Raw genomic sequence first — 274,466 nt, 5'->3', positions numbered from 1 at the left:
TATTCTAATTCAGCAGCAGGTTTTCCTAGTGTTTTGCAACATACATCACTCAGTTGAGATTACAATTAGCTCAGCAGTGCAGGAGAGAAGAGAAGGTGAGTTCTGGCTCATCGTAAATATGCATGAAGAGTGCCCATATCAATGGGAATGCAGACAGGGCTAGGCTCTGGGGGTTTTATTCTCATTACATTACCTGTTCATACAATGTGTATGGGAACTGCTGAGTCACGGCCTGAACCTCTGATCACCTGAGGCAAGCAATGAGTCATCCAGAGGAGCCCAGGTGAAGGCAATTCGCCTGTGCTGCCTGGCTCTACCTCTCGTAGACCTATTGAAGAGCTGGCTACCAGCATGAAATGAACCATTGAGGCTAGGCATTGTTATAAGAGTTTACAAATTTCTCTGTCATTTTACCTTTGTATTTTGAGGTCAGACGCTTCAGAAGGAATATTTTGGACTTTGATTCAGTACAACACAGGTTGGGTGCTCAGTTTTTTATGGTATCAGTGACATGTCTGCGTTAACTCAGTATTCAGTATCTCTCTAAATTGTAGCCTGCAGAAAGGGGCAGCTAACTAGCCTGACTACCTGGGGTCCAAATTATGAACGTATGGAGCCAGCTACCAGTGGGGAAGGCTCTCTTCTGGAGCCTCTCTACCTTCACTATTTTTGGATCCTGTCCAATAGCTTTTTGTCTTATATTGTGGCTCCCACAGCCATGCTTGAGGTGAGGCTGCACTAATGCTGAGCAGAGAGGAACCATCCCTCACCTGGATAGCAGTGTTTGTGGAGAAGAAATGCACTTAATGCTTCACAGTGCCTAGCTCAACTGAAATGCCTGTGGAGGCCATATCTCCAGGCATAATTAAACTTGTCCTAAGTTGCTGCATCTCACGCCAGCATCCAAATTGGCTCCTGGATGGTTCAGGAACATCAGTGCAAGGAAGGACAATTCATCTTTGTATTTCCCCTCTGGTGTCATTATAGCTTTAGAAAACCACAGAATTCAGTTCTTGGAATGTATTTCTCTCTGTTCAGGCTAACTTCACACACTAGAAGTGCCATATATCATGAAATGAATATTCCTTAACATCACACCTGTTTTCACTTCTGATGCAATTTGAGGTATTATTTTCATTTTAAAGCTTCAGGTTGACAGTATGCTGTAACAAGTAGAAAGAGCAGAAACCCTCCTCTCTACGAGAGTGGCAGGTGTTTTTCTGGTCCCAGTTCCCTACTCTGTCCCAGGGAAATCTCAGTGGAGATGCTCTCACTCGCGAGTCCAACTATATGTTCAGTGCAAGATGAGTGAAGTCAGTCTCTCCCCTTGGCACATCTTCATTGTGGAGAGAACTGGAGGCACTCAGATCTTAAACAAGAAGCTCAGTGTAGCATCACAGAGGAGGGGCGAGCACATCCACAAAAGCAACTTCTCTGTACATAGAGATGAGTTGTGGAGATCTCTGCCTTGAGATACAGAGCAAGGCAAGGAAAGGAAGAGAATAGATTTACATGGATTTTGTATTAACGTGTTTCTGCTGTAATATCATTGCACTCAATGCCAGAAAATCAGCGCTAGAGGCATGTTGAGGGTACAATCCTGCCTCATGGTTTGACTCAGCTCACAGAGCAAACATTTGGAACAGGACATGAAGGTGTCTATATGTCACCAAGATGTATACGATCTCAGTGTACTCATGAATACTCATGGCTGTTGCTCGTAAATGAGTTGTCTCAGTATCAAAGTGGCTTTGATTGTATTGACTGTATCTGGACAGAAAAATATAAATTTGCATTTGAGGTTATTTCCACCTCATCATCTTTTTTGTCCAAGAGAAAGGGATTTTTAAGGGCAGGTTGGGACTGGTTCCCTTCTTCCAGTAGGAGGTTATTAGAGCAATAAATATAAATTGTAGGTGACTACCAAATGAGATGATTGTTATATCCTGACATTCCTTGCCCTGAACACAATTGAAGAGAAGCATGAGGTCTAGTAAGTCTTTGTGAAATCAGAATAACTATAAATTTCTATTTTATCCATCATTTCTGCTTTCCGAGTTTCTCCTATTACCTACCAGGGCACCTACTTCGTTCTGTACTGGACCCACGTTATTACTAGTCTTTTGTTTTTCCATAGACTTTCTTGTGATCCTCGACCTCCTTTATCAGATCCATTTACAGACGGCTCTCAGCCTTCACAGAATTACAGAATCATAGAATTGCAGAGAGAATTCTGCACCTGCAGAGGTGCAGAATTGGAAGGCACCTAATGAGGTCATCAACTCCAAACCCCTGCAGTGACCCCACAATAGGTCACACAGGTAGGCATCCAGATGAGTCTGGATATGAGATATACAGTATCTCTGTAGAAGGATACTCCACAACCTCTCTGGTCAACCTGTTCCTGTACTCCATTATCCTAAAGAAGTACAGAAGTACTTCTGTGTGTTCGTATGGAACTTCCTATGTTCAAGTTTTAGGCCATTGCTCCTTGTCCACTCACTATACACTACTGAGAAGAGCCTGGCCTCATTCCTTTGCCTCCCGCTTCCTTTTAGATATTTATGAACATTTATCATATTTCTCTCCCCTCCCCCTCCTGCCCCCACTTCTTTGCCCTCCCGCCCCCTCACCCCCCAGCTTTCTTTTCTCCAGGCTGAACAGACCCAGGTTACTCTGCCTTTTCTCGTAAGGAGATGCTCCAGGTCCTTTATCATCTTTGTGTCCTTCAAATGGACATCTTCTAGGAGATCCCTGTCTTTTTTGAACTGGGGAGCCCAGAACTGGATGCAGTAGTCTAAATGTGTCCTCCCCACAGCAGAGTAGAGGAGGATGATAGCCTCCCTTGACCTGCTGGCTGCACACGTTTTAATGCATCCCAGGATGCTCAAGGGTACACTGCTGGCTCATGGCTAACCTGATGCCCACCAGGACCCCCAGGGATCCTTCCTACAGGGAAAGACCTGCACGGCTTCCAACAGGTCATTCCCTAACCTGTACTGATGCACACAGTTCTCTCTCCCCAAATGCAGCACTCTCCACACACTCTTGTTATATAAACCTCCATGTCCAACTCTCCAGTCAGTCCAAGTTTAGTACAGTTTAGTACAACTGTAGTATAGCCTGCCAATGTGTCAGCCCCTCCTCCCCAGATTTCCATCATCAGCAAACTTGCTGAGGGTGGACTCTGTCCCTTCATCCAGGTCATTGATGAAGATATTGAGCAAGACCAGACCTGGCGCTGACCCCTGGGGAACATTGGTAGGCCTCCAACTAGACAACTGCACACTCTTTTGTACTTCCTCCTTAGAAGTATATTCTTCTTAGGTGTCTGCTGTTTTTCCACTGCTACTTCCAATATGCTGCTCAGCTTTTTAATGGTGTCAAAGAGAGTGTTGTACATTGGATGCCTTATACAGTTTGGCTTCTTTGCACTTTTTGCCACCACTGAGATGTTTTTCCTGGCTGCGATGGCATATGACTTCTAGATGGCCATTTGTAACTCACTGCTCTACACGTGCAAGAAATGTTCCACAAATGGCTGGATTCCTGAATCTTTTACATCAGCGTGTAAAAGTCACGTTGTGAAGATTGCTGATTGAAGGGTGTGTCATAGGGAAAGACACACAAATAAATCCTCTTACTCAGGCCTTAGTGAGGCTCTTCATCGTAGGGGTCAGCTGTCTCCTCTTTGAAGTCTTTGGACACTAATGTGGGATTAACCTTTCTTGATTAAATGTTTATGTTTGGATATCTCTTGAAAACTTGCTCCATTTTTGTAACCAGTGAAGAGACACGGGCACACTCAAATTTGTGTAATCCTTCCCCAGAAAGATGTCTTAAAACAGATTAGATGCACTTGTCTCTGAAGTTGAATGTTTTCTCTGTGGACTGTACAAAGAGCTAACGTGTTGACCTGCCATGCTCAACATTTTGAATTTTTGTCTGTGCAGATGTAGGTACCTTGATCACACCTCAAGGCTTTAACTATTCCTTGTGATTGCTGTCATCATCACCTGCTGCTGTCCTAAGGACTAATACAAAACAAGAGTTACTACTGGCATACCATGGTTACATGGTTTCAAACAATGTGGGAGTGTTTTGAAAATATAGCAACTGGGCAACGTAAAAGGTGACTCAAGTTATCTAAGAGGGAAATAAAGGGAGGAAACTCCATCTTACATGCCTTGGAAGCATAAGACATGGGCAATTATACGAGTGGAAACACTCCAGATAGTGGCTTATAAAATGGAGTGTTGTTTTGCTTGCAGAGTGCGTGCTTTGAGGACCACTGTGTGATTTCTTTCTCATACACAGAGCTTCAGTCAGGAAAATGAACAAGCTCCGACTGGTTGAAATCTTGGAGACTGAATCTTTACCAGCTTGGTCCACAGAAGCTGGACTAAAGCTGTTGCAGAGGTAGCTGCAGCTCAGATGGAATCTGCTGATGAGAGCTTTGAACAGGGCTTGTGTTCCCCCCCTTGCTGTGCTTCCTATGTACAGACTAAGTCTAGCTTTCCAGCACACATTCTGGACATCTTGCCGGCACCTGACAGTGAGAGCTCCTTCTCCCCACCATAGAATGTTGGTCCTCCATTTTTTTATAAGCTTTTTTAAGAAATGGAGGGCCACAATGAAGACTCCTAGAGCCTTCTCTGAAAAGCCCCACTTCCTCTGCCTGTATTCATCTAGAGAAGAAGAGTCACAAGGCAGGATATTCTTATACAGTCACATTAATCTATCTTATTCTGAGGTGGTTTAATGCTCAGTTAGCTCCTTAGTCATCCTGTTCCTTGTATATGCAGAGAGGGAGATGACTCCAGAAGATGTTTGAGAATACCTATGTCTTCTTACTGCCTCATCTTTCCAGTTGCCACATTGACAAAGACAATCTTCAGAGCTAATGTTTCTCAGACACCAGTTCATCTGCATTGGCAGAAGGAAACTAGAAGGCTTTCCCATAGTGAACGTGTAGTCTTTAATGTCTCATTATCAGTCTATGACATGGCTATCATCTGTATACACTTTCCTTCTAGGCAGTGAAGAAAGATAGATTGTCTGAAGGGTAATATGAATAATTCACCCACAGTCATAAAAACACTGACATTCCCCCCCCCCCTTCTGTGTCTCTGAAGGGGCCGTGAGTAAAGCTTGCATGTAGCTGTGTGCTTTTCAGATTTCATGTTTATCAGTGGAAACACTATTACGTTACAGCATGTGGAATGTTGAACAGCTAATTAAAATTGCATTAATCTCTGTTTCTCTCACCTGTCTTCTGCATACTGCACAACCTCATGTATTCCGTTTGTAGAACAGAGCAAGACACCTTGCCCTGAACAGCTACATGATACTGTGAGCACAGGAATCCCAAACATTTCTTTACCAGCTTGGTCCACAGAAGCTGGACTAAAGCTTTTGCAGAGGTAGCTGCATCTCAGATGGGATCTGCTGATGAGAGCTTTGAACAGGGCTTGTGTTCCCCCCTTGCTGTGCTTCCTACTTACAGACTAAGTCTAGCTTTCCAGCACACATTCTGGACATCTTGCCAGCACCTGACAGTGAGAGCTCCTTCTCCCCACCACTGGAACCCTACAGATTTAAAGACATTTCCAGGATTGATGTTTTTCAGAAGCATTCCTTCCAGGAGGAAGTCTAAGTCTTCATCTGGTGACTGCAAGCAAAAGCAAGCAGAATCAAGAGAGATCAAAGAGAGATTGCTTCTGAAGATCATTGAAAAGGGGCTATGAAAAAAACAGAAAGATAATGACTGAAATTACAGGAGAATTGGAACCAGATTATCTTCAAGGTCCCTTCCAACCCAGACAATCCTACGGTTCTCTGATTCCATGAAATACTTTACAAATGCTTTTTTTGTTTCATATTTCATACAACTTTTTTTTTTTTTTTTTTTTTTTTTTTTCCAACTGAGATCGCTTCTTGGGCTTTGTGAATTTGTTATTACACCTGCAGAACTCTTCAGAAATGTATTTACATCTTCTTTTCTCTGCCTCAGGCTCCTGGCATTTAAAGAGGCAATCAGATCTTTCCTGAATGAGAGAAACGTAATGTGAAAGTAACACTAACCATCCATTCCAGCTTTCCACCTATCTGCTAAAAAGTCTCTCAAATGAGACTAGTGTTGGTCTGCTGTTGTGTTGTCAACAATTTTTTACTTTTTGTCTTGTGGACATCTGTAGGTTCCTTACTCAGGGGAACTTGTGCACTTTGTAAATGTGAGTAGTTTGGTGATTCTCAACTGGGTGAAGACCATCAGTAAAATATTCCATTTGTTATTTCCCAGAAGAGAACACCTATTCTCTTACGTAATCAGGCACGGAAACTGGCATTTCTGAAATTACACAATGTTTTGCTTGGCTTTCACCAGCGCCTGTAATCAACCAAGTATAACATTCTACTTCTGATGGATTCTCCACCAGCTGAATTTAATCTTAATTTAGGATGGATCAAGTTGCGTGACCAGGTATTATTACAAGGTCATGCATTCTCTTTCAGTCATCCAAACACAACACAACATCTGTATGAAAAACAAGTAACCAGAGCAATGAGCCCTCGCATTATAGGGCATCCAGCATGAGCTCTTGGTACAGATTGAACACTGAGTCCACCCAAAGGACATATCAGCCAGAAAGAACAGCACTCTGCCTGCAATGCCTATGCTCTACAAGATACGCAGCTGCACAAGTGAGGGGATGAGAGTGCAGACTGACTGAGAAGTGACCAGTACCAGGTTAATAGACTTAAACGTCTGTGTTCCTGTGTGTTCTACTGATTTTCCAGTGTCCTACAAACGTACATATTCCTAAAGCATCCTTCCCCATTCCTTTGTCTTAGTAAAGCAAACAGGATTTGCCCTAAATGGGGCTGTAGAGAACTGTGAGCAGCTGCGGGAGACAAGACCTCTGTTTGCCTATTAGAGGACTCCCACGAGGACACTGTAATTATGTCCTTTGTGTTCGATCTGAAACATAGTAGCCAAAGAAGACTCAGTTGTTTGTTCAGTTCCTAAGAGCCCAAGGAGCAAATGTTTGCAGTAGCAGGTCCTGATGTTTCCTTTAGTTGCACATCTTCTCTAAGGAAAAAACACAAAGCAGAGATGTCACTTAGACAAAAAGTCATGATGGAGCCTGGAGCACCCAGCTGAAAACTAGACATGAACTAGACTTTCTATGGGCAGACATAGGTTGTGATGGCATCCTTCAGAGGCAGATCCAGACATCTGCAGTGCTGGAGTGTTTGGAAGTTCAGGATTGGTGAAAGAAGTGTTTTGGAGCCTTAAAATCCAGGTATGTCCTTGCTAATTCTAGCACAGAGCTTCCATACAGACCCTGACAGGTCCCCTGCTCTGACAAGCACATCCCAACAACCTCCTCTAAAAAAATCCAGGTATGAATGCACAAGAAAGACTGGGGAAAACAATACCGTTCTTTGAATTTCACACCTAGAGACCTCAAAACATTATTTCTTGTTTGCTTTTCTAAATTGTGAGTTTCCATGTGAGCAAGATGGTCAGGTTACCATTAAGAGCAATTGTTGTACACAAAAATAGGAGTGGCTATTCAATCTAAACATCTCGGCTGCTTTTTTTGGTTAATGGAAGAAGACTAGGCTCCCCAGAGAGAAATTCAGCCTACTCGTAGGCTTCCAGCCTGCTCACTCCCTTCCAAATATGGGGAAAAATAAATAGGATGAGTAGTTGCCTCCATCATTGCTTAATAATGCATGGGTTGCAAGAGCACCCTAGTTGATTTGGAAGTCTGGATTATATTTAGACATGGAAATGATAGTTGTCTGATTGCCTGGGAAAGTCTGCTCTGATCTAACAACAGACCCAGACATTTAAAAATCCATGTCATTTTTTTATATTTTGTGTGAGTGGCTTCTGAATAAAATACAAGTTCAGTCATGAGAAGGAGGAGCACCCCATCATGTGCCCTCCTCTAGAAAGCAGCTTTGGATTTGCATTAGTTTAGTCATAAAAGAGACCCAAACCTGCCATTTCTCACAGTCTGTGTTAACATTTTCAATAGTTCGGTAGTCTGACTGCCTCTCCTAGTGACTGACAAAGAATGGGTGCTTCATAGGCCGAAGAGAGAACTACTGGTTTAGTTGAGATGCTTCCCTTCCAGACAAAATATACTCTGGTGAGTTTAATTATTTCCTGGTGAATAGGTAATCAAGAAATGCTTAGCTGAAAAGACAAAGGCAATTGCAGGACTCATGCAGCATTTAGCGTGTTTCTAAAGCCACCACTGATACCTGCAAGTCAAACTTAGCATCAACAAAAGATATTAATTAGGATCTGTGCTGTTGCAGATGCATATTGCTTTGTCCCCCAAAGAAGGATCATTGGGCATCTCACTATTATTATCCCCCTGAGCATGGTCTAATTGGAGAAAATATTATCTGCAGTTTTGAGGACGTTCTAAAGAATCACAGCTGCACAAAAGGGAAGCAAGATCCACTACACAATCTCAACCTCTGCACTTCTTGATGGTAGGACTATTCATGAAATACTTTTCTTCCTCTCTTAGCTTTAAGGTCACCATACACCTCATCAGCAGTTAAACTTCTACAGAGGTGAGGATGACAGTAATCAACCACACCACGGTCCCCTACTTTATTCTTTTGGGACTGACTGATTGCCCAGAACTACAGCCTATAATCTTCGTGATGATTCTGCTGATCTATATCATCACCCTGATGGGCAACCTCAGCATGATCATCTTGATCACAATGGACTTCCAGCTGCAAACACCCATGTATTTCTTCCTTATTAACTTGTCCATCGTGGATCTTTGCTATTCTTCTGTTTTTATTCCGAGGATGCTAGTAAACTTCTCAGTGGAGAATAAGACTATTTCTTACTCAGGATGTCTTGGCCAGCATTTTTCATTTGTTGTGTTTGTGACCACAGAAGGATTTCTGCTGGCTGCAATGGCTTACGACCGCTATGTCGCTATATGTAGCCCACTGCTTTATACCACTCTTATGGCCAGAAGAGTCTGTGTTTGCCTGGCAGTTGGGTCATATTTAGGGGGACTCTGTAACTCATTGGTACATACTTGTGGCTTACTGCAATTGTCCTTCTGCGGCCCTAATACCATCAACCACTTTTTCTGTGACACAAACCCGCTGCTACAACTCAGTTGCTCTGACAACCATCTCAATGAGCTGGTGCTTGTAACCCTCTCAGGGATTGTAGCTATGTCAACGCTTCTCTTTATCATGATCTCCTACCTCTACATCCTCTCATCCATTTTGAGCATGGGCTCTGCAAGCAGATACAAAGCTTTCTCCACCTGTGCCTCCCATCTGACAGCTGTAACACTCTTCTATGGGCCCGTGAGTTTGAGTCACATGCAGCCCAGTTCAAGATACTTGCTGGAACAGGAAAAAATTTCTGCAGTATTTTACACCCTGGTCATTCCTATGCTGAATCCCCTGATATACAGCCTCCGGAACAACGAGGTGAAAAATGCACTTAGAAGGTTGATGAAGAGAAAAAAATGCTGTCCATCAGCATGCCTGTCAGCATAATAACCAGTTCCCTAGGAGATTTGGAAAGAGATGGAGATACCAGTTTGGTACTAATTATGAACACCTATGAATCAAATGTAACTCAAAAGATAGGGAATGGATGATAGGACTTACAGTAGGAAAAACAAACAATCTTCTCATGTTTGTTTATTTGCTTGGGTTGATGATGATGATTGTATTCCTTCATCTTTCTGACACGTTTCTATCTTTCTAGAGAAGAAGATGAAAATTGTCTCCCTCTACTGTTTGGTTCTGTAAAGTATCTCCATGTTTTTGGTGGGATCATCAAGGAAAATATTGTAATTCTTTACTTCAAGTGCAGGGACTCATAAATTCACATGCATGCCTGCAGTGTTAGTTTCCAGTGTTGGATCCTGCTTGACATATTTTTATTGCTCCCAAGTCTTTGGTTCTTTTTCAGTGGCACAGCAATATCAGATGAGGTTCAGCTTCCCAAAAGAAGCCCAAGATGACTTTGGACTAGCGTTACCTACATAGAAAATCCTGTAAGGTCTCAGCTTAACCACACACTGTTTCTTGGCAAATTAAGAAAAAAAATTAAATGAAAAAACTTGTGATCTAAGCAAATATGTTGTCATGAATTCTTGTCTGAGAATTTGGTTTGTACTTCTCCTTTCCATAGAGCTTTGTAGATCAAGTGTATTCCATAGAGGTGGTACCCAGATTACTGTAACTGCCTGCAAATTACAAATCAGTAGCACCACCATGGTCAGAAAAATGCACGGAAATTTTATCCAGTGTTGATTGTTTTGTCTGAATTGAACTGTAGGGCACACAACCTGATATTAAGCAATATCAGGCTACATTCATACACATGTGGATTTGGTGGTTATGAAATTGTATTGTTTTTTATGAGTGCGAACTTTCACACATTACTTCAAACATGATGGTTTTTGCTACTATACTATTACCCACATGGGACATAGCAAATTAGAGCATTTTTTTGGCACACTGAATGGCCAACATAGTGACTCCAAGCAATTCACTTGCACAATTCAGAAGTTAATGGTAGTGAATTGCCATTAACATACTCCTACATTGGTCCCTCAGGACTATTCCAAGAGATGTCTCTACCCCTCACAAAAAACTCCATATTCTCAATTCATGGCCAAGCAACATGCTAGGCATCATCCTAAACTCCACCTCTGAAAGATGTAGATAAGCTGAGCATGCAGCTCACTCTTCTAAGACTGCAAGGAAGAAAAACCTGAGCTTTCAGTTCATGTAATAACATTTTTTACATTAAAAAACTGAACCAATAATATAGCACACATAGAAAAAAAAAAACAAACAGGCAATGTATATTTTACCCAGTACTTATTGATCTATATCGCCATCTTTCAAGGCACAAGTCTTCTGTAATGTTAATGAAGAAAAAACAGTAGTCAGAAAGTTTATTAATATAGGAAACACAGGATGAAAAGAAATTAGCCATGAAGCTGTGCCTTCATTGATCACTTTTACGTGTATGCAAGGATTGCACAATAAGAATAGAGGACAGACATCTCACAAGAACCATATCTACACAGTCATTTCTAGTGAAGCAAATCAAAGAGGACTACCATCATTAAAACAAACAAACAAACAAACAAAAAAACAGAACAAATAAACCAATATTTCATTAATTAAGTCACACAGTCCTAATTTCTTCCTAATTATTGATTTCAGGGCCTACAAGCTATTGACATACAACCAACAGGCTCATTTCTTTACTGGTACTGCAGATTCATGTTTTTAGTACTGAAGATGTGCTTCCATCATCATCATCAGCAGCTTTTTCGCTACTTTGGTTTTTTGTTCTAAGCAGTATACAGTGAGCTACTGAGTTCATCTGAAGGAAAACTCTGCATTTTTACTCAGTAAATTAGTCTAAGTTTGATACAAAAAGAAGAAAAAAATTAACTTTTGATCACAATGATATGTTTAAAAATGCAGTGATAACCTCTGTAACTTTGAACTATAGTCAACCATAAGAACATTATTGTCATGTTAAGAAAACTCTCAAAACCCTATAATCTCTACATTGTAGCTTCTGCATTAATATAAATTACTGCCACGAGTAAAAGTTATGTTAACAATACTGTTTCGTATGCCATATCAAACATTGCAAATTATTATGTGTGTTTGATTTCAGGAAGTAAAATTGTGCCAGCTGACATGCAGTAAAAAAACCCTACCTGTTATTCATCAATATCTGCAGATACAAGATATCTAAGAGACAAAAATAATTTTGCCAGTTCAGATGGTGACTCAAGATTGCAAAGCAAGTGTTCTTACTCTTACATATGTGAAAATAACTCTACAGATATGCAGTTTATCAATTGGCCAGAAACAACACCAAAGATGTCAAGTGGAAAACGATGAAAAGTTAACAATGAAGTGATAACTTGTTTGTTTGTTTGTTTAAACCTGCAAAGTGCCTCTCAGTTTACATGGAAAGTCTCCTACTTGGAAACTATGAAAATTTTAATGAAAAAACATGGTGATATGTTTTATTCCCTTGACAAAAGACAAAACAGATTTCAAATACAAGTAACAAGCACTGGTACCTTAAGAGTAACAGAAGAAAAATACTGTGATAGTTACAATGGCAATTCCCATTTAATGAGCTCAGTATAAAGACAATTAAGAAAACTGCTGTTTACAGAGTCACATCTATTAATGAATTCCATGTAGACTGAGATTACAGGAATAGCAGCCTTGATTCAGTGCATTGTGTAAAAACTGTCATGCAAAAGCCTACCTATTTCAGAGTATGGTTGCACAAGTAGTTAGTCATCCAGCTTTGAACTATTTTCCATCCGATTTCCACTTTCTTAATAATCTGTCAGCTTTTGTATGTTATTCTGGTTCTGCAGTCTTTGCAGCCAAAGACAAATTTATAGAAGAATCTTCTACTTATGTTAAAGTAGTTGCTTTTAATGTAAATAAGTACCTTGTGTGTCAAACTAGACATGCTGCAAAAGACTGTAAAATCATTAAAACATGGCATTGTCTTAAAACGGTATTTTGCAAATCGTTGTTCCTTGTCTAGGCTAGAGCTGCAAAGACAGTTTAAAATAATGAATTTAAATAAAATAAATTTAATAAATAAATTTAAAATAATAAAAATTGTCAAGAACCATAAGGATTAAAGTAAGATACACTGTTGGCATTCTTGATAATGGCAACTTCTAACCAGATGTCTTCCTTGTTGACTCATAAGTTGTTTTTACTAGAGCTTAAAAAAATTTTTTTAAAATGCTTTAGTCAAGAAACATCAGCATTTTACTATTAGAGAATTCAGTTTTCACTGTTTGTTCTCATGAGAATTGGTCAAACTTTTGATGAGTAAGCTTATAACACTTTTTTTTTTTTCTCCTTAGAATCAAAGAAGGAATAACCACCCAAGGAACTTAGAACTTTTAGATGCCATGTATCTTTAGTTATATGCATGTTATACAGCAAAACTATTAGCTGCTGGAGACATTAACTGATACTTGAATTAATACAATCCCAATTTCAGTTTATACTATATCCATATTTTGTTTTTGGAACAACATAATCAGCTTGATTCTAAATACTCCAAACCTTGATTTGATTTAAACTGCTCTTCCAAGAAGTTGGATAGATAGCATTACTTTCCAACTACTTGTCCATTTTTCATGTGGAAGAACTGAATTTTTAAGAACTATTCCAAAAATTTGTTACAGATGTCAAAAAGTTTATTGAAGATGTCAGTTATCTACAGTGTCCCCTACTTCAGCTGAGTCGCAGTTCTTCTTTCAGTGGTCATAAACATAAGAAAACACAATAAAGGTCAGATTACTCCCTGGGAGCTGTTCAAGTCACAATATGTGATGTGGCTCACAAGAAATTAGAATAGTCATTCTTAGAAGGCAATTCCTAAATCTATGACCATCCAGTACTTTAAGAGGCTTTAGGGACACAAGTGAGACTGCATTGGTCATTAGCAGTAAAAATGACTTTGGGTTACCTACATATGGCAGCAAAGTCTCCTATGTTTCTCATCATTCCTATACTTGACTCATAATACAAGTAAATAAAAAGAGGAAACAGTACACATAAATGCAGCTTACCAGATGCAGAATAGCAGCAGTGAAGTTGAAACCTACGATAATCAGCACAGAACTGACTCAATCTGCCTTCCTGAAAATCTGGCATAGAATCCTTTTTGCTCTCACTCTCATCTGAAGAAAGTTTATCCAGTTCTATTATCACAGTTGACTTTGTGAGTCTGTCTGGGTGTAACCCAAAATAAAAACAAAGTGCAATTGAAGAAATTGCCTTAAGCTCAGCTTTCCCGAGCTTGCAATGTGGGGAAAATAACCAACTTCATATGGTAAAGTAGCAATATGCATTTCTGCAAGCTGTAATGCTTTTAACTTAATACACATGAACTGTATTTCCATGCAGCTGTTCTGCAGTATTTATTAAGTACTGCACCTCCTCTCTAAGGTAGATAGCTTCTTTAAAAAGCTCTTCTGGTCTTGGAGTGACAAAAATAATACAGTATTTCTGTGAGGCTTATACAAAAATAGAAAGGATAAGTGATGACATCTATATCTGCTAAGTTCTGGATTAACTTTAAGAGCCTAATTCCCATTTTGTTCCCCACTGGTCCAGTTCGGAGGTAGTTCCTTTTTATAGTTCCTTTTATGTATAATCTATGTATGCTGTTATTGATGGCTGAAGTTGTGCAGTTTTGTCTTTAAAAAGAAACTTCTCCCAAATGAAAAGTCTGGCTGTTAGATGTCTTTTTTTTTTTTTTTTCCTTCTCCTTACAGAAGCCAGACTTACTAATATATCGCAACCAAATTTCATAACTTCAGTTGAACTTCTCTACTGCCAAATAGGCAGAAGTTGATATTGTACATCATCATTATTCATAAATCAAGTATATCAAGACCTCTAAAGGAAGCAAAGCTTTAATCCTCTGATGACAACACATTGTGAACATACAGAGGGAGATCTGCTTTTTGAAAGCTGCATATTTTTAAACTTCATACTGTGCTAAGTTGGATGCTTGTGATTTTTCCTGTGTATGTGAGGAATTTCACCTCCTGTAGAAATCCTTTTCCGATGGCTTTAGGTTTCTTTGAAGACGTTAATCCTAACATGAAACAACATGTTAATAACTGCTGTGCTGTTTCCCACAAAACTGCTCCATAAGTTTGAATATTTAAATCAATCTAAAGCCTATTAAGACTCAAGCATGCATACATGCTTTTTTCTCCTTCATTTTATGCATTTACATATACAATAGTGGATACTGTTCTTTGACAACTTAAAAACATCCAACCTGTATCTGTAGAAAACCTGGAATACCAGTTAAGTCTGCTGGTAAGGATAATCCTTTAAGATGATAGAAGATGACAGCAGATCACAGTCACCTATATTTTTTTTAATCCTCATATCTACTGAAAGTAATTTCCTAGTAAGGAAATACGATAAACTATATTCTCCCTTTTCTGTGGGCAGCAGATCTGAAAGGCAGCAAACGCCTGTAACACATTTCTCTGATGCCAAATGAAAACAAATGTGTAAGGCCCAATCCCGCACCTATTTTGACTCTGGAGAGGCCCTGTTTGGTTTTGTACTTCTACTTCTTCTGTATCCTTGATCCTCTCAACACCATCACCAAACATAGAAATCTCAGCTATTTAGTTTTAAGACCTTGTTCTTTGTCAAGAGATTTTCCTACGTCTTCCTCCTTGCTCTTTTGAAGCATTGCTTTTGGAAAGATATTAGAATTATCTTTGCAAGCATCATAGGAGCCGAAGTCATTTTCAGAGCCGAAAAGATCCTAAAGCATAAGCACCAAATTGAAGGATTAAATCCACCAGAACTTATCCCTTCCAACTGTCTAAACAAGTTGACTTTACGAAGTTGCTCCACAAGTCAATTTTTTTTTCTTAACATATCTGGTCATTAGACATTCAAGATTTTCTAGAAATTTTAAATAGTCTCAGGCTTCTTATGCTTCGTGTGCCACCAAAGTGTCAAAATTTACATCATGAAATTATAGATTACATTTTACCAGCAATATTTTCAAGATCTTAGAAAGATAAACATCATAAACCATTCAGTTTCTATGACATCAAACTGAAGTCATACCGAGCCAAATGGTGAAGAATCTTTCCTCAGAAAATAAAGTAGAGAGTTTGGTATCAAAATGTGTTTTCTCATTTGAAAGAAAAAGATTCTCCAATCCTCAAGCCCATTTGAGCTACAGATAAACAAGTTGTTCTAAATGAGAAACAAGATCAGTACCTTCCTTGAACAAGGCTAAACTAACAGTTCATTACATTCTCCTCTGCTGTCATTCATTTAATGTGCCAATATTACAGAGCGGAAATGCTCCCACAATTAATAATATGGGAAAGTCTACAGACTGTGTTGCATCTGCTTCATTACACCCTATCTTTATTCAAATACAGATTCATCAAATAGAAGGAAGCAAATGCAAGTGGTGAGAATCTTATCTCCTAATTCTTCAGCAAGCCTACCCTACTTCAACAGCAACTTGCAAGGCCTTTGTAGTGTGGTCAGAAACTTGATTAAGGTCAATGGACACAAGGGTGAAGGCTTTGGTAGGCTGCAAGGAAAGTACTGAATCTGGCTCCGTGCTTTTCAGGAAAGAAGAAACAAAGTGCAAGAGAAACAGTAAGACATTCATTTACCGATAAATTTAACACAATTTGTCTCATTCATAGATGTATTTGTTGACACAGCATGGAAGTGTGAAAAAGGAAGAAAAAAAAAAAGAGTGAAGTATTTCTAAATTCTGACAAAAAAGTAAACAAAAAAAAGTACACACAAAGCAAGACCCTGTTTCTATTGTGGATACCTATCATCTTCAGTGAGGGTGTTAGATAATGACCCATCACACCAAGGGCCAAACTGAATTTTGGTATCCTTACCTTTGCACATTACAGTAAAAGCAGCTGACTCAACATCTCTGCTCTGTGACTCTCCTCTCTAGGCCACATTGGAACACCTATGATTTCAAAAATATTCACATTATTCCATGAGCAAGAATAAAAACCTGTGCCTAAGACAGCTTCAGCAAACAGAAAAGGTTACACGTGGAAGGAAAGGTGATTTTAACTAATAGAGACCAAAAAGAGACCATGCTGTAATGAATTGGAATAGTTTTTCAACATCTAAAAAAAAAAAAAAAAAAAAAAAAAAAAAAAAAAAAAAAAGTTTCTACTATCACTGCACATTTTTAATAATACATTTTACATTAATTGAAGTTATCCATTTAGATTTCCACAGATGTGGTTGACCACATTACATGAAGAGGAAGGGAAGAAAAAGTCATCTATCTTCCGTAAACAACCCAGGAATGCCTCAGATTGCCTAAGCCAATTCAAGCACACTCATCTGATTATTTCACTATATAAGCTTTGCCATATTTGAGAAGTGAGGTACTTCTGGCTACATTCTGTAGATGAATTACCACATTTGAATACTCTGTAGAAAGCTTTCATAGCAATATTGAATAACTCATAAAAGCATTGGGATTTAACCTTCATTTTCTTAGATAGGGTTGTTGGGAAGAAGTATTTAATTTTTAATTGACTATCCCCGTAGCAACTCAGAATTCCCTTTAGAATTTACTACTTTTTTTTTTTAAACACTGCTTGCATTGCTATCCTAAAACAGGACACAGCAACAAATGTTCTTACCAGGGAAAAGAAAACAAAGCAATTAAGTAACCAGACAGTTCATACTGTCACTGCCTAACTTCCCTAATTATAATAGGAAAATAAGTTTGGAAATTCCATTAACATCAGGCACACATTTAATGAGCTGCAGTCCAAAAATCTCAGGGCTTTTTAATCTTAACACTTTCTAGTTGCAGGAATACATTATCTAAAGATAATTAGAACCACTCTAACTTCTTCATATATCTTGCCAACACACACACGCACACGCATGCACATGCATGCACACGCACGCACACAATGTATGCAGAACATGCTTTGTCACTGATGTACAACCTGCCCCCAGGTTACGTTAAGACATTTCAGGTTGTGAGTTGCGATTCATTGTGATTCATTCATAAAGGCTGGATGCTGTGTTGAGGGACATAGTTTAGTGGGAGCTATTGGGAATAGGTGAACGGTTGGACTGGATGATCTTGAAGGTCTTTTCCAACCTTGGTGATTCTATGATTCTATGATTTTTGTTCACAGTATGTTGAAGGTAGTCAGAGATGGAATGGTTTATATGCTTGTTGGCGACAATGGATCAGGTATCTGACACTGCAGTATTACCAGTGTGTTTCTTCCAAATGTTTTTCACATTTGAGTATTCCTAACAGGGCAAGAGAAGACCACTGATAGAGACCAATGACATCAAGAAAGCCAATTTTATGTACAGGATGACCTGTTCCACAAGTGTATGATTTGTCCAGCAACTGTTTTCCAGGATCACCTAGGAAATATTTTTCAGAAACAGGAACATAACCTCCAACTCTTCCCTTACATACAGATAAACTTTCCACAGTATCAGATTTTGACTGTGATAAGAGTGTTTCTGTAATGCACTGCAAAGCTTTTGCTTTGCCAGTAGTTAAGTACTTCTGCAGTCCAACAAAAATTGTGTCACTGCTCACACACTACACTGTTTCTACCAACATGTTGGTTGCAGCCTAAATTTAAGGCTTGAAGGCCAATTAAAAGAAAAGGCAAAGAGTCATGCCCAGTTAAGGAAGACAGTTTAACTTCCAGACATCTCCTAATCATCTAACAATGATTTTTTAACCTTCTGGAACATTACAACACCTTTCTCCAGGGATACATAAAGCAATCTGAGCAACCTGATCTGTGGATGTCCCTGTTGGGTTTTTTACATTTTTACAGCTCTGAAAACATACACATCAAACGAAAAAGAAGAGAGTGACTTTTTAAATTAAACCCGTCTCTTTCATTAAGAGGCATATAATCGAACCCCATATAAAACTTTCACCTGAGTTTTATTGAAGATTGCAGCCTTCTCAGTATTCAGAAATCATTTCCTTACACTCAAAGTAGGATATCAAGAATATTGTTTCTCTAATGTAATCTCTAGTAGAAATGCACTTGGTCACTATAATTCTTGTTTTTGTATTTCAGTTGTTAATTTTGAAGGTCCGTACAGACAAGCATATGTTGAACTGGTCTCAAAAATTAGCACCGTACAGCAGCCATGAGCAAGTGACCTGCAGATTTACTCCATGAACAAGACACTAGGTGTCTGACTTTCTCCATGATAGGATAACTCATACAGCTGAATGGAAAGAAAACGGTAATTATCCAAAAGCAATTCACCCTGCAAGAAAACATTTGTGGTTGTTTTTCTCTCCATGTATATATAAAATGTATAGATATACATTTATACATATAGAACACATACACACCATCTGGCCTGATATTCAGTATCAGCAAGGCCTGAAGTATGTACATATGAATTTTTAGGGAAGCATTAAAGCCATGAGGTTTTAAAGATCAACTCCTTGCTGTTATTTCTCCTCTAAGGAGTACATACCAATGTCTCAACTGTCAAAGTCCTTCTCTAAATGAAAGTGTACAAAAGAAATAACAACAGCTTCCCCAGCAGCCAGCAGTTCTTGTTTAGTGAGAGGTTTGAACAACTGCTTACTTAACAGAATGTAGTTCTGTAATTCCACTAACATACCACACCTTGTCTGAAAAAAGGGCAAGCATCTACTCCTATATTTCCACAAAATTAGTGGTTTGTTACTAGCAAAAAGTAGCAATTCTTACAGCTTCTTTTAGCTAGAGTTCTCTGAGTTGAGACTTAGTCACAATGAGCTGCAAAATGCTTTTGTTAAGGAAAAGATTTCTGATGAGGCAAAATATGCACTCCCTAAAAGTTACAGTAGACAGTCTTACATCATTTTCAAGTATTTTGGAAACTTACTCTACTGTAACACTTACAGATCTGCTATTCCATGTGAATTACCTGCCTGCAGTGCTCTCTTGTGAGCAATGTTTCCTTGGAGAAGATCCCAGCAGGACAGGACCATGCACACACATAGGAAACAAGCTTAGCTTGGAAACAGTAAAGCTGCAGGTTCGAGCTCTGAATTTTATCCTGAAAAAGAAAAGCTGTCCAGAAGCTAAAGACTGAATGAATGAGGGTAATGTATTCTCAGTACCACCCTAATACCATACATTGATTCCCTAAATTTTGGGAGAAAGCCATGTCTCCTCATCCTTATGTTACGGCTTCTAGTTTTGATGAGCTTGCCTTTGACTGCAGCCACAGATCCCATGCTGCAAAGAAGATAAAAATCAGATTCCTTCACTCTCATGTATTGAATAGAATACTTGTGTACAAAAATTCTGTAGAAGGAGATATTAAAAATGAATTACTGGAGAAAATGGAGCCAGTGATTGAAGACAAGTTCTATTCAAGAAGTAACCCTCAGTTGCTCCCTGTAGTATAGTGCTTTTTTTCCTCTCCAAGGAGAAAATGAGTTTATTTTCCATAGCCATTGGTGTCTTATAAGAAAAAAGGTAAACACTTCAGCAAATGGAAAAACACCTACAAATAGATTATGTGAACCATCTTCAATGTTAGAGGAGGGAACAGAACATTTTTCTGGACTGATACGAATAAGGAATGGAGAAGAGAAGGCTATAAAGCTATGAGGAGGTGGAAGGTGATATGTATCATCTACATAAATTAGCATGAGAAAGGAAAAAGCTTTTAGGGATATGGGACTGAAGAGCTTTTGGGGAAAAGAATTAAAACATGTTTAACTCCTAAAATCTTCTCATATTTATTGAAAACTGCCCAGGGCATTCTGTATAAGCTTAGCTGACCTAGCTGACTATCATTAAGTGAATATAACCTCCAAAGCAATCGCAGACTTGAAACAGAAAGACTTCAGAACCCTATCTGATGTCTAAGGAATGCCAGTTTGAGTTTCAGAAGTAACTTGGATGTTTAAGTGTCTCTGAAGAGGATCATTAACTACTGTTGAAATGTCTATTTCAGAACTACATCTTCACCTCTGCAGTCAAGGGAATGGAAACTGAAGTCTGACAGGTTAGTATTTGCCAACAAGGCAACAAACAGTACAAAACATCCATGTTATCAAGCCCAGTCTGCCCATGATCAGTGGTAGCCATTCAATTCCCAGTTCTTAGAAACAAACAAACAAAAAAACATAAAATCATAATTACATAGTCATAGAATGGCTGTGGTTGGGAGGGGCCTTAAAGATGTTGCGAAGTAATAACTGAGAATCTGCGTTATATATCATGTGTCAAAAGTCAAGCCCTTCTCAAATACTGAAAAGCATAAGAATCAGAATTATAGAATGCAGATCCTTTCACTAATTTTTTGAAAACATTGCCTTTTCTTCAGAAGTTCACCTGTTCTGTTCTTTGCATTGTTACCTCATTCCTCCTCTACATTTCTTATCCTCTGACTCCATTTCAACTACTTCAAGATACAGGTGAGGCTATATGGTATGATGACCAATTTTAGATTTCCTCTGGCGGCCCTTGTCTTTCTTCACAAAAGGAAAGGGAAGAGCTAGTTATATTCTATTTGGCTTGCAAAATAATATCATTTATTAACTCAAGACAAGTTTGTCAGTTTCTTGGATTTTATGTTTGTTCTATTCCCTTACTTCAGTGGCCTGTTTGCATGCATTCATCTTCGAAAAATTTTATCCAGGCTGTAACACAGTATTTAAATCACATGCTGAATAGCCTTAAACTACAGCACTAACTCTCCCGTCTGCAAAAGAAAAGCCTTGCCTAATATTCTCTAAAATCATCTTACTGCTTTTCACAGTTCATCACATTAGCAGCTGAAAATTATCCTTTGATTAGCTTCATTCCAATTCCCATTAGTCTGGTCATAAACTCACAGAATGTGAGATGATTAGTTCCTCCTTAGCACTATAAATATTTCCAACATGTTTTGTCCAGGGATTTGAGGTCACTAGTCAACATTCTGAGCCCCAAAACTGAGTATCTGAGCACATCACTCCTGATTTCTCTCCAGGTTTTAATGTCACCTGTTGTAGCTTCCTGTTAAACCGCATTTTTATTCCTTTTGCATTTTTTTTTTTTTTTAACCATAAAAAACTGTCTACATTGAAAAAACTTGTTTTCAGAAAGTGGCATTCATTTCACAAAGAACTATATATTGGTCTTGGCTCAGTTTATTGCTCTTTTCCTCTTATAATTTCCCATGGAAATATTTCAGGAAGAAAACCCTATGGTTTTCAGAGCATTCATTATCTGGTGGTATGTTTTTCTCTCTCAGGACATTCATAACAGCATGTCTAAATTCCTAGTAGGTATGTGCATATCAAAGGGAGATACTGAATACAGTAATATTTATGCTCATCAGTAACACTATTAGAAATGTAGATGTTCTATTTCCATATTATATGCAATGTACGTATGTAGTGCACTTATACAGTACTCAGTCTTGCCAGTAAGAGGTGGAGGGAATAGGGAAGAGGAAGACCAAGAAAAAGGTCAGAGTTTACAGCTGTAGGAAGTATTCCATGTAAGTACTTTAAATGGGCTGTTAATAGCTTTATAAAATATTTGCTGGTTCATTAAATATGCTTCTGCAGTAGGAGTCTTCCATATGAAGGATAGAAAGTTTGAAAGACTTCAGACACTAATTTCCACAAAATTATGTAAGACTAGATCTAATACAAGATAGATGCCTAAATTAAGAATTGAAAAACCTAGCTTTCAGATGCCTTTGCCTCCTCTGCTCCTTCAAAGCAGGTTGAATTTTTCCCCTGTGCCTTAATTTTTGTAAAAGAATTAAGGCTGCAGAAAGACTACATCAGGATTCCTGATTTCACATAGTTGTCTACATATGCAAGATCCTTATTATGTTCCCATACAGGCACAGCAGACAGATTGGAATTCTTAGACAGAAAGAAACCACAAAAGAAGGGAATGAAAAAAATCAAGTCATTGGAACAGATGAAATCACTTCTACCATGACAGCGGCACTTAACTGCTTTTCCAAGTTTTGTATGCAACCACTGCTAGTGTGATCATCAGGTTTAAGTCTAACCTCTTCATTTAGGTGCCACTAAAGGAGCAGTCTCCTGAATTTCTGGTGTGTTGCATTGCCTCCTACAGTACTGACCTAAAACCAGGCCAGAACCAAATGACTGCATGTATACACAAATATGATGAACAGCAAAATGGCATTTATTACACATGAACTCTAGCTTATATAACCTATGTGCTTCATCTACGCCCCTAAGGGCATGTGCCACACATCAGTCATAGAGCAGGGAGAGGGCCTATCGTGTCACATCCCGTGAGGGGGGGGGGGGGGGGGGGGGGGGTTGTCGCAGTCGCCTACAACACTGGTGCAACTATTGGATATTGAATCCGATAGAGTATCTGTGCAATTAACACAGCTCTAGATGGCAGCATACAGACTTCAGCTGAACAAAGTTATTTGCTGGCATCACTGCAAGAGTCTTACAAACAGTAACTACAAGATCAAGACGACATGCAAAGGGGTAAAGAAAAGGGAGGAAGGATATGTTGTGGAAGTTGCAGAAGAATGCAGAAAGCTCCAACAGGGAATAGTCATCTTTGTTTGAATGAAAATGCTGAGGCTGTGGGTGTCCAACCTTTTGGCTTGCCTGGGCTGCACTGAATGAAGAGGAATTATCTTGGGACGCCTATACATGAGATACAAGAGTAATTCCTCCTATTTGTTTCCATGGAAACGACAACAAAGAGCACAATAACACTAATTAATAGAGCAAACCCTCAGCTACAAAGCACTATTTTTCAACATAGTTACTATCATTAGCCATTTTTGCCAGTGTTGAATAGGAGCCTGCATGCCATGCCCATATTAATCTGCACCAGTAGAGGTTACTCGCTGTCAGCGCTGTTGAAATACACCACCCAAAGCCTCCCTATGATTACATCCACTGTTTGGTCTCCATAAATGTTCAGCAAGCATCAATTAGTGTCAATAGCTGCCATTTTTTTTTCCCCACATAGAGGAACTGAAAGATACATCTTTGCTTCATACACGCTTCCATGTTGCACACCATTGTGTCAGACTGCCCCTCTGCTGCCATCTGTCATATGGCAACAAAACATAATGGAACATTGGTGGCAAGGTTCAACCACTACTGCCATACCACCAACATCCACCTCTGACATTATGGGCCAACATCATAAAACAGAAGGCATTATTTTTCTACCAGCATAAGGTGCACACATAAAGAGAGAAGTAAATAATGGAAGTAGTGTTCAGAGTTCCTCTCAAATACAAACTGAGGATTTAGTGAGAGCATAACTTCCTCTCTTCACTTTCATGATACTCTGCAGGATAGTTTGTGCTGAAAACTACTTTACAAAATGCTTTCGCAGAATTATCTTCTTTGGATATTGGCACTGAGGGAAGACACAATTCTGCCTGTAATCCCTCTTTGTCACTTGAACTTATATCTGAAATAGACTCAAAATTTCACTCCTCTGTGCCAAACAAGTGCAGTGACCAACTGGCTACACTTCAGGAAAGATAAATGATTCAAGATATGGATGCTATTATCCATTCCTAGTTTCTTCAGTGCTTCAAGTCAAGGCACAAGGGAAGCGATCATAGTTGCAATGAGTGTTCAAAATAAGGAGCATACAAATGAATGCTTGATCAACAATAAAACCTCTTAAAAACACCTTCCAATTTCTTATGTAAGAGTTGATGGTTTATAACAGAAGTCATCCCAAATATTTTGGAAGTAGTACAATGAATCTTATTAGTGCTAATGTATTGTTTTTGTTTGTTTGTTATTTTCCCCAATTGATAACAAAGAAATATAAAAGATGTTTTCTTAAAATGCTGGTATAGTCAAGTACTGAACCTTAAAGGAGAAGGGTCAGAAGGCTGAATTTGGTGGCTGCAATGTTAAATGACTGTATAAAAACAGTTCTTTTCCTCAGTATCTCTGTGATGGATAATACCTAGAGAATCCTGACTCCAAGCAAGCTATTAAAAAAGAAGTTGCTATTTGATATTTGGTTATTATCATTGCTAATACTTAGCTTTCAAGGAGGATTAAACTCATAAAGATACTGAGATACTAGAAATAATGAGATAATATCTTAATTTGGCTGCAAATGAGTGCTTATACTGAAAATGCATGATGGGAGAAGTTATTAGTGCTGACAATAGTGGTTTTACCTTTAGCCAGGCACATCCAGCCTATGGCTCTATTCTCAAGCTACACATGGTCAGCATTCACTCATAACTTAACAACATCACTGTACATCCTTGGATAGGTTTCAGGTTATCTCCTTCCCGTATCTGTTCTGTAGGTCTTTGGGTTCAAAGTAAATAAGTAGTGATTTCAGACAGCTCACTTCCACCTCCCCTAAGTGATGTCCTATGCACTGTGCCACTCCCTCCCACCCCCTTAACTAGTTTAGCTCACACTGAAAAACAAACACATTTTTAAGAGAAAAAACAAAGACAAAACTAAAGTCACTACCGGTGATTTGCACTGAGGCAGAAAAGAATTTTCCTATTTATTGCAAAAAAGTTTTGGAGTAAGGGCTGACAGAAGCCTATTCCCGTAGATGCTTAAATCTGAGAAGGGTGTCAGTTCCTAGTTTCAATGTACCTGCTTATTTTGTCAGTTTTGAGTTGTAATAAACACTTAACAACTCTTAACAACTCTTCCCAAGTCATGAATGCAGAATAGATACTCTGTGGGCATCCCAAATATGTCTGAGAAAACTGGACACCACAGTTCAATTTCAATTTAAGCTACTAGCCTTTAGAGAAATTTTAGAGTAACTGTAACCTAAGCCCACAGCGTATGTAGTCTTACAGACCTATCACAGTAAGAGTTTTTTTTATCCATCATTTTTACGATGACAATACCATAGATATAACACAGGAAATTATAGAAAGCAAAAAGCTAGAAATCAAAAAATGCATCCACTGATTTGTGAATGTTTAGAGTAAATTTGAGGTTAAGTCAAATATCCTTGAGAACTTACTATCATCTAACAAAGTCAAAAAATATTGCATTTTGCTGAAATTACTCTAGAGCTATCAAATACAGTGAAAGCTTGTAATGCAATGGAAAGCGCAGCAATGATAGCAGAGCAGCAAAGTCCTAGGCTGCAGCAAACAACGACTTGCTCAAACACAACCACCACAGGCAAAGAAATAAAGAATCTGATTACCTTTGGAAGGCCCCAAATACACAGGGATCTCTAGCAAGATACCCTCACCTCTACTGCCAATCCTTAAATGAGGGCTGGAAAGGGGTGGATCCTGGCTCAACTCCTTCTGGTCACTGAGGTGCACCTGAGCTCCCCTGGGTTGGCCCTGCAGGAAGGCATGGCCAACCACCACGTGCTCAATCATTGCTTCAGGCCATGACTGAGTATTTCAGCTACAAAGCTCAAGGTGCTCAAGGATCTAAAATCTTTAGTGTCATTGTAAGAATTCAACTTCTAACGTGTAGACTTGTCTTCAATGCAAATAAGCTATAGTTCCAATATGGTTTTGTTGTTTTCTCCCCTTCAAAGTTCACTGCATTGAGGTACAAAAGGAAAAAATCCTGAGAGTTCTTACAGAAGAAGCAGACCAGAATCTGATAGAAATAGATCCAGAGGGAATGCACAACTATTTCAGCACTTCATGCATCACATTCCCAGGGGACTGCACATTACTAGGTGGTGAGACACTGATGAAGCAGGCAACTCCTGGGGACCTACTGGAGGACCACTGTGTCTTGATATAATTTTTCTCAGCTCACTCAAAGCCCTGGCCTCATCTATGAAGAAAAATGAGTGAAGATGACTATTTGTTGGGGAAAAAGAGCAGATGAGAATACTCCTATGCAACTGTAACCGCCTTTCTGAAGTAATTCATCTCAGATATCTATCTGAAGTCATAAGTGAAAGGAACATCCAATTACTGAATAACCAAGGATTTCCAGATTTAACTTTTAAATGATTCATCTCACTTCAAAAATGCTGAGCAATTGCATCACTGTTCACAAACAGCATTTATATAAAACCTTCTGGTTAAAACAAATCATCTTTTGACAGCTGAAAAAAAAATCATGCTAAGAATGTCAAAGTTCCCAAAGATTTTTAGTACTCTGGCATTTAAATATTTGTTTTCCTGCTGTAGAGTATAGCCAGAAGAATTATGTCCCAGAGTGTTCATTTTCATAAGAGTTATATTGATGTTATTATCAATATAGATTGATTTTCACACAAACTTGTGTATTAAAGCAAAGGCCTAATTAAGTGAATAGTTACTAATTACAGATTATACACCACAAGAGCTTTGAGTGATCAAAATCTGACATGGAAACAAATGAACAAAGCTGGGTAGAACCCAGCTTAGTAGCAAGTACGAAATGAACAGTAAGAAATAATTCACAGGCACCAGAAATAAGAAGGCAGTAAGAATGTGATGAAAGCACTTCTTAACCCATTTTTTTCAACAGCCAACATTGTCAGCTGTTATAATCTCAATCCTTTTATCCTGCTGTACTTTTTCTGCTTTTGTTTTTAATGAGAGATCAATCAGGAGGCCCACATTTTATAACAGGCAATACCATTAGTTGCCTACCCGATATTAAGTATCATTTATCTAACAGTTGACTGATGACAATATATTTTATCAGTTTGCAACTCAAATACAGCGCTGACCTGATGAAAATAATGAAAAGTGGATAGATTGCCTTCATCTGTAGGAAGAGTAAAATATGGTAGCAATTCTTCATTAGTAGAAAGAGGAACAGATAGAGCAAGTTTGTTTTTTTTTTTGACAAAGTTTGATACTTTTAGTATTGGGTATATCTACTCCCCTTATAAACTGGGTTTCCTAGGTTGAAGATTTGGTAGGGAGAGCAGACCAGGATGCAAAGATTAATAAGGGGGAAGTAAGAACACAGTTGGAAAGCAAGAGGAAAAAAGAGCACACACAAGACGTGCAGCATATAAGGTGTCTTTATATAACCATCAATAAAGAATGTTCTTCTTAGGCTGTCTCTCCATATTAAGGAATAGAAGAAGGTAGAGAATGCAATAGATTTTTAGAAAGCTCACAGAACTGCTGTAAGACTTGCAATACAGAAAGTAAACATAGCCAAGATCTTGGCACTGAAGTTGAGTCTTTTCTGAACATAAAGTTGATTACAAGATCAACTATAGTAAGGAAGAGATGAGTTTTAATCTTCAATTGGCTCTATCTTTCACAGTATATTTTATCATTTATCTCCATCACCAGAACATCAATACTTATGCAAGTACTTCATCATTCCTTAATCTTAACTGCTTCCCCAGGTTTCCCTGTAGCACTCTTATCAGTGTTAGTGCAATATATACAATATATGGAAATGCTTGATATATAAATAAAATTTTTAAATCCATATCTGATCAGCACACATTCTATTGGATATAGATTAACTTCCTTTACAAAGTGAGGCTTGAAAAATACTGTTCTAATTATTCTCTTCTTTAAAGATGTTTTGGAGAAAGCCAATGAATCATGCTTAGAAGCTGAAGTCTGCAAGTAGACCATTCTCCCCTCAATCACGAGAGGTTGTAGGAAAGATGGTTGTGTTTACAGCTGTCAAGATCATCTATTACTTGTCCATTTCCACTGCTTTTAAATCAACACAAGTGTGATGTATCCTGAAACATCCCATTGTGAATAATAACCATGAGAAGCCTGTACATCAGTACAGAAGGAGAACACTTCTGAAACAAGAAGGAAATGATAACATAACAAGAACAAAGCACTTTATGTTTGCAGTAGACAAACCTAGCTGCAGACTACTTGTTTAGCCTAGCATTCCTAATCTTGAACCTGCAATTAAATGTAAGAATCTTTAATTCAAGCCCTGGAGTGCTATCTTCTCAAGTGTGATTTCATCTGCTAGGATCAGTAGCTAGAGTGCCTGTTGGGGCAGCAGGTCCCTCCTCCACACCAGGCAAAAGCCAAATGGTAAGTACTAAAATGAAGCTGCACTGAGTTAGAGAAAAACAACTGTGTGCATGATGCCAATGAGCTCATTTAGAGAGAGTTAAAGCCTAGATCTCATTTGAACCCAGGGAAAAAAGATGTACATACTTCTGCAATCCCCAAACCTCCTTAAGATGAGTGAAACTCATCACAGCCTGAGGCTAAACTGTCACACAGGCTGCTTCCTGCCTCTCTGAAATCTATTGGAAAGTGCACCTATAAAATGACTTTTCAGGAATAACTGAACATTTGGGTAACCAGTGTGGGAATCAAGTGTTGTTTCTGCATTAGAATTGTATAATATTATTTTTATTTTATGGTCTCCGCTATCACAGTTCTTTTTGGGAGTCCTTCTACTTAACTTGGGCAAGATCTCTGATAAGTTTACATCACTTGTCGTATAGACAAACCTTCCCAGGAACGCACACTCTGTATATATGTATATACGTATATTTTGTCATACACACTGCAAGAATATCCTGCATGAGAGCAAACCAGAGAACAAGCCATGGCATGCCCGAGGAAGCGCCTGACATTGGGAAGGCCTGACATCATCCCCCAGTGCTCTTTGTTTAACCATGATGACTTCAAAGAAAATCACCATAGCAGTAGGACAAGGAGAGCACTGAGACATCTTGGAAACAACAGGATGACTGCTGACTGGCACCAGATAACAAATAAATTAACAAGTAAATAGCAAATGTAAGCCTTCTGATAAGACTGTGAACCTGGAGTACCCAGCCAGTGGGGAAACAGGGGAGGGGGGAGGCAAGGGGGAGCAAACAGGCTGCAAAGGCTGTCATGTTGTGTCCATAGGCGCACTCCTACTTGTGGGACGCCCGCCATTGCAATCGCGAATAAATTCTGCTTTTATCAGAGATACCGTCCTGACAAAATTACTTGGTTTATTTCCAACAATTTGGGGGCTCGTCCGGGATTATTATCGCCCCTTTGAGAGTTACCGTTCTGCCCTGCACCGCATAGGTGCACCCCACTGATTTCAGCGGTCCTGTCTGGGTGGTGAGGTGACTCCTTGGTACGGCCGATAAAAAACCGAGACTGTTTCATAAAGGACGGGCTCTGTGAAAGCCAAGGGGCAGGTAGGCACGGGTGTTGGCCATGGCGACCCAGTAACTTCGTGCACGGACCAAGGTAAGGGGATCTAACTCTTTCCTTGGGGGTTGATTGACACTCTTGAGTGTGTGTGACTGAGACGCACTGTCAGCGCGAAGCGAGTGCTGAGTCCTGACCTGCGGTTCCGCTGTCCCGTGAGGGGCACGGCCAGGGACGGACGAAGTGGCTGTGTTGGTGAAAGGAAGAGTCTCAGGAGGGAACTGTTGGTGTGTGGTACCCTGTGCACTTGATGAAGTGCCAGCAGTGCACCCCTATTAATCCGAGATAGGAGTGCAGTACTGCTGAGGGATTGGGCCCAAAATCCGAGAATCAGAGTGTGGTAACCTGTGAGCTGGGGAGTTCACAGTAGCACGCTGGAGGGATGGGTAATAGGAGTTCCCGAGAGCAGGGGAAAAAGGTCTCTGGAATGGTGACTAGAGAGAGGCAGCCCCTTGGGAGAAGTGTTTCAAAATTGGAAAATAATCCCAAAACTAGGAAAAAAACAGGGAAAAGATATTTAAATACTGTATACAGTAGGGAGCCACTACAGGGAAAATCATTATTTTGACCAAAATAGGAGTCTGAAGAAAATTGGGCCTATCAGACTTTGTATTTATATATAAACAGTAAGACTCCTTTTCTGAAACAGAATTGGCTTAGGTCGCTTAATGAGTGCAAGAAGTAAAGAAATGTGCCTCGTGAGGAGTCCAAGTTCAAAGGAAATAGGAAAGAGAAGCAGAAAGATCATAAATGGGATCCCTTAGACAACTTCCCCCCCTTTTAATTTCTAAAGCAGTGCAATTTCTAAAGCGGTGGTGACCTCTCCAGAGGAGGAGAGTGGCCGTCTGCTGATCTGTGCAGGGTCCTGGAGAGAGGATGCGCTCTCGATTACTGAGGGAGTTGGAGTAATGCGAATGGGACCTGGATAGTTTTCCTTTCTCTAATACTAACCTTTCTAATACTTCACTTTGTCCTCTTAGGGCAGTCTTAGGTCAAAGGGAAATAGGGTATGGCAATGCCTGCTGTTTTTACTAGAAGAGAAGTTAGGAGTTGCAAGAAGAATTCCTTAACTGAGGATCCTATAAGTGTAGCAGAACAATTAGATCAATTTCTAGGGCCTAATTTGTACTCATGGATGGAAATGATGTTTATCATTGATATGTTGCTTATTGGAGAAGGAGGTTGGCAGCTATGCAAGTGTGGGAAATGAATACAAAGGGAAGGTTGGGCTCTGGAGGGAAGCAGAGAGAGGAAGGATCCTGAGGATAAATTGTACTGATTATTGTCACTCTCTGTGTGATTGTTAAATGTTTATGTCCTGAAAGTGTTGTGTTATGCTATGTCGTGTACGAGGCTGTTATGGAACAAGGGGTGTCTAAAGTGATATGGGAAGACCCCCTGGGTTGTATTTTGGCTCACTGGAGAAACGTTGGTGAGCCAGGGGGAATATTGAATAAGAAACCAGGAACGTAAATGGAGTAATGGGACCAGTTGTATAATTGAGTATCCTAATCATGAGACCAAGTGCTGGGTGTCTGTGGAAGTTGAGGAATTGTGTTGTTTGATTTGTGGATTTTGAAGGCACTGGGAGAAACTGTCTTAATGGTATGTGGAAATGCAGTTTTAATGGTATATGGAAATGCGGAAATGCAATTTTAATGGTATGTGGAAATTATGTGGAAATGCAGTTTTTAATGGTATGTGGAAATTATGTGGAAATGCAACTTTTAATGATATGTGGAAATTGTGTGAAAATGCAAATTTTAATGGTATGTGGAAATTATGTGGAAATGCAGCTTTTAATGGTATGTGGAAATGCAGTTTTAATGGTATATGGAAATACAGAAATGCAATTTTAATGGTATGTGGAAATTATGTGGAAATGCAGTTTTTAATGGTATGTGGAATTGCAGTTGAGGGTACAAATAGTGGAATTGTGGAAAAACAAACAAACAAAAATAATGGCAAAAAGGTTAAGGAAGACAGTGAGTTTGGGATATTAGAGTTAGGCCGGCACGAGAACGCATCCCCGCACACCCCCCCCACTGCGGCTTGTAAGAACAACTTGGAGTGGGAGAAAGAGCTGGGGGCTGGATCCTCCCGCTGTGATGTGAAGGGTGTATTAGTTGTGAATGGGGATGGGACAGGACATTGGAAGTCAGAATAGCCGTCATCTGCAGAGCTGGGGAAACCCGATATCCAGTGTGAGCACTGGAAGCCTGGGGAGAGAAGGGGGTGAAACTGAAATATAATGTTAGTAATGGCTGTGATGATGAGAGTTAGGGAAGTGAAAAGGGTTTGGGAAAAAACAAACTGAGGAAGGCAAAGTTGAGCAAGGTTAACAGGGATGTCCTTACCTAGAAGAAGAGGTAAGGGGAGCCTGGAAGGGCTCAGGGAGAGTTCCACCCTGCCAGGACTGAAAGCAGCAGGGGAAGCAGGGTGAAGAGGTTTATTTTCTGGTACCTCTGGGTGCGTCTTACTATTACCCGTAGATGATTTTTGTAATGGTTGTAGCAGCTACTGGCAAGAGAAGTTTACTTTTTTTTTTGGACCAATTAAATACAGGCTAGGAGAACAAGTAGGAATATATAAATTCTTGTACATGCCAGGTTCTCCAAAACCATTCTTTGGGCATGACATGTTAGAATGTAGAGATTAAATTCAGTAGAGAAAATTGGAGCTACTTGTCAAGCAAGACCAATGGACTGAAAATTTAAGTCTGGCTTTAACACAAACTGGGAAAAGCAATGTTGTACTCCCAGAAGTTATGTAAATCCTACATTGGGTATACACAGGATTGCAGGCAACAGGGATGCCTGGCAGAGCCAAAAATGCAGCCCAATGAAAGTTAAGTTAAAGATGGGAGCCAGCCCAACAGGGTAAAGCAATGCTCTTTGAGGATACAAGATTGTAGGAGGATAAAAGAAATAAAAATAACTTTTTGGATTTTGGATTACTAATTGGATAGAAATCCAAATACAACACCCAATCTTGCAAATGAAAAATTGGATGGCAAGAGCTATAGTTTGGTACAAGGTTTGAGGGCAATTAATAGAAAAGTTGAATATATACAACACATGGTGTATATCTTTATTAACCAAGTTAAGGAATAAGCAAGTGGGGTTTACTGTTCTGGACTTGAAGTACACCTTTTTCTGCCTGGTTTTGCAAAAGAAAGTCTAAAATTATTTGCCTTTGAATAGGAAAACTCAAATATGGAGAGAAGAAAAAAATAATAATTAAAAGTAATAATAATAATAATTCAGTTAACCTGCACAGTGATACCCAGGGTTGTGAGAACAGCCCAATGATTTTTTGGGAACTGGTCAACTCGTGAGCCTGAGATTTGGGTTTGCCATCTCACAGTGGAACTTTACTGAAGTACATGGATGCTACAGTAACAAAGGACTGTGTGCAATGGACTGTGAGCTTGCTGAATTTCTTGATTTAAATGGCTATCAAGTTTCTCAACAGAAAGAACAACTGACCAAAGAGAAGGAAGCAATTTGCTGAACACCCAGAACACCAACGCAGAGCTGCCTCCAAGCCAGCAGTGTGTGACTGCATGGAGACTATCTGTGCAAGTTGGTCAGAGCTACAGGAGGAACCATTGGACGATGCTGAGGAGTCCTGGATTCATCGACGGAAGCAGTTTTGTGAAGACAAGGAAACCGTAAGGCAGGACATGCAGTAACTGCTACTGACAAGATAATTGAAGCAAAACCATTACCTGTGGGGACTTCCACTCAGAAGGCTGAAATAATTGCCTTGACAAGAACCTTAAATATATGGACGGATGCTAAATATGCTTTTGGGGTGGTACCCACTCGTGGTACCATCTGGAAAGAGCAAGGATTGTTTACACACAAGGAAAACAAATTCAGCATGATGTAAATCTACCAAAGAACATCATGGCTGTTATACATTGTAAAGGACATCAGAAGAGTGACACTGTACAGGAAACTGGAAATATGATGATGGATCAGGTGGCAAAACAGGCAGCTGAAGGAAAGGGAAATTGGTGAACGGGCTTTAATTCCAGACGGTAAACTTGAAATACCTGAACCTTAGTCAGAACCTATAAGGTACTCCAGAAAGGATAGGAATCTAATGAATGAAAGGAAGAGAGCAAGCTGACAGATGGGTGCAGACCCAGATGGACACACTGTTGTGCCCATTAGTATTTTATAGGATTTGGTTCTAAGGGGACATAATAAAACATGGGGGGTACAGACACCAGAAAGTAACTGTACAATCCTAGTACCAGGAACAGGGTACAAGTGGGGCTTGTTGGAAAGGGAACCTTCCAGGACAACAATTGCAAATTGGACTTTTTTTTGAACTGCCAGGAAAAATGAGGGTTTTGATATATGCTAGTTCTAACCAACACCCTTTCAGGGTGAAGAAGCATTCCCTTGCAGGACCAATAGAGCCAAGGAAGTAACCAAGGTACTTTTGCAGGAGATTATTCCAAGGTTTGGGTGTTCTGCAACAATACCCTTCAACCAGGGAATTCATTTTATTGCAGAGATTGTCCAACAGGTCAGCAAGCATTGGGAATAAATTGGCAATTGCACTTAGCACACAGACCACAGGCGAGTGGTCAGGGGGAAAAGATGAACTATCTAATTAAATCGCAGGTTGTAAAACTGGGCCAGGAAGCTGGACTATCCTGATCACAGTTGTTGCCTTTGGCTCTCCTTAGTACCAGAACAAAACCTAGAGCCAAAGAGGGGTTAAGTCCTTTCAAAATACTGTACAGAAGGCCTTATGTTGTACAAAAGGGGATTTCTACCCCAGTTGGGAGCAAAATACTAACTGAGCATGTGATAAGTCTACAGGAATAGCTTTGAGAAAAAGAGAAACTGGTTCTAGGAACTAGAGCCCAAGGCCTTGATATGGCTCGATAATATGTATGTAACAAATCTCTTTAAGATTCGCCCCTGGAACCAAGCTGGGTAGGTCTGTTCCAGGTGCTGCTAACATCCCACACAACAGTGAAAGCATTGTGGATACATCATACTAGAGTTAAGAAGGTCCATCGAACGCAGTGAGAACTGAAATCAGCTGGACCCTTAAAATTGTGAATCCAAGGACAGAAATGTGGGCTCTTGTAACTGTTAGAAATGTTGATTTGATGAGTGCAGCATTTGATGTAAATACTCATGTATCTCTTGTGACAAACATTATTACATATCAGTATTGTTTGGTATGTGGGCAAGCTAAGGATTTAAACTTTTCTCTTCTTGTTGTTCCCAATGATTTTAAGGCAAGAAATCAAACTGTTTCAGGGTTTGAGTCACTGTCCTGGTGGGTGATAATCAACAAGAATGTAGATTGGATTAACTGCATCTGTTATAATCAATGGAGATTTACAAATTACACAAAGAGTGCAATAAAGAGAATTGCAGGACAGTTATATGCCACAAGTAGGGTGGCCTGATAAAACAGGATCTCCTAAGATATCAATAAAGAGTGTATACGTAATGCTGGGTACCCGTTGTTGCACCTTCATCCCAGTAACACAGCTCTGGATGACGTAATAACGAAGGCATTGCAAGGGCTTGATGCCACCCTTGTCAATGAAGTGGCAGAAAAATCAGGAATAGATAATTCTGTCACTGAATGGTTGGAGTTCTGGTTTGGTAAATGGAAAGGGGTGACTGTATCCACATTTACTTCTTTGACAGTAGCAGCAGGAGCCTTGATGGCCACTGGTTGCTGTGTTATCCCCTGTGAGAGGGGACTAGTAGAGTGATTGATAGAGAGAGCACTATTGAAGCAAGCACTAATGGAGCTATTACATTTGGATAAAATTATGGTATTAGAGGAGACAGGAGATAAAGAAAGTGAAGACAAGGGCGATGTCTATAAAAGTGAACCTTAAAGAATTGCAGAAATCAACAATGTATAAAAAAGAAAAAGGGGGGAATTGTGGGAATCAAGTGTTGTTTCTGCATTAGAATTGTATAATATTATTTTTATTTTATGGTCTCCGCTATCACAGTTCTTTTTGGGAGTCCTTCTACTTAACTTGGGCAAGATCTCTGATAAGTTTACATCACTTGTCGTATAGACAAACCTTCCCAGGAACGCACACTCTGTATATATGTATATACATATATTTTGTCATACACACTGCAAGAATATCCTGCATGAGAGCAAACCAGAGAACAAGCCATGGCATGCCCGAGGAAGCGCCTGACATTGGGAAGGCCTGACATCATCCCCCAGTGCTCTTTGTTTAACCATGATGACTTCAAAGAAAATCACCATAGCAGTAGGACAAGGAGAGCACTGAGACATCTTGGAAACAACAGGATGACTGCTGACTGGCACCAGATAACAAATAAATTAACAAGTAAATAGCAAATGTAAGCCTTCTGATAAGACTGTGAACCTGGAGTACCCAGCCAGTGGGGAAACAGGGGAGGGGGGAGGCAAGGGGGAGCAAACAGGCTGCAAAGGCTGTCATGTTGTGTCCATAGACGCACTCCTACTTGTGGGACGCCTGCCATTGCAATCGCAAATAAATTTTGCTTTTATCAGAGATACCGTCCTGACAAAAATTACTTGGATATTTCCTACACCAGCTGTCAGTAAGAACTAGACCATGGTTGTCCAACTGTTTGGCTTGCCCAGGTTGCTCTGAGTACAGGGATTATCTTGGAACTGAGGAATTTTCTTGGGCTGCATATAAATTGCTGTGAAAGTAATGCCTCCAATTTATTTCCATGGAGACTACAACAAAGAGCACAATAAAACAATATAATACAGCAAATCCTCAGCTACAAAACACTATTTTTCAACATAGTCACCACCATTAGCCATGCATTTTTACCAGTGTTGAACAGGAGCCTGCATGCTATACTCATATCATAAACATTGTCTATACTTTCCTGTGTGCATTTACACTGGGTATCACAGTTAGCTGTTACCATGTGACATAGGTATACAATCCCACTACATGATCTTCAGAAAATGAAGCACATGTAAATTTCATTTTAAATTATTAGACAACACTATGATATGCAAGGCAGCATTTCACTAGACAAAACCCCGTGACAGTGTTTTGTATATAGAAATAAAGAACACAAAAAAGACGACATTAACTTATACCATGGAGCAAACAGCCACCAGATGGATCGTAAAGAAAGCATACATATATATCACATCAAAATACTAATTTTGAATTGACTGATTTCACTTTTAAAGATTAGAAATGAGAAAACAAACAGTTTCAAGGGCAGTTGAATAAGACTACCTTCAAGAGTGGACTAATACAGACTCTTGTATATATTATATTACATGCTTGCACATGCAGCTGAATGTTCTTCAAAAGAATTGACTCCATGACATTAGTCATCTCAACACATCACATTTGCTCAGATTAGAAGAGTAAACATAGAATATACATTGTAGAAAATAACCCCCCCTTCTTATTTGTATCAATGGATACTGTAGTTCCTAGCAACCAGTTAAACTCCTCTCCCTTATGGCATTCAAAAAAATTTCACTTCCTTTGTACCACCACATCTATAAAAATAGGAAGTGTTCCCACTTTCTTGTTTTCTCCAGTAGGATTTACCTTGCTCACTCACAGTACTATCCTCTGCAATCACCCTTGCCTAATGGTGAATTAACATTCAGCCTTCCAGCAATTGCTCATAATGGGAGAGAAAACTGCAGTTCATTAAGTTCATTTTATCCTCAGTGCACATTTGTCTAAACTACTTGCATCTTGATGAAGCTTATGTTTACAATGCACATATGTACACAAGCCAACACATGTATACAGAAAGTATTTCATTCTGTTTTTCCATAATGGATGTTCTACAATATGGTATGTACTGCTTAGTACATTTATCCCTGAACTTATTCAAGTATTTACCCCTAAACATTAAAGGATGCAGCTCTAGAACTTCACGTCTAACGAAGAGAAAAATATAAATTGGTAAACTGTTTACAGTGGGAAGATAACAGAGGAAAACTATGCTGGATGACTGCTTCTGAAGGAATGAGAAACATGAGATACCTGCGATCTTGTAGTTGACTATTAAGTGTAAATCAACAGGGAAGAGAAAGGTCTATAAAACCAAAAGCAAATAATTTCATGTTCAGCATAGGATGTTGCTTTATTGTGGGTCAGTATTTCTTGAAACCTTGCTAAAGGGAGTCTTCATGAATCAAAGCACTTAAAGATCAGAGTAGCTGCAAAACCAAGTCACTCAACATTTTTGCTACAAAAAAAGGTATCCAATAACCTTTTGGTTGTTCCAGAATTAATTCCATTTTACCTTATCTTTGTAATTTAAATACCACAAAATACAACTGAACCAGTCCCTACTTACAGACTGGTTATGTATTCATTTAAATTATGGTGCCTTAAATTGTATTAAGAAAATCATTAGCCAGCTTTATACAAAAGTCAATCCACAAACTAGAAAGGAAGACACTTTTCTTTCTTAGCTGACACTTAAAAGACAGTATAACTGCTTTCTTTGTACTTACCACACATAAAAAAATAGGTATTTTAAACTCACCTCATAATATTTGTCTAGAACATCTGACTCGTAATATATCAAGTCAAAGAATCAGTAAAAACTAAAGTGTTTGTGAAAGTGTTCATGCATTCCATTCAGTCTCCTGCAACAGTGGGAGGATTTTATTAGCATCTTCAGTTCGTTCAAAGTTATTTTCTAAATAACTTTAAACTACATATATGCTCATATATATATAAAGAAGCCAACTCTTGTAGAGAGCAAACAACTTATCAAGTGACAGCAAGTTTTGTCATAAAGAATTTTGACTGTTCCATGAGAAGGCTAGTTATGTAGACTCCTATTCCTCATTATCAGCTCCAACAATCTCCTCTGCAATATATTAATCATCTGCAAACATATGCCAGAAATTCAGGAGTTATGACCCATGTTCCTTTCATGCAAGCTTGAATACAGCCACTGAGAAATAAACTTTGGGCATCGGAAGGAAGAAAACAAAAATGACTGTACACAAAGCTAAATACTGCTGCTTGGATAAGAAGAAATTGCTCTGGATTGTATTTGAAGTTTCCAGGGACTGGGAGATACTCCCAGTAGTCTTGCACCCTGGACAACAGCCTATTCAGTTAGCTGACGTGGAGTATGCACTTCCCTAACCTCTGCTCAGTGAGCTAAAGGCTACTGGCCTGAGGTAAGTATGCATTAGTATTGATCACTATTCCGTGTTGTGACTTGTCACTGAAAATGCTATGGGATATTATCTTGCAGTTTATAACACAAATGACTAATAATTAAATAAGTAAATACCAGATAACATTAAAAATCCATGTGTATAGCAGCTGCAAAAAAGAAACTAAGAGTTTTGAGTGGTATTTAGCTTGTGCATCTCTCAGAAAGGCTGCTGACAATTCAAGGCTGTTCTTGTTAGTAGAGTTCTTCACCATCAGTGATATATACAATTTATTCAGTTACTTTCTTTAAGGCTGCACCTCCCATTTTTCAGAATAGTGATTTTGTGCATCTTCTTATTTTGTGCTGTCTGAAAGTTTAGCAAATGAACTTCTGGTCTCTCACCCATCTCATTCATTAACAGTAACATTTAACAGAAGTAGACCTAGGACAGATTCCTGTAGAAAGAGATGAGAGCACCATTCCCACCTGAAGGTGGCCCACTTCACAAATACACGCAAGATCAATTGTTCAGATATGTTGCACTAATACCATGCACTCCCCTCTTGCTGAAGCTTAAGTTAGAAGAATCACCACAAGAATATAGTTTCTCCAAAGTAATACTTAAAATCTACTGTGTAGCGGGAATATCTGATCTTTTTGTAAAGCTAGATCTCACTTTCCTGGTCAAGAAATTCATCTGCTCTGGCATTTATGGTGGAAATGGTGATCATGGGTTAGTGGTTGGACTAGATGATTTTTTTTTTTTTTTTCCCCCCAACTTTCATGATTCTACTAAGATAAGAAAGATGTTCAAAAAACATTCAACATCCACAAACACCTCTAATTATTTGTTCAAAACAAGGTCATTTTGCTTTTGCAAGCAATCATGCAACACTTCTTCAACAACTTGAGAACATTTATTTCAGGTAGTCAGAGCCTATACGTTTATCTTTTTACATGCACTGTTGTCACCCCTTTCATGCTAATTTCAAATAGGGTAACATCATGAAAGCACTTCTGTCAGATTACAATTTACTAAATGCTTGACAAATCACTGCTGAAACAGTCAAAGTCAGTCACATTTGTTAGATGTTAGAAAAAAGGAAAGCTTGTGTGAGGATCTGTCATATAAAATTGCTACTGCGCTGAAGCATCTTACACAGCTTTTTGAAGATCTCCCAGATTTAGAGAAAGCAAACCATTAGGCAGGATCGTCTAGTTTCTACAGTACTTCACCTCCTTCTGAGAAGATGCAAAACAGCATTGTGACAAATATTCCTTCAGCAGATACCTGCAGAAAACTTGAATGATACTGCTAACACACAGACACTTTGACATAATCCCTGTGAGTTTAGAGGAACAGAGATTATTGAGATTTTAAGTTGGAACTCAAGGAAGTAAAATAATTCACAATCTCAAATTTCTCAAGAGTCTTTTTTAAAAAAATTATTTCTAAGGGAACCATATCATTGGATTGAGGAGGCTATGTGTATAATCAATAGATATCAAGATGTTATAATCACAATATAATTGTATAATCAATAGATATCAAGATGTTATAATCACAATATAATCAAGAGGGTTAGGCAAAGTAGACAACAATCACAAAAAGAGAATAAGTAGAAGAGCTTACCCTTCGGCTGAGCTCACCAGAAAACACCAAGAGAGGTGATCTCCAGAAGAGATCCTTCCCCACTGGTAGCCAGTTCTTAAATAGGTCTAGGAGGGGTGGAGCCTGGCTTCACCTGTGCTCCTCTGGCTGACTCATGGCTCGCCTCAGGTGATTAATCAGAGGTTCAGGCCGTGACTCAGCAGTTCCCATACACCATGTTTCAGGTAGAGTATTCAGGCTCAATACTCACAGTTCCCACTTCTCAAACAAATTCCCAAAGAAGACTAAAAGCATATTGTATCTTAAGTCCTGAGCATGCAATCTTTACGATGCACTTAGGATAATGAAATGGATTTGATTGACATTGTAAATGCAGAATGACATTGAAAAGCAAGGTCTGTTTTTGAGGCAGGCAGACACTTTCACAAATCTGCTTGGTCAATGGAACATCAATAGTGTGCCTCTTTCATTTTATCTTTCCAGATAAAATGAAGACAGCAAAGTGGTTCAGTGTGCTTTTAACCTCTAAGAGGGGACAGCCAAGTCCATTCTTTCTCCTCCAAGAAGCTTCTTTACTCTGAGATTCATCTTGTCTTGTGGCTCCGGGCAGCTTGGTCCAGGGGTTGGCAACCCTGACCATAGCGGAGGGGTTGAAACAAAATGATCCTGAACATCTTTTTCAACCCAGGCCATTCTATGATTCTATGATTCTGCATCACAATTGGTAAGGAGTGTGTGGGAATCAAACTGTTATTGGGAATCCCTTTGCCCAGACATTTCTAAAAAGCCTAAAACTTGTATCTATAGCCAGAGAATGAATCCTGAAAGTATTGGTTCATTATGAACATCTACGAGGAGCAGAACAACAGTAGAATTCTCTTTTTCTTAAACAGCTTCCGTAAAAAATGAATCTGCCAGCATCCATTTCTGCCACCTCTCCAACTTTATTCTTGGACTATTTCTGACCTGAAGGATTTCCCAAAGCCATAATGAGAAATACAACAGCTGCAAAGCTATTCAGTACAATAGGAAGTTTTATAAACACTTAGAATAAAAAGAGTGTTGTTATACTATTTTCAGAGATCTTTCATTGGAGAAATGACTATTTTATTAGAGAGGTTACATGCATAGTGCACATTTTGGTAAGCTACTTAGTAACTTAATCACAGTAACCTGCCAGTTTAGAGTCTGGACAGTCATAGTAGGACTGATGGGAACAAACAATTTCCTAGGAATCAAAATAAAGTTTTATTACCACATAAGCAAATTAGATACGTTGAGACAAAGTTCATTTAAATAATAGGTCTTCAGTTCAGTTGATAATTCCAGTAACTATTCATTGTACCTTGCCATGTACCAAAGCATAACAGGTTGAGATTAGAAATAGCTGTTTGTTAAGAACAAGTAATGAAACATTTATCAGTGGTTTCTTCTATAAAGGTAGAAACAACCAAAAGAGCAAATTGTGTAATTAATGACACTCTTTGTTTTTTCCAACTTTTTTGTCTTTAAATAATCCCCCAGAAGTTTAATTCTCAGCATATCCACATTACAATACTAACTTTCTGCTTCAATGCACTGCCCTTGTCAACACTAATTTTCCACTACAAATCAAAATCCAGTTTCCAAAAATGACTGCTCATCAGTGGCATGTATCAGTTAGAGCTCTGCAGTTCATTTTGGCAAATACAAACATGATTTCCCCAGAGCCGTTTACAGCATATATATTTACTTACACCATAATTGCAAGGCAGATGTATTTGAGCCACTCATTTGATGAGAAAGGAAGATACATTCTACATCTCAGTCCCATGTCAGAAATATAAAGGAGTATCAAATTGCTCCCACTTGCAGAGCTAGATGCAAAAAGCAATTGGCATTTCAGAATTGCAGGCTACTGGTTCTAACTACACAGTTCCAGTCACAAAGCAGAGCATCAGGTTTGAAATGCAATTCAATTTTTTTTCCCCTGAAGAGTACTGCATTGAGAAAAAAAGGCAACTGTAAAAAAACGTTTTCCCTCCTAAAAATTCTGCTGTTGGAATTTTAAAATTTGTCATGAAAGATGCAATGCATGCAGTAAGGTAAGTAATAATCACATTTCTGTAGGCAAAGAACAGTTTTCAATCAACTCCCCACTTCAAGAAGGAACCAAATCTGATTTCATAGGTGTTGGAGATGCAAATAAAATCAACCTTAGGGATGAAGCAATACATGATTCTGTGTTTGCAACACCATTGAGGAATGCCTTCCCTCAGCCAGACAGCTCTGACCAAGGAGGATGGTCAACCCGTTAGCTTCTGCAGCTTCTTCAGGGTCCACTGTCATCATCATACATATCCTCCACAGTAGCAAAACTACTCACACCCTTGCCTAGCTAACCATGAAAAGAACATCTAAGAGAACTATAACATCAGAAAACTTATTCTAGCTGTAGAACACAGCTTGACCTACAGACTGTACGCAAATTTTATTTTATATACATACATGGCACAGCAGAATCTGAAATGGAGGAGGCACTGCAAAAAGTCTTTCAGAAGGATCAGATTCAGCATAAATTGTTAAAGAAGATAAGTAAATGCTTTTGAGATTAAGCTACATCCAAAGCTGCTTGCAATGTGGTTATTACAGATGAGCTTTATGGCTCATACCAAAGCCAGCACTGCCTTGCTATGCAATAAATAAAAAGAAAAAACAATATATCCTCATGTAGATGTACTTTGGGGTTTAAAGGCAAAATTAATGAGAAATATATCAATTTATTTTGTTAAGAATAACTTAATTGGCCTATCAAATCACTTTAAAAGACATTTATGTGTCAGAAGCAATAATGCTTCCCATCTTCTGTTGACCACTACCTTAATTGAGACTGAAGATAGGGAAGAATTATTTTACTTAAGATCTCCTTACAGTTACAGTTTAGCATTGCATTTGAAGTGTAAGGCCGGGGCTGATGTGCCTTGATTAAGCACTAATGAATTACAAGCACATTGAATACTGATGTTACCTCTTCATTTAAAGAACCGCTGATGCAAATGTTTAGGAGGGAGGAAACCATGTGCTTATGTTCTGTAGAACATCAGGAACAGCACATGTATGTATATATATATATGAACTATATGCATGCAACTGGGACTTGGACAATACATTGCCTTAGATATTATTTTAGTCACTTTAGTCACCTCCCAGGGATTTTTAAAAAATAAAATGAAAATTTAAACTGATGGTGAGAGCATTGTGACATTTCTTTATCATTTTTACAGACTTTCTCTCTGATGGATTTACACATTTTCCCCTGTGATTAAAGTAATTGTTATTGGGTGTACACTGCAGAATAAACAACAAGGTCTTATAAAAGTAACCTGACTACTGAAAGCAACATACATATTGATAGACTGCTTCATTTTCAGTGCTACATTCATCCAATCCCAGCACTGCAGCAGCAGCATCAGTCAAGCTTTTCAAATTGATGACAGAGGAGGAAGAGAAAGAAAAATTGTATGCTCATATTGAACACAGTGAACATTAGGCTTAGGTTTGATATCTATAGCAGTTCTCTTCAATGTAAAACCACTGAGAAGTATCAGAAAGCCCTTTCTGCAAGTTGGTGGCCCTGCTTGTGGCAGGGGGATTGGAACTTGATGATCCTAGGTCCCTCCTCAAGAAAGGAGTTTACATGGCATCCGAACAAAACTCTCGTTTCCTGGTTGCTTCGCAGTTGGGTCAGTGGATCCTTTCACTAGACACTAAGATGATTAAGTCATCTTCAGGAATAGTAATAGACAGAAGTGATGTACCAATGCTGAGCATCATTCAGAGAGAAAAATAACAGATAGGGAAAAGATTAAGAAGCAGCTTAGGTTTAACGTTCAGTGAATACCTACTCACATTCCACAAAAGATTGTAAGCTGTATTATTCCCTGGAACTCAGAAGTAATATCAGTCAGTGATCTTTGTGCAAATCAGGGGTTTAAAGCACTATATAAACCAGCTGAGACCTCTTTCTAAATGTCATGCTGAAATCAGGGTGTGAACAGCACGACAGAAGCAAAACTAAGAGTACAGTAGGTGAAATTAGATGCTGTGCCATGTGAACAGCTGTTTGCATAACATTCTGATGATTTAAAGGCATCTGTTCTTCTGCAGCCCATCCTCTATTGCTAACATCCACTGTATCAGAAATCAAGCCTCCATCGTACAGAGTCCCTCATTTCTGTGACTTATTTCAGTGTTACTCTCTGAACGGCTGGAGAAAACACCCTGAAATTCTGCTTACATAGGATGAAGAAACATGAAGCAACTCCCATTTTTGCACTTCCTAATCACTGGAGTCTAATGTGCCTTTGCATCTAAATAAACTATTTGCATGATAAGCAGACATCTCTATGACATTGTTAGCCCTCAATTAGCTAATATCCTTTTGTGGTATTTCAAATGCTGAATCTCCTATCACATATTAGAAAGACCTAACTGGTGCAATAGATTTATTAGAATGGATTTTTAAGAATGTTCACTCTATTTGGATAAATAAAGGGAAAAAAAAGAAAAAAAAAAAAAAAAAAGAGAAGGAAAGCTCTTCATTTGTTTTCAAAAGGTTATGCAAATGTTTTCAGATCACAGTGTGTATTTTTGTCCTCTTTTCATTGCTGTATGTCTTGGAGTTGTTAAACTTGTTAAAGTTGTTTTTATGCTTTCGTTTGATTGTGTTGTGCAGCTGGCAGCTGCTGCTTCATTTATGGGACTTTAGTGTAGGAGTTGGGCCCTACAGATCCTATTCTGATAGGTAAAACCACTTGGACAAAGACAGGAAAGTGAATAGAGCTGCAGAGACTGACTTGAATGGACTCCTTAGAGTAAATGTGGCTCTCTTCAGCACGTCTGCGTTTCAAACCTTTGCCTTCAACACTTTAACTAACTTTGATAGGAGTTTAATGGCTGGATTTGACCACTCAGGGATCTGCATAAATATGAAAAATACAGTGAGTTCTTTCCACAAATACCAACTCCTTAATAGACTATAGTAATTCAATAGTAAGATTTTAAATGTGGGAGTAAGAACTTTTTCTTTTCCCCATTGATGAGTACAAGTTTGCTTAAGACAAAAAAAATAGCGAATAAAAATCTGTAATAGTATAGTAGTTGACAAGTAAATGTATGTGTTATGGTTTTAAAATGCAGCTTCAAAAAGGAAAAACATATACTGCTTGGACACACTTAATTGTCACTTGAACTGTACTGTTAATATTTAACAAGTAATTGGACTTGACAGTATAGCAACGGTGCCATTCTCTGAAATCTTTCCCTAGAGCTGATGGGTATGAATTTTGGTCAGCAGAACATACCACAACAAACTGCTTAATACCTGTGTTTACAGTACCAAAGAGAAGACTGTGGAAATGATGAGAGGATGGCTCAGGGTCAAATGGTAAGAATGGTGTCATCACAGATCCAGCCTGGCCTTGAGTGCTTTTAGGGAGGGGGCATCCACAACCTCGCTAAGCAACCTGTTCCAGTGTCTCACCACTCTCACAGTAAATAATTTCTTCCTGATATCTAGTATCAATCTACCCTCTTCCAGTTTAAAGCCATTTCCCCTCATCCTGTTTCTACCTGCCCTCATAAAAAATCCCTCCCCAGCTTTTCTGCAGACCCCCTTCAGGTATTGGAAGCTGGTTCACGTTTATGTCTAAGGTGCAAACTCCAGTTTAATCTCTTTCACATTTGGAGTGTTTAGAGGGATTCTACAGAGATTCTGTAGGAAAGAAGCACATTACAGCCTCCTGGTCAGCTTTGGACTTCCTTTCCTGCATCAACTAATTTTTTGTGTAATTTATCAAAGCTTTGAATATCTGAATCCTTGAGTCCTCTGACAAAATATCTGAAGGAGGCCCATGACAGACATTCTTCAACAGATATAAAGAGAGACCAAAACATGTTTCACAAGAACCAGCTTAATACCTGGCAGCTACATACTTCCTGCTTCTCTTACACAGAAATTGCATTTATAAATTAAGAAATAGAAATACTCCCAAGTATTTAATTGAGAATATTGGGAAAGACTCATTAATCTTTTTCACTTTACAAACAAAATCTTATTCCTAAGAAATTAACAAACAGCAAAGATAGCTCAGAAAACAGCTTCATGCTACCTATCTGATAAACCAGGAATACAAATGCATAATGAAATGGAAATGTAGAAAATTATAAAATTTAAACAAGTAAATAAAAGTAAAATAAAATGTTAAGTGAGATTCAACCAAGCTGTACTTTGGCATATTTGCATTTACAAATTAAGTGTTGCAAAATGTCTGCTATGTGCATTTGGTAACTGTGTAGACTATCTCCACTACTGTGCATGTTCTGTAGTCCTTTTGCTAATAATGGCGCTATAGAAACACAGCTGCTTTGATGCACAGAGCTCAGAGGAAGACAGTGATAAATAGCAAATGTAACTCTTGTTTCTCAATATATAATCAAGATAACTGTGCCTGGCAATTTCCCATTCTTTCCCCATTCCTTTGCTTAATTACAATGCAAAATATATTTCTTTTCATTGTTTGAGAATATTCTTTTTTCATATAGATGAGACTGTAATTAGTGAGACTTCAAGAAAGGAGAAAGACAAGGAATAGGAATCCTAAATTAATGAGAAAGACATTATGGATTAAAGTTGTTCAATCTTGCCAACTAGAACAATAGCAGACAGACAACGTCTGTATTCTTCTGCCTTCATTAAGAACATTTTTAATTAAAAGACACCAACTGAGTGGAGAGAAAAGCTTCTCTTTTATTCTCCCCCTAGTAACCAGTCATTTCTGTTTTTCCTCTCCTTGCTCAGGATGACACTAAGAATGTTTGCTTAGCAATACAATTAGAGCTGATGGGAGAAAGCATGCTCAATTCTCTGCTTCGACATTTCAGTACATCTCAGTGTGACATCACCCCACAGCTCTGCTGTCCCAACACCTCGACATGCAGCTGATCTCACTAGCAAGCTCCCCTCATCTTGTGAACACAGCATTCTACCAGCTGAGCCTTCCTTTCATTTGGACAGAGACATGCTGGGACAGCAACCAATTTAAAATGCCTCTTCCTGACTGCAGCAGATGATGAAAGATTAAGAGAGAAGCTAGGTGTAACTAAAAACACCTTGAAAAATGACACCAGAGCCACCACTAATGTACACATATACTGTGAAATAACAACTTGAATCAACCACCTTGCAGCTCTTCTATGGATTAAGAAACATGGAAAGAAAGAATAAAACGAGTTCTTCAGCTATGCAGAACGAATATGAAGAGAGACAATTCCCATACCTTTTTTTCTGATTTTTATCATAGAACCATAGAATCATTAAGGTTGAAAAAGACCACTAGTCCAACTGTTGATCCATCCCCATTCTGCTCACATGTTCCATATAGAATTCTAGAACTATTAAGGTCTGAACAGATTGCTAAGATGACCCAGCCCAACCTCAGCCCATCCCCCCTATGTCCACTAACCATGTTCCCCCAGTGTCACATCTCCATGGTTCTTGAACACCTCCAGGGATTGTGACTTCACCACTTGTTCCCTTTGCTTCGGCAACCCCTGATTAATGTCCTGTCGTAAAGTGCTCAGACAGCCCTGGCCAGTTTCACACGCTTTTCACGACACCAATGTGGTGAGCGGCAAATGGCGTTTATTACAAGCAACACACTCTTATAGTTGTCCCTTATATCACAGTGCTATCAATCACCCTCGCTATGGTTATCTGTGCCCAATAGACGTGTGGCATGTCTTGTCTTGCCATGTCTCATCATGGTTTCTCATGAGTCAAGGAGCCCCAGCAGAGCCTGATATCTTCCAAAGCCCCCTTTTACGTATTCTGTTAACCACGCAAGGGGCCCACGCAGATCCTGTTACGCCTGGTGACCTTGACAGCCCCCACTTTACATATTTCGTTGACTACATCTCTAACTTGTGTATTTTGTTAACTACAACCACCTCCCTGGATAGCATATTCCAATCCGTGAGCACTCTTTCCCAGAAGAAATTTGTCCAAGACTTTCCTTTCGGCCAGGTAACCACCAACAAGCAGTAATGGCTGTTCACTGACTGTGCAGCCTAATTTCTACTCTGCTATCTGGTTGGTTTCCCCTGAGAGCTCTAAGATTTGCCTGCTGTATAAAAGTTGAAGCTCTCATGCTTTTTCTGCTGTATTCCAATTGGATGAATTGATTTGTAAACTTGAAAGAACATATTAAGAACAGTGTTTTTTCCTGAGGATGATCATTTCTTTTTTTAAGCATATTCTTTTTCCAGTTGAAATGGTGCCTGAAAGATAGAGAAGGAAATGAGGAAAGGCAGAAGACAGCTGTATTAATCATTGGGCAGTTTTAAAGAGCAATGGCTGCATTATTTCCAACAAGTGCATCCTATCCTAATTTCAGAAACAATAAGAAGTGAGAGTTCATGTACAACGTATAAACCAGCATCATCATCCTTTCTGACAGCCCGAGTTCATCAGGAGAGGAGAAGGGCAGAAAGGTGTAAGGAAGCACCTATAGAGTGAGTACTGGAGGATGCTAATGCAGAGCAATATGAAAGTAAACAATCAGCCTCATTTCAAAAGACTTAATCACATTGGGTTGTCATCCATGCTCCAAGGACTAGCAATAAAGAATTCATTTCTGATGCAGCACCTTTTAACCCATCAAAGACACTTCTATGATATTAAGGTTATTATGCCCTGAGAACAAGACTCAACTGGCACCTCTAAATTGAATTGAATATTAGGACATGAGAGAATTACTTACAGATGGCAGCCATCTCATCTGTGCTGGGAAAGGTAAAAGCAATAGAATTTCATTACTCGCAGTGAGATTTTGCCTGTCACATCTGTGTAGCAATGACACCAGAAGATTTCTCTAAGCATTGGATTTCATTTGACTGCCAGTAATATATGTGATGTCTTCGCTCTGCTTATGAATAATGTAAGAAATCGATTGGTTTATCAGCTGCTTGAGTATATATATATATATATTTTAGTCTGCTAACTTTGCAGAAGTAATAGATGTGTTATTCTTAGCAGTCACAAATACTATCAAAGCTATAAAGACATTATTTAGCTTACCTCAGTTTACTGATTAAGCAGCATTTTAAATTAAAAGTATTTAAACACTGGCCTTGTTCCTTAGTTATATAATGGAATTAAGACATCAAAAGGTCAATTCAGGCTTTATTTTGGGAGATTAATTCTACTAATCATCATACCTCAACAAATTCTCTTTTGAAAATGATAGTTAATAGAAAACTAAAACCAAAATATGAGAATCTCATATTTGTTTGGTTTCAAATTAACGAACCTAAATTAGATACTGCCAGAGAGAATGGAAACCCCACAGCTCTAATACGGCATGAATGAGCAGCGCAGCTTGGCTACGTGCCATCGTGTGGCATACACACTGCTTCTGAAGGCATGGAGATATCTACAAGGATATATGGTATATGAAAAGTCAAGTGAGGATGTCTCGAATTATGACTCAAACCAAGAGTAAGACAATAGTACTCTTTTAAACAGTACATTTTTCCATGTCACAGGACAGACGTAAATAAATTTTCCATATGTAATAGGCACTAAAGATCGTGTCAAACACAATTTTGTTAACTTTGCCCAGGTTTACAATTCTGAAACAGCCAGTTATGCTTGATGTCATTTTAAAGGCATCCACAGAAAAGAGCAACATATGAACTATTGCCTGCCATATCTGTGGTCGGTACTCGGTGTGGGTGGTACGTGGGCTAAGGTGAGTGGTAGTTACAGGGGGTAGTTCTGGGTTGTGCTTAACGGGTCACGGGTTCACGGGGCGGTCGTGTGTCACGGTGTATAGGTAGTTGTTGCGCAGCATTAAAATCGACACTTGAGCTACCCCCTATGGCATGTATCTCTTGTGTCACTGTGCCGGGTGGTGGTGCAGACAATAAGGGCTCTGATAAGGTGTTGTGAGCTGGGCTGGGATTGCATGTAGGTTTGCAACAATATCTAATTCTGTTTAACATCATCCTTACTTACACAGTAAGTTACATCATGGTATCTGCCCTGAAGTATGCTTGCCCTGGTACCTGAGCTGGCACTGGGGTTCAACACTAATATTCTCAGATGCAGTCCCTCAGCCAGGATGCCAGGTGCTCATCCAACAAGCTCTGTGCCAAATCAGCTGTCCATGGTCAGTGACCAGAGGGATGCTACTCAATGCATGTGCAGAACATGTCTCTTGTCAATGGGACACAATGCTGGATCATATCAGCACCTACTGCAGCAGCATTTAATGAGAACATCATGCTTGAAGCTGACACCCAGCTGACAGGTTGACAGCAGAAAAGATGAAGAGACGGAAGGAAGAAAGCAAGAGGCCATTATCTGATGCATATGAAATGAAATCCGTCTGGATGTGACATCTGTAGGTCAATATTTGACAGATGATTAACCAAATATTTCTTGAAATGACAAAATATTATTTGCTTGTCACAGTGTTCATCAAAGTGTTCCATTGCAGTTACAGCTACAAAGGCAGACAGACACATGCTGAATATCCAGGTGCATTTCCATGCATTTGCTACAATTTACTACCATTATTGTTCTGTAGTTTTAGTTAAATGCTCATTGATTCAGCATTGTGCACAGCAGGGTAAGAACAAGAGTTGCACACTGCCCACATAAAAGGCTACACCAGCGGCAGTGATCCACTGCTCCTGCTGCTGAAATATACCACCTACCACCTCACAGTACTCACATCCATTGTTTGGTCTCCATAAATCCTCAGCAAACATCAAAGAATATCAATAAGTGCCATTTTTTCTGCATAAAGGAACTGAATGACATCCCTCTCCTTCATATGTACTTCCATGTCAGATAACATTTGTCAAATTGCCCCTCTGCTGCCATCTGTCACATGGCAACAAAATGGAATAAAACAGTGGTGGGAAGGTTCAGCCTCTACTGCCACATCACTAACATCTACCTCCGTCATCTTAATAAAATAGGAGGCACTACTTTCAGAGCAGACTTCATGCATTTCTGACAGTTATTACAAATGAATTATATACTTTCATTTAATTCATCCCAGACACCAGCAAATAATTCCCATCTTGTGTTAATTACAGCATGTGAATCTATAAATTGAATTGTTCAGTGGTCAAGTACAAAGGAATCAGTCACTGCATGGTTTTATAACTTTAAATATTAGTAGGATACTGACTGTCACAGTGTGCCACATTTCAATTCCTTCTTTACTTTCTTTTATGCTTAGAAGGACCAACAGCAAGTTTCTTTTCTATCTTTCATAAGTTAATTACTAGGAGTCTCTCTCTAAAAATTCAAATAGAGAATATATGATAACAACGTACTACGCTATTCACTATTCATCTTACTTCTCCTGCAATTAAATACTAAAATGAGTGACAAAATTCATGTCATGTGGTTTAGTGGGTAATATTTCCATGGGTATGTGGATGGTTGGACGAGATGATCTTAGAGGTCATTTTCGAACTTATACTCATTCTATAATCATAATTTAATGACTAAACCTTTTTTTTTTAAATCATTCATTTGTATAAACTAATTATTGAGCTAAGTCAATATGCAAAATTGACTTCTTAAAGATAAATATCTCACCAGTATATATATGTGTGTGTGTGTATGTGTATAAAATAATTTATGTGTATAAAATAATGGAAGAAAGAAGCATTCAGGTGTATATTTCTATCTGCCACTAAGTAGTTTCAAATTTTTTTCCAGATATCTGCAAAATCCATTCTGAACCTTTCCATTGAGAAATTTATTAAGGAGGGAAGCAATGAAATTGTACTAATATTTCATATCCTTATAGAACACCTTTTAATCTGAGAATCGTAACTGGACTAAAAGTGGGGAAATAAGAAATATGTCATTCTGAGCACACCATAACATATATATCTGAAGTGGACAGCCACTGTAATTTCCAGCTTTTCATAGCTCATTATAACAGAAAAAAAATTATAGATTTCAGAAGTTATTGGATAACTGAATAAAAATGCCTTCTCTATATGTATTACCCATTATGAAAGGTCAACATTGGACTTCACTGTCTTATTTCTTAAGTGGGAAAGCTCTAAAACATTTATGCTTCCTGATGACTAAAACAGTCTTGTAAAATATGTATGCTAAGTCTAACAAAATGACATACCACATTTAACTACAGAATATGACCTGAATGTGACAGAATATGCTTTTTAAACACAAATAGGCTTAAACACTTTTAAATTAGAATTTTTCCTTTTTTTCACAAGAAAATTAGTAAAATTTACTGTTTCATTTTTGTATATAGGCATTGCCATGATCTTTGCCTTTTTGGTAAATCGAGCACTTCTTAGTTACAAATTTTATAATGGTAAGTAACACCTTATAGGATGTTTTTATTTATATATGCTCTCATTCATATATACATACATGATATATATGGTTTAGTGGGGAACCAGTGGTGATAGGTTGATGATTGAAATGGATGATCTTGGAGGTCTTTTCCAACCCTGATGATTCCATGACTCTATATATCATATATATGTATAATATATATATGTATATAAATTCATGAATATGAATATCTAATACACATTTTTATGTTTACAAATGCATACAGATTGATAGAAAGAGAGATCAATTCAGAGATGAACCCTATTACGCAAAAGGAAAATTCAAACAGAAGTTTTAAATGGTGAATTCTTCAACTGGAAATTGCTTTTAACCATTATATTTTGGAATATCTAATGGCTAAGCCTAATAAATAATCTTTATTTTTAAAGAGAAGGATATGGTCCATGACTTAGTTGCCAGGCAACTGTATGGCATTGCAAAACACTTTCTTAAGACATTCTGCTCTGTGGAATGATGGATCCTTGTAGTGGGGGGAGGCCCAGACACACAGTTCTCTGTAAAGCTGATTGTAGAAAGAGTTTTGAAGTATTCTAAATACACCAAAGCACAACAATGACTAAAATTGTATAAGCTGAAGCTCCTTTATGACCATGTTCTTTGTAACATCTAATAGCCACAAATCAGAAGAAATGCCAAGATCTGTTTTACTTACATCCCAGCACTGGGATGTACATCTACCCACAATGATGGCTGGAATGGTCACTGATTCACTGAGGGGAAACATACAACTCAGAACAGCAGTGTTTTTTAAGCCATACCAACAAATTACATGAAATATATTCATGCCACATACAGGTAGAAGAAGAATTTATCCATCGTTATTTTTCATCATTCTGTATCATTATGTGGATTGTTCTAAAAGGAATTGGTACAAAGACAAGTAAGGATCCCCTCTGGCATCACCTCTAAGACATCATACTTATACTGAAAATGAGCAGCAACCAATGTCCTATACAAAGGTAGCCTTTGTAATCTTTGTAATCTTTGAAGTGAACATAACTTATTTCCAAAGCTTTAAGCAAAACATCAGGGTTAATTCTTCCCACCAACAATGTTTCATTTGACTGTCTCACTTGATCTTCACGATCACTTAGAAAAAGGGACATACAGAACTGAAAGCATACAGGCACGCAAATATAAAAAGCTAGACTGTTACTGACTTCTAAAGCACTTTATTTTTCATGTTGTTGGCACCAACCCCAAGACATCTCTTGACACAGCAGCAAGGTGCAGCTATAATAACTACAACTGCTGAATTCCTCAGAAATGGAAATGAATGCCAAGTAGGACAGCTTACCTCATTTCTCTGAGATGTGCTCTTGAAGATATATATTCTTTCCAAAGAGATGCTTGAAACAGCTTTAATGGCCTCTTCACAGTCCATACCTTGGATATTTCAATTTCACATGCATAAAAAGTTCTGTTTTTGACATATTTGGAATTAGGTGCAGACTGTTGCTGTGACAGACTTTTGCTTGCTGAATTTGATGGGTACAATTTGATGATGCTGGTCAAGATCAGCTGTGAAAACCCACATCTCCGTTCTGATTATTATTGTATCTGGGATTTCACTTCTTTTGATGCTTGACATGGATAATCTTTTTGTTGACATTAGTTTGACTTTGCTGAGAAGTACTTTGCCATCATTTAGTCAGCTTGTGAGCTTCTTTTTACAATTCTTGAGATTTCTCCTGGCTGGAAAACCTACCATTCTGCAACATCCACTTCAGAGTAGGGAAGCACGTACAAAACATCAGAGTGAAATGCGTTTCTGATTCAGAAGCAAGGAAAAGCAAACTAATATGAATATGTTATTTTCAGTCAAGGAACTGTTACAATGTAGTGCTATGTGTAGACAGGGAGCTTAGGAGTTACAGGTGCTTAAAACGCTTCATATGCAAAAGGAAAGCATTAAAGCTTTCTATTAGGCAGTGAATTGCTCCTAAGACACTAGTTCTTGAAATGTTTCCCTCTCAATCACGAGGTACATGTATTCTACTTATGATGACATGCACAGCAAGATGACATTCTTGCTTTTCCTTTCTGCTTTCAAATTCCTTGCAATAGGGTACATGACCCATGAGAAACCAGAAGAACCCTAGGAATCATAGAACACGCCTTCTCTAAAACACTCTTCTCTGCTGTAGTGTCCTGTAGTGTCATCTGCTGTAGTCAGAATGTACTTTCACAGTTTCCAATATATCTATATTGCTGAGGTGAGTGCAAGTATGAAGGATGGAAGTGATTTCCATATAGGGTACTAAGAAATTTTAGCTTAGTTTCATTTGAAAAACTTTTTGCTTGGATCCTAAAAACAACTCTTCCTACATCTGACCTTGAACTCTGCATTTCTGCCAACAGTTCAGGGCTCAAAATACAACTAGTGACAGCAGTTAGAAAAAAAAGCAACCAAAGATATTTTATTAAGTAAGCAGATGTGAAATGTATTACTCAAAGTCAAGTATACATGGAGCCCTATTGTCCCATCTTTACATTTATTCTGATGAATTGCATTGTACTCTGACTAGGTTTACATAGATTTTTAACATATATTTTTCTGCATTCACTGTCCCTTACTTCTTGATCTAAAACCTAATCTGACATAAAGGTACATTAAATAGATCAGACTGAGAAAATATTTGGGAATAGCTTTTTTAACAAACTAATTTATAGTACATAATTACTAAGTCAGGTATAATAATAGTTCAAAAACTGGACTGTATTACAAAGCATTTCTTCAAACATTCCTTTTGGATTATTGCTGAAAGGTACTAACTGGTCTATTCTAGACTAGCTAACAAACATTCATAAAATAGTGAAAAATGCATGCTTTAGAAATCTGGTTTATTCCTGCCTATGGACTAAAAAGAATGTGAAGTTGGAAGCAAGTGATGAACATTTGTAAATGTGCATTAGTGGCATTTACAGTTTCTTTTCTTTTGTGCTAACAGAATCTTCAAAGTTTTTCTCATTTTTTTCAGGTGATTTTTTGTCTTCAGGTTTAGTCCATGGAGGGTTGTGCAACATCTGCTGAGGGTGAAAGCAGCATCAGTGCAAGCATCCTTTGACAGTGGAAAAAACCATGCAACACTAAGTTTTTTTTATTTATATTTTTAAACTTGCTTCTTTTGGTCTCTCAAATGAAAAGCACAGGTGTACAATTCATGTAAGACTTTTTCATTCGTAGGATTACTGATTACAGCTTGGCATAATTGCAGATTCTCCTACTCTTCCCAATGCTGTGGATATGACCATATTAAATTGAGCCATTTGACTACAAGGCTACTCCAGGTCAAGTATGAAACAGTTTTGAAAACTGTTAATAGCCAAAAGCTATCATGAATAGATGAACTGAAATGTGGAAGAGTGAGAGTCTGTGAACTGAGTAAGCAGTTCTGCCTCAAAGGCATTAGGATAGAATGTGTAGAAATACTTCAAGTAACTTAATGCTTTGCAAGAGCTTTTAATAAAAACCCAACAATTTGTTGGAAATTGAATACCTGCAAGCTTGTCTCTGTTTCTGCTGTCTTCAAACGAGATGTTGAATTACTGTAATTCCCCAGACATGTCTTGCCAACCTGTCAATACAGATATCACAGGTAATTACTGTTGTTTTTTCCTCTAAAATACCCATTTAAAAAAAAAAAAAATCTAATCATTGGTGACACTTCCCTGGGTAGTCTGATCTTGTAAATTTTTAGGAATTTAATTGCTTTTTTTCTTGCTTGCTTGCTTTTTTTCCTTCTGTTTTTATCTCATAGAATCACTAAAGTTGGAAAAGACCTCTAAAATCACCAAGTCCAACCTCAACCCATTCCCACCATGGCAACCCAGTGCCACAAATTATACATGTTGAATTATGAGTAGTGAAATTCATTCCTGTAGTGGTTCCATGGAACAGGTGAATAATTACAATCTTCTGTTGCGTGTGAGGAAATAGTAACACTGAAAATTGACATTGGAATTGAGGATTCTGGTGTCCAGAGAAGGACAATGAAAATGGTGAGGGGTCTGGAGCACATGCCTTATGAGGAGCAGCTGAGGGAGCTGAGATTGTTCAGTCCGGAGGAGGGGAGGCTCAGGGGAGACCTTCTCTCTATAACTACCTGAAGAGAGGTTGTAGTGAGCTGGGGATTGGCCTCTTTTCTCGTGTAACTGGTGATAGGACTGGAGGGAATGGCTTCAAGCTGCACCAGGGGAGATTTAGGCTGGATGTTAGGAAATACTACTTCTCTGAAAGAGCGGCCAGGCAGTGGAATGGGCTGCCCAGGGAGGTGGTGGAGTCACCAACCCTGGAGGTGTTCAAGGAATGTTCAGACGTTGTGTTGAGGGATGTGGTTTAGTGACAACTATTGGTGATGGGTGCATGGTTGGACAGGATGATCTTGTAGGTCTTTTCCAACCTTGGTGATTCTATGATTCCATGACTCTTTTATTATTCTTCTCTTGTCTGATCTACTAGATCTCTTCTGTATACTAAGCATAGAGCTTATAGAGTAGAGAAGTCAAAGAAATCTCAAGGTATCAGAAGGCTTGTTAGTCTTGATCACTGTCATTTTACTCCAACAAGAATGTCAATTTCTTTGCAAATATACTTTTTTAAATGATGGAAAACAGAGGTGAATAGTACAAAGAAGATGCTGTAAGAATTACATAACAGACTGCAAATCAAAAACACCTCTGCATTATAAGGCTTATGTCTTTAAATGGGACTAAAATTTCTACTGTAATTAAATTAAATGTCCATTCAGGACTAGAATTAATGACTCTATAGGCAAATAAATTAAAATGTGAAACACAGTAAAGCATAGATAGTCTTTGGCCATTGCTTTAATATTTACTCACATTGGAAGTTGTATACTGGTTTTGTTATTAAAAACTAATATATGCAAATGGAGTGCGAATTAAATGAAAGTATTTAAGTTGTAAAGGCTCTTTTCAACTGAATAGTGACTTGACTTCTTTCAAATTTTCACGTCTTCCCCGAGATGTTTCCCCGCAGCATAAATTCCAGGAAAATGTTTGAGGCTAAGCCACAACAGAGTATCTTTACACACTCCACAAAATCAGAAGAGATGGTGAAAAAAAGTATAAAAATACTTAATATATAAATTTCTGCTTTGCTCATAGTAATATGAAGGCAAACACACATTCAACAAGAAACCAATAATCTAATGTTTGAGCACTTAATTTTAAAAGCTCTAAAATACAACACTGAAAATTCTGAATAGTGATAGCTACAAATGCATTATTAGTGTTGCCTTAAGCAATACATTTTGTGTATGCAACAGCAAAGAGAGAAATTTAAGAAGATATGATAACTGAGGTTGGGCATATTCTTGAAATATTGTTCCATCTTGATTAGTTTAGTATGCAATTTTATTAGCTAGACAAATTTTATGAAATTCAGGTCATAAAATGTGCAGCTTGAATCATTAAAGCATGCGAAATTTCAGAAGTTATGGTTTTCAGTTTAGCTAGTGAATTATACAGCAGAGTAGGAGAAGTTTGCAGCTTGATGTATAAATTATAATAGAGGATCAGCTAAGTGTGCATCTTCATTTAAAAAGATTTTTCAAAAAGGCAATCAAAATTCAGCATTTCCTTGGCTATTAAACTATTCAATTTCATCTGCAAACTGGCAAATGATGCAACTACAAGGGTATCCCATTCTATCTAAATGCTGAATAAGAGTTGTGTTTGTTTCTGAAGTAATCATGTCATTTATCACAGGTGGACAGGAAATCAAGAAAATATTTCCATCTCTACTAATGTGATAAATTCTGGCAAATTCCTATTTCCACATATGGAAATAGGAGAATATGAGAAACAAAATCGTGCTTTCTAATACAACACAAATTCTATCAGATGTTGCAATTTATTTGGTATTTGAATTGTTATTAATCCATGCAGAATAATACAGGCCTCTTTCTTTACTGTATATGTGGCAATCTCTTCATTTCTAAAAGGCAATGGTCTACATGTCCATATAACAGATTGCTGTTATCTCAGACTGCAATTTGCTAGGTCACAAGATTTTAGCTCTCCACCGAAAGAAGTATGCACTTACCGTAGAATATATTGAGCTGTAAGGGACCTATAAAAACCATCACGTCCAAACCTTAGCTCCACAAAGGACCACTCAAAAATCAGACCATGTATCTGTAAGTGTTGCCCAGACGCTTCTTGAGCTAATTGAATGGATATTTTGAATTCTTATATTTCATCTTTTTTCCCCATAATAATACAACTTTTCCAACTTTTGAAGTTGAACATTAATCATTGACATATTTACAGAATAGCTGAACTATTACAATGTCATTCTGCTATGGAAATAATGTTATTAGGCAAGTTAGGTCTACATTTTATTCCAGAAAACTGTTTATCAGATCTGCTAAAGAATTTTCACAGAGCAGTATTACTGAAATCACTTCAAGAATTTTATAATGATTTTCATCACTGGAATTCTGTTACGATAATGATTTCTTTATTCTCTCCCATTACTTCCTTGGGAAAGAAAAGGGAGAACACAGAGCTGACAGAGAAAAATGAAGGTAAATGCTGTGGTTGCTTAGAAACATGGATAAGTTTTGGTCCAATACTCAGTGTTCTTTGTCATGGAATGATTAATGAATGCGCAGTGTTTGTTTACTGCAGGAAATTAAGGCAGTAAATAAAAGCACTATCACTTTTACCCATCAGTTACTCTACAAGGACACAGTGAGAAATGTAAGATGAGAAAAGAACAAATAAACATTTTATAACTTGTTGGGTTCTTGGGCAACCAAGAAGATAGCTTTAAATGACACATATAGGAAATATTTGAAATGAAAAAGAGACAAAGGACAAAGTTGTCTTCATGAATCAGAAAAGGCTCCCAGGAAATTTATATTGGTCACGCATTGGCACAAGCTGCCCAGGGAGGTGGTGGAGTCACTGTCCCTGGAGATCTTCCAGACGTGACACTGAGGGACATGGTCAGTGAGCATGGTGTGGGTGAGCTGTGTTTGGACTTGGGGATCTCTAGTGGACTTTTCTGGCCTTAGTGATTCTATGACTCTATGATTCTGGGAAGAGAGAAAATAAATATATCTTTAACAGTGAAACTGAAGTTAAGATTTTATGGTGTTAGACAGACTATATGTTTTGAAAGAAACAAGATGTGCTATATACTATATTCTACCCAATTCTGGCTATCACAAGTCGTACATCAAAGTTCATGACAGCAAAGATGTCAGCAGTGTCTAAATTAAATATGAGCTAATTTCATTTGGCCTGTCCCTATCCTGTCGGTAAACAGCATTTCATTTGTACTCACTCCAGTGTATACTATATTAATTATAATGGACAAGCATAAAGCCATGAAGAAAAACTGCAGTACATTTACACATTTGAGACAACTGGAAGAATGTTTAGCAGCTGCAAAACTTCAGATAAACACACAAAAAACCAAATAAGGCTAAAAGTACAAGAAAAGTTCAAATGGATTCTCAAGACTGAAATTTTATCTAAGTGATAGTGTTCATAATCCAAGTGGAGTTAGTTCCAGCTTCAGAACACTAGATTTTATTCTTTCTTCTCCTTTATTAGTAAGATCTTGAGATGCAATGTTTCCTTAGACATAAAGAAGATGTAATGTTTCTTTAGACATAAAGTTTTGACAGCAAATTATGCACTCTTGCAGATAGTGATAGTATGCTATTAATCTTTGCCCCTCTGGAGGGTGTGGCAGAGGAGAAGTCTGTTTATAACTGAAAAATAAATAAATAAATAAATAAATAAAGAAGAAATAAAGATAATGAAGAAATAAATAAATAAATAAATAAAACAATAAACGTATACATAAATGTGTGATTTATTTAGCTTATTTGTTAGGTACTCTATCACCTGGATCTGCTCCCCAGTCTTTTCTTTGTACTGTGACATATTGCTGTGATTGCTACCAGCAAGCCACATCTCATCTCCATAGGAGATGGTTGTGTGTGGATGAAAGTGCTCAGCAGTTCACTCAAGAACTACTGTGATTGATATTTTTGATGCTATCTTCCATACTTTCACAAGCTAGAACTGTGGATCCTCTCCCACTGTGGATGGGATTGCCTATGTTCACTATTACATCATCACTTAAGTAAATCACATGGATAATCACCTAAGGTTTTGATGTTTTCATAGCATCTAGATTAAAACCTGATTGAACTCAACTTACAACCTGAGAATCGTACTCATGCACACTCTGGTTTTCTTCCTTTCTTGAGGCCACGTGCAGACTCTCTTTCTCTGCTGAGGCATTTTGCTGGATATTGAAAAAAAAAGAAAGAAAAGGAAAATTAAACCAACAGTTAATACAGACAAAACTTCATAAGAGTCAATTTAGAAAATCAGGAAATTACAAAGATCAGATATTGCAAACAGCTAACTACTAAACGCACTGCATTTTCCATAAGTTTTATAGAAAGGAATGTTTAATGTTCATGTTTTTGAATATTTAAAGGGAGGTGGGAGGCAAATGGATGAGGCCAGGCTCTTCTTGGTGCTGCGTAGTGACACAATAAGGAGCAGTGGCCTAAAACTTGAACATAGGAAGTTCCATACAAAAATATGTTAAGACTTCTTTATGGTAAGGGTGATGAAGCACCAGAACAGGATGCCCAGAGAGGCTACAGAGTCTCCTTCTGTGGATATATGCAAGATCCATCTCAACGCCTACCAGAGCAACCTGCTACTAACAAAGAGCAACCTGTTAGTAACAAAGAACAGTGCTTGGTAACAATGAACAACTTAAATAAAAATTTCTCTTCCATCAACGTTTAAATGGGGGGAAGAAAGAGAAGTGTAAAGGAGAAAAAAAAAAAATTTCCAAACTCATATTTCTGTGCTTCTTGTGAAATAATGGATTATCATTTCATAACTGGTCTTTCATCTGTACTGAGTTATTTGCCTGTTTGGGCAGCAATCGTAGCACAGTTTTGCAAACTTCAATTTCCTCTTATTGAATAAGATGGCTATACGTGCATTGAATGATTCACAGCACAGGTACAGCACACATTAACCTGATTTCTTGACTACCTACAGCAGTAAATCTACACAGGAGGCTAGGAAAACCAGTCAGCTTGAACCTTTATTAACAGGAGAAAATAAACACCTCTGCCTAGATATCAGATTTCTCAGCATGTCACACTACAAAATGAGGGAAGTCTAAGAGACTTAGGGGAGACTGCCACCAAGGAAGCATTTTTCCCATGTCTTGCTTTCAAATACTACTGCTAATAAACAAAATAAAAATATTTCCCATTCTCATCTGATAACACTACAATCTGAGTGTAATGCTTTATCCTAGAAACTTCATTTGTTGTATGATTTCTACTTGACAGGCAGCACATCATCCAAGCTACTGCACAACAATCATCTCCAAATACTTTTCATATTGTTACTCTATGCCAACATTGATCTGTATATCTTGAGATCTAGATTGAAATGCCATGACACTTCTTGCATGGGTCCAATGTTACCAGAACCATAAAGACAAAAAGGAACAGAAGATGGGAAGGAGTTTTGCCAGGTCCAGATTAGTTCCCAGAGATTTGAGTTCTGTTCTTACAGTCAGAATAGCATAGAACATTCTCACATTTTATGCAGGAATGTTTAATCAATAACATTTCAAAGCTGAGATTGACTTCTTACACCAATCAAGGGGAAAAAAAATCAATATTAAAATAAAACACCAATACTTTTGAAGGTTTATAAGTTTGCTGATTACGCAGGAAGTTTTCAATAAGACTTTGCAAACAAAAGTCTTCTTGAAAGAACAACAACTCTTTATTATTAAAAGAAGTCTCTCATAATAAGAAAAGAATATCCTATTCTCCGCCGGAATGAAGTCCATTTACTAGATTGACAGCTAACCTAATGAAAATGCCACCAAGTGCTCTGGAGCAAATTGATTTGGAAACAGTTTCTGAATTCCTTCCCAATTTGTCCAGAGCTTTTTTGAACTCTCCCCAAAACTTATCTATCCAGGATTTCACATGTGAGTATTTTTTAAAGGACCAGCAGTCCTTTAACCTTTTTTTCTTGGAAATATTTTTAGTTCCAAAATCTTCCTGATGAGACTTCACAAACCTGACTAGAAAATGAAATAAGTTGAAATAACTTGAAATAAGTTACATTTTTACAATGCATTATGCACACATGCTTGCTCATGGAACCCATTGGTGCTCGCTTGGTTTGTGGTCAAAATTTCAGAATACTTATACCTGAAAAGCAAGCCAAACTGATCAGTTCTTTCAGTTCTCTTCCAAAGTCTGTATTGGAAGAAGCTACAGAGCCTGTCCCTGCTACAAGCCTTTGGCATTCATTCGCTTATACTTTGTACATTCTTTCACTTCCAATGTCTTACAAATGTTCTTCTCAAAGCCTGTATTTTTATTGTACTAGCCTCACTTTATGGCTAAAGAAGACCAGAAAGTTTAATCAACAGAATCCCACCTTCTATAATCTTTTGACTTTGAAACACAGCTGAACTCTTTCCTATTGCAGAGATGATCACAGAATGGCTTGGGTTTGAAGATGGTTTCAACCCTCTGCATGATCATGTTATCCAATCCTGCATCTTTCCTCATGGTTTTTCAGCATGACTGTACCTCTCCTTCTCTAGTCAACATTTGGTGATAGGAGATGTCACAGTTACATTGACAGGTCTACTTGCCAGATGATTTGCCCACACAAACCAGCACATTTATGTCCTGTAACTTCAATCATCAGGTCATTCTTTTCCACAACAGGGGTTTCTACTGATATTCAATTTTCACGTTAAAGAAGTACTTCAATTAAGGATACTCATAGGATCTAATAAAATAATTGTACAGCATTTTGAATGTAAGAAAAACAAACTAAGCAATTTCCTACTGAGCAGAGAGAGGTTTATAATAACTTAATAAAATAAATAAATCAGTTGCATAAGAACCAAGATAGTTTTTCTACAGTGACATACACCATTATGACAAGCATATCCATAGTCTGGACTTTCAGTCCAGGAATCATTGGAGTTTTTCCAGAAACAGCTTTGCACTGGCCCAAACATACAAAATAACACACAGAGAAAGACTGCAAGCTAGCAGGCATGCCTGCTCTACCTGGCTATACTTCATTACATTAGACAGCTGCCTGGAGCAAGATCAGCAGCAGAGCCCTCCAGGCTGGGGGTGCTGGCATTCACCTCCTTCCAGAAAGGCTGCTAACCACGAAAAGTAGAAACATGTAAAACAACCAATGCCAGAGCTGTGATAGAATCTTAGAACCATGAAGGTTGGAAGAAATCTCTAAGATCCCCAAGTTCAACCCCATACCATCTCCGCCATGCCCACTAACCATATCCCTAAGAACCATATCCCTAAGAACCATATCTCCATGTTACATGAGCACTCCAGGAATGGTGACTCCACCATCTTCCCGGACAGCCTGTGCCGATGCAGTACCACTCCTCAATTTTTCCCTGACATCCAACCCGAACTCCGGAAACCAAGGAATGCATCTGCAAACCACTGGCATGCACAGGCCAGTTATTCAAGAAAAGATGTTGATTCTATCATCTTTCGCTTCCTCCTCTTTTTAGTTCCAACCTTTGCAATTGCAAAAGTAGAGTCACTGTTTGCATCGTGCAGTAGAATTTGTACTTGCTCTCCTAGCTCTATGAATTTCAGACATTTTAAAGGGGTAATCTTTTAAATCTCTCCACAACAGAAATCACAGATAAATACATATAATTGCCTGCAAAGAAAAATAAAGCAAGTCACTGTAACACATTTTTTAATATCCTGATTATAAATTCTTTCACAGTTTAACTCACACACAGAAATACATGAAAAGTCCAATTCTAATAACAAACCATTGCACTATGTATTACTATGATGGTAATGGGTCACTGCATATGCATACATATATTTGTGTACATCTGTATACATATTTAAAAGAGCTAACTAACTTTTCTCTACTAAATAGTCAATACTATTCACCAGTAAGAGGAGAGACATAGTTCACTTTTCTACTCATTTTCACATCACAACTACACAGTTATGTTTACATAGGGCAATTCATCTCAAAGGACTGCAAATCCAATGGCATACAAGATATTTAAATTTCTACATATTGTTTCTTAAACAAACAGAATTCCCTTTTTTTTTTTTTGTTTACACTATACTTAAACATCTTTGAGGTGGAGAATATCTGCTTTCTCATATACATTATGCCAACACCGAACATAACAAGTTTTTACAAAGAATCCAGGAAAAACTCAGTTCCAATGAAATTGAAAATTGTAAGCACAACTTTAACATGGACAATGAAATAACATTTTCCTTTCTTCACTTTTCATGAGTATTTGTGTTAGTTATAAAGGAATTTCTCAGAGATGAATGTTTATGATAAGCTCACATGGCTGAACATCCATCAGGAGAGGATTTATTCTTTCAAATAGATCTTCGAGATGATATGAGTTATATTTAGATGGGCTTATTTCCTGAAGCATCCTTTTCAGAACATTAGTATGAGTGCACTATTTTCCCTCACATATGCACCTGCCTCTCAGTATTATATTATCTCGTGTACAATATAGGCATTCTGGCATTTTGGTATGGGATTCTTTTTCTCTTGAAAAACTACTCTAAAAGAAGAAAAAAAAACTTCATAAAATCTTATTGCAAAGAGCCAGGGAAGGGATCCTGAACATTTCTAGCATCATTTGGAGCATTTCCTAGTACATCACAATTTTCCCAGTTAAAGTGAGTCTCCTCAGGAAAATAATACCTGAAACAGGCATGAAAGAGGCACAGTAGTTGAAAATAGTGACAGTTTACCTTCCTCTGGTAATTTACAAAATATACTTGCATTTTCAGAATGGAATGAAAGTCCTTTACCAATGTACAGCAAACTAGAGTTTAAGCTGATGTTGAAATACCTCCAATGGTAGAGCAAAGCCCTTCTACAGAAATTGATGGGTAGCTATTCTAGGGCATCTAAATAGGCAACAGAGGACTGTTCAAACAGTCACCAAAATACAATGCTACCTGCATATGAAAAGAAGCCATATCTGTCCACTGTGTTATTGTGCTCTGAATTCCATTGTTCTTTTTCTAGCACAGCTCATTTTGAGAGCATTGCATATTTCATAATTTAACCAAATGCTTTCCAGTAGAACTTTCAACTGACATTTTTCTGTTGCCCAACCTGTATCAATTGCATTTTCTTATGTTTCCACACTCAGTTTAGGAAAAGAAAGAAAACAAAAATCTCTCATGAAAATGTATGCATTCAAGTTTTTCAGGATCAATAAGAAGTGTTCTGTAATGATTCGCTGTATATTGATTTTCAAGACTCTCAAAATGATGCATTTACTTTAACTGCAAACCAGGGCTTATGCTAGAGGATACCTCAATTATGTGATTTGAAGAGATTAAGAAAAAAGCAAACGTTTTCCATTGAGACTTAACAAGAAGAGCTAAAAGTTACCCATCTTAAATGAAAACAAATATTAGAAATATTATTCATAAAATTAATAAAATGGTTTGGTTTGGAAGGGACCTTAGAGATTATCCAGTTTCAATCCCCCTGCTAGAGACAGGGACTCCTCCCTCTAGACCAGGTTACTGAAAGCCCTATCCAGCCTGGCCTTGAACACCTCCAGGGAGGGAGCAACCACAGTTCCTCTAGGCAATCTGTTGTCCTCATATTGACCTTGTGAAATCCACAAAAGTAATGGCCATAAGATGAAGACAGTACACCACCACTTCCTTCCCTTATGGCAATTATACATATTGTATGAAACATGTGAGAATGGAAAACACTGAAAATTACTGTAGACAGCTGTCAGTTAGTCTGCTTAGGAAAATTAAGCACTAGGAAGATAGCATACATCACAAAGTTTTGGGTTCTAATAGAGCTAAGCATTGACAGTCCAACTTGAAGTTTCAATCAATAATGACTATCATTCAAGAATCTAAATAGCGTACTTCACAAGTGTCTGTATGTTTATATATCATAGTTTATTATAATTTACATCAAGATTATGTTTCATGCTATGTAACACATTGATTCAGATATAATTGTGTGCCTGTGTATGTGTGCACACTCAAATATGAAAGAGAACATAAGATTGAGATTAAATGCAATCAGTCAAACTACTAATTATTATTTTTCCTATAAACAGGACATGATAATGACCCGTTTCTTATTCTCCCTAACTGGCAGGTTATAAAGAGAACACAGTAAAAACTGAGATAGTAGTGTGTCAGAAGTGGAGCACACTAAGGAGGACACAGCCTGGAATACTTAGCATTTTGCATATTGTTTATATATTGGCTATAAAAACATGTGCTGACATCTTGTGTTGAATTCTGCATGTACCATGTTTATAGCCACAGCCACTTAAGGAGATGCTGAAAAAATGCCTTTCTCATGGCAAAATCCATCTGATCATTTCACAGAGTGACAGTTTTGGTAGAGGCAGCAATACGTTTGTTCTTTTTTGTATGCATTTTTCCTACATTTTCTTCTAGGATTCACAGTTGTTGAACAAACTGTTACTATGCTTGCTGATATCTTCAGATCAGAAGGTCACTGCAAGTTTTCTGAAGCATGTATTTTGCTTTTTTTCATAAAACCAATCAGATAACATTTTCTTAAGGCTCTTACTACCATGGAATATAAAATATGTGTATACAAACCCAGTAATAACACAGTAACATTTAATTCTGAGTACATTCTGACAAGCTAAATTTACTCTACAAGATCATTTGGGCTTCTACACTGCTCTTGCTTACACGTTTCTGCAGTGTGCCTACTTATGAATAAAGAATTGACTAAGCAGAAAAAGCTTTTTAAAGTGCATTTTGACACTGGTGATAACGGAACTAAACTATAGTCATCTGAAATCTTTTAGTGCTTGGCTAGAGGATAGTCAGGCATATTCTGTGTACAGGACAATTCTACCACTATAAAATTTTAGGTGCTGACAATTTGTGCAGTTAGAAGGAAGATTCTAAATAAAGAAGACTTTTATAATTTTCTTTAGATAACAGAACTGAAGACTGCAGTTAAAAGCATGAGGGAATACACAATTTAAAAAAATAAGAGATTTGAGAACAGATGGTATTCCAGCATTATTTGAAATGGCACAGCATCCCAGGAACGCAAAAACCCCAACTGTTCAACTTCAAGGGTCAGTGACCCTCACATTTATGAAAATTCAATGAAAAATAACTACTTTTAGAATTGAGAGTCTAATAATTTCTCATCTGAGGTTAGCCCATTGGTTGTTTGCTCTTCAGTAGAGGATAAGATCTCCCTGAAAATAATGCTTATTATTAATTTCCATAACCACAACAGATACAAAGAGTACAGTAACACTAGTTGAACAAATTGTCAGCTACAAGACACTATTTTTCCACAGTCTCTGCTGTTAGTTTTTTTTTTTTTTTTTTGCCAGCAATGAACAAGAGCCTGAATGCCATGCTTGTAAAAATCTGCACCAGTGAAAGAAACTCAGTTTCACAGCTGCTATGATAGCATCACTGCTATGAAAATGTTGCCCATGTAGCCCATCTTTCATCAGTTTAAACATATTGAAGTCAGAAGATGCCAAATCTGGACTATATAGTAGATGTGTAGGACAATCGAGCCAAGGCTGGCAACGGGCTCCACGGTCTTCAAATAAGCATTGGATGGAATGAATGTGATTATCTGTTGGGTTTTGTGTGTAGGCAGGGAGGTGTTCTGACAGCTGCCTACAGCTTCTGTCTCATTTTAATCAATTGGCTGATTAGTGAAGAGGAGAAAAATACCTTTTGAAAAACATATCTTTCATGAGTGTGTACTAACAGCCAAAAGTGTGTGTACTAACAGCCTTAATTAAAAAAAAGTTATGCTTTATATAATCCAGTCAAAAAATTAACGCAGTTTCACTAGATCTTCTCTTCTCCCTTAGCAGGCCCAGCTTTAGTTAATCCTGTTTTTTATAGTTGAGGGAAGTGCTCTCCTGCTATGGAATTTGCTTTCTTTCAAATCAGCATGGGTAATACTACCAACATTCCCTGAAGGCTATTTCTGCCTCTAAAGATATAGTGAGCATTCTGAGGAGAGCTGACTGCTGTTGGAAGATGTTGGCAATATATTATGAATTTGCTCTTCCTAAATCCTAGGAACCACTGGAACCATCTCAGGGTAAGCTGAGCCTGCTCAGCATTCACTAAAAATAGGTACCATTAGAGATCCTTTCTTCTGTTGCTGTTGGTTTTCTTTTTTTAAATCCTATGATCCTTCCGTGTGGACATTTCCCTTAAATTAACCTCTTATCCTGGTCATAGATTTTAAAGAATACACTTCTTTAGCACTATAGAATTTCAGTCCCAAGTTTAGATCTCATGGTACTACAATTCAGTCATGTTTACAGTTCTATCATTTCACCTTTACAGAATGCCTTTCCATAAATTTCTCAAAAGTTGATCCTAAAACCTTTATTTATATCACATAGATATGTGTATCTCACTGTATACACTTAAAAGTATAAAAATACAATTGCTGAACTGCTTCCAAGGCACTATATTGGACCCAGCACACCGACATGATCAAGCTAAAAGGTAAAGCAGAACAATCTTTAAAATGGCCAAGAGAAGAATTACATTATCTGAAGGCTCTAATCATTTGACCTAAAAATATGAGTGGATTTGTCACGTAGCACATCAAGATTATCTTGAGCTAATTGTACTGTTGAGAAACTTTCTAATAGACTTCTAGCATTCATATCATTAATCATTTCTGTTTCAATCATAAAATTTTATTGTTTTGTTTCTCTAACTCCAGCAAAAGAACTGGGGACAACTTGAGAAATGATGACTGTTTATATAGCAAAGACATAACTGTTTTCTTTAACACATAGCTATCTAAAGGATTAGTTCTGTGTCACACTGTCACTTTTACAGGCCTGGCATGAAGTACTTCAATTCTTTTTTAAATAGTTTATAGTAGGATTATCTCTACTACATTTTGCTGCCTTGTATTATCTAACAAAAATTTTTCCTCTCATTTGACTTCTCTCCCAAATAACCTACAACCAAAAATCCATTACAAGTTTGCTGTTGACAATGGGATAGAGTTTTCCTTAATACACATATCAATCATGGATGTTTTCTATATAGGTACATAAGAATCCACTGTAAATAAGCACAGAAAAATGAATTGTTAACTGTCAGTGCTTAATGAAAGGCAGTTTCTCCAGGAAAGAGAAAAACTAGAAAACATTATAGATAAATGTGCATATTAGTAAATTCATCTCTGGATAAATATATGAATAAATGTAAGCAGATATGGTTGCATTAAACCAGTTTTGGATTACCCAAGAAAGGTAGAGGTCACAATCCAGTAATAAAGAATACGCCTTTCCAAGGATCTGGGTTCACCAAAGGAAGTATTCTCCAAGAACATATTCCTCAGTTTTAGGTCAGAAGGCTATTTCTTAAATTGCTCAAAACTAAACTGAATTTGAATGTCTTAGGCCTATTCTGTATTTCTTATGTTTGGTGGTTCAATGCAATTGCTGTAATTAAATTACTAGAAAATTCTATTTTTATTAATAGCCAAAATACTCAGTTCTCGAGAATCAATTGATGACACATCTTTCTGACATTTTCCAAATCATATCTTTCCTCAAATAAAAGAACACTTAACTATCTCTAATGTTCCCCATCTGGTTTCATATACACATTTAAAGTGAAGCTTTGTAACAATAGATTAATAATAGATGTTGTACAGAGGATACCAACATTAATAATTATCATCTACACCATGAACACATCCTCGGGCAGAGAAATTCCCTTGGGAGTCATTTCACAATTATATTCAAACTGGAAAGCCTCTTAAAGTGATTAATTAGACCCTCCACAGATTTCAAATCTTTTTACATGTAATATTGTGAGAAAATGTATTAATAACAATAATTCTTGAAGTAGATATCCTTAAGTGGAATTGCAAAGGAAAGTAAATTCAGTTTCTTTCTAATTGCTCTCATCTAACAAAATGAAGTCTTACAATGGCCAACCTTCTTACATATCCATATATTTTTAATGGAACCAGTCACAAACACCAGTGGAGAGTCACAAGATAAGACAATGTGTTACTATCTTTCTGCTAAATGCAACTTGGAATAAAATTACTATATTTTCTCTATGTTTTCTCCCAATCACTGTAACTCACTGTAACTAGGAGAGAACAATAATTAAAAATATGTTTAAAAAAGATCATGGCTTAATATGAGAGATGAGTAGCATAGGACAGTAACACCTGGAATGCCGTCAAGAGATCTCCTCTTTCTCCTTCTGATAGGGAAAATTAAAAACAGGTTTGTCCATAAACTTGTTAAAGCTTGTTTTTTGTTAAAAAAAAAAAAAAAAAAAAAAAAAAAAACAACTCTAAAACTAATACAGTGTCAAGATAATGTGCTAATAATGAAGACTTATTTAAAGTAAGCAGTAAAATCAAAGAGCTTCAGCTTTCAGTTTAATGATGTCCGGTATTAAATGTTTTCCAGCATATAATAAAATTTTATTAAAAATCAGTCACTGAGAAAGGCCTGAGCAAATAACAAAATCATATTCAATGTGAGGTAAATTCAAGAAATAAAAGATACGAGAAAGGGTTGCCATGCTCTTATGAACCATTATTAATGAAAAAGTAATACAAGTTGGCATCCAGTTGATCCTAAAGATAATGAAAGTCTATAAGCCAAAAGACAGCCATAGAAAGCAGAACAGGAAAGACTTTCGTGAAGGAATAGGTCATGCTAGTCATGCTCTTTTAATTACAGTTTTTCATTTTTTTCAAGACAAATTTCTTCATACGTTAGACTTGCAGATACTCAGTACTTGGGATTTCTATGGCAAGTACCTTCGGAGGACACAAGTATTACTCACTGCTTTGAAATCAAAATCTATAACAGTGGAAGGTGTCATTTTTCAACACTATTTTATTCTCATAGTGATCACGTGTGAGGAAAGAGTTATATTATGTCATTACTGCATATTATAAACATGGCTTCCTCTGCATTTAGTAATTGCTTATTTTAATTACTGTTTCCCAATCTCACTGCCAAATGCAACCAACAGCAGGCCACTGAAACTGCACGTGCCAGTAATATCTCATTAACTTCTACCTGTTATTTGGTCCCCAGAGACAGGGGTAATGCTGACTAAATTGGGAATGCTTCCAGACACAATGTCATAATGATCCTTCCAACCCATGCTGTTCTGTGATTCTATGAATGTCAGTTTGAAATTTACTGCCTGGAGAAAAATAACTGCCAAGTTATGTTTTCAGCATGTTGTAACAACCAAGGCCACCCTGAATAATAACCAGATGCATTAGAGAATCTTTTAGAGTCTTAACCTTTCTTACAATGATGAAAATAAATTCATAGCTGTATTATTGTTGTTTCATAGGTTCTTGAGCAATGAATATGCAAGTTTTTTTTTTCAAGGTCTGAACCTTCATTTAAACTGGAATATCATGATAAATGACCAGATTGGTAATAGCTTTAATTTTAGAAAACAGACTACTTTCTTGTGTAATTTGTTCTCATTTAACTTCATAGAATCATAGAATCTCAAGGTTGGAAAGGACCTAAAAGATCATCTAGTCCACCCATTACCATTGCTACCACAAGCTAGTAAACCATATCTTGTAGCTCCTCATCCAGGAGAATACAGTTTCTTTCTTGACCTACAGCAAAATATAATATTTCCATATTCAGCTGGCTAATTTTTCATGAATCTGAAGGCATTATATCAGTTTTCTAGTCTGTAATATATAGTAATTTAAAATGACTAAAAAATTTTCTGTTCTGTCTTCAAAAACATGGGCTGGACCCAACTTACACATTCCTAATCCATCTTTATTCTTTCAAAATATTTCTGCATTTGAAGAAATGTAAGCATGTAATCATAAGTTCTTTCTACATTTCTAGTCAGTTATCATTATACAGTATTATCAATGATATGATATGAGATTTTTCTATAACTGGTATTCAGTACAAATATTTAACTACTTATTATTTCATAGAGAATCATTCTATCAATTGTTTCTACCTTTGTAGAATGAAATAAGTCCTAGAGCCTAATAAATATTCTGATTTCACAAATAGATCATTTCTAGATTAAAAAAATGACATCCACAAATACAAAAACTCAACAACTACAAAAAACAAAACAATAAAAACAAACACCAATACAACCAGCAACAGAACAAAGAAACAGCTACCAAAAAATTCCCCCACAAAGGAAAATCTAAAACCCAGATAAAATTTGTAAAGAAGCACAGGCAGTAACATCATCTTCTGCTTTCAGTAACCTTGCTCAGTATTTGCAGTAGAGGCTCAGTATCTATGCTCTCAAACTAACAGTAAGCTTATGTTTAACCTGAATACTAAGACATACTAACACAATAAATCATGTTCTTGAGTTACTACATGACCATTCCAAAATTTCCAAAATGAGTGACCACATTTTCAGACCTGTACCTTCTCTGAAGAGTTTCACAAGCTCTCATTCCTTTGCACCCCACAAGAACACTTCTGCGGGCTTAATACTGATATAACATTACCTGATCTCATTTTGATTGGGCATGATTATTTCTAGATGAAAGAAAGATGGGCCACCACACTTCCTACTTTTCTGGATTTTTTACATTGATCAGTGTATACTGGTACCTATAATATTCACAGCAATAGAAGCAGAGGCAACAGCTCTTGCAGCAGTTACTACCAGGAAAATGTAACTTCTTGTAGATTTTTAAATCTTTTCAAAATATATTCACAAATGCAACATTGGAATGATAGTTCCCCTACATTTCTACAGAAGGGCAGTTCTCATTCTTCAGCCTGTTTCCTCTATCAGGACTTGGACACACATGGTGTTTGTTGGTGGTCTTCCATTCCAGCCATGTGCAGTAGGGGACTAGGGGGCTGTTATTTTCTTCTTCACAGTTTGAAATTCTTGGCTATTTCTATTCCTAGAACACTGCAGTCCACAAAACACACAAAACCACAGGGCATTTATGAAGGAATTTATGTGGGGAATATGTAAAACAATGTTAGACAAAAACACCCTAGAGAAAACTAGTTGCCATTATTCTGCTATTCTTTTAATTGTACTGCCCATTATTTGTGTATTCAACCTTGCTACTGCAAATAAAAGCTGTTTTTCTGCTTCATTTTCATTAATATTCTGAATGACTCAAGCTCATTTTTTCTTTGCATTTAGGGCACAGGTATATTTACACTGCACAGCCAAAGAGCCAAAGATATTTGAATGATAGCCATCATTATAAAAAATGTATTAATTTAAGTGTAATGCTACCCTTTTCCAGAAAGGAAAATTAGAACAAATTGAGTAAGAAAGCATTCCACCTAGTGAATCCATATACTTGAAAACACATCTAAAACATCAGAGTTGTTCCATATGCCAAGCTACAGTTAGTACAGAAGAGACCTCAATTGGATGTCAATACCAGTACTCTGATTCACAGATGATCCCAACCCATGTTCCCCACAGCAGGTAGCCTAGTTGATTTTCATCCATTAATGATAATCTACCTAGATGTACCTAAATGGCTGTAAAGCTTTGAGTCCTTAGGCGGTCATCTAGAGATCAGAAATCCTCCTTTCAAAGATTTCTAGCCCTTTTCTTTCTCCCCAGTGTGTCACAGGGATGACACAAGATAGTTGCAGCTGCAGCTGTTGCATTTGGCAACTCCAAACACACTTGGGAGCATTCTCCACTTCCAGGAGACAGAAAGTTACTAGCTGGGACATTATGGTATGAAAAGAAACTATGGAATACAAAGAATTGTCAACAATCTAGAAAGATCAAGACCTCATAGTTCAGGATTAATGACCACCTTTCTTAGTTTTTTCCTTTGTGGGGTTTCCTTTGAGATGTTAGTGTCAATGAATTCACATGCAGACAGCCTTTGGGAAGTGCTTTCACGAGTGAAATCTGTGTTACGATGGCTACAGGATAGGTAAAATGGTTTTTGTCTGAAATATTAGTGCCTTCTCTCTATATTTTTGTAAATTGTACATGGTAAGGTGTAGCAAAATGCACTACTATTAATCAGTTCAAGGGAACTAAACTTTTGATTTTAGTGATTTATGTGCATTTATGCACTAATTTTTGAATCTCTATGCGTTTCTTTATCTTACAGTCTCTTGAAAGAAAAAAAATGACACTTCAGCAAATCAAATCTTTATAATGAACCTTCACAAGAAATTTGGAAATTTATTTTCCTAATTATCCTTTCTGCATCATGTTCTTATCTTAAACATCTTCTCTAGCAAGCACTCATTTTGTGATTTCCAGCTCTCAATACAAAAATACAACCTTCTTATTGCCACTGTTTTTAGTGAGAAGTGCCCCAACCTCACAGATGACTGCATATCTAAGTAATGCAGATGTCATACACTTCCATGGATTTAAAATAAATGTGACTATTTTAGAATAAACTTCTTATGTAGGATGAGAATATCTTAGAAGGTATTTACCAGACAACTGATAATTTCTTTCCTCAAAGTTCAACTGCATCTCAGTTATGAGATGCTCATATGAATTTCTCATTTTCACGTAGGAAAAATAATCAAACACAATTACACTTACCAGAATACAAGCCTGGTATATTAAAATATTTATGCAAATGTGATAGAGAAAGAACACTGTAGTTAGAACAATGTAGTTAGATTGACTTAGTCTGCAAGATTAAAAAAAAAAAAAACAAGGAAAAGATACATGAGAATGGATATTATTCTTTAAAAAAAAAATAAGAAAAATGCCTTCCATAATAAGGCTTAAATGCAGACATTCTGGACTGGCTATGCTGACTTGACAACCTATTTTACAGTAGCAGATTTCAGTGGTTTTATAATCACAGATAATGCACAGATTTATAATAATGAGGTGTCAGTGTGAGGACTCAGAACCATCATTTTTGCAGATGTTTTCATGGCATATGCCATGTGATGAGAAATGTGAGCAATGTCTATTAAAGCGGGAGCATAAGTTATTCAAGCACTCTTGTGATACAAAGAACTCAGACTGCTACATAGAAATATTGCTATATTTCATAAACTGGAACATTAAACATAAAATCAATTTGATTATTGACTGGAAAAAGAATGGAGATAATTTTGTTTTTCAATCAAATGTCATAAATTCTGTTCCAAACTCTACGCGTATTCCTTTGCTGTGCCAGGGACTACATGCTCCTGAAATCTCAGTCTGCATATCCTTGAGTCCATCCTTCTTCAGAATGGAGAACCAGTTGTTTTAATCTAAGTGAAGTCTAATATCCTCATGGGCTGTTACTAAATAATAAGCTGGTTTCTTTCTGGAGGTAATGGTTTACGAAATGAAGACTTCTCACTTTGAAATAGTTAATGAACCTACAATCAATATGGTAAGAGAAGCAACATGAGATCCAGCTTTATAATCATATTCAACTTTCTGACATTACATTTCAATTTTAATTACATAGAGAAAGATTTCTGATTTTTGGCTTCAATCTCTGTACTAATGGTGCATATCAACAGCTGCTATAAAAAATTACAAACTGACTGTGAGTTGGCAATCTCTTTTTATATTTCACGAAAGAGTTGTAGAATTTAAGGGAAAAATGAAACAAATGCTCCACCATCCTGCTGTAAAATTTTCTTCCTTAGACTCAGTCTAAATGTACTGAATCACATGAATAGAAGAGCAAAATGCAACCCTGGAGATGGAAATTATCTGAATATCCGTCTATCACTGTATATCTCAACTGTGATAAAATGCTTTCACTTATAGAATCAGAATGCTTTAGAAACCAGTTCTTTAATCATATTTACTCCTGAACTGTTGTTCCTATTTCCTGGATGTATTCTGCAAATCAAATATTCCCTGGCCTATTATTGCAGCCCTTTCGGCAAATTCTGTTTGAACGTACCAACCTGCTTTACTCTTCTATATTGGCCTTTGTCATGGCTTTTTTTGTGAAAAACAAAAAGTGCCTCACTGTTCAGTGCTGTAGTACCACAAACACATTATCAGTGCCTGGCAGGTAAATAATCCCATGAATTTCCATTCTTGCTTGTTTTAGATGTAAATCCATCTTCCTCGTAGATTTATTATGCAGACACAGCTCATTTAGCAAGCAATAGATGGAATTTTGCTTCTCAGCAAATAAAAGTACTCATTTCCCAACACTGTGAAACTTTACTGATACCAAAATTTGGCTTAGAATTATTAGAATTGGCTTAAAATTCATCCTAATCTTGCAATGAATTTTGAATCCTTCTTAGTTCCAGTTTGATGCTCTTACAGGACAAACTCTCACAGATACTTGAAAAAAAAGAGTGAGGGAGATACAATACCTTGGTGCTTATTACTGGAAATTGAACTTTTGAGCCCTCTGTAGCTGAGGATGTCAGCTTCTCTGTCGGTTTTGAAGGGATTCGATGTATAGCAGTAGGTTGATTGCGCAGAACAGAGGACAGGCAAAGCTTCACAGTGTCCTTCAGAGCTTTCAGCTGTGAATCCTGGGGAAAACAAGAAAACATCACTTCTCTGAGATGTGTTATTATGAATGGAGCCACTTGCTTTATCTTTTTGTATTAAGGCTAACATTTACAATAACAGCTGCTATTTCTTTCCATTACTACTAGCAGAATTATGTGTTTTTTATATTAAGTTAATTTATATTAAGTAATATTATATTTTATATATAAGTTTTTTATATTAAGTTTTATATTAAGTATATTTTATATAAGTTTTATATTAAGTATATTAATATATTTTTATAAATATAAATTATATTTAATAAATAATATTAATATATTTATATTAAGTTAAATTATATATGCACTATACACCAAAATATCTAAAAAGTTCTTGCATTGTTCCCTTTCATCCCTGAATTTTATCTATATTGGTTATTGCAAATACTTACTGAATTCTATTTCATCATTAAAGGAACAAATATACCACCTACCAAATCTCATCATTTCCAAATTTTTACATATAATATTTAGTAGAGAGAAGTAGACACTTGTAAGTACTGCAAAGACATAGACTTTGCATGGAATTTTGCCTATAATGTTCAGGTTAATTAGTATTTTTTCTACATTATAAAGAGTGATTTTAATCCCACAGAAGGATAACTACACTCATGTATATACATGTGCCTATTATGCTTTTATGCTGTATAGCAGGACTTCCCACCTGTTAAGACTGTGATACATCCATTACTGTACTTTAAGCCAATCTACACCTTTTAATTGGTGAATTGTTCTCATAATTACACGACAGTGTCTGTAGCTTGAGCCATAATACTGCTGTTTTACTCATAAATAAAGAGGTACTCATGAAAGCAGCAGTCTGACACTGAACAAAGTTGAGGCAATAAGAGCAGTGAGATAACTACTCACTGAGGAGGTCCCATTTTAAAATCTTTGTTCAATCACTGCAAGTCGTTTGGAGAATCAAATATTATTTATTGCCTTCATCACACTTGTCTCAGGGGAGTTAAACAGCATTTGGCCTTAAAAAAAATCTTGCTTTTGTTCTTTGTATTAAAAATCTACCTATAAACACATAATACAACCACACATTTTGGCCTTTAAAGATTTTTTTGAAGGACTCTGAGGCATATCATGACTAAAGCTGATGGGAAATACATGCATAAGTAAAATAGTGCATGCTACATTTTTCAAATATTACGTATACAATGTTAAAAATATTTCACAAATATGAATCATGAACAATGAAATACGGTACACAAAATCTTGTTTTAGTTTACTTGCTAAATAAGTACTGTTAGAGCCTATGTTTTATGCCAGATAAACCTCCACTAAATTCAAATAGGGAATGTATCTTATAATTGAGAGGCTCTGAGAAAAATCAGCAAACATTTAGTAGGGAATACTTCCCTACTACTTTTGTAGGGAAGCTTTTATAAAAAGGGCTCTTCCAGAATCTTCCAGAGATAAGTAGACTCTTGACCCCAGGAAGAAGTTAAGGTAGAGGTGTTGGTCCTCAGAAATTTATCTCCAGATAATTTCCTCCAGATAATTACTTATCCTTTCACCCCCCTCTCCTGTCCTTCAATGCTTGCTTTGCTATGGCCAGTCATAAATACTGTCAAGATGATATGCATGTCTTTATGTTTTCCTCCTTATACTCTTGAGATGAGACAGAGTTGGACTCAGTATAGAACAAATGGGGCTGTAGCAAAACAAAAAATGTCAGGCTTCCCAGGATCCCATCATGGGAGTTAGAAAAATGCTGCAGTGCGAATACACAAATGTGAGACATTAAATCTTCTGTCTTCACAAACAATACTTAAAGCAAATATTAAAAACAGAAGTTTCATACCCTCCCAAAAGTACAATACAGTTCTATGCCAATTTATAGTCACGTTTTGAGACTCGGTTACTCAATTAATCTTTTCCAGTACAGCTCATGTTCTGAAAATCACTGTTCTCTCTACATCAACCCCATTCCTACTGCACATGCTAACTTTGTCAACGTCTTCACTGCACTAATCTCCAACTGTTTTTAGTTCCCAGAGAAAAACTCTTGACCAGGGCAGAAAAGGTATTTGAAAACTTAAATGATCTCACTATTCTGCAGTGAGAATAAGCATGGGCACTGTGTCTTAAAGAGCTTTTTCACAATTCCACACTTATGAGCTTTGCACTTTTCATTCTCTATTTCCGTGCCTCTTTCTCATCACAGAATCATAAACCTTGGAAAAGACCAGTAAGATTATTGAGTTCAACCTTCAACTCATTCCATCACCACCATGCCCCCTAAACCAAAAGAACTATTGATGCCATCCATGGATTTTCTCAATGGTAATTTACCAGAAGATGATGCCAGTCCTCTGGAAAAAAACCTGAAGAATTATAACCTAGCATAAATTAAAATTCCATAATGTTTACAAGGAAAGAAACATAGGGTCAGAGAAGTCAGTTGAGCATGCTGCAAGCCCCCATTTAATTTACAGACTGGTTTACTACTCATTAGAAATTCCTGATGTCAAATGCTTTTTGCTTTCTCCTTAACAGCTGTCCACATTATAATGAAACGGTACATTTAGAAGATTTTTTTTTCCAAGTATTCTCCCCTTGTCATTGCACTAGACAGCAACTGGCACTAGTGAGAGAGCATGCCTGCGTGTATGCATGTGCAAAGTGAACACACTTAATTACCCAATTAATATGAGGAGCAGGTCACTTGAATGTACTTGCAAGAAACAACTACTACATGGCCAGCAATGCACACAGGTTTGGATAATGCTTCTGTGATTACTGTTTAAGTTGAAGAAATTTTGGAGGTAAATCCTCAGTTACTGTGGTACTGACAACCAGAAAAATACTTTAGTGAAAAGGTAATAGTTCTTTAGAAGCCTCTGAGACCTTTTCAACCTGATTTTTCTCTTCTGTCATGGTTTTATGCTCAAGTCCTGGGTACCTGCCCAGAAGAGAAGAACTACATTCCCAAGGAGACTTTGCAGCCACGGAGAGGAGATATAACTCCTAGCAAGGTCACCTGATGTGTTCTTTTTCGTCTGCTCTTCGTCGTGGGTGCTGACCCTGTCTCCCTGCTGCTCAATTGGACTGCGTATCTCAGCTTTATGGTGAGATATCCACCTTTCGGACATTCTCTCTCTCTCTCTCATTATATTTGATTAGCTTCAATTCTAATTATATTGTATTATAGTGTGTTATCTTGCATTCCGATACTGTATTTAGTAAATTAGTTTGTTTCTCCTCAGATCGTTGCCGCTGTTTTTAATTATTTTGGGGTCCCCTGTAACTTTTTTTTTCCTGGAGGCGTGGATCCGCAGATCCCTCCACCCCACTGGTCACGGAACTGGGCCAAGCCAGCCCATAAACCGTTGACGTCTTCTTAAAAAATCTGCAGCTTTATTTAACATCACACAACATGATTATTTCCACTGACTTAAGCCGAGTGCATGCTGTTAAACACATACCTAAACTTCTGCAATATTTTCACTTGTTTTTGTCAAGCTATGTACAAACATTCACAGCTAATAAACACGTTTGCATCATGTCACACTTCTTACCTTGTCAAGGGCTGCCTTTTCCAATTCATCTTTTGCAGCTGCTAGTTTCTGTTCCAGATCTGTTAGCCGTTGTACCTGTGGGAATAAAGAAGAAAAAGCGAATGTAATCTTGGCTTTTTAATATATTAAAATTTATTAATATTTAATAAAATTTTTAAAAATTACATTGTAACTTTTCATCCCATAATTTTTCACACAGCACATGAGAGGAAAAATGTAAACTTCATGGGTAACATACATAATTTGATTCAGAAATGATTGCCAAAAGACAAAAGGATACTACTTTCCCCAAAGAAAATGTGTATTTTTATGTATGAACTTGAGTCTGCACCATTTGTATGAACGCAAGTTTACTTTTTAATTTCTGTGCCAGAAGAAAAGTAATTCCATGCATGTACTTACAACTGTGCCACAGTATTATTCTGAAAAAATAATGTTCAAAGATTTAATTAATTTGTTCATTTATCTCACTTCTTTTTCTAATTAAGCACACGATTTTGTTATTTTAAGCAAGATATTAAAATCAATGTAGGCATAGAACAGAGAAATCACCGTCAAACATTCATAGACATTGAGCCCCTTATGAGATGTGACTGCCTGCTAGTACACAAAAGGTTAGCTCCAAATTTGTTTCTCCACCTTCTTCGAGATGCAAAAGGAACATTCACAGGAATAGTGAGTTATGCAGCTATATAGTGAAAAATCATTTGGGGAGCTCTGGATTCGAAGTCATCACACCCAGTGTGGGACAACTGATGCCTTTTACACAGCACAATACTATTTGCCTGCAGGGTCCTTTGGGAGGAGAGATCTCAAGAGATGATGCCTGCCAGCATTAGGCATAGGTTGCACTGTCTGACCAAATGACAAAAGCCTGCCATTCGTATTTCCCTGACTACATGAAGAACCACTTAGTCACATCTTAGAACAGGATCAGACCTCAATCTGGGAACTAATCAGAGCCACGGTTTTGTTACTAAGAAACCTGTATGGTTACACCATATTGCCTTCAAACAAAAGTCAACCTCTTGCTCAGATGCAGGGAAGTCCCTTGTGAATGAGTTCTGTAATTTCTATTGCATCACATTTCTTTGAGCTGCCACACACGCAAAAGAGAATGGACCACTGGTTTAGCTCATCAGCACGCAACACAGCAGCCAATATAGAAGAATTTACTGATTTCACTTGATTTTGCATAGTTTGCCTTGACTTATCACATAAGAGGAAAACACTTAATTTTTCATATCATTAACGTTTTGATTCTTGGTACTTATGAATATTTTTTCCCCAGTTATACAAATTTCAATTTCACAGAAAGAGAAACAACATTTGAAAAACAGTATGTATAATTAAATAATTAAATAATTTCAATTTCCATTAAAAGGAAAATTACGCAAAATACAATTTTCATAGTAGATGAGAGACCAGCATGGCATCTCTGATGGCGTGCATCACAAATGGTTTAGAATTACATAGAGGATGATGGATTGTCACTTGGTCAGTCAACTTTTCCATTCAGCACCGTCTCTGAAACATCAGAAGATACAAATTTCAGAGTGTTTGGTTTTCTTAGACATGAATTATTAGGTAGCTGGAAATCTAGGTAGCTGATATGAAGAAGGTACCAGGAGCTACAGGGAAGAAGCTACTGCTTCTTTCTTGTCACAGCAATGTATGGTGACATTATTCTTGGTGAAAATGCAGTCATATCAAAATGAAATTTGTGGGAAAGTATTTCATTTATTTAATGGGTGCCTGCCATTAGAAAGAATGAAGTAACCTTACACGGACTGAAAACACTACTCACATTAAGCAAAATATTTTTTGTTTGTGGAGGAAGGGACAAAGGTATGTATTAATACTCTTCCCATGGGCATCATTTATCAAATCTTATTATTTTTTTGTGATATCACAGTATCTGACTGAATGGTCTTTATCTGCATTTTTCAATTTTGTTTCATTTCACAGATTACTGAATCAAAACGCCATTGATACAGTGGAAATGAAGTGACAATAAAATTCTGGCATTAAAAATGTTTCTTTTCTGGAAGGCTCACTTAAAAGTAGTGATGTCTATTTACATCTCGATCCCTGAACTGCAGAATGATCAAATTTTTTCTGATTTTTTTTTTTTTTTTTTGCTGTGAAGCCTGAATTCTTACTGCAATTATTTCCCTGCTATTTTAAGTAAAAATATTTTGAAGGAGCCTGTTCAATCATTGTGGCCTAGGCCCTTCATAAGGAACAAGTGCAAAATACAAGGCCAGTTTTCATAAAGAGGTAAAAATTTTTGCAAAGCTTGGTCTGGGAAAACTTAAAAATATCTTTTCTCTTGGGCATTCTTGTAGAATATTCAATGGCTACATCAGGTCTTACTGATAAAACTGAGATAAATTGATTCTTCATCCCCTTCATGCCCCGTCCCTGGAGGTGTTCAAGGCCAGGTTGGATGGGGCCCTGGGCAGCCTGGTTTAGCATTAAACGTGGAGGTTTGTGGCCCTGCATGTGGCAGGGGGATTGGAGATTCATGATCCTTGAGTGCTCTTCCAACCCTGGCCATACTGTGATTCTGTGATTCTGTGAAAGAATGTGATGAGCAATTACTGTCTGTGAAGCGCACTTTTCCAGATCAAAGGAATGTATTTACACACTGTGAATTACATTACACATAGTGCCCATACTTAAATACTTCCAGGCATAATAAATATTAAAAAATAAAGAAGAAAAAGGAGAGGACGAATGTGATTTCAAAGAGAGAGAAATCCAAAGTGGTATAAAATGTATTTCTAGCAAATAATTGAGACCAGAGTGAGATTCTACAAATACCAAAACAATATAAAAACAACACCTGTATGTGTTTGGTGTTATGATTTTGGATGTCCAGGAATTTATAACTATAATACCTGTACAATAAGTTTCAGATCAGGTGAGGGACAAAACAGCATGGTTACAAATAATGCACATCCATTAGAAATAGATGCAATATTTTCAACTGCATTTTATTTTACAATAAACCTTAAGTGTTTGAAAAATAAAATTCTTAGTGTACAAATTTTTAATTTATAATTATATTGTCTAAATAGGACAACTTTTTAATTGGAAATCACTTAACTGGAAGATGGAACAACTGCTTAATTGAATAAATTATCCAGTAAACAGTAGCTTCTATGTTTATTCTGTAAGCATTATTAATATCCTAGAAATGCACAGAGTTGCCTTTCAGAATTGTACCGTTTATTGCACAACCGTACTGTCCTCAGAAGATAAATGTAACCAAGAATAGCACTTTTTGGTAGCTACACCATTTAATTACTAGTAAACCTTACGTATGACATTTAGGAACACTGAGTTGTATTTTAAGCACTTTTAAACAAGAATAAAAATCAGTTACAAATAGAATTTCTATAAAATCCCACAGATTGTATGTTTTTTTGATGCTCACTGCTGCCACAATATTTTAATCTCTCATTCCAAAAAGGAAATAAGGCCTTTGTCAGTTTAATTAGTAGAAATTTCACATTACCTTCCCCAGTCCTCATGCTTTTCCTTGACATAAATCCAATTATAATAAAAGCAAAACGGAAGTTTGCTGGGGTGTCATTGAAGTACTTTAGATTTAACTAAAGAAAAGTAATTATTTCCCTGCAGAAACAAACTCTGAAAACATACACGCACAGAAGTGACATTACTAGGGATGTTTATGTATAGTCCTCTTTTTAAAAATTCTTTTTTTTTTTTTTTTTAATTTTAAACCTCTCTTTTTCCTGATATATACTTACATGAGGTGTACCAATCCTACTATTTTCTCTGACCCTTAGGCAGTTTGGACTTATTTAACGCTTTATGTGACAATATGTATAAGCTTTTAGAAAGTGTGAATGTCCTCATCCACTTCAATGTGATGCTGATAGAAAAACTCTGTTTATTTTGGTGAAAGCTGGACCAGGACTGTAAATTAATTAGCAGCTGAATGCTATTCAATGCCTGTTAAATCTAAAGCTGCAACTGCTAGATTTAGTTAAATTCAACTCTTGTACTGGCTATTGAGTAGCCTTGTCACTCAGGAACTCAGATTAGCTGCTTAAGATTGCAATAATGCCTAATGCAAATCCACATTCTTAAGGCTACATACAGAAACTTTCCTAATAAAAATTATCAATTCATTAGAAAATTCATAACAGTTTTTTAAACTTATAACCACATTGTAAAAAAATCTTGCCAACAACAAGTTAATGCACCTGACTTACTAATTACTGAGAAAATTCACATTTCATGAACCTGTGTTTTCCCAAACTGCATGAAACTATTAAAAAACAGAACAGTTGAATAAAAGACACCAGTAAATGATGGTACAAATACATCATCTGAAGGTGTTCAAGGACAGAATGGATGGGGCCCTGAGCAGCCTGATCTAGTATTAGATATGGAGATTGGCAGCCCTGCCTGCAGCAGGGTTGTTGGAGCTTGATGATCCTTCAGATCCCTTCGACTCAAGCCATTCTGTGATTCTATGATCATCTAACATCCTTACCAGGAAATATGTAAAGGGATAACACTCCATTTTCTTACACGTCATATATTGTTGTATCAAAAAACTTCCTGTGTGTGCAAATGGCATTGGAAATATTTTTTCAACATTTCCTGGACCCTTAGTCTGCTACCACATAGCCAACATTAACACATGTTTAATAATTCTAACGTTACTGAAAAAAATATATACAAATAACTAAAATACGGCACTTGAAACAGAAAATATGTAATAGCAAAATATATGTTTAACAGTGAAAACTTCATAAGGAAAAGCAACAGTCTAGATAAGACTTTCTAAATACACTTTTCTGAGCCTTGCAAGTAACACTATACTGCTACTCAGGAGAACAATAATTAAAAAAAAAAAATAATAAAATCCACCACAACCAAAACTCAACTAGTCAGTGTTTTTTGCCCTACTTCAAAAGGAAACAAATTAAAACAAACTAAAAAAAAAAAAATCTTGCGCTTCATGAAAGCAAGTATTTAATCTACAATGATAGAAGACACCAAAATATCCTTATGCTAGCTGTCCTATCTCAACAGTTATCTCAAAAATAATCAATCTTTTCATCTATCAGTTACCAAGAAAACATATCAGCCAGGTATTTATGCAACAGAGGTAATATGCTTCACAAAAATCACAGAATCACAGAATGGCTGGAAGGGACCTCAAGGATCATGAATCCCTAACCCCCCCTGCCACATGCAGGGCCACCAACCTGCAATTTAATGCTAAACAAGGCTGCCCAGGGCCCCATCCAACCCGGCCTTGAACACCTCCAAGGACGGGGCATCCACAACCTCTCTTGGCAGCCTGTTCCAGTACCTCGCCACTCTCTGGGTAAAGAATTTCCCTCTGATGTCCAACCTAAATCTCCCCTCCCTCAACTTAAAACCATTTCTCCTCGTCCTACACATATCAACCCTTTCAAAGAGTTGATTCCCCTCCCCTCTGTAGGCTCCCTTTAGGTATTGAAAGGCTGCAATGAGGTCACCCCGCAGCCTTCTTTTCTCCAGGCTGAACAAGCCCAGCTCCCTCAGCCTGTCCTCATAGGGGAGGTGCTCCAGTCCCTTGATCATCCTAGTGGCCCTCCTCTGGACCCTCTCCAACAGCTCCCTGTCTTTTTTGTATTGCGGGCTCCACGCTTGGACTCAGTATTCCAGATGGGGCCTCACAAGAGCAGAGTAGAGGGGGACAATCACCTCCCTGTCCCTGCTGGCCACCCCTCTTTTGATGGACCCCAGGATTCCATTTGCCCTCCAAGCCGCAAGAGCACAGTGTTGGCTCATATTAAGTTTTTCATCTATCAGGACCCCCAGGTCCTTCTCCACAGGGCTGCTTTCAAGGAACGCTCCTTCTAGCCTGTATGGATGCCTAGGATTCCTCCGGCCCAAGTGCAAAACTTTACACTTTGCTGTGTTGAACTTCATCAGGTTCAACCGGGCCCATCTTTCTAGCCTCTTGAGGCCCCCCTGAAAAAATCAAGTTACCAAGTGTAATTTTATTGTCTCAGAAAATTAAAATATTAAAAAATCCAATTCAATAATGATTTGCCTTACAGTCTTGTCCTACATCCAATAAGAAGACAGATCTAATTGCAAATGTTTGATAAACTGAAAAATAAAATTTTATGTTCAAGAGTGGTAACATCCACTAGAAATACTCACATCACTATAAAAAAAAAAATCCTTCAGTGAATAATCAACAGAAGCATTATAATTAAAGTATAAGCCTCATCACTTGGAAAAAAACAAAAAACTAGCAACTCCAAAGACTGAAATACAGTATGCAGCAAGAGCAACAGAGATCCTGAACCACATAGTTTCAGCACTTCAGCACTTAGTCTAGCTCTGTATTAGTCCAACTACTACAGAGCAGAAGTATCTCAAGGAAGACCCCACAGCCTCGCACCTTCCACCTCTCCCTCTACATGTTATCCTATAGAGCTCTTCACAGCCCAACACATCAGTCATCTAAGTGGCAAAACAGAACAACAACCTGGTCGCAAAATTCATGCTCAATCCTAATATATCTAGACAACAAAAGCTGAATTCTGTAATTTCCAGAAGTCAATATATAAATAGACCAACCTTCATGTGATAACAGCTTCAGACATAAAATCTACAATATACTTTCTCAGCCATCAATGCAATTGCTTTTAGGAATATACTTCCAATTTTCTTCCTGCCATTATGATTACTTTTGGCAAATAGAGATAGTCCTTGAAAAAAATCCACCTATATTCTAGCAAATCATGAAAACAGTAACTACAAATTATCACATTTCAACAAGAAAATTTAGCTCTCCTCAGTAACACCATCCCAGTTGTCATACATCACCAGACACAACAACTTCTGTGCAATAGCATTAATTACTCATTAAGCTATTAAACATTTAACTTCACTGATTGTGTAATTACCTTGTACTGCAAATGCTTTGAAAGTAGAATGTCATCAATCTTACTGTCTGGCTTTCCATAAACTGATGCACACATATGGAACCAGAGCATGAAATGCAAACCACTCCGTATTTCCAGGCTTACAGAGAACCTGATCTGCATGTACAACCACTAAATGGCTTACCTATTACTCACAAATATTAAGCAATAAAAAAACCAAAGGCAATCATTCCTGAGCTAAAGATAAAGAAGAGCATCGTGCAACACTCGTAGTCATGACTCCTTCTCTTGCTCAAAGATCTTTACTACAAGAGCACAAAACATAGTTCAAAGTAATGACTCAAAATACTATCACTCAGGTCATGTCTCAAGGTCGGGGTAGATTTCACAGGATCCCTTTCACACCCTATTACTTAAGCCTTTCTTTCCAAATTTTTTAGGTACTGTTTTAGGCAAAAGATTATTTTTTCATCTAATACTACTGTGTAATTACAGACTGATAAAAACTTTTCACTTTGTGATTTCTCCTTCGTTCAGTTTGTACATCATTGCTTTTACTGCTTTATGTAGTGGTACCAGGCTTTAGGGCCCTAATCCTTCACATGCTCAGCAAATAGATGAAAAATCTGAAGATTGAAAAAGAACAAATGTGATGGTCATGTTCAGAAAGAGAAAAAGAAGAAAGAGATCATGACTTACAGATCTGTTATCATAACATTCATTTTTGGAAAAATACTGGAAAGAGTAATCAAGCCACCTCTCTAGAGGACAGTTTTATTTGCTGCATATCATTCATGAACAGAACAATGAAGTAAACATTTACTCATCAAATGCTCTGGTGACATCAAACCTCTTTGTGTCACAGATGATGTTTTTTTTCCTATATTTATCTTGACAAACTGGAGAAAATAGGATGATATTCCCTAAAGAAGAGTGCAAGATATTAAATACAGACAGGAATAATCACTGAAACAAACACAGAATATAAAATGGCAGGGATAGATGACTCAAGATGACATCACCACAGAACGTGTCATGACTTTGTAAAGCAGAGAACACTGTGGGTACAGAGTACAAAAATGTTTTTACTCTGCTCAGTGTGGGTGAAATGACCCACACTGAGTTAGACTTCTGTGGCCACTTCAGGGCATTGCAAATGGGCACAGACCAAAGGAAACACGTTCAGATGAGAATAATGCGCAGCCTTAATGGTGTGAGAACTAATATTGAGAAGCAGAACTAGAGAAAAAAAAACATAAACAAGCCCAATCCCAACATATATTATTTTAATATGCAGGATAATAACTGCAAAATATAGTTATGAAGAGAAAGGAAAATAAAATTACTTCCTAAGTCTATGTGAAATGGTATGGTAACATGCTGATTTCCATTTCAGTAAGGCACATTCAAGAGAGATATATGAAGACATTTTTTATTTTTAAGACTAGTAGACCAAAGCAGGAGAAAACTTGCATGCCCTTCTAACTTCTGCTCCTTGCAGGGAAACGATGGAACAGAGCAGATTAGGAGAAACAGACGGGTCTCACACAGTCTGCCTCTGCTTAGCCACTGCTCCCCTCCTCTTTAAAACCTGCCTAGGTGCTGAGCAGCACCCAGTACTCAGATGTGTCCACAGAGCTAGGCTGGAGCCATTGATTCCTATCTCTCCCAGCTTTTTCTTCGGAATTAAAGCTGTGGTATTTTTAATTAAGTGCCCACGATTGGTTAGGAAGATAAACTTCTGAATGTAGGCCAGTGTTGCACAGCCAAACTTGGTGTCTGTCAGATGGCAGAAATATGGTCTGAATCCATCCTTAAAAGTCAACTGGATTGATCCTGAGAACATCCGTATCTGAGAAGCATGCCCTGTCTCTTTGCCTTCAGCATTAAAACTGAAACCAGATGATGTCTATGTCAGTAATAACCTTACCCAACACTATCTTAGTCACTTCAAAGAGGGGTCTGCAGAGCTGGGAAGTGGGGAGATGAAGCTGAGCCTGGTGCCTTGAAAACCATTGCAACAACTGAGCAGTGAGATGGCCATCTTTCTCTCAGAGGAATAATACATTGCAGAATCACCAGTGTACTGCAGCTACCCATGTGCTATTGAGTAGATGGCAATAACACAGGCATAGCAATCATGAAATTTTGGGCATAAAGGGAATAAAAAGTGATGTAGCAGCAGCCACAGACTGACAAATGTTTTACACGATAAATAGTGCTGCAGACTACAGAAGAAGAGTTAATGTTCAAAGGCCTCCCTAGCCTCCCCCCCAGGGAAGTGGTCAAATCACCAGTAAGTTGATGATGCACTGGTTCGGTTGTCCTCATAAATGAGTGGTTAACTATATATTTTGCTCCAGGACTTAAAATTACAGAAGGAAAAACAGATTAAATGGCAGATGAAATACCTATTTCTGAAACTTTTAAGCAGAATCCTTAGGAATTCATCACAAAGCAGAAAACAAATATTGAAGTGAACCACTTGCATCTTGTACATTGAGAAGAACAAAGTTTTCAGGAGTACAAGAGACTTACACAAACTGATATCAAAAGTCAATGCTGGATTTATTTTTCTTTATCTGACATTCATATCAAACATTCATACAATTGTGTTTCAGGAGCAACAACAAAAAAATCTGTAGATCCTTTCTAATTAAGTAAAAATGTGACTTCAAGGAAAATATAATCAAATGATGGGAAAACAGGGATTGGAGAAGAACTAAATTTGGAAACAAGTGGTTATGAGCGACTAAAACAAATGTAGATTTCAATTTAGCAAATCGTTTAAACTTAAAGTGTACTTTAACTGAATCGAGGATTTAGGATAACTACTGTAATTAAGAATGGACTCATTTAAAACTATCAGGTTCCCACTTGCAAAAGTAACTATAAATTCTAAAAGATGACTGAAAATTTAACATTAATTCTTCCTTATTTTGCTTGTTATAACACAAAGTAGATTTCCAGTCCTGTCAGTTTTTCAGTGTTACCACTCTACATGTTTTAAGGGACTGAATGCTGAGAAAGAGTTCAGAACTCAGATTCTAATGACAACAGATACACTGACAACAAATATAGTCTTGAGCACATCACCTAAACTGTTGTGTCTCCTTCTGATGCATGGCATTATATCATACGTATGGATACATAGGAAAAGACACAAGATACATATGTATAGACATGTCACATAATCCAATATACTACAATGCAATTTGAAAACATAGTAAGAGTAAATACATGCAAAAAAATGAGGAATTCATGTTGTATTTACTACCACTTTGTAAGATACTGTCTCACAATGTTACAACCAGACATAATCTACCAATTCATTGGAGTGTAAGAGCCGTCTTTCTCCCAGCTCTTCCTCTTCCTTTCCCACTTACTCCCCAAAGCTCTAACTAGAAGTCTTACTGACAACAGTTAACAGAACATAAGAAGGTTGTTAAAGAAGGTTCTCATTAAGGTTGATTATTAAAAACACAGTTCTCAGTGTTGATTATTAAAAAAAAAACCAAAAAAAAAAAACCCTCTTGTTCTCACAAATATCTTCAAAATAAATTCCAGAGTTCCATTCCCCCCGCCCCATAAATTAAATTTCCTTTAGTCAGGAAGAAGTCTAACAAACATATTTCTGACTACATGTAGAAAACATAACAAATGAGCAAATCAGAAAACTATCACAGAACAAAACTGAAGAGTGAAGAGATATTTTAGATATTTGCATATGAACTTCTCAGGAGATGGAACTTCTGAATCCTATTCCCAGTTTACTATATTTATCTAAACTTCTTGAAGAGTTTTTAACTCAATTAGCTCATTGTCTCCCCAAAAGGCAATGTAAACATTTTCACTGTTTTTCAAGTAAGAGCATTCAGAGCAGAATTCACCCTGACTAACCTGGGGAGCATTTTGTAGCTGGTGGTTCTAATATTCTATCCTGTGCCTTTCAGAAGAAATATGGACCTCACACTGAGTTCAGTTATCTTTTAAATAAGTCTAGCTCTAGGCACTTGGGGGATGACTACTTATCCCCACCATTTATGCAGGAAATGAAAGCACTACTCAATTAGCAGCCAAGATCCACCTGTAAAGTATCAAATACATCACAGAATCTATGGAATAGGGTAATATATTTTGGTTTCCAGTGAGGAACTGGAATGTTGCTTTATCTCAGCATGCAAACAGATATTCATAAACTATTTTACACTATTTCTATATATTTTGAAATATACTGCATACAAATTTAGGCTTTGAAGCTTCTCTTCTTTGACCCAGAAAGCAATTTAATAAGAAACACTTTTCCTATTAGAGTGGTTTGCAAATGAAAAAGAAAACCCAACAGAAAATAGCATGTCTGAATTAGCATTATGATACTATTCTCATCTATTGTGGTGTCAGCTCTTCTCGGTATCAACAGAAGTAAATGATTCCTTAAAAATATAGCAACAAATGCAGTTATCATACTCACAGATGACTTCAACATAACAGCAACTCTAATAACTTAGCAAAACTATGTTGAAAGAAGACTCACCTTGAAAATCAAATCTTTTTTGCCGTAACGAAGTTCTTTCAGCTGGGCTTGGATCTTTTTTGACTGAAAGTGAGGATAATGCAATCAGTGGATTTTGGATTCTTTTCAAATATTTATTTTTAAGACAGCAAGTTCTGAGAACATGAAAGCATAACTGGAGGCATCACCTTCAAAACAATCTTCAGAGCAGAATGAAATTGTCTGCACACACTTTGGGAGAGAAGAATGAAGCATGAGCTTCCTGGTAGGCAATTCTATCCATGAAAGATGTTTGATCTCGTTATTAAAAGAGTATTGATTTCACAAGTTATTATGCTGGAAGTATTGAACTTAAAGAGCAAGAAAGAACTGCATTTCTCTGACCTATATAACCTAAATCTGGCAAAATGACAAAAAGGAAAAAAAAAAAAAAAAAAAGTCCTGTAGTAGCATTTTTGCTTATTCTAGTGGCACTAAGCCACTTTAAATCCATAAATTTGTCAGGATGACTCATCAAGTCTAAAATTTTTTTAAGTTTTAAAATACACTCGCTATCTGCTGCCTTGAATACTGGTGAGCTGAGGGTTTGGTTTCCTAAAATCCTCAGACAGCAATGGTTCTCATGCAACAATAAATTTCATTTAATTTCAGACCTCACCTGTAGACTAAAAGACATGTTGTAAATAGTAAATCATCTGTGAAAATATCTAAAAGTTAATTACCTAATATTCTAGATGTTAATGCAAATAGGAAAAACAAACTCGAATAGGAAGGGTAAACAGCAAGCTGTGTTGAACATTGTCAATTCTTTTAGCAGTAAACAAGGGGAGAATTTATACTTGTACTCAAATACTCTGGCATGTTTGAAAGCAACAGTGATGACAGAGGAAGGTAACAGATTCTGAAAAGCTAGCAAAAAAAAATACCCACTGTTACCAACTGCTGAGGATATATCTGAAGCAGTAGTTGCAGAACTTCATCTAGGCTAATTAGCCAGTACAACTGGAAATCACTGCTTGGACCTCATAAATTTGGCTGTCTAGGTACAAAAGTAGAGTCTTTGAAGAAAACATGGCCCACCTTAACTGTGATAATTTTAGCAAAGAAGTTTTATGCTTCTGTTCAATTCCGGCAACATGAAATGGACTTCACAGAAGTTATTTCTGCAGATGAAATCCATGACTAAGTCATGTAAAAAAGTTAAGATTCATATGTAGAAATAACCACTCTCACAAAAAGGTAAATAGCTAAAAGGACTGCTCCTGTGAATACAGTTACTAGGGCACTTAGGGAAAACAGGGTGGTTGTTTTTTTTTTTTTTATATCATTGGCTATTTCTGCTAGTGTTTCTGTAGAGGAGATATTTTCTAATATGATACTTCCCTTGAAATAATGAAATGTTATAAGGATCAATAACAATAAATCTTTTGTGTTTCTACGAGGTATTTCAAAAAGTCATTTAATGACTCCTGTCTTATTCTAGGCATGAAGAATAGGGAAATAAAATCAGTTTAACATACATTATAGAGCAAAATGTATACTTAAAGAGCTTTACATATGTGAAATAACCATTCCCAAACTTTATTAGTCTAAAACTTGAGATTGCAGCTAGCTAACATATTTGAGTTGCCCATAATGTAGTCACGGAAATGAGTTTGAATTGTTTATAAACATCATAGTGGTGATGGCTTGATGGTTGAACTTGATGATTGTAGAGGTCTTTTCAAACCTTTATGATGCAATGATCATGCATGCATAATATACAATCTATGCAGAATCTCAGTGCAAAAGACTGACATGACATTCTTCTGGGTATGTTAACTTTGAAATAGAGAGAAACCTTCCTTACCTCTTCTGCACGAATACCACAAAGCTTGTTTCCTGACAGCAGCTTGTTTTTGAGGCTTTTGTTCTGAGGAAAGAAGTTTTATTAGAGACTTAGTGACACTTTAAAGGATCATTTGAATACTTTATCTATGTTATCACCAAGTTTTATATTACACATGGATAACACCTGCAAGTCACTGGAAAAGACATAATAAAATATTATGGTAGTTGCATCATGGTGCAACTATCCTCTCTTACAAAATTCTGAACGCCTACAACTTTGCATTAAAACATGCTTTTGCAGGAAGTGGAAAGCACAGAGAAAACCTCTAAACCACACCAGCAATCACAACAATTTAGACTGGATGTACTAAGCAAAAAAGGTAAGAAAAAACACCCTAATCCTCACCTGTTGTCAAGAGCATAGCTCAATATCATTTTTCAGTAAATCATTGTAACAATTGAGTATGAAGGTGAAGGATGTCAACACTTAGCCAAGGCGATGAAATGCATGGAAATTGGCCATTAAAATTCACAACTTAATGTACTGCATGTCATCAAAATTTTTTTTTATAAAGGCCAGCAAGCTGCATTTTGACCTCTTGGTGTTCTTATTCATGTAAAAGTTTCCAATATGTTTCTTCCCATTTTCAGGAGAAAAAAAAATACATAATCCTTGATAGCATAATTTTTTTTTATAGTCCAGTTGTTATTTCTGCTATCTATACTCATCCCAAAATTAACAGACAAGAGTACGATTTCCCTGGGGTGTAACCATCTTCACTGTTCAGAATTTAAATATTTGGCAGGAAGACATTTCAGTACTGGTAGCTTAATGTATTTTAAAAACTTGAAAAGCTTACAGCCCAAACTGTTCACTGCAGTGTTTGCATTTAATCATATCATTAAGCCAAGTTATGATGGTATTTAATTCTTTACTAAATTTGCACCAGCAGTTTCAGCGGATTTCTAAATCCAGGTGCAGAAACCTGCTGCCTGTTCTTTTTTTTCCCCCATACAGTTGGACGTACACATGCTCCCTAGGAAATTATTTAAAGCATGATGCCAACAGTCCCTAATTTTCATGTCTTATGATATTACTACCTTGCACCTCAGTAATATTCAGGTCTCTTTACCTGTCTTCATCAGCTTCCCGCTACAATATCAATGCATAATGGCTGAAAAGTGCGATGAGGTTTTTTTGGTAACATTTAATTTCCATCTTCCTGTTAAAAGACTTAAAAATCAAAGCACAAACTAAGCACTCAATAGAAACACTTCTGCAGTTGCAGTACTCATTCCTTCCTTTGCTGCCAACTCATATTTTTAAAGTCATCAAACAGCTTCATATTGTGTTTTTTAATACATATTCTCCTTATTCAAAATAAATAATAAGCACCTTATGATGCAATCACTGCCATTTATAGACATCATTATACCTAACAAATTATACCTGCATCTATTTTAAAGGGATTTATCATCATATGAAATCTGTACATGTTCAACTATTATCTGATATAAGCTGTAGTTGATCTACAGAAGGATAAACTTATAACACCTATGAAAAGTACACAAATTTTCAGATGTCTTTTCTTGGAAGACAAGTTATCTTGACCTCTAGCCACACAGAGGAGTGGTTTAATATTCTGATACTGATCTTTTGTAATCTATAACACCTGTATTACCTCTTAAAAAAAAGCGTCAGGATCTCTGGCATGGATAAACAAAGTATACAGTAGAGACATCATCAATTTAAGACAGTTTACTTTGACTGATTGTCTTCGAAAGTGTGGGGACAGAACAAGCTGAAGCACAGAAAAGCACCTTCAGAAAATTATCAATTTCACTTCAAACATTTCATCTGAGGTCTGACAGCAATAGTCGGATGTGTATATTTGGCTCTGTCTTCCATTGATAACATGAATGCTATGGTCTTATGATTTTTGTTATCGGTATTCCACTTCATAACATCATGTAAAGCACGAGGAATTAAAGAGTTAATACTTCAGTTCCATGGACTGACAAATTTCTGGGTACTTGGTTCTCAGAAGAGAAGAGAACTACATATACCCCAAAAGACTGTGTAAAGAGGGAAAGATAAAACTTGCAAGCCACAGGACTCTCTCTGTTTCTCCCCTGCCTGGCATTGTGTGGGTGTGCTCCCCAGCCATTTGGCTTTCAATTCAGAATAAGGCCTTCGGTTTTGGATACTCTCTCATTTCATTTATTAGCCTCAGTTCCAACTATACATTGTATTACATTGTGTTATCCTGCATTCCAATATCATTTTCGGTAAATTAACTTTCCTCCTCAGATCATTGCCACTGTTCTTAGGCCCATCTCTCATATTCCTACCCTTCCCTTTTTCCCAGGTGTGGGTCTGTGGGTCCCCTGCCCTATTAGTCACAAAACTGGGCCGAACCAGCCCATAAACCAGTTGACACTCCCTCCCCTTCTCAGGCCAGCAGGCCTGCTGCCCCCCTGTCATGGACACAGATAGATGTAGAGGTAACTCTGTGACAGTAGCACCAATCAAACCATGCCAAGCTCCTGCTCATCCTTGCGACATTTTTCTATTACGGACATCCTATAAAAACCATTTACAAAAGCAACAACAGGAAAACCACTCCAGCAGGAAAACCCTGGACTGTATTCTGCAAGAGTGCCAGGGCCAATTGCCAAGACGAAAACTGCTTTCCATTTCCTGATAAGCAAAAGCTGTTCACTGAGCCCCTTAGAGGGAAAATCAGAAGGCAGTGACCAACTAAAATCAAATACCTCGATTTAACTGATATCACAATGTACTGGTACCCATTTTTGCTTCGGATATTAGCTTTATATTTCAAGATGATGAAAAAAATGTTTTATACAGCATGAAACAATGAGAGAGCTTTAATCCCAGCAGGATTGACTCAGCTCTTCATCTTTCTAAGACAGATAAATTGAGTTTCCCGCACTCTACTGTCTGAGAATATTCAGATATGACCTTATACACCACAGTTCTACATTTACTTTCTTCCTCTAGAATTTCTGCTCAACTCAAGGATGTGAAAAGCAACCTATGAAAATAGTCTGAGTTTTTAGCAAGGGTTTTGTGTTAGGTGGTATGGGACCAAATACAACTGCTTAGAAGCACACTGTTCCAATAATTCCCTAAGCACATGGGAGAATTAGTCACCAATCATCCTTCTAGTGACAGGAGCAAAGGTTTCTCAAGTAGTCAAGAAGTGTTGTGTCCAGCCTTATAAAAAAATGTCCTCTGTACCACATAAGCAATTCCTCACATCACAACATTTCCTGCACTTGTGCCCCATATACATATGCCCCACTGCATATGTATACCACTGCAAAACTAAAATGCAAATTCACTGTCTCCTATCTGTACTTTGCCAGCTATCATTCACCAGATGACAACACCAACAATTTTAGGCAACTGCTTCTACGTGCACTACTGCTACCCCAGTTTTGACTTTGATGAACTCTGGTTCAAAGTATCACCTCTGTATCACCTCTGACTTTCTCTGTTAATGCGTTTGTTTTTCACTAATGAAGTAGTATGAAGGTTTTCTGCAGAACTCTTAGCCATGACTACAATCATAGCCACGACTACAGTTGTGACTACAACCATAGCTCTGCAGCATCACTGTGGCACCTGGGAACACTTGGGAACATGGTTAGTGGGCATGGGGGCAATGAGCTGTTGGACTTCGTGGTCTTTTCCAACAATAACGATTCTATAACAAAAGAGTTTCTGTAACAATAATGGTATGGTATTGAACAAATCAGCATAAGAAGTATAGAATGACAGAATCAATAAGGCTAGAGAAGACCTCTAAGATCCCCAAGTCCAACCACAAACCATTCCATCATGCCCACTGACTATGTCCCTCAGTGCCACATCTCCACAGTTCTGGAACACCTCTAGGAACAGTGACTCAACCACCCCCTGGGCAGCCTGTGCCAATGCATCCACTGCTCTTTCTGAGAAGAAATACTTCCAAATATCCAAACTGAACCTCCCCTGATGCAACTTGAGGCCATCATGAGTAGACACTGAAGGAGATACAGAAAAAAAAAAAATTAAAAAATTACACATTTTAAACACTGGGGAATTTTTTACTTTCATCTGTTGCATAACAATGCTGTTAAGTAATACCAAAGCTACTCATGTTTGATCTAGCCTCCCTGTGTGTGCACTCTTCTTTCAGAATTTTTTCACATATTTGAATGCTTTCATGTTTCCACATGAACTCCAAGCTCTGGCTACTAGAAAAAAGCTCATTCCTACAAGAAGTAATGGTTTAAGTGGCATTTATGTTTGTAAGGAGCATATCATTGATCAACTGAAATTAAAATAATTCCTTAATGGCCTCATAGGAAAGTTCAGTTATAATTTTCAGTAATACTAGTACTTGCATCACTGAATTGCCTGAATAACCAACTGCAGACCAAACCCTAGTCATCACACATTGATAAGAACTAGAGAACTACTAATAAGTAATATATTAAAACTACTACATTTGAAGATGAAAGGTTTGGGTTTTTTTTTTTCCACTCCTTGTAGCCTGTATTTTCAATTGCATGACTCTAAATGCTTGCTACAGCTTTCATCTAAGATTATTTCCTGTTCACCCTTAAAAATAAAATCATTTGTACAGTGATGCTAGTCTGGATTTCTATGAACAAAGACAATTCAGAGTAATATCCATTCCTGCTTTTGTCAGGTGGTCACCAATCTCTAATCACCTCCATGTACACATATACACAAAGGTAATACATCTGCAAATCGATTCCTTCCAGCAAAAGGAAGTTTATGGTTGTTATAACGCTGTTATTTCTCTACTTCTTAGAAGTTTTGCTTCACCATTCCTTAATTCTTTTTTTTTTTTTCCATCTGAAATAAATGAAATTTGATGACATTTTAGACTTACTAAATTGTGCATCTAAATCTTAATATTCTGACAGTTTGCAAATATGCACTTCCACAAACCTGTGTGACCTGCCGTAGGGAACCTTCTTTGGCAGGGGGGTTGGACTCGATGATCTCTGGAGGTCCCTTCCAACCCCTACAATTCTGTGATTCTGTGAAACCACCACCAAAAACACAATAAGAAAGCCCAACTTTTTAGAAAAAAAGATCCTGAATGAATACTATTTATAAAGCTATGGTATAGCGACAAATACTGGAGAATGAGTGCATACAGTCTTTTCTGTGTATTTCTTAAGTAGTGAAATGAAAAAAGCTCCCTCAATCTCTCATCACTCAGAGCCTATTCTCCTGTTACAATGAATCAATGTACTGGGTGAAGTAATTTTTTTTTAATTCATTGTGTTTTCTGCTTTTAAGCTCCAAGAGAGCAGGGTCATTTAATTTCCTATTTTCTGAGTAAAGAAAAGTTCATGATGAGAAAATGATACAGAGAAATATATACTGGACTGACATAATTTTCAATTACGCCTTTCCAGTCATTTCAAGAGCACTTTCCTTATGGGAAAGAAAAGGCCAATTTATGGAACAGCTTGGCTTGGATGGGACCTCAAAGATCATCCAGTTCCAACCGCCTCTGCAATGGGCAGGATTGCCAGTGTCTACATCAGGCTGCCCAAGTACCCATCAGATGTTCTAATTAAAAACACAGCAGCACACTGAACATGGAATCCCATTTTACAGAATGTCTATATGAAATGAGGGTAACTGCCTATGTCAGGCAGTATTATCTACAGCAGAACCCTGACAACTCTCTGATACCTCCTTCTGGTAAAGTTGGCTGAGTGCCCCAGAGATACTCTGCGGGATATCAGGTTGATATTTGTGAACAGAAGGGTGAAAAGCAGCTAGAACTGTTGACAGCTCTATAAAGATGACAAAAATGAAAATTCTGACCACAAAAATAATCTAAATACATTTCTGACTTTCAAAGAACCAGGCTCTCTCTCACTGCAAGAGTGAAGGGTCACAGTGGTCATATTCAGCCATACAGCCTCCCTTTTCCTGCTGTACCAGTAGCAGGAGGTGAAATGCTGCATTAAGCGCATCTTAGATCCTTGCACGTTTCCACCTCAGAACTGTCAACACCTGTCTTAAAACATAAGTGACATAGATATGAAAGGAGAAGGGTAAGAGATGAATAAGGAATGCATGTACTGTGCCCTCAGTGGAGTCATATCACTCAAGTTTGCTTTAATATTAATAGGCTCTGTCTCGTAAATTCTCAGAAGCAGTGCCTTGAGTCTTGTTGTTACAGAACTTTTAGCCAAAATATTAATTTTTTAAAGGTAGCAGTCGCAAGTAGAATCTAAAAATATTAAAGGCATGCATCTATTGTTTTAGAGATGTTACCACAGTATCTTTCAGTCTTATCTTTCAGAAACAGATAATCCTGAGGCAGTTCTACTGAATTGATTCACAAATTAAACACCATTTCCATCATTCTGTACAGGAGCCTAGATAGTATACACTAATTAAATAACTTCTTGCCTCTGTCCTGATACAGCCTATCCTCACTTAAAGGATACAAAGTGGTTTTCACAAGACCAAGTCCAACCCCAACCCAACCTCACTATGTCCACTAACCATGACCCTCAGTGTCATCTCTCTGGGGTTCTTCAACACTTCCAGGGACACTGACTATCATTCCCATGGGGAAACCTTGTCCAACTCTCCACATTCTTGTACCTTTAAAACAGAGGTGCAATCATCCACCAGATGCATCAGGTGCAACACAAGCAGAAACTAATCTTCCAGTTGGCTTCCAGTTATGAGATATCTCTAGCTTCAGGTGGCCAGATTGCATTAGTAGAGTAATGGTGCTCCCTGTAAGCAGTGTGGAGTTGATGAGTAAACAGGCTCACTTTATAATGAAAATGTAGGCATAGGACAGTTTGCATAGATTAAGGTATTTTTACGCCACTGGGAAAGAACTCTAGTCAAAGCTCCATTAATCACTAAACACTTCCTAAAATTCATTCAGTGAGATGCGAAATAGTCCATAGTAGGATCTGGTTCAGAGGATGGGAGCGATATTTTGAGAGTCATTAACGCTATTCCTGCATGAATCATCATGTGAATATAAGTCTTTACACAAGGATCACGTCTCTTTGCAAAGGAGGAGGAAAGAATTACATTCAATTTAAACTGAACAGCTTAACTTCATCAGTGTTTGGAAGCAAATAGCATATATCTATAAAATAAACATTTTCATTAAAAAAAAAGAAAAAAAACAATTTCAGTGAAATTTTTACTTCAGGATATTAAAGATTATTATGACAAGTGCAAGGAAGAACCCAAAGTTGTATGGTGAAATCACACAAAGCAACAGATTTCTGAATGACATAAGAAAGGACAACTCCCCAGACAATTCAGTTATCCATGCGCACAATATGCTGTTCTACGCTCATTCTCTCATTTAGTTTCAAACCGGCTCCGTAACAAAGATTCCTTCCACTAAATCTAATAACAGAGCTCAGAACATGCATTTCACCTCTTGACTAAGGCCAGTACCTGCAATACAAGACTAAGGAGTTATTGCTTCCTCAGACCTTGCTTTCAAAGGCTTGATCTTGAAACTTTCAATGTCTGCTTTTTCTTACTGAAATCTTTGCAAGAAAATCAGTTTCAACTGTCAATAAACTATGACAAAAATGGACTTAACCACCTTGTTTGATAAAACGATATTCTCAAAAAGTATTTGGCTATGTTTTCTGCAGCTTAAGGAAGTGCACTCTCTGTATATTAGCAAGGTATTTCTAGGACTGGAAAAATGCCTTAAGAGAAACAGACTTCCTATTTCCTAGATATATGATAATTGTTATTTTGTCGGATAGAACATAGGTGTAAAGGGCTTAACAGCAATTATTTTGATATATACTTCATTAACACATTCATGCAAAAGTAAAATAACATCTGCACTGTAAAAAGGAGATAGCTCCCGCCCCAGCATGGGACTGAACTAAGATATTCAGAGCACTGTACATTAGGAATGTTTATATTCTAATCCTACTTGAGATTATCATTATGTAAAACGTTCTGCTGGGTGTGATAACTGATATGTAGAATTGCATCAGAGTTGCATTTTCTCTAGATTCCTTGGTGATTCAGAGCTAAGAGGGAAAACACTACATACTGATGGAGTAGAAAAAATTAAGAAGAATTATACATTTGAAGCAGTATCACAAATGCATCTTTTTAGGACCAAAATCCCAAATCAAAATGAAAATAAACCTATCCTGATCTATTAACAACTAGAAAATCAGACTCTGCCAGATATTCTGTTCTTTTGGAAATGCATCAGTATATGACTATTCTTTAGGGACAGCTCTTCTCTTTGTATTCCTTTCCTGATGTAGATAGAAACACTCCCATCCCACTTTCTCATTTGTCCCTTCTGAACAGCTTGTAGTCATTGGTAGCCACACTCCAGTTGTGGGAATCATCCCACCAGATTTCAATGATGGCAACTATATCACTGTTTTCTAGTAGCAATGTAGCGTCCAGTGTCCCCTGTTTATTTCCCAAGCTGTGTGCATTGGTGTAGAGGCACTTCAGCTGGGGAGCTGGTCTTGCCATTTCCTTAAAGAATAACTCCTTAATTACAGTTAAAGATCTCCCTTGAATTTCACCAGCAGTCACTGCCTCATCATCATAGTTTTGTATGTGCTGCAGTGCTGTCAGCACCTTTCAAGGTCCTTCAAGGCCCCGATAGCATCCTGTCCCTCTAATCTACTATGCCTTCACAGAATTACAGAATCAGATAAACACTAAGATTGGAAAAGAACTTCAAGATCATCCAGTCCAACCATCACCTATAACTCTCACTAAACCATATCTCTCAACACAAACACCTCCATGGTCGATGACTCCACCACCTCCCTGGACAGCCCATTCCAGTGCCTGTCCACTTTCAGAAAAGCAACATTTCCTAACGTCCAACTAAATCTCCCCTGGCGCAGCTTGAAGTCATTCCCTCTAGTTCTATTACTAGTTACACAAGAGAAGAGGCCGACCCCCAGCTCACTACAACCTCCCTTCAGGTAGTCATAGAGAGCAATAAGGTCTCTCCTGACCTCCTCTTCTCCAGACTGAACAATTCCAGCTCCTTCAGCTGCTCCTCATAAGGCATGTGCTCCAGGCCTCTCACCAGCTTTGCTGCCTTTCTTTGAACCCACTCCAGGGCCTCAAGGTCTTTCTTGCATTGAGGAGCCCAAAACTAAACACAGTACTCAAACTGCAGCCTCACCAGAGCTGAGTACAGGGGGACAATCCAGTTCCTGCTAGCAACGCTGTTTCTGATGCAAGCCATGATGCCATTGGCCTTCTTGGCCACCCGGGCACACTGCTGGCTCACGTTCAGTTGAGCACCAATCAATACCCCCAGATCCATTTCCTTTACACAGTCTTCCAGCCACTCTGTTCCAACCTTGGAGCATGCCTGGGGTTGTTGGGGCTAAAGTGCAGGACCCAGCCTTTGGCCCTGTTGAACCTCGACACCTTATCATGGGAAGGCTCACTGTCTCCAATACCCCACTTCAGAACTAGTTTAAAACCCTCCCAATGAGCCCTGCTAGCACTTCTCCAGACCCTTAGACCCTCCTCCCCCTTTGAGAAAGGCAAACCCCATCTGATGTCCACACGCCCAGTACCACATAGGCCATTTGGTAGTCAAGAAAAGTTCTGGGAACGGTATGACATGAAGCCAAGTATTTAAAGATATGATCCTTTTTTTCCATGTCCTTACCCAGCACAATAAACAGAGAAGAAAAGATGATCTGTGCATTTATTTCCTTTAGCCATCTCCCCAAGGCCCTAAAGTCCCTTTTGATCCACACATAGCTGCTTCATCTCTCCCTAGAGGGAAAAGCAGTACGGGATTGTGGTTTAACAGCTGTAACAGGCTAGATAGTTTCCTGGTGACATCTCTCACCTGAGCCCCAAGAAGACAGCATCTCTAAGATGGTCTGTTCATACTGGGTGTTCAGTTCCCTGTAGGGAGGAATTGCCTACAACAAATACCCATCTCTTCTTCTTCAATGATGTAGTCTTAATGTTGGGGGAAGGCTTTTTGTGGTTTGGTTTCATTAATTTGTCTAGAATGAGTGCTGACTACCACATCAAGTAAACAACAGGGTGTTTGGAGAAAAAGTCATGCATAATACAAAATAAAGCTATGATCAAAAGGTGTGGGGCAATAATTGGTTTGTCTGGTGATTTAAGAACACTGCATACCAGGTTCATCATGCCATTCATGTTACTGGAAATGCCAACAATTCATGAAAACAAAGTAGATACTCACTTTTAAGCTGTCCATAATTATAAATTCTAATTATCAGCCAGACCTCAGACCAAGTTCGTTCGGCCACAAGCACTGTTTTACTTAAGTGATCTGGCTGTCACATTTTGGAGTTCTAAAACTGGCAGCAGAATCATGATGTAGATTTAAGTAAGGAAAGGGTAAAGGAAGGCACAAAGCAATCAGCAGTGTGAATGAGACCAGTGAAGAGGAACTGCCAACTGAGCCATTTCCATCCAAGCTGCAGCACACACATCCATCTCAGAGCTAACTCTAGTATTTCAGCTTTATCAGGTGAGAAAATCAGGAAAGACTTGTATATTTTAGGGAGCCTTATGCAAAGCTCAGCTGATCAAATTGAATCTAATTAACCACATACTTCACTAAGTTCTGCTGGGCTGAATCATCCCTGATGAGGCCTGAAAGCAGAAGAGCTTGTAGAGCTGCAGATTGGATTAGTGGCTTGTTAATAGTATTTGTTCGAAGCCAGTGTTTGTAGCTGGTATTTGTAACAAAATGAAGCCCCCCTTCCTGAGATTCAAAATAAATTAAGGAAAAAAAGAACAATAACAGGAGCTAAGCATTTACACTTATCCGTTCATCAGTCATGAAATCAAAGCATTTATATACTTTAAAACCTTTGTTTGATTTATACAGAATAAAAGGCTTAAGCTTTATATGAGACATGCTTCTCAATCTCAACTACCTACCAAACAGTAAGTCACTTTCCTTTAAGCAAATCATCTTGAATTCTCTCCAGAAATATGGTCCTGCACACAAAGTTGCAAAGACCAACACTACTTCCTATTACAGCATGGAGCATGCTGTCACATCTGCAAGTAAGAGTTAGTGTAAAAAACACTGTTTCAAAGCCAACTGAACAAAACAAAATGTATGTAATCAAACTTGCACAAAAATACCAACTAGTCTAAGAAATACATGCTGTAAACCACCACTAGCAATAACAGAATACAGCTCCAGAAGTCAAGGTAAAATTAAGTTTTCATTTTGTTCCTTTTAATAATGGCAGAACCATTTTTAATTCTATTTAAAAGGCCAGAATGACTAAAAGGAAATAAAGTACTTTCCAGAGAAAACAAATGTGGGACATTTAATGATTATAAATGATTAATTTCAAGTTAGAGTAATTTTTACATCACTTATTGAGCTTAAACCATAAAAATTAGGTATTATTTTATAACACATGATGCATGACAACCTTAGCACACCAAGCACTACAGAACTGATGTTTTTTCACACAACAAACATTGTGCAGAGAATATAAGGAGGAGGCAGTGCCACTCAAATACTGCAAACTGCACATACACATTTGGCTCTTTCAAATGTAAATAAGCTGGAGATTTTCCCAAATGATAAAAACAGGAGTTGGCAACAGTCATTGGGAATTTGCATCAAGAGAGAATGATGTACAATGTTTTTTTTACCTGAGCAAACATCTGCATGTTTAGGGTTTCAAACTAGATCTGCTTTTCTAATTGCAATGGCAGAAAGCTCAAGAAACTTTACTTTTCCTTTTGCAGCTACAGAAAAACAGGCACCCTCCCAGCCCAAAAAAGATGTAACTAGCTATGGTCAGAAGAGCCAATTCAATGAGCTAATTCTAATGTGTTGTCAAAATTATGCTTAAAGGAGCAGCATGAAGCCTAAAAATAAATAAATAAAAGGAGGACAGGCTGTAGAGAATACCAAGGAGGTATACTTAACAAATAGGGGGACTTTGCAGAAGCAGCTTATGAAAAGATTTGAATTGCTGCTTATACTCAGCAGTTCTGGATTTGACTGGTCTGTTCCCAAATCACTTCGATTTTTTTTTTTTTTTGGCTAAAAATGACATGCCTGTCACATCAAACTTATGTGCCAAATTTTATCATCTTGTGAAATTGAACTGACAGCGCTCTAAAAGCGCACACAACAAAAAAGGATTTTGCAAGTTACCTCCCCATCAGTACCTTAGTGAATGCCCATCCTGCTTCAATATGACAGATTGAATCACAGAATGATTAGGTTTGGAGAAGACCACTAAGAACATCAAGTCCAACCCAACCCACCTGTACTATGCGCACTAACTACAACCCTCAGTGCCACATCTCCATGGTTCTGGAACACCCCCAGGGATCGCCACTCCGCTACCTCAGTGATGTCCTATACTGACATCACTATAGTGGATGGAAGAGCGTGTTACAGCTTTTACCCCAGGATGATCAGCAGTCAGTGAACTGGTAGAGGATATGGATTTCATTCCTAGATGTTAGTATTTCCTTTATCTTCTTAAGCCCAGTTTTTGCAAATAACGGAGAACGTGAGGCTCCAAATCCACACATCTTTCCTCCTAAGACTCAATGTTCAGTACCATAAAACTCAAAATTTAAATGCAAAGAGCTTAGCATTGGCCAAAACAAACACACAAAAGCTCACAACTGTAATGCACAAATGTGAATATTTTTTAAAAGCACCAATTGGGAAATCAGAAAAAAAACCTGCTCAAATATATTCTTCTTTCTGACTCTATAATGGAGAGAAACTGAGATATCTCCAACATAGCAAGCACTGGATTTAATGCAGACAATACAGAGGAATTACCTTGGAAAGGTAATCAGGTTCATCTTCATCTGTGTCTACCAAACAACAACATTAAATGACTATACAGGTTGGCTGATGAACCATAATAATCAGACAGGGTTTTTTTTGTTTTGTTTTTGTTTTGTTGTTGTTGTTTTTTTTTAGTTTAGTTTTGTTTTTTTTTTTTTTAAGAAATCTACACAAGCCTTACATGAGCTAAAGTATTTATTTGATAGAAAACAAAACACTACTTAGACATCCTAACTCATAAAGGAATATTAAGATGAAAGACGACATGGTCTTACAGAATAATATTAGCATCACATACTTGATTTAAATACTTCCGATTTTGCTTAACGGGCATTTGAACATCTGTTACTTTTTGCACAGTATAAATAAAAACCTAGATTATTTTAAAACACTAATCCAATAATTACTGGCTGTTGCTTAAAATATTTTCAAAATATTTTATGAAAACTGGAATTGAGTTCTGCAGAACTGAAGATACATTGCATAGGAAATCCTATAGGTAAATGATAAATGGGCACAAATATTATAATGGATACAGTAAAGCCATTTTGTAGCAGTTTAATGAAAACTATTTTAAGACTATACTTAAAAATAAGCTTAAGATTAACACTTAAATGACATTTAAATAAAATCAATGAAATGCATTTATTATGCTTAAAACTACTGCCAAATCATATAGTGGCTTAGGTTGGAAGAGATCTCAACGATCATCAGGTTACAACTCCTCTGCTGCAGGCAAAGTTGCCCATCACCAGATCAAGTACTAGATCATCTTGCCCAGGGCCCCACTAAACCTGGCTTTAGACACCCCCAGGGCATCCACAACCTCTCTAGGCAGCCTGTTCCAGGACCTCATCACCCTCTCAGTGAAAAACTTCCCACTGACATCAAATTTAAATCTTTCCTCCTTTAGTTTAAAACCATTCTCCTTTATCCTGTCAACCTTAATCAAGCTGTGGTGTAATATACAGAAATTCCTTTGGTTTGGAGGGAGAATCACAAAACCAAAGAGTTGCACAGATTGGAAGGAACCTCAAGAGACCATGGAGTCCAAACCTCCTGCTGAATCAGGTACCCTACAATAGGTTGCACAGGTAAGCATTCAGACTGATCTTGAATATCTCAAAGAAGGAGACTCCACAACATCTCTGGGCAACCTGTTCCAGTGCTACGTCACCTTTACTGTAAAGAAGTTCTGCATGTTTGTATGGAACTCCCTATACTCAAGTTTTAGGCCTTTACTCCTTATCACTGCAAACCACCAAGAAGAGCCTGGCCTTGTCCATTTGCCTCCCACCTCCCTTTAGATAAACCTTTATAAATATTTATCAGATCCCCAGGTCTAGGGTTTAGTGCTTGCATTTTCTTTATAATCGTGCTGTTGAATATAGATGAGCTTATTTACTGAGTGCGAGGGAGCAGAAAGTGATTTTGAAAAACAATTTCTGCTATTCAGAGGCTTAAATTAAACTGGACTGTTCTTGTTTTGCAGCTTTTAATCTTAATCAAAATCAAGTTTGGTTGGAAAATTTCAACTTGTTACTGCAAGGTATTTTTAAACTGAGGTTTGATAGCTTGTGACATGATCAAGATTACAGACCTCTCCTGAGACTCGTTACACTCCGGTCTTAATTTGATCAAATGAAATGCAATATTTGGGCTGATAATTCCAATTATATAGAGATATTCAAGTGTACAATCAATGAATATACAGATGATATAATATATTCAAGAGCTTGGCTTATGTAATTAATATACTAGAGCAGGAAAGGACACTTACCCTATTCTGGGCTCACGTAGGAAACTCTGGTAGTCAGCTCTTAAATGGGTCTAGGAGAGGTGCAGCCAAGCACCTTCACCTGTGCTCCCGTGGCTGACTCGCTGCTCACCTCAGGTGATCAATCAGAGGTTCACTCTGTGATTCAGCAGTTCCCATACACTCCACCCCTTCACAGCGTGAACCAATGATTAGGTTGACTAAAAGATAAGCTTTTTCTAATACAGAGATCCAATATACCGCACTGCTTATACAATTTCATTGCGACGCATGTTGGTAAAATTCAAGATGAGTGACAATAGGTGAACGTTGATATTCTTTTACGGGCCAGTGCTCGATGATGCTACTGGAGGCATACAGTTGTGAGGTGCAGGTCTGTCCTATGTTCCATCAGTCCCATGCAGACCATCACTGCGTGTTGCACATGATTCAGTGTTACTGACAGTAACACTGGAACGCTTTGATGACATTTTGTTCCTTTCAGTGATCCTGAATGCTCAAAGACTCACAGGGAGAAATACAGATGTTTCAGAGGTACTAAGAGGGGAAGTTCTGCTCTCCAGGGCAAGATACAGGCTGTATTTCTATCCTGGGTCAACACTTCTGCTTGTACTGGGGCACGTCCTGGCCGTCCGTACCACACCTTCTGGCTGGATGTCTGCGGCTGCATAACAATATCCAGCACCAGAGTAGGTGTCCTGATCTGCAATAGGGACATGATGGGGGTCCCTTCAGCAGTGAAAATCCGATTGTTGACCACAATATCAGTAGGCCACGTACCTATTACTGGAGGGACTACTGAGCCTCCCACCTCCAACAATCTCCCCCAAGGTGCAAGTAGGCCACACCACTTGGATCCTACCTGCACCTTCCAAGGCCATTTTATTCTATGGGAGCCTGGATCTAAATTCTCAATGGCAGGAGCAGAATATTATTTTCATTACCAATCTGGGGTCTTACCTAATGATCAGTGTCTGTAATTTGGATCCCAAGCAGGGTGGCCCATGTTGTATGAAACATTCTGAGGGCACTGGGTCTGCCATCTCAGGGTCTTTCATTCAGGTCCCACAAGGTTTCATACAGTCTTTTTATCCACCCCTGCAGGGACTGGGAGTCTGCCTTCAGGGCAGACTTAAGAATGCCGTTATAACGTTCGATGAGGCCTGCCCCTGTTGGATTATATGGCAGGTGGAATCGCCATTCAATGTTATTTTCTTCTGCCCAGCGCTGTATCGTTGCACCAGTAGAATGAGTTCGTTGGTTGCTCTCGATAGCTTCAGGTGTCCCGTAGGCAGACATCAGTTTAGTGAGTGCCTTGATGGTATAAGCCTGGTTTGCTTTTGGTACTGGATAGGCCTGCAGTGTTGATGCAGGTCAGGGCGTATCTTGACCCCTCAAAATGAGGAAGGGGCCCACAGTGTAATCGACCTGCCATCACTGGAGAGGATTGTGTCCTCTAACAAGATGGGCTGTTGTTTCGGGCAACGATTTCAGTCTCATCTTGGATCAAGCATCACAATCCCGGCTTGCCTGGACGATGTCAGGTGGCTGTATGGGCAGCCCCCGTGCTTTAGCAGCTGCTCACATTGTCTTTTGTTCTGCGTGCCGTAGCTTCTGATGTAACCAATGGGTGATGTTCTCAGATGGTGAACTCTCACTCAATCCATCAAACTTGGCCCAGAGCATCAGCTTCATCATTTCCCAGTGACTGTAGGGGTTGATGATCAGAAATACGGTAGACATGTACAGACTCTGTGTTTGACTGTATTCCATATGTCTAACCACATATCCTTGCCCGAGATCGGCTGGGCATGGATAGTCCATTCCTGGGTGGCCCACTGTACAATCCAAAGAGTGAGCCCCAGTACACAGCCCAACTATCCGTACAGATATTCAGGATACCACCACTGGGTTTCTTAGTTATAACCATCCACACGGCTAACAGTTCTGCCCAGTGGCTGCTCTGAACATCCCCCTTGTCAAACCAGATTGTCTCACAGAATCACAGAATTGTAGGGGTTGGAAGGGACCTCCAGAGATCATCGAGTCCAACCCCCCTGCCAAAGCAGGTTCCCTACACCAGGTCACACAGGTAGGCATCCAGGCGAGTCTTGAATGTCTCCAGAGAAGGAGACTCCACAACCCCCCTGGGCAGCCTGTTCCAGTGCTCCGTCATCCTCACCGTTAAGAAGTTCTTGCACACATTTGTGCAGAACTTCCTACGCTCCAGCTTATGTCCGTTTCCCCTTGTCCTGTCTCCACATACCACTGAAAAGAGACTGGCCTCACCACTATGGCCCCCACACCTCAGATATTTATAAACTTGGATTAGAGCCCCTCTCAGTCATCTTTTCTCAAGGCTAAATAGACCCAGTTCACTTAGCCTTTCTTCATAGGGAAGATGCTCCAGGCCCTTCACCATTTTTGTGTCCCTCCACTGGACTCTTTCCAAGAGGTCCCTGTCTTTTTCATACTAGGGAGCCCAGAACTGGACACAATACTCCAGGTGAGGCATTACCAGGGCAGAGTAGAGGGGGAGGATCACCTCCCTCGACCTGCTGGCCACACTCTTTTTAATGCACCCCAGAATGCCATTGGCCTTTTTGGCTACAAGGGCACATTGCTGGCTCATGGCCAACCTGTCATCCACCAGGACACCCAGGTCCCTCTCTGCAGAGCTCCTCTTCAGCAGCTCATCCCCCAACCTGTACTGATGCATGCAATTATTCCTCCCTAGATGCAAGACTCTACACTTGCTTTTGTCGAACCTCATCCGGTTTCTTACTGCCCAGCTCTCCAGCCTGTCTAGGTCTTGTTGAATGGCAGCACAGCCTTCAGGCATGTCAGCCAATCCTCCCGACTTCGTATCATCAGCAAACTTGCTGAGAGTGGCTGCTATCCCCTCATCAAGATCACTGATGAAGATATTGAACAAGACCGAACCCAGCACAGACTTCTGGGGGACACCACTGGTTACAGGTCTCTAGCCAGACTGCACCACCAACGATGACCCTCTGTGCTCTGCCAGTCAGCCAGTTCTCAACCCACCTCACTGTCCACTCATCTATCCCACACTTCCTCAGCTTTGTTATAAGGATGTCGTGGGACACAGTACCAAATGCCTTTCTAAAATCAAGGTAGACTATATCTACCACTCTTCCCCCATCCACCCAGCATGTGACAACATCATAGAAGGCCACCAGGTTGGTTGAGCATGACCTCTCCTTGGTGAACCTGTGCTGACTACTCCTGATAACCTCCTTTTCTTTCAGTTGTCTGGAGATGACATCTAGCACAAGCTGTTTCATCACCTTTTCAGGGACAGAGGTGAGGCTGACAGGCTTATATTTACCCGGGTCTTCCTTTTTGAAGACCGGAGTGACACTGGCTATCCTCCAGTCTTCAAGGACCTCCCCCATTATCCAAGACCTCTCAAAGATGACGGAGAGCAGTTCAGCAATGACCTCCGCCAGCTCTCTTAGCACAAAACGATGCACCCCATCAGGTCCCATGGATTTGTGGACCCTAGTACTGCCTAGGCACTCACGGACCACCTCTTTCCTGACTAAAAGGAAGTCTCCCATTCCCCGGCCCCTCTCACTAACCTCCAGGCTATGGGAAACCTGAGGGAGAGCCTTTTCACTGAAGACAGAAGTAAAGAAAGCATTCAGTATCTCTGCTTTCTCAGCATTCCCCGTTACCAGAACAACCCCTTCACTTAGTAAGGGGCCCTCTATAGTTTTCCTTTTGCTGTAAACATACTTAAAAAAGCCTTTTTTATTATCCTTTATCACTTTAGCCAGATTCAATTCCAGGCGGGCTTTAGCCTTTCTCGTTGCATTCTGCAGGCCCTGACTACATTCCTATATTTTTCCCAATTGGTCAGACCCTTTTTCCACATTTCATGAACTTTCTTTCCTTTGAGCTTGTGCATAAGATCCTTGCTCATCCACACAGGTCTCTTGCCACCTTTTCCCAATTTCTTGCTCACAGGGATGCACTGATCCTGAGCTTAGAAGAAGACCTGTTTAAATGCTGACCAGCTCTCAGAGGCCCCCTTACCTTCTAACACCCAAGCCCACGGGATAGCTCTAAGTAGGTCCCAGAAGAGATCAAAGTTGGCTCTCCTAAAGTCCAAGGTAGCAATCCCACTTTTTGCTTTGCTTCTTCCACTCAGGATCTTGAACTCCACCATCTCATGATCCCAACCCAAGCTGCCCCCAACCTTTACTTCCTTGACAAGTCCTTCCTTGTTGGTGAGAATAAGGTTCAGTAACGCCCCTCCCTGCTTTGGTTCCTCCACCACCCGCATCAGAAAGTTGTCTTCAACGCACTGCAAGAATCATCTGGAATGTGCGTGCCTGGCCATGTTGGTCATCCAGTAAATATCTGGATAATTGAAGTCCCCCATAAGCACCAGTGCCTGAGAACGTGACACTACATCCAGTTGCTTATGGAAGGCCTCATCAACCTCCTCATCCTGATCAGGGGGTCTGCAGTACACACCTGTGTCTCAGTGGAAGGATGGTATGCTATTGCTCTCCTCTTGCTCAGGTTGCACTTGCTGGACCCATCTGTTTACCAGGTATACTTAGGGAGAGGATATTTTCCCTCCTGAACAGGACTTTTCTCTGGCGGAGTGACCAGTGTTCCTTTTGGTGCACCACTGTGATACATCACCAGGCCTAGCATCTTCTGAAGTTCTTCTTTCAAGGATGATGAAGACAGACTAACCCCCAGTACAAAAAAGACAGGGAGCTGTTGGAGAGGGTCCAGAGGAGGGCCACAAAGATGATCAGGGGACTGGAACACCTTCCCTGTGAAGACATGCTGAGGGAGCTGTGGTTGTTCAGCCTGGAGAAAAGAAAGCTGCAAGGAGACCTCATTACAGCCTTCCAACACCTAAAGGGAGCTTACAGATAGGAGGGGAATCAACTCCTTGAAAGGGTTGATAACTGCAGGACAAGGGGAAATGGTTTGGAGGGAGGGGAGATCTAGGTTTGACATGAGGGGAAAATTCTTTACAGAGAGAGAGGGGAGATAATGGAACAGGCTTCCCAGAGAGGTTGCGGATGCCCCATCCCTGGAGGCCGGATTAGATGGGGCCTGGGCAGTCTGGTCTGGTATTAAATGGGGAGGTTGGTGGCCCTGCATGTGGCAGGGGGATTAGAAATTCATGATCCTTGAGGTCCCTTCCAACCCTGGCCATTCTGTGATTCAGCTGAGGTAGGCAAACCATCGTGCTACTGTTTGTGCTTGAGCCACCCGTCTTAGGAAGGTGAGTCAGATCTTTCACCCACCCTTGAATCGGCAGAAAGGTCTTAACTATGACTTCAGCCATTTGAGTTATCGACTCCACTGCCTGTAATGCAGAATAGACAGCCAATAACTGTTTTCCAATCATACTGTATCTTTGTTCTGCTCCATGCCAGACCTGAGAACCAGAGACCAATGGGGGTCTGAACAGAACTCTGGTGCTGCCATAGGCCCCAACCGAAGCCATCTTGAGTAATGTGATCATCCAACTCAGCTGGGAGGGTAGGATCAAATATACCCAATGCCTGAGCTTGTTTAACTGCCAGTTTTGCCTGTTGGAAAGCATCCTGTTCTGTTTTCCCCCAATCCCCAATAGCTGCCCCTTTTTGTGAGTCTGTACAGTGGTCTTAACAGCTGTGCTCGGTGAGGTATAAAGGAACGCCAGTAACCCAATATACCTAGAAACTCTTGCAGCTGCTTCAATGTTGTAGGGACTAGGAACACTTGAACCTTATCTATAACAGCACTGGGTAGCACTTTGGTCTTTCCTGACCAAACTACCCCCAGGAATTTTACAGACAAGCCCAGACCTTGCACCTTTTGAAGATTTATAGCCCATCCCCCCTGTTGCAAATAGTCAGTTTGTCTCCATCAAATTTGGTCAGATCTCTGTAGATAATTGATGTTTCTGCTCTAGTATCAACAAGTGCCACAACTCTCAGGATGTTTTTCCAAGACCAGAATATTGTCAACTTTACATAGGGCCTCCAGTCCCTTCTGGAGGCCCTAGAGGGACTAACATCCCTCATCACGCCATGAACTGAGTCAAAGTCAAGTCTTTTGCTTCAGGTGGCTCAAGCATCGTAGCCCAAGACACCTAAAGGGGCTTCCTTTTTCTACTGGAAACAATGAAATCCTCTAAGTTCCGCATCGTCATTGGTACTCTTTCTATAACTCTTACCCTTGATTTCTTAGGGTAATTTTGCAATTTCTGATTTGTTCTTCATCTGTTTCCACAGCTGAAGGAGGATGTGATTGGGCTGGCAGTTGATTTTTGCAAATTGGACTCCAGCCCAAATGAGATCATTAAACATTTGTTTTTGCAAGACCCTTACAGGCCTTGACTGAGGATTCTGCACAGGTGGCCTCTTGGTTTTAAACTACTGGAAGCACCTCTGCTTCTTCTACTACTCAAATGTTGTGCCTATTGCACAGACGCTCTTTCTCCCCCAGATCAGCTACTAACTGGGCAGCCTGTTGAATCACAGCCTCCGAGGCCACCAGGGTGTTTAATATTGAAACTAAGGTCCTATATAGGTGAGAAGGGGCCTGTTGTAAGATTAAATCTCGCATACCTGCCGAAAACTAAACCATATCTGGGCTATCAAATGAGTCCTCCTATATCGCTTCTCTTATGCCCAGTTCACAAATACAATTTTGGAGGTCCTCAATGGAGGACCATAATCCTGTGTTTAATGGAGTATCTGATTTGTTCAGCCAAACCATTCGGCATGCTGCCATTAACCAGTCTATTATTGAATGGTTCTCAATTGTTATACTGAACAGCAGCATACAGTCTCTGCCTTAGGGCATGATGTACCATCATGATGGCCAATTCTGATACTTCCGGCCCATTAACCATGACGCCTTCTGCTTGTGAATCCCCTAATCTAAGTAACCATGTGGGTACACTCTCTTTCAGCCTCTGCCGAAATCGCTGCAATATATCCATTACTTCTCTTGCTGTATATGGCCTAGCCATTACATGTGTATATGTTTGGGCAGGGGGCCATTGGTCAGGGGGCACCCCTACTTACCTATCTTGTACTTTCTTTGTCTTTCAGGCTATAATAGGATGGAGTTCCAAGGAATCTACCAGAAGTGGAACCTCTAGATCTGACTTAGAGTTTTTGTTTTCCTGTTCAACCAGGTCCGTTACTTCAGAGGTGCGGTTATTATCTACTGAAATATTGCAGACCTAATCTATCAGGGAATGTAAAGTTGATCTTTTCCCTGTTAATACATTAAGTTCCTGTTCCAGTTATTCAATACAATCCTTTAATAGTTGATTTTCACTTTCTAAGGCATCAGCTCTTATCTCAGCTTGATTTAAGGCATTTAACAGTGGCCATGCCACTGTGGAGGCAGCTAACTGCCTTTCTTTTGTAGTTAGGATGTCTCTATCTAATCCTTGAAAGTATTCCATCATGCAGAATGGGGAAGTATTCCCCATAGTATACAGGGCATCCCATTTCTCAACTATAGTTGCTAATTGGTAATAAGGAGAACCCAGAAACCCTGGGATCTGTCCAGGGATCATTTTACCTAAGGGGGTGACGTTCTCCCTTCTGACCCATTTATAGAAATTCCACAGAAAGGACATAATATGAAAGTATATTTGGCCTTTCTGGCTTGCCAAGTGTACAATCAATGAATATACAGATGTTATAGTATAGCAGAGAGCTTGGCTATGTAGTTATTACACCAAAGCAGAAAACAGAAAAGATAGGGATGCTTACCCATATTCTGGGCTTGCTTAGGAAACTTCAGTGGAGTGGATCTCCAGAAGAGATCCTCTCCTACTGGCAGTCAGCTCTTAAATGGGTCTAGGAGAGGTGGAGCCAGGCTCCACCCCTTCCAGCAGCACAGGTGAATTGCCTTCACCTGTGCTCCCATGGCTGACTCACTGCTTACCTCAAATGATCAGAGTGCTAAATCATGGTTCAGGCCATGGTTTAGCAGTTTCCATACACAGGATGATTGTATTCCAGGTGCTATATAACTTTATCAAGCAACATTCAAAATGAATAACCCACATGGATGTTAACGCCATACATACACTTCAAAATTCTTATGCTCTTCAGCATTCTGTGGTGTTTTCACAGACAAAAAAAATTGTCTGGTATTAAATTTATCAAGTAACATTTTGTATCTTTTTTTTTTTTTTTTTTAAATGATATATAGCATTGCTGCTCCCTTTTCAGTGATCTTCCCACAAAGTGATTTTAACATCACTGCACTAAAAGCCAACTTTCCCACTCGTCTGCAAAACATGAGTAAATTAGATCAGAACATTTCTTTTCCTGCTCTGCAAAATTTGCGCTAGCTTCAGGGAAAGTTTAACATCGATAAAATTTCATCCACACTTAAAGTTCTCTGGAGTTTGGCTGCAAACTGCCTTGCTTTTGAGATTTCCAACACAGGGAAGCAGTGATCTGGATAACATCAAGATTCACAAAATTCTCTTCACAAGTTCAAGAGCCAAAGATTTTAACCAGGATTCAGTGCTGCCCACGTTGCCTGTTGAAGCTGCAATGGATATCATTGAGAGCTGTCTGTGCAAAGGACAGAATACAGCTGTTTTAAATTCTGTTAATCAAGATACTCTCTAATACTCCATGCATTGCTGCCTTCCTGAAATAAGTGAAATAATTTTGCTAATTCGTTAATGCCAAATATACCAGTCATACATGCTGAATAATGAGATGAAATGGAACATCAGACTAACCCAGCATCTCCAAGACCCGAAGGGCCTAAACAATGTGATCTTTAGAAAAGCTTATTTTAATCGCTATCATGTTATGCAGTATCAATAAGCAGGAGCTCTAATTGCTGATACTCATGTCCTACAAAAAGAAATGAAGGCACAGATGGGGAATGACTCTCTTCTCTGCAGATATATTGAGAGAAATGACAAATAAAAAAGATTAAACTTCAGGGATAAAAATTCTGTTACACAGTCTTGATGCTAAACAAGTACAACAAAAAGAATGCAAACATTTCGGAATTTCAGAGTTAATGAAGGAGGATAACAGAAATGAGAGCACTTGGAAAACTGAGTAAAGACATCAGAAGGACTCCAGAAGGTTACGAAAAGAACACTGCTATGACTTTCAGTGCTACAGCTAATTTAAAAGACAACATAAAAACAATATGGGACAAACTCCAAACAGGCAGCCAAGGCATCGTGACTAAGCATAGAGAGCCCTAATAGGTGCATATCTCATTTTCTCATCTGCATATTGATGAAAGGTATTTTACCTCAATTACACTCAAATGTTTTTAAGTTCATGGCTGTGAATCAGATTCATATAATCAAAGAATGGCTCAGGTTGGAAGGGACCTCAAGGATCATCAAGCTCAGACCCCTCTGCCACAGGCAAGGCCACCAACCTTCATATCTAATACTAGACCAAGCTGTCCAGTGTCCCATCCAACCTGGCCTTCAGTAGGAAGGATTTCTTAAATCCTGAACACAGACTTAAAGAATGAAATATGAAATACGACTGTCTCTGGGAAAGAGAGGTCCAGACTTAGCAGATCTATTATTACTCCTTAATTGAAGTTAAAATTCTGATTATTATTCACCAGCTACTGAAAAAAAAAAAAAGCATCCTACACATTTGGGTCTAAAGACCAGAAAACAGAACTTTCAGAAATCAAAGCTTGGCCTACTATATGTATTACATGCATACAATATAGTTACAGCTACTACATTATATCACTACAAATATATCTCACTCACTCTTAATGAGCTAAGAGCCACCTCCACTTTATTTATGTTTTTCCTTGACAGTGCTGATGTCTCTGTTTCTTGTAGATGTTTTTTCTGAATTGGAGAACCAGTGCAATATGGAAAGAGGAAACTAGGCTTAACTCACCTTTCATCTGCATGGGAACAGACTTTTATACTTAGAAAATTCACAAGTTAAGAGTTAAATTTATCTACAGATTATTAAGAGAGAAGAATTACAATTCCTCCTTTACAGAATGGTGTCAAGACTCAAAGCCTTAAAGTTTTATTTCTACTTTACTACAGGAGTTCATTTTTTTCCTCCACCATAATTCAATGCAATTCAATTGAATTCACCCTACAGGGCATAAAATTCCCAACAGACCAGGTGGGACTTCAAACTGCCTTGACTTCACCTTTTATTAGTGCAGCTAAGCACAGAAAGATTAAAGAAAATTCTGCTTAAAGATGATTTACTCGACACTAGAACTATAACCACAATTTATACATGAATACAACAAAAGTATTGTTTACAAGGTAGTTATTCGAAACTTCTTCTTAGGAGAAAGAACACATTACTGGAAGCCACAGCCAAATTCATTTTCAACTACTGGTTTACTTTGTATTGACTGTACTACTTTGTCCTGTATGTAATTCATGTTCTATCACAGCTTAAACAGCCAAGAAATACACTGCCTGATATAAACCACTGTACCAACTTAATAAATACATCAATTGTTGTAAATAGTATACATAACTAGTGTAATAGTATACATTAGTATACTATTAATAGTATACATAACAGATTAGTATAGTTTAATATAGGCGTACAGATGTAATTTGAACTTGTTCACAGATAATACAATAAACTGTAGTTGTATCTTCTCCAATCACATGTAGTAAAGTAGTTAAAATATATATGTGTTTAATAACATCATTTTAAAATAAAGTCTAACATGAGGCATCTATAGCATTCATGTGATATAGCCAAAGAGCATTTTGCTACCTCTCCCATATAGCTAATTATACCATTTATTAATTTTAGGGAATAATACGCTAACTCACTTATCTCAAGGAAATTACATGCACATCTGCTGGAAGTCTTACAGGTTGCTTCTGGTATTGGAGGAAGAGACCTCTAACAAAGAAGAATTTATACACAATCACTATGCACTTCATATAGCACTTTTTTTTCCCTCCACATCAGGGATTATTTTGTTGTTTTAGTTGGCAAATTTTGCTGTTAAATCTTTGAATAGCCTGAAAATTGCCTTTTCTGTACACTGTCCTCTCCTCATATGCTATACCACAGCTGCAACGTTCAGCTGGAAAGCTGTTGTCTATTCCTATCTCTGAGTTGCCAAGCTGAATGGCAGTCAGGCACATGCTGAAAGGACAGAACTAAATGGGGAATTATTTTTACAGTCACAAGAGAGTCTGAGATTGCTGCATTCAATACTTGTCAATACAAACAGAGGGTAAGTATAGTATTTGAAAAAAAAAAAAAACAAAAAAAACAAAAACGGGCAACAGTAGCTGTGGAAGGAATTCCATTTACATTGCACCTCTATCCATTTGTATGAATACAGAACTTTCAAAATTATATAGAAACACTATCTATTAAATTTACACCATATCTACTTAAAAACAGATTTACTAAAAACATTCAGTGATTGGAAGCAGGGCATAGATAAACAGTTATTTTTGTTAATTTTAATATCAAAGTATGAGGTCCTTATTGCAAACTCCAATAACTACTGAAATTCTGGGAAAGCTTAACAGACTTTTAAGGATTAGCTATTCAGTAGGTGTAACTCCTTTCCCTCACACTAGCTGATGCACAGAAGGATGATGAAGTGCTCTCAAATCAAATTTCTCCCAAGCCACATTTAGTTGCCTAAATAATGATAAGAATGCTGGAGCTTTTGATTTCCAGGCCACCCTAGGGCTGTATTTCTTTAATCACAAGTACTGCTCTGTACTTCCTCCTAAAATATATGCAAAATAAACAGGGCCTAAAATCTGTACTTACCTCTTTCTTACCTCTGGAGCATCTTGTAGGATGACAATACAAAAATGAAAACATTTCAGGTAATTTGATTAAATTAAAAAAAGCAAAAAACAGATGAATTGCATTGGAGTCAGTGATCTCTTTCTGACCTCCACAATTCTGTGATTCTGTCTTTGCTACCGAACTCCTAAAAAAGCTAATCCTTTTACTTTTTTTTTTTTCTCCGTTTTTCCATTCCATAATTTGAAACATTCGTAGAAAGTGTTGAAAGGTTTTGTAGTTCCATTTAGAGCATCTAGACATTAATTGTTTCCATAGAAAAGAAAGTTCCTTTTCTCTTCCCTCAAGTGAAACTTTTTGATTTATTGAGGTCCTTTTTAATGCTATAAACTAAAAGCAGATGAGTAATACAAATTGGACTCAGTTCTTTTTGAATAATCCTAGGAACATCTGTACACTGGTCAAATCATACACAAGAAGAATATAAAGACAGGAGAGAAAACACAGGTGAGCTAGAATGGAAAAGACATCAATTGAAGGCTTTAGAAACCCATTTGCCTGGTGTATTTTCCTTCCCATCTAAATCAAGACTTTCAGTTTAATCATTACTTTACCTCCAAGTTCAATTTTCAGTGTTATTTTTTTTCTTTTTGAGAAGCACTAACCACACAAATGCCCCAAATAACACTAATACAGAAACTGCTCAGTCAGTGACTCACAACACATTTATTAATCCTCTCTATTCTGTAATCAAAGTACTTCCCTGAAAACAGAGAATCACAATGTGGCAGGATAGAGAGGTATAGACAAAAAGTACTCCTCAAGCATTTATGATCTTATGAATACCAACTTACCTACATACCTTTCCTGAGCGTTTATCCATTCTCCAAGCATTTTACAAACTATTTAAGAAAAATCATGACCTTCTTGTAGCATAGTACCTAGAGAACCCAGTCAGGCTGAAGCTGCATTCAGTACCCAACAATGAATAGAAGAAGCTACACAACTGCTTTTTGTTTTCCCTTCTCATGGGTTTTCTTGGACTGAGTTCGGAAGTGATTCATGGCAGACTATGTACAACTGCTAGTGAAGTACAATAAAGGGTACTAGTGAGTCGAAAGAAAAGAGCCCACACAAATCCTGTATACAGAATTCAATTTCATGAAAGTCTACTAAGTTAGTAATAAGGCAAATAGTAAACAACTCTGAAAGGAATGGTCAAACAACCAATTAAAAACCCAAACATATCTGGAATCTGTTCAAATACAGTATATCAGAAATTCCCAAAGCCCTAACTGAATCTATAAAACTAAGAACATCAAAGGAAACAATTCAGAAAAACATGCTGAGAGGAAAAGATCATGAAAAGCTATTAAAAAAAAAATCAAGTTAAACAAAGAGTGATGCAAGAAGGAATTTGACAGTAAATTCAACAGTATCGGCTGCAGAGGTGTTTGTTATCAGGTAACAACCTATAAAAATTAACCAGTATATAAGCATACACTATAGGGCATAGGCAGGAATAAGTCCTTGAACTCCACAATTCCAGTGACTGCAGATGATGTGAAAAGTGAGGTAGGCTTGCGTGCTCTATGAGAATAGCATTTGTTATCACCATTGTTACAGGTAATACTGATGCACTTCAGTACTCCTCGCTTACCTCATTTTGGAGGTCCCGGATCATTCTGCTCTTCCTTTCCATTTCTGTCTTCAAAAAATTAATCTACAAGTTGAATAAAAATACTGAGTAAGTTTCTGAAACTTAGCTAAACACCACCTTAAGCTTATTTTTTTTCTTTTAACTTTATTCATAGCTTAAAAAAAATAAACCATCCCTAGTAACAACATATCCTGGAAAACTATTGTTTTAAACCAGATTAGTATAGGTCATCACTTTGTGTTTCATGATTAACCTGTAAGTGGATACCATGATATTTATTGGGAAACTTAGAATTGAGGAAAGAAAGTCACTATGCATAAAACCCCTCATTTGACTTTCGTGCTAGTAGATATAGCTTTCTTTGTAATCAAGTCCATGGAGACCTTCAGAGAACTAAGGATTTTTTTAACAGTAGGTTACTAACAGTCATTAGTCCTAAAGAGAACAGATCCAAGCTCCCCATCAGTATAATTTATTAGATTATTGTTCTTCCTTAGTCCTAATTCAAGAGAACGTCAATGCTCCCTCAAAACGTATCAGCTCTAAATCTGGATGAAGATACGGCACTGAATTTATTGACTGTGCTCTCTATACATTTATATAATCAGTGAATGTACAGACATTATAATTATGGAATATACCAGAGAATTTGGCTAAGCAGGTTACTATACAATAGAGAACAGATAGAATACTTACTCACGTCCTGGGCTCGCCGCAAAACTCCAGAAGAGAGGATCTCCAGAAGAGATCCTCCCCCACTGGTAGTCAGCTCTTAAATGGGTCTAAGAGAGGTGCAGCCAGGCTCCACCCCTTCCAGCAGCACAGGTGAATTGCCTTCACCTGTGCTCCCATGGCTGACTCATTGCTCACCTCAGATGATCAATCAGAGGTTCAGGCTATGATTCAGCATTTCCCATACAACATTGCTTGTAAATGTTGTATTATATATATATATATATATATATATATATATATATATATATATATATATATATATATCACGATCAGAAGGATCGTGAGGCCCCGCTTTCACGGTCTGTATTCGTACTGAAAATCAAGATCAAGCGAGCTTTTGCCCTTCTGCTCCACGGGAGGTTTCTGGCCTCCCTGAGCTCGCCTTAGGACACCTGCGTTACGCTTTGACAGGTGTACCGCCCCAGTCACACTCCCCACCTGACGCTGTCCCCGGAGCGGGTCATACATATCCCCTTGTAAGGGGAGCAGGGAGGACCCGGGGAACTACAGGCCAGTGAGTCTCACCTCCGTGCCTGGGAAGATCATGGAACAGATCCTTCTGGACAACATGCTCGGTCACATAAAGAATGAGCATGTGATCCGAGACAGCCAGCACGGCTTCACCAAAGGAAGGTCATGCCTAACTAATCTTGTGGCCTTCTATGATGGAGTGACGGCATTGGTGGATGAAGGGAAGGCGACCGATGTCATTTACCTGGACCTGAGCAAGGCCTTTGACATGGTCCCCCACCACATCCTCATCTCCAAATTGGAGGGAAGTGGATTTGATGGGTGGACGACCCAATGGATAAGCAATTGGTTGAAAGGCCGCAGACAGAGGGTGGTGGTCAATGGCTCTATGTCCAGGTGGAGGCCGGTAACAAGTGGTGTCCCCCAAGGGTCTGTCTTGGGACCGGTGCTCTTTAACATCTTTATTAATGACATTGATGAGGGAATTGAGTGCACCCTCAGCAAGTTTGCTGACGACACCAAGCTGAGTGGTGCGGTTGATACGGTGGAAGGAAGGGATGCCATTCAGAGGGACCTCGACAGGCTGGAGGGCTGGGCTCGGGTGAACCTAATGAGGTTCAACACGGCAAAGTGCAGGGTTTTGCATTTGGGCCGGAAGAACCCCAGGCACCTGTACAGGCTGGGAGGAGCAGTCCTTGAGAGCAGCTCGGCAGAGAAGGACCTGGGGGTCCTGATGGACGAGAGACTGAACATGAGCCAGCAGTGCACTCTGGCAGCTCGAAAGGCAAATGGGATCCTGGGCTCCATCAGGAGAGGGGTGGTCAGCAGGGACAGGGAGGTGATTGTCCCTCTCTACTCGGCTCTTGTGAGGCCCCATCTGGAGTACTGTGTCCAGGTGCGTAGCCCTCAGTACAAGAAAGACATTGAGATTTTGGAAAGGGTCCAGAGGAGGGCGACTAAGATGATCAGGGTGCTGGAGCACCTCCCTATGAGGACAGGCTGAGGGAGTTGGGCTTGTTCAGCCTGGAGAAGAGAAGGCTGCGGGGTGACCTCATTGCAGCCTATCAATACCTGAAGGGAACCTACACCCAGGAGGGGAGTAAACTCTTCAAAAGGGCTGACAACAGCAGGACTAGGGGAAATGGTTTTAAGTTGAAGGAGGGAAGATTTAGGTTGGATATCAGGGGGAAGTTCTTTACTAGGAGATTGGTTAGGCCCTGGAACGGGCTGCCCAGGGAGGTTGTGGATGCCCCGTCCTTGGACGTGTTTAAGGCCAGGTTGGACGGGGTCCTGGGCAACCTGATCTGAATGTGTATGTTTGGTGGCCCTGCTAGGCAGGGGGGTTGGAACTACATGATCCTTGGGGTCCCTTCCAACCCGGGTGATTCTGTGATTCTGTGATTCTGTGTGATTCTGTAAATATCAGCTAGGTGAAGAGACAGTTAATGTGGCCAGCAACTTGCATGATTATATTCACCAGTCCTCACATAATAATGGACGATAATATTGTTTCAGAATCTCAAGTTGAGAAGTACAATCAGAAAGCAAATAACAGTGCACAAACCCCCTTTCAAGTGTACAAATTCTGCTTTCAGCCTCCAAATCCTGATATATATGAATAGGCTTTTGGGTTTTCCTCTACCAAAGGCATGCGAGCTAAAAAATTTAACTATGAAACTCTCTACATCTTTCCCACTTTCTACTCACTTTTTGTTCTTGTTTGACATTCAACTCTTTTCTAGTGTTGGCTTTCTTTAATTACTATCTAGCTAATTATGAAAACACAATGAAAACGTATTGGTGTTCTAAGGCTGAACTCTACAATGCTAAGCAAGGACACTGCTTCTGTCTCCTGGAGACAGACATTCAAGGTACACAGAGCTTTGTGTGCTTCAGAGCTCATTACATTTATTAAAGGCAACAGCTTCCATCCAGTAGCCTTTGCTCAACAGCAGAATGTGACCTTGTAATGCTGAAATTAGATTTTCCCCCACTGAAATATAGAATGCTTTAGCAGATGGCTGTGATCTAATTCTGAGAGACAGACAATAGTTAGTTACTCATCGCAGAGGAAGGACAGACTAATACCAACACAAAGTCATTACTGCACAGTCAAATCTCATCTGTACACTTATTTGCTTACCTGCAGACACCTTTTACATTGCTTAGAATTAAGGCAGGAATTATTAAGATGGGACTGAAATACCTTTACTGGCATATCTGTAATACCACTGTTAATATCCATTAACTCTAGTACAGTCAGTATTAATTTTCATAGTCTAATTTTCAAGTTACACCATAGGAATTGACTCTGAACGCTGAGAGAATAGGAAGCTATACACACAAGAAATATTCTATCTTTTGATAAAGTGAGAAAATAATCCACAACCTGTTCAGTATTTCTGAAAGCAAAGCCAAACACAGTTTATGCCTGCTAGGATTCCTTAGGTGGATTCAAATTTAAATTGTAATTTGTGAATTAATAAAAAAACATTTTTGTCATAGAGACATGTATGACTTTGTCATAAAAACTATTAGCAAATAATATATTTTGGAGTGAAATGGACATCTCATCTTTTTATGAGTTAGTGGTGGTAAGAGATCTGGCAATAGATTTCTCACAATTCAATCCTGCATGTTCTGTTTGTGTTGTATTACTAAGAAGGTCCTAGTGATATCCAATTAACCATATCATTTTTGCTTAGTTTTTAACGTCATGCACAATGAGTTACTTAATTCTAAGTTTTCATATCAAGCACTAAGCAACTAGGAAAAAAGATTTTACACAGGTGTATTTTCTCCTCTATTTTGACAAATTGGACAATAATACACTGTCAAACTGTCACTGCGTCTTTCTACTGTTTCACACTGTTAGTGTGATATAAAACAGTAGCAGGAACAAAATGAAAAAGGCATTCTAAACTTAGCCTACCTACCCTACTTTCCCTATTTATTTCCCACCCCCTCCCTGTTTCTTTGGTAATTTCTCATCTTCATTAGAAAAAACCAGTCCAGCTGGTTCTATACACTCTGATTGAAATTAATGGGAAAGAGCTTTAAGTAGTGGTTCCTTTTCACATATAAATAAAGCTATGGTTTAACTTTTTTTAAGAAATACATTCACTGCAAAGCAACCTATTATAAACTACTACTACTTTGGTATTTAGTACTAAAAAGTTTTACCAACTTTTACTGATTGCTAAAGGAGACAGCAGGTTATTCCTGAATGTTTTATATACGTATTATACACCTAAATCCAGTATAGTACTCCTAACAAACTTTATTTTAGAAACACCTTTTGGCAGACAAATAATCCACAGTTGTGAGCTGGCTAGTAGATCAAAAAAGATCTTCACAATTCTAAGCCTTCTGGAAGACTACTTGACCTTGAACTTTGCAGCACAGGGCCACTGAAAAATTCAAGCCATCCTCATCAAAATAGTTTTCCTCTGCACTTCTAATCATCTTGCACAGATTGGAGGTAGAACAAGAGCTATGAATTTATCATAATCCTGCCATATAACTCATCCCAAAATAAACTGATGCTCTTTGTATGCTGGTGCTACAAATGCAAATGACAAAGGACCTAGAAAGGGAGTCACTCTCACTCAGGGCCCCCAGTCTGTCCTCAGCACAACTGGAACTGTCAAGGACAGGAATGTCTTTTTGGTTCCTCAAGACTGAACCTCTCCGTCAGTCCTCCAAACAGCTTCAGGAGTTATCCACTGAGCCCTATCACTACCTCAGTAAATCCACAGAACAGCAACTTTTTAGCTGTCCTAATGTCCTTGGCTTCTCTAATATTGAAGAGTTTTTAAAAATTGACTCCAAAGTACTTTTGAAATATTTGTTCAGTCTTTCTGCTGGTGAATAGATGCATTTTATCTGCAGGCACAAAGAAATAAGTGTCACAAATCAAGGACCCAGCACAGCTTTCCTTAAAATCAGAGGTCCATTTAGTATTCTTTTATTAGCAACTTTTAGAACACAGTTCAAGAATTCCATTTCCCTATCTATATAATCAATGAATATACAGATGCTATAATTAAGAAATATACAGGAAAGTCAGGCTAAGTAAGATTATTCCAACAGGAAGATAATAAATGGAAAATGCTTACTGACGTTGTAGACTTACAATATTCTCCACAAGGAGTGATCTCCTGAAAGAGATCCTTCCTCAATGGCAGTCGTCTCTTACATGGGATCTAGAAGAGATGGAGCCATGCTCCAGTCCTTCGGTAGAATTACCTTCACCTGTGCTCCCATGGCTGACTCACTGCTTGCTTCAGGTGGTCAATGAGAGGTTCAGCCATGATTCAGCAGTTCCCATACACTATCTAACCAGATGACAATCCTCTACTTTAAGTTCTATTATAAACTCAGGGGGGGTTGTTGTTTGTATCTTGTTTAATTTTCTGTGATAGATTTGTGATCTCCCAAAAGTATTATACTAGCAGCTGAATTTATGCAAAGCACCGTTCTTAAAGCTAAAAAAAAACCAACCATGCTGCATAGCAAAACACAGAGCCAATAATCTCTTCACCTCAGCTGATATTTATTTTACTACAGCCAAGATAATCCTGAGTAACAAACATTATATAAAAATTAAATAACATGTTTTCCACATTTAATTTGTAGGGCTAGAATTTGGTTTGTCACCTCAGCTATGAGAATGTATCAGTGCATCTGGAAAAGACAATTAAAAACAACTTTGGAATAGCATGTTTTGAATATGTAGCAGAGAGGATCAGGCCCTAATCTTTTATTTCAGAATGATATATCTGTTTACAGTACAAAACATCTTCAAAGAAGTGTAGATTTTTTTTCTATACATATTCTGCTCAAACTATTGAAGAAGATTCAAAATATACCTCATTTTTTTCAGGTTTGGTCAGAATACTACTTGCTTATTTCTTTCCCCTCAAGACTAGATGAGGGCTTTTATTCTCTAGAGAAGCCTGCAACTACTAACAATTCAGTAATTATATGCTGTGGAGGAACATTACTTTAGCTTAGTATAGTATTCTACTTTAAGCACCTAACACATAGTTTAGATGTCATGACTACCTACTCTGGGTCAATCTGGTCCACAAATTGAACCAAAGATCTCTTATTAGGGACACTGTAATATATTCATTAATTTCAGAGAGAATGTCTTTAATTCCTAAATATTAAATAACTGAAATTAAAATTGAATGAAACTAAAATAACGAACTCGTCTCTTGTTCACAAAGGACTGAAAGCCACACAGAAATCACATCAAGGCATTTCTGAATATTTGCTAAATTGCATATTCATACATACATACAAGTACCCTTGTACTGTGAGCCTGAGAACTGGTAAAACATTACTAAATAAGCCATCAATTACAAAATATGAAACTAAAAAATATATCCACAAAACCTGTTAAGAATCACAGAACACTTGAGGTTTATAGGAAATAAATCTCCAAAAATTATCTAGTTGATTAATGCTCAGCAATATTCATGTTATAAAATTACGACTGAACAAGACTGGACCACTTTCATATTTATATCCAAGAACTAAACAAAGAACAATTTTTTTTTTTCCCTGCAATAACAAAATTTGGCTGTTTGTGCCTTGAATTTATACCTTCCAGTAATGATAATGAGATCTAGTGTTGTCAAGACTTAACTTTCTCTTACTTACTTTCATGCTGAAAATTAGTAGCAATTAAGAAAAAAAGTCAGTGGCAGTATGACAACATACTTTGGTATAGATGAGACAAGAGGTCCATAAATGTAACCTCATAAGGCACAAGGACTTGGGTCCAAATCTCCAAGAAGCTGGATACACACACCTACATCCCACAGAAACTAGTGGAAAAACATCTACATTTTCTGCAACATACCAATTTTATCCACCTCCTTTTATTTGAACCTTACAGAGTACTAATGCATCTGAAATCTTAGGTTTTGTTTTAACATGTAAGACATCTGAGATAATGCAAAAAACTTAGGCGAGGAGGATTTAAAAAAAAAGATGGAAGAAAAAAAAAAGGAAGAGGGACAGACTCACTCACAGTAGCTTGCTGCTTTTCTGCCTTCTCAGCTGCCTCATTAAGCTGCTTTTGAAAGGCCTCCTGAAGAGATATCATTTCTTCCCTAGGCATTGAAAAAACAAAACATAAACTTCATCCCAAGAGTTCAGTACAAAATCATTCTTCAGTTTCCAGAGAAGAGTGACAGATGTGTTGCATTTACTAAGTGTCTTGCTAATAAAATTAAAATGACCTCATGAACTATAGTGCCAGTACAAGACAAAAATTTGTTCATGATGGAAATTTACGCTTATCAAATGTCCTGTTTGCAAAACATCTGCCAGTATATAGTCTCTAGAAAAAGGAATTGGTACAATAAAAGCAAGGGAAGCGGACCTGGAAATACACTATAATCAAGAACCACTCATTCTAGAAAGAAACAATGGGGAAACCAATAGAAGAAGCTGGAATACAACTGCACAAGAAGATGTAATAATTTGGATGGGGCAGTAGTGGATTCAAGATATTTTTGCATTACTAATACAATCAGAGTTTCTCCAAGGTGATTACAGCAGGCTGAGATCTTATGGTCATCTCTTTTACCCACAGGTGACACATTTTGGAGCTGCTGCAAAGTACAAGACTGACAAATTTCATAACTTTTGCAGAGCATTTTCAGAGCTGTTGCTTGCATCAGTAAAATTTAATGAATAAGGAGCAGCGTAGAACCAACTTTACACTGAGATGATAATTTAACTCAATGAAAATCATCCAGGAAAAAAAGGCAGCAGGCTTGTACGAGAACAGAAATTGTGAGCTGCTGAATCATCTTTTTTTTTTTTTTTTTCTTTCTTTTTTTTTCTTCTTATTTTATAGCTCTTTTATGTTTACAGTTTGGAGAATGCTGGTGCAAAAAGATTGATCTGAAATAGAGACCGAGCAGCATGAAACCAATGCATCATCAGCACAAACCAGCTCTATCATTACATACACAAATGCAATCATTCTGAAACACGAACAGTGCACAAAATAACTGACCTTGAGATATCATACTAAATGACCAAATTATACTTGCCAAAGTAAACTCACACTAAGGCAATGTGATTCTGATTCTGCAATAAAAAAATTATAAAAAAAAAATCTAACATGAAATCAGAAGGGCTACATTAATTTACATAAGCTGGGATTCTAGCACTCCAAACTTTACTTTAGAGTTCATAACTGCAGAGCATAATCAAAATGGTGCTCACAGACCAAGTGCAGCTCACATTTGTCCAATCAAATCATGATATATTTTGGATTGTAGATCAAATACAATAGATTCAAGCAGAACAGTATCAAGTTCATCATTCTTCACTTGCTGAACAAGCATAACCTGAATCTGTTGGCAAAGAAAGTGATAAATTCTATGAGGGGGACTTATATTGCTAACAGTGGCTTCTCATACTGCACGTGTCAAAGTAAAAGTGAGAGCCTGTAAATGGCCATCAAGAGCCCACAGTAGATACAAGCCATTTTCTTGGGGCCTACAGTAAAAGCCTTTTATTTTCTGCCGGAAGGTGAAGGCTGCCTGGTCTTATGCTGCATATTGTATTGCTCCAGGGTTGGTATCTGTGAGTTACTGTTGTGCAGAATACCTAGTGGTTGATACACTTAAAAGTCCACATTTGGTTTTAGGTAGACCTTGAGAGACTTCAAGGGGAGATTTAAGAAATATATCAGGAAATTACATTTTATTATACAACTAAGAAATACAATTTTCCCTTAGCAGACTAGGTTTTCCTATCTGCAACTGGGAAAGCCTATTTACTGAATACACTTTTAATTACTAAATAATGGTTTTAATCAATTAGCATTACTATTTTTATATAAACTACACAACAATCTACCATTGCAAAACCAGGATCATATATGAAGGACACATGGCAAGAATAGCAGCGATGCTTTCATTATAGCCATGTAACATGTAATTGTTTAAATACTGTACTAGCTGAACAAATTCTTTCATCATTTAACAGATTTATATGGAATATCTGAAAGACTCTTATCTATTCAATCCTTCTCCATGGAAGCAAAATAGAGAAGATCTGTATTGTTTTCTTATGGCTCCAACTTGCTTTGTATTGAAGAACTGGAGGATCTTGTCACAAGCAATCTCAAATCTTCATGTGTGCTTCAATAAATACATTATCAGCAGTAGAAAGATTGAGAGATTTAAGTCATGTATTTCTAGCAATAGTGTACTATTACTATTTCTTTGTTTCCAGAGAAAAATATGAGATATGGATGCATTCATTACATAATGCTGTTTCAGACAATGTGATTCCTGTAGTAGTAATGTTTACTTGTGATTGAAGTTGTATTAATGCTGTGATTTACCTGTCTGAACTATAATAACAAAAAGAAGTAGGTCAGAGAGTGCTGAATAATGACAATACGAAGGAATAGGAAGTTTCATATTTAAATGTTTCGGAGATATACAAAATCCTTTTTCTTAATAGATATCTCCCCAACTGATGTCCAATATCAGTTCATATGTCTCATATGTTTCAAAAACTTCTCACAAGATAGCATTCCTTGCCTTTATTTCACTGTTACTGCCAGGATCAGTAGACTCCAGACTATGTGAGTGTTTATAATTTAAGGCAAAAGGAGGGACGATGTTTTCCAATATTGTTGCTTTCAGTCTAAAAAGTGAAAGGGAGAAAGTATGCTCTTACCTTTGCTTTTTGCCCAGTTCAAGAAGTTTCTGCACATCACTTCTGGCTGACGCTTCATCATTTTTCAAAGACTGATAACAAAGGAAAAGAATCAATTACCAAAGAGATCTTGAATTCTGCTCATTTGTGAAATCACTGATTGGGATCTGTTTTGTAAAAACGCTCCCAGTGAATTGCCATGGGTGAGAAAAGGAGGAACACCTGATTATGCTTTTTACTGTAATTCAGCACTGCTAACTGTACATCATTTTGCAGCAAGCACTACACTGCATCCGACTGTGTAAAATAGATTAAGAAACAAACAAACGACTGAAAGCACTAAGGAGGCATGACAGAGATCAGTGTGTGTGTACAGAATTCCAGAGAATTACTTTTGTATCTTTGGATCTCTGAGGTGTTGAATATGAAATACCTCACAGTATGATTTTCCTGAGTACTACCTTCAAACTGCTGCATAAAAAATCCCCTTCTAAATTACCTTAGCAAAAAGAAGATAAGTAAAAAAAAATGCAGTGGGAAACTACTGGTGGTGCTGAGGTGGGGTTGGGTGGATGGAGACCACCCAATGTTCTATAGGGCACCATACACATTAATTTCAAGGAGAGAAATCTTGAATATAGGAAAATAGAGCACAACAATATGCTACAATACAGTATTGACACACATTGTCTCTATTGTCCTGTGCAAAGATACAAGGATGCCACTCCTTATATTTTTCCTATCTAGCTTACAACAACATAAGGGTACATATGCAATGGCAGGAGAATACCAGCCTCTAAAATGCTATGCAATACCAAAAACCTCAGCCAAAAATGAGCCATTGCTAGACTGACAAACAGTCTCAGGCAGACAGGCATACTCTTAAGTGATCATCTGATGATTTCAGTACAGGATCCAGAGCAAGATCTCTACTTTTCATTCTACGGAGCTGATACGATGGCAGAGTTAATCTGACTATTGTCCTTTCAGCCTGCCCACATTACCCAGAAAACCTCCTTTGTTAAAGCAGAAGTGTTCATCAGCTCTGGATGCCTAGCTGCCAGCTCTTCTAACACTGTCTGTCAGTTAAACTTGTAAAGTAATCCCCTGCAGTAAATCCAGTCAGTTGGTGTAGACTGCATGTCTGCAGAGTAAAGTTAGCAGCTACATTAGGCTTCCTAGGTGCAACTCATCAGCAAAGATGTGGCCTGCAACAGCAAAGGAAATCCTTTCATAGTAGCTGCCAGGTTCAATGTGTGGGAAGTCCATTATGATTATTCTTTTCTGTTTCTTCTTTTGTTCTGCTACATTTTGTTTACGCAACATTTTGTTTGTTTTTTGTTTTTTTAATTACCCAATTCATTTAGATTATGTTTTCCTTGAGACCATCCCTTTTACTCTCAATGCAAGGTAAACAATGCACGCTCTAAAATCAACAAAAACAATGACATTTTTATTTATTAGCAGCAGATAGACATTAGTATGAAAAACACAAAGTAAGTAATTCTAAGTCCCAGAAACCCACACACAACCTAACCTGGAGGTTTTCTTTAATTCCCTCGAGTTCTTTAGAAGTCTTTGACAGCTGACGAAGAATATTGCTCCTTTCCTTAAAGACTTCCTTCAGCTGTCTCTCCAGTTCTTCATAGCCCTGTCTAACACAGAAAACAAAAGCATGAAATCCTCTCAAAACATTCTTCAGTGCACTTCAAAACAGTATTAGATTGCCCAGATTTAATTAATTAGAACTATACAGTATCTGTAGGTTCCAAACTGGAATGTGGAAAGATCTGTCTGTCCATATATACAACAGCTTGTTTTCTCCTAATACAGATCAAGAGATGCTTTGAATGACAAAGTGATGTGCTGCATCTGAGTATACAAATCAGACTGAAAATACTGGTGTATTGTCTATGGCAAGCAGGAGATTGAGCAGATGTATTTAACATGTGTGATGGAATATAGTGTGAGATCTCTCCTGTTCTGAAAGACATCCTGCCATCGAAGTCAAGTAAAACTTGGTATGAAGTTTTTTGTCACCTGATAATTTTGGGCAAGGACAATTCAGAGCTGTTTGAACTTTGCAAGATTTATTTCATTTAAAAATTTCCCCCAAATTAATCCTCACTGCAGTACAGAATAGAGCTGAAAATATGCTAAGACGAATCAAATGCAAATTAATTTATATGGGAGAATGTTTTTTTCCTATCATTTCTAAAAACAACAATTCCTACTTAGATTACAAGTGTATTTTCTAATGTTTCTGCAGAAATCCCAAATGATGTCAATTCTATACTCTATTTTTGGTCCAGTGAAATACAGACCCAACTCTCATATACTATTTCAAGCAAAAAATCCCAAACATCTCAGTTAATTCTAAAACAGCATATATTTTCAGATAAAATCATTGCCTTGAGGAAGACTTATCAGCAAGCTGGAGCATCTGTTTCCCCCTACAAGTGCAGTAGAAACCTTTTTTTTTTTGCTTTGTTTTTACTTTCCTCACAGTAACTCTTTTTATCAAGGGAATAACAAAATTCAAGCCTGTAACACACGGGTGTTATTTTATGCTCAGATAGAATCATTGAATCCTTAGAGTTGGATGTGACCTTTAAAGGTCATCCAGTCCAATTCCCTGCAATGAACAGGGACATCCACAACTAGATCAGGTTGCCCAGAGCTTGATCCAGCCTTGCCTTGATAGTCTCCAGGAATGCGGTATGCACCACTCTCTGAGAATGACTTTACGAACACACAGGGTGTCCATATAAAGAGGTAATATCAGGACTTGATTATAAGTCACCTAAGTAATAATACATCAGAGGTAAATGATCCAGTACAGGTCACAGTCCAATTATGGATTTACAAGAAAATCCATACACCAAGGATGTGAACCTTTGAATATACAATGTGGCATTTACACCCCACAGTTTAGTTCATGTTTTCTCAAGCTGAATGACAGAATATACTGCTATATGAATTAAACCTAGCTACTGCAAGAACGCTTGATAAATACTAGCAGTCTAGTTGCATGCAATGAAAATAAAATCTCCAGCATTAAGTTTTATGTACAAACACTGACAGTTTTTGTGACTGCCCCAGCTGATTTTTTAACTAGGAATATACAATGGCCAGAAAGCTATCTCATCTCAGTGCTTCAGACAACATTATATAAAACTAGCATAACGAGTTTCAGAGAATACCCTCATTTTAATTTGATAACGAACAGAGGTCAAGCAGGAATTTCCTCCTGCTATGGGGTAATAAGGCAGTTTCAGTAAGGTCACCACTTCCTCCTTAAGCAGCACAATGCATGTATTGACCTCTTGCCATTGAACTGTCATGCTTTTGTTTAAAGTAAAACCTTGCATTAAAAAATCTGTCCAAGTGGTAACACTGTCTTAAATAATCACTTCCAATTAAAGCCCCAAAAAGACCTGCTCCCTAGCCCCCTCCCCCAAAATAATTCCATTACACATGTATTAAATCTGTTATCTGAATTTTAGGTTACAACACTTAGTCCATTCAGCAAAATGAAGTGTTATTTCCAGCAAATCCATCTGAAACTAGAATACTAGAGCAAATACTATAGCAAACAGATTACAGGAAACATTTCAACAGATTATAAATTTTGGTGTAAGAAGGAGAAATGTCTATCAACTCCATCTCTCCATCACTACAACTCTGACTACTATTTCTTCAAATATCAGAAGTTCAGCTTTTAGTCTTCAAAATAAAGATCAAGACATTTCCCTGAATAACATGTACAATGGCAGGACAAAGGAAAACTGATTTTGTTTCCTGAGAAACAAAAGTGAGAAAAAGATTCATATCAACATAACTGAAAGTTGAAGAAAAGAATCTCTAAAATGAGTGAACTTGAGATAGAAATCATTCACGACAATAGAGCATCACATCATTGCCTTTTCTCTATATAAATATGAGCATTTTTAATCATGAAGTTCAGGGGGAGGGAGGTTACTGACAACCAAGAAACAGAATGAATAAAACACGCAATAGGTAATACACATAATACAGTATCAATATAATATAGTATCATCTAACCTCAGCTTCAACTATATTTATAATTTCAGTCAATTGTGAATCAGTTGACCTGTGGGAAAAAGTCATATAGGCATTTTGCTTAACAACAGATAAGCCCTTGCTGAAATACAATCTGCCAGATATAACCACTTTGCACACTCAAATGGCATTTCCATAATATGTTCTGTATTCAGCCATTATCTAACCACTGTGTTTCAGGCTGAAGAAAATACAAGGAACATGAAAAAATTGGGATTTAGGGGAACCAAGGAACATTTTTATTTACCTGTCCTCCATAGCTTGTGTACAAAATATTTGATTGAATGTTTCCCCTCTACCTACTGAGAATCACGCACAAGTATGTAGTTTATTAACTATTCAGAGAAAAAATCCCTTAGTCAATACTTACATGAATTCTAAACAGGCTTAAGCATCCTATGTATTTTAAGTGCAATAGCCCACAAAATGGTTGCAGCCCAGATGCGTTTTATTGGGTTTTTCCACAATTAGCAGCTAGAGAATCAGGCCCTTTGCATCCACTTCCTCTGACTTGTTAATGCATGCACTCTAAATAAAACAAAACCAACCTGACTTCTCTTTGGCAGACCCTTGGCTCTGTAGAATCAGTAACCCACCAGAGAAAGCACACAACTGCCAGTTCCCACAAAAGGAGCAAAAAGAGACTTCTGAAAACTTGTAGTTGGCATAAAACAAGGCTCTGAGAAATAGAACAGCAAGTTATGTGTTTAACTTGATATTGAGAATGACTCGGGAAAAAAAAAAACCAACAACTTTCATTGATCTACTTTAAACTGCATAGGTCACGAAAAGTGAGTTAACGTCACGAGGAAGGACAGCACAAAATGTTGTGATTCCACACTAAAATAACTTTACCTAGGGCAATAAATCCTTACTGAATTCATACAAATGTAATAAGGAGCAGGCACATAAACCTTCTGAAAGCTATTAAATTCTGCACAACTACTCAAATACTGCATAAATATAGACTTGTCCTCTGCATGAAAACTTTGCCTTTCACATCATTTCAATAGGATTTGGTCTTCAGTAGGAAATGCATTCACACTAAAACCTTTCTCTTTTTGATAGGTAACATTGCAATTTTTCAGTTCTGATATTCTTCATCATTTATATCCACAACACTGCATCTACATTTGTTTTCTACCGCAAATCTTTGACTGTGACCTCAGTGTTAATATCCTCAAATACACAATACATGCAGTAGACTTAGCAGATAACCAAAACCACTTTCTTCCAATAACTCTGACTAAGTCAGGTTAACATTTCTGTCTGTGCGCTATGTTAAATTCTCTACTTACTGGCTATGAGTACTAGCATAGCACGCACATATCTGTCTGAAAGAGACAATACATCACAAAAAAGCAACTTCTGTACACAGATTGTTATGAAAGCTACATCAGAATGGAAGTATATCAAGGTTCTTATCTTGGTTCCCAGATATTGGTAGAAAATTTCTCATTTCAGTTGGCTCTTACGGCATTGCATCTTTAGTCTTCCAAGACTTCCAGTCTTACCCTTATCCAGGGCAATCCTGAATCTCTTTTGGATTCACAGCAAACTTTTCAAAACTAACTGTGGGTCCAGGGTAGTCTGGCTGTGGTAAGCCTCGTTGTTTTGTTGTTTAAGCTCTTATCTCCTTATAATGAGTAGGTCACCTGCTCAGCAATTCCATCAGCAAATCTGTCCCGCACATGCTCTTCAACCTGTTACAGTGACAACAGAGCTTTAAACGGAATAGACAGAAGCAATTGCATAGCTCCTTTTCTGCCAGAAAGGCAACTTTGAACAATTTCACGTCAAATTTGTCTTTGAAGTATCAAGCCAATCTAACTTTGTTCAGTCCACTGTTGAAAACAGATCATCATCTCCAAACACTACTACCCTGTCTGCTTGTACAAAATACAGGATCACGCACTCTACAGCACTTCACTTTCTCATTTTCTCATAAAGCTGTGTTTAACAGGAGGGTTTTATTCTGCTGAGAACTGCTGAACTTGTTGGTGTTGCTGCTATAACATGCATTTTTCTGCAACAGAATCATTCAAACATGCTACATTTCTCAGAAAACACTTGGGCATCTATGACAAAACCTGCAGGCATTTTTCTCCCTTCCTTCCACTAGTATTTTTACCATGTTTACTTGTTTGGTGCATAAAGCATTTCATAAACACTATTTTTGTGTTCACCATGGATTTTCCACAGCACATCACTTTCTGAATGATCCAAAATCTGGAGTGAATTAGGTTTTCATTAGCATAAAAGTCCTTAGTGAACAGTGTCATAAGGTGAAAAGGAACACTAGGAAACAAGACACTAAAGAGGACTGAGCAGGGGAGAGGCTGCAACAGAAGAAGTATTACAATCCAAGCCATACACAGCCAGTAGCCTATATCAAGGCTCACCACACTAAATTCCAATTGCTTGCTACATGCACCCACTTCTTGTCCAAAGCAAGTTCATGATGCTTCTACAACAAGGAATGAGAACCTGAAGAACCTGCATGGATACACCATATTGACAGTTGGATGGTGAGTCCATAGCAGCTTCATTGTTAAGTGACTTTGGGAACACTAGAAGTGTTATGACCACCTTTACAACTTTTCTCTTCCTTGGCTTTTTAGTGAAACTAAGCAAACTACAGCTATCTGAGAGGTTTTCAAAGGTCACAAGATAAATTATAATGTAAAGCATTATTAAATGCAAATATAAATGTTCCTGACAGTTCTGACTCTGATCTTTTGAATCATGAGAAGTACACCAGAAAAGGAAAGAGAGGTTGAACAGCTAAACTCACCAGTTATGGAATACAAATCAAGTGCTAAAGAACCATATATTTCACAAATTTTCTTCACGAGTTCTTTGCAAGTTCCATACAAATCTGTGCTTGATGCTGAGAAAATTCTTTTGAATTTGTAAACTACAGCTTAAATATATATGTATACATATATATATATGTATATACATACATACATATATACATAGACACACACACACATGTATAAAGCACACACTAAAAGCAAATGTCCATATCACTTCCTAAAGACCTTCCCATTCTCAAATTCTCAAATACTAACTCTTCCCTCAGCATATGGCTCCATCAGTAGCCAGCATCTAGGACATCTTGTAGATAGTATAAAATGTAACTCTTACCCTCACCTTAACCTATTTTTATCAGGCTCCACATATAATAATATAAGTACTTCTACAGCTACATCAAGAGCTATGTGAAATGAACCTGCTCAGAGTTTCTAATTGTCATAGAACAGCTGTGAACCTGCACATTTCTCCTCTCATTACCCATGCGCTTTGAATGACATTTCCATTGCAAAGATTTTCAGGATCAGTGGAAGCAAATACCACAAAGCAAACTTGTCAGTGCATTTTGTGAGATCAAAGTTTTGTTTCAGAGAATGGCATATGAATGTGCCTGAAATTTACCACAGGTGCAAAGTAAGGAGGTTGGATCTGTATGGTGGGCATTATTTCTCACCTCCCAAAAAGAAGAGCTTCCTTCAATCTATATGCCGCCTATTTTTGCTCAGTCAGAACTCAGCAAGATATGAATTCGTGGAATTCTCCTTAATTTTAATGCAACTTCCACAAAAAAAAAAAAAAAAAAAAAAAAAAAGGACAAAGGAGAGGGAGGTGGGAGGTGTTGTATTGTCTTTGTGACTCTCATTCATATGAACTCAAAAACAACCATGGAAAAAAAAATGGAATGAATAGGCTCTAGTACTACTACAACAGAGCTGAAATGATGCAAATTTATACTTCTACTGGAGGGATGTCCCAGGTTATTAGCATTCTGACACAAACACACTGTCCAACTTCCAGTGTGCAGATACTACTGGAACTGAATGTTCTGAAACACCTGATGTGTCCAATTTCATCCAGATGATTTTCTCCCCACATAAAATTAATATAATAAAAAAAGTAAAGAGTTAAGTCAAAAGCCATTAAGGAATTACAATTTCAACAACCCCAGGTACAACTTCAAAATCCTCCTCTCTAATTCCCCATTTAAGAAAAATAAAGGTCATGGAAATATCTGGTCCATTTAGCCTGTACATATTTTCCTCTCTCCTAAATCTGTGCTCCTAACCAGCGCAGGCTTACCTATGTTAGGAAAAAGCGGGGGGTGAAAATGCACTTTGGTTGAATAATATCCTCAAATAACTCTGAGAGAGGACTGAGGAAAATCATATCTCTCCAGTGCAAGCACACCTTTCCTACTGCACCTGGATGGAATACTGAAGAGTGCTCTGACAGCGAGAAACAATCCAAGTTTTAGCAAAGATTAAGTACAAATTCCCACAGTCAGCGTGAACAGTAGTCAGTCTTTCAGGAAGCTGTAAAGGAGGCACTTGATTTGTCGCTACACTTGCCAAGAAGGTTAGAAAATCAGTGCAGCTGATATATCCCAGCAGCAATTTTAGGGGCCTATTGATTTCTTTTCTACCTGAACTGGAGAATGGTTTTCTCAAGGGGAATTACAATACAAGATCACTTACCAAGGACAAGCCCATTCTTTTTCAAAGTGATGTATTTTGCCTTGTTGTATTCACACCAGATGTGTAACTAAAGTAAATGTGAAAGGATTTTAATCATACCGAATTATTTACTGGTATTACTAGATAGGACAAAGGATTTATAACTTCCAGGGTGAAAGTTGCAGTTAACATACCCCTCCCCATGATTTGTGCTAACAGCAAGAACTGCCGCATTGACTTCCTGATCATCCATCCTTTGCTCTGTCCCCAGTGAACAGTTCAAACAAAAACAGAAAACATCATCCGCATTTTCACACCAATTGTTCCTTCCACCTGGCACACCTCTTCACATGAAGCCAGGAAAGCAATATATATGGCAGAAAGTGAAATCCTTTGTATGTATGTGTCTATATACTTACACTAAAAACACACCCAGCCAAAATACAGCCCCAACAGCAGAAAAGGCTGCCCAGTACCACGTCCAGTCTGACCTTGGGCATCTCCAGGGCTGGGGCATCCACAGACTTTTTGGGCAGCCTGTACCTGGGCCTCACCACTCTCTGAGTTATGAATTTTATCCTAGCATCTAACCTAAATTTCAACCACCACCCCCCCCCTCCTTTTTTTAATTTTATTTTAATTTAAAGCCATTCCCCCTTGTTCTAACACTAGATGAACCAGATGACTTTCTAAGGTCGCTTCCAAATCAAACAATTCTATGATCCTATCATTATTTATCTTTCCCTATACAAAAAAAGCTCCTATAATGCAAGAGAAAAAAACACATGCAAAATATGAAAGAACTGCATGCACTGAATGGAAAAAAAAACTGAATTGCTTAAACATTTTGCCCACATTTTTGAGCATCTCTTCTCACATTTTAGATTCATTGTGGAAATTAAAAAGAGCTTCCAAAAAGGCACCTTGACTGAAAAGGCTATTGATTTCAAGAATATTCACCATTTAAACATTTAACCGAACAAGGATCTTATATTTGAACTCAACATTTTCTTTTTAAGCATGATTTCATTATATAGCATAACAGATTTTTGACACTTGCCCTTTATATTGAATGTTTTTGTACAAGTCTGAACGTATCACCTCTTTCAAGAATCATGTTAGAAGTCAAATGTCTTACATCGCATGAGATCTCTTCAGATGAAATAAATGAATCAGAAATAGAACTGAAAGCTTGACCTTGAAGTTGCCTTTTCATTTCTACAGCTCTCAGAGGTACCACAGCACTAGGGCTTTTTGGGTTGTGAGTTGTCGTTGTTTTTTTTGTTTTTGTTTTTTTTATTTTTTGCTTGAACAGAAGTCTGAATCAGGAAAACCTGGATATTCAGCAGAGACTCTGGAATCTCCACTTATCATAGAATAGCTTCAGTTAGAGGAGACCTTAAAGATCACCTAGTTCCAATTCCCTGCCAAAAAAAGGGTTACCAGGATCCCATTCAACCTGGCCTTGAGAACCTTCAAGGATGGAGCATCCATCCCCGCCTTTGCCAGAGCCTAACCACCCTCTGAGTAAACAGTTTATTCCTAACATCTAACCTAAGTCTCGTCTCTTTTAGTTTAAAGTCCTTCCCCCCTTATCCTATCACTATCAATCCAAGTAAAAAGTCTGTCCCCCTCCTGCTTGTAAGCCTCCTTCAAGTACTGGAAGACAGCAATGAAGTCTCCCCATGGCCTTCTCCAAGCTAAATTAGCTCTCTTCTGGAACTGCTCTGACAGCTCCACATCCTTCCTGTACTGGGGGACATGGTACTCCAGTTAAGGCTCACCAGGACATAGTAAAGGGAGACAATCCCCTTCCTCTCCCTTCTGCCACCACTCTGTTGATGCAGCCCAAGATGAAGTTGTCCTCCTTGACTGCAAGTGCATGCTGCTGGCTCAGGTCCAGCTTCTCGTCCACTAGGACCCCTAAGTCATTCTCTGCAGGGCTGCTCTCAGTGCTCTCTGTACTCACCTGGGATTGTCTCAACCCCAGGGCAACACCTTGCATTCAGCCTTGTAGATCCTCATTAGAGTCTTGTGTGTCCAGGTCACTCTGGATGGCATTCCTTCCTCCTATTGTGTCAATTTCACTACACAGCTGTGTGTCATCAGCAAACTTGTTGAGGGTGCAATCAATTCCACTGTTAATGTGGATGACAAAGATGTTGAAGAGCTGGTCAACATGGACACCTAGGAGACGCTGCTCTTAACTGGCTTCCACCTGGACACAGAGCCACTGACAACAACTCTTTGGCTGTCATGGATTATCTCCTCATCTCACATGCATGGTTACAATACATGGTACAGTGCAATCTCTTGTGTTAATAAGGGTGCAGAAATATCTTAGCCTTTCAGGTAGAGATTTAGATGACTATAAGGTGTCACTTGTGCTTCATTAATTGCTTTATTATTTATCACCTTTAGATTCAGGGTACAGTTACATCCATATATACTGGGTAGATTTAGACTAGATATTAGGAAGAAATTCTTCTTTGTGAGGGTGGTGAGACACTGGAACAGACTGCCCAGAGAGGTTGTGTATGGCCCCTCCCTGGAAACATTCAAAGCCAGGCTGGATGGGGCTGTGAGCAACCTGGTCTAGAGGGAGGTGTCCCTGTCTATAGCAGGGGGTTGGAACTACATGTTCTTAAAGCTCCATTCCAACCCATACAATTCTATGATTCTATGATTATTCTACTGATTGGAAATTAAAACAATTAACAATTAACATTTTCTGAACATTAATTTAAAACAATGAAGGTTATGCATACATAACCTTCAGTATCAGCATCAATACAGTGGTAACTTAGTGACAGTCACAGCAAACACAGAAGAGATCAGCAGCTTTTAACACAGTGAGCTATTTTTTAAAGAGTAGCTGACTTGCTATTGTTTGATTTCATTTCTTGCTTGTCTAATAATCGAAGTGTGCTGTTAATTCTTCCACTCCCCAAATCAAGGTAGCCAATGCAACTGTGATACCTGGATAAAAATCACAATTATTTTTTAGAAAGATAACCCAAAATGTAAATGATGCACAGTCAAATAATATTAATATTCAGAGAAAGACTTAGTTAGAAATTACAGACAACTTTGGATAAGAACATCCTTGATTTCCGAGGAAAAAAATAGAAACCACTACAACAAGACACAGCAGTACACGCAATCTGGAGGCAGTAAATGCAAATACTCAAGATTCATAGCTCCTATTCAAGTGTTCAGGACCCTCTGGAGGAAGCAATCACAATTTGGCAGTTGTTAGATGTGATACTAAAAGATGCTCAAAGCCCAACTTTTGAACACTGACTAAAATGAGATGGAGCCCTATTTCAGCCCTTTAAGCTGACTATGCAGGAATGATTTTTTGCTCACTAAGAGGAACACAGGTCAGCAACTACAAGGTGCTTATAACGAGACATTGGTTAATTATATTCAAGAAAATATTGCCAATATTTTATAAGAGCATTTCCTGTTCTACAAGAAGCAACCATATTTACTCAAAGTAAAAAATATCTAGTTCAGCCAGCTTGCTTCACATTGGAAATGATGTAATAAACGTTAACTTCCTTTAGTAATTCCTCACTTCTAAAACTTGAACTCATTGCATTTCTATGCATTTTTGTACCACACATAAACTTTCACAAAAAAGGCAAGAGGCTTAGAGCACTTTAAAGCTTTATTGCTAATGCAGCAGAAAATCAGTTTCTTGCACAATGCAGATGGATCTTATCGACATGAGGAGATTTACACTTGATTTTCACTTGTATTAAAAAGAAGGCAAGCAGAGGAACCCGGATACAACCACAATATAACAAATAAAAATAGTGACATAGAAAGCAATTGAATACTTGAGGAAGTAAGTAAATACGTAAACAACAGTAAAGTTTAAATTGTTAGATTATTTCTTGAAATCTGGACAGAAACAGGCTATTTTCTGACCTAGAATAAGAAAGCAAATTTGCAGAGAAAGCTGAAAAAACTTTGGCTCTTTTCCCACTTGAAGATGACTCTAGTTAATAAAGGATATCTTAATCTTTCTGAAACACTTGAGAGAAGCAAAGCTATAAAGAAATGTCAGGTTTGGGTCATTTAGAAGTGATTTTCCATCAGTGGCTTATGTTACTGCAGGTATAAGCCAACTATATTCATATAACTGCCTGCAGTTATCAGCTGTAATACACACACTGTTTTAAACCAATATTTTTGAAGAATTCCATATAATTCGAACAATAATCCTCCTTCATGATACGGGTACAATAACTACTACATTTACATCATTCTTCAGGTAACTTATACTATTGCACTTCACTTTCACCTACTTAAAACAGATCACTGACTTCTTAGCAGTCAGAAAATTTTAGCATGTTTTAACTGACTTTGCTTGCTTCCTAGACAAAAGCATCACTAAATAAGGTTACCTTGGCAGAGGTCTGCTTTGACTCTTTTTCTTAGACCCTCTTTGGCAAACATCCTAAGGAAAGCACACTGATCTTTGCAAATGTCAACCCTGCTATTCAAACCCATCAAGAGCAGAAAAAAAACCCAAACAAATAAAAACAACAAACCCCTAAACCCTGTAACTATTCCCAAATCGGACATCTAGTGCTGCACCCAGTCCATAAAGTCATTAGGGTTGAAAAAGACCATTCAGATCATCTAGTCCAACCTTCCATCCATCTAGATGCATGCTCCTCAGTCTCTTAAACAACATTTTTAAAATGTAATGGGATCAGGGAGGAGAAAATCTTCTGTATGTGGAGCATTTGCAGCTGATAATAATGGCTTCGTATATCCTCAAGGAATTTTAATACATATGTGGAAAGCACCACAAAATACACTTCCTGAGATGTACTGGCCTTGTAACACTACATGAAAACGCATGCTAATGGAATGTAAAGACCTACAGCAAGCTGCCCATTGATTTTATCATAAAAATACCCAAATTCATGTCTACAGCTCTGAATTTCTGTAATGCAGTCTGGCTCTGCATCTAGCAATGTCAGATTTATGTCAAGTTGTACATGATATGAGTTCAGAGGTCCTAAAGCAATGAATTACTGATGTGACACACTAATGCACTGTGCACACGTGCAAGATTTCAGCCACTCTTTTAATCAGCCTGCAGCTATATGTACTTTGAGCTTACAAATCCCAAGAGCTTCAGCCAATACTATCATATACAAAGACCATTTGCCACAGATGCAATGAAGTTCATTCCATATCTGTTTGGTTTCAAATTTTTTCATTTTAATGAACAGAAAAGAATGGAAATAAATCACACACAAAACCATTCAGCATAAAACCAAAGGTCCAAGCTTTCTGAGTAATTCATGGCATAGAGGTTTTTCTTCCCATTGCATCATATAAGACAAAAACCTCTTTTCCTGAAGTACTGGTTCCTTTTCTATAGTTAGTCTTTTCAACATGTAACACTAAGTGATATAAAAAAATATGATTACAACCATCTATCCTCTAGATGAGATTTGTACAGCCATTTCTTATCTGAGGAGTTCATAACTACTGCATTATCTCAGAACGGAGAAACATACTGCTTGACCAAGCATGGCAGAATTGTCTTTCTTCCAACACATGCCTTATCTACCTTATGTTTATGACCTCTGGAGTAGTTTTTGCTACATTTCAATATCACCTACCATAGACCCAAATTGTTTTAAAGGATTTAGAAGAAAAGAGGTGAAAATATAGAAAAAGATAATTTTTGAAATAAACCAGTCACTGAGTCTGAGTCACTGACCATTTTCCAACCCAATCAGACCGTTCCCTCATACACCTTTTTTTCCTTTTCATATAGAACAAATTCACGCAGGGCACAAAGCATACAGCTAATAATGGACAGTTTCCTCTGATTTATTTAAAACTGAAGCAAGAGCTGTTGTCTCCTCCATAAAACAGCAGGTGAACCATAATAGCAAAATCAACAGAGCAAAAAGCAGGACACCCATACTACTGCTCTGAACCATTCCAGATGTGATAGTTCTGGGTCAGCAGCTAAATACTGTAATGGGAGAATTGTGCTTACAAGAAAAAAAAAACACAAAAAAACCCCTCAGATCCCAAAGGTAACCAAGCAAGGAAGCCACACATGTTAAGTATTGATCTCACCTGAAAAAAGACTTTCATTTCCACCAAAAACACTCGCATGGAATTTTTATACAGATTCAAGCATTTTGTGACACTTCAGTTCAATCAGTTCAGTTAGATTATTATGGCAGTATTAAAATCAGAATGTTCTGCTGAGTATGCAGATTATTTACTTTAAACCTACTGTTTGAACTACATGGATATTGGTATTTTAGAGCAAATGAAATAACATGAAGAAAGGTTTGACCTGTTTTCATCCCCTTACACCAAATAATTACTCTTTCATGCAGTTTTTGGCAAAGTATCAAGTTTAAATGGTTTGTGTTAAATGTAAATAAAAATACAGAAAATGGGGCACCATTCAAACTCAGAGCTTCCCCCTGCTTCAATATTTATGCTTCAGTATTTTCTGTAAAGAGCCCTGAATGTAAATATACATCATCATTATCAATGACTTCATGAAAGAAACAGCAGTTGGACTGTAGTGTTCTGGAATGGGATTGTCCAAGCCTTTTTACCAGTATCAACTCTGGTCCCTATGCAAAAGCCCATCGTGATGCTCCTATGAGTTCCCAGGAATCCCCAGATGGGATGGTACCCAGTTATGCAGAAAAGGATACAGCCCTGGGTGCTGAGAATACAGAGCATGGCATTGGAGAGCAGTGTGACTTATGTGTCCCTGTAGACGTAAAGCAACTGTATTCATAGAGAAGATTAAGAGCCGATGAAACAGACCAGAGAGAATGAAAAGCTGCTGTATCAATTCTGGGTGTCATTTGGAAAAGACTAATTGGGAAGCTAATGTTTGGAGTCTGCTCAGTATTTAGCACAAATTGCACTTCATTCTACCCTTGCACTCATCAACACTTAAAGAACTAAGATAAAAATAATATTACTGAGGTGAAGATATTATCATTAAGTGAAAAAGCATACGCTATCAAACTACTCTAACTGACAAATCTCTGTGCAGAGCACTCTGAGTCACAGCACAGACTGTTGTAAAATGAAAAGGTGAAAAATAGATGGTACCAAGCCTTCACATTTCTCAGCTTTCCCCTCTTGTGCATGCTATGTGCACAACAGATACACAGTCAGAAAGTCACATGTGGTTTTACCAGCCATTATCCTCTGTTTATAGCACTGACTCAGTAATAAAAGGACATATTCTCATCAATGCATGATATAAACTATAAGATGTTTTTTCTGTTGCTTGGGGTGTTTTGGGGATCATAAAAGCAACTGTTTACAGTTGAACTTCAGCTCAGGATTTACAAGCGAGTCATTTTGGAACATGGCTCTTGTACAGAGCAGCTGAGGGCACTTGGGATGGTTCAGTCTGGAGACGAGGAGGTTCAGGGGAGACCTCACTGATCTCTACAACTCCCTGAAAAGAGGTCATGGCGAGGTGGGGGTCAGCCTCTTCTGTCAGGTAACAGAGATAGGATGAGAGAGAATGGCTTTAAGATGCATCAGAGGAGGTTCAAATTGGATATTAGGAGAAATTTCTCCTCAGAAAGAGTGGTCAGATATTGGAACAGGCTGCCCAGAGAGGTGACAGAGTCACTATCCCTGGATGTTCAAGGAAAGGGTAGATGTATTACTTAGGGACAAGTCTCACTGGTCTACACTGGTGGTAGGTGGCTGGTTAGACTTGACACTCTTAGAGGTCTTTTCCAACCTTAATGATTCTATGATTTCAAAAAAAATTAAACACATCATTTTCATGAGCAGAATAAAAAAAGGAATATAATCAATGCTTTTGCCTTAGTAGTTCAGCCTGTGAGCCAACCACGAGAGGAAGCACTCCTTCCTATCTACCACAACATGACTCTGAGCACCAGTTATTTTGGGCTTCTTTCAGTTTTCAGTACCCAGCAGCTTTCTTCCTCTGTGACTGTAGCTGCTGGATACTGAGCATTACTGAACAGACAGATAGCTCTGAGCTCTTCTAAAACCTGACTCTTTGAAAAAACCCAGTGGTGTGGAAAAAAATGAACAACTGGTATGGGTGATTAATTCAAGTTGTGTCCCCCAGGGGTCAGTACTGGGGTCCATCCTGTTTAATATCTTTATTGATGACCTAGATGAGGGGATTGAGTGCACCCTCAGTAAGTTTGCAGATGACACCAAGCTGGGAGGGGGTGTCGATCTGCCTGAGGGTAGGGAGGCCCTTCAGAGGGATTTGGACAGGCTGGACCACTGGGCTGAGGTGAATGGGATGAGGTTCAGTGAGGCCAAGTGTCAGGTCCTGCACTTTGGGCACAACAACCCATGCAGTGTTATAGGCTTGGGGATGAGTGGCTGGATGAGTGTGAAGAAGAAAGTGACCTGGGGGTGTTGGCTGATGCTTGGCTGAACATGAGCCGACAGTGTGCCCAGGCGGCCAAGAGGGCCAACGGCATCCTGGCCTGCGTTAGAAATAGTATGGCCAGTAGGAGCAGGGAGGTGATCATCCCCCTCTACTCAGCACTGGTGAGGCCACACCTCGAGTACTGTGTTCAGTATCACGTGCTGCATGATATGGTTTAGTGCTTGTGGTGGCAATGGTGATGAGGAGACAGTTGGACTAGATGATCTTGTAGGTCGTTTCCAACTTTGTGATTCTATGATTCTATGATTCTATGAATTGTACCACTTTTTCATTCAGTACATAACACAGGCAAAAAAAAAAATTTAACCACCAAACTGTAATGACTCAAAGCCAACCCATAGGCTTCAGCTACACAGTATCTAAAGAGCATTAGGAATAAGAGATACCACAGCATGTATTCTAAATTCTGAAGAGAACAAAGGAGAGATTGCAAGCTCCCAGTGTCCTCTCCACACTTCATGCAAATTCTGTAGTCATGCAGCTGGTGGGCTCAGAATTGAACTGGATTTGTACTTATCATTTAGAATTATTTTGTGTTCTGGTTCCCAAGCATTCATTTTTCATGTCATCGTTTCCCACGGCTGTCAACTGCAGAAGAACAAATTTACTCAGAAGTTAAGGGTTTTCAATCTTGGAAAAATACATTTTTTTCTGTGCATCCTGGATTCAGAATTTTACCTTTTTGTCTCATGGCTTGCAAGCAAACTGAATAGGCCAGAGTAAATTCAAGAGTAAAGAGGAAATAATAGTGCCCTCTGAATAGGACAACAGATCTGCATGTAAGAGAAATGGCTCCGTGTCTGGGCTGTTTTGATCCTGCTGAAGACTTTCATCCTGTGAATTTATCTCATATTGCCTGAGGCCATCCTTGGCTTTTTGCAGAACCCCTGTAGTACTTCCAGTTCTGCTGAAACATGCATTGCTTCATATTCAGCTTACATTTCATCCTGGAGGCTACACATACAAACATTTCTGAAGAGCAAAGTTTCCTGAAATAAGATGTCATTTTGAAATGGATTTTCACTTATATCAAAGTTTATAGAGGAAACTGTGCTGTTTGTTAGCCTAGCCACCATTAATTACTCTCTTTTGCCCTGAAGATGCCATGCTGACTGAGAGCAAAGCTCATATAGACAAAATAAGCAATCACACAAATTGCAAAATGCAATGAGAAAATATAAAGTTTAATGTTTCCAGACAAGGAAACAAGGTAATGAGAAGGATTTGAGGCACAGGGCATTGTGTGGAGATACTCCCTGACACCCCTCTATAGTATGTACCCCTGTATGGTTCTGTATAGTTGAGGTCCTAAGCAGGGACTCTTCGCTTTCAGACAATTGTTGGCCTCATGTTCATACCCCCTAAACTCAGACAGCTAAGCTATTTTTAAGGCATTTCTTAATATTACTGCTATCCTTACTATGTCCAAGAGCTCCATTTGCTTCAGAGCTGGGCAAGCCCTTGCACTAGGCAAGGGATCTGGAGTCAAAAAGGCCAACAAAAAAGTTCTTTTTATGGCTGTTTTAAAGCCAGCAACAGTGCTGCGCTTGTGCTAGTCAGCTGGCTCCTGAGTCAGCAGGTATGGAGCCTGCACATTAGCAGCACGGTTTAAACACCCAAAGAACATGTCATCACCCGCCCTTGATGTTTGCACCTGATAATAAGCTTTAAAGAGCTTCAATGAGGGCGAAAGCTAGCTCCTAGAGCACCCCAAGTGAGTAACTTGTTGCTGTTCTGAGGTCTGCAAGTATTGTCCCTCCTTGCTCAGGAGACCGGCTTTCCTCTTGGCGGTCTTTGAGACTGCAATCCTAACCATGGTCTCCACCAGACAGTGGGCTTATTCCAAGAAGACCATGGCAACACAGATGGAGGGCCTACCCAGAAATGTGGCTGTTCAGGTCTCTGGCTGCAGGGAGTACCTGAGCCTGCTGATGCTGGAGAGGGTGGCAGGGATTCCACCTGTGTGTGTGAAACAAAATCCTGGACCTCCTGTTTGTTACCAGAGAAGATCTTGTGGAGGATGTAAAGGTTGGAGGCTATTTGGGGCATAGTGATCACGAGATGCTAGATTTCTTGGTAGTTGCTTAACCATGGAGGGGAGTCAGCAGAACCACCACTTTGGACTTCCGGAGGGCAGACTTTAACCTCTTCAAGACCATGGTTGAGAGGGTTCCTTGAAAGGTAGTTTTGGAGAGCATGGGAACCCATGAAGGCTGGGAATAATTTAAGGAAGTTACTTTAAAGGTGCAGGAGCTGACCATCCCCAAGTCACAGAAGATGAGCCGACAGGCAAGGAGATCGGACTGGCTGAACAGAGGCATTTGACTGGATCTCAAGAACAAAAGGAAAGTTTATGTCTCTGGAAGAGTGGGCAAGCTACTTATGATGATTACAGGTACGTAGTGAAGCTGTGCAGGGAGAAAATTAAAAAAGCCAAAGCCTAGCTAGAACTGAACTTGGCCACTAAGGTAAAGGGAAACAATAAATATTTTTATAAATACATCAACAGCAAGAGAAGGGCTAGGGAGAATCTCCATTCCTTGTTGGATGCCAAGGGCAACTTGGTGACCAAAGATCAGGATAACGCCAAGGTACTTAATGCCTTCTTTGCCTCAGTCTTTAATAGTAAGACTTGCTACTCCCTGGGAATACAGCCCCCTGCGCTGGTAGATAGGGATGGGGAACAGGATAAGCCCTGCATGATCCATGATGAGAGTTTTGGACCTGCTCCAAAATCTGGATGCTCACAAGTCCATGGCGCCAGATAGATTGCACCCTAGACTGATGAGGGAGTTGGCAGATGTGGTTGCCTAGCCACTCTCCATCATTCTTGCCAGTCCTGGCTAACTGGGGATGTCACGGCAGACTGGAGACTGGCAAATGTGACGCCCATCTTCAAAAAGGGCTGGAAAGATGATCTGGTAGCTACAGACCTATCAGTCTCACCTCGGTGCATGGGAAGGTTATGATGGGAGCCATCATGGACCAATTAAAGGTCAACCAGGGGATTCAGGCCCAGTCAGCATGGGCTTACGAACAGTAGATCGGGTCTGACAAACCTGATTTCATTCAGGTGACCCGCTTAGTAGATGAGGGTAAGGCTGTTGATGTAGTCTACCTGGACTTCAGTAAGGCCTTTGACACTGTCCCCAACAACATTCTGGAGAAGCTGACTATCCATCACAGCTTGGATGGGTGTACCGTCCGCTGAGTGAAACACTGGCTGGATGGCCAGGCCCAAAGAGTTGTGGTCAGTGGAGTTAAGTCCAATTGGCTGCGCGATGTCCCCCAGGCCTTGGTACTGGGGCTGCTTCTATTTAACATCTTTATTAATGATCTTGATGAGGGAATTGCAGATGATACAGAGTTGGGAGGGAGTGTTGATCTGCCCGAGGGGAAAAGGGCACTACAGAGGGATCTGGATAGACTGGATGGATGGGCCAAGGCAAACTGCATGAGGTTCAACAGGGCCAAGTGTCGGATCTTGCATTTTGGTCACAACAACCCCAGGCAATCCTATAGGCTTGGGGAAGAATGGCTGGAAAGCTGCCTGATAGAAAGGGACCTTGTACTGATAGACAGGTGGCTGATTATGAGCCAGCAGTGTGCCCAGGTGGCCAAGAAGGCCAATGGCATCCTGGCTTGGATCAAGAATGGTGTGGTAATCAGGACTAGGGAAGTCATCTTGCCCTGTACTTGGCATTGGTGAGGCCTCACCTAGAGTGCTGTTTTCAGTTTTGGGCACCTCAGTACAGAAAAGACATTGAGGTGCTGGAGCAGGTCCAAAGAAGGGCAACAAGGCTTATGAAAGGCTTGGAGAATGTGCCATACAAGGAGAGACTGAAGGAACTGGGGCTGTTCAGTTAAAAAGGAGGCTGAGGGGAGACGTCATTGTTCTGTTGCAATATCTGAAAGGTGCTTACAGCGTGCTTACAGGTTGGTCTGTTCTTACTGGTGACAGGACAAGGGGAAGAGGCTTCAAGTTGTGCCAGAGTAATTTTAGGTGGTGGTTGAATCACCACCCCTGGATGCGTTTAAAAACCATTTAGATGTGGTGCTCAGGGACATGATTTAGCAGAGGTTTTGTTAGAGTTAGGGTAGTATGGTTAGGTCATGGTTGGACTCCATGACCTTTAAGATCTTTTCCAATCCAAGTAATTCCGTGATTCTATGACATCAAGTTGGGAAGTAGTGTCGATCTGCCTGAGGGTAGGGAGGCCTTTCAGAGGGATCAAGATAAGCTGAATTGCTGGGCTGAGGTGAATGGGATGAGGTTCAGCAAGGCCAAGTGCTGGGACCTGCACTTTGGGCATAACAACCCATGCATCATTATAGGCTTGGGGATGAGTGGCTGGATGAGTGTAAAGAGGAAAAAGACCCGGGAGTGTTGGTTGAAGCTCAGCTGAACATGAGCCAACAGAGTGCCCAGGCGGCCATGAGGGCCAGCAGCATCCTGGCCTGCATTAGAAATAGTGTGGCCAGCAGGAGCAGGGAGGTAATCATCCCCCTGTACTCAGCACTGGTGAGGCCGCACCTCGAGTGCTGTGTTCAGTTTTGGGCCCCCTCACTACAGGAAAGACGTTGAGGTCCTAGAGCGTGTCCAGAGAAGGGCAACAAAACTGGTGAGGGGTCTGGAGCACAAGTCTTATGAGGAGCGGCTGAGGGAGCTGGGATTGTTCAGTCTGGAGAAGAGGAGGCTCAGGGGAGACCTTATTGCACTCTACAACTTCCTGAAGGGAGGTTGTCATGAGGAGGGGTTTGACCTCTTGTCCCAGGCAACAAACAGGATCCAGGGAAATGACCACAAGTTGTACCAGAAGAGGTTTAGATTAGACATAAGAAAAACTCTCAGAGAGTGGTCAGGCACTGGAATGGCTGCCCAGGGAGGGGGTGGAGTCGCCATCCCTGGCAGTGTTCAAGAGGTGTCTGGATGAGGAGCAACGAGATCTGGTTTAGTGGCTTGTGGTAGCAATGGTAATGGGAGGACAGTTGGACTAGATGATCTTGTAGGCCCTTTCCCACCTTGTGATTCTATGATTCTCCCTTTCTGCTCTGTGACCAAAAGGAAAAATAAAGACAAAAAGGACAAAAGCTGTGGAAACCAACAAGCAAACGTAGCTCACCATGCAGGTAGCACTGAATTAAAAACAACCACACACCACATACATAAATCTATAAACCCTAAACGAGGAAGCCTGTTTACCCAAGCGATGCAGTGATATGTGAGATGACAGGAAATCTTAGCAGTAGTATTTCATTCGCTTTTGATCTTCAGAACTGCTTTACAAGCAAGCTCCTCATTTGAGGAGCACACCCCAGGAAATCAAAGAATCTGAGCAGATGCAGATGTATGAGCTACACAAATTATCCCACTTTGACACCTTTGTATGCATTTAGCCTACTTCTTCACATTTCAGACAAATATAAGCAGAGAGTCAGTCCTTTATAGAAATCAAAAGCCTGCTCTGATGCATGTGTACGTGTAGTTTCCTAACTGGAGTGGATTTATCTTGACTATAAACTATGCCATGCTCAAATCCTCAATTAAACAATTCACACCAAAACTCAAATCAGTAACATTAGAAGCATATGGTTAATCTGCTGGAACATCCACTTTAGCACATTGTGAACACATGGAATGCTAACAGAACGCTGCTGACTTCCTGAGTCAAATTTATGTTGTAGCATATTGGCTGGATGAACTCAGATGTTGACTTCTTAAACTGGCATGTGTGGGGAAGTGGGATGTGGAGAAAGCCAGTGTGTTGCAAAATTAACTTGATATTTCATCTTTTCACAAATAAATGAAATCACATGCTACCTTAGGACTATGGCATTCATCTTCTGTTAGACAGATCAGTGGGAGCAAGGTTCTGGAATTAGCTCTATTAGAAGTGATAGAAGCTTATATATAGATTTGTTATACTATATATATATATATATATTTTTTTTTTTTTTCATGCTTCAGCCAGGACAGATCCAAATCACTTAGTGTATAGAAAAACAGGCAAAACAGGAACATAAAACCAACGATTTCACACTATGTAGTCCCTTTGTGTTACAAAGTAGAAGAGCCCACTGAATCTCACTAAAAAAGGAAAGGCAGATTTGGAGAAGGATGGACTTCTATGTCAGGGAAGCAGCCTTCCAACACTTCTTTCCCTTCCATCAAACACAGCGATGTTACATATCCCTCATGCTGGAAGGATAGCAACTTAGAAAAAGTACCTACAAATACTTCCTATGTGGATTAACACACAAAACATATCCAGATGTGAACTTCAAAAATAGGAGTTAAAAGGAAGAAGTCCATTTTTATTCCTCACAAAGGAACTAGCACACAAGTTAACAAGTTTAATAAGAGTAAGTGTAGACTCTTGCACCTGGGAAGGGATAATCACATGCAGGTAAGAGGACGACTAGCAGGAGATGAGCTCTGTGGAGAAGGACCTGGGGGTCCTGGTGGACAACATGTTGGTGATGAGCCAGCGGTGTACCCTCATGGCCAACAGTATCCTGGGATGCATTAAAATGAGCGTGGCCAGCAGGTCAAGGGAGGTGATCATTCCCTTGTACTCTGCCCTGGTGAGGCCACAGTTAAGACTGTGTCCAGTTCTGGGCTCCTGAGTTCAAAAAAGACAGGGACCTCCTAGAAGTCATCCAGTTGAAGGCCACAAAGATGATAAAGGGCTTGGAGCATCTCCTTCATGAGGAAAGGCAGAGTAACCTAGGTCTGTTCAGCCTGGAGAATCATAGAATCACAAGGTTGGAAATGACCTAAAAGATCATCTAGTCCAGCCGTCTCCTCATCACCATTGCCACCACAAGCACTAAACCAGATCTCGTAGCTACTCATCCAGACACCTCTTGAACACTGCCAGGGACAGTGACTCCACCCCCTCCCTGGGCAGCCATTCCAGTGCCTGACCATTCTTTGAGAGAAAAAGTTTTTCCTTATGTCTAATCTAAACCTCTTCTGGTACAACTTGTGGTCATTTCCCTGGATCCTGTTTGTTGCCTGGGACAAGAGGTCAAACCCCTCCTCATGACAACCTCCCTTCAGGAAGTTGTAGAGTGCAGTAAGGTCTCCCCTGAGCCTCCTCTTCTCCAGACTGAACAATCCCAGCTCCCTCAGCCGCTCCTCATAAGACTTGTGCTCCAGACCCCTCACCAGTTTTGTTGCCCTTCTCTGGACACGCTCCAGGACCTCAACGTCTTTCCTGTAGTGAGGGGGCCCAAAACTGAACACAGCACTCGAGGTGCAGCCTCACCAGTGCTGAGTACAGGGGGATGATTACCTCCCTGCTCCTGCTGGCCCTCATGGCCGCCTGGGCACTCTGTTGGCTCATGTTCAGCTGAGCTTCAACCAACACTCCCAGGTCTTTTTCCTCTTTACACTCATCCAGCCACTCATCCCCAAGCCTATAATGATGCATGGGTTGTTGTGCCCAAAGTGCAGGACCCGACACTTGGCTTTATTGAACCTCATCCTATTCACCTCAGCCCAGTGGTCCAGCCTGTCCAAATCCCTCTGAAAGGCCTCCCTACCCTCAGGCAGATCGACACCCCCTCCCAGCTTGGTGTCATCTGCAAACTTACTGATGGTGCTCTCAATCCCCTCATCCAGGTCATCAATAAAGATATTAAACAAAATGGGATCCATTACCGACCTCTGGGGGACACGACTTGAAACGGGTTGCCAGCTGGACTTAACTCCAGCCAGTTCCTTACCCAAAGAAGTGTACACCTGTCCAGGCCACGAGCAGCCAGTTTCCCCAGAAGAAGCCCGTGACAGACCATGTAAAAACTTTGCTGAAGTCTAGGTAGACTACACCAACAGCCCTTCCCTGATCTACCAGACTGGTCACCCAGTCATAGAAAGAGATGAGGTTGGTCAAGAACGACCTGCCTTTCACAAACCTGTGCTGGCTGGGCCTGATCCCCTGGACACCACGCACATGTCGTGCAATCTCATCCAAGATGATTTGCTCCATAACTTTCCCTGGTACTGAGGTCAGGCTAACAGGCCTATAGTTCCCCAGATCCTTCTTACGGCCCTTCTTGAAGATGTGAGTCACATCAGCAAGCCTCCAACCCTCTGAGACCTTACCACTTAACCAGGAGTGCTGATAGATGGCCGAGAGGGGCTTGGCAATCACCCCTGCCTCCCGAGAAAACAAGACTGAAATGGGAACTGATCAATGTTTATAAATATCTACAGGGAGGTGGAGACAAACGGATGAGGCCAGGCTCTTTTCAGTGGTGTGTAGTGACAGGACAAAGAGTAATGGCCTAATACTTGAACAGAGGAAGTTCCATTTAAAAATATGGAGAACTTCTTTACGGTAAGGGTGATGGAGCACCAAACAGGCTGCCCAGAGAGGCCGTGGAGTCTCCTTCTATGGAGAAACTCAAGACCCACCTGGAAACCCAGATAACGTCCATTGATATGGGGGGGGGGGGGGGAAGAAAAGGAGGGAAGAAAGGGGGGTTGTGATCTGCTGTAGCGAACCTGCTTTAGCAGGAGGGTTGGACATAATCACAGAATCACAGAATTGTAGGGGTTGGAAGGGACCTCCAGAGATCATCGAGTCCAACCCCCCTGCCAAAGCAGGTTCCCTACACCAGGTCGCACAGGTCGGCATCCAGGCAGGTCTTGAACATCTCCAGAGAAGGAGACTCCACCACCTCCCTGGGCAGCCTGTTCCAGTGCTCCGTCACCTCACTGTAAAGAAGTTCTTGTGCACGTTTGTGCAGAACTTCCTATGCTGCAGTTTCTGGCTATTTCCTCTTGTCCTGTCTCCACTCACCACTGAAAAGAGTCCGGCCTCGCCATTCTGCCCCCCACACCTTAGATACTTATAGACCTGGATCAGATCCCCTCTCAGACTTCTTTTCTCAAGGCTGAACAGACTCAGTTCACTCAGCCTTTCTTCAGAGGAGAGATGCTCCAGGCCCCTCACCATCTTTGTGGACACAGTATTCCAGATGAGGCCTTACCAGGGCAGAGTAGAGGGGGAGGATCACCTCCCTCGACCTGCTGATCTCTTGAGATCTCTTCCAACCCCCCACCAAAATAAAAATTAAATATAATCTGCAGGAAAAAATTGTTTTCTTCACTGAGAGATTAAATCATTGCTTACGAAAAGAACAAGGCCATAATTAGTATGAAATAATATATCAATGACTATATTTTGCCAATGAAAACTTCTAAAATAATAAACGTGCAAAAAATAGTACAATTTAGTATGGGAAGTGAAATTAGAAAAGCTCATTAAAATCTGTAAATATGCTACAGACACCTACCATTAAATAATTCATCAACTATTTAACACATTTACAATAAGAACATACAAATTACATTTTATCACCAGGCTAATACTAATTTTTGTTCAATGAAAACATTCCTTGTTACTAACAGACTTCTGAAAAGGTTTAATTGCAAACTGATTAACGTGAAGCTTTGTTAATTAAATCAGCTGAAGGAAATTTCAGCTGACACCCTGCTAGGTGCCCAAATTAAGAGACTGTCCCATTGCATTAAATATGGTGCATTTATCATAAACTAACAGGCATTAACTTGAGCAGACAGATAATGGAGAACGAAAATGAACATTTGCAGCACTGTATGCAATAGACACACAGCTCTTTTACAAATAATTTTAGCTTTACAGGCTTCTGAACAATTAGAAATGCTGCTTTCAGTCTGAAATAAAAGAATAAATTACCCCAGTAGTACTTTGTTAAGGTGATGGTATCAATTACAGAGAAAGATTTGGTGGAGTTCAGAAACCAATGAACAACAAATGTTAACAAAACTAAGAGAACTGACCATGTAGTATGTAAATGAAGATTCATTTGTAGGTGAAGTTTCATCTTAGATGATGGTTTTCAGTTAGTGTAACACGTGCAAGCTTCAGGAGCTAAGTTGTGAGTTCCTTTTCTTTTTACAGCTTCTTGAGACTGCCCAAAAATCCAACTCATTTAGTTTTTGAAGTTACCAAGGTTAAAAAAAAAAAAAAAAAAAAAAAAAAAAAAAAGCCAATTATAACACGAGAACTGGAAATTCTACTTACACTTCCTCCCCAGAGCTCCAAATCCAAACAGGAGCTACGGAGCTACCCAGGATAGTAAAGTTGCTTCATCACAGCAGATTGGCAACACCTGTTGTAATACTCAAGCACAGCCAAAGTTAATGATAAGCTCATTAACAACAGATGCCAAGAAAACCATTTCAGCAGCACAGCTCAGATATGGCCACGCACAAGAAGAGAAGTAGCCAGCAACATGGACTGGCTTCATGTACCAAATTATGAGATCTAAAAACACCTGTCAGTTCTGAGAATATCAAAGGAGCTACAAAGATATGTATAATAAATTTTTTACTCTTTCTTGTTCCAAATGACAGAAAAAAAAAATAGCAGAAAACCAGTAGTGCTCTTTGACAATAATTGTCCTGAAGAATGTTAATATATTTTGTAGTTAAGACTAAAAAGGAGTCAACAATCTCTATCTGAAATGAATTATATTTGATCTTAGTGATTTGTTCATGTTTTATGATACTGATACCAAGTATAATTTCACATATTGGCTTCTTCAGCTGCATTTGCAGTCAATCCAGGTATATGCAATTTATTAAGTACGAATAAATTAACCCAGGCTAATTGGGGCTGTGAGCAACCTGGTCTACAGGGAGGTATTCCTGCCCATAGCAGGGGGTTGGAACTACATGACTTCAAAGGTCCCTTCCAACCCAAACCATTCTATGATTAAATTACTAAAACTCATAAGAAAAAAATATTGGAAACTATCTCCTTACTTCCACATGAGGCACTCCCAATACTCTCTGAAAAGAGTTATCAGGAGAAGGTAGAATTGCATGTCTGCAACATCTGATGGAAAAAAAAAAAAAAAAAGTTACAATACTATAATCTTACTCTCTCTTTAGATGCTTTCTTCAGACAGTTAACACAGTTCAGTTCCTGCGCTTTTGCCACCTGCAGTGTTTGGATCTGGGTGCACTATTCTCACAGTATCATGACCTTCTTAGGAAGGTTTTTTTCTTGTTAAGTTGATTAATTATTCATCCTACAAAAAGCTGCATTCTAAGCAATTTTCACATGTTTCCTTTCACCTCTGCTCCTCTAAACACTGGTCTTTACTTCCAATCTTCGTAGATGTTTTCAGATTCAGGACACAACTACATAACTTTTAATCACATCAGCAAACTCTAACATGAAGAACATAGTGACCAAAGGCTTCTCAACCTTGGTTTGCCCACGCAAGAGATGTGTGATATCCTGCAGAGACAGACAAAACATGAGAGAGTGCCTCAGAGTAAGCGAGGGCTTTCTGTCACTCACATTTTTGCTTCTATTTTTACGAAATAGGAGAAAACTGAATTGATTTTTTTCTTAGGAATTTTGGTATGAATAATTAGAAGCAGGTACTACAGAGTAAGCCATTGAGAAAAACAAAAAGCCCCACAGGAAATAAGACTTTCTGAGTTCAAGTGTTTACAACAATTCAATATTATTATATGCCAATATAACTATATTTAATCTTTTATAGCCCTGATTGAATCAATATTATTCACCACCTCAAATAAAGTAATAAGTGTAGTAATAATCAAACATTTAGATGTAAGGAAAATAGGGGAAGAACCTGAATGGGGCAAATCCACATGAAATCACATTCATTTGTATGCTACATCAAGTCTACCTGAACACTTTGCTAAGAAAGTGCCAGTGCTAACTTCTTCACACTCTTTCATTAGTCTTAACAACTAACAAGTGTATACCTAAAACAAGTTCATGCTACAAGTCAAAGACTTCAAGATAATCTGTTGATTATATTGAAGTACAAGAGGAGATCCACCATGTGCTGTAAACTTATGCTGTTTTAATCTCTTAATGAATTATTCCCTTTTCATACTGAGAGCCATTTCAATTACAGCTAAGCTTGTCTTGCCTTTCATTTAAGATTAACCATTTCATATTGTCTCAAAAGATAAGCAAAACCTAATTGGACAAATATAGCACAAGCACCCAAGGAATGAAATGCCCCATTGATAAATACATTGTTATTTCCCAGCTTTAGAGATTAAAGCCATTAATTTATTTTGTTTTCACTACAATCAAGGTTTGCAGACAAACAGGTGGCAAAGAATAGTTTCTAACACACAAAAACAAGACAAAGGCTCCATTGCTAAAAACTAACAGCTCAGATAATTCTTTCTGCTTTACTATCTAAAATTCAATTATTAACTATTATTTATATGTATAATAGTAGTACCAGAGGATCAAAACACTGACTTTCATATTAAGGTCCTTAAGTGAAAGGCACTATCTAGATACTATATAAAGAAACTCTCTCTACACTGCTTGTGTCTAACGGACAAATAAGAAAATAAGAAAAGGTGGGGCAAGAAAGGCATGCACAAGTGCAATAACTTAGTCAAGGTCAGATTAGCTGGTCTACGGCAGAGCTAACAATAGTCTTGATATTGACTGGACTATTTACCAAAATGAGATGTTCAAATGGAATTAAAAGGATATGCCCTTTTAATAATGAAATTATTTTGTGAGTTAGTAGATAAACATTTCAATGGTTTGCTTATGATCATAATTATTTCTGCAGCCTAAGCAAGTTGATGGAGTAACAACAGCTCCACTAGACAGGAAGTCTTCCCTTTCATTTGCAGGTACAGAAATGATGTATGATTTAGACCTCAGTGTTATGAAGGGAAGGTAAATTGCCTTTTCTATTTAAGTATTTATTGTTCCTTATAAGTGATGTTCGCTCCAATAGGATGATTTCCTTGTACAACTGTTCTATTCTCTCACCTTCATATACTTCTACCGCTGTTTATGTAAACCTTGCATGCTATTATGCCATGGACCAGGGTTTCACAAATGCTTGCATTGTCTACTTTCCTAAATATCACATGACTTAGGAACTTACTAAACAGTAGCATTAGTCATTCTTTCCTATGGAGAACTGCTGAACAGGCAGACTGCCTGTGTGGATTTTTCTATGATTTGTTTGCTTGCTACGGCCACACATGATTTTCTGTATGCTATGAAGTCATCCGAATGCAAAGTACTTGCCCTTTTCTGTGCAGCATTGTTAGGATGAAGATACAATTTTATTTACTCACAGTGTAGAGTAGTATTCCTGTAATCACTAGCAGCCTCTATGTCATTACTTGAGAGATGCTAGTGGACAAGCAGCAGCGGGATTTTTGTCTTTGCAATACCCTTTTTCTTATAGCTTCCAAGTCTAAGTGTGATCTATATTTCTAAAGCACTTCTATGCCACCACATCTCTATAGAATGAGAAGAACATCAGGCATTTCTTGTGTATTCATGTGGCATTCCTGACCAGCTATGCTGGACTTAGTTTAAAAGGGCTACTTGCATTGGTAGACAATGTTAAAACCCAAGCAACTACTGATAACATGGGAAAGATTTGCTGAAAGATCCAATATACGTTAAGTATATTCTTTATAGCAGTACAAAACCACACTATTTGCAGGTACTGATCCAAAAACAGGGGTAGAGTGGCTCACCATGCAAGCCCTTGGTTAGCTTCAACATCTTAATCATTATCTCTTCAACTCTCCCATTGGAAACAGAAGCACAGAAAATTAGACATGTAGATAGATCCTTGTATCATTCTGCTAATGAATTTTGTCTTCAGTACATCGTAATGGAATCCTGGGTAACCTGATCTGGTGGGTGAAAACCAGCCTATGTCAGAGGGATTGGAACAGGATGGGCCTAATGCCCCTTCTAGCCCAACCCATTCTGTGATTCTCATATGATAATGCTCAAGTCACGAGGGATAGGTAGCTCATTTTCTTGCTGCATGATATTTCTGCCTTTCAGGAAAGCTTTTTGAACATATTCCATTTGCACATTAAAACCTATATATTGCTTTAGAAGTACCTTATTAGAATACATAGCATGCTCTTAATTGTTTGGGTACTTCTTTTTACAGCCAAATAGCCCGCTTCAGTATTGACTGTATGCACACAGATCAGAGCACATCATCAATTCTAAGTTTAGAATTCAGTTTTTACAAAATCCTTCTATTTCACTCTTCTTCTTTTTTGGGGGTTGTTGTTTCTTGTAAGTATACAATGGTTAATCTGTCAAAATGACCCTCCACACTGATTTTCAGTCATTCACATCTATTTACAGTAAGTCAAAATTGTATCTCAGCACTCACCTATGCTAAGAGTTAAAGTATCCACTGAAGCATGCTATATCCAAAGTTTCATGAGTGGAAAACTTTTGCTTGAAAAGTAGTGATCAAAGTAAAGAAAGCTGCTCTCATATTTACACAAATCAGGTTTTTTGGACTCCTTTTCTGCATTATCCAGGATTTTATAATGTGACTATTTCAGAATTCAATTTGACACTAAGACAGTAGGAATTCAACAATTAAACCAATGGATTTAATTATTTTTTCCTCTTACATTATTCACAGCACTAAAGATAAACATTCAGTAAATGATACTACATCCCACAGTTTCACTGCTTGCTTTTAGCTTTGTTTGCTGATTCCTTTTGTCAAAAAATCTAAAGAGCATACAGAATTTTAGATAACACAATTGTTCAACTTTTTAAAATCATAAGCAAACAAAATATTCAAGGTGAATATCTCTAATTTAGCACACTTCTTACCAATACCGGTTGCTTTATATCTGTAGTCATTACTCGTGCCATCTGGCTTGATGCACTCATTAATAAATGAAGAAAATCCCTGTTGCATTATTGGTTTGACAGCTGCTGACCTTCTCCCTGAAATATCCATGTCACAAATTCACACTTCAAATTCTTTTGTACTTCATAGAGCAACACTGCCAAGTATTGCTACATAAATGTGTCATATTTTCTGACATACTCATCTGACTCTGTAGCTTACACTACTCAGTAAGAGTTTATGAAGTACTGTGCTCTGCTTTCTGACTTCCTATTGTCAGTAGCAAAAACTATGCAGTTACCTCTGCTTTGATTGCTTAACTGTCACCTGTTATTTATTTTTTAACATGCATAGTGAGGATATATTATTAATTTAACATACAAACTATTTAAATACCCTTCAGTTCGTAGAGCTGTGGGGGCAAGCATGTCATGTGCAGACTTCATGGGATGGTTTAGTGATACTCAATGGATTCAAAAACAGTACCATCCCATAATTGAAATGTTTCTAATGTCTTCACAATGTAGTTTCAACAACTCAACATAAGGAAACTGAAACAGCTTGTCCAGAACTGGAAATGCTTAGGAAAATCTTATTACTGTTTGAAAGATGTATATGCTTAACCTTAAAATCAAGGATACAATTGTTACTCTTGTGTTGGCTGTACTGACAATCGTCACATCTCCTCATTTTGTTTTAATCCCTCAACCATGTATACTGATTGAGGATAGTGCCAAGACAAATCCCAGCAAGCTAACACCTACTGTGACAGATTTGGTGAGTGACACCTTCAGTGACAGAAAACTTCATCTTTGGATGCATCTTTTTAGAACCTTTTTATGCTCGAAGATAATGGAAAATGATTTATTATTAGTATTGCTTTTGCTTCAACAGTTAAATTTGAACTCAATCAAAAAGGTTTTAAGTTTTAAATTTGGAATTGTCATTTGTTTTCATTAGTGCAAAAATGACATCACACCAGTTGTTATAGACACAGAGGAATAGGATTCTGGAAGCCTGATATTTTCATTTGTCACATGTGCACACAATATATGTAGATGGAGCAAACAGACTGCTGTGTGGCTTTGAGCACTTCCCAAAGAATAAGTAATTTAATTCAGTACTAAGACTCATTGTAACAGCAGACTTCATTTTTCACATTCAACCAAAATTACTTCAGTTTCCAAAACTGAAAATTTGAACAGATTGTCAGGTTTAAAATAAGGTCTAAATCCTAAGCCTGAACATGGTTTGAATTGAGTATGTCTGAATATAAAATAATTTCACCTACTCAGTAAACAGAGTTTTTATAACACATTTTTATGAAATACTTTGGCCTATTTTTAGCAAAAGCTGTTTGAATAAATGAGCTTTACAGAATCACAGAATTGCCAGGGTTGGACGGGACCTCAAGGATCATGAATCTCCAACCCCCCTGCCACAGGCAGGGCCACCAACTTCCATATTTAATACTAGACCAGGCTGGCCAGAGCCACATCCAACCTGGCCTTGAACACCTTTGGGGATGGGGCATCTACAATCTCTCTGGGCAGCCTGTTCCATTACCTCACCACTCTCTCTGCAAAGAATTTCCCCCTGACATCCAACCTAAATCTCCCCTCCCTCATCCTGCAGTTATCAACCCTTTCAAAGAGTTGATTCCCCTCCCCTCTGTAGGCTCCCTTAGGTATTGAAAGGCTGCAATGAGGTCACCCCCACAGCCTTCTTTTCTCCAGGCTAAACAAGCCTAGCTCCCTCAGCCTGTCTTCATAGGGCTTGCATGCAGGGTGGCAATTGTTCATAGTAATCACCACCAAGCCTCCTGGCATTTGCTTTCTTAGTTTATTATGTATGAATAGAATGGCCAACCCATTCTGCTTATGCACTATGTTCTCACTATTTCAACCGAAACAGTTCTAGAAGTATTGGGAATGGAATCATAATGAGAAACATCAGCTTTCCTGCAATAGTAATGTAGACACTTCAGACTAAACACTAAATCAAAGAGCACCTTGACTCTAGGGGACCAACCTTTTATACAGGTAGCAGGTAATAGGACATGGGGAAATGGACTTAAACTGAAAGAGGGGAGGTTTAGGTTAGATGTTAGGAACAAATTCTTCACTCAGAGGTGCTCAGTTTGGAACAGGTTGACCAGAGGAGTTGTGAATGCCTCATCACTGGAGGTATTCAAAGCCAGGCTGGAGGATCCTGGGCAGTCTCATCTACTGGTTGGCAACCCTGCCCAAAGCAGGGGAGTTGGAACTAGATGATCTTTGAGGACCCCTTAAACCCAAGCCATTGTATGATTCTAGTTCTCCAATTAGCTTTCTAGCTTTCAGGTAGTTTCATAGTTCAGTTTTCAACTGGCCTACTAAGCTCAATGTTACCGCTAAAAAAGTTTATATTCTCTTCAGTGTAGAGCACTTTGACTGGTTTGCTAATGCTACTGAATGCTCAAACATTACTCAGCAACATAGCACAAAGGACTAAAGAAAAGAAAGCAGAAAGATGACAGAAATAGAAGTGACGTTACCAAATCTACAGAAAAAAAGTATATAAAAATAGGAGTAATTCTCACCTTTTTTTTTTTTTTTTACTGTCTTTTGTGAAATGTCTGATTATTATTATTTTTTCTGTGCTGTATTATTCTCCCAAGAGGTTAAAATGCTGACAATCTTTCATGGAATAAATTTCATTCAGTGTTGTTTTCTAAAAGTAAGTGTAGAACAAGGTCATAAAGAATTATACATGTAAAAGCAAAACTCGCTCTCTGGCCTCCCTCTGTTTCTTATATATGAATTTAAAAGCCTAAGTGCATTTTATATTAATAGACCATTCTTATGGTAATATTAAAACTAATGTAGTAGATGAAAACAAGGCCAAGTCACACAAGGGAACCCAACGTAAGCTTGGAAGATGACACCAAAGAACTACAAAAGGTGTACTGCTGAATATTTCCGGTGTTTCCAATGAACAGAAATAACAGAAGTACCTGAGCAGTTGAGTTCAATCCTCCCACCTAAATTCATTGATTCATAGTAGACAAGGTGCTTAAGCTTTCAGTGATGGCCTGAAATATCCTATCTTTATAGTAACTCATAAACATGCTTTCAGGGAGTTAGATGACCTCCACATGCCACTTTTGTTATCTGTTTATCTATATTCAGGTTGGATATTAGGAAAAATTTCTTCTCTGAAAGAGTGTTCAGGCTCTGGAATGGGCTGCTCAGGGAGGTGGTGGAGTCACAGCCCCTGGAGATGTTCAAGGACTGTGAAGACAAGTTTAAAGGGGAAATATTGGTGGTACATGGACAGTTAGACTGGATGTTGGAGGTCTTTTCCAACCTTGGTGATTCTATGACTCTATACCATGTTTCTTTGCCAAGTCAAATTTAATCCTTTCCTATTGAGGTATAAATACATTTCTAGGAACGTGTTTTGCAAAATCACGGAAATCATCTGCTGTCCTCTGCTGCTTCTGCCACAAGCTTGAAGACAGGAGCCTGCCATGAAGACAGTACAGAAGAGGAAAAAGTCTTGCTAAGTTGTCTAACTTCATAAATAGGGATCTATCAGTCTGACTCAAACTTCAAATTAAACCTTACTCCCATGTTATTCTTCAAAGACTACAATCTTGATTATAGTTTAATACTCATAATTCCTTAAACAGAAATTGTCTGAGATTTACACAATTTCAGAAAGTTGCTTCTTATTGATGCTGAGGAGACAGGCAAAGAAACCCCGAAGTCAGTACCAAATGTAGCTTAACAACCATGCAACTTCAGGAGTAAATTTATGGCTGTGCACCTAAGCTGAAATAATTATGTTCTGTATTAAATGATACACTGATGAGCACACACTAATGTTATGAAGCTTGGTTCTACCCGGCTCTTCGCTGGTTAAAATTTTTCATCCCAAACTGAAATGAAATTTTGTGATGCTTTCAGGCATATTCATTTGCTTCCTTTCTGAAACATTTACATGACTGCCAGTATTCACAGTAAATAACACCAGCAGGTGAGAGGCAGGAAGTTGAAGTAAGATGCCAGAACTTCTGAGGCAGGCACATGCTTACAATAAAGCAGTAGTATGAATAAATTCCAATACATACTCATGTGAGAATGGATCTACAAACTGCCTCAAGACAGAATTTTTAAATAAAATATACAGTACTGACTCTTCAAGTGATTTCCTGATTCCCAGATAATGTTTAAATTACTCCTGAATTATCTCCAGTGCCAAGAAACCTGTTTTTGCACTTGATGCACCCCCCCCCCAAGTCTGTTCATAGTTGTATTTATTTTTAGCAATCTAGAAGAATTACAGATGCACATTACATGATTCCTACACAATAGCATGAACCAAAATATTGTCTAATGAAATCCAATGCATACACAGTGAAAGTTCTAGGGGGAAAAAAAAAAAAAGAAAAGATTTAGAATCATAGAATGGTTTGGGTTGGAAGGGACCTTTAAGATCATCTAGTTCCAACCCTCTGCTATAGGCAGGGACACCTTCCCCTAGACCAGGTTGCTCACAGCCACATTCAGCCTAGCCTCCAGGGAAGGAGCATCAACAACCTCTCTAAGCAAAGATTTGATCTCAGATATAAAATATCAGATTACTTAAGACTGGATAAGTAGTTTTAATACTTGCTGTGATTCTGCAATTTTAGTTCCCAAGACATCTTTGATATTAAAACCAGAAAAAGGCACCTTTTGTTCACATTGGTTTTTACGATTGCTTTCAATCACATTCCCAATCCAGAGATGCAACAGCTTCACATTTGCCATTGATATTTGATAATTTTGGCCAATTTTTACATAATTCTTCACTTTGAGTAACTTACTATACTGCTTCTTAATTTTAATTTAAACATTATTGTGAAAATTTGAGATACAAGTCATGTTATTGATGTAAGATCAATCAGTGAGAAAGATTGACGGCTTCCTGCTCTGCAGATGACTCTCAGAGTTCAGGCAGCTATTTATTCCTGAAGTCTCTGCTCGTCATAGAATCATAATATACTACTGAGAAGGATCACAGGTGTCAAAATTATCTCTGTGCAGTGCAAAAGCACAAGTAGAACATGTAAACAGTGTTACTATGAAAGCTGCAGCTACAGATCATGCATTTAAGTACAACATAGCTTTAAATTATTTTGAACTTTATGTGTAAGTTACATCGTCTTTCATGCTTAAAATACTTAAGCACTCTTCTAGAATTACTTCATAATGAAAGCAATCAAGTAATGCGCCCATTTTCCAAATACAGAAACTACAGGCTGTTCAGATATCCGCATGGTAACTTACCAAGTCATTGTGTTAGAGGCTTTTATCCAGTTGAATTACTGCCGTATCACAGTATTCCAATATAGCGTGACAGAAAAAAAACAGTGCTTCCAGATGATAAGCATGCCTAACACAAATGAAATTTTAGAAATTCAAGAAAATGCATTCTCTCTTTCAAATAAATTTAAGGTATAACTTAGGATGCATTTGGGATCTTGCATTAGAAAAATCCTATCTTTAAAAATAAACAAATTCACTTGAGTTAAATATGATCTAACTAGAATAAAAGTCTTCTTTTATTTTTAGGTTGTTGTGGACACTACACTGTTCTTAAACCTTTCAATTCTTTAACACTCATGTGCTGCACGAGATAAATTAGGAATGATGCGAACAGGAAGATAATGGAAAAGAAAGCTCTTTCAACAACATACATACATGGTGATACTACCATTTGCCATCCAATGATATGAAGAGTTTGCAAATACTTAAGTTAGAACCTAACCATTACATCCTGAAAACATTTTTCCAAACAAGAATTTCATTCCCAAAGACTATTTCCAGTTTGTATCTGAATAATATAAATACATACACACAGACATACACACACACACACACAGACTTATGAGTAAACTTACAATGGGAATAGTTGGCCTTTTCCTATTATTGATTCCCAGTCCACAGAAGGTTACAAGAAGCACGGGGTTGGCCCTAAGAGACCACAAGAGCATGCTACTCCTACAGAAGTCACTGAACAGCTGCAGATACACAAAATTTACAGTAAGAATAATTTAATAATTTGCACAACTTAAAAGGAGTGCCTGTGATACCTAACCATGAATTCCTCAGAATACAATTGACAGGGATTTTGCTTAGTCTTAAACATAAAAAGCCTTTACTCAACAAAAAAAAATACCCCATACTCCCACTGCCACCCCATTCAAATGAAGCAGCTTGGAGGAAAGTATCTGCTTCAGAAGAAATCCATAGAATTCTGACAGTAAGTGAAAGATGTTACAATGTCTCTTATTTATTGACTGAAAACAGGAGCTACCTTGCTGAATACTGCATAGAACAGTAACAACAAATATTATTACACAGTTGAGTGTTACAGCAAATAAGTAATGAGATATATAATCTCCTGAATGGAGATCAGGAAACCAACTCTCTTCTTTTTTCCTCATGTTTGCCTTTTAGTGCATAGATGACTATATATCTTCTCAAAACAGTATTTTCACGCATCATAAAAAGCACAGACAAGCTCTGAGGGAAAATCATAAACATAAATCAAGGTTGTATTTCAGGCCTGGACAATAAGATGCACTTTATAAGATACTTTAAATGTCCATCTCTAAATGCAGTCTTAAGGCATTCAGTCTGCAAGCATTTTGACCACAGTGTGGATTGACCTCAACCAGTAGCCATGCACACACATAGTCCTCAGGGTGAATAAGAAAAGCTCAAGTGACAAAGCAGTGGCTCAAGATAGAGGCAGTTTAATAAGTCAAGCACAGAAGGAAGGGAAGAACAACAACAAATAAGTGGATTGATGAAAAGTGATGCAAAGGCAAGTAATGCAGACTGCCTTCCACAAGCAGACCCATACCCAGTCCCCAGGCAACAGCCACATTGGAAGACAGCCATCCTACTTATTGTCAAGCATGATACACACCTTGGTGATGATGGAGTGAACTGACACCAACACAGACTATATGGCACCAAACACCTCTGCCCACTCAGGTCAGCACTCCATGCTGTGTTGTTCCAGCCTCCTGCCCACCCCCAACGCTGAAGAGTGCCTTGGACTCTGCAAGTACTGTTCCACCAGAGTGATAACATCAGTGAGCTACTAGCACTGTTGTAGCAGCAAATCTGAAACACAGCACCATATAAGCTGCTGTGTAGGAAGTTAACTCCATTCCTATTCACACTCAGCAGAGCCTAGCCATAAATGCATACATTAGCAACTTCTCACTAGAGCAGTTCTCAAACATGAAAAAGAAAGAACCAAGTACTAAACACTAGAAGAAGATGAGAAATTCCCAAAATGATTCTTTAAACTACCTAATGCTCGTCTCACTAGCATTTATTCATACAGAAATTTTTAAATATAAAATATTTATTCTTTAAAGAGAAAACAACAGATTAGAGAAACTCCAATATATTCTCCCAGTGACACAAAAGTCAACAGAAGAAAATGTTCACAAGTGAGATTTTCTTGTGATTGTGAGAAAATCTCTCAAGGTAACCGAAGCCTCATAAGTACAGGAAGAGCCAACTCTAAGTTACACCTACTGATAGTCAACTCTTCCACTGACATTTATTCATCCACAGCAGTGACTATAAGATGTTCCTAAATACATATATTGTATCATCTCCAGACAAGCATGTATCTGATGTGGAAAAACAATGACATTGTTAAAAATCACTATGAAACAAGTACCAGTCCCTTGCTGGGGTATTATCCATCAACACTCACATCATGATTATAGCTATCGTGGTTTGAAACAATTTGAAACACAGCAAATACTTGTATCTATTCATGAGATAGTTCAGCTGTTATTCTGTTCCTACCTGTAAAAAGGTATTCTATGATTATTCTTTATTAATACAGTTAGTTGGCTTTGTTGCATGCTCATACATGTTCTAAATTTTGCAATGTAAAATCTGTACCTTGTTACTTACTGTGTTTGATCTTCATAAAAATGAATGGATCTGTGCTGCAATTTTAAGAATCGTGGACTGCAAGAACAAAAGCAAGAACGAAAGTAAAATGCAACAAAATAATTTTCCCACCTTTCCTCATTAGCCCTCTCCAGGACTCCAGCCCATTCCAAGTCTCTTGGGATGCTTAGCAAGGCACATTCCCACAATAATAACCCACTACCTCATCCAAAACCTTCACAGTCCTGTACATTCCAATCCTCTCTCACATTTGTACACTCACACTTACATTCACTTGTACAGAAATGTAGAACGTCAAATCAGTCTCACTGACATGACTTAAGACACTTTTGATCACAGTATATGTGGCTTTGCAATTGCTGTTAGGAAAAAATTCTCCCAACTGCTTCACCTGTCAGTTCAAGGGGCTGCAGAGAATAATAGACAAAAAGAAAAAATGCAGATGTCATTTCCTTAATTGCACTAAAGCTGTTGCATGTGACTAAATTCACCAAGAACAGACACAGAAGTCTTTGCTAATGATGCAAACAGAAAGTCAATTTTTAGAGTCATTTATCATTCACTAATCTTCCTTGAAGTTGGTGTTTTCCAGTAGATAAAACCAAGCAAATTGGTATCAGATCATTTAAGTCCACACTTGAATAGAAAACAACAAAGCGATTCATGCAGTTCTTTCAATGGTGACTATATATTTCTACTGAACAAATATGACTTGTTGGTCTAATGACATTTTAGTCAAGAAAATAAATTTTCCTTTTTTTTTTTTTTTTTTTTTTTTTTTTTTTTTTTTTTTTGTTTTGTTTTGTTTCTTTCCTGGCAAAATTTAACTACAGCTCTGACATATCTGGAAAGGAAGAGATGAAAAACAGCTTCAATGTGACATTAGAAAATAACAAAGAAGTGACTCATACATATAGTACTTCTTCTATTTCCATTAGATGGACATTTATGTCATGTTTTTATATTTGCTGGAAAAGGAATTATTCTGATAATGTGAACAAAATCTTCCAATTACTTGCACTGCACACTGTAATTGAAAAGATAATTAGCTGCCACGAAAGATCATTAACCATACACCATATCCACAACTGAAGCTCCTGATTAATGCTGAAAACAAGAGAAAGCAGGTCGGAAACACTCATATAAATTTCATAGTATCCACAGTATTTTGCTTTTGTCACAGATTAAAGTAGTACAAGCTGTTTAACTAAACTTGAAAGCATCTTTCTGACTGCTGGCTAGTTTGCTGAGATATATTCGTATTAAAATCAACGAGGTGAGTGGGTGAATTAAAAACTACTGAATTCCCGATATTAAAAGGCAAACTCTTCCATGGTGAACTCACTTAAGAGGCCTACCCTCTCCTCATCACTGCATAAATTCTGGGCAGGTTAAATGCATAGCATAAATACTAGCTTGACAGGTTTGTGGGTGTATTTTTTCTTCAATCTATACCATTATTGAAAAAAGTGTGCATATAGATTGTATATATTTGATTACCACATCTGTGGACTTCATTAGCATGCTGTCATTTGGTTGGTTTGTTCACCTTTGAAACTAGGTGAACTTCTTTCATCTAATAGTTATTTCCAAATTAGATGTACCATTTTTTTTCTTTTTAATAGCTTCATAAAGTGTTTATAGCCAAACTATGATATCGTAGATGTTATCCATATATAAAGACTAAAATGAATTTTCTATTTCTAGCAGATATGTATCATGTCATACAGGCTATACTACAGAACGCTAACTCTTTGGCTTACTTTCCAACTATGTAATTAAAGACAAAATCATTCTAAAGGAACACTTCACAAACATATTTCATGCCAATGTACAGCATACAGAATTACATGAGATATGGGAGCTCCTGACCTCGCCTCACACATTTAGTTTCCGCAGAGGTTTAAATATAGGCTTAATGAATTAAAAGGTATAGAGAAAGAAAGTACTTCCCACCATCCTTCTTCTGTCCGAAAACTGAGGGACAAAGCAGCCACATTTGCCTACAGTCTCTTCTTGAAAAGAAGATGTTAAATCCAGTACACATTTTCAGTAGAAGATGGCTCTGATAAGTCTGGAAACAAGCTATGGATTACTATATAGTACAAACAGAATGGAAAAAAAAAGAGCAGAAAAAAGTCTCCTTAACTGCAAAAAGATATTTCTCCATAAAATTAAAAATAGATCTCTATTCACATTTTTGCATATTTGATCTCTGCCTGCTTGGAGACTAGATACAATTAGTAGCCAAATTACAACAACTGGACTTAAAAGAATGACTATTTCTCTTGGTGCCATCACCTTCAGAAATCATCACTTAAGCTAGATATTACAGAAGACATTAAGGGTCTCTTTGAGCTAAGTCTAACTTCTGCTTGTAGCAGCTCACAGTACAAGTACAACCCTTTTTTGGGGGGCAGTAGAATGGTACTCTGAATTAGACATGCTCACAACTGAAAGCTAAACTCATACCTCACATCAGGGTTTAACAAGGCTAATGGAACTTTTTAACATCATTTGCACCCAAGGGTACCACGGCTGTTGAACTTCAGATAGCAATAATCTCCACAGAAGTGGATGCAAGCATTCCTCAGCTTTAACTCTGCTACTGTAACCATTTCCTGCATTAATGCTCTTAAGTGCAATAAAACCTGCATTTTAAATTTCCTTATGACTTGCAACAGAGTGCAGCTAAGCATTCATTTGCGTAGCTGTACTTAACATCTTAACTAGTTGCTTCCTTTTTGCATTAATATTAAACGTAACTGTACCTTACTGTTTCTGGAAGCACATTAAAGGACATATTTATTCAAGTACTTCCATAGAGATTACTTAAATCTAAGATATGAACTCTGTGGAACATGTAGACATTAATTCATAATGGCAAAATCAATTGAATGGTATAATTTTACTGTCTGAAATGTAACTTAACCACATAAGAAAGCTGAAATTTAGTGTTGTCTTCAGTAAAATTGGAAACAAGGTTTTGTGTTGCTATTACTCAAATGTTGTCAGGAGAAATTCATCCTATAACTGTTTACAGATAGCACCTGATACTATGAACAAGTAGTGATTTTGGTAAATGGCGTAGTTTCATTCTGATTTCAAGTCATAACAATGTTCAGTGTATAAAACACAGAAACTAAGTATTACTTTCAAAGCATGGTTCCGTTATTTTTATCATTTCCACTTACACATCAGTGAAGGCTTATAGATGCCTACAGATCTCTCTAAAAATTAACCTGACAAATTCAAACATTATCATTTATTGCTGCTTTCAAGCTTTCCTTCCCTGTTTACTTATTTTTTTCAGAAAAAATATTGTGTCCATCATTATCGAGTAAATACAAAACAAAAAGGAAACAATTCATGAAGATCTAAAAGTTGTACCAATGCTATAGTTAAAGATAATATAACCTTTACAATAACAGCATAAGCTTCAGAGCTTAAAGATGCATAAAATCTAAAGCACCTTACTTCAGAAGTACAAACAAGTCATTTTTAACAAACTAAGATAGTACAGCTATGGTCAATAGAGGATCAGGTCTCACTTTTTCTATCCAATTTCTACTTCTCCATTACATAATTGCTTAAGAAATCTCTCAACAGAAATTATCATACATTTTCTTCTATAAAGTGCCAGAAAGAATTCATGAAAAGACACCACAAATTCATTATTTAATGAAATGGTGAATTTTTGAAAGTCAAGTACAGTGACTCAACAAGAGTAGAATTTGTGAAGATACCCTTGTCAAGTCTTAGCAATACTTAACTATCAAAAGAAATGAAAGAAATATGATTTTAACCTAAAAATCTCTAAGACAGTTTTGAGATCATGGAAGCAGAAACTAATATATTACTAGCCTGTACAAATGTCCTCAGGTTGTACCAGGGGAGATTTAGGCTGGACATTAGGAAATACTACTTCTCTGAAAGAGTGGTCAGGCACTGAAATGGATGCCCAGGGAGGCAGTGGAGTCATCAACCCTGAAGGTGTTCAAGGAATGTTTAGATGATGTGTTGATGGACATGGTTAGTGAGAACTATAGGTAATAGATGGATGGTTGAACAGGATGATCCTGTAGGTCTTCTCCAACCTTGGGGATTCTTTGACTTTATACCAGCTAAATAAAAATAATTATGCAATTACTGTTCAGAACAGAATTGTGTCTAGCATAATAGTTTTGATCATGAAAATTACACGCATAAACTAAAATTTCTTCAAGTTCCAAGTGATGAGGTGCAGAAAACTTGAACAACATCACTATAAATTAAATAATGACTAATTGTTTCCTCTGGAAGCAATTTACCACTTTTAATTAAAGAATTCAACAGTGGCATACTAATACCAAATTTAATCAGAAACTGAGTTTTCAATAAAAGATCTTGCACATTAGCATTTTATGAAGGAACAAACTTATTTCAATTCAGTAATTTCAACAGGAAGTTACAGGAATTAACTAGTGAACAATCAAACATTTATGACTGGTTAGAAGAGGCTGAATTTTGTCCCTTCTGTTTATTCTAGCAGGATGTAAGTCACTGTATATTATTACGCTTCACCTTCCCACTGAACCTCTAAAAAGAAATGCTTCAAGAGACAGAAGTTCTTGAAACAATCCATTCCTTGTAACATCTCACTCATGCAGGCATTACTTGACAGCACTGCCGACTGTTGGAAGTAACATCAAGTGGAAACTTCCCCAAAGATGTGGGATTTCCGGGTTTGGCTCAAAGACCACTTAAAACTGCTCCCCATTTAATTTCTGTGGATCATATCTGCCTAATATTTTTTCTTCCAGAAGGCCTTTTTGTTTGTTTGTTTGTTTGTTTGTTTGTTTTTTCTCCTCTCCATCCAGACAATGTTCTATAGCAATGACAAGCATGTTTCAGGTCTGGTATTTCAATCCCTCTGTAAAAAAGGGAGGAGATGGCTCTTCAGTCATTGTACTTGAAAACAGCAAGGCTTTCATAGTCATTCATTATTTGAATTAAGAGAAATGTATTCACGTTTCAGTTCTTCCTCCATTTCTGTAAATCTTCCTACAGTTTTATGGTCAATCTTAAAGGAAACTCCAATACTATAGCTCAGTCTGTTATAAGCCCATTGTTCCTGTTTCTGTCAAGCACTGTTCATCTTTATCCTTAACTATTTATCAGCTCCTCCACAAGTTCTACTGTTCTTTCTCTTTTACCTGTTTGAAAGAGCAATTCCACTGCAGGATGACAGCTGCATTTCTACAAGCAAGGTTTTCAGCAGCAATTCCTTCTCCAAGCAGCAGCCGAGCAAACCTTTCACACTCACCTGCCAGTACCTCCAAATGCACAGGCGACAGACACGCTGCTTCCCTTCAGAGCTGCACAAATCATCAAGCTAAAGATGCAGAAGAACAAGACACATCCATTTGCAGCACCATTGTCTCAGTTGTGCTTCATTTATCAAACACAACTTGGTAAATGAACTATTTATTTGTTCTTCAGCATTTATTTGTTCTTCAACAAGTGCTTGTTCTTCAACTTGTGCTTCAGTCCATAAAGAAATTAAAATCCATAGTTACAGTCTCATTTTCAGAGAACAAAATGTTTATTAGCTCTTTCTCTCTCACTGTGGTGTCCAGTATATGTCAGTCATCCCATGAAACCGTTTGAATCTTTTCTGACACTAATATTTTGGACATCACTGAATATCACAGCACTGAAATAGATAAATGGGATTTCAAGCTCAGTCCTTGTCACTCCATTACGAGCCTTCTATGTCCTCAATTTGACCTCATTTTCTGTCTCTGCTCCTTTCATCCGATAATGAAAGCTGGAATAGCTGGTATTTCAACTCAGTTCCCCAGATATATCGTAGTCATGTAATACAGTTCTTTTCCATAGCTTTCCAAGACCCACAGACTTGAAACGTATGACAGCAGTGCCTGGCATTTATCAAGAATAATTCTGACAAGTTAACTATTTTTTTCTGGATTGAGAATTTAAGGCCCTTAATTAACATAAGCATGTAAAAGGAAAAGGAGAACATCATTCACAAAAGTAGGCTTAGTTACCATAGTGTGCCTAAACTTAGAGTCCACTCTTAATTAGCACTAATTTCCTTAGTGAAAGACAGTGGGTGATAGAAAAGAGATGTATTAAATGGTGCTATACCCCACATAAACACATGATTTTCTCTTCTCCACCTCCATATCTTCTTGGCTCTGGGGAGACCTCATTGTGGCTTTTGAATACTTGAAAGGAGCATATAAACAGGAAGGGGAACAGCTGTTTGCAAAGGTGGATAGTGATAGGACAAGGGGGAATGGTCTTAAAATGAGACAGGGGAGGTTTAGGTTAGATATAAGGAGGAAGTTTTTCATTCAGAAAGCAGTGACAAACAGGAGCAGGTTGCCCAAGGAGGTTGTGGATGCCCCATTCCTGGAGGCATTCAAGGCCAGGTTGAATGTGGCTCTGGGCAGCCTGGTCTGGTGGTTGGTGACCCTGCACATACCTGGGGGTTGAAACTGGATGAGCATTGTGGTCCTTTTCAACCCAGGCCATTCTATGATTCTAGGATTGTGCTTGCTACAGAACAAATAAGGAAGATTTCGAAAGGAGCTCTGCAGGTGAGTAAGAAGGAAAGCATTGGATTGTTAAGCATCACACAAAGGCAATACAGTCCAAAACAGCTGAAAGCTGCACAAAGGCTGCACACATTTCCATAGGAAGAGTCTGGAGAGAGCCCTGATCCATACAATGCAGTTTTCCCAAAGGGGCTAGCTTATGTTTGGAAACAAGTCATCATGTAACATTATTTTTCACCGCATTAAACAGGGGCTGCTCTTAAACAGCTTAGCTAAGAATCCAGTCTTAAATACTGATTTGAAACAAAATATAGCAAGTGCTCATTGAACTGGTAAAGATACAACATTCACAATTAAAAGACATCTCCATTTGGTGCATGGCCAGATTCATAGCAGGCATAAAGCTGCAGATGCCAGCTGACGATCTGAGCTAGTTCCATCCAAAACACAGCACTGCATTTCTTTGAATACTGGAAGTGCCTACAGTAATTCTCACATTGTTTTCTTCTTTTCTTGGTGGCATGGATCCAGCCACAGTTTCAGCACTAAATTAACCAGATTCTGTTTTGAACAGAGCTGTCCTTCAGCCATGATGGACAGCTCTTCCTGTCAACGTGCAATGTCCAATTACTTACAGAAATGCAGTTTATTCTTTTGAGCCCCCTACTGAATTATCAGATAAACTGAAGTACAGCTTATGTGATGCCATATTTTTCACTTTTGCAGATCAAGAGGCACATTGTCCCAGCACTCATCAAATTACCAGCAATCAAGTACATATTCTGTCAATTGCCATTTGCACTACCAATGCTGAGCAGAGAACTAACAATATCCCATGAACCACTCGCAGTAGCAAACATTAAGAAAAGCAAAGGAAGACAATTTCTATGTCAAATAATGGCTTAAAATATCCAAATGACAAACAAACTAGAACGGTTATCAATGTATCTGTGACATTGTGGATTTGATAAACATTTCACAATTACTACAGTACATCATCCATTCCCCACCTATACGGAACAAACATTTAAAACTGTCAGAGAAGTCATTAAGAAAATAAAATCCCTACAAATTCAAAAGCAGAATGCCTTGTATGTCATTCAATTAGATGTCTCCCTGAAGGATAAACAGAAGTTTAGATTGCTCAGAATATCTAAGACTTATTGTTGGAACAGTGGAACATGGGGTTAATCTCTGCAGTTTTTGTTTATATGTGAAGAGAGAAAAGCCAAAAAGTTGGCTCCTGTAACACAAGCCAACAGTCACTCTGATTTGCATCAACAGTCTGCCTTGTCTCCTTATATTCCCAAATTTAGGTAAAGAAAGATGAACTTTTTCTATATGTCCTGAACATACAGAATTCTCCATTCACAATCTTTGAATGCTGCTGATTCTGTCCTTGCTGAACTAGTTACCAGTTTCTGATCCTCTTTCTTCACATAGATGCTGTGAGGATCCCACTGAGTCATGGAGATCCAGTGGATAGTACACAGTGACTGCAAAGGTGTTAAATGAGCTCTTTTTCCTAGCCATTACCAAAAAAATGATCAAATAATTGATTTAAAGCTACAGTGTGTAGTACTCTGGTGGAATCTGCAAGGCCATTTAATATTCCCAAGGACTACTTGTTACCTGAACAGGGTAAACTTCCATGAAGACTGCCAAACCATCAGGGTCTTTATAAAGCTAAGATATTTTAGCAGCCCATGATCTTCCCTTGTTGGGACAGAACCACTTACAAATTTCTTGCTCTTTCTTATGATGGAGAAACTTCAAGGTAGTTTGAAATCAGGTACTTACACTTTCAGCCTTATATATACTGCAAGAGAGGTAGGTACTGTACATGCTTGGAGTGGTTTCTGCATGAAGACGATTTCTATTCAGAATTGCAGAAATAGTTATTCAAGCCCTAAGTGGGTAAAGAACTACTACTAGTACTACAAGTTTTTTTTATCCCAAATGAGATGGTAGTGATAGAAATAATGCCAAAAAAAAATCCACACCATTTTTTTTTAAATGATGTCAGAATTTTTTCTGTCTTTTCTAATGAAACTAAGATTTATATTGTCATTTCCATTATGGTTTTGGAGAAAGAAAATAAAGAAAATAAAAGAAAGCAGATAAATGTCTTCCCACTTCTCTCCTTCTCACAAAGAAAAAAAATGAACCGTAATACAGAGTGATGCTGGAAAGCATCAAAGTAATGGCTGTTAAAGAACACTGTTCTTGGCTCTAGCCACTTGTCTTGCAAACGTTAGCATTATTATTGCTTGATACAAGTCTGTGATTGATAGCTTCTAATCCTAGTGCTTTCTCTAAGAATATACCCTAATCACTGACTGTAAGATTCCACCGCTTTTTTTTCCCTTTGGTTTCCTTTGAAGAACAACATACTGCAACACTGGTCAAAAGGCTAAAGCACTAGAAGCAGAAAAAATCATTTCAGCACCACAGGGTGTTGCTAAATCCTCAGTCATTGTATGTCAGTATAAATACAGAAAATATACTGCTGAGTAAGCACTGAAATCTGTGGTTTCCAGAGTTACCTTTTCAGGAATGCTAGACTTGTGCCATTATGGCAGTAGCTAATAGCATTATCAACATAACAGCTTTCTGTAGATACTCTGCATTTCAACAGAATATTTATTTTTTACACAGAAGTGTAAATTTCTTCAGCTGAAAGACTGTGAAAGTATACATTAGCATAATAATTGGAGATAAGTCTATTTTCCAGAAACCATGCTTGTTTCCAGTATAACTTCTTGCCTCAGAAGGAATTAGAATACACAAGAATTAAAACATAATGTTGTCTGGAGAAATCATTTGATGTTTCTGTTTGCAAAAGTCATATCCAAATGTGATGCCTTAGCTGAAAAAACAAACAAACAAACAACAACAAAACAAATGATGCAGCTTCTCTGAAGCACTTAATTGCTTACAAGGAGAAGTATGCATGTCTAATTCAAGTCATTGAGAAGAAATAGCCAATAATCAGTCCTTCTACAAACTGTGGACACATAATGATCTGTGAAACCCTTTACATGCAGATACACGTTACACATATTTATGCATTTCCCTCGAGCAAAAGATCTCACAATTAAAAATACACAGTAATGACATTGTATTCAAGTTTGCAATTTCAGGTTTATCTTCATCAAAACACACCATGACGTTTCATCACTCCCTTCAGATTAGAGGATTTTCCCACCACCATTCCTTCTCATTAAATTAAGAAGAAACAGGTAAGAATTCTCTCCACCTTCGTTAGCATGGGGTAAGTCATGATAGCTAAGACTCTTACACATGATGTGTAATCTGCAGAGCACTGAAAGATTTACGCATCATCATTTATTAACGTATACAGAGTATTTCTCTAAAACTTGTTAAGATTTAAAGAATTAAGTCTACACTAGTACCAGAATTTAAGTCCTGAGTAGTAACAGGGAGAGCAGAATGAGTTTCCTCCCTCCACACTCTAAAGTCTTCTAAGACAACTGTATCTCACACACAACTTACATATACAACTATATATTCACCTTTGTATAGAAAAAGCAGCACCTGGACATAGTTGGCCTTTGTTAAGATACAAATGAAGAGAGGCTCTCAAGGACTGCATCAGTACTTCAGCATTGTCATTCTTCTCGCAACACCCCTTTTAATCTAGTTCTTATAAACAGATACTAAAAACTAACAGGTTTTCCACCACCACCCCCCTGACCTCATCCAATGAGGTGTCAGAATGGTTATAGTGATTTCTCATTTATGATGTCATATAGTGAAACTTCCTGGCAGTTTTCTTGCAAGTTATGTGGTTGGGAAGGGATAGAGTTAGCTATATGTATTTGTTTATACTTCAGTCACCAACTGAACTGCTGAAAACATATATGCTTACTGCTCCAGACTCATCTCTGAATCACAGAATCACCAAGGTTGGAAAGGACCTTCAAGATCATCCAGTCCAACCCTCCCCCCTTCACCAATATTATTCACTAAATCATGTCCCTCAACACAAAATCCAAACGTTCCTTGAACACCTCCAAGGTCGGTGACTCCACACCTCCCTGGGCAGCCCATTCCAGTGTTTGACCACTCTTTTGGAAAAGTAGTATTTCCTAATGTCCACCCTAAATTTCCCCTGGCACAGCTTGAAGCCATCTCTGCAAATAGTCAGAACAACAATGAGTTCAGTACCTCTCTGAATGTTCTTCATAGGAATGGCTCAAGATTCATAAGGATCATTTCCTTTGCTGCTTGGAAAGCGTTAAGATAGATGAAATTATTTCATACAAGATATTTTAACCTTCCTTTGGTATCTACCATTCTTGTCAACTTCCCATTGTTCCACAGGATTTATGTAGTCAGACAAAAATTTCATGTTCCTGTAATAATTAAACATTACCAAGGAAGGTTTTCTACTACATAAAAAAGCATCCTTTTAATGTGTGACTTAATCAAGTTTAAGCAGTAAACACGTGATGTCCTTACAGTAAAAGGCAAATGTATAACACTATAACCCCAATTTCAGTATCAACTTCTGTCCATCATCTATTTGATGCAGATAGTTTAAGTCTTATCAAATTATATGCTATAAACCAGTGCTGTGGGGATTTGTCCCAGATGAAAGTATTTTATAATTTTAAAGCACTTTTTCCAGGTATATGCATTGTCTTGCATTTCTTCCTACCTATTTCAGAAGCTATTATGTCCTGAGTATGCATGAAAGGGGCAACAGCATATATCACATCAAACAGATAACATTAAAATGCTGTAAAAACTGGATAGGAAATTCTGCTTTAAACAGTTATTGAGCAGTTCTTCAAATGGACTTGGAAAAACCTGCTTTTCTTTCCCCTTCTAGGGGAAAGGGCTTTTCCCTTGAGCCGAAAGGGCTCCAGCTAAGGAAAGAACACATTTGAATCAGGAAGAGGAAGGTCTGAGTTAAATGTATGAAATTAAAAGACTGCTTTTGTAAGCTTTTCTGAGCCAGAGCACCTCTGTGTGCACTGAATAGCAGACAATCATTTTCCAAGTAAATAGAAAAGCAACCACAGAGAAATCTCTATTCACTGTCTACACAGTTGAGTGTATTTTTTTCTATCATAGTGTACAAATATAGAGATTTCACAGCAAGCGTTTTCTAAGACTGAGTTGTTCACCAAGTTAAATAGTACAGGCTGCACTTATTGCCCAGTTAGAGACACTTAATGAAGATAACACAAAGAAAGCATAAGTACACTGAGAATTCTGAGAGCCCTCTTGCCCCACTGTCATGGGGCACCATGGTAATGAGAGCATTTTCCAAGCCTTAACCTCAACATTTAGCCAAATAACCTAATTTTTCAACTCCCAGCAAAACCAAGAAAGCTGCAAAGCTAGACTTTCTGAAAGAGGTCAGAATGGATTTCTAACAATCATGACTATTTGGTATCCCAGATATAACTCAGCAGCTGAATACCAGTCCCATTTTCAAGTGTATAGCTTCCATTTAATGTTCAGATTTTTACATGCAGCCATTATGCTGTCCCCATTTGAAATTCAAAAGGCACCAAGATTTGACTAATTCAGCATATTTAAAGAAAGAAAATCCAGTGCAGATTATATGTATTAAGTCTTTCTGAAACGTCTAGTCCCTTGGCAAAAGTTGGCTCCTTTCACATGAAATGAAGAAAACAAAAAAGCCACAGTGAGTATTTTCATGAGAGAACATGCCAGGAACTCATACACACTGCAGGTAAACCTACAGCAGCGCTGATGGACTGAACCATTCACTACTTGACAGTTAGAAGACAATGATTATTTTGGGTACTTGGGCATACAAGATGAGAATTAATCCTGAACTGATCAGTTTCAGCAAAGCAGCTCAAAGGTTCAGCTATTTCAGAACGCAGGTGTTTGCTGTGCACCCTGACTGATCTTCATCCTATCCTGAAAATTATTATTTCTTAAGATAAGGTGTAAGTGAGGTAATGAGTAAAACTGATTTTATTTCTCCATTAAAAAACATTTGTGATGACAGACATTCTCTCTTTGCATACTGAGCACACATTTCACTTTGCTGCATCAGCAGGAATAAACTTCCACAACAGCCAATCTGATGCCACCCAGAGCACATCTGCTTTCCAGAGTCTTGCCAATTCCATTTTCACACATTTTTCTTTTGTCACCTACATTTCAATAAAGTCTCACTTTCTTCTTCTTGCTTAATGCCACAGGCTAGTCTGAAAAAATAGAACGCAACTGCAAAATCATTCAAATGTGCTGAGAATGGGAAAAAAAAAACCTTACCGTAAGGCATAAATCAAGAGGCCACACTATATTACTGATTACTGTCACTCCCAGTCCTCGAATTCACCTGTTCCAAGAAAAAGTCACATTGCTCACTTCTGTTGTCATTCGCACCAACAAAGTCACAGAAGCACTTGAAAAGAAAAAAAAAATCAGATACTGTGAATTGACATACATGGTACTAGTAACCAACAACCTTTTTTTTAATGACCTATAAGGCCTAGTAATCTGTCTCATTCCCGACCCCTTTCACTATTCAACCAAGTTTTACAAAGATCTATAACAGCTCCTACAAAGATATTAAAGGTTTACACTATAGTGAGATTACAGGACTGTTGAGGGTGTGCTCAATTCCACTCTTTATGTCACTTATGAAGATGTTAAAGAACACTGGCCTGAGTAGTGACCCTGTGGGACACCATTTGTTACTGATCTCCATCCGGACATAGAGCCACTGATCACCACTATTTGGGTATGACCTCACAATCAGTTTCTCATTCATTGAACAGTCCACCAATCAAATCTGTACCTCTCCAATCTGTAGAGAAGGATATTGTGGGGTACCGTGTCAAAAGCTTCACTGAAGTCTTGACAGATTACATTAGTGGCTCTTCCCTTGTCCACTGGTACAGTTCCACCATCATAAAAAGAAATAAGGCTCCAAAGGCGTAGCAATGGTGCTTAATAGCAGTGTGATATCCTCAAAATTTCATACAGAGATGTTAGAGGAATGTTCTGCTGCAGTTCCACCTCCAACTAAAAGGGGAAAGTGGCAGTTCTGCAGTCATATGGAATTCAGTAAATGCATTCTTTTGTTTTTAACACTGCAACTTGTCTGACAGCAAGTCTGGTTTTTAATGAGCTTCCACTTTCCTACTCTGCAAATGAGGAACAAGCCCACCTATACCCCACAAGAATGTTGTGAATGTAAACTGACAAAACATTAGCATTCAGACAAATAGAAGCATGCAAATGGCTGGAATAATTAACAATGTGGGTAAAATACAGCATCTGGCAGCATGCTGGCCTTATCAGCACGTGGAGACAGAACACATGAGGAATGTGACGTTTTCCTGTGCTGTTTTCCATAGATTCTGTCAATCAACACTAGCGAATAAGATATTGAGCAATTCCACAGACTTATTTCTTCAGCTCAAAAATCCTAGACATTAATTTCTCTTGTGACTCAAGAACAGTATGTTTCAGCAAACAGAGCAGAGATTCAGCAGTGTTTCTTTTAGTGCTCCCTTTAATATGCAGTGAGGATTAATAAGCGTGGGAGAGAAATGACGTACAGCAAGAAGATGGGTGAGTAACAGCATAAGACAACGAGTACAATTTAGACACTATTTGAAGCAATGTCACATTTTCCAATTTATTCCTCAACATTTCTAAAAGATGCTTGCCACTCCTGTAAGTTTGAAATAGCAAATATAACAAATATAACATTTTAAGCCTTGGCACAATACTGAGATTGAAGGATAGTCTGAAATACCTTAATTCTTTTTGGCAAAAACATCACTTGTCTTCCATTCAGAAAATACTTACAGACCTTACAAGACAGCCAGTGAGCAAAACCAGACAACGAGGAGAAACTCTTTCTGACAAGTTGCATAAATGAGATTTATTTGTCTGCAGATTGGTATATCATAAGGATCACTGTCTGGGAACAGGTTTCTGTTAAGCATAGAAGCAATATGAAATGTATTTTTGTAGAAGGAGGGATTTCAACTTTGCTTTGATATCTGGATATAAATCCCTTCAGACCCTCTGTACGCCCGACTCCAGAATCCCAGGGGTCGGCCTCGGGTCTCTCCTGAGGCTCTTTGCCACAAACTCCAAGTGGGACCGTTCTCTCCAGCAGCAGTATAGAGGATGTTCTTTATACCCTGTCCAGTTTGTACTGGCCCTAGGGCCACAGCACGGGCTATCTCCTGTTTAATCTGTTCAAAAGCCTGCTGCTGCTCAGGGCCCCATGTAAACTCATTTCTCATTCGCGTCACATAATGAAGGGGGCTTACAATGAGGCTGTAGTTTGGAACATGCATTCTCCAAAAGCCCACTGCACCCAGAAAAGATTGTGTCTCTCTTTTGCTAGTGGGTGGAGACATAGCAGTGATTTTGTCGATCACATCTGTCGGGATGTGACGACGGCCATCTTGCCACTTTATACCTAGGAACTGAATTTCCTGGGCAAGGTCCTTTCACTTTGCTTCGCTTAATAGCAAAACCAGCACTCAGAAGAATTTGGATCATTCGCTCTCGTTTTGTAAAGACTTCTTCTGCTGTATCGCCCCACACAATGATGTCATCAATGTACTACTTACAGTAGTAAGTGCTCAGGAGCACTGCCCTGTTCCAATACAGTTTGGATCAACCCATGGCAAATGGTCGGGCTATGTTTCCACCCCTGGGGCAAACGGACTTAGCTGAACTAATAAATAAGAAAAAGTGTCAATTACAATTTCCCTGAAAACAAAAAAGACATTAGAAATTTCAAAAGCATCTCCACTGCTAGTGTCCTGAGCAGAAATGCATTACACATAGCATAACAACCAGAAGTCCAACCATTATATTACATTTTTAAGACTGAATTCTAGAAAACCTTGAGATTTAACTGATATTGCATGGAACTTAAAAATTCTATCCGAAGTTAGATCAAATGTAAAATAAGTTACTCCTGAAGGGTATAGTTTTTGTGTTTTATTTTGTTTTCTTTGTTTGTTTGTGTTTTGTTTTGTTTGTGTTTTTTTTTTTTTTCAAGAATAATTCTTTCTTCTACTCCCCTTTTTTTTTTTTTTCTTTTTTTTTAATATAACATAAATACCTCAAAACAATTTATTTTATAGTATTTCTGACCAAACAGAGACAGGCTATCTGGAGTTCTAATTTAGGTCGATGGCTTACATTTGTAGAGTACTTTGCTAGGTTATCTTCTTGTTTGAAATAAAATGTTTAAAGCATAACAATTCCAGAGTTATTATTCTTCATCATCACCATCAGAGCATATAATCTCATAAAAAACTATAAGTTTTGACCAGAATCTACTACTTTTCTACCCTTTCACTTTGAGTGGGAAACAGATTAAATTTGTGGTTGTCCCACTGTAAACAAATTGCAACCATAGGGAAGTAAACGTTCTGCATAAGACTGACATTAAGAATATATCTATCTACATAGTAAACTGTAGTGCAAGCAAAGGCTTTCTCTGATCAGCCTTAAGCAAACTCATTCTGATGCCCAGAAGTCTGGCCCTAACAGGTTCTCCTTTACTTTTGTCTGAAAGATGGATGTGCCCCATCTACTTGTTTGAAAACTATCTTTAACACCTCTGCACTAAATCACAAGCCCAGTGGTTTCTTTTTGGTTTGATTGCTTGTTATTTTGCTGTTTTTTTATAATTTTGATGTGATTTTATTTATTTATTGGGCATTTATTTATTTTTCAAGTTTGGTGTTTTCTGTTGTTTTTTTTTCTTTTGATTTTAATAAAACCAAAGCTCAAAACTTCTCCTAGAAGAAAGAAGAGGCGTTCTTTCACTAAACAGTGAAACCACATGGTTTGCTGCTTTGGGCCCTCAACTTATGCATCAATAATAAAACTGAGCCAAATACATTCCTAGAAATAATGGAGCTATACCACAAGTAAACTCCTCTCCTTGTTTTTAAACACATCCCACAGAAAAGTGTATGCTTTCTTCAGGTACAATAAGACTGCATGTCATATGCTGAATGACACTTCTGCAAACCAAGTACTTGCAAAACGTCAACCTTCCATGCATAATCATACATGCTTGATAGAAACAAGAATAATTCTGCAGACTAGAAAACTCAGATGGCTAAAGTAAGTGTGAAAGGAATTCTGAGCAAGAGGCACAGGAGTGAGTCAACGCCCTGGCATTTCTGAAAGTATTCAAAAAGCACAATATCAAAACAGTCTTTGTTATACACCACCTTATGTGAAAATGCTAAAGTAGTCTACATCAAACTCTTTTTCCCCTCAGTTCACTAAGAGTTACGTGGAAAAGAAAGTATGTTGCTAGACCTCAGCCTAAGATCCCAGAAGGGAGGGCTGCTTTCAGCCACCTGCGCAAGGGCATATCAGTAGTGTGTTTACAGACAAGGACATCACCACAAGCAAGTCTTTCTCTTCCACCTCAAAATCTAGGAAGGGGCAGGGTTCTTTCTACTCTGTGAGGTCCCAGAAGACTGGAGGCTTGCCAATGTGACTCCCATTTATAAGAAAGGTCGTAAGGAGGATCCGGGGAACTACAGGCCTGTCAGCCTGACCTCGGTGCCAGGGAAGGTTATGGAGCAGATCGTCTTGAGGAAGATCATGCGGCATGTGCAGGGTGACCGGGGGATCAGGCCTAGCCAGCATGGGTTCATGAAGGGCAGGTCCTGTTTGACCAACCTGATCTCCTTCTATGATCTAGTGACCCATCTGGTGGATGAAGGAAAGGCTGTTGATGTGGTCTACCTAGACTTCAGCAAAGCCTTTGACACTGTCTCCCACAGCATTCTCCTGCAGAAGCTGGCAGCCAGAGGCTTGGATGGGTACACTCTTGGCTGGGTAAGGAGCTGGCTGGAGGGCCGGGCACAGAGAGTGGTGGTGAATGGAGTCAAATCCAGCTGGCGACCAGTCGTGAGTGGTGTTCCCCAGGGGTCGGTGCTGGGGCCTGTCCTCTTCAATATCTTTATTGATGACCTGGATGAGGGCATCGAGTGCACCCTCAGTAAATTTGCAGATGACACCAAATTGGCTGAAAGTGTGGATCTGCCTGGGGGTAGCGAGGCCCTACAGAGGGATCTGGACAGGCTGGAGAGCTGGGCTGGAGCCAATGGGATGAGTTTCAACAAGGCCAAATGCCGGGTCCTGCACTTCGGCCACAACAACCCCAGGCGACGCTACAGGCTTGGGGCGGTGTGGCTGGAGGACTGCGTAGAGGAAATGGACCTGGGGGTATTGATTGATGCTCGGCTGAACATGAGCCGACAGTGTGCCCAGGTGGCCAAGAAGGCCAATGGCATCCTGGCTTGCATCAGAAACAGTGTTGCAAGCAGGAGCAGAGAGGTGATTGTTCCCCTATATTCAGCACTCGTGAGGCCGCACCTCGAGTACTGTGTTCAGTTTTGGGCCCTTCACTGCAAGAAAGATATTGAGGCCCTGGAACGTGTTCAAAGGAGGGCAACAAAGCTGGTGAGGGGTCTGGAACACAGGCCATATGAGGAGAGGCTGAAGGAGCTGGGAATGTTCAGCCTGGAGAAGAGGAGGCTCAGGGGAGACCTTATTGCTCTCTATAACTTCCTGAAGGGAGGATGTAGTGAGCTGGGGGTCAGCCTCTTCTCTCGTGTCATTAGTGATAGGACCGGGGGAATGGTTTCAAGCTACGGCAGGGGAGATTCAGGCTGGACATGAGGAAGTATTACTTTTCTGAAAGGGTGGTCAGGCACTGGAATGGACTGCCCAGGGAGGTGGAGGAATCACCGACCCTGGGGGTGTTCAAGGAAAGACTGGATGTTGTGTTGAGGGACATGGTTTAGTAGGAGCTATTGGGAATAGGTGAACGGTTGGACTGGGTGATCTTTTAGGTCTTTTCCAACCTTAGTGATTCTATGATTCTATGATTCTATGACTCTCCTATCAGTCTAAGCAAAAAAGTCACTTTGAACATCTGTCCATAACCCATAGGGTGTTTAATAGAATAGAATCACAGAATCCTTAGAATTGGAAGGGACCTCCGAAGGCCAAATCCCCAATGAACAATGGGAATGAACAGGGACTCCACAGTTAGACCAGGTTGCCCACGGCCATACCCAGCCTTGCTTTGAAAATCTCCAGGGATACGGCATAGCCACATCCCTAGGAACCTGTTCCATTTTCCAAGATCAAGAGTTTAAGAACTAGAAAAAAAACAAATTGAAAACAAAAAAATCATGATTTCCTTCAACATTTCTTTCCTTTTCCATGACTTTCAGTATAGTAATGTCAAAGGCATTCACGTTTACCCATTATCGAGGCTCAGATGAAGTCCTTCAAACAATGTTACCTGAAAGATACCAGTATTCTTATGTACTTTAGAAGTTACCAAAACCAACAAATGCTTTAAAGAAAATAGCTGACATCAAACATACAGCATAGGGAAAAAGCAAGCATTTGAGTCAGGTTCTCATATCTTGTAGAGGAAGTAAGTTCCAGTTATTTACATCTCTTCCAACAATGGCAGTACAACAAACGAAAACACATACCAGCATTAAGAAACACCCGCCTACCAGAAATGGGCAGGTGTTACACTACTTTTATTCTGATAAAAAACAAAGGTAGTATTTCTTCAGAAGACACTGAATTCTATATTGCCTTCTCACATTGGTTTCGTAAGACTGTCACGCCGTTACACTATTAAGAAAAAAAACCATCAGCCATTTCACTGACATGAAAGGAATACAAATTCTGCCCTTCACAGCCCTGGTGTTTGCACAGCCATTTAGTGAGTTGCTGCTTAGTTTTATTAATATTATTATGGAAATGCATCCTATGCTTATTCTCAACTATGAAATTCTATTTGAATCCAATTTTGCATCTGGCAAATTTTAAGCGTGGACAGAAAATTCCTATCTCTTACGCACTTGTCTTAGATAAAAATACCAATTTTGCTTCACACCCAGATGCTTCTAATGAGCCAGACATTTGTCATTTGGGCAACAAAAAACATTGCTGATTTAAATACCTGATCTTCTAATTGTAATGTTTAATTAATACATAGAAAATGCTCCTTCTAGCTTAAAACAAGTAAGACTCTTTCAACAAGATAGATAATCAGTGCTGCAGATCTCAGTTACTAACAGAAATGAATAACTTCATGCAGTTATTCTCTTCCACAAATAGTATTTTTCCTAGTCAGAAGGCTTAAGCATCTGCATCCATTAAAGCACACAGACAAAATAAGATCCTTTGCCTATTATACGCTATGTGCACTTATTGAATGCTTGGTTCTGTAGAACTCGTTTCTGTAGGTGTCTTCAGTGTAGTCTGAAAAAATGAGATATACACAACCTTATATATACAATATATACAACATTACATCTGCTCAGACCAAACAGTCCAAAGAAATCTGAAAACAGACAGGGAAACACAAGCTTTAGAATAGTAATTTCAGCTTAAAAAATGTATTCTCTTTAATTTGTTTTAGGACTCCAAGCATTAATTTTTACTATTTCTATTTACTATTTCCATCCAAACAAATCATTAACTGGACAGGCAAGTATACCTCAATCTTATTACCACTTCGCAGTACAAAGAAAATTGAAATGATTAAGAATAATAACTAACTATCAAAGCCACATCAAAAGGTGTTCAAGAAACATTTAGATATTGTCCTAAGGGACATGACTTAGTGGGGAATACTTGTGGTAGGTGGAATGGTTGGACTGGATGAACTTGGAATTCGTTTCCAACCTTGATGATTCTACGATTCTATGTAAACCAAGTTTATGCAGTACAGAGAAGTGTTCATTTTAAAAACATGAACTTTCTCTAATGTAATAGACATGTGGTTCATTTATGTGGTTTAAGACCATGACAAGATATTAGTACCGTTCTGAAAACTAGAAATTAATACTGAACACAAGCTTAAGAACCATATGTTTGTCTTCTTAATAATACCATAAAGTACATCAAGATGTGTGTTAATGCAGTTCTACTCGTCAATTCATTTCTTTACAATTAGCCTTGAGGACACACTGATGTCTTCTGAAGGTATAAAACCATGACATGAGGCAAAGACAATAACATTACATAAGACAAGGAGGAAAAAACCTCAGTTGTCCACATCTGCATTAAATATTGTGTTTACTGATTTCAGCACCAATGTATTAACTAGTGGTGCTTCACTTCTCTATAAATTTAGGGGAAGGGGAAAAAAATCACCATGGAAAACTTTCTGCACCACAAGGCCTATGCTTTTCCTTTGCTAAGCAATTTCACACAGCACAATATTAGATTCTGCTTTTTGCTCACACAACTGCTCCTAAGTTCCTGTTATGTTCAGGTCTAGCTAATGCATTGACAGTATGTTCCCAAGAAATACTGACTGCTACAAACTACAGGCAATGACTTCTGCTGAAAGAGAATCATCTCCTTCCAGTAGATGGCATATTGTTAGCACTGTGTTATTTTTTTAAGCTTCTATCACATGCTGTTGAAAAATGACTCAAAGTTCTACACAAGCAGTTAAGAATCAAGTGACTGAAGGCAGCTGCTGACCAGGATGGTGCAGTACCTCCAGTCTTATAAATCACCAGAACTATAGCAGAGCATCAGTGTCCTGTGCTACAGGATGGTATCACAAAAGCAAAACTTCACAACACAAATCAGTGCTTGAGCAGAGTTTTAAGTGAACAGTTTCACACTGATAGTTTCCATCCCTCAATTAAGGATGTTTTTTGGGTTTGATACTAGAGGCCTTTTTCCCAGATTCATCTCCTGAGCACTCAATGAGTCATTTATCTCAGTTTCATAAAACCCATAACATAAGAAAAATTGAAGCAACTTCCCCCACTTCTTTTAACTACATTTTTGTGCAAACCTGTGCAAGATGCAAACTTGTTTTTGTACTGCCCTGGTACTTCCTTTCCTCTTCAACTTTGGCATAATTTAGGAAAGAATATATTACTTCTAAATGAGTAGAACTATTAATCTAAATTCACAAGTTTCGCTTGGCTGCTAGTGAATGTTTCCTTAGACTGCTTATTAAATCAGAAAGGAAACCTATTGAATCAGTCTGTTGCAATTCTCCTCTGAGTTTTATATTTCAAAGAGCATTGGAGTTGTTTATATTGACTGGCTCTATAGTTTCTAAACCACAAGCATTACAGAAAAATGAAAGTCGCATACATAACCCTATCACCTCCCTCAAAAAAAAAAAAAAAAAAAAAAAAAAAAGTGCAGGAGTGCAGAAGTAAAATAATTGAAGCATTATGATGCTCTTCACTTTCCCCTGCATTCAGATTTTACAGTTTCACAGTTCTGTGTTTGCGTATGCACTAAGAGGTGCTCCTGCCCCATCTTACTTTGAGTACCTAACAGGCACTTTCTTTTTGAAACTCCATGAACAATTAAGGCTTGAAACATGCAGGAAACAAACAAACAAATTACAGGAACAAATGCCTTATCAAGTATTTTCCTAACAAATGCACTCATCCTCCGATAATGTGCTTTATGGACTTAGAAGCTGATTCGGTACTACAGCACAGCAGAGAAACGTCATGCTTAAAATTTAGGTTAATTTTCCATCAAGCAATGGGAAGTTAAGAAGCCTGAACTGTGAGCAGTGTTATTAGGACACATTTACTCTGCACCCAGCATTAACTCTTCTTCTCTAAACTAGACAATGAGATAGAGTGTATCAGCTGTATCTTCCCCTGGCTAAACATGTTATGCCCACAGAACAGACAACATAGTAACTATAAGCAGCTGTGCAATGCACGTTATCTTATCAGAGCACTGCATTTCAGAACAGTTTACATTTTGAGTTTGCAGTAGGTTTTGTTCGTATTTTCTCATGACATGCTGTACTTGCACAGAAAGGAGTGCTGCTGGATTGCAGGAACTTTTCAATATTTCCTGGCATTGAGATAACACTACAACACCTTACCTGTATTTCACCAGAAAGATTAAGGTCTCTGGATGCAAAAGCCTGAGCTGGGATAAGACTGTTGAATTGTTTGTTTTTCTGCACTCAATAGGGGAAGACGTTAGCACATTCTCCATTTCAGCATTTTTGGCTTCATTACTTCCCATGCTATTTGAAATGTTTAGATGTGGTACTAAGAGATGTAGATTAATGGGGAAATATTGGACTGGATGATCTTGGAGGTTTTTTCCAGCAATGTTGAGTCTATGATTCTATTGCTGCATATGGAGCAATATGGACAAAACATACGGAGTTTATATTTGTTCCCTGTCCTGTTTCATCTCATGAGCTGAGGGTCAACTTACACAGCAGCAGCTCTTTAACTAACAACATACAAAACCCAGAAATAACATACAAAAGATTCAGCATGCCTCAGAGGATCAAGAGGGGGAGGGGGGAAGACAAGAATCAGACAAGATACCCATGCTTTAAACTTCCCAGCAGAAGCTGAAACCAGTGTTATTCCTACTGCAAATCCCAAGTCTAAAAGAATAAATAGCAAACAGAACAGAACTGTAAGCAAAATAGCTCTCTTTACTCACCTAGTACTGAAGACCAGTGCAGGAAAAAGAGGCAGCAAGTAATAAGCAGGGAAGAATTTCATGATGTAGCCCCTCTGTTTCGTTCTGTTCCTCACAGATCCTCTTCACAGCGTCTCCTGTCTCCTCTGCCGACTGATGGATCGACTAATGAACGGAGCTTGGAGTGGGATGTGAGCTCCAGGAGTGATGTCAGAGGCAGCGAGCTGCTGCTGCGAGCCCACAGCCTGCTCGAGGCGATCAGTCAGCGTGCTGCCTCCAGCCGCGTCCTGGAGGGTTTGGTAGTGGTGGATGGGGAGGGACGGGCAGGCAGCAGCTGGCTTTGAGGTTACGGCAGAGCAGGGCTTAGGGATTCTGCCTGGAAGAAGACAGAAACGGTAATGAAAATAATATCAGCATTATCTAATTAGAGTCTAAATTTGTTTGAAGTGAATCTATACAAGATTCACGGTACAGAGGCAATAACTGCTTGAAGGAGACATCATGTAACAAATCAGCCTGACAGACTGGATCTGGAGAGGTATCACCTCTGCACAGCAAGAATTCATAAATAACTGTCAGTTAGATATACATTCACTCCACTGCCACACCAAGTTGAAAAGTGGCAACAGTTTCCAAAATGCTATTTCAAAACAATGATATAATCTCTAAAAACCATACAACAGCAGATGCAACTCACAACTTTCAGAGCATTCTGTTTTATTATTTCATCTGATCTTACCATCGGATTTTAAAAAATACAAAGTAAAGCTCACTGTTAAAATGTTTTCATTTTAAGTATTCCTTACTCTGTCACAAGTGAAGTTTGCTGGATGGCAAATCATGCAACAATCAGAATCACCAAGGTTGGAAAAGGCCTCCAGTATCATACAGTCCAACCATCCACGTACTACCAGTATTGCCCACTAAACCATGTCCCTTAGTACGACATCAAAATGTTTCTTGAACACCTCCATGGATGGTGACTCAGCCACCTCCCCTGGGCAGCCCATTCCAGCACTTGACAACAGTACAATAATCGAATATCAAAACAAAAATTAGCTTTCTGTGTAGCACAAAACAAAACAAAACAAGCTTGCTTATAAGCAAAATCTGATAATTAGAAGAGAGAGTTCTATCTATTTGTTTGTCCGGTCATATGAAAGTCATCCAGAAACAACATTATGCATCACATCCATTAAAAAAAGTTTCCACAGTGTACATTAGTGTATCATTGCATTCAATTGTTTGAGGAATCGTTTTGGACTGTATCAAAGCCAATAGAGATTCACAGATTGAAATGAATGGAAACCTTTCTGAAATTAGTTTTGACCCTTATTAAGGCTTCACATGGCATAGAGATAGAACTGACAAATTAAGTTACACACGCTACACAGTGAACTGAGGTGGAAGAGAGAGAAAAGGAGAACAAGAAAAGGAACATAAATAGCAAAAAAAAAAAAAAAAAAAAAGAGAAAGTAAAATGTCTGAAAACTTCTGTATTCCAACAACAGTGTTCCTTTCAGACACACTTGGCTGCAAGTTCTATTTGACTGTGTTCATTTAAATCCACATTTATTGTTATTTTGATGATACAATACCAGCATGAAAGAAACAGTCATGTTGCCATGGATATTTATGACAGAACAGTAAAAGGCTCATAAAAAGTGCAGTCAGCTTCTTATTTTCTCTTCCAGAAAAAAAGCCAACCTTCCCAGGCTACCAGACACCTCAGGTACATATATCAACTGCTACGACTTCTTCCATCCTTCCTTTACATGCCCACACATACATCATGGAAGAGAGGAAAGAACAAGGCAGACGTACATCAAGGGAGTAATTTATGCTCAGTTATACTGAGCAAGTTTTAAAAATCTCATGGAATTTTGCAACAGAAGGAATTATTTTTTAATTTTGCTGTTACTCTTTTTTATTTTTTGAGGAAGGGGATGAGTAATAGGGAGTCTTGCTTTCAGCTCCAGGTTCTCACTGTGTTTGCAAGGGCAAAGAAATGCTCAAGAAGATGAGCAGCTTCAGCACAAGTATTCTTCAACTACTATCATAGTGTCATTAAGGTTAGAAAACAACTCTAAGATCACCAAGCCCAAGCTCAATCTACTCCCATCATGCCCACTAAGAATAGCTGCATTTTTAAGAGACAAACTTGTGTAAGTAAGGATTTAAGCAGTTAACCTCAGACAGTACTGTCAGATTTGACTGCACTCAACCCATTTGTCTGAAGACATGAGAAAACATCTTTTACGAGACATCCTTTTACTCTTCAAACACAACTAACTAAACTAAATCTTGAGCTTTGGAGAATTTGGATTTAGGTCTTTTCCATTTTATTTTTTTTTGTAAGAGAAGATGCATTTTAAAAAGTACTAAGTGCATCTTAAGAAAAGAATCATATTTATATTTTAAAAACAGTTGGTAGCTTTTATTTCTTTATATAATCTGTTTGGTGTTATGCATATTTAAAGGGAGATCACATATTGATGTATAACAACTTCATAGATGTTAGATACAAATATTCTATATAAAGGTATTAGAAATGCAGAACTCAATAAATATTGTATTTTCACTCACAGTGAAACATTCTGCCTTTTTTGCTTACATTTATTGGCACTCTTATTAAATACATGATTACTCCTAGCTTAGCAAAAAAGAATTAAGATATGCTCTTTTTCAAAGAAAAGTACCTTAAGTACAGATAAGAACAAAACATTGGAACTACTATTGCAAAATTCAAAAACAGTATCTTTCCTTAGAAGTGCCAAGTCACATTATTTGTCACACAAATTTTTGCAAGTTTGCCTAAATACACTGTGTATGGGAGTATCATTGCCTACTTTAGGGAAGAAAATAAATCAACTGTCACCATTTGGAAATACAGTACAAAGCTTAAGCTTGCCAGAGCAGAAAGACAATCACTTCTGCCTTTATTCATGTAGCAACAAAGATTTCTAAAACTCAGGCTATGAAAACAAAGCTCTTTTTAATCTTTTTTTTTACCTAAAACAGAATCCAGAAGCCTCTTTCATGGATTCTCAGCTGCCAAGGTCTGAATACCTACTCAACATTCAACCTCACTTCAAATTCCATTCATATATCTCTTCCCTCAAAAAAGTGATATCACTTTAGCTTCAAGAACAGATTCAGCATGCCTTTCCCACTTTTTCTCCTGCTTTTCCCACTCCATTTTCTTCTTCCATCACCCAGTAGACTGTTCTTCTGCCTTAGGGAACGCTGGTTGATTTAATTAAAATCTTAGCACATCTGTTAAGCTACCAAAAGGCAAAATATTCTTATCAAAATAAGTTTCAGGGTGAAGTATTGCCATGTACTTGAGACCAATATTTCATTGCCACACGTGCAAACCCAATCAGCATAAACACATGCATCAACTGCATGCATTAGTTGTATTAATGCTCTTGACTGAGACCTGACACATTAGCAATGATCACTTTGTGAGAAAATAGTCTGGAGTGACTGATTCACTGCGCAAGCTTCAAGATGTGCTTTGATAAATACTGTGGCAATCCATTTGCTCCAAATGGAGCCTCAGTAATTTGTCTGCATGGGAAAAGATTTGTCCTAAGTTCATAAAACATGGAAGTTTCTACTAGTTTCTTTTTTAAAGGCACGTATTTCAGGTAAAAGTACATAGTTTTAAGAGATTTCTGAAGGAGTTCTTTCTATACCTAAAAACGACCCAATTCAGAAGTTTATTAAAATAATAAATCTACAGAAATTTAACCTCCTAGCTATCTCTGCTTTGAGTAGGTTACTTCCAGAACAAATTATCCTGTGAACCTTTAGTAAATACTGTTTACTAGAGGTCTGCTGTTGAAGTGCAGAGAAATGAGCAATTTCACAGATTTGTAATTATTGAAAAGAAAGAACAGCTTGATATCATTCTCAGAAATCTCTTTTCCCACTATTCAAAACAGCAATGATTATGAATGCTTACCACACCTGGTCTACCTAGCTTTGTTACCCATTGGAGGTCTATGTTTTACGCAGTGTTAGAGCTACAGTAATTCTAGAAACAACAGCAAGTCTTGATCAAACCACTGCACAGAACAAGAAGAAGCTCTAGGAATTTCAGAAAATAGAAAACAAGAGCACTGCCAACTCACCCAAAAATTTCTGGACTTACCTATCATAATCACAGAACCAGCAGTGTTGAACTACTTTTTTTGTAAATTTATAATCTGTGTGCTAAATGTAGAGTATAAGGAAACAGCACTAGGAAAAATCCGATTCTCTTCTTGCTTCGTAAGCTCTGTAAACAGAGGAAGTAGATCAGCTCCTTAACATCTACAAACAACCTGCAGCATATTACTTAGCATTAAGAAAACATCATTTTTTTTAATTTTTATTTTATTGTGCAAGTGGTTGCAAAGTTAACAGCCCTTATGCATCTAATACTTACAACTTGTAGATGCTGTCATGTATGATGCATATTTAGACTACGGTATTAATACATGGTATTAAGTATGCCAAGTCCAAGGTTACAGAAAGCCCTCTCATTTCATTGCTAGATAAGCTGAAATCTAAGTCACATAAAGCAATCAGATTCACCAAGGTCATTATAAAAAAGGAGTTAGAACACCTTCAGAAAACTGTTCCAGGCAGCAATTCACTTCTGAACTTTCTTCCTTTTTTATATCTCAGAGCTGAGGTTTGCTTAACATCCAATAGACACCCCAGGGCAAATCTGCCATTTCAGACCAAAATTCAAGACTGCTGAAGTTAGCATGTATTAGAAACTGAAGACAGAAAGAGTATGGGCATGCAAAGGCGACATGACAATCCACAAACAAGTACTTAAATAACTATTGTTTAACTTGGAAATATTTCCTTCCTTAATACATAAAGCCAGACTGCATAAGTGACTTTTATAACAAGAGCTACTGATAAATTTCCTGGACAAAATAAAAATTAAGTCTCAAAAATGACGTTTTCCGTCTGTGTGAGACAAGTCTAAAAGATTAGGTAACAATTATACATACAAAATAAATACATAAAAACATAAATAGTATTTATGTATTTTGTATTTTTTTTCAAAATAAAGAATAACAAGTTTCAATGACATCTGAGTAGCTGTGGAGAGACTGGGAACCATTCTCATTTCTTCCACATTAGATGTGTTTTTTCCAGGTATCAGCCTCAACCCACCTCTGAAGTACACTAAGAGATGCTTTAAGAAGTTGCTTGCATTTTAAATTGATTGCTTTTTAATTTTAACGTCTCTTTGGAGTTCAAGAGAATTCTTCTAGTGCTTTTTTTTTATATTAAATATGTCTGATGTTGTTGAAAAACAGAATTGTTTTTATTATATCAGAGAAATTTTCAAGAAATCTTTTCTTAATCAGAACATATTTAGCAGAGCATGAATCCAGCTAGCACTGTTCTGTTACAGCATTACAAAGTTTTCACTCAGAAATGGAGTCACTGATTGAAGATTCCTTCTTCAAAATATGTGTAGTCATTTAAAACTTTCCTCACAGTTTCTCCCCTTAATTTAAAACAATGAAGAATGGCAGGTACCCATACTTACATGTAGGACAAATCTCTTCTCCCTGTACCATATTTGGACCCTAACCCACGATCAATTATTAAACAAAATATACAATATATACAAAATATACAAAATATACAACAATAACAACAAGAAATGGATCTAGTTAGATCACTTGTAAAGCATGCAGTCAATGAGATTGAATGTAATCCAAGGCAGACTTTAATCATTACGATATTTCTGTCTTTAACTTTAAAAATGTCCCCACCCTGATGATGCAAATATCATTGTTGATGGCCATGCTACTGAAACTTGTATAAATAAAAAAGTACTTAAGCATTTTTGGTAAGTTAACACACAAGTTAATACCCTTTGGGAACTTACAATGTCAAGAGTCATTTGGTGTGGGGTGTTACAGCAGTTACTATTGACAAGACTCTCACAAGGAATTCCACATTACAATAAGTATTCACAGTTTCATGTGACATACCATGATAGTTTCAAATAAAAGTATAAATGGATATTTCAATAAAATGCAACATGATTACCAGCAGCATACAAAACACATGCATAAACTACACCTTTATTTTGTCATCCTGAAACTGCTATAGCTACTCATGATGGTCGTAAATATGTTTTCCACTTAGTTCTATACTTGTTCTACTGAGTTGTTTCACGACACACAAGTAGTTAGAGTGTTCTTAAGGCCAAATAGAGGATATTTTAGTAGACTATGAACAGTGAAGAATGTTCCATAGCATCCTTCCACTGAGCTACAACAGGCCACGTTGCATGATCTCTTTTGCACCAGTGATGTATATCAAATGCCTCTGCATCCCCTCCCCCAAAAGGAGTCTGCATAACTTCTCTCAAGAAAGGAGGAATGAAGTAAGGCTCTAACTGATAACTGGATTTCCTCCATGAAAGAATGAGAATTTCCTAATATTTCAAACTGTTTTCCCTATACCCTATACCCTATTAAAAATCTAGCTTTTGAGAAGCTAATATATAGATATTATATATTACTAGATATAACTCAAATTTTATTAGATATAACATGCATTACAGTTATACTATCAAGATTGTATCAAAATACCATTAATACAGAATTAATGGGAACTCAAGGAAAACAACTACATTACTTCAACAGTGAGACTGTCACACTAATATTATGTTATAATTGCATAATTAAAAATTCTTGTAGATTCTACACTACAATGGAACAATATTCCTAAACATAAAGTCTGAAGCTGTTTCGTTAGACTACCACAACATTAAATTAATTTCATGTATTAGTTGTATATATATAAATGTAATGCACATACCATTAATAATCTAAAACTTAAACCAGTCCATGAAAACACATTGTAATTAACAGCATAAAGCATCAGTCAAGTATGACAGGGAAATTTCTGTTCTGCTTATCTGAAAAAATTCAGATATTAAGTCACTACATATGCCTACCTCACTGTGCAGGGAACCACAGTAGGAAAACAGCATCTGTACTTCTCTGTAGCCATCTGTGATCCTATCTACAGTGAAAAGTGTAACAGACAGTAAAAATTTCAGCTCCAAACTGAGATACTGAGCTTGTGAAAACCCTTATTGCCTAAAAGGCTTCATAACACTCCAACTTCTAGTTTTCTTTAATGATCTAAAAGTTCCAAATTACAGCCAGTCCACATATTGATTAGATATCTACTTTACAAATATTAATTATAATAGCACATTTTAATATTGCTAAGTTGGACACTTTGCTAATTACAAAGTCACTATCTTTTAGTTTCAATCAACGTTGTTGAAATAGCTTAAGAATCTTTCATTGAATTCTCCAACATCACCAAAAAAGGAGAGGGAGAAAGAAGGTACTTTTCAAATTATTTTGAAAACCTTTTCTATTAAGTTTTGTTTTGTTTTGTTTTGTTTTAAACTTCTCAAAAGCATTGGTGTTGTGTTCAATTTGTTTCCCAGTCCAGCAGTTGCTTGCCATCATGCCAAGCCAGTTACACCCAAAAGGTCCCTGAGATTGGCCCCAAGGCATACAAAAACTGAGCACATGTGAGTTTAAGTGGTACTGAGAGAAAATAATGCTCCAAAATTCTTTTTTTTTTTTTTTTTTTTTTTTCCCTACACTTATTGCAGCACTTCTGAATTTCAACACAAAGTTATAGTGGCTCTAATTTGTTACCTTACAACAAGTTCTTCTCCACAAACAAACCAACAAACCAGGATTCCACGGAGTGGTGTAAGACTTCATGTTTCTTGACTTGCCATTTTTACATAATGTGAAATGCACTTTTTTATCATTCAGAATCTGATCAAGTCTTTTTTGTATCATATTTCACTCTGGAAGTCTACTATCAATTAGACTTTGATTCAATTAATCTATTTCAGCACAGTCCACAAGCTAAAGCTGTAATCCTTAAACTCTTCACCTTCTGGCTCACCTTGCAACTAAAAAAGGGAAGGGAAGAGGTTTCAACAGGTTTCCAATACTGCCCCTCGTTCTTTAGAATGAGTAGAATGTAAAATTATGTTCATATAAATACAAAAGCTGTTAAAAATGCTATGCAACTTAGAAGGCTGAATCCCTGCAGAGTAATCCAGGATCACAGCACTATCATCTCTACACATGCTTTTTTCTTTCCCATCTCTACTCCCTAACCTAATTTTCTAGCAAAAGGAAAATAGGCCCATATTAATCTGTGAAGCTACAGCAGAGTAAAAGAATGACGCAATGTGTAAGGGTACATAGCTGAAAGAAAAGCTCTAAGCATTCACCTTATATCTGGATGATTGCTGCATTTCTTTCAAGCAAGATGAGTTCTTGCAGTGGCCCATATGTCTAGCATGTATTCTAGAAGCTGAAAGGTAATAGAATGGATATGATTTTTTCCACTACAACCAGGCTGTGTCACAGGGATCCCATTAAAGCACAGCATGCAAGATGGCATACACACATGAGCTTTCAAATTCAATTCTTTAATTCCAGTATTTAAAAAAAAAAAGTCATTTATTTGAACACTGCATAAGCTAGGCTGATGGCCTAAGCACGCTTGCATTTCATTAATAACCTATAGGAAAATCATTTTGCAGTGTAACCTGCTAGGAAAACTGTCTACATTCTTGCCTAAGCTGAGAAAAATAACACATCAAACAACAGTACCTACCATGATATAAAACTATCATAGAATGGCTTTGGTTGGAAGGGACTCCAATGATCATCAAGTTCCAACTCCCTGCCACAGGCAGGGCCGCCAACCTCCAGATCTGGTACTAAACCACACTGCCCAGCACCCCATCCAACCTATACTCTAATGGCACTTGAGTCGGTTGTCTAAGCCACTCTACCAAACAAGACAACTGAGTACGTTCAGACAGTACTTCAAAGATGACAACATATTGCTCACTCCACTGATGGTGAGAGCTTCCTGAAGCTCTGCTTAAAGACATGTTTCAGCTTCTGCACAGGTTAAGCATAAAATACCACAATGAATTCAGAACCATCTGCTCCTATATTTTCACCTGAGTTCGTGTTAATACTCACTTTTCATCATCGACTTCACTAAAAAGATCAACACCAACAAAAACCAAGCACTTTTCTGGCAGTTACAGCTTTATTTTTAAAACTTAGTTGTATTCTGAGACTCTCAGGGGGCAAATCCCTCTGAATTCAAGGCAGCATACTGTTTCATCATTTGAAATAAGTAGCTGAGAGACTATCTATCTTAGCTATTTATTTATTTACTTGTTTGTTTTTGTAGCCAAGTTACCCAGCAGAAGTAAACTGCCCTATTTCAGATTACTTAGATGGGAAAATTAAATTAAGGAAAGTAAGAAAAACACTCACAGGTACATTGCTTTTCTGTTGGTGCTCAAAAAAAAAAAAACAAAACAAAACAAAAAAAAAAAACCAACCAAATTCTAATCATCGACAAGCACAAAGCCTACAAATGAAATCTGACATATTTCTTCTTACCTTTCTGGCTTGCATTTGGTCTGTGATGAAAGCATAATGGAAGTCTTTTTTGCTGGGCTTTCTTTTTTTATTTTTTATTTTTTATTTTTGTTTGTAAAAGTGGCAGAAAAAGTGAGCTGAGGCTTTTGGAGCATAGGGATCAGCTCTCATGCTACCGGAGCCTAACAGTGAAACATCACAGTCCTTGTGTCCCTTTTCAAACTATCAGGCTTACATCTAACTAGCCATCGCTACTGACATTTTGCATGTGTATGACTCCCTGAAATGTGAGCCTGTTGTCACAATAAGGAAACTGAAGTATGCAGCAATATATTAGTATGTAACTTTGTTCAATGTATATCTAGGAAGTAATAGAAGGGTTTATTTACCTTTTCTAAAGCATAATGGAAATATCAGCATGCAATTTGTACTGTAGAGACCATCCTGGATGGTGACTTTTACCCATAACAGAATACATTCAACAATAACCAACTCATTCAATACATTATTAGAGCTTTTTTACTGAGATTTATTATTAATCTAGGACAAATCATGACATTTTACATGGCTACCCTCTACAATATATTCAATCATGTCTTATATTTAAAAATTTATATATAAAATAATCCTTGAGCTAATTCTTTTCATTAGATTGGGAGGTTGATGTGTCTAAATGCTAAGTTTCTAATCAATATTTTATGGAAAGTTTTTTAAAGTGAATAACTTCAGAAAGTGGTACATATATAAGAAATGCAAATTATTACCTCGTGGTATTCTTTGATTTACTCTTTCCCAAAAGGAAGACAATGTGTAATGTTCCATATTAAGTAGTTAAATCCTCCGACAGTTTTCCTGTCTTTTCCTTGATCTTTATACTTTCATACTAATGAACTTTAGCATTTCATGGTGCAAGTCTTTCTTATTGTAGTTTCTTAATTTGAGGTTGATTCTGTCAGATTTTAACAGCAAGAACACGTTTTGCAGGTCACAAACTCAGCATATAATTATCTTTAATTACAATCTGTCAGAGCACTGTAGGCAGCAACAGGAAGCCCATCAAAATTGGATTTGATAGCAGACTACATGGTCGAGAACCACAATATGCAGAATTTGAGGAAGTAAGCTTTCCATTTTGTGTTTGCCATGCTGTACAGAAAGTCCCTTTCTTTACCAAAACCTTCCTAATAGAACTATAATGACCATTATCCTCTTCAATACTTCTTTAATATCTCCCCATTGGCATCCTTTCAATTACACAGCTTCCCACAGAATCTTCAAGTGTTGAGCACAAGTGTGTTAAAACCGTATTTCTGCTATTACAGATTTTCCTCACATTCAACACTATGTTATTGTTTCTCCCCAACCTTGTGCAAACCTTCAGAGCTATTGTTTCAGTAGTCTTAACCAAGCCTGGCTGCAGAAACACTTTGAGGCAAGTAAAGATTGGATTACTTAGGTGGCTTCAGCATGTCAATTGATGCATTTATTCTGTCTGTATTTGTACTAAGGGTAATTATATTACATCACCTTAAAAACATAGCAACTCAACTCCAATATTAATGCTGTTCTTCCTTACTGAAGAACTTAATTCTACTCCATGAAGTTTGACATTTTATACTTTTTATACTTTATCGAGAAATATATGCTCATTTAAAAATGCAATAAACTGAGCTCCATTAGATAGCACTTCGATCTCCTGAGCTATTAGGCTTCTTGCAACTATGGAATCCATCTATGCTGATAAGCGATCTAGCCCTTAGCAAAGAAGCTAGTAATACAGAGTGCAGATAAACATGGCTTAGAGCACAAGTTTAGGTTTTATCTTTATCCAGTATGTAAGTGCTTTCTGAAGCCACTTGGTCCATTTTGTTCAAGTTTCTAAAAATTCAGGTTTGATAACTATTTTCCACCACAAGCAGCGCAGTGCTTTGCTGGATTTCAGGTGCTCAAGCTGCATTTCAGTACAGCTCTTGATAGAAGCAGATAGGACTGAGGAAGAGCTTCAGATGCTGCGTACCTGCATGTTCTTTACTTAGAAAACCAGTGCTACTCTGCACCCATTAAAGCAACAGCCCTAATTCCAAACAAGGCAACAGGCCGGATTATGCTAGATAGCAGACTAATGAACAACCATGAACATCTGTCTTGTAATGAGAGCATATCTTTTTTTTTTTTTTTCCAAAGGAAAAATAATTATAAATATTTGAAGAAGCCCAGTGATCTGCAAATGTAAATATTCTGAAATTATATATTCAAAACCCCGGCATTTTTTGCCTTAACTTAGTGAGCTCCATATAGAAATGTGGATGAATAAGTTAATTTAAAAGTAATATTGCTTATATGTTTCATCCAGCTTTGCAATTTATTTTCTCAATCCAACCTATGGGTTACTAATGACATACACAGTACGTGATTCACATAATTTTTGCTTTCCTTGCTTAGCCGTTGTCCTTTCAGGGCATTCATGCTCCTCGACCATGTACCAGCTCTCTGTCTTCCTGCTCATAAAACAGCAGGTGGTGAGAAACAAACACTGCTGTGTAAGTTCCTTGGCAGAGTCGTAGCGACTCGGTCAGCTGCACAAAAATATCATCGTAAACGCAGTGTACTTGAAAATCATCTGAGTAATTAACAGATGCTTTCAGTGTAACTGTACCATCAGGTACAGAAAGGTGGTCTCCCCCACTCCCTAAATTTAGCTGGATTAGGCTGTACAAAGACAAATTTCAGTATAATTGCCTGTCAGTTCTTCTTTCCCTCTACTCTCCCGCTTATTCTGTGCCCCCAGCCCTAAAAAGGAGACAAGTAATTCCAAGGGAGATTTTTACATGCAAGTGCAAATTTCTGTGATAATCTTAGAACAAGTACAGAAGGCACCTGTTAATTGGTAAAAACACAGAAAGTAATCATTATTGAGGTGTGCATGTATATAGATATTCATACAAATCTAAGATTTTAGTTTGTAACTATAATTTTAGCTCAAGTTACTTTAATTAGTCTTTTTAATGTCAGGATCTCTAGGGTTTTTGCTTTGATCACAATTGTAACAAATGACTGCTGCACTTCTTAACCCAATAACCACTGAACAAAAACAGGAGGCACCCATAGGTGCTCAGGCCTACTGATGTTAATATACAACTTATACTCAAATATCAGTGAGTAATCAGGAGAAGGAAAAAGTTATCAATGGAAAATTCATTTTTCACCTTTGCTTTTCAAATGTTTCACCTTCCTCTCAAAGCACCCTCTGCTACCTAGTCATAAGGTTAAGCATAGAGAACATCAGACTGTGTTCTTCATTAGGATTTTCTCTTAGGATCAAAAGGTCATACGAGTGCAAACCTCACACTCATTTCTCTGAAACCCAATGGTGAAAAGCAACTGTGAGCCAGAATCACCTCAATATTGTCATTGACCATTCTATGTTGCAAATAATAATGCAGTGATACAATACACAGTCTGTAGAGTAAATGAGTAAAATGTCAAAGAACCTTTGAAGCAGGTTTTTCAGACTAATGAAAATGAGTTTTCTCCCTAGTTTCTGTACTGCTGCCCAGTAACCATAGCCCTCAGTGCCACATCTATGCAGTTCTGGAACACCTCCAAGGGCAGTGACTCCTACACCTCCCTGGGCAGCCTGTGCCAATGTCTCACCACTCTTTCGGAGAAGAAATTTTTCCTAATACCCAACTTGACCTAGGGGAGCCTAGTGTGACTTGAGGCCATTCCTCTTTACAACAGTTTGAACCATATGTGACAACTTAACATATGTTAACTTCCTATTAAAATCTCATAAGCCTTATACAAATTCAGATCTTCAAACTGCAATCTAAAGGTGCAATGGTCACTTTTTTTTTTTTTTTACTGTAGTTTAACAGAAAAAAAAAAAGCTACTTTCAATGTGCTATCTCAGAGTCCATCAAATTCCTTCCTTTCCCTAAAGAAGCAGATCACATTTTTCTTCACTCACGGCACTTTGAATACTGTATTTCCTGTAAATAAGTGGCAGATATTGAATGAAAGTCACTGCTGACTCAATAATTCACACATAAAACAAGGTTGAGCTTGCCTTGAGAGAACAAGTAGTGATGGCAGAAGTCACTTCATGTTTTCTATTTTTTTTTTAAACAAGTTTGATGCTAAAGAAGGTGTTTTTTGTTGTAGCAGAGTGGTGTGGTTTTCTTTCTTTTTTTGAGATGGGGGCTTTTTTTTTTTTTTTTTTTGGCTCCTAATAACATACAGCATCCAACTACATTCTAGAAATGAAGTTATATAAAAAGAATGCACACCATACTATCATGAGTCATCACTGGGATGCCTAGGGAATTCACAACTCAAGAATTCAACTGCTGGATGAAGGTATATAAAGAATGCTAGTGCAGAATGGAAACGCTCAGGCAATGTGACAGTCAGATGCATCATCATGTGGAGTGCAGATGAGTCACTAGGTATGACAACATCAGCAGCAAACTTGCTCAGAACAGGCATCAGTCTACATTCAGATGCCTGCAGTATCTCTCTGTGGTTGCTATCTGGGTGCAGAACCAAGTCATTTACAAAGTTCAGCCACTCTCCAGAGACTCAGGGCATGAGATTACTTGAGACAGAGCAGCTGACAGTTTCCTTGCTGTGCATCTTCGAGCAAATGCTCCTCTTTACCTCTATTTCTTTCACAGTCTCATCTCTGCAAACCACTGAGATCTACGTATTTAGAAGGCTGTAATTTTGCCACTTCAGTCAGTCTCTATTTTTATCATACTTACAAGAAATATTCTTTGAGTGTACTTCAGCACAGCTGGCTTGGAAATGTATTTCCCATCCTGGATAAGAGACCATCAGTTTTCAAGTCTTCCTTTAACTATTTCAATCCATAATAAAATAAGATATCAATTTTCATTACATTTTTTTTCAAATTATTAATTCTGACGCTTTGATATGCAATTTTATCAAAGAAGCTCAGCAAAAGCAAATCAGTTCCCACAGTGTTTTTCAGGTCATCTGTTGGTCTACAATTGACTGATATTATGTATATCTGGCCAAATTTGTTTTCGTAGCTCATTCTAGTGATAGGGCTGGAGGGAATGGCCTCAAGCTGCATCAGGGGAGATTCAGGTTGGACACTGGGAAATAGAAATTTTCTGGAAGAGTGGTTAGGCACTGGAATGGGCTCCCAAGGAAGGTAGGTGGTGAAGTCACTGACCCTGAAAGTTAGGAGAGCATAACCTTAGAATTTTTTGTGCAGAGCCAATAACAAATACTTAGTACTACACACATGACACGTAGTCTGTCATGTACTACAGCATAAAAACAACAGCAATGAAAGCTCCTACACAATGCCAAACTCCCAGCAGAGCCAAAGAACCACAAAGGCTGGAATAGATCTCTAAGATCATTGATGTCCCATGTCCCTCAGTGCCACATCTCCAAGGTTCTGGAACAGCCCTGAGGACAGCGTCTCCTCCACCTCCCTGGGCAGCCTGTGCCACTGCATCACCACTCTTTCTGAGAAGATGTAGTTCAAGCACCAACCTCCTGCAGCGCAACTTAAGGCCATTAGCTATCCTGATAGCTACATGGAAGAGCACACTGAAAGCAATAATGGAAAGCTAATACAAACAGTAAACCTGCTTTAGTTCTTTCATCATGTCAGTATATGGTTATTCAGTGTTGGAGAAACAATAAAAGCTTTTTTTTTTTAAGAAATCTAAGGATACTTAAACTGCTCAGAGCATCCCTTGACCTTCTGCTCTAAGCAGCTTTTGGGCATTTGTTGCTAATGACAACATCAGTAACACAAAGCACTAATGAAATAAAGATGCATCATGTAATTCTGTGTCTCTGTTCAGAACCTCAAAAGGTACTTTATTTTGCTGATGTTAGCATTTATATTCAATTGATCTCAATTTCTAAATAAATTAAGATTTTTCAGCTTCTGTAACTTTAATGACGTAGAAAAATGAAGTCCAAAGACAGCTGTGACAGCCCATGATGCATTTTATAAAGTGACGGTGGTAATAATCCTAGCTTCATCCTATTTGCAGTAGCATGTATTTTAAATCAATATAGTGTTTAAGAGAATTCATGGTCTGCTTACCAAATCAAGCCTGTAGTATCTACTGCAGGTTCTGATCAGGCAGATGTCAGTATGACTGTCATCGCCATGCCATCCAAATGCCTTTATCTTGTAGTTACTTTAAATACACTGGTAACTAAAAGTGAGATAAAAACCCCAGTCACTATTTCCTTACAGCTGTTCTCAGAACCATGTATGAGGAGATCAGTAGGAAATCAGACCATCTATGGCTAACATTGTTTTTTTAAAAGTCATTGCAACCCTGACTTTTTTTTCCTAGAGCAACTAAACTTTTGTTTTGGCACATATTCCTCTTCTCTTTCAAGAAATGTAAAACTAAATCTGATCGTTGAATCTAATTAAGAAAACCCAGTTTTGCCTCAGCGCTAACTGCATATGAATCAGGATGTTTGTAAGACCAGTATGCATAATGAAACTCTCTCTCCACCCAGTAGCCTTTGCAATCTCTATGTAGTCTAATTTATGCAAGTATTGATGCAGACTTGGAGCTAGCTTATGGTGTTGACAACTTCTAAACCATGCAACTAAGCAGCTTTTCAGCAACACCACAACAGAATAACCTAGCACATGTCAAACTCGTTATGGACTCCACTCTCACCTTTCCCTATGACAAGTGCATGAAGCAGGCAATGTGATTTTTTTTTCACATTCTGCACAGAATGTGGCAGTCCACTGCCAGCATGGATTCTGGAATTTATTAAAGAACCATTGAGATCAGTTTTATTCCACTTTACTGTTTAACACTCATATTCTCCGTTCTTCTTCTCGGCAGCATTACATTCCTCATTTCATTACTGCAGGACCTGCAAAGCTAGGTAGAAAGACACATTGGTTCACACCATCCATCTCTTCACAGTTACTGGGATTTCATCAGCAGAAGTCCCTGAGCATCCCCCATCAGTAAGACCCACTACATGTTCTAGGCGCTTTTTCTCCAGTCATTATCTTCATCTTTCTGGGTCCCCAGACATCCAACAGCTGAGGTTCAGAAGCACAGCACATGGCCAGCCTCTGACTACGGTCTCTGTCTCATTTCTCCATCATGAGTACCACATCAAAAATCTGTTTTAGTCCAGGTGTCATCAAAGTTGACAATCAGTCCATAACTAGTTGCAGCTGACTAGAGCTTGGTATGTCAAAAGCTCAATTGTGGACATTCACCCACAAAGACACAATTATCCATAGGCTGCTGAAGTTCACAGGCTATGCCACTTTTTGCCCACTGCAAACACGTGTATCGTGAAAGACGCTGCAAGGTGCAGTAATTCATATTACTGAATGTGAAGGCTAGGATTGCTGGAAAATGCAATCCACACACAATCCACAGAGATTTCTTAAACAGGCTTTCAAAGAAACCATCCAAGCGCAGTTTCAGAGAAAATCTTATTTAAGTTTTAAGACTTGTTAAGACTTTTCACAGTACCTAATTCATCTCTAACATTCTAAACTTTGTTTTTCGTATATTGAGTATTATAAGTATCTCTGAAACAACTCTTCAGCTCTGAAGACTACAACAGTTAGCAGAGGCATTTAGCAGACAGCCTAAGCTTGGGGGATTCATGTTTAGCATTAAGCCCTTCAAAACACTCTTGCATCTTTGCTTATTTAGTAAGATAAACTTGATCTGATACACACGTATTGAGGACTGAGTACAGACAGGGAAAATAAACTTCCTGTTGTTAAGCTTCTATGCTTTGAGCAAAAATAAGAACTCAAAGAAATATAGATGTTGGAGCCATTAATTTAATTATCGTGCATTAACATTCGTAGAAAGCTGCTGCCATTAATTTTTACTTGTGTACCTGCCATACTAACAATAGAATATTGTAATAATTCCTTAGTGCACCAGTCTTTTTTTTAACTACTTCACTACCAACCCCCAGAATCAAAATAGAAACCTGATGATCAATAATCTCCATTGCCAGCATTCGTAGAAAATATTCAAACTGTTCAAAGATAGCCAAGTAGCAGAAGAGCAAATGAAAAAGATTTATTTCTCGCCTCAGAAGAGAGGCTGTTGGTCCTTAAACCCAACTAATGATCTGACTTTCATTGGCAAGGTACTGCATCAGAGGAAAATTAAAGTAAAATGTAGTCAGGTTTCTGAATAAGACCTAACACTTGAGGATAATGGATCTGTTACAGTGTAAAGTGATGGTGGTTAGCATCCGTCATGATTAGTAAGCATAGTGGTAGGATCACTGAGGAGAATCTTTAGTTCTTAAGGTCTTGGAGTCCTTACCTTCTCATTCAGTCCTTTCTCAAGTAATCAGAATGATCTACAGTATCAGGAACCATGGGGCTAAAAGGAAATTAATTCAATGATCCGTCCAAATGTTTATTTATCTATTATTTCATAAGAATACCGTTTTAAAAAAAATAAGGTTTTTGAGTATCCCTTTTTAAAGCACACTTTAAAAAGAAACTCCAAAGAGATGTACCATTCTTCATCTATAGTTTTTCTGCCTTTCCAAATTAACATGACAGTATCCTTTCACTCTTAGTTGTAATGATCAAAAGTCAAGCTACACAGAGAGGAAAGAAGCAATTCAGTTCATTATCATGTCATTTCCAAGCATGTCTTGGAGAGACCCAAAAAACTGAAGCCAGAGTGTACAGACTTCCTGACACTTACCCTGGTCACCGAGGGCAGCCACCAGCAACACATAACTAGTGTTATTATCGTGATAATGATTCAACATCTAGGGAAGCTGCAAAAGGGCTCCTGCTCAGCCCTGAAAAACTGATGGAACAACAAGGTAAGAAAATTAAGAAAACACTAACTAAATACTTCTCATTTTGATAACCCCCAAAAAACATTATAGGCAAGACATCAAATTCTGATAAATATGCCTGGACTGAGCAACCTGGTCTAATGAGAGGTGTCCCTGTCTATAGCAGGGGGTTAGAACTAGATGATCTTAGAGGTCCTTTCCAACCCAAACCATTCCATGATTCTATCATTCTGTTTCTCTTATGATTCTTTTGATGCAGGTAAGCACACTGTACCTGCTGTTCTGTATGTTCCATAGTCTAGAATGAGGTAGACATATCTAACAGAAAAAAAAAAAAAGAAATAGAGTGGAAAAAAAAGTCTTTTTTTAAATATTGGAATATGTTTCTCAAAGCAGAGAAACCAATGAACTAATTAAAAGTACAGCCTGTACAAGTAGTTTGAACACCGGTAAGGTACGAAGCATTTCCTAATTTTTCAGACCACAAAGACACATCACTGACCACTCAGTGGAGCCTGAAAAATGGCTATGGAAAAAGAAGTGGGGTTTTTTTTTAATCAGGAGCTGAACAGGGTTACATCTCTCTGGTAGGATGCAAACAGCACGGTGATGTTGATGCTGCCCATCCTTCCCAGCCCCCCTAATCCCCACATCTCAGCACTAACCATCTCTCCAGATTACTGGAAGCTTATTAAGGCATATTTGGAACCAGTGATGCATTTCTCCATTTACTGGATATTGCTCCTCCAGATTGAAGCCAGTTTCACAGGGCTTTTTAAAATATTATTCTTAATGGAGAACCTTAGTTAATTGGGATTGCCTCCCGGCTCACTCCCCTGTCTCCTCATTGCTCTTGAGACTGTTAAAGTTTTTCCTCAGTATACATTCTGTACCTCAATGCAACTGATTGAAGAAAAGCTGAAATGAGAGCAGTTCCCTGCTCTTCTTCTAACCATGTTTAGTACAGCAAATACTGTACTGCTTTTGCATCATTAATGGCAGAAAGCTGATGGGTAACACCTCAAAAATATCTTGTCTATCTTCCAGCCCCAAACAGAGATAAAACCAAGGAGATAAGTCATTAAAAGGTGATTAACTTCCTCAGTCTAACGAAGAGCAAGGCAATGAATGCTTTGCTCTCAATTCCAACTGACAATTGCAACAGCCTTTCTAGGACATGTCTCACATATGTCAAATCCCACACCATGTTTAACTGATCTTATGTATAAGCCACGCAAAATAGAAGAGCTATGTGGAACAAAGTGTCCCAAAAGTATAACATCCTGAACAGTCTGCCATCCTTTCACTAGTTATTTGAACATGATTTGCATCTTTTTCATCCTGTTTTTGTTTTCAAAATATCACAATCTGTCTATGTACTGATGGAAGAGCCTGTTCATTTAGATAATTAGGACAGTCTCAAAGGGAAGAAGTCTAATGAATAAGTCAAAATCAGTGTTCATTAATCAAATGGTGCCTCCTAAGCATACTGGTATTGGTAATCACGTGGGATAGTCTGTCAAAAAAATCCTGCAAGTCAAAGATGGTGGAAAGCAACATAAAACAACCCTTAGGTATCATTATTCTGTTATGAGGGATGCATACCACATTATTTCTCTCTTGTACAATTCTAACATTGCTTCCTTTACAATAACAGTGGACAAGATATGTACAACTAGGAAACTACCCAACCAGTTGTGTATTCACATACTTTCAGTATAAGTAGCATGATTAATACAAATTGTAGTTGAAGAAAGCTCCCCACTTCAACTGATGTTCTCAGAGTTGCTTAGTAGTGTAAAATCTATTAAAAAAACAAAATCACATGCCTAATTCCAATGTAGACACATCTCTCTAAGCAGATCTAGTTGAAAAGAAAAATGTCAACTGTAAAATTTTAGCAAAAATTAGGCCATCCAAATCCAGCACTATTGCTGAGGATTTCAGTTATTCTGACACATTATTCAGTGCCCATCAGAATTGTTATATCCATATTTAGACTTATATAGGTACTGATGATGTGTTTTTTGCTGCAGTTGTGTTGAGAAGATGAGCACACACTAATCTCAGTTCAACTCCCAGCAGGCATAGTTCTTTTACATCCTTATACAGAACTGAAAACCACTGTCAGAAAGACACTGCATTGCTCAAATTTTGCTCAATAATATTCTTCTTCAATTCTGCTCACAGCAAATTCACATCAACCTAGTAATACCCTTGGAAAATTCTGCTTCTGAACAAGTTTTCTGCTGTCCTCAATGCTATCTGCACACAACATGCCACCCAGGGAACTCAGACCAGCAATGCTGAAGAAAAAGGGGACAGAGGCAAAGGACCCACTTATTATATTAATAAAATAACCCTGTTCATTAATCAAAGCTTGTTCATTAAGCAGATTTGAAAGGAGCTGGCACACAGAGAAAATTCCAGCACCATGCGATACTTGGTAGAACCTTGCCAAATCGTTAATCAGTACCTTGATTTTCTTTTCTGGCACCATTACACAGAAGTAGTTATCACTAGCTTTAAAAGACTTCTTGGATATGCTGTCCCAAACTGGAATTTCTCCTAAATATTCCTTCTCTGCTCTTCTGCTTACTGTCATTAAAATGACAATTCCAGAGATAAATTGACTTGCTTTGAAGTCCCTAACTACATAAGTAGTATCATTACTGAGGAATTAGGATTAGGATAGGATACAATATAAATAATATAATAAATATAGGATTAACCTTAAATAATGTTTCCATCATTACACAGTAATATGTTTAACACTTCTGTGATGCCTTCACTGAAAAAAAAATTGAGATTCTACATAAAAGTGAAGGAAATTATCGACTGATACGCTCAACACCTGAATCTGCAAAAAAAAAAAAAAGAAAAAAAAATTATTGCAATGCATCAGAGCTTACATAATTAAGTCTCACAAAAATGCTCTAAAGATTAAACAGGTAGAGGAATTATTCTATTCATTATCAATATCATATGCTGACACTGCCCAACACCATCACAGCTTAACATGACAAGTTAAGAGCCTGCAAGTGGATAAGCACTTTTTCTAAGGAAGAGAAGTTGGTGTTACGGTAGGATGTACTTAGTCTGGTGTTGAAGACACATCTTTCTTCTTACAGGTCAACTCCACAAGTCTCTTACATTCTAATTGCAAGTGAGATGTGAGCCATCCTCTCAGGTTTTTATTTCAGTTGACCCATATACTAAATCAGCACCCAGTAACTTCCTTAGGGATACGAGTGAGGCAACAACTTTTGCACTGGAACAAAACAATATATTCCTTCTCCAAGCATGGTTTGCTCTTCAGTCCAGCTCCTTGGAATGAAAACCAGCAGTGCTCTGGCAACACAGGCACACAGCAGAGCTCCAACCTTGTGAGGTCAGAGAATGAACTGAGTGGGTGATCGACATTAGTATACTGTGTGGGCAGCAGCTTCCCAATCAGTGCTGTCAAAACTAAATTGAAGCTCTGAGCTCAGAAACTGGAGATCGACTAAATCTTTCCTTGCTGAAAATAATATATTTGATTGATCCTATTTTGGATAAGAGCTACTAAGCAGCTGTGATGAGAAAGCTGAAATATTAAATATCATAGCTGCTCTTGGGGGAAGAAACACTGAAACACTCCCCCCTACCCCTACCCCTTCCCACTGGCCAGAAGGAAATTCAAGCCATTTTCTAGCTGTATACAAAGCTGCATTTATTTAAATGACTGAAATAGCATTCACAGACTTCCCAGCAATTCTCTTTTATAGCACATACAAATATGCATCTCTCTGATTTTTGCAGAGAGCAACCTGCATTTTACTTATCAATTCCCCACTGATTAAAAGTAGCTCTCCAGATGTTCCAGTCAGCAGAACCAGTAAGGGGCAGGGGAAGAGAATAGGCCAAAGAGGACAGAGAGGAAAGAAAACAAAGAGGAATGAGAAAATCCAAACAAGAAAAGAAAAATAGGGAGGGAAGAAGATTTGCCTTCAAACACAAAAGTGCCACCAAAGGAAAAACTGCTTCCTAATCCTTTCTGCTGCAACTATTTAGTAATCATTAAATACAATCTGTGTGAAACAAGAAAGCCATTAGAAAAAATCAGTTTTAAAAGCAAGGACAAACTCTGTTCCTCTTATTCCATGGAGGAGATCTGTTACTGTGAGAGTCATTCTAAATCAATGGACACAGAGGATATACTATAAACTCCTACAGCCTTGCTTCAGTTAATATAGTCATTGAAAACAGCCATACCCAGAGGGTAATACAATTTCTCACATACATGATTAATTTCCTATGGCATCCCTAGCCTTGAACCAGCTCTGTCAACTCCAGATGACTGGCAGGAACACAGTTCTTTACATTGCAAGGGTCAAAAGTCTAAGTTTCAACTTTAAAAATAAGCTGTTCAGCATCAGCGAGACAGAGTACCAAGTACCCATCAAACTGCCATCAAGTTCAGTTTCCCAACATGAGGTCACATTTCATTCACTGAAGAGAGAAGTTTGTATTACCTAAGAAAGTAATAGGCGATGAGAACCAACCTTCCCAGGGTGTTTGAGCTAAGATTTCTCATACCACTGCTACTAAAATCCTGGGTTTAGCTCACATGCATACAGTTTTTTCACTTTTATATATGTACATTATATATATATGTACAGGCAATATATATAGACATACATATGTATAAAAGCATAAATATACATATAAAGATGTCACACCTTCTGATCTAACAAGGACGATATGTAGCATACCATTTGTTCAGTTTTCTGATAGTGCTGATGTACATGATACCAGATTATTTAATGAGAAAATAAATCATCTTTTGAATGAAAACAGGCTAAGGTAAACAGAAGACAGAAGTTCCCTTAGCAGCGCTAGGCACAGCTCTGATGTAGATAGACTTGCAACCTTCAGCCATGCAATCTAGCTAGCTCTCTGGATAAGACACTAATTTTTAGAGCACCTACTTTGGCACAACCCCTATTTTATCCACTACTGCTCTACACTCTGGGAAAATTTATGACTGTCTCTGGCATCTCACCCTGGTTCTCCTTTGCAAGCACTGCAACAGAATTCATTTAATTTCCTAGCACTCTGCTTTCTCTGGTCAGTAAATTACTGCTAGTATCAAAGAAACCTAGTCTTCTTCTCCATTGACCTTTTCTTACTTATAAATTTCTTATTGTTTACCATAACCTTTTCTGCAACTTTCCTTTTGTCTTTCACCACTGCTTTCTGTATTTTTCTTCTCCTCTTGAGCTTGCAATATTTTCAGTCTCCTCTAGTTGCCCACTTATACTAGCCATTTGGGTCAGTGTTTTTATTTTGTTTTTTTAATATGCATGTTTGCATTCATAAGTGCACATCTCTATATGATATACATAGTACTTCCAAGCACCAGCTGAGCAAAATGCTTAAATCACATTCATTTCTGTTTTCTCCTTAAGTAATGTATTTTATAGATTGCTCAGTCCCGTATATAATTCCCTGAATGGATTCCTCATTTCTCGGGGGGAATAACATAAGAAATAAATGGCTTTCTTTCAGGGAAGAAAAAAAAAAAAAAAAAAAAAAGTATATTGCTTCCAATCATTCTTTGTTCTACAGAACATTCTAATGCAAATCTCCTCCTCCCGGTTGGTACCCACTCTCAGCATTCCATTAAAGCCCACCCTAGAAAAAAACCTTCCAGCTTGGTATGCAGGATGTACATGAGGGAGCCCAAGAACACAAAAGCTCACAGTAAAGCTGCTGAGTAAAAATCTAAGCAGCTATCCCTGTACACAAAGAGTTTCTACAAAAGGAAACTCAACTGTACTGGGGGCCTCTTGGTTCATATGCCTCCCCCTAAATTAGAGCTTCTGAGAGAAGCCAGCTTTGTGCTCCACAACCATTCTTCCATTCCTACCAGTGAGCTGAGGACAGCATTGTCAGTCTAAAAATTCTCACACAGGGAAGGTGAAGTTGAGAGTCAAAACTAAAATGCAAGTCACTATGTCTAGATCGGTGTGGATCTGTCAGTACATGTGCTGAGGAGTGCAAGAGTTGAGAAAAGAAGGAGTACTGAGGAAAGCCATAGAGACACTTTCTCAGTACAAATAAGGTGATCTGTAAAATATAAGCATGGTCAGAACAGACCCTTCATTGATGTAGAAGCATAGTTGCTATAATAAAAACTTCCACCAATTTCATTGCTTCCTGAGTAGATCCCACATCATTATTCTTTCTATGCACTATGTTTGAATGGAGAGTCAATATGAAGGTATCCAACTTAAATAGCTCATTGCACATCAAGGAAACCTTCCTTACTGATCAGTCATCTGTCATTTCCTACTTAACTGGCAACATATGGAATATCAAGCAGACAAGAGCCAGACTTTTTTTTTATAATTAATCAGATGATCATGAGCATTTTGCAAATTAAACAAAGATGTTGGAAGAGTTTTGTAGCCTGCATTCCCACATTCCTCTGACTCTGCAGAACTCTAAAGGTGGAAGAAATACACAAAGCTCATCTACTCATCCCTGGGAACAATGAATAGAGTGAAGACCATGTCAGGTTCTCGGTATTATTTAGTGCTTTTTGCATGCTCATGTCATTAAAAGGCAAAAGTGTTAGAACAGAAAGCACTCTATCCCAGAACCAAAACTGGATCAGAATTGTCCTCATCACAAACTCCATTTTCCAGTATGAGAACAGAAGCGTCATCCATCAATTTCTGTGACAACTCTCTTTTTGTTCATCAGACATACTGCAAGCCCTGCTTAACACGGCTTATAAAAAGAAAAAAAAAGACCAAATATTTGTCAATAAAAATTTAGGATTTAAAAAACTGTATCTGCCATAACCTCCCAGACAAGGATGCTCTGCTCATGCACTTTCCTAATGCACAGCCCTCCTTGGTTTCCTTTTGCAAAATATCAAAAAGACTCAATTGCCATGATTACTCAATCTTTTCAAAAGTTCTTTTAAATATTTGCCAAAAAGAGTTTTAAAGAGGAATGTAGCTGGAAACAGACCTCAAAAGGTCATCTCTTCATGGACAGAAGATCCATCCATGGACAGGATCCATGCCTGTCAGTTCACAAAAGATGGAGCTGTTATCTGCCATGCATGTTTAAAAACAGCCTGTTCAAATTGACAAGGGGTCATTACCAGACTTAACTGAACAGTAATTAGATTTTTATTTCAATACTCATCTTCTCAAAATTTTTTCAAGCTACAGAGTGATAGCTTTCAAGGAAACCTAAGAGATAATCCATGAAGTGCGACATGATAACTATCTGGGATTAAGAGAGCAGGTGCCCTGATAGTAAGTTTAGGTGAAGGCTTAATTCCTGCCCCGACCTCAAGAAATCAATTGCAATCCTCTGAGCTCAGATACCTGTTTTTTCCCTCTCATTATCATTTAAGGGAACAGAGACAGGTTTAGTACTCAAAATCTTCAGATTTTCTTGAGATCTTGAGATATTCTGCACAATGAACTCTGCTCTAAAAGCAGCTAAATATTAGTATTCTGTGTATTTGCAGTGAGTACACATAGCTGGTGCATTCACTTTATTTTTCCTGAACAGGTGTCTTAACATCTGTTAGCAGAAAATCTCATTCTGAGATATGTCTTTAAAAATTATAACTGAACAAATTTTATCCAGCTAAACAGGATTCTAATCCACACACATTCAGGACTAAGAAATACAGTATTCAATCTCCTCTTAAAACAAATAATGCTTATGAATAAAATTCTAACTAACTGCACAAACCCTCTCACTGCATGAATAGCCTTTGCAGGTAATTAACTTCGGCATTTTATTATACCTTGGTCCTACTTCTTGCAAAGACTCAACAGTTATTATAGGTGGATTGTGTTTGTTCAGCTAGAGGCACAGCATTGCTGTGCGCTTCTTTGGGAAAGACTAATGGTGATGTTCACCATGGGGGAGTCAGAAAAAGAAAGCTGGAAACTTCATTGCTGCAGCTGAAGTTCTTCTTGGCTTGGATTTAACCAAAGAGTCTGAACCAAGGAAAGGGCAGGGCAGCAATCATTTCCATTGTACAAGAAAGTCCAAGAGCCACTGCACAAGTAGACACCCTATGTTATTCTAGCTTCATTCATAAAAACAAGACTAACATGTGCTACAACATTTGAGTAAATATAAGGTGACAAGCAGGTATGTAAGACTTGCTTACCTCTGTAATCATCTTTCTAGAAATAAGATGACTATATTTGACATTTTGCCAAAACATCTTTGGGCACAACGCCACAACTAAACGCATGAAAGTTAAACGATTATTTACAGAATAGTTTACCTACATAATTTGTACATATTAGGTACAAGATGGTGCAGCATTTCCATATTTGCTTACAAATTCTTTTTAGTAAGACAGTGCATACAATGCACAGCTTTCCCTGCTGTGTTGAAATTTTGAATGATGTATTTCAGTACAGTATAGCCCTAGAAGACATTCTAGCATTCAACAGACAAGTCATAATACAAGTAGATTTCAGAAGCTAATGTATTAGCTTGCTATCCTGTTATCAGTGCCTTGGAACTTGCAGCTTGAATTCCACAATCTCAGCCATGCATCAGCAGTGCTAGATTTTGCTCTTTCCCCACGCAGCTGAGATTTGAAGCAGAAATCATCACTGTGATGATGTCTCGGAATGTTTGGCAGTTGAAATAGGATGTCACAGCATCATAGGGGTTGGAAGGGACCTCCAGAGACCATCGAGTCCAACCCCCTGCCAAAGCAGGTTCCCTATACCAGGTCACACAAGTAGGTGTCCAGGCAGGTCTTGAATATCTCTGGGGAAGGAGACTCCACAAATTCCCTGGGCAGCCTGTTCCAGTGCTCCGTCATCCTCACCGTAAAGAAGTTCTTGCACACATTTGTGCAGAACTTCCTGTGCTCCAGTTTCTGGCCATTTCCCCTCTGTCCTGTCTCCACACACTGATGAAAAGAGTCTGGCTTCACCACTCTGCCTCCCACACCTTAGATATTTATAGACCCCTCTATATTTATTATATATATATATATAATCATACATCTGTTTATAGTCCCCACTCAGTCTTCTGTTCTCAAGGCTAAACAGACCCAGTTCACTCAGCCTTTCTTCATAAGAGAGATGCTCCAAGCTCTTCACCATCTTTGTGGCTGTTCGCTGGACTCTTTCCAAGAGGTCTCTGTCTTTTTTGTACTAGGGAGCCCAGAACTGGACACAATACTCCAGGTGAGGCCTTACCAGGGCAGAGTAGGGGGGGAGGATCACCTCCCTGGACCTGCTGGCTACGCTCTTTTTAATGCACCCCAGGATGCCATTAGCCTTTTTGGCCACAAGGGCACACTGCTGGTTCATGGCCAACCTGTCATCCACCAGGACGCCCAGGTCCCTCTCTGCAGAGCTCCTCTCCAGCAGGTCATCCCCCAACCTGTACCAGTGCATGCAATCCTCCCTAGGTGCAAGACTCTACACTTGCTTTTGTTAAACATCATCTGGTTTCTTACTGCCCAGCTCTCCAGCCTGTCCAGGTCTCGCTGAATTGGCAGCCTTTAGGTATGTCAGCCAATCCTCCCGACTTCGTATCATCAGCAAACTTGCTGAGGGTGGCCGCTATCCCCTCATCAAGGTCACTGATGAAGATGTTGAATGAGACCGGACCCAGCATTGACTCCTGAGGAACACCACTGGTTACAGGTCTCCAGCCAGACTCTGCACCACCAACGACGACCCTCTGCGCTCTGCCAGTCAGCCAGTTCTCAACCCACCTCACTGTCCACTCGTCTATCCCACACTTCCTCATCTCTGTTATAAGGATGTCATGGGAGACAGTATCAAATGCATTGCTGAAACCAAAGTAGACTACATCCACTGCTCTCCCCCCATCCACACAGCATGTGACAACATCATAGAAGGCCACCAGGTTGGTCAAGCATGACCTTCCCCTGATGAATCCATGCTGACTACTCCTGATAACCTCCTTTTCTTCCAGTTGTCTGGAGATAGCATCCAGCACAAGCTGTTCCATCACCTTTTCAGGGACAAAAGTGAGGCTGACTGGCCTGTAATTACTTGGATTTTCCTTCTTGCCCTTTGGAAGGCTGGAGTCCCATTGGCTATCTTCCACTCTTCAGGCATCTCCCCCATTCTCCAAGACCTCTCAAAGATAATACAGAGTGGTTCAGCAATCACCTCTGCCAGCTATCTCAGCATCTGTGGATGCATCCCATTGGGTCCCATGGATTTATGAACATTAGTGTTCGTCTCAGATTGCCTATGTTTTTATTGTTATTTCTATTATGTCTATGTTTTTATTATTATTATTTTGCAGGACTGAAAGTTGTATTTTGCTTAGTAATTGAAACTAGAATCTGAAGTAAAAAAGAATCATAGAATCATCATACAAAGGACTGTGTTGAAAAGGACCATAGTGATCATCTACTTCCAACCCCCTGCTATGTGCAGAGTCACCAACCACCAGATCAGGCAGATCAGAGCCACATCCAGCCTGGCCTTGAATGCCTCCAGGGATGGGGCACCCACAACCTCCTTGGGCAGCCTGTTCCAGTGTGTCACCAGCCTCTCTATGAAAAAATTCCTCCTAATATCTAACCTAAACCTTCCCTGTCTCAGTTTAAAACCATTCCCTCTTTCTTATCACTATCTACCCTTGTAAAAAGCCGTTCCCCCTCCTCTTTATAAGCTTTCTTCAAGTACCGGAAGCCACAATGAGCTCTCCCCAGAGCTTCTCTTTTCCAAGCTAAACAATCCCAATTCCCTCAACCTTTCCTCGTAGGAGAGGTGCTCCAGCCCTCTGCTCATCTCAGTGCCCTCCTCTGGACCCACTCCAAGAGCTCCACGTCCTTCCCATGCTGGGGGCTGCAGGCCTGCATGCAGCGCTGCAGATGGGGCCTCACAAGAGCTGAGTAGAGGGGGACAATCACCTAGAAGCTGGTGACATCTCTTATGCTGCTACTTGTGTCCACATAAAAACAAACAAACAAAAAAAAGTAAAAAAGCATTAGCTTCTAAAGAAAAGAAAAAAGAAAAGAAAAAAAGCAGAGATAAAGATGCTGTACTTCCAAGATCATGTTGTCAGTAGGGGGAGAGGAGCAGCAAAAGGTTAACATCATTGCTGAAGCACGACAGCTTGTGACAGAAAGAATATTCTCACACCACCTGCAATCCCCTTGCTTATTCTACTTAGCAGTTGTGTCATGGAAGCTGTGCAATTCGGTATTAGTACAGGAAGCGAGAAAGGGCATGAGAAGCACTACCCTCACAACTGTGAGGCGGTGATCCAAATAGCAAACGTGTCTGATGGGAATCAGGGCGGAAGCAAAGGTGAGATTAACCCAGCACCGAAAAGGGAAAAAGGAGGAAGATATGTTCTGCAAATCATTTGTGAATTTAAATTATAGGTTCTGACAAATTAAGGAAAAGACTAAGCACTACAGTTCTAGTTCTGTTTTCCCATTCTCAACCAGAACGTTTGAGATTTACATCAACAAGATGCAGTCATAAGTTAGCAGCTCATTAACTGCTCATTAGCAGCTGAAAACTTTTTAATTACATCCGTCTACTTCGTTGTCATTTTAGGGGACAGAAGCATTCCTGATGCACAGTAATCAGAGGGACCCCATAGTGATGAAATGAATCTCTTGACAGTGGGAGAACCATAGAATCATTAAGGTTGGAAAAGGCCAATAAAATCATCTAGTTCAACTGTCAACCCATCACACTATGCTTTAGAACTGCTCAGACAGCGACAGCAGGGAGGGCAGATAGTTCAAAGCAGCTCCATTACTACAGACAAGCTTTAAAAGTCCTTAAAAACTGGAATGCATTGTGTTATTTATACTCTGCATTCCCCTTTTGAAAGCCATTCACCATCAAATATGCCAAGATTCCTCAGTCTTGCATGAGTATGCATAATACACAACCTTAAACTGAAAAACATTATTTGTAGCTAAAAGAAGTTCAAATTATGCATGCTGAATCATTTTTTATTATCATTATCCAGAAATTACTTGAAAATTCTGCAAGTTAGAAGTGCCAAAAGAAAGTTTTATGACCTGCAATGGTACAACCTACATACATACACATACAAATATATATATACATACACATATATACACACACACACAAAAAAAATAATAATAATGCTACAGCAAGTTATTTGACTTTCAATAGTCTGAAGCTCTTCTTGAAAGTTCACTATATGTTTTAAAACATACACCTATGCCAGTCTGGCTGAATAGCTTTTGAACTAAAGATGCACGTATTTCATAATCTGAAAAATTCTCCATGCATCAGAAGAAGTGTATTTATATTATAAGGCAAAAGGGTTGTGTGTTTTTGTTCTTTCTTGTTTTGTATAAAAGCCCTTGAAAGAATTCAAGCAACTCAAGCTAGTAAATAAACATAAAAAACATACTTTAAGCGTATCAACTGTGACTAGTGAATAATGTGCAAACTTAACAAAATTCACCATTTTGACACAGTGTTGTTTTTGGAAGCACTTGTTATGTAGGAGTTTAGTGTTGGAAATACCCAAATAATTTTTGTCAGGACGGTATCTCTGATAAAAGCAGATTTTATTCGGGGTTGCAGTGATGGGCATCCTGCAAGCAGGAGCACCCCTAACGACACAGTGACAGCTTTTCTATCTTCTTTCCCCCCTTTGCCCATTCCTCTCCCCTGTTTCCCCATTGGCTGGGTACTCCAGGTTCACAATGTTATCAAAGTTTACATTTGTTAATTAGTGTGTTACCTGGTGTCAGTCAATAGCCATCCTGTTGTTTCCAAGATGTCTCAGTGCTCTTCTTGCTGTATTGATACAGTGATTTTTTTCAAAATCTTCGTTAAAAAGCACGGGAAGGGAGTGATGCCAGGCCTTCCCGATGTCTCTTCAGGCACTTCCTTGTGCATGCCATCACTTGTTCTCTGGTTTGATCAATCTCGTGCAGGATATTCTTGCAATGTGTATGACAAAATATTACATATGTACTTCACCTATATACTGACCGTCCTTTCCTGGGGAAGGTTCATCTAGAGGATGTTGGAAATATCCAAGTAATGTTTGTCAGGACGGTATCTCTGATAAAAGCAGAATTTATTCGCGATTGCAATGGCGGCCGTACCGCAAGCAGGAGCGCCTATGGACACATCATGACAGCCTTTACACCCTGTTTGCTCCCCCTTGCCTCCCCCCTCCCCTGTTTCCCCACTGGCTGGGTACTCCAGGTTCACAATCTTATCAGAAGTTTTGCATTTGCTATTTACTTGTGAATTTATTTGTTACCTGGTGTCAGTCAGCAGCCATCCTGTTGTTCCCAAGCTGTCTCGGTGCTCTCCTTGCCCTATTGATATGGTGATTTTCTTTAAAGTCGTCGTTAAACAAAGAGCACTGGGGGATGATGCCAGGCCTTCCCATGTCTCTTCAGGCGCTTCCTCGGGCAGGCCATCACTTGTTCTCTGGTTTGCTCTCGTGCAGGATATTCTTGCAGTGTGTATGACAAAATATACATCTATACATCTATACACAGAGTGTGCGTTCCTGGGAAGGTTCGTCTATACGATAAGTGATGTAAACTTATCAGAGATCTTGCCCAAGTTAAGTAGAAGGACTCCCAGAAAGAACTAGGATAGCAGAGATCATGAAATAAAAATAGTATTATCCAATTCTAATGCAGAAACAACATTTGATTCCCACAAGGATAAGTGATGCAAACTATCAGAGACACCCCTAAGTGAATTAGAAAGACTCCCAAAAAGAACTATGGCAGCAAAGATAATGAAATAAAAAAATATTACCCAATTCTAATGCAGAAACAACATTTGATTCCCACACTGAGAATGCTTAAAGAAGTCTTAAATGTGTCCTTTATATCAAACCTTAAGATTTAAGCACTTGTATAAACTCATTAGCACATTGTCTCTCATTCTATAGAGCACTTGTGATAAGTTCTGATATTTGACATAGCATTCCAATGTAAATCTCCATTACTATCTGTGAATTACCTGATTCATTCCCTGAAATCCTCAGCGAGAGGGATCAATATTTACTTGAATGGAAAGTAAGTTCAAGAGTTTGAGTTTGTGTTGCATATTGATCTGTATAAATCGTTGAGTTCAGATAAATAGATTCCAATGCAGAATTAAACTTCTGAAATTTCATTGGCTATATTCAGAAATAGCCAACATGCAGAGGACATACAAAAGCAGCATCATGCTTTAAGTACACACACATAATTTTATTTGGAGAACAATATATTCCAATGGGATGTACAAGACACTTAACACAGCAAAATTATGCCATACTGTTCTGCCTTTTACAATTACATCTATGCTGACCTCCCATTTTAAACGTCATAATGTTTAAGTTCTACTCATGAATGCTCACAAAGAGAAGTAGCTAGCAAAATATTTTCCATCTCTGAAGGCTCTCAAAAACACACTGCAAGAGCTGAAATAATTGTAGTCTCATTCTCCATACTGCTGTGGACATTCATATTGATATATCTCTCAGTGCTTGTACTGGGAGTATGGTCTTCTCACTAAAATGCCTTTTTTTTTTTTTTCTTACAGTCATTTTCTCCATTATTCAATGGCTATTGCAGTCTTTATAACTAGTATGACTACAGCAGTGGATCTGAAGTCCTGTTAAAAATTCACAGGAATTGAAAGAAAGTTCTCTAGCAAATTATCTTGCTGAAGGCAATAAGCTAAATTTACACATTTAGATAGATGCTGTAACAAAACCTGACCAAATCCTTAGGTAACTCCAGAAACACTGGTCTAAACTAACACTTGAAGATCACATCAGAGTCTTATTTTCATCTGTGGTAATGGTAGCAATGTTGGGTTGCTTTGCTCTGCCAGTGTCTTATCTCAGTCTTTTCTTACCTTCCTTCCTAGTAAGTTTTTAGTATAGGTGGAAAAGAAAAAATAAAAAAAATCAAACACCAACACAGACACTGATGATTCACACTGCACCAACTTCAACTCCCCATCCCTATTTCATTTATCCCTTCCATTCTGTCTCTATAAGCCAAATAACTGCTAGAAACCAGGCACAAAATAGAAGGTAATCCATTTGAAATTGTGGTTTTTCTGGTCAATGGCTCTATGTCCAGTTGGAGGCTGGTCACCAGTGGACAGATGTATCTGTCCACTGGTTTTCTTATCAACATTATCTGGTATTCTTATCAACAACGTCAACAGTGGGATCAAGTGCACCCTCAGCAAGTATACTGATGATACCAAGCTGAGTGCTGCAGGTGATACATCATCCTTTTGCTTCATTTGCATTCAGTGAGTACTGTCACATGAACTCAAAAGAACATAATCCAGACATCTTTTTGCGATTAGATGTGCATTAGAAGCTTTATGCTTTGCTTTAATTCACAATTGTTCTTCATAAAGCAGTGCTGCAAGAACCTCTGGGCAGCCTGGTCTAGTGGTAGGTGCCCCTGCCCACAGCAGGGGAGATGAAACTAGGTGAGGACTTTGAGACCCTGTTCAACCCAGGCCATTCTGTGATTCTATGAATCACTTGGTTTGTTTTGAAATAGTTTAAAAGCAGTAGCACAGCTCTTACGCTTTTCTCTCAGCATTTAAGCAGAAATCCACAAATAAGATTCAGAGTTGCAACAATCACTGACTTCATAACCTCTTTTCTGGAAGAAGTTTTCTGGATTGATTTGACACACATCACACTCTCACGTATATTAGAATTCTATAATCAGGGCACTTCCAAATATTTTTAGTTGCTGAACAGAAAGATTTGTTTCTTGTCTTGCTGAAAAATTAACACTTGGTGTCCAAATTACTAATTTGCTGTCAGTTGCTATCCTGTACATTTTCAAATGATCCACTCCCAAATCCTAGGAATTTCCAGCTTGTCCAATTAGCATATAGCAATTCTGATTTGGCTCCCTCTTGCTCAAGACAGCAAAGCTGTTTTCACATATCCCTTCAACATTCTCTTTCTTAATAAAGGCAAACAAAATACAGCTAAGAAGCATTTATAAATATCCGTAGGGTCATAGCTCAAGTGATGCCTTAGAGCATAGGAAGAATTCTATGATTTTGGATGGTCTTTGACATACACTGTGAAACTGCAGTTGGCTTTCGCCCTGCCTCAGCACTTCTTTCACCTACTATCTCCACTATCCTAAATACTGCAATTGTCCTCAGTTGCTATTGCTACAGACTAGGAGCAATTCTGGTCATTGTCATCCACCTAATATGACTCCAGTGGTACTATGAACTTTCTCATAGCTTTGTGGATGATCAAACATATGGCCTTTTCATGTTGTGTATTTTCTTCTGGACTCAAGATCTTTCTTTTTTAGCCACCTAAGCTGCCTCCTAACTAAGAGGAGATACAGAAAAAAACAACACTTAAAGTTACTTTTTTTTTTTTAAAAAAAAACACCACTAGAATCTGAGATGTCAAAAAAAAAAAACAAAACCTGTAAGCCAAGATTTCTGCTCTGTTGCTTGAAGAGTACCACAGAACACGACCTTCAGCACTCATTATATCACTTTCTTCTATGAAATACTGACTCCAGTAACTGCAGTGCAGGGAGAAGCTACAGATCAAACATCCCGCAGAGCTCTGCAACAAAAGAAATGTCTATTAAGGAGATCACATTCCTGGCAAACATCTACTGGTTAGCTTCTTCCCTTCCTATGATCAGAAATATTTTGATCAGCAAGAAAAACTGTAACAAATGCAAAGTTCTATTTAACACCACTCTGAGTCACATATTAAGAAAGTATAATTGATCAGAAAATATTTCAAAATTTTCTTACAACGCGCAAACAGCACTTACTATGAAAATACCACAAAATTACCTCAATCTTTTTTTATGTAGAGATTTCACCAGTGAGTCCTACACAGCTCTCCTTTAAAGCAGGCAGCAGCAGTGCTATGTGCTATTAAATGCCCACAGGAAAAGAAACAAGGGTGAGCTCTATGTTTGCTTGTGACTTGAGGAGAATACAGGAGCATTGCTGCCTGCCAAATATGCCACAGGCAAGCAGTGTTTTTAGAGATAAGAACCTGAAGATACCTGCCGAAGGTGTAAACTGCAGAGTGTGCTTATCTTTGTAAACAAGTTAACACTCAACAAATGTCATTTAGGCGCCAAAATAAAATGCAGTGGTGTTTTGAAGGCATTTTGAGCTACTTTCTTAGCTGGCATAGAACAGCAGGGCTCCTTAAGCTGTCCAACTGATTTACATCTGATAAGAGAAGAACCAAAGGATTTATTGTTGTGTTGTGTTTTATTTTGTAGGCTTTCTAGAAAGATTTGTGAACATGATTATCTTCACAAAGAATTTTTCTTACTGCATTATAGCATTATATCTCAGAAAATATCTCTTCTGATGCTTAATTATAAGGAGGATTCCAGAATGAATAGATTCCTCATTTACGAGCCTGGTTAAAAATGCAAAGACTTGCATCCCTATTGTGGCCCTATATGCTGATATTTTAATGTATGGTAATAAAAATTAAAATTAAAAATAGAATCAGAAGCCTCACTCACCATGCTTGGTTTATAGTGGAATCCATACCAGTAGAACGACAACCAACTTAAGGCAAAACTGAGGTGGACAGATGCTGCCATAGGAGTAGTTTCAAGTCATCATGCACCAAGGAAAAGTTTAGCTCAGTATTTCAGTTCATTTTAGTGTGTTTCATTAGCACTTTCTTCACTTGCCAAGAGATCATTTTTAATGGGTTTTAGTGAAGTATACGGTTTAAATAACAATACCTAAACCAAAGTACTGCAGAGCACACGCATCATTTCAGGACTGTAAATGGTTTTACCAATCCAGTAAGTAGATAATAATTTAGATAAAAATTAAGATACGTATCAAGGAATTTAGGATCTAAGCAAAGCAAAAGACAACACTCTGGGCATACAACCAACATTCAATCCAGCACTTCCTCTGTGCACTGAGGAAGCAGGAACTAACCCTAAAAACCACACTGTACTTGGCTACCAAGTGACTTTATTACCTATGGTAATACTAACATGTTTTTTCACAAAAGCCCTTGAGAAAATGTAGATGTTCTCCCTAGTAGTAATAATAGCATATGCAAAATTCCTCAGATACAAAGGCTTTGCCCCCAAAGCACTAATAATCCATCCTCTCCCTCCATATTCCCTGAATACTTGAACACTGTGAATATTGTAGCACTTGGTTGGGAGGCAACACAGTTTTTAAGGTCTGAAGCTTCATCATTAGCCAGATCTCTCTCTGATCAGGAGCCCGAGAAGCAGAGAAAGAGGGGCTTACTACCACAGCAGACTCTGCTTTGGTTAAAAAAAAAAAAAAAAAAAAAAAAAAAAAAAGCGCATTATTCCCTATATTAAGACCATTGACTTCAAAACACTTGATGCAAAAGTGTTCAGCAGTAGCCCCAGGTCTATTATGAACACCACCACTTCCCACCCACAACCTCCAAGCTGGGAGACAAGCACACTTCAAGCCTTTCATCAGCATTTAACAGTTAAATAATGCCAGCTGAGCTTTTGTTCCTTTATAATTTGAATGTTCGGTGAACATAAGTCATTCTGATACAAAAGAAAAAAGTAGGACTCATACACTTCAGTATTCACACTGAAACTAGCCTGCATGATACAAAGGGGATTCATGCAGTGAAGCTGGTAATTTCTTTGCCAAAGCCTAAACAGAGCAGCAGTCAAAAAAAAGCCACTATTAGCTGGTCAGTGACTCTATACACAGCTATTAAGAATTCTTTTCTAACTATATTGGCATACGCACAAGGAAATAAATCTTATCTCTCCACTGCTACCAAAGTAACAACCAAGACCTTTAGCTGACACAAATGGATTTACTTGCTACAGCGTTTGACAACAGAGTTCAGAGTATCATTTTAATGGCTCGGCGAGTAAGTTCCTAAAATGTGCTCCCTTAATTACCTCAGCCTACATGGAGATTTACATCAAACTTAACAAAGAGTCATGGCAAGTCACATCAATAACCACTTCTGAACCTATATTTTTAGCACTTAATAGAGGATATTAACAGCAACTAAGACAAGAATAAAAAAATCTTCTGAAGAAAAAAACAGATTTATTTTTTCCCTCTTGGAGATGTGGAATACCAACATGTAGTGAGTTGTTTAGTCACTGAATTGGCCATTCATGTCTACTGCTCAGTGGCATCTCAGGTATCAAAATAAATGTAGCATCTAAATATTAATCTTTGTGTCTTTCAAGGATTTATAAAAATTGATATCATCCGAAGTTATATGTATGTGATGTTTTCCATGTTTGTTAAAAAAAACAAAAACAAAAACAAAAAAACAACCTTAGCATTCCAAAGTTTTTGAAGAGATCACTTTCATTATTCCAGTCCCTTATTAGCTGATAAATCAGAAAGCAAATGCTAAAATATTAACTATAATCTCAGAGGGCATTAATTCTTTTGAAGAAGTCTGACACAAGAAACAGTCATACAGAATACAGATTGAAGATGGGGGTTATATAGTCAACTACTGAAAAATTACATTCCAACAGATGAGAGTTTTGCTGGCCCAAAGGCCAACTCCACTATAGATGTTTCTGTGGTAAAGCAGAAGATCTGATTGTGAAAACAGAATTATTTGCAATGTTTCTGCACAGGTAAGGTAAATATGATAAAACTTGAAAAAATACATGATTTTTTTTCTCTGTAGATATCTCAGTAGTGAAGTTAAGGCTTCACCAACAGCCAAGAGAAGGATACTTTGGAAGCCCTTCTGTGCAAAAACTGATCCTAAACCTAACAAAAGAAGCACATTGCTTTATTTATTGCTACGATAGTGTGATAGATGTACTTGAAGCAAAAACAAAGCACTGCACTTCACCAGAAATGGAGAAGATTGGAAACATGTCTCCCAGATTTGATGTTTATATCAGCATTCCATTATGATATTATTCCACCACATTGTGACACTGATCTACATGAAATTCTTGGACATACAGCTCTGATTTTCATATAATTAGAATGATATTTAATAAACATGATTCATTTACTACACAGATAAGTGGAATACACATTTTAAAATAACAAAGAAATTGAGGATTTAAATAATTTGTTTCATAATATCCAGTTGCTTAAATATACACACACACACATATATTTATGGCTGAGCCTGCGTGATATCTTTTTAGCCTCTATTAAAGCAGCAGTCCCACTTTTGATATGAGTTCCTATTCTACATCAGTAGTGATTATTTTTACCACTACTAATGATTTGAGTTTTTGTTTTTGGCAAGGTATCAGTGAGTAATAAATTGAGATTATTATCTCAAAGCTCTTCCTTCTTGTTAAGCATGCACACACACCAGTGTAATAGAGCTGTTTCCAGAAAACCTGAAACACTCTAAATTTAAGAACATTTTAAGACTTCACACTCAGCTATTTTCTGTCACGGAAAAACAAATGACATCAGATGCTCAGTAAAAACTGCATGCTCAGAGAGAAACAACAGTGGGATGGGCACAGACAGAGAGCACCGCTAGGCAGTCCATGTGGATATCAGCACATAATGCAGTTACAGCTCTGACTGTGCTGCATACATAACTACCCAAATAAATCAATGACAGTTGCACTGAAGTACGAAATCAGATGTTAGATAAGATGATTGCATGAGGAGTAACGTAACTATCAACTGATCACCAGAGGAAGAGAAATTAGAACAAACAAACTGTTCACTCCCCAAAGAAATATGGTATACCTATCCAGACACACACACTGATGCCTACTTTGTCTACATCGATTTACCAAAATCTTATTTGCTTTCTCAGAGTTGATCATCTGTAATTTTGGATGCAATGAAGTTGGATTATATTTGATACATTTGCTCTCATGCTAATTAAGGATAGCATACCTGCTAGGTGAGGATTCTCAGCTAGCAGCCTTGATGTTTAATGAAGGCTATAGGGCTGTGCTCTTGAAATGTAGTGGTTTCAATTAGCAGAGTGGAGCTAGGAGCCAGTAAAGGAACCATTACGTGAAAGATGTGCTGAGGTTATTAAATTGAACAGACTGTCTACAAACTCACATCTGCTCTACAAAGACCTTGAAAGCTGCAAGAAACTCTTTGATGTTCTCCATCATAGTACAACAGCGCTTCACTGAATGGCTACAACCACCTACCGTGATATGATTGCACACAGCTCCTTTCAAAGGTCACTGTTATGAACAAGCATTAAAACATTCAAGCCTTCAGGTCTGTCTGAGCATATTTTGCAAAGTGGCTTCATTTCAGAATTGCCTCCCCCATAACTTCTACATCATGTCACTACCACGTGCTCCACTTTGGGTAATCCACTGTTAAAAGAGTGTTTGTTTCTTCATACTTGATCTGCCATTAAAACCAGCTCCAGCAATGCCTCATACTGGCTACAGTCTGCAACCCATGCTCTTTAAAAAAAGCACTTAAAACACAGAGAACTAAAATATTCATGTAACACACAGAATACTACCTTCATCACAATGCTTTAGATCACCACAGCTGCAGCTACTAACCACATTTTCCTATACGGCAAATACAACAACACTTTCTGTTGCTCTTTCACAGAGAGCTCAGGCAGTAATTTTTTCAGCCTTTTCTGCCTTGCACTGTTGATTGAACTCTTGCAGCATGGCTGACAAACCAAAAAGGACAAAGTTTGAAACACCTGGAAATAAGCAAGAAGCCTATAGCTGTTCTTTTGGAGAAATATTCTGCTCATTACAGAGGCACATCAGAAGCAGGGAAGCAAACAATAGGCACCAGAACACGTGACGTAGTAGAAGAGCAGAAGAAAGAAAACACCTTAATTCATCCATTCTGCTAATAAGTAATCCACACAAGGAACAGCCAAGTCAGGTGTTTCTCATCTAGAAGAGGAGTGAGCTGTAACTAAGGCAATCAAGCTTTACTTAAAGCTATAAAAGCAGTTTTTTCTATAGGATATCTTCAGGAGAGACAGAAATCTATTCAACTAGGAGTGATTCACAGAATTCTTTTCTTTCAAAGCTTTTACTTATTGTCTGCGCTGATTTTCCTCCACGTTTACCTTGACACTAATTCTGTTTCCTGGTCTCCTCTACACCTAATATGAAGTCCTCCTGAATGCAGAGAAATTAATTCAGCTTTGGTATTTTTCGGTATGAACTGTGCTCAAGAGGTCTTGTTGAAAATAACTAAAGAACAATTATATTGTCGTGGTTCAAAATTCCTTGTTCAGATCTTGCTGCTGATTTTGATATCAAGGAGAGCTACTGATGGGAAATCATACATCATTTATAAATATGCATGATGTAGTTCAAACGTTCATTGCCTTTGCTATAAATACATCAAATTCTCCTCAAACTTAAACATCAGCTGAGTTCACAGAATAGAATCATAGACTCACCAAGGTTGGAAAAGACTTCCAAGATCATCCAGTCCAACCGTCCACCTACCATTAGTATTTCCCCACTCAACAGTGTACCTTAGTACAGCTAATGTTAATTGGGATGGTACCCAAGCAAGAAGTGGAGTCAGGACATATGCGTGTTATTTTAGTCACAGCATTTCTGTTCAATGATGTTCCTTATGTACACCCAACAACATTAAAGTTTCTATGTTTTAAAGTTCTTGCAAAGTTCAATATTGATTTTATATTTTTTTAACTACATTCATCTTAAAATTTTCTCTGTTCTGAAACTGGTGGTTCTTCTTGCAGTTGTAGGAGCGGTGGAGGTTTTTTTTGTTCCTTAAAGAAAAACAACACAGACACAGTAACCACGAAGAAGGAACACAAAACAGTTGTAGTTCTGAAAAAAAAACCCAACCAAACAAACAAACCAGGTATCAATGCTATCTGCTATCTGCTACCTGTCAAACGTTACTATTCTAGTAGTATATGGAAGTATATGCAGCAGCCTATGAAGATTGCCTTGCTACAGGCTGGCAGCACGCTGGTGTGCTGGATGTGCAGGAGGAGAAGGGACTTGATCAGCACTTCAGTCCTGATGCTGCAAAGTGCTTTGCACATAATTAACTTTAAACACATGAAGAGTTACATTAATCTGCTCAAATCTACTGACATGAAATCAGCTAATGACATGCTACACTCTGGCGTTTTACCCAGAACTTAACTCTTTGCTCCTGTGGAATCAGGCTTCACATCCCCAATCTCTGCAAGGATTTCAGAGCTCTGAAATGGGAGAGGCCGAAGACATGCAGCTTATATCATGGCTCTTCTGTATTCAGCAAAGTACTGTATTTCATAAGGGCAGTAAATCTCTTTAAAATTTCAGAAGCAGAGGGATCTACAGCAATGAGCTATACAATGGATAGGATTAGGAGATAGTTAAAGTATTCTCCCTCAACACTGTCAGTTACTCACTCACGTGGAAGCCCAATAACTCAGCCTAACTCAGTCACCATTACTGTGTATACACCACAAGCGCTTCAGTTATTAGAGAGACAGGTCTCTATTACCTACTTGTTACAAACAATGATATCTTCACTTGAAGAAAGCAAAGATCTCAGACATAATGGAGATCAAAACATTTACCTTCTTGGGTCCAAATTCTTTGCTGCTATAGCATCAGCTGCTCTCCCTATAAGAAAATGGGTGGAAAATGAAACATGACAAAATATTTCTGCAGGACAAAAAAGGTTTGTTAGAACAAACCATTTTCAAAATTTTAATTCTTGTAAAACAAATGTTTTAGTGTAAACACAATTTTCTGCTGGAATCATTGGCAAAAATGCCTTTAAATTCTGCAGTGTCTGAGTTGAGCCAACCAAACTCAGAATACACATTCACTGACAAAAATGCAGTTGTATTAATGTAATCAGATATACTTGATTATATAATAATTCAAATGAATGATGATATTTTTTCTCACCCTTTTTTCCCTACCATGAACTCAGTAATATCACCTTGAGGTGAAAAACCACCACTGCAGAGTTTCTGGAGCATGATTTCTGATGCAGCACTGCAACTACTGCTGCAATAACTAAGCCGGACAGAATCAATGCATTATAAGGTCGACTCTCAGTCCCATGACATTTTAAAAGTCAAGGCTAAGTTCCACAAAAAGAATGTAAGGACCTTAAGTGAGTATTCCCAAGGGTCAAAGAAAGCCAGGTGATCTGATTTTTCTAAATTTGAAGTAAATGGAGGAAAAGTTAATGAAGCAAAAGAATCTCCTCAAAAGCACTTAGCACAAGGTGTTATTATTCATGCTATGTTTCTGCAGGATTTGCAGCACAGACAGTGTGAAACTGTGCCATCTCTGAGATCTGAGTGGCAGTCTTGCTTGAAAGAGGCACTTCTGGCTATGCTCACGTTGACAGAGGTATGGTAATTGCAGCATAGGCACAGCAGATATCCCACATACTACAGAAATATAGTAGACTTTTGAAAATATAACCTTTCTTATTGACCTATACATTGAAATTTTGAGTAGTACCCACATATCTTTCCATGATATAAATAACATGCTAAAATAACAGAAATGGGGAGTTTACAATTTCACAACTTTGCGGCAATACACAGCAGAGAAATATGTTTTATCCAGCCACAGCTTATGAATTTCTTTCAAGAAAAGGCTTTCCTATGCTCCATTACCTTGAACTGCTGCATTCTTTTTGATTTTAAGAACACACTGTGGTATTCATAAGCGAGTGTTGATTCTTATTAATAAAAATGCCTTTCATACAATCCAACTCTTACTGAGGTCTGGTGATAGAAGCTCAATTGATTCCTATAGGAATTATATTTCCATTACTCCATTAAGAACGAATTAAAAAGAGAATCAGTGCTGTTTTTACCATGAGTGAGTGGCTTTTGAAATGGCAGAGGAAACTTGGGTGTCCAAATTATATAAAAGAGATTAAGTTCTATAAAATTTTCTGTTCATTTTTCTATTAAGCGAAGTATTAATTCTTCTGTCTATTCTGTCTACTTTACACCATTTAAATTAAACAAAATGAATTAATTCCAACCACAGAGAATCTCTGAGAGGACTGTGCCAAAAACTGAACTGCTGCTAGAGATGATTATGCCTACAGATTTCATCTGTAAGACTATTTGTTACGGAAAGAGATCAAGTATGCCTTAATTTACAGAATGTATGTTTTTACATATTAGTAAGTATTGATACTATTTTTATTATCTCTCTGCCAAACAGCTTTATCATGAGGAAGTGCTTATTCTTATTAGATCCCAGATGAAGCAATGCATAAGATACTTACATTTCTAATTTTAACATTTATGTTTTATTGTAGTCAATTAAACATCTCTTTTAGAAGACAGTATTTTTACCTTTGAGCCTAATGTACCATTTTTCTAAGTCTGAGGCAAACCTGAGCCTGAGGTGTTCGTTTATAGCAGAAGGCAGATTAATGTTTTGTATTCTACCAAAACTCCACTCTTAGAATAAATCCATCAGAAATCATCTGCATTCATCAAAGGAATAGTCTGTCCTCTCTGAAGCTGGATTTGATTTGACCATTAAAATCAAATTACTCTATTGTTAGGAAAATTTCTGCTCCAATACACTTGCTCAATCATCTTTATCCCAAAAAGAGACAGAAGAGTCTTTAGTCTTTTTTTATTCAAATAAAGGGAGAGCCTACTGGGTACACTTCATCTCAGGTTGGATATTAGGAAAAAATTATCTAAAATATTGATCAGGAGCTAGAACAGGCTGTCCAGGGAGGTGGTTGAGTCACTATCACTGAAGGTGTTTAAGAAACATTTAGATGTTGTCCTAAGGGACATGGTTTAGTGGGGAGATATTGGTGATAGGTGGACAGTTGGACGGCATAAACTTGGAGGTCTTTTTCAACCTTGGTGATGCTATGAAAAGTAGTCTTTTGAAGTGCCCTGGTACACAGCCATTGCCTGATGATAAATGAAGTCAGATACCATAGCATGGAATATCCTTCTTTTAAAATAGCATTCCATAAAATTTATGTGGATTGACAGAAACATGGCCCATACCATAGTGCAGAATAAGCAGAATAAAGATCCTTGCCATGTAAGGAAAAAAAAAGTTACTTTCTTTACTCTGCTTGAATTGGTTTCAATATACTGAAACTAGTGCAAAGTATTGTGGTTGCATGCACACAAGAGTTCACCAATTTATCAGTATAAACAATAGGTTTCATATACTTTGTCATTTAGATCTATGGCAGGGAGGTATCTTCAATTTGCTATCAGCTTCTGTAATCAGGATTTACTGTAGAAAAAGAAGACAAAGGACTAGCAGTCTTTGTTAAACTAACCCCAGATACAAGGTCTTTCAAAAGAACTGTTTACAATGGAAGCAGAATCAGTGTCAGAATCAGTTCAGTACATGACTGGTTTTCCAATTAATATTGTCAATAAAATATGACAGGAAAAGATACCCCAGTTATTTAGACAGTAGTTTTGAATAATTTTGTTGTATTTCATACAATTACGAGACAAATGTAAGTCACTGTTGCAAAAAAAAAATATATATATACATTAATTAAAAAATCTCAGTATGAGAAGCTTCAATTTCTATAAAGGTTGAGTGGTAGACATAGGGGAAAAAAGAAAGGAAAGAAAAAAAGAGTTTTTTGTATATTTTTACTTGAAGTGTAATAAATAAATGCAGATTTGCATACATTTTCTCGCAGGAGCTGAGTGTAAACATTCAACAGGAAAGAAATTTGTTTGATGCTTCAAAGACTGTTGAGAGACAGACAGCTACACCAAAGATTAGTCTTGGTGCCACAGTACACTGTTCTGATGTTGCTTTCATTTGCTAAAACTGAAAATAAAGATTAATTCATTGTGTCAGCTTCAGTATTTCTCATGATAGATAAGTGATACAAAACTGTGGGATTAGTGGCATTAGAAGTTGTTAATAATGGAACAGACCAATTTTTAATTGACTGAAGCATTTTATGGGTGAAAAACATTTAATTTTCTGGTGAACTTTCAGGAAAGGCACCCAAAGGGAACAGTAAGAGATGATACAATGAAAATATGAATCATAAATAAGAACTAAAAGAAAGAATCAAATAGTAGATACTGACATTTTTTATTAATGATAATGTTAACAACTTTCAATTTAGGATCAGCAGTTAACAATGTCATGAACTTGCTGTCTGTGGCCAGATAAAGAGTCTTGCTTTTATAATCAGCAACTTTCCCTACTGGTACAGCTCGTTAAAATCAAAACACTATATTAAGTACCACTGAAGTATGATGAGTTCCTAGAATTCAAAGCCACACTACCGTTGTTTTATCCATAGACAGATCTATAGATCTGAATTGATCTGGAGACACTCAGCAGTCATCTCAGGCTGAAATCATGCTGCAAAGATAACCAGAACCAGGAAAGTAAGAAAACAATTGTCTGAAGAATTATTTTATCATTCCAGCCAGCTTCCAAGGTTTTAAATTTTTTTTGTCTCACTCAAAATTCAGAGAAAATGTTATTTACTTATTTATTTTTAAAGTTATCCAAATAGAAGCAGATACAAGTCATCTTGATCTTATATCTTTTTTATTGCAGCACATTATTTTGCTGTTAGACTAGATGATCTGGAAGGTCTTTTCCAACCTGAGCAATTCTATGATTCTTTCATTATGTCAACATACTTTTAAAAATGTCTGTATGGTCTGATGCTTTGTTCAGGTGTTACTGGTGATGAGTGATATATCAGACACACACACACTGTTCCTATTGTTTGCAAAGAAAATGAATGTATACATTTATCTAGTGGAACACCTGGCAATCGTATAATACAATTTATTGTTACAGAAAAACGAAATTTTCAGTGTCCTGATTATCTTATCACACTTCTGTTTGTCTAGAACTAGCTATCAAAAGCAGAAAAATCAATCAACCAATCAACCAAACAACAACAACAACAACAAAAAACACAACAGAAAATTCTCCTAGTCAGTGTGTGCTGTAATATATGCAATCAGGGGATAGGATTCCCTGAGTTATTGCTGTGGGCCTGTTTATCCTATTATGACTGTATATCAACTTGCTATACTTCCCTGCTTCTAGGAATAAAAACCATCCTGAGCTTAGGTTTTTACCCAGAAGAATTCACAACACAACCACAGCTGTTATGTACCTAACAGATTCAATTAGACTTTTTGACTTTTTGCCATCATTCCATCCACAGAAGAGTTAAAGTAAGATTATGGCGAAGACCCTCCAACATACCAGTTAACCATGACAGTATAATGTACCAAGTTTGACACTGATCCCCTGGTGCACCCCATTCACCTCTTCCACACCACCACCTCAGCTCTGGAGTGCACTTCTGAAGCACCTCAGTTTGTTCACCCTGTGAAGTATTTGTTTGAATTAGGGCCACCTCAAACTTCACTGAGGAAGAGACTCAAGTGGAGGATGTACCACAACCTCACTGATGCACACCAGCTGCCAAAGCCTCTGGTGTGCACAGTTAATCTGCAGAATTCAGAGAAATTCAGTTGATTTTGAGTTATCAGCACCAATTGTTTTGCTCTGGAATTCTCTTCCTATCATGCTTTTCTACTTGCTAACATAGATGTGGCCTGAAAAGCTAATAGCATCCTATCAAATTCAAAGAAATTTTGTCTGAGAATTGAAATTTGATATTACGTCATACAAAAATAGCAGGAGTTTTGGCTTGACTTTAGGGTTAGGGAGATCAAGCTTTGAGTAATCATTCTGCACAGTGGTCATAAGTACTGTATTCAGGGTTAATTACAGACGAACCTGAAAAAGCAATGTATTTAAAACTTCATGCCATTTTAGCTTCAATAAAAATGATGCAGTGTGAACTTGGAAACAATTAAATGTGACTTCTATAGGGATAAATTCCTATCTTAAAAATTAAAGTCTTGCAGAGGCTATTGCTCTTATTTAGCTCAGTCTAATTTGATTTCATAGGCATTTCTCAGCTTCTGCCAAAGGAAAAAAAAACAACATTATAAGAGCTAATAAGAGCAAAGAAAAAAGAATAGGACTGTTATTCACTTGTACTTCTTCCTAGAATCACTGAATGCAGTGAGGGAAGATCAATAGGGGTGATTTCTAGAGATAATTTATTTGGGTTTTTTCAGACTTTTCCATATCTGCACTGGAAGGATGCCAGTTCAATTTTAATACCCTACATTTGTCTTGAAGTTAACACAATAATCGCAGAAGTTAATTAGTGTATAGAACCTACAACTAGATCATTCTCCAGGACTTAAATCTAAGATAGTATTCTTTGGCTACTGAATTTAAAGGATTTTCATTTGGATCATCAGTGCTATGAAATGTAAGCTTTGCACTGAAGGAACTTCATTCTTAAAGCTCAGAAGTGACTTAAGTGCTGTACAGAGAGAGTTTAAACAGGACTTTGGTGATGAGAATTTCTGACTAGCAAAATACAAATTTTCTAAAATTATTTTATTGGAAAATAGAGCCATTCAGCTCCATGATAATGATGATACTGGTATAATATTCTTAAACATATTTTAAATCTAATAAGTTGAAATTGCTGGTACAACAGTGACAAGCTTTTCTTTATATAATGAATTTTTGAAAAATAAAGTGTCAAATTATGTTACTTATCTTGTCCAGTTTTATTCTTCATTTCAAGAAACATTTGACAGATGAATAAGATCATTCAAAATGCAGTCTAACAAATGAAAACTGGAATGTTATGCCTTTCACTCAGCTATTTGTAGGTTAATTTGATTCCTAGCTTTATTGCATACAATGCATTTAAAAGAAGAAAATATTATGCATATTTTTTTGAAGAACAGAACAAGTGCTTGAAAGCTGTAATTTAGGTAAAGTGTTCTAATGACACATAGTGGAAATATGAAGGTTTTCTTGTTACAGGCTCACAACATTTTGTTTGTATTCCATTAACGAATGTGTGCTTTTTCCACTATATAGAAATCTATTAACAAATATGTTTTATAGTTCCTTCAAATATTTTCTGTGCTGTTTTGGCATCAAAATGCTGTTGATATCATAGAAACAAAAAAGGTACCTAGTCTGAGTAGGTAGCTATTTCCCAACATTTAATCCCACTGAAATTGCCTTAGTATTGACAGTATTTGTTACTGTCAACAATGACCCAAAGGAAAAGGAACAAACACTGAACTGTTATAAATGGAATAGCTTGTATATGGAAATACCATATAGTTAGTCTGGATGCTATGAACATCTATTCTATACATTTCAGGTATGCATATGAGTGACATGCGATCTAGATTTTAAATACAAGTTCAATTACAATAAATTAAAAAACCCTGATTAAAATCGGGTTAATAATGACAGGACAGATATTCTACTCTTAGTTTTTACCATTTAAGAACAGAAAAAAGCAAGATTAAGGTAACAGTATATTCATTAAATGCCTATAAAGCATTACCCTTCAGCTGCTACTGAATTGAAATTCAGATGTGGTGGTTAAAGACCTGGCCACTTGGACCATCTTTGTACTTTCTTTTTCAAGTGGAAGTATCTATTACTGGAGAATAGTTTTCTATATTTCACAAGTAGTTTGTTTCACCTGAGGTAACACAAATGAACTGGCTTCCTTTATTAAAGAAAGCCTTACTGATATTCCTATTTTTGAATGAATCATACCTTTTCCGTTATTTCTTCAAACATTTCTCAGGAATAAAATGAATTCAGTTATTTCTTGGCGAGCATTAATTCTCACAGAAACAAGAAATAGTATGTATCTCAGCATCAATAAATGGAAAAGCTTTTTTTATTTTTGCACATAATGACAGAATTCATGTGAAAGGAAGGAAATATTCTCTCATTTGTCTTTGAAAATAGATTTACAGGCTGGGTATGCAACTTAACTCTAAGGGCTAGCTGTGCCCTCAGATAACTTTTAAGGGCTATGGTATCTGAATTAATCTTTTTTAGAGCCTTTTAAAAATAAAATATGAGAAACTTGGCTTGAATTAGTTATCTGCTTTAGAAATATGATCATTTATGCCACAGAAACAAAGTTTATCTCGATTAACTGTAAAGGAAATCTTGGAAAATAACTAAGAAGTAGCTCCAAAGAAACAGGAGATAGGCACAGCAATAGTATTACTCTTATCTTCAATTATTTATGAATAGAAAAAGGCTGCAGAACTTCATCTTATATTGAAAATTTGGCAGTATTGAAAATAAAAATAAAAATCACGTCACTTTTGCTCAAAATAAGTCATTATGTCAATGAATCTTTTTGATACAGAGCAGGAATAAATAAACTCTTATGTATTCTGTGATTTTCCCTCAAGATGTTTCATAGCAGAATGAACCAGAATACCCTCAAAAAATAATTAATTAACTAATTAATTAATTAAAAATTCACCAACTCTAAGGACAAAGAAAATCATCAATAAATATTGGTATTCAAGATTTTACTCATATCTGTATGCCTGATTGTTGGAAAAAAAGCCAATAAAACTTTGTTCTTGACAAGAGGAAAGCAATACTGGAAAGACAGCCAAGTATAAGACCTTTCACTGCCAGAGTGACAGAGCTAATCATGTAGAAAAGCACTTAGTTCTGAGATTTTTGTTTGGATTTAACTTATGCCCTAGAAGATAGTTCCCAATGGAATAAGGTATGTGGCTGTCCCCATCTTCTTTCTTAAATGTCCTTTAGAGAGGCTTTCAGCCTGTAGCCCATAGTCTACTCTCGAAGCCTGCACTCCTAGGGTCCACACTGGGGATCACAGTCTCCTGTTTGCTTTTATGTTTGTCCTCATGTACCCAAATGCAGAACAGGAATGTGATCCCAAGGAATGATGACATTTGAGGAGCTTCTACAAGCCATTGTGACTACTGTACAACTGGCCATAATGACTTCTTCTGACAGATACACTCAACATGGCAATTGCAGGCCATTTTCAGGTTATTTTCTCTCCCTAAGGAAGAAAAATATGGGAGATGACCACTACACCCTTTCTGCATTTGGCATGTTATGGTGGTAATGAGCACTTGAATAAAGCCTGGTCACCTGCCAAGAGAGTATGGGCAGATAAACGGCAGTTCAAATAAGCTCTGGATCTGGCCAAACTACAACATTCACTTAGAATAAGTGAATTAACTGGGGAAAAAAAAAAAATAGATGACAACTCTTTGGCAGTGGCATTTAGCTCTTTATGAGCTGCTAATACTTATTACCATGTAGCAAGATTGCCATTAGTGGCACATCTGCTCTCCTTAGGCAGCTAAGACTAAATGAATGCGGAAACTGGGATGTGTTTTCTTTCTTTATTGTTGCTTTCTTTTAATTTTAGTATCTGAATGCTGAATGATTATAAAATACTGATGAGCAAGATTATACTGCTACTATAGTCGTTCTTATTTTTAGAGAGACAGAAAATTTCTCATTTAAATTGCAAAGTTTTTCAAGTGCCAACAATTACTAAAGAAGTTTTATCACAAAACCCTGGAGTCAGTAACACTCTGAAATAGAAATGAAATGTGTGCATTGTGCTGTGTTAAAAACGGCAAGAGTTGTAGACATAGTGGAGATGAATTTTCAATAGGGTTACATTTGAATTCCTCTGTTTTGTATTGAGTTTGTTCCATCAATCTTTAAATTCAAAGTGTTTCTTAGTAACTTAGATCTATTGTCTGTGCATCTCTCAGTGATAATTGAAATTTTTTTTCTTCCTTAAGTTATATGAAGAATAATAGCAGTTTATGCATCACTCTACTCAGTCTTCAGGGGGTTGTTTACTATCAGAAAGCAATTTAAATGAAAGCTTTAAAGAAATGAGACTGTCTTGCTTTCTAGCACTCGATTCATAGAATCATAGTATGTACAGAGTTGGAAGAGACCCTTAAAGGCCATCTGGTCCAACTCCCCTGCAGTGGACAGGGACACCTACAGCTCCATCAGGGTGCTCAAGCCTGACCCAGCTCAACCATGAATGTCTCCAGGGATGGGGCACCCACAACCTCTGTAAGCAACTTGTTAACGAGGCTCAGAACTCACAGAATCACAGAATCACAGAATTGTAGGGGTTGGAAGGGACCTCCAGAGATCATCGAGTCCAACCCCCCAACCAACTCAAATGAATCTAAACAGTTACTCAATGTTCATGACTATTTGTAATTATAAGATTATAAGGATATGGAAAAAATAAAGAAATATAGCATTTACAACACACCTGTTAAAATGCTTTAATCAGAGTCAGGTCACTGGAACCTAGACAGCCAGGAATATCTTGAATCAAGGGTTCTGAGATATGTCCCTTTTTCTACAACATTCTATTACTTATGCCAAAACAATAGGTTGCCTCCCACAAATACGGCAAACTGAGCAGTTCTCAACACTGGAAAATTCTGCCACTGGTTTAAGCTCTTTGCTAAGTCACATCATTTAGCACATCATTTATATTCCTCCTGAAAATAGATGTATTTCTTGAAGTAAGTGCAAGTACAAATGCAGAGATGCATTGTTGCTTTTTTTTTTTTTTTTCTGTCATTCTCTAAATGTAGCAGTTAAATTATATAAATTACTAAAAAGGTCTGTAATTTGCACTAGAGTCCAGACTGGGAGTTGAAAGCATTTGCTAATCTGTGTGATTTCAGAGCCTGCAGCGCTCCATAAAATCCAAGCCACATAGAGTGCACTGCTGGACTGGTATACAAAGCATTCTCATACATTCAATAGAAAACATAACAGAAATAATAACCTTTTTATGTATGAGCAGAAATATCTGGGGTGGACAGGGCTTACATCAAGTGAAATAAAAAAGCCTCCCTGTCTCTGACTAATCATTATCAAAGAATCCTGAAAGCTAGATTAGATAGGGTGGATTTGTTTCCTTTTTTTTCCTGTTGTTTTTTTTTTTTCTTTCATTAATAGATAATGATAATAATTATAGTAGCAACAGTTCAAAAGGTTAGCAGTTTTTACTGTGTCCCTCTCTCTAATAAGTTATTTGAATAACCTGAACATGTATTTCTAAACCAAAACTGTACTTTTTCCTATCATCATCTTCACCATCTTTCGCAGTGGTTCCTCTCAGAGTTCGGTCCACATGACTGTCTTTCTCTCTTCCCCTAAACTTCTCCACCATTGAATCTGAGTGAAAACATCCATTCAATTTTTTCAGACTTCTGGAGTGTTGACGGTTTCACTTGCTGGCTTCTTATCAATGAGTTCTCTTGACAGTTTGCTGTCTCCTCATCATCTTTCCAGTAAAATATTTTAGTGGATTTAAGTAACAGCTTTAAACCTTTCTATTCCATGCACCTCCATCTTTATACAGATGATTTTTATAAAAGGCACTGTAAGGAAATCAATGTTGCTCATCTGTCATATGAAATGTAGCTGTAATACATTTATTGCTTCATTTTCACTTTGGCTGTTCTCTGAACAGCACCTCCAGTATTGTAAGAAATGGTGTGTTCTAAAGTCAGACCAGTGCTCCTTGACTATAGGAGCTGGTCTAGTCTAGTTCTTCAGAGAAAGACTTGGTGTAGCCCTGACTTAGTATTATGTACGAAATAATACAACTGAAGATTTCAGAGTTGAATTTTATAATCAATAACGTTTTCATTTTTATGTTGAAAATGCAGTGAGTACCTCATAAGTGTATGGTTTCAGTATATGCCACAGACAGCAGAAAGAGTTTGTGGTTATTAAGAAAATCAAAAATGATTTTGATGACACCATTTTAACATGAGAACATCAAAAACTATTAGTCCTAAATTCTGCCTACCTGCTCTATTATTTTATGTCACAACTCAATCAGTGAATAAAAATATGCATAAAGTAGAAAATATTATGCAATAGATATTTATTTGAAATATTTCAACTTTCCAATTTAAACAAACACAAGAACAACAATTATAAATCCAATGATCAGCACACATGTTCAAAACTGTAGACATACCTTCTCTAGACTTCATCTCTTCAACCAAGGCTATGTCCCCAGTGTTTTGAGAGACCCCACACTCTCCTGTTTTTTTTTTCACATAAAGAGAGCTCAGGACTCTGTTTCTTTTTGGGATAAAGATGATTGAGCAAGCTTATTGGAGCATGCTCAATTTTCCTAACATTGACCAGTAGACCTCATAGAGAAAAATCTCTTAATCACATTAGACTAAGGGATAGATTCAATGTTTTTTTTATAGATTAAGAGTTTGAAATTAGTTGTTACATAAATCTGATAATGTTTGTTGATGATGTATATATGCATATATCTATGTATATGTGCATACATTTCCCTTACTCTGGAAAAGAAAAAAGTAACATCTGATAGGAGTTTTTGTGGTCTGTAGGATCCTCTTCACCCTCATAGGATGCTGGTGAAGCCTTCTGGTCCTACAGCCACTGGAAAATTGCTTGGTATGGCAGCAGAAAACCCTTCCCAGCCAACTCAGTAATGGTATCAGACTAACATCTGGATTAGCACTGCCCATCACTCTTCATGCAAATGTAAATGAGGAAAAGGGAAGAGAGGATGGATTTCCTACAGAGGTGGATTTTCCTACTTTGAAGGGTGAAAAAGGGCAGAGGTGGTCTTTCAGAGAGCCTTCTATCACCTACTACTGAATACTAAAGGATGAATTGGGATGAATCAACAAGATTGAACAGAGAAAAAAATTTCACACCTGTCATATATACTATCACAATTAATACAGTCTCATCCATTAATTAATAATAATCCAGCCAGGTGATCATAAACCAAAATACCTATTTCTATATATTCCCCAAAATTGCTATTGCAGATCTGAATTATGAAGAAGCATCTGTTTCACTGTGATCAAGAACATTACTCAAAGACCTAGATGGGATAAATGCTAAAGTCCAGTTCAGATAAATTATTTGCATTGCTGAATAGAAATGGCTTGGATCTCACAGGAGGCAGACTGCATGTATGAAGAAATAAAAGTATTTGACAGGAAAAGCTGCACAGCAAAAGATATACAGTTCTTCAAATCTTTATCTATTCTCATGGGGGAAGTGACCACACCAGTTTCTGAAAGGAATTTCCACTGACATGAAATTGAGTTAAATTCACTGAAAAAAAAAAACAGAAACAGCCCTGCAGGGAAATTAAGAAGCTGTTTTATACATGATCTATTTTTATATCACTAGTTTAACATGATTAATTACTGCTCATGGAAGCAAGACTCTAAAAATGGAGATTGATTTTCTCCTTGCACTACTCAATAGGAAGGAGCTCTTACAGAAGTGCACAGTCTCAAAGGTCCTAAAATAAAAAAAAGAATTTGTAATGGCTCAAATGGCCCAGAGCATCTTCAGACTTGTACTTAACATATGCCTTGTGCATTTGAGTGCACATGTCCAAAATGATAGGGTTTCACTCGCTGTAGATTGAATAACACTGTAACTATGAAACAGTTTAATTCTTTCACAAGATCTCAGGGCTTTTGCTCTTGGATTTTTTGCAAACCTGTTCCCACTAGATAAGACTTCATTCATTTCTTATGAATGGAAAAGAAGTGGGAAATGCATTCAGTCAGCTCTATGAATTCAGATTTGTAAATTAGAATATATGTATGTAACATATATATAAGTAAAGAATACATATATATGCACACAGAACAAAACAAAATAAGGCAATTGCAATTAGATCATCCCTTCTCTACCAAAACATTTGTCCTCTGACAAAATAACAGGGTTTCAGAACTCTCTCCTTCTCAGGTCATTGCACTTGCACACAGCTGATGCCACTAAATATGTGCCCACAGCTGGGAGTTCCCCCACACTTGGAAATGTCCACTTCCAAAGGCAGTGCACATCAACAGACAGCAAAACTGCATGTAACTGATGGTCTGCCATTAATCATGCCAGCATCAAAACAGAACTGCTCAGCACCTCACAGGAGTATTGCTATGTTATGAGCAGCCCACGCTGCACCAAACTGTAGAATAGCGTGACTTCTGCCTGCTGAGAACTGAGCTAGGATTGTGTGGAGCTGAATTATTGTTGCATGTGTAGTACTGAATTTCACATCATAATAAGTTTAAAAAATAATCCTGAATGTCAAGTGATATTAGCAGAAGCCATTAAAACATACTCATATTAAATTCTCATGGTTATTTTTGCTTGACGTTTTGACAGCTTGTTCTATATTGGCTGATACACAGGATGGTGAAGAAAGATTATGTGTGCAACATTTCATCCAGATGCCATATGCAGTAGCAACAATGTTTTCAAACAACTTCAACCTTGCTCTTGAGAACTCCCAGCTACTTTTCAAATCAATATCTGGTAATCTACACAGCTGGCAAAGACGTTCTCCCATTTTCACAGAGGTTTCTCAGGAAATTCTCATTTTCATTGCATGAGTTGTGTATTCTGTTTTAGGAGGATAAGCATGTCAACATTTCATCTGAAGTTCCATGAAGCCTCTTGGAAACTGTTTTTTGGTTTGTTTTTCATTATTATTTCAATGTTAAATTTTTTTTTAAGGTAGAAAAAATGCAAGTGTTTGAGCAAGACGTTTTCTGATCATTTAAAATAAAAGTTTATGTATGTGTTCTGTACAGAACTAGACTTCAAAATCAACATTTCAAAGCAGGGTACAATTCCAGGAAATTGGCTCCAGGATTATAAATGTGAAAAGCAGTGTGCAAAGAGATAATGTCAATGGTTTGCTCCCAGTGAGATCCTCAATAAAGACAGAGAAGAGCTGATGACCACTTCTGCCCTGCCAGCATACAGAGCTTTGAACTGAGCAACTCACAGATCTGCTTTTGTGTAAGAAGCCAAGTATTCTGAATTTAATAGCTCAAAGGAGGAAAGACTTTCGCCCTTATTTATATTCTGGGATTTATGTAGCTGGTGTGATTTATTAGAAGTACTGCTGATTATAATCATACCTGACTTGATTTATTGTTTCTCCTATGACGAGATTAACATATGGGTAAGTGGAACCAAGTCCAATTTAAACCTCTGTTCAAGGAGGTTCAGCTCCAACTCTGTGACATTTTGCTATTAAGAAAGGACTACAATAGTGAGAATTCTGGAAATCACCTGAAAATTCTGAGAAGGTTCCTGAGACAAAAGCAGGGCTAATACAATTTTTAGTACCTCTGAAAACCTCTGAAAAATATCAGAAGGACATGTTCTTCATTCAGCATACATCATTCTGGAAGAGAATAAATAACATGAACATAGAAAATATCTTCATAGAAACCTTTTGATAAAGATTTCTGTGTGTCTTATGTCTCTGTCTCAGAGGTCTATGAGGACTCATTGGCCTTTTCCTGTCTTTTATCAATGGCTGTTTTGGCATAGGTGACTGCAGAGGGTCTTACAATAGTACATTTTGCTGCTTCCCGGACAGAATTCAAGCTACCTTTCTCATCTTTGGCACCTCTGCATGTGCTCCTTTATCTTCTTCTAAGATATTCAGCTGTACAAATGGAAATTTGTAAATTAGTGTTAGGCAAAGATAAGAGGTGTCTATGCATGAGCACACAGATCAAAGGACAACTATGCTCTGAATGGCCGCAAGCAACGCATCCAGCCAAAAAGAAGAGACTGAACTTAAAACACACAAAAACTTATGAAGTATTTCTGATCAAAACTACTGAAAAAAGACAGAGACAGAGCACTTCCCTGACAGCACTGCTGGTGAAGCTATGTGAAAATCTGTGTTATAAAATAACGTACGATTGCAGTACATTCTTAGAGATATGAACTTTTCTTAAATGGCCTCCAGAATCATACTAGAATCATTTATTTTGAGGAATTCATAGCAAAAATGTCCTTAAAACTTGCTCTTGTCTTTCTTTAAATAATATATAGGCCTTCCCTTCAGGGAACTATCTTCATACTCTTTCTACAATCAAATGATAAATACATATGAGATACAAATATAAATAGTTACTCCATCTTTTTCATTCATTTTCTGCATATTTAGAAAAATTCTAAAATTCTGCAATATTGAAGCCAGCTCTGACACCACAGCAGAGCAGACCAGGACACAATAACCCAGATGCTTCAGACCTATATCTATATGTTCTAAGGTAGACAATAAAACCACCTTTTGGAGTTCTTCCTTCTCACTGTTTAGTTTACAACATTTTTATGAGAAGCAGTTGGAAATTTAAGATAATTTTACTTGCATAAGCATGGTTAACATAAGTTCTGACAGTGCTTTTAGTTCGGACTCACCTTCTGCAGGTCTGGATGTCACAAATTGCTCATCATCTGATTACTCTCCCTTCAATTCCAGGATTCGTTTTTATTTCAGTCAGCTCTGGGGAGCTTCCACTGGTTTGTTCTAACAGCAGCCATGGCTTGTATTTTATGTACAGAGACAACTGAAACTGCAAAATAACAGGGCACAAAATTATCAGAATTACTCTCTGAAATAACTTTGTCAATAAATACATTAAAAGAAGCAGACATTCTGAAGGATGTATAAATAATAGTCATTTCAGAAAACGTGCATTTGTGACTCATTTTCCTTGTAAATGTCGGACTTACATGGTAGACTTTAAAGAGAGAAAAATCTGTTTGCGGACATGTGTTTGTTTGGCCTGAAAAAAAAAAAAAAAAAAAAAGATTTTGTTTTTTTTCCTCTTCAATCTGTGGTAGAAATGGAAGCAGAAAATAGGCTGTATCTCACTGCCACTGAAACCTAAAGCTCCTCATTGACATAAATAACATAAGGAAGCTTTGAAGGGTGTGAGTGGGGAAAGATGACTAACAGTTTTATAGTGTCATTAATATATATCAATCAGACTTGTTGCCTTTTTTTTACCCAGAAGTTCGTAACACAATACATGAAAGATGTATTCCACAGGCCTAGAAACCAGTCATGGTTTGCTGCAAAGGAAATTTCAGCTGGAGATAGGAAAGGCTTTTTCATAACTAGGATAATTAAACAGTGGGTGAGGCTGCCCAGAGAATTTGTGGATGCCCCATCCCTGGAGGTGTTCAAGGCCAAGTTGGATGGGGCCTTGGGCAACCTGGTGTGGTATTAAACGTGGAGGTTGGTGGCCCTGCCTGTGGCAGAGGGGTTGGAGCTTCATGATCCTTGCAGTTCCCTCCAACCCAAGCCATTCTATGATTCTATGAAACATCTTTAGAAATATTTTAAATTGAATCAATCATCTCTTAGATCACGCCACAAGATTGAAATCAAAAGCATTAAACAAAAGTTCATAGAATCATAGAATAACTCAGGTTGGAAAAGACCTTAAAGATCATCAAGTCCACGCATCTTAAAAAACATTTGATGAAATGAACGATTCAATGAAATGTAATGTATCACTTTCAAATAAATCCAATAGCCTTGAAAATCAATTTTGAGAAAAATACCACAAGATGAGCTTTGAATACAAGTGCACATTTCTAAGTATTGAAGAAAAACCAACAGCGTGATTTTGCAGCATGCAAAAGATTTGGAATTGTGATAAGGTCAGTTGATGGTTGGTCTTGGTGACTGTGAAGTTCTTTTCCAACCTAGATGACTCTATAATTTCGATGAGTAAATGCACTCAAGATACAGGTAATTCAGAGAAATGCATACATAAGCTAACTCTGATTCCATGCATACAAGCGAAGTGCTTCAACTTAAATTTTTAACTAAGAGAGGAAGTGGGCTAAGTTTTTTTTTGAAATTATGTCTTTTTGTACTTTGTTGCGAGAAAGAGGCTCACAAAACAACAACTTCTTTTTCTTTTGAAGAATGAGTAGCCCCTGGAAAGCCAGAACTGAGAGCAGCTCTTCCCTTCTCTGTATATGCTGGCAATTGGAATTTACTTTCTGGAACCTTACCAACCTCCCAGCGCTGTGCAATATTCTTGTTTCTTTCTCCTCTATCAGGTAGCATAGGAGGACAAATCTTAAAATAGTAATGTTGGATTGAAGGGTTTAGAAGGCTTCAGTGACAAGCTGTTTGGATTTTTTTTTCATATGCCTACTTAATCGTCATTACTTTGACATGTATCAAGTAGTACAAGGAGCACTAGGCCAAGTTTGTCCCTTATGTAACATTCATGACTTCACTGAAGGCAAAAAAAAAAAAAAAAAAAAGGAGAAATAGGTCACTTAAAATAAATTTTTGAAGTAAGGTTTCACCTTGGCTATGAGGCTGATAGAAACAAACCTGTGACGTATCAATGACAGAAAGAGGATTTAAGAAAGAGGATTACTCTTTCAGCATTCTGTTGCATGTATTAGGTACAGTTTTTAAATGAGGTTGAAGGAACAGTTGCTGAATTGATAATATTTTGTTCATAATTTAATGTGAAAGGAAAAAATTTTTTTTTGCCTGGAGATAATTGCACTGATCAAAGGTTTATGTTAATGAATATCTACCAAAGAATTTTATTTTAATGGAAAGGAGAAGTACTATAGCACTGGAGCAGCAGACTCTCAGAGCAAATTCCTGAGTGGGTACTATCTCTTCTTTACAGCAACACATAATGACTTTCAGGGTTCAATTCCTACTTCTCCCATAAGCTACAAAGACCAGACCTGCTTCAGGAAAGTGACATTCCTGTTAGTTAAAAGTCTTTTTACAAAGCAGCCAGTCACTTTTTAAAATAGGAAGCCTTTCTTTGGCCCCAGCAGAAAACCTCCCATCAATCTGACAGCCTTGTGAAAATTTGGAAAATGTACAGTTTTGCTGAGCATCAGCAACATACTGGTCTGTGGGTTTTGAGCTCTCCAGATGAATGCTGTGAGAGGGAGGGACAGTCACCGTCATCTTGCATCTATACAGCCAATAATTCAACTCTGAATGTCTTTTGCATTGAAATCACAATAGTAGTTCAAGTTACAGGAATTACTTGTGCAAGTAGCCTGTACCCAATAGAAGTAAAGAGTTCATAACGTGTTTTATTGCCATGGAAGTAAATTGGCAATTCTTAGTGCTTATCCACAGAAATGAATGGTACTGCAGCGATAGAGTTTTGGACCAAAAAGCATCGGACCAGCTTCTAGGTTTGCAATGTAGTTGAATCTTGTTCACCTGATACCACCGTTCATGTTCTATATTGAACATGAACTGCTGAATCTAGTGCTTTATTATTATCGTAAAAATCCAATTACTACAGAATGGAATTCAGTGTGATGCTACATAAGCTAGTTCTCAAATATTAGCAAATTTTAAGACACAAAATATGGCATTTTTGTCGTTCACTATCGATATTGACAGCAATATCGCTGAGCTAATGCCTTTAGAGTAAATATGCTTCTTGCATCCAGTCCTGCTTTATCTGTGCAAGTGTTATTATACATCTTATTAGGAGACGTGTAGTCTTTAAGAACAAGAACGAACAAGGGCAAACAACAAAGCGAATAAACTATATTCCTGCGTAATTCTAACAGGCAATGATAACCAGTACTAAAATAAGATTTATATATATTTTTTTATTTCACTGAAACACTTGACTACATGATTTTCTTGCCTACTAATAGATAGAGATGGAAAATCACCTAGGCTGGTGATTTTCCTCTTTTTGATATGAGATTCATCTGTTTTTATGGGTCGCCTCCTTTCTCAGAAGTGCCTTTCAGGCTATTTGGCACAATGCTGGAACCATCAAGTTTCAGGGATTATATCCTGGTTTTAAGTTCTGTATGCTCTCAGGAATAATTTAAGAAGAAACTGTGTAGATAAGTTGGTAACACTGCAGGGAGGAAAATGAAGAAAAATGAGAAAATGGGTCAGCTTTTTGAACTTAGAGCTGGGTGAGCTCCATAATGAAACATGCATACTTATAGTGAGGTTTTAACAAATTTCAGGATGATTTTTAGCAGATGAATAGCCAAAAGGAAAGGATTAATTAGGAACACATGAATTTTTCACCATTATTCTTTTTGTATTTCACTTTTTAAAATGTAGACACCCTTAACTTCTAGCTTAAATAAAATTCCTACTGCTCCCCAAGAAATCACACTTTAGCACAGAATAACTGACAAGTTTTCCTGTAGTATTCTAGAACTGTGAAATCTGAGAAATCCTTTTCTCCTCATGAATGCAGTTTGCCCAATGAGGCATCTGTCTGATACCCAGTTCAGTGTTCAGTGTTATACTAAGAATGGATAACTAAAGCAGAAATGCTACACAGCACTTGGATTGTATTTTATCCAGGATTAGTCTTTAGGCAGAAAAGTTCATCACCGTTCAACTTGAACTACAGAACTGAAATTACTGATTCAGTAAGTTCACGCAGAACAAGTCTTCCTTCAGGCAGTTGTTACAAAGCATTAATGATCCAGTGAATAGGCCATTGAAATCATACATTGTATACTCACAGGCAATTTCTGTATGCTCTGCAGGGTACTATGGGTCTTGCTATATTGGAGACTGAATCCCACCTTTGGATAATTCCCACTTGAATTCTTAGTAATTTCCTTAGCTTTAAATAGCCATAAGGCTGGCTTTATTATTCTCTATCACAGCATAATTTATCACTCAGAATAACAGTAACCTTTTTTAGACCAGAAAGCTCCATGTCATCTGCTACGTTAAAAATGCAAAAAGGAAAGAACAAAAATGACAACAAAAAAGACTGAATGGCCTTCTATGGCCTCGCATAGCAGAAAGACCCAATGGCCCTTGCAGCCAGGAGGAACAGACCATGTGGGCCACGGGTATACAACCTTTTGTCTTGTCTGGGCTGCACTGAGTAAAGAGCAATTGTGCTGGGCTGCATGCAAAATATATAACAGAATTAACATAGAGAAGAAACAAAACATATATATATATATATATATATATTTTAATTAAAATGTAAAAAACAGCAGCAAAACCATAAAACTAGTGGGATATTTGACCTTCTTTTTGTTGAAACCAATGCATCAATGTCCAGTTCAATGGAAATGGTTGCAATTCTTAGTGAGTTCTCAAGGTGTTCATCAGAGATTTCTGATGAAATATTCTTCCTGTGATTCCTCCTTGAAAATGTTTGTTCACAAATGTACATCATTATTTTTGCATGATCTCTTCTTTGGAGTAATTATTAGCAACTGTTAACAGTAACATCACATTTTAGTAATGTACTGTAATACCAGTACTGCATCCAGTGAGATATATCAGTAAATGAACATTTAAGTCAGTTTAATAATATTTCCTAATCCAAGAATGCTTCTTCTTCCTATCTCTGTTCTCCTGTCCCCCCATTCCATCGTCAGCATCTAACAGCAGATAGGAAAAGAACAAAAAGGCATAATTCCTGAGAAAACAAACTCTTTTAAGGAAACAAATGAAATATGAGATCAGGATGACCCAACTAAGCTTAACTTGCTTCAGTACCTACTAATTCTTGCCTAGGCAGAGGAAACAAGTAAACTCCTTTGACTTGTACAAGTTCAGAATCCTGAACTCAACAATATGGGCAGGAGGTAAGAGTGCTGAAAAACTCTGACTTAACACCACTTAGAAGTAGGCTCTGCAGTAATGTGGAAAGCTAACTCTCTAAAATTCTTCTGTGAGAAAGGTGTTTCATTACTGTTTCATCATTGTGACTAAGACCACCAGCAAGCCCAGGTGCAACTGTTTATATATAAATCCTCGTAGACCGCCTCTGCCTTAAGCAAGGTCTCAGGCATCCAGGTATTACCATGCACTCCTTATGACTGGGGAGGCTCTCTGGACATCCGTCAGTCCAGAGACTCAAGCATCCATTTTTATGGGAGAAACAGAAAGCACATATCAAATTTCATCCAATGTCAACTGAAGTAAATGAATTTTCTTTTAATTTAATACGGTGTGGTACATTTTTTTTTTTTTTCCAAGTAATAGGACATGAGGGAATAGAGAGATTCAAGTAACATTAAGTGATCCACCAAGATCCCTAATGGAAGAAAGAAAGAATGATAGAGTTTCAGGTCAGTAGCCTCACCCCGAAAGAAACATGGCAGTGTATAAGAGAACATGAAAAAGGCAGTAGAAGGAATGCAGTACTCATGTGTTGTCACCACTCAGCTTAAAAAATGAAACATTTAAGATGTAAACAAAACCAATCTGTCCAACATGCTGCTAGTATGGCAGAACATCATGTTATCACTTTGCACTACTGAGAGAGTGTTCAGATTGCGTGAACTAACACTTGGATTCTGCTGTGTTGCAGTGTGAAATGATCAAGGTATAAATGAATTAAGAAATTACAAATTCATTGTTTATGTTTCTTCACAGAGAATAGTTCTAAGGAAGCTACTCAGACTGCTTCCATGCTTAAACTTGCACTTTCATCCTTCCCTTGATCAAGTTCAGTAGATCAGGTATCTGCCTGATATATTAAAAAAAAAAATCAGCCTTCTTAACAAATTCAGTACACTTAAAGCTCAAAAATAATATGATTTGTCAAACGTAGAATAAAGTTTCCTAAAACTTCTGTCTCATCTTTCACGTTTCTTAAAGTCACATTTCACTCTTAATCATAATTTGCAATAAGACCGTATCACTCTTTATCACAAGGTCTTGGCAAACAAGGTTTATTCTGCACTGAATATTTGGGATATGTCTATTAGAAGATACAGACTTCTTCAGGTGTACATGAAAATAACCCAGGGGTTCTCCCTACCCACCCAAGTTGCTAATATTTTCACTTTAGTAAACTACAATTTCACCACTTTCCCTCCTTCTTGGGACAAATTTTAACTGCATTTCTTCATTTCTGTTTGCCAGCCACTCAACACGCTTATTTCTCAGGAGCCTGCTCCTCTTTACTCATTCTAGAAGCTAAACTCCATTAAAATAACATAAAATCTATGGAGCTGAAGATTAAACAAAAGTTTTAGATAAAACCTTATGAAATTAAGTTGACCTTCTACTCAATCTTTCTGTGCAAACACTGCCTACAAAATTACAGAGACCATGATATTTTTTCATCTGCTTTGTAAAGATTTTAGGACTGAAATTCTGCAACATTGATACCAGTAGGAATAATGCAACAGAAAAAGCATCACAACCTTGCAGTGTAGTCATTCCTCAGTTTTAGTATTGTTATTCCTTTTGGAGATCCCAGGCTAGCACAGCACACTTGTTAAGGACCAAAGTAGAACAAAGAGAACATGCATCCTGAGTTTAGTCTTACGAGAAGCCCATAAGTGCAAAGTTACATAAATGATAGGAAGTCTATTAGCATGCCAATTTGAGCTGTAAAGCAAGTTTAATTTTAATTAATTTGAATTTGCTGCTTTAGTCTGCCTGTGTCTCATGAACACTGAACTAAGGATGTACTGACAAATAGATATTAATAAATTAAAATGTTGTGATTTGCCAACACTTTTTGAATGCGGCCTATTTAACTATAACAGTAAAACGTCTATTTGGAAAAAAAGTGTTTTTTTTCTAATCATAAGTGATCAAATAGCCTATCTGAAATATTTTCCATTTGTTCTATTTGTCTCTTAGCTTCTGAAGTATTACTTTCCTGGATATTTATCTGTCAGGGAATTAATAGATTACTTGACAAACACACTCACCGTTCAATCCTATAATTTACACACTAAACTAAGCTTTTAAATTGTGTAGTAACTCACAGTAAAGATTTAAGGAGAGTGTCAGAAGGCACAATTTCATTTGTTTTCCTATTAGAAGCATAGGTGTAGAGCAGTTCCAAGAGAGTAATGTTTCCAGGACTCAAAGATATTCAAGAAATAATATTGAATTAATGTGTCCAGGGAGGTCTAGAGATTACCAAATCAGAAGTTCATAAACATCTTGAAGCTGAAAGATGTTAAAGTCAACTTCATAGAATGGCCTAGGCTGAAAAGGACCTCAAAGATCATCTAGTTTGAACCCCCCTGCTATGTGCAGGGTCACCAACCAATAGACCATGCTGCCCAGAGCTACAGCCTTGAATGCCTGCAGGGATGGGGCATCCTCAACTTCATGCTTCTATTTTTCATTAATCTAACAGCGGTTGGCTACCTATGTGTCTTCAAGGATTGAAACTCTGGTTTCTGACTAAGGTAAATCCTTGCACAAGCACCTATTTAATGGATAAACCCACTGATTTTTCGTCTTTTGACATATGACCTGCCAATATTTTTAAGATTTGCCAATATTTGCTGGGAATGGCTTACTTGAACATTCAGAACTTTAACTAGGAAGCATTTTGGCTTTCTATCAGTCATCTTCTATCACGCATGAAGGGATTACACATTCATTCTCATCATGCTAATAGCCTGTTAAAATCAGCAAGCAATGTCACAGCTTGCTATGAAATGTGAAGTGCAAAGCATAACTCAGAGCCACTTGTTTTTAGCATGGTTTTACATCTAAAAGAAGTTAAAAGATTTACACCACCAAGAAAAGGCCAAGCCACCTGCATTCACTGGCTCATCTTTATCTCACACAACATTGCTAAGGTGCCTGAACCCTTTTTTAGGGTCAATTTCCTGATTCAGTTTCTCTTCTAGGAGGGAAGCAGCAATAATAGATGAGTATGAATAGTTTCACAATGGAACTTACTATGTAAACTGCCATCAAAAATGTAGTTATTAGCTTGGATATCAGGGGGAAGTTCTTTACCAAGACAGTGGTGAGGTGCTGGAACAGGTTGCTCAGAGAGGCTGTGGATGCCCCGTCAGTGGAGGTGTTCAAGGCCAGGTTGGATGGGGCCCTGGGCAGCCTGCCCAAGTATTAAACACGGAGGTTGGCAGCCTTGAATGCAACACGGGAGTTGGAGTATTAGGATCCTTGGGATCCCTTTCAACCAAAGCTATTCCATGATTCTATGATAAGGCATTTAAGACTTCAGATTTAATCATCCCTAAGCATGTAATGCAACTGTACATTTTCCATGTTTGTTATTCTTCTGTATGCAGACTGTATTTTTGCATATAGTTACTTCTGAAATAAAGGTGTGGTTATTTTTATTCCTGCTAGTTAGCACAGTTCTTTGTTCTCACTCCTACAACAGATTTTCCCTTTTTATTTAAACATACAAGCTTTAAGCTTCAGAACTTAGGAATTCTCCAGTATATATAAATATATATATATATATGAATAAAATATTCTTACTTCAGATATTAACTTTTCATATGCTGTGATTCATTCTATGATATTTGCCTCAGCCTCTCCCTACTGAAGAATAGCTTCATGTAGTCTCAATAATAGTATGCATTGCACTCTCTGATTGAACCCATGAAAAGTTACCTTTCTTTACTATCTAACAAAGGAACTCGATTGCTCTGTTTTTGCTGCCTTCTTTTTTTTTTTTTTTTTTACCCCGGGAAACTTTATTCCCAGGCAGTTAGGATTTGAGGACACTGCAACCTGGTTTAAAATATTCCACAGAACAATAAACAGCCAAATTAGTACAATGAATTATTCATTGCAGATTATTTGTTCTTTTTTTTTTTTTTTTTCCAGAACACACTGCATACCACATAATTGCCATTTCACATTCTTCTCTTAATGTTGATTTGGGGGGCTTGATTTTATTTTTCTGTTTTCCATTCTCCCTCATCTTCTTTCTGCATTATGATGTTATTTCACTACAATATCCTTTCACAACTAAATTCCAAATGCTGTGGGTTGTTTTTCCTGTGAAACATAATTCCACTCGCAGCCAATGGAGCTCTCACCATCAGATACATGGAGAGCTGAGGGTGAATCTGTATCTTCTGGACATGGAAATGGTGTAAGCCATACACACATTCACAGTTCTGCCTCTCCAGTCAGATACAGCATATTTGGGTCTGTGATTATTCTTTTGGCCTGGGGTAAACCTTGGGGGTTTGCAGGTGGAATCACTGGCCTGTAGATAAGGATGTGAATATTTGATTTAAAGAAAAGGTCCCAAATATTAAAAGCTATTTCTGAAGTTGGATGCCCAATTCTGGAGGCATTCTAGGCCAGGCTGGATGTAGCTCTGGACAGCCTAGGTTAGTGGTTGGTGACCCTTCACATGGCATGGGGCTTGAAACTAAATGATCTTTGAGGTCCTTTTTAACACAGGCCATTCTATGGTTATCTGAAGCTACATCCATTAGAGCTGCTACAATTTCCCTATTGATATTTTTGCTCCCAGGTTTATCTATTCCTTGCTACATAATTAGAAATTAGAGTTTCAGACAAAGAATGGGGTGGGTGGAAGTAGCAGGAAAATATGTGAGAAGTCCCAGACATCAGATTCTCCTCCAATGGAAAAGATCATATCAATGCTTACATGTCCTAGTTGCCCAGATTTCATCATGCTTAATTTATTTGATTTTTTTTTTTTTCCTAAAAAGACCTGCTGCTTTTTAAATAAGAGAAAATGATTGCTTAGTGACTGAAACATTATTATTCTATACTATTAGCAGAAGCTGAATCTACAGTGCAAGAATATATTCCTCAACATTTTGATTAATTGCAAAATCAGATTTATCACACTATGTGGTCTATTCCCTCCTATTAGTTATATTTATGCCTATATAAATTATGCCCCATTCATACAGAAGCATACAAAAATTGTTTGAATTTTAATTATTTCCTTGTTTTTTTTCCCCTACTTAGCAATTTTTTTTTTTAATATAAGTTTCTCAAAAGGAGAAATGCTAATGCACAGTTCTCAAACCTTTCTGTGATAAATGAATCCTGCTCCCAGAACTTTCTATTTCCTTTTCTTTGGGAGAATAGGAGTAACACTGGCTCATTACCACTCTGTTTTCTTGCAGTTCTAATTATCCAACCTGGAGAAGAAAATATATCACTCAAGTGACTAATCATGAGGAGATAATTACTAATAACCAGCACAATCCACAGCAGGAAACTACAACCTTCCTACACAGTTTTTGCCTTTCTTGCCATCAGAACGGGCCAAAATGCACTAAAAAAGTACCAATATAAATTATTTAAGGTCTCCACAGGAGGGCTGGAAGGTGTCCCTCAACATTCCTCTACTGAGTACTGGTGCCTTACAATATAAGCACTACCACTGCTTAATTATCTGTCCTTTTTACCATTCAAGTAGTGGAAATGACAACAGAGGTTTGAACAAAAGTCCCAGAGTGGGGGTATTTTTCTGGCCTCAGTTTTCTGGGAGTGGTGCTATACATCTGCATACTGAGCTGAATACCATAGTTCTTCTAAACACATCCAGCTGCTAGATAATTTTCTGCAGCAAAGAATAAAACCCACTCATTCATCTTGTTTATCCTCCCAAACAAAGTCACTGGAAAGCCTAACAAAACAGAATCACAATAGTTTCCAACCCTCACGGGAGAAGAAAGAAATGTTTTCTTTCTATTTTATGTTATAGCTTATTGTATGGTTTTACCTTTTTAAGAGTAACGTTCATTGCACTGGCAATGCCTAGCAGTAAACAGCTCTCAGCTATCAGCTGCCTCAGCTTTACTCCAGCATTTAACCAATTGCCTCTATGCTTTTTATGCTTAGGACCATATGCACCATTCCCTTCCAATTTAGGAAGGGCTTAGGAATATCATTATATTCATTATGTTTACGGGCAAGTTTTAGCATATTGCCTTATTGACAATTTTTTTTTCTGAGTTGCCAGTGGCTCTGTCTGACCATGCATCTGACAGGAAAAGGAGAAGGCATCTCTTTTCACTTACAGGAATATTTGAAGGGCAGGAGTTATAATCACAGATATGCAGAGCATCAAAATGAGAATACACCACAATCAAAATCAGATACCAAAGATTTGATGTTGCCTCTATTATAAGCACGCTGTGTGTTCCATCACATTAAACTACATTCAATGCTCTTGTTGAAAGCAATGTGAAACTGGAAAATCTTTACCAGTTTCAGCATCTAAGTATGATCTCAATGCATTTACTTATGCAGTGCAGTGTTTACTAGATGGGAGCCACTAAAAGAACAAAATTCAAAGGGATTCTTCTCTTTTGTAGAATCAAAGAATCACTCAGGTTGGAAAAGACCTTAAAGATCATCAAGTCCAACCACAACTTAACCATATTACCCTAACTCTAACAACCCTCTGCTAAATCATGTCCCTGAGCACCACATCCAAACGTGTTTTAAACACATGCAGGGATATTTCAGCTTTACCTTTCAAACTGGAGGCTGAATGGCTGCCTGAGTGGGCAGGAACTTACAGATATACGGACCCACTTTGCCTGAAGCACAAATCAATCTGAACTCATAAGTTCTTTGTATCTTTGTAGCTTTCTTTTCCTAATTCAGCCACCATTTATTAGTAGCACTTCCTCTAAAAAACAAAAACAAAAACTCTCAATCAGCAAATGCTTTATTACTTCTCCAAACAGAGCAGAGAGCAGATGCATCCTGTAACACATGATTTACAAAGCCAGTTATATTCTGCTTAATAATAAGGGTATGTGGAGTTGGAGATAGCTACACCTGGAATAATACCAGTAGGGTTTTCATTCAAGGACTCCAGGCTACAAATCCTATTTTAAAGAAACAGATCTTAAACACAGAGATCCTAAATCCCTCCGAGAAGCAGCTGGGAATCAGGAATTTCACAGCACTCTTCTTCAAATAGATTCCACGCTTTCTTTCCTCTTTGCTCTGTAAAGGGTTTTAGGCACATCAGTTCAAGTGTACTCCATCGCCAGCAGTCTACCACACAGATATTGCAGCAGATAATACATACTTGTCTCAGCTTTTGATTGACAGCAGCTTTAGATCTCTTCCCAACCAATCTGAGTCATTTGCAGGCTTTCTTAACTTTCATTTAATTACATGTAAATTTGATGCATCATTTACCCTACCTAAATTACAGGTATAATCATTATAATAAAAAGTTAATGTTTGCAGGGTGATCTGAACTCTGCAGCTGAATGGTCTCACACAGGAGAAAACCAGATATATCCAGAGCTTTAGGAAAGATATGCTAACTCTCTCATGCAGAGAGCATCACGTGGATGTGGAAAGTGCTGAAGGAAAGGATAAAGTTCTTCACAGGAACTGGGATTTGTACATGTAGTTGGAAAGTCTTGAGACAGCAGAGGGGGGTAAAAAATTCTCCAGAAATCTATCCACTGACTGTATAAAAGCAATAGCAACTCTTTTTACTGACATATCAGTTATTTCCAGCCTATCCACATGTCACAGACTTTGTACTGCAAGCCAGACCCAAGAGAATCCAGAGGAAGAATTAATAACCAAGAACTTCCTCAGAAGTGCCTTTAGCAGATCCATCAGAGCTCCCTACCCCAGCTGTCCAGTCTCAGGCACAGAGGGCAGAAAAGGCTCTGACTGCACAACAGCCGCTCTCCATAACCCACACTCCAAGGTTTCCTGCTCAGCCAGCTAGCAAAGCACTCCTCTGGCTCTCGCCATCACTGTTATTCACAGCTATACAGCAGATGGGAAGCACTGCGGAAAAACAGAAAATTAATTCAGTTTTCTTGATGGAGCAGCACAAACCAAGTGCTCCTGAAGGACCCAGCTTTTCCTCCAGGCTCTCACTGCCAGGCAGTCTGCAATTTCCACGTAGATATAACAGGGCAGAAAGTGGTGTAGGCTGTCCTTAGGGAGTACATGGCAGCTGAAATATTGTTTTAGTTCCCTGCTGACTTCTCCTGGAGGAAATGACTTGGCACGTCAACATACAGAATTCTTCTCTAGCATAAAAGTCTATGCCAGGCATTTCACCACACAAGGGAGACAACTGAACGTCTCAAACTGGTCTGACCTGGATTATTACAAAAGAAGTTTGAATCTGGGCTAATATGATCAAGGTTTTGGTCCCATTTTAGTCACAGCTGTCCAAGTATGCTCAGCTCAAAAATCTAAAGAAGAGAACATGGAAAACAAGGAATCTGTCCTCAAGACCTCTGGTCTCTTATCCATCTTACACACTGTAAACTGTGATCTGACAGATTGAATAATGTGTGTAATTAAGGGAGATTAATTTTTAACTTACATTTGTGATCCTGGACAAGTGACTCAGTACTGCATTTTCCATCTACAGAATGTGTGTGTCCATGCTGGTAACAATATTAAGTTAAACGAGCATTCAAATTCCATTGGAGATGTGGATAGGAGGAATGACACCATAAGAACCTACAACTCAGCTGGCCATTTTGTTACTGCTGTACTCTGCCTCTTCTAAATCAAGGGGGAAGAAGAAGGGGGGGGGGAGGGGGGGGGGAAGAGGAAGGAATGAACAGGTGCAAACCAAGAACAGCAGACTCTGGAAGCAAAGGAAAAGGCATTTTTGCCATCACTCAGGGACCTTGATCTGAGGCTAAAAATCATCATCTACCCTAAATTTGTACTTCATTACCATACTAATTTTATAAATAATTCAAAAAATATAGACGCTACACTGGAAAGAGTAAAGTGATTAGGAGAAAAATATAAAAAATATCTTCAAATTTATCTATCTATCCTAAACATTTACATCCAGAGAAGGGAAGGAAACAATAAAAAAGCACTGCACAGGGAATAAACAGGTTTTCCTAATAAAGAAATTGTATTTTATTCCCAAGATAGCTAACTTTTCTGTATACTTAATAAAGGGAAATCAAGCAAATGGTTTCAACTGTTAATGAGAGCTCCAGGGAAATTAAAAATTATAAGAGAATAATTTCCATGTAGGAACAAAATAGAGAAACTGTAGTTATGGCTAAACAGTTGACAGGTCATAATGTAATATTTTGGCACAGGGTTGCGAGAGAAATTCTATCACTAATGCATCCTTTGGAGACTCACTCAGGACTACTTATCTCTGCTCAGGTTTTGAATTCTACTTAAAATGGGTTACATTGAAATAAGGCATCTTTCAGTGGTCACAATAAGAAACATAGCCTGAAATGAAATGAAGATAATTGGAATCTGACCGGTTCAAGCATTTCTGCCTATTGTAAAGCTTGATTTTGAGATTGCAGCTAACACTGAGCTTTATCTTAATCCAAAAACATTATCATTGAAGGCAATGCAAAGGGGATCGGTTGTGTAGTTAAAGGCCAGCTTCTGTGACATGAATAGAATTTAAAACAAGAGCAACAATTCCCACCATATTGCTCTTGAATTCATATTGTATTCTTCTGGTAATTTTAAAATAATTATTATCTCTTAACCTGGATATCCAAATGCACTGTGTATTGGGGACTATGAAGGTAGACAGAAAATCCACCCATCCTTTTTTTTTTTCCCCAACCCCATCACTCAAAAGAAATACATAGCACAACATTCTGGAGACATCTTACTTCACTTTCTATCAGTGTTTTAAGTACTCAGGGTTCCCAAAGCCTTAGGAGTCCCAAACAAAGCCCAAGTACTTGGCAATTGAAACTCAGAATCCAAGTAAAGATTTCTAATGTCATATTTAATTGGGAATGAATCTTTTCCTTGCAACAAAAATCCATATTTATCCTACTAATGTTCTTTCTGCAACCCTACTGTAAACGAGGAGGCAAACATTCAGTTTGCAGTGAAAGGAAACTACCCTCCACCATAACTAAATTACCACCACTCTCTTTCAGAAACCTCACTGCTGGTATACATACTATACTAGTTGTCTTGCTGAAAAGGGAAAGCTAGAAGTTTCAAACTCAAAATATAGTTCAGATGGACAGCAAAACCAGAGACAAGTCTGCACTTAAGCCGACATTAACACACTTTTTATATCAGAGGCTAAAGAATCTGTACTAACATGTGTTCGATGGACTTTTTATTTCTTTATTTAGTCTGGGGAAAAGGAGGCTGTGGGGAGACCTTACTGTTCTCTTCCAATATCTGAAAGTGCTTACAGCAAGAGCAGGGTTGGTTTCTTCTCACTGGTGACAGGACAAGGGGAAATGGCCTCAAGTTGCACCAGGGTAAGTTTAGGTTGGATATCAGAAAAAACTTCTTTACAGAAAGGGTTGTTAAGCACTGGCATAGGCTCCCCATGGATGTGGTTGAGTCACCATCCCTGGATGTGTTTAAAAACCATTTGGATGTGGTGCTCATGGACATGATTTAGCAGAGGGTTGTTAGGGTAGTATGGTTAGGTCGTGGTTGGACATGATGATCTTTAAGGTCTTTTCCAACCTGAGTAATTCTATGATTTCCTGTCCTGGGACTGGGTATTTACAGTAATCTATTCTGATACAGCTACAATTTCAAATGAAAAAGTACACTAAGAAAAAAAAATGTGCTCTCCAAAACCAAAAATTTTAATAATGATTTTAATCTGAGTTTGGGTTCGAGAATTAAGTTAAAGTTCACTTTTCTTTCAAGGAACTTTAAAATTCATTAATTCATTCCGCACAGGACAGAATGAATATTTACATTTTGTGCCACTTTGCTGTGACACAAAAGTTGAATTCAGATCAGTCCTACAACTACAGCTGCCTTGGGTAAATTTAGCATTAAGTTAATAGAAGGGTAGACTGTCAAAAGGCTTCAGACAAGTTCTATCTTCTCTTATTCACGGCCCAATGGATGAGTTAGTATCTGGGAATGTTTTGAGTATCTCCAAGCAACAGCTGCTATGTTACTGCCATTTCTTTTAAATTCCTATGGCCTTAGGCTTCTGTTGCAATGCAGAATGCAATAATTGGTCACCATTACTTGCTTTTTTCAATGTTCTTGAACACAAGGTCATTCTTAATCCCTTCTTCATTTCATCCTTTAGTGATGACCACACAAGAGCACAACAGGGCATGAGACATTTCAGTGTCCTAGAACCTGCTCTTTCAGAGCATATCTTCAAACTTTCCCTTGAAGAAAGGGGCATATTTGTTATGTTGGTACATCTTTGGAAAAAGTGTACTTCTCATTCTATGATAGTATATGTACTATGCCTGAAAAGTATTTCAAGGCTACAAAAGCCTATGAGTATTACATTTTATACTCAGCATAGACGTACAGCACCTAGACAACAGATGGATAATTCCTACCCAAAATACTTTCCTCGTATACATTTTACATCAAAAGATTGGCTTTTGCACCTGGGATGCTAACTTTATCCAAGATAAAAGTACAGAAACAGGAACATACCAGCATGAATTTAACGGCAAAAACCTACAGATTTGCCTCCTGTTGTTCACAGAATCACCGTAAAGTCCCCAGAGAATTAAGAATAAGCCTACTTTTGTTCCAAATATAGCTCAGCAGAAATGTTCCTCTTAAGTCATTTTAAACAGAATAATACTTTATCAACCCAAAGAAGTTATGATTTGGGGAGTAGCAATAGCATACAGTTTATTCTTCTTACCTGATCTGCTGCCTATGCTATGTTTCCCAAGCTGCTTATATTTTAGCTCTATGCCTGCTCTGTCAGATCACTTACAAAGCAACTACAGATCTGCCAACTATTCAGGAATTAAACCAGCAACCATTTCTGATCAAAAGGAAAAACACCATCTGGGAAGAAAGATATGGGTTTTGTTTCCTTTTTTTTTTTTTTTTTTTTTTTTCCCTCCATTTTCTATACCACTATATTGCTACTTCTGTGCCTGGATTTCATTTAGCTTCTGCTTTCTGCAGAACTGGGTGCAATGGAAGGACACAGATCCTCTCAGGCAATTAAGTGCAATAATTTATGCATCATGATATAGATTTTGCACTTCTCAAAACCATCAAGGAACACCTGAGCAAACTGAGAAGTTTTGGACTTTTGAATTAATATTTTAAAAAAAGATCTAGATGCATCTTTGGCTATGGAAATTACAAGGAGGTTTAGAAAGGTTCTTAGAGTATACTAAAAGCTCCTGAAATCTTTTGGGATGGCTAAGTAAAACAAGTTAAGAATTAGGAGTCTGCCTTTAGGAGGTCAACGTTACATAGAATGTTCAAAGCAGGAGAGCAGACCTCACAATTCTGCAGGGAAATTACTCAGACTTGTGCAAATGCAATATTTAGAAAGAGGCATGGTTTATTAATAGGCTTTTATAGATTTTCTTCCTGTCAGTTTAGATGCATTTTACAAAGCGTAATACTAGAAGATCTACAATAAAACCCTTAGAATTCGCTTTCTCTCCCTTATATTTTGCTATCATCACTTTCAATTTCACTAAGGCCTCTTCATAAACAGATACAAATTGACATATGGGTATTATAAGAGGAAGGAGAGAAAGACTCTCGTTCATGCTCTGAAGACTCAACAAGGAAGTCATGTATCAAGGTGATAAGAATGGTTAGATACAGACAGCTCTGTTTTAACACTTCCATTTTTTACCTAGAAGTGGAAGTTCAAATTACTGCAAATGTTGAGCAGAATAATTAGGAAAATGCCCCTTCCCCAGTACTCCAGAAAAAGCCAGAATTATCTTAAAATGTAAGAATGAAAGTTTTGGTCTAACATATGGCAGCAGTCAGTAGCTGTAAGAATTAATTTTGGAAGGACTCCTTTCATTACATACATTAGACATCAATACTCTAATAGAAAGCAGGTCTGAAGAGTATAAATTAACATACCAGTTGCCAGGTTGTAGACCAAACAAAACATAATATATCTCTTGTGTACAAATGGTAATCCAAATAAATACAGTATTAGATATAATTACTTCCAAATGCAACAAAAAAGCAATCTGCTAAAGATAGGAAAATGATTTCAATCCATATTCCAAACATTCATGAAAAACTGTGACTGACTGAATAGATGATTCAGAGGAAAAAAAAAAACATATATCTGCCTTAGCAGAAACAACCCATCTTTCTGACTGCATTCACTAGAACTCTTCCTGCCATATTAAAAGTGAAATTAATATTAAAAACTTATGTCCTCTTAATTTCAGCTTTCTTCATATTTTATGCATTTGATAGCTAAAGGAGGAAAGTGGATAATTTCCTTGACCATTTGAAAAAGAGATGAGCAATTAAGACAGTTAATTGCATCTACAAAAGGTAGGGGGCATGAACTGAACTACAAAGGGTTCAGGAAACACAGGATACATAGCTTCAATTATTTAATATTTATGCAGTAGTAGCATCTAAAGGCTGGTTAACACTAGGGAGCTATTGTCCTAGGTACTCTCTTTTTCCACATGGAAGAATATATATAAATGAGGAAATACATTTCCACACCCCTCCTACCCCTCCCATTTTGCCTGATGGCATTGGCATTGCCCTCGTAAGAGGAAATTGAATTAGATTTTAGGATTTCCTTAGGAGAAAAAGCATATCTATTCAGGTATGATTACTGGCAATCTCAGAGGAGAATTTTTAGATACTTCCTCTAAGTATTCCTGGCTTTGAACCCTCAGCAGCTGCCTTCCCACTACCTGCGTCCTTCCTCTGAAAGGATGGTTATTCTCCATTCTCTACTGATTTTCTAACATATTTTTTTATTCTCTCTCTCCCTCCCCTGCTACCTGATGTGATTTTAATTATTGTAGAAGATATTTTCCTAATGAACAAACTTCAACAAGAACAGAGAACATTTATGTAAACTAGCAAAAGATACCAAGGAAAAGAAAATCAATTTAAATGTATGCAATTCAGAAAAGTAGATGCAGCCAAAATAAACAAAACTTAAGGTTGAGTTTAGCTGCCTACTATCCCAGAAAAAAAAGAATAAAAAAGGCAGTAACTAAGCATTTTAAGTCACAGAATTTTTAGGGTTGGAAAGACCTCTGAGATCATCTAGTCCAACCATCAGCCCTTCACAACCACCACTCAGTTTGACATCTATTCTTTTCTGGAACCCCTTCAGAGGTGGTGATCCCACTGCCTCCCTAACCAGTCTGTTCCAGTGCATCATCACCCTTTCAGAGAAGAAATTATTCCTAGTATCCAACCTGATCCTTCCCAGGTGCAGCTTATCTTTTCTCATATCTAATGCACCATCCAGCATCATTCCTAGATATCATTCCTGTTACATAATACCTAGCTGACTATGAAGGAGATAGTGATAGTATTTCACAGTACCTCAACATAGCAAGTCCAAACACAGTCCAAATCCAAGAAATAATATTTAGGACAATATTCTGTTCTTTCAGCTTGCAGAAAATGGCACTACAAGTTGTAAAGGAAGGTGCATGTATTACTTGCAGAGAAAAATGTAGAACTGCTTGTCTTGCTGTAGGTCTGTTTTATTTTCTCTTATTTGTGTGGCTTCATTACAAGCAAACAGAACCCAAGCCTGATTAAACCAAGAAGAACTAAGTGATTTATATTTGCTTCTCTATGCTTTAAACTGGGCTCCAGAAGAGTAACATTAGTCTCTTCCTCATTTGATATTTGGTGGGCTTTTCTTAGAAGGATTAATAAAGTAAAATAAATGAATGTATTTAATGTTAGTGCATTTAACCATCTAAGACACCAGGGTGATGTTTATCCTACTTAATGTGTTTCTACATCAAATGTCACTAACAGAATTTAGTGATTTCAATTTTTTTCCTGCTTAAAAGCTTTCATTCATAATAGGCTTTCTGGATATTAATGTTGTAAATTTAAATTGTAATAATTAGGGGAGTTTAATGTCCTATGAATTCTATTGCTGTTTATAATAACAGAACTATTTTTTAATTATTTTTCTTTTCTGTGCAAATTAATACAAGAACAAAACCTGATCATGTCCAATAACTTCTCTTCCTCTGTGTAATTATTAGGGCATAAAACAGAGTGGGAAAATAAGTTATTCTACCTCTATTACATAGGATGCTACTTCTCTGACATTCAGAGGTTATGAATGGCTGTTAAAACCCCATTACCAGCTTTTGTTTGGTAGGTGCAAATAATGTGAGCAATTGCTAGAACTGAAAGCATCGAAGAGCTGGAGAACCTACCAGTGGAGAATAGCACCCCAGTTCATGTATTAAACACCTTGGGAAATTACCTGAGAATATCAGACATTTGTTGAAAATGAGTATTTATCAAAAGCAAACACATATAGAAGATACAATATTTCATACTACAAGCAAAACGCAGAAGAAAAGAGACTTGAAACTGAAATGTATCCTTGAGTAATTTCACCACAATTAAGAAAGAAAATAGACAATTTCACTCAAAAAGCCATAGCAGTCTGAATCTTACAATTCTCATTCAGAGAGGAACGTCTTCTGCTGGTATTTTAAACTTCTACTGCAGTACAGAACTTAGCTAAGCACTTAAGAGTTTTATCCTAGAGCTGTGAATAAAGAAAACTGCCTTAAATTTGCATGACTACAGAAACTCACCAATGTGTCCTGTCATCCTTTCATATCTCCATAGTTAAGGCAGATGCACAGCCACCCCCATTCTATGAAGCATCAGCCAGCAAACCAAGGTAACCCAGAATCACTGCCAATTTGCTAATTATCTTCACAGATGAACAAATGTCACAGCTCCCATTTCAATAACAAGTTACATATTCATCACAGCCCATACTCACAGCATTGCTGTTTCACAAAACCACATAAAGAAAACACAGTCAATTTACTCAGGGTTCTTAGATAAGGCTTTGGACCTCACAGTAATTACACAGCAATTATGGACATCATGTGATCCTTTCCTAAGTGAGAATGATTGCTAAGTTTGGTGATCACAATGAAGAAAGCAATGATTATGACTTCATGGAAATCTAGAGAATTAATCTCAAATCAGTCTAGCAAAATAATACATGTGTGCAAACCCAGAGAAAGATCAATGGAATTGCTATCAAAGAACAAAGCTCAGAGCTAATCTAGTCAGCCACATGGGTTAAAGTAAAGCCTGGCCTTCACCATCTGCTCCCTGGTGTAGATTGGTTCTTCCAGCACAACATTTACAACACATAACAGTTCTTACTCCGTTACAAAATGATCAATATTTATGCAATCTCTGTAAGGAAGGTGGGGCAGATTCCTTATGGGTGTGACAGCCAGATGGAAACCTGCTTCTCCCCCAATGCCTGCAGGACTCATTACCACATGTTGTGGAATTCTACTGGTGGTGGACCTCAGGTGCTTCAGTCATTTGACCAAATGATGTTGGAGGGCAATCTGAATTGGAGAGGGATTGCTTTCTGCTTTCTGCAAAGGAATTAGGTTTCGTTCAGTTTTGAGAGGCAGTCAGAACACAGTGGGAGGTAAGGAGTGTGGATAATTGGCTGAGCAAAATCACTTACTAACTGAGAGAGTGTAATAAACATACATAAT

General features: G+C 38.1%; 2 protein-coding genes across 5 annotated transcripts; one reads left to right on the top strand and one right to left on the bottom strand.

Annotated features, from left to right (window-relative positions):
• The first annotated feature begins 8,604 nt into the window (after positions 1–8,604).
• On the top strand, positions 8,605–10,741 carry LOC125694618 (olfactory receptor 1052-like). Its single transcript, XM_048948154.1, has 2 exons — positions 8,605–9,518; positions 10,675–10,741. Exons 1-2 carry the CDS (start codon positions 8,605–8,607, stop codon positions 10,739–10,741), a joined length of 981 nt encoding a protein of 326 aa, XP_048804111.1.
• A 44,619-nt stretch (positions 10,742–55,360) lies between these two features.
• Positions 55,361–195,533, bottom strand: LOC125694320 (leucine zipper protein 2-like). 4 transcript variants are annotated; one of them, XM_048947320.1, is made up of 12 exons: positions 195,219–195,533; positions 133,947–134,064; positions 132,431–132,501; positions 129,753–129,834; positions 122,504–122,566; positions 94,413–94,475; positions 92,585–92,647; positions 81,119–81,193; positions 77,403–77,567; positions 61,173–61,256; positions 56,464–56,541; positions 55,361–55,993 (listed from the first exon to the last, which is right to left on the bottom strand). In XM_048947320.1, the coding sequence occupies exons 1-12, from the start codon at positions 195,278–195,280 to the stop codon at positions 55,886–55,888; spliced, it is 1,032 nt and encodes a 343-aa protein (XP_048803277.1). In that variant the 5' UTR covers positions 195,281–195,533; the 3' UTR covers positions 55,361–55,885. The 4 variants fall into 4 exon arrangements, with proteins under 4 accessions (XP_048803277.1, XP_048803278.1, XP_048803275.1 ...); XM_048947321.1 differs by having other exon boundaries at positions 55,361–55,990; positions 195,219–195,532; XM_048947318.1 differs by having other exon boundaries at positions 61,170–61,256; positions 195,219–195,531.
• Between the last annotated feature and the right edge of the window lie 78,933 nt (positions 195,534–274,466).

The sequence above is a fragment of the Lagopus muta genome, chromosome 6 (assembly GCF_023343835.1).
Source record: "Lagopus muta isolate bLagMut1 chromosome 6, bLagMut1 primary, whole genome shotgun sequence".
NCBI lineage: Eukaryota > Metazoa > Chordata > Aves > Galliformes > Phasianidae > Lagopus > Lagopus muta.
Note: the sequence above shows the minus strand (reverse complement) of the source record. Positions and strands in the feature narration are given on the sequence as shown.

What these genes read in the sequence shown, in the direction of transcription:
- LOC125694618 (XM_048948154.1), top strand. Translation starts at nt 8,605, where the DNA reads ATGACAGTAATCAACCACACCACGGTCCCCTACTTTATTCTTTTGGGA. An exon ending in GCACTTAGAAGGTTGATGAA is followed by an intron (nt 9,519 to 10,674) that starts GAGAAAAAAATG and finishes AAAACTCCATAT; the next exon opens with TCTCAATTCATGGCCAAGCA.
- LOC125694320 (XM_048947318.1), bottom strand. Translation starts at nt 195,280, where the DNA reads ATGAAATTCTTCCCTGCTTATTACTTGCTGCCTCTTTTTCCTGCACTG. An exon ending in GTGGTATTCGTGCAGAAGAG is followed by an intron (nt 92,648 to 94,412) that starts GTAAGGAAGGTT and finishes CCTCACTTTCAG; the next exon opens with TCAAAAAAGATCCAAGCCCA. An exon ending in AAAAGGCAGCCCTTGACAAG is followed by an intron (nt 77,568 to 81,118) that starts GTAAGAAGTGTG and finishes TGTTTTCCCCAG; the next exon opens with GATTCACAGCTGAAAGCTCT.